Raw genomic sequence first — 288358 nt, forward strand, 5'->3', positions numbered from 1 at the left:
GTGTGGGACACTTTATTATAGAACGTTACTTTGAGTATGAATAAGTTTTATAGAATTGTTAATTAAAAGCACTTAACTTTTTAAAAAATATTTGAAGTGCAAGGAAATGCTGCTGCAAGAGTGTTATCACCAGTACACTGGGCTTTCAACTCTGCATGGATTTTGGTGGACAACACTGATCCATGTGACACCCTGATCAAGTGCTGGTGTCTCCACAGTGGTTTACTGCTGTTGGAAAGAGAAACAGGGCGTCTTTAGTGTGATGGGTTTATAGTGTAATGTAATACAATACAGTATGTAATAGTGTAATGACTTAATTGAGTAGAAGGGATGCTACAGCATTGGTAAGTGTCAGCATTCTTGAGCACAACATGTTGCTCATCCACATGTGTGCAGGTGCAAGGAAGTAAGCATACTAATAGAGGATTTGCAAAGTGTGGTGTTGGCATTCCTGCATCTGCTGTGATAGGTTGAGAGGTGTGAACATGGTACAGGTTTGGCTGGCAAATCTGTGACCTATATGAGTTTCTGGACAACAGAGGTTGATATTTGACCGAAGGAGATGAAAGGAGTCCAACTGTTGAGCAAATGTGTTAACAGTAGGAATATAGGCTTATGTATGATTTTATATTGTGGATATATAATATCTCCAAGTATTATTTTTGGTATTAATTTTGGTGATGCAATGTTTTGTATATTTGTGACAAACAGTTATCAGCAAGAGTGAAAGGGAAGGCCTATAGGACGGTAGTTAGACCAGCTATGTTATATGGGTTGGAGATGGTGGCACTGACCAGAAAAACAGGAGACAGAGCTGGAGTTAAACATGCTAAGATTTGCATTCGGTGTGATGAGGATGGATAGGATTAGACATGAGTACATTAGAGGGTCAGATCAACTTGGACGGTTGGGAGACAAAGTCAGAGAGGCGAAGGTTGCATTGGTTTGGACATGTGCAGAGGAGAGATGCTGGGTATACTGGGAAAAAGATGTTAACAATAGAGCTGCCAGACAAGAGGAAAAGAGGAAGGCCTAAGAGAAGGTTTATGGATTAGGTGAGAGAGGACATGCAGGTGATGGGTGTAACAGAACAAGATACAGAGGACAGGAAGATATGGAACAAGATGATCCACTGTGGCGTCCACTAATGGGAGCAGCCAAGAGAAGAAGAAGAAGAATATTTTTGTATATGCACATTTTTCTTAACAGACATTTTTTGTGAAGTCATTTGTTGTACAAGTTCAACTTGATTGTATGCAATGTTATTTTCATCTATCCATTGTCCAACCCGCTATATCCTAACTAACATGGTCCCGGGGGTCTGCTGGAGACCAATCCCAGCCAACACAGGGCACAAGGCAGGAAACAAGCCCCAGGCAGGGCACCAGCCTACCGCAGGGCACACACACACACACACACACTAGGGACATTTTAGAATCGCCAATGCACCTAACCTGCATGTCTTTGGACTGTGGGAGGAAGCTGGAGCACCCGGAGGAAACCCACGCAGACACGGGGAGAACATGCAAACTCCACGCAGGGAGGACCCGAGAAGCGAACCCGGGTCTCCTAACTGTGAGGCAGCAGCGATACCACTGTGCCACAATGTTATTTTATTCAAATCAAATAAAATAATATAAATAAATAAATTTTGTTTACACTCTGTAATGGACTGGTGCCTTGTCCAGTGTTTGTTCCTACCTTACGCCCTATGATAGCTGGGATAGACGAACCCCATAACCATTATCTGGATAAGACAAGTTAGAAAATGACATTACCTTTTTTCCTTTGTAAATATTTTTACTTTACAGTGATCCCTCGCTATATCGCACTTCGCCTTTCGCGGCTTCACTCTATCGCGGATTTTATATGTAAGCATATTTAAATATATATCGCGGATTTTTTGCTGGTTCGCGGATTTCTGAGGACAATGGGTCTTTTAATTTCTGGTACATGCTTCCTCAGTTGGTTTGCCCAGTTGATTTCATACAAGGGACGCTATTGGCAGATGGCTGAGAAGCTACCCAACTTACTTTTCTCTGTCTCTCTTGCGCTGACTTTCTCTGATCCTGACGTAGGGGGTGTGAGCAGGGGGGCTGTTCGCACACCTAGACGATACGGATGCTCGTCTAAAAATGCTGAAAGATTATCTTCACATTGCGACCTTCTGTGTGCAGCTGCTTCGTGAAGCGACATGCTGCACGGTGCTTCACATACTTAAAAGCTCAAAGGGCACCTATTGATTTTTCACTGTTTTTTTCTCTCTCTCTCTCTCTCTCTCTCTCTTTATCTGCTCCTGACGGAGGGGGTGTGAGCTGCCGCCTTCAACAGCTTTGTGCCGCGGTGCTTCGCATACTTAAAAGCCAAACAGCCCTATTGATTTGTTTGCTTTCCTCTCTGTTTCTGACAGCCTGTGCTCCTGATGCGCACTCCTTTGAAGAGGAAGATATGTTTGCATTCTTTTAATTGTGAGACTGAACTGTCATCTCTGTCTTGTCATGGAGCACAGTTTAAACTTTTGAAAAAGAGACAAATGTTTGTTTGCAGTGTTTGAATAACGTTCCTGTCTCTCTACAACCTCCTGTGTTTCTGCGCAAATCTGTGACCCAAGCATGACAATATAAAAATAACCATATAAACATGGTTTCTACTTCGCAGATTTTCTTATTTCGCGGGTGGCTCTGGAACGCAACCCCCGCGATGGAGGAGGGATTACTGTATTTTTGTTTCAAGGATTTTCTTCCTAAACTGTTTGTTAATAGAGGAAGACTGTCTTTTTTGTGTGTCTTTTCATCATTGTTTAGTTTTTGGGAGTACACTGTAAAGGCTGTATATAATCAATATTTTTGTTTTGGTCTTATAGTGAGAAGTCAAGCAAAATGACACCTTTTATTGGTAAACTAAAAAGATTACAATATGCAAGCATTTGAGGCAACTCAGGCCCCTTCTTCAGGCAAAATGTAATACAGAAACTGGAATTCCCTGTGTTTATATACACACTAGGACAAATAACAACATTGGAAAACCTTTAAGTGAGACATCTTAAATGTAAAAAATTAAAAGACCTCTTCAGGTTAAGATTTCCTTATTATCATGACTTTCGGGATAAGATTTTCGTTTTTGCATTTTGTTTTAATTATTCTTGAATATCTATGCAGAAGAACTGTGTATTAAATCTTGCCTGACACTAAATTTTTTGGATTGCACTCTTGTAAATAAGTTACACCATTGTTTCTGTACTGTATTTCTTCTGTGTCTCAATCCTTTCTTCTGATCCAGTCCGGTCTCGAACTACAAAATGCCAAGAGTGTCCTTTGGTGCCCAGTTCCTCACTTTATGGGATATCACACTAGCACAATTAATTTAATAACTAATTAGTATTTAAACACGATTAATTAAAGATGTGCTAAAAGAGTTTACCATTAGAAAACTGCTTTCAGTATGACTTTGCAGTCATATGTCAAAAATAAATTATAAATCAAATATTTAAAGCAATAGTAGCCATTTGCAAAATTAGTAATTATTAATATTTGGCAATATATTGACCACACATAGAAGTGGGTAAAGATGTAGAGGAAAAATAAGAAGTATTTCAATTATCAATATTTTAAAATCAGTTTAATGGTATCTTGACTAAAAAAAAGTATCTGTTTCTAACAAAAACATTATTGTTGGCAAGTGATTTCTAACTTTCAAACGTTAGTGCATTGACATTTCTATTACTATATACTACTACAATGAGAATCCTCTAGGTCTGCTTTCATCACAGCAGTAAGTTAAAGTGATTGTCATAGTCTAAGACAATGTAGGGGAAATTGTGCTTGACACTGCCTATCTGTTTTACTAGTATATCCTGACATCATTTGTACCAACAGCACATTTAAATTAGAAAATTAGTTCTTATTTAATATTTAATTTTAAATGTTGTTCTCTGGGGCGGCACGGTGGCGCAGTGGGTAGCGCTGCTGCCTCGCAGTTGGGAGATCTGGGGACCTGGGTTCGATTCCCGGGTCCTCCCTGCGTGGAGTTTGCATGTTCTCCCCGTGTCTGCGTGGGTTTCCTCCGGGGGCTCCGGTTTCCTCCCACAATCCAAAGACATGCAGGTTAGGTGGATTGGCGGTTCTAAATTGGCCCTGGTGTGTGCTTGGTGTGTTTGTGTGTGTCCTGCGGTGGGTTGGCACCCTGCCCAGGATTGTTTCCTGCCTTGTGCCCTGTGTTGGCTGGGATTGGCTCCAGCAGACCCCCGTGACCCTGTGTTCGGATTCAGCGGGTTGGAAAACGGATGGATGGATGTTGTTCTCTGAAAACACATAAGACGTCTTAGTTCTTTAAACTAAATATTTACTTAAGCAAGAATACTTATTGACTTTTAATAGTTAACTATTTTGGGACCTTTGGATGAGATTTAATGGCAGAGGGGTGCTACTAGAATATACCATTTATCTGTATGCTGATTGGTGTAATTGAAATGCTACCTAGTAATTATATTTAAATGAACCTAACTGATAAAGAAAAGTGTTCTTCAGTTTGCCGTGTTGCATTGAACAAGAGCACATGGACCTCTACCAGTGGGTGTGAATAAAAGGACTTTCAGTTTGAAGTTCATTCATAACGATGGCTCAAGACTCCATTTTCAGGAAAAAAGAGGTGGCTGTGTAAAGGATGGCTGTAATGCAGGGGTCCCCAACTCCGGTCCTGGAGGGCCACCGTGGCTGCATGTTTTCATTCTAACCTTTTTCTCAATTAGTGACCTGTTTTTGCTGCTAATGTCTTTTGAATTAATTTTAATCAACTTGCTCTTGAAGACTCAGATCCTTAATTAGCAGCCAAACAATAATGAGATACAAAATGAGCCCAAACACGACCAGCAAACTGTGACCATCATACAATACCTGAAAATAAAGAAAGATGAAGGTCTAAGGAATGTTGATCTGATCAGGTGACCAAAACATTTTAACAGTGTGCTCTTAGAAAAGAGAAAACCAACAATTTCAGAAATGTCTGCTATTGCACAATGAGAGCATCCACAAGCCATGGAATTAAAGAACGGGTTTAATTAACAACAAGAATCATCGCCTAATTAAGCAACTGCTTGCAGTGAAATTAGTTGGAGTTTGAGGCCCTGACATAGCTGATCTTCTGTTGGCTCACTCACTTCTCATTTCATTTCTGTTTGGGTGCCATTTAAGGAAAGAAATGAAGCAATTCAGAGGAACAATGAAGAAATTCACGGAACAAATCTTAAAAAACAAGTCAATTAAAACGAAGGAAAAGGAATTAATGAGCAGCAAAAACTGGTCACCAAATAAGAAAAGAGTTAGAATGAAAACCTGCAGCCACTGCGGCCCTCCAGTATCAGGAGTGGAGACCCCTGCTGTATTGATACAGCATATTCACTTAAACATCATTTACAATATTGGAGGTGCCTTTTAAAACATTATTTTAAAAGTTAATGAAAAAATTACCTAGACTTTCAAAGAAGCATTTGATACAGTCCGTCACCAAAGATTAAATCTAAAACTGGAAGCTGTAGGCATCAGATGTAACCTACAAAATTGGATCTCTAGTTGGTTAACTGGCAGGAGTCGAAGTGTACAGATTAAAAGAGAATGTTCCACATGGACGGAGGTGCTCAGTGGAGTCCCTCGGGGGTCTTGCCATGGACCATTACTTGCTCCTGATTTGTGGTATTGACATTGATTCTGTTACAATAGTTAGTAAATTTGTGAAATTTGCAGATGACACTAAAATCGGAGGGATGGCAGACACTGTGTAGGCAGCAGCAAAAACAGTCAGAAAAACCTGGACATCCTTCAGAACTAGGTGAACACCTGGAAAATGGAGTTTAATGCAGAAAAGTACAAAGTGCTACACATGGGCAAAAGGAATGCTAATTATAAATACAAGATAGGAGACACTGTCATACAGGAAGCAACCTCTGAAAATGATTTAGGGGTATATGTTGACGCAAAATTTTCATTGCTTAAGCAAAACACAGAAGAAATTAATAAGGCAAATAAAATGTTAGGCTATATCATAACAACTATTGAATTTAAGTCAAGGGAAGTTAGGCTCAAACTATATCATGCACTAGTAAGACTGCATCTGGAGAATTTTGTGCAGTTCTGGTCACCAAGGTGCAAGAAAGACATAGCAGCACTTGAAGCTGTGCAGAGGAGAGCGACCAAGTGCATCTCAGGACTTAAGGACATGTCCTACTCTGACAGTCTCGGAGAATTAAAGCTGATTAGTCTGCAGCATGGGGACCTAATCCAGGTATTAAAAATCCTCAAAGGCATTGGTTATTGATCCAGCAACATTCTTTCAGCTTAAGGGTGAATCACATCAGTGGAAATTAAGGGAAAGTGCATTTAAGACTGAAGCCTGGAAGCACTTCATTATGCAGAGTTGTGGGACTCGAACAAACTAGATAGATAGATAGATAGATAGATAGATAGATAGATAGATAGATAGATAGATAGATAGATAGATAGATAGATAGATAGATACTTTATTAATCCCAATGGGAAATTCACATTCTTCAGCAGCAGCATACTGATACAATAAATAATATTAAATTAAAGAATGATAATAATACAGGTGAAAAAAACAGACAATAACTATGTATAATGTTAAATATTAACGTTTACCCCCCCTGGTGGAATTAAAGAGTCGCATAGTTTGGGGGAGGAACGATCTCCTCAATCTGTCTGTGGAGCAGGACAGTGACAACAGTCTGTCACTGAAGCTGCTCCTCTGTCTGGAGATGACATTATTTAGTGGATGCAGTGGATTCTCCATAATTGATAGGAGCCTGCTGAGCGCCCTTCGCTCTGCCACAGATGTTAAACTGTCCAGCTCCATGCCAACAATAGAGCCTGCCTTCCTCACCAGTTTGTCCAGGCGTGAGGCGTCTTTCCTCTTAATGCTGCCTCCCCAGCACACCACTGCATAGAAGAGGGCGCTCGCCACAACTGTTTGATAGAACATCTGCAGCATCTTATTGCAGATGTTGAAGGAAGCCAGCCTTCTAAGGAAGTATAACCGGCTTTGTCCTTTCTTGCACAGCGCATCAGTATTGGCAGTCCAGTCTAATTTATCATCCAGCTGCACTCCCAGATATTTATAGATTTATTTATATATTTATACCAAGACATGTAGTTCAAGCAGAAACCTTGACAGTCTTTACGAAAAATTTATATGAAACATCGAGACAGCTTAGATATTAGCTAAACAAACAGGCTTGATGGACTGAATGACCTCCTCTCGTTTGTCACATTTCTTATATTTTTACACTAGAACACCTCAGTTTATTCAGTTTTTATGGAAATGCATGTAGTTTAATGTCTTAATGTTTCACGAAATCAAGGCATAGAACAAATAAACAATGGCAATAAAAAAATAATTCAAGGAATATTTAAGTGTACAAAATTTTATGCAAATTTTTAATTAATCAAAGTAGCCACCTTTTGTTGATATAACAGCCAAACTATGGTAACCCTTTTGATTCAGAATGCCATTCACTCTGTGCAAGTCACCAACTCTGCCTCGGGCAACAGAACTCCAGACCATCACACTTCCTCCTCCACGATTGTCAGGAGGCATCACATACTGAAGAACCATCCTTTCACCAACTTGATGGCGTACAAACACCCTGCATGACGAACTGAAGAATTCAAATTTTGATTAATCTCTCCATAAGGTTTTTTTTTCAGTCTGCAGTAGTCCACAGCCAGTATTACAAGGCCCTATTTTATCCTTTAAGGAATGGGTTTCTTATTGCCACTTGCCCTTTCAAACCTGCAGCACAGCACAACCTCTTCACAGTAGAAACTGAGACTTGCTTTTTTCAACCATTGTTAAGCTGTCCTTCAAGCTGTTGTGTTGTGAGATGCCTATCAAGCAAGCTGGTGACCCTCAGAAACGTGTCTTCTGATTGGGTTGTGACGTTGAGTCTGTCAGATCTCCTCTTATCAGAGTTTCTTCCCATCATTAATTACCTTTGGATTGTGTAGGACAGCCATACACACTAGCATTTTGATTTATTTTTTGCGATTTCTCTAAATGAAAGCCTACACTTTTAAGGGTAATAATGCTCTGTCTCATTTCATTTGTTAATTGCCCTCTTTTTGCTATTATCACTGGACTTTACAACCTTATACAGTGTAATATTGTCCAAGTAGTACCTCAGAGGGTGTAGCAACACAGTCTGTTCCAACTTAAGACAGACAGAGGGTTTTTAAGTAATCAACAGATGATGGGACACCTGTGCAAATTGTTTACTTCAACTTGCAAAGCTTAATTTACTTTAATTGCTGCAGAACATTTGTAAGTTGTAACCTATTAGTTGTTCTCTGAAGAAGGCCCATTTGTAATATTCTGAAATTTCCTTTTTTCAGTTTTTGCTAACCTAAACTTTAAAAGTAAACCTCTGACAGTTCACTGCTTACCTTTTCACCCTTTTAGGTCATGCATTGAATTTCAACTGATTACATTTGAAGAAAAACTGAGGTGTTATAAAACTTTTGATCAGTAGTGTATGTTCTAGTGAACTATTAACAGCTTTAAATTACTCCGGATTTTTAATCAATTATTGTTAGAAAATGTACGTTTTATCTCTATGAATGTACCTACAAAATTATCACCTATCAATTACTCAGTGAATTGTAGGAGATTCATTGGTAAACTGTGAAATGTTTTCTTTTTAGAAGTACAAATTTAATTCAGAATGGGGAGGCTTGGAAAAATCTTTTATCAGAATAGAATATTTGATATTAACATTAGTGCCGTATTCAAGCTACTAATATTTTGTTAAAGTATTCTTTTAAAGTTTCACAAGTATAAAATACTTTGCTTTCTAATTTTGACAGCTTCTTGGCTGAAAAAGTAACAGGTGGTGTCCTTCCTGTGAAACAACATTCAGACACTTGTGGGGCACTTAGTCTGGTCCACTGAAATTAGGTTTAAAGCCAAAACAAGCCTGTGACTAGCTTACTGTGTGACTAACAGATTTGTGTACTTACAGTATGTAAAAACTGTTATTTTATGCTGCAAATTTAATGTGACATTAAATGGCTCCATGAAAACTGCCCTATAAATACAAACTGAATTGACTAAAAAGTGTGTGATAAAAAAATAATATTAGTTATTTTAATTTAATGATGCCTGTATGCTATAACAAGTGTATGCACATTGCATTTTCTGTGGTTGGAAAAGCAATTAAATATTGCTTCCAGAAATACATTTTTCTTCAGAATATTCCTTTTTTTACAACAGAGTATTATTTTGCATTTGTCGTCAAGTCAATTTGTTTGGTGGTTTGTTTTTTAGTTCAACATATAACAAAACATCCATCCATCCATCCATTTTCCAACCTGCTGAATCCGAACACAGGGTCACAGGGGTCTGCTGGAGCCAATCCCAACCAACACAGGGCACAAGGCAGGAACCAATCCCGGGCAGGGTGCCAGCCCACCGCAGGACACACACAAACACACCCACACACCAAGCACACACTAGGGCCAATTTAGAATCGCCAATCCACCTAACCTGCATGTCTTTGGACTGTGGGAGGAAACCCACGCAGACACGAGGAGAACATGCAAACTCCACGCAGGGAGGAACAAAACATTTTATTTTTATTTATTTTATTAAATCAGGATTGTAAATATAGTAGCTCCGAATGATCAAACATAAAGTGGCCTATAAATCAAAATATGAGAAGGAGGGAATGAACAAAGGGACAAAAGAATCCAGCAGTCAGACAACAAGCACACAATTCTTTTCTTTTGGGACTCACTTCACTGAAAATTCTTTTTATAAATAACTGAAGCTCTTAAACTAACTCTTCAGAGTAAACAATTGTCTTTTTGTTTTTCACACATATATATTATTATTCTCTATTTTAAGTTATGTTGGATGTGTGTCTTCCTTTTTAATTCTTATTAATAATGACAATAGTATATTATGCTATCCTAAGAATGACTCCTCGAGATTGAGACAGTTCAGAATAAAAACACCACAATGAGTCGAGTCACTAGTGGCAAGAGGGCCTTGAGATATCCCTGCTTTCCAGGTTTTCCTAGGTATCGTTTCCAGGATCAACAGCAACACCTTTAAAGTCTTGAGGCCACTAGGAAACAAGTGTCCTCAGCTCCATGATACTGTGGCATATCTGCTCCCTGTATACACCAACTTGGTCCCATCGATTTCCTGCTTGATCTTCGATTTCTCTTTTATTAGTGCTATTTTCTCCAAGTCTGCCAGTCTTTTTTACACTGTTGTACTCTAATAAACTACACATCTCTTTAGATCCACATTGACATGGAGATGTATCTCCAATTGCCAGTGTGGATTTTCTCTCTCTCTCTGTTGGGCTCCTTGTGAATGCTTTCCCATTTTTTCTGTCCCTCTGAGGGCAATAAATTCATAGAAATATGATATCTCCTTGTGCACCCTAACTACATACATGCTGCAAAGAGAAGCCAGCTAGTCCACCTTCCCTGTTCTCTCATCTAGGATATCTGTTCTACCATTTTGGGAAAAGGCAGAAGAAAACCTGACTACATCTAACAGAAGGAGAAGAGAGGGTAGTGATATGGAGACAGAAAAAGGGTGATAGATCAAATGACTGATCTATTCAAGATAGAAAAGACAGCCTTTTTAACTGGATCTGGAGATGGACAAGATGACAGTGTAGTCAAAAATATTAACAGAAGACTTTATCAGAGTCAAGAAATGCTATAAATAACTAAGCCCAATATGGAACTAAGCACAAAAGACAAAATCAAGGAGACACATTAGAATTACCACACTCTTAGATACCTTTACACTGTCATTACGATGACTTCACATGCTGTGACTTCTGGTTACATGGTAGCAAGAAGCATTGAAACATTACCAAACCCTTTCAAAAATTAAAACAAATGGTAGCTAAAATAATTTTAGATCTTGAAAAATGGAATAATGAATCTCCTGTACAATAATAAGCATTCTGTGAATGAAGCTCTTTTATAAAATGCGAAACAACACATACCCAAATTCAAGAACCAGTCCGCTCGAGTGCCCTGGAAGTTATTATTCAACCGCCTTTCACAGACAAGTCATTGTCTGTCGTTGATGCTCTGTGTGCTGTAGAATGCAAAGTTATAATACACCAGTGCTTAGTTACAGTATTTCTTGTGTAGTTATATTTTAACTTTATACAGTATAAAGTTCTAAGTATAATTTGACAAAAATGTCACAAAAATGCCAAGCAGTAAAAAGGGTAGAAACTGAAGAGAAGACATGTCAAGTGGCAGAATCATTGGAGTTTGCACCTATTCATGAAGAGAGACAGTGCAGAACTTGGAAGAGGGGCACGAATGGAAAGCAGTCACCTGCCAGCACTTCATTAAGGCTTCTCTGCTGTTAAAGTCTATCGATGTGGATATGTGGCCTCAGGCCACATGGCTTGGCATGTCTCACAGTTTTGAGAATAGTAAGCCATACTACGTGCGCTCCAGAACAGGCCATCCACCTGAAGCTAAGCATATTTGGGCCCAGCCAGTACTTGGAATGGAGACCATCTAGGAAAGGTTTGAGTTGCTGCTGGAAGAGGTGTTGGTGAGGCCAGCAGGGGGCATTTGCCCTGTGGTCTGAATGGGGATCCCAATGACCCAGTGCAGTGATGGGGGCACTGTGCTGTAAAAAACTTCGGAAGGACATAAAACCGAGGTCCTAACTCTGTTTGGTCAAGGAACATCCTTGAGCATCCTTTGTAAAGAGTAGGGTGTATTCTGATGTCCAGGCTAAATTGACCACCACTAGTCATTCTGGCCCCCCAATCATCACCTGTCTCTAATTGGCTCTCTGTCTGTCACCACTTTACCTCCTAACAACTAATGTGTGGTGAGTGTACTGATGCAATAATGGCTGCCGTAGAATCACTCAGGTGGATGCTGCACATTAGTGGTGCTTGAAGTGTCTCTTCACTAACTGAAGAACTTTGATTAGTGAAAAAATCACCATATAAATTTAAAGGATTTATTATTATTTTATTGTTAGGGCAGATGGTGTTGCCTTGAAGCTCAAATGTGTGAGAACCAGACTGAAATGTCTTAGGCAGTGAACAAGGAAGATGAGATGCATAGTATCGCACGGAAGGGGCTGTGGAAAATTGGGCCGCTTGTGGCCAAAAAAGAACATGGTATGCAGCAGGTGGCACGAATGTCACAACTCTTGCCCAAACCATCGCCCCCATCCCCTCGATCATTAGAATATCTATCCATATTCCTCCTATGTTAAATATACCTCCAATAATGAACTTTCTCATAACAAACTGACATCCTGGAATGTAGTTACATCATTAATTGATGAATTACTGTACTTCCAAACCCCTGCAGGGAAGAAAAAATATAAGTATGCAAATACAATCCAAAAAAAACCAAAAATGTTTGCAGAATCATAACAATTACCAAAGTCAAATACCCAAACTAAAATGAAGTTGAGCAAAAAGACCATCTAAATAGAACTGAAATCTAAATCAAATCTAGAACTACTGTAAATGAAGAATCTTGAATATCGGTAATAGTGTGCAGCCTTCTTAAGTACCGTAGCCACAATGATGTATATGCTACACATGACACTTTAGGTAATTTTTTTTGTTAACAAAAATGTGGCAGCAGCAATTGAAAAACACACAAACTGGCAATTCCTACAACTGGAAACAACAAATAAAAAAAGGAAGCGTGATAACATTACAAAAACAATGATAACAAATAATATTGTCAAAATGATTGCTCATAAAAATCAAGTGCAGGCTTGAACTCATGGTTAACATTTTAAAATCATGACAATACCAATACTTATGAATCAAGAAAACAAAATGTTTACATTTTATAAAGGCAAAAATCCTGGACCTTACTTATTCTGTTCTTAAGTTCAGAAAAATATATTTTTGTTCTCAGCAGGAACCAGTCTACAGTACATGTCTTTGCTGTAATATAACATCCATTTGTTTCCTAGTCAAATTATCTAGTTCAAGGTCACAGAGTGCCGGAGCCTGCACACATTTTCTGTGAAACTGGTCAGAGTACTGGGAGTAGTATTTAAAAATATACCTCCTTAGCTGGAGGGGTTTGGCTGCTCAACCTCTATATTTTTCATTTGCAGGTAGCACACATAGCTTAAGCAAGCATATGGCTACTGAGCAGGTGAGCTTTACATTCAAAAAACTTGCAATTCATTCGATGTTGTCTGTTTTAAAAAGAACTTATTTGAATGGTGATTAAATATGTATTGCAATGATGTACACTAGAAAGGACAGTAATATGCAATAATATGCATAGTGCAAAACCAATTAAGTGATTACACATCAATATTTCTTATGCTGAAAATATCAAATAGAGAATGTGGAATAAGTCATCACTTCTAAACTGGGTCTAATGTACAGAACTGTATTTCGGAATATTCATTCACCTTTTATATTAAGGGGATCTGCATAGGTTTGATAGTTTATGTAAGGTGATCTAATATTATCATTTAAGGCCAAACTTGTCAGCTTACAGCATCATCCTCTACTGGTTTTGTAACACTGAATGATGAGGTCCCCAGATACATATTTTCAAATAGAACACTATTCAAATGCAACAAGTATCTGTTAGAAACAATGTAATAAAAGATTGGTTATGAAGGATCATTTATTTTCATTAGACCTTTGGCTGTAGGTAATCCTAAGTTCCTAGAGACCATCAATCGATGAGTACCTAACCTGTTCAACTGAAAGGTCAGACTCTGATGAAAATGGTACAGACTCGATAACAGCTTTGATGCCCTAATTTCACTTTGTTACAAATGGCTTTTGTATAAACATTGTTACTATAGCTTTTATAACATTTTTCATTAGTTTTCAAGTTTTTCTTGAAGGTAATGCTGAGAACTATTTTGTTTCTTTACATCCCTCATCATTGAAAAAGTGTGTAAAAAAATGGAGGAACAGTTATTCTTTACATTTTAAAGAAATATCCATCATACCTATGAAGGTCAGGGTGGCGAATAGACAAGGTGGGAAATTAATTTTGGAGAATTTGTCAATGTTTGTCCAGATTAATAAAGAGACACATACTTTTGTTTGTCAGACTTAAAAAGTTTGTTATTTTTTCACTGATACATAGAAATATTAACTTTAACATTCAGCTTACAAAAGAAAGTTGAAAACCCATTTTATTTACAACTGTATCAAATATTTTAACAATAAAAACCCAACAACATTCACTACCTTAAAGTCGGTTTTGGATATCCTATACAAATAGTATTTACATACAAATTATGGTAGCCATATACATCACAGATGTATATTTACACTCTCACACAAAAGTTAAAACACAAAATGTCTGATTTTCCTGTCTTTAAGACAAATTTCACATATTGGGTCAATACGCCAAAGACGTTCAGTCCCAAAGGCAGAGGACAAAGATCTGATTTTTTTTTATTAATTTAAATTAATAAAACAAATGAAAAAATGCTGAATGGGTAACACTTTCTGACCATTGCATTTTTCGTTTACTGTAGAATCCAATATGTAGCAATCACTGTAAGGGCAATAAGAAGAGTGCCTTTCTCACAAAACATATCATTGTGCACAAGAAGCCGGCACATACAGTACTCCAGGGGGTCATCAGCGAATGTCATACACTTGGGAAGGAGGAGAGGCAACCTTGCTATTTTTTAGTGACTGAAGCCAGACCCTTGTTCATTTTTAGAAGTTCTGATGTAGGATCAGAAAACACAGGGAAGGAATTACGTGAATGTGAAGTTAGGCTCGTCAGCATTTGTGATCCTTTGCCAGTTTTTGGAAACTGGTAAGTTAAACTTAAATTGCATCCTGTTATGAAATTACATTATTTAATAAAGACAAATCTGCAACAACAAAGAAAAAAACATTTAAAAAGCAACCTAATGTCAAAGCCCAACTTCTATTTCAGTTCTGAGTTTGGTGCTCAGTTATTTTGATCCCTTAACCTGTTAATGCACACCATTTTACTGCCATTGTTGCTGAAGAGAAAGAGCCCATAATGGCAGTAAAAGTAACCCAAAGTATGCACCACAATACATACATAAATATTTTTTATAAATCTGGTATAGTTTATCATATGTAAATTAAAAAAGAAAACAGAGAAAAGCCCAAGAAAGCATTGATAGCAATATGATAAATATTGATATGTTAATTGATTGTGTTTGCTTTTAAAGGTATTCTGTAAATAAAGCATGAACATCTTCAACATAAATTACCTCAAACTCATTAAAAAAAGATCCTAAAATTGAAATGTGGGCAACATTATGGAAAAATGGTATATATATTTTTTCCTTTACAAAGCTTTGTCCTGAGCTCAGGAACATTTCATTAAGAAGCCAGCAAATCAATGCAGCAACTTTTTTTTTTTTTTTTTAAACTTTCACTAGTATCTAATTCACATTTTTACAATTACAGTAGCTGGTTACTTTGCGCTATCTAATAATAACATTCATATTCCTATAGAAAAATATGGTTTTAACACCATAGTATGTCTTAAAATGTGTACTACTAGAGAGAGTGTACTGTGGATGATTTATTTTTAAATAAGCAGCAATCCCAGTTTGGCAACTTATGAGAGGAAAAAAGACAATATACTGGTAATCACTGCACCAGCACATTTACAAATAGAAAAATAGTTTAGCCTGAGGCCTCTAAGTATCACAACATTACAGCATTAAACTTTTCACACAGTATTTTAGTTATAAGGTCTGTACTTTAACAGCAAGCGGAATCTTTGGTACCAAAATTAAGGGCACCTACTTGGAATTTAAAAACATCCTAACCTGCTTCTACAATATACATAACCTTTAGAGATCATTTTCTGATCCTTCATGTTTAGAGATTTTATTGCACCATGCCGTCACAGCTGATAACCCTTTAAACAGGTTTACGGATGTGCAAAGCTATGGCACATTAGTAATAATGAGGCAGGGCGGGCTGCATCACTTCTGCTACTGGCATGTGACAGCATTCTCAATGTCTTTAACCTCTCAGCCCTCACTAGTAGACATTTTAATGAAAAATATCATAATTTAAGAATAACTGGAAAGGGTAATAAAGTAAAACAATGTCTTTCCAACATAAAAAAAAACTGGCAGCAATTTAGAATATCTCATTTTTCTTTACAAATGCACCAATCAAGCAAAAGGCTTTCATTTTTTGTTTCAGCAACTCAATCGGAAGTGGCCTATTTTGTCTTGTTTTTATTTTCTAAAATGATCTGTCCACAAGTGCTCTTACAGAATATAAGAAAACAAAAAATTAACAGCATTTATGTCTTGTGTGTTGCTTGGTGATATTTTGGTACACATCTCTTACATTCAGTTTTCTTTTCATTTCTTTCAGCTGTCAGCATAGTCTCCATTGATCCCCCTTTTATGTTGTCAGTCCATCAATTAAGAACACTCTTCACTGTCAAATCCATGGCAAGTTAAGTGGTCCGCCACTGGGGCACAAGAGACTCCAAGCATAGCACTTTATGCCTCTAAACACTTAGAAGTTGTCAATTTCAAAGCACCTTTACTATGCAACATCTTTAATGTTTTAAATTCCAGCGGCATCCTATGGGGACTGGCATTGGAAAAATATCGATATTTAAGTTCATCATAATAGTGATATTTAACAGGCTTTCCAATGGAGTCCTTGGGGAATGGCCAAAACCCATAAAGGTGAATCTCATCACAGAAGCGGGTAGCCAAGGTGTACATTAGAAGTCCTGTGCTTGGGCGCTTGATGTTAATTTTATTGGTCAGCCAATATCTGGAGAAGAAAAAAAAGGGAGCATGAATTTTAATATCCTATAAATAGTATAATACAAAATAAAATTCTACAGCTGGTATGAAAAATATAAATGTCAAAAATGATTTTAGTTTAAAAAATAATAAAAAAAATGTTAAGATTACTGTTAAAATAATAATACAAATAATACATTTATATACACTGCCAGTTGTACCTATAAACACAAATTTGTATCAAAAACACTTGACTATAAAATGTGAAACTGATTTTATCTTAATTATGAATATTCATTAACAAAATCACTTTTCTATAAGAATGTGCTTCATGACTATGTTAAAGTTCTCTACATACCCAAGCCCACACTGGCTATGCTGCGGTCCTGGGTGCCTGATTAGATAGATTATTTTGTCTCTATTGATAATGTATGTCTTCTTTATAATACACACATATCACATGTATACACATGTATACAGCATAATGCAACTCAATAACACATAACATAAAAACATACAAAACTTAGTAAAATATGTCAAACTGGTTTCAGCATCAGTCAGAACTTTATTCTCAAGCATAAACTTAACAAACATATTTAGTCCAATATGGTCATAGAGTGTAGAGTTGATCCCAGCAGCATTAAGCACAGAGCAGGAACCAGCCCTGGATGGGGCACCAGTCCGTCACAGGCCACACTTATATATGCACCAACAATCAGTTACATCAGGTCAGTTTAGATAAACAATTCATGTGATGCAGAGCTTGGGAAGGTTAAACCTTACTTTCTATAGAAATACCCACAGAGGCATGGGGAGAAAGTCCAGAAACAAACAAACACACTAATCCAACCAACCACTGTATTTTTGCATCCACTTTTTCCTTTAAAAGGTTCTGGGTTGCCTAAGCCTATCCCTGTAGCATCAAACACAATGCAATACTAGATGCCACTCTACTGCAAGGCACATTCATTTACACTCGCACCCAATTTAGATTTGCCAGTTAATTAAACTGGCACATCTTTGAAATGTGGAAAGAAATCAGAGTATCGTAGGGGAAATGTGTAATTTCTGCCTACTGTGACCAGGCCAACATTCAAACTGAAGAACTTGGGGCCGTAACAAATCAACCCAAACCACTACACTGATGTTCTGCAGAACACACACCAATAATGGTAATAATTTATACGTATTCAACCAGAAAGGCATATGGAAATAATCACATACTCTAAACATTATACTAGCAAGGCTTTGATCATTTATTTTCCCATATATACTATATTTACTGATGGAGAAGTTTAGAGAAGGCCAGAAGGAGTTGCATTGCGTCTTTGCGGACCTGGAGAAAGCATATGACAGGGTGCCTCGAGAGGAGCTGTGGTATTGTAAGAGGAAATCGGGAGTGGCAGAGAAGTATGTAAAAGTTGTTCAGGATATGTACGAGGGAAATGTGACAGTGGTGAGGTCTGTGGTAGGAGTGACGGATGCATTCAAGTTGGAGGTGGGATTACATCAGGGATCGGCTCTGAGCCCTTTCTTATTTGCAATGGTGATGGACAGGTTGACAGATGAGATTAGACAGGAGTCCCCGTGGACTATGATGTTTGCTGATGACATTGTGATCTGTAGCGAAAGTAGAGAGCAGGTTGAGGAGACCCTGGAGAGGTGGAGATATGCTCTAGAGAGGAGAGGAATGAAGGTCAGTAGGAACAAGACAGAATACATGTGTGTAAATGAGAGGGAGGTCAGTGGAATGATGAGGATGCAGGGAGTAGAGTTGGCGAAGGTGGATGAGTTTAAATACTTGGGATCAACAGTACAGAATAATGGGGATTGTGGAAGAGAGGTGAAAAAGAGAGTGCAGTAGTGCTGGGCGGTATGACCAAAATTCTATATCATGGTATTTTTCAAAATTGTACCGGTTTCACGGTATTCAATGGTATTTTTTACCCATGCATGAGTTAACCACATTTTCCACCGCAATTACTGCAGTAGACTGGCTAAGAATAACCTATTCCACTGTCATGAGAACTGTACATTGTTGTGATGTGAGATTTTACATATAACTTGATGAATATTTTATATGTCTTTATTTGTAATTTACTGTTTAGCAATGTAATTTAGTGTTTACCCCCCCCCCCCCAGGAATGGGTGAATTTTACAACAGGATTTGGGGGATGTGTCTTAAACCAGTTTGCTGAGTGTTTCTTTGCTAAAGTCATTTCTACTCCCCCGCAAGTAGGCTAAGGTGTACTTTAACATATGGTTTGGGGGCAAGTGTTAAGATGTTCTATTCCCCCATTGGTCTGAGGTATGGCTGTTTGGAACTGGCTTGTTTCAGAGGCCTTTAAGTACCATGATGTCCTATTGGCTCTAGGGGTTGGACAGAACATCTATAAATGTATGTGTTTAACCTCACAATCTCTCTCTTACTAGTCAACATCTGAAAGAAGCATCTCTTGCTAACCTGTGATGATGAAGACAACACAATGAAGAGCACAGCTCAGCAGCCATATTGAACAGACATGTAGCAGAAAGCTGAGCACCAATGATGCCTTAACTAGAGATATTTAAGTAACTACAAGTATGTGTGCCGCCTGAACTACATATCACCATTTAATCAGGTTGTATGGTTGCCAATATTCAAATATACTTTGCATTTTGTTATTATTTATGAATATTATCAATAATACATTATTTTATGTTGTAATAAAAAAGGTTTTCTCTGTAACAGGAGAAGGGATGAAATAAAGGAGTAAGAGGGGGGGGGTTGGTCGCTTCAGTGCAAAACCAGCTACAAAGATTGGAATGTCTGGGATGATAGCGAAAGAATGTGCAAAAACTTGTTTCTCATAAAGAGTTTCAGAATGTTATGGGAATACAGTCAAGGCTATGTACTTGTTTTTCACTTCGAGGGGCTTCATTGCAAGCAACGCTTGTTATTGTGTGTCTTCTGATACTAGGCACCGTCTCAGTGAGGGCCAAGTAGAAGAAAAACAATACCGCGTCCCGTGGAAGGGTGTGTGCTGAAACTGATCACTTCTGTATACACTGCTTACACGTAAGCCGTTTTGGGCAAGGACACTCAATTAGTATATAAGGGAAGGTTCCGCCCTCAGTTTCTTCGGAAGCTCAACCGTGGGGAACGTGCACACCACCCGGTATTGGACCAGGCTCACGAGTTGATCCTCTGACGAGACTGACACGCGGGCTCCCTCAGTCTACTGGTCTAGGATGATGGCTCTGGGTCTTTTGATATTACTGTAAGTCAATAGTATAATTCATATATCTGTATTACTGTAAGTCAATAGTATAATTCATATATATATCTGTATTACTGTGAGTCAATAGTACAATTCCTATATCTGCATGTATATTGCTATTATATTGTATGTAACTGATATTATATCTGAACAAGTAAACACAATTGAAGTATTGGACCTTTCCTCTCTGATTCCTGCCTGCTTATTTTCTGTTAAAACCTTGAAACCATTTTCCCAAACTAAAACATATGTGTAACTTAACTTCTGCTTGCCTTTTTACTACATCTAATTGCCTGAGGTTATAGATATAGAAGGGAAGGTGGGGATAAGTTATATACAATAATACCTTATAAACAGTGGCAAGTCTGTGAGATTAGGCATTCTAAGGCTACATATTAATAATACAATAGGGGAAAGTACCTACCAAGACAAAACAACATTGTAGAAAAAATTTTTTAATATGCACACAAGTATTAATGCAGGTTTGCATGGCCCCATAAAGTGATAGTTTTCAAGGAGTGGGGCACTAATGAGGCACTAATGAAGAGAAGGAATCTTATTGCATGACAGTTGCTGTCAAAATATAGAACCTTTTCATTGAACAAATTTTGCAAACAACTTAAACTAAAATTCTGTCATCCAAAGAGGCATTTAGACTTAGTAAAATATCCAGAGGTGCTTGTCAAAAATTGTATTGCACTGAACACGTCTTAGAAAAGAAACAATTGGTAAATATTTTTTGTAAACCAACCACACTTTCTGTTAATGTTAACAATCTCTGTCCACTGACACATTAAAGTGACTTTTTAAACAACTTTACCATCATTAAACTGCGTAATATTTAAACTAGTAAATAATAACAATAAAATAAATAATAGTGCAACTTCCAGTAATAATACTATTACTTCAAAACTTCAAGCCCAGGTACATTACACTGTAGTCACCAAAATAAAAATAAAACAAGTGCAACTTGGTGATGACATCTTTACCAACTGAACCGTCATTAAGGCAAATTGCATTAATATGGACCTTGCTTCAAGCTAAGCTATATACATAAATAATAAAAGTGCAACTTGCATTTATAATGCTATTTGTGGTATGGTGGGTTCGCGGCTTCAAAAAAAAAAATTGTCCGTTTTTAAATCCAGTTTGCCATGTCCGTCTTCGTGGGCACGATTGCACGACCGCGGGGAGTTGATGAGGTGATTGGGGCAAGTCGTACCCGATCGTTCTCAATTGCTTCATCGGCTTACTGCGGCGTGTGAATAAGGCGCTGTGCCCACAGAGATGTATATTTAATGGCCGGCAGGATAGGGGGAAGGAAAAAAGAAAACACAAGGAGGTTAAAGAAGGGAAAAGGCTGTCATGGGAGACGATCCAGACACCAGGAAGGAGAAGGAGGCACGAGCTGGGGCTCGGTGAGGGAGTGCAGGCTTAGGCGATCTAGGGGCTGGTTCACCCCACTGACTAAGCGTGTAGAGTGGGGTGAGCGAAATGTAAGACCTCCCAATGGATTGGAGGAGCGACTGAGTGAGCATGAAGGAAGACGGGAAGTGTGGCGACCTCGGACGGTCTGGCTGTGCAGTGTGGCGACAGCAAAAAAAAGTTCTTCTGTGTCATCATGTTCAACTTTATCGTCTGCTACAGCTTCAGTTTCAGAACATTCTCTGTCCATTTTCACCGCTCAATACCTCCACTAACGCATGTACTCTGTTGTACGTGTATTTTGCGGAGCACCAGTGAAAAAGGTCCCCCCTTAAACAGTGTCCTGCTGCACCACATTCCGAATGTTGTTTAGGCTATTTAAACCAATGTTCTGGTATAAAAAAAATCCATATCATAACAAAAATAAAAAATGTTTTTTGTATGAACCGGTATACCGCCCAGCACTAGAGTGCAGGCAGGGTGGAATGAGTGGAGAAGAGTGTCAGGAGTAATTTGTGACAGACGGGTATCAGCAAGAGTGAAAGGGAAGGTCTACAGGACAGTAGTGGCGTGTTTTAACGGTGGCACTGACCAGAAAGCAGGACACAGAGCTGGAGGTAGCAGAGTTAAAGATGCTAAGATTTGCACTGGGTGTGACAAGGATGGACAGGATTAGAAATGAGTACATTAGAGGGTCAGCTCAAGTTGGACGAATGGGAGACAAAGTCAGAAAGGCGAGATTGCGTTGGTTTGGACATGTGCAGAGGAGAGATGCTGGGTATATTGGGAGAAGGATGATAAGGATAGAGCTGCCAGGGAAGAGGAAAAGAGGAAGGCCTAAGCGAAGGTTTATGGATGCGGCGAGAGAGGACATGCAGATGATGGGTGTAACAGAACAAGATGTAAAGGGCAGAAAGATATGAAAGAAGATGATCCGCTGTGGCAACCCCTAACGGGAGCAGCTGAAAGAAGAAGAAGAAGAAGATATACTATATTTACTGTATTTTGTGGCAAAAAGAAAAATATCAGGTTATCCACAATGAAATTTTTTTGAAATACATCCTGTGAAATACCCTCTTTACCTAACAAGCAATTCACATAAGGGCATTAGCAATATCAAGAGGAAATATACAAGAAGGTACTTGACATAATATCTTTTTGTACAATTCATTTATAAACATAATATTAATTTAGGTCAGGGGGCAAAATAATTCTGAGCTCCATGATGGATTCTATCTTATTGAATGCAGTAACGCTTACTTTGTGCTAACTACTTTTATTCAGAGGTTTCATCATTTCTGAAAGCTGTTATATTGGTAATAAAGCAATAACCCATTAGCCTAATGTGTCAATAACCTTTACATAATGATATTGAGCCAGGAAAGTCAATATTAACTTAATTACCTAATTATAATGCGCCCATGGAATGCTGAGCTGTGACTTTAATGTAATCTAATCAATCCGTAGAGAACAGAAGAACTAAAGACAGTCATTCTTGACTCTCAGTTGTTAAATAATGTTTAATTAATTTTACACTGATAGTAATTCTAAATTAAAATTATTGCTTAATATATTATAGTGACTAAGGCACTGGACTATAACCCATAAGAATGTAAGTTCCATCCTTACCAATGACTTGCTGTTATGTGTCCCTGAGCAAGTCACTTATCTTGACTGTGCTCCAACTGTGAAATATGTATTAGTAAGAAAAAAGTATAATAGCTCAGTACTTGAGAAGCAACTTGCATAGGGTCCATTGTGAACAGTGTTTCTGCAGCTAACCATGGCTATTAATGCATATAGCTAATAGCATAATACATTACTGTGTTTAAAACACTGACAATTAATCAGTAGTAACATGCTTACCATACTATTCTCTTTCTTTAGCAAGATGTAAGCTTCATATAGGGTTGTAAGAAAGTATAATTTTTTTAACAAATCTATTCAGAATTTATAAAATATTATATTCATCCTGATCCCATTTTATTCTGTATTAGAAACCTGGGGAGTTGGAGCCAATCCTGGCAGTACTGAATCCCAGTCCAACAAGAGGAATGCTTACTCACAAATAGACACTCACGCTATGTGCACATATTAGTGTTACGCGTTGCAAAACTGGAAATGCAGTTGGACAACAACAGAAACTGCACCCTCTTTTAGCTGTAAATAACACATACCACATTGAAATTGAATCTTCTGTCCAAAATTAGATTTTTATCCACTTTTTATGTTGTTTAGACTAAACTAAATGTTTGCAGGATTTTGTAAACACAATGCTGCTTGAACAACTAGTTGTTTTAGTAGATGTATACTTTGCTATTCAACAAAAAACTGAAAAGAGGTTAGAGATCTGACCAAAATGAATACGGAATATAGGAGGATTGCTGATGAATTTAATACTTTATAGCAGGCAAGAGGCTTTTATTTGTAAATTATTCAATATAGTCATTGCCAAGGGCTAGCAACTTGTTGAAGCTAGCACACTTGTAACAGCTGACAACACAGCATGCCTATTAGCAAACATTAGGCTAAAATTCCTACTTTAACTTGAAAGAAACAGGCCTAAGATATTACAATCCTATCAAATCACTATAGAAATGTTTAGTCTAGTATGCCATTTTGGTATTTAGTTTATGTCACTGTGGTTGTGTCCATATTGCTTTACCCTACAGTGTAGCGTTTTTCCTGTTAACATGTGAAAGTCCTGTCACCAATGACAACATACACATACAATTTAAAAAATGTTATTATTGTAAGCATGAAAGTGAAAACACCCTAAAACTGTTATCAGCACTTGAAACAGAAACTAAAATTGAAAACACAAATGAGAATTGTGTCCTACATTTAAAGATGAATTAGGTGTGATATGGAATAAATGTACATAGTGAAAGACTTTTACGTATAAGGCATTTAGATGACCTCCCAACCAACTTACTGGGTAACACTTGGGAGTGGGATTTTCGCTTGTGTTTCAATTTTTGATGTTTTTACTAATTGCAAATCTGTTGCATCTTTTACATTAGCCTATTCAAAACAAAATTCAAGAGTAGGGATTACCAAAAACTTTCAAGTTCTACATTTTCTGGTGATAGTTTGAAAAAATACAGCTATTGGCCAAAGGTTAACCTGTATTGGACTGGGAGTTTGTGTATTGTTACAGATTTAGAAATGCCAGTGCCAGAATTTGAAAATATTCCCCATCACATTATACATTATGTTAAGCACCACATTATTTCACAGGTACTCTCTATCTCCAATCACAACAGCTGCTTTTGGGTTTAAGTATGGACCGGATTTTACAGAATATAGACAACTTGAAAAAAGACATGCTGAGCACAAGTTCAGATTGGTACAGGGGTTGTTGATAAAAGGTTGAACCAAAAAACTAAAAACAAAGACAAGAGAATGAGCAGAACACTAAAAAATGAGTGAAGAGAGGAATAATCTGATCTTATTTTAAACAGTTACTTAAATAGCAAAATAGAGTAAGTTAACTGAACCAAAATGGATGTTTAGCTAGTACGATTTCCTGCAAACAAATCCTCCAGCATAGAACCTAGATAATGTAAGAAGTCTCAGCCAAGACTCATATTTCATGCAAGGACATAACACAAAATTCCACCTACTTCTACCCACAGATACCACACAGAGAAAACATTTAATTATTACATGATTTATCAGTCTTGTCCTGCAATTATATTTTCATGTGTTTTACTTTGTAACTGAAATTAAGACTAATATTCTGTCAAACAGAAATATTCAGCAACAAAAAAAAACTCTCAATCCTGGAGTCTATGCCAGCAGCTTTGGATGTGTGGTACGAGAGGCCTGTGGCTTGTCGGTATCTAAGTATATAAATAATTGATGTGCTCACGCTGGGTAGTGTAGCAGGTGCAGACGATCTACAAAAAAGACAGCTTGTCTCCGGGTTGGTGCAAGGTAGTCAGCCGACCATTTGTTGCCTTATCGGAATGTGCAGTCAGTCTGATTGTCTCATTATCAGCCTGAGGCGGCAATCAGGCGATTGCAACTGCAACCCTCCCCAGTGTATAAAAGGGGAGCACAAGACAGAAACATAGCATTGAGAAAAGAACGAGAAAGAAGACAGAACAGAAAGAAAGCCGCAAGAACATCATCGGGTGGAGTGACAGGATGAGCCAGCCAGCTGGTGTGGAATGGCAGTGCAGTAATTGGTCCCACGTAGAATCGAAGGATCAGCACTCTAGGAGCAGCTGCCCCACTGAATATTTGTAGAGGAGCAAGTGCAAGCATGGTGGAATCCTTCCCAGGGATCACAGGCACACCAACGGAGCGAGAAGGAAGATGGGAGAACAACCAATCCCGAGCAGTCTGGCCGATGCTGCTTGAGGCAGCCAAGACGGGGGTCAGGTTGGAAAGGATTGCAGTTTCTTGTGTATCTGCTGGCCGAGTGATGGGAGAGCTTGGAAGGCAAAGTAGAAGTTGCGTTGGCTCGTCAGATGGAAAAAGGACCCTATGACTGTGACGGTTTAATTCTTGTTTTACTCTGCATTTTAACTTCACAGACTTTCACTTTTTATTGGATTATGTATTTATTTATTGAATGTTTTGATGCTCTGCACTTTTGGACACTTTGTTCTTGACTGTTTTTAATAAAAGCACTTTTACATTTTTATGTACCTACCCCTTGCTCTGTGTGAGCGTTCTCATCCACTGGCTCATCCTCAGGTACATTAGGGGAGGCTCCTAGGATGTAAGCGGTAGTATGGAGCTGAGCCGCACCATCACAGGATGCAAGACAGAAAGCAGACATGAACCAGGTGCCCCAAAATCTCAGGGCTCACTCATGTACACTCACATTCACACTTATGCCAGGAACTATTTTAGAGTTGTCAATTAAGATAATATGCGTGTCTTTTTGAATATGGGAGGAAAGCCCAGAGTACTCAAAGCAAAATCCATGCAGATGTTAGTTTACATTTAGCAGCACGGAACTATGCAAGATCACTTGCATTTTTACTAGTACAAAATTAAACATATCCTCACCCTGACAAATCTAACAATCACACTAGCTTCATAAAACCAGGGTCATTACTTATGTGTTTTATTTACTGAGTAATACATAAACTGCAAAGACAAGCATGGTAAATGTAGTGAAATGAACCAGAAGATTAGATGCTTTTTATCTGTCTTTGTATTTAATAGCTAAAGGCTTTAAGCATTGTTATTAAACGTTTATTAACCAATGCATATCCAATGCATGAAAGAAAAAATAAAAGATTCAAAAGTGTTTTTAAATTATTTAGATGTGTTGGCCAATGTTTTTCATTCTCCACCAGTAATGTCAAGTCTCATGCTAACCTTAAATATCTGAATTTTTAGTTTTCTTTAGAGGCTGATGATTATTTTATGGTGGAATTAAAACACCTTAGAGGATGCCAATCACAAATATTAGATGTTTTGTGAATCACTGTAGAGATTAAATTAGTTTCTAATCTCACAACACATAGCATTATGGTGTTAACAAGACAAATCAATAAACTAATTACACTTTTAAATATTTTTTATTAAATCATATGATTTACATGAAAATTGGCATGAGTAGTGTATATGAAAATGAAACATAGGAATGTTTTAGTATTTTGGTAGGTATACTTTCTTGGCCTATTAAAATAAATGTAATTTTTATTTGTTATAAAATTATTCAGCTATGCAGATTGGATAAAATTTTTTACAAGATCTTTATAGATGTCTGCTCTTGAAATTTATAAGACAAAATCTGCTTAATTACAATGTGATTCTAAATTTATAAATTGCATTGTTTTAACATGCCTGCTCCTTTCTGAAAATTAAACCTTAATCAGCTAAATATGGTTTAGGTTTCTGCAATTTCAAGCATAACATACAAGTACATTTGAAAAATTACAGTTTGCATTATCTGCAAAAGTTTGTCCAAGTCTAAAACTCTGTGCAGGACCACCTGTAACGATTCATCTGATACAAGGTTGTAAGCTATTCCACCTTGTTTGCCACAACATTTTACAGTTAGGAAAAAGAGGATGTTTGTTACACTTGAGATTATTCTACACTGGTTCAAGTTTTAGCTCAGTGACATTAAAAAGTTTATAATTCTTGGCCACAGTAGACTTAGCATGGCACTAATTTCACAAGGAGATTGTCAAGGATCTATGTTTTACCCACTCCATTTTGTCCATGCACATGATTCCGTCTGAAAATATTGTCCATTCATATGGCCACCTTTTTTGTGTATGATTTTAATCTTTTGCATTTCACCGTTCATAGTAAATATTCCTGAAACCCAGACACAGGAGATACACAAACCAGTGTGTTCCTTTGTGCTGGTCCCAAGCCTGGATAAAAGGGGAGGGTTAGGTCAGGAAGGGCATCCGATGTAAAATTTTGCCAGATCAATATACAGACAACAATACAGATTTCCATACTGGATCCGTCGAGGCCCAGGTTAACAACAGCCTCCACCAGTACTGTTAGTAAACAGGGTGCTGGTGGAAATTGGGCTACTATTGGCCAAAGAAGGAGAAGAAGAGGGGGGAGACATGTCCGGAGGTAGGAGGAGGGGAGGAAGATAAAGAGAGTGGAACTGAGGGTAGGAACTTTGAATGTTGGCCGTATGACTGGTAAGGGGAGAGAGTTAGCTGATGTGTTGGAGAGAAGGAAGGTTGATATATTGTGCGTGCAAAAGACTAAATGGAAGGGGAGTAAGGCCAGGTGGATCATAGGTGGATTCAAAATGTTCTGTCATGGTGTGGATGGGAGCAGAAGTGGGGTAGGGTATATTCTGAAGGAACAGTATGTCAAGAGTGTTTTGGAGGTGAAAAGAGTGTCAGACAGAGTGATGATTATGAACCTAGAAATTGAAGGTGTGATTATGAATGTTGTTAGAGCATATGCCTTGCAAGTTGGGTGTGCGATGGATGAGAAAGAAGAAGTGGATGAAGTGATGGACAGTGTACCCATGGAACAGAAAGTGGTGATTGAAATGTATTTCAATGAACATGTTGGTGAAGCGAACAGAGGAGATGAGGAGGTGCTGAGGAGGTACGGCGTCAAGGAGAGGAATGAAGAAGTTCAGATGATAGTGGATTTTTCGAAAAGGATTGACATGGCTATGATGAATTTTATTTATTCTTACGTATTTTAAGAACAGAGAGGAACACAGGGTGACGTACAAGAGTGGAGGAAGATGCACAGAGGTAGATTATATCCTATGCAGGAGGGTCAATCTAAAGGAGATTGAAAACTGCAAAGTGGTGGCAGGTGAAAGTGTAGTTAGGTAGCACAGGATGGTGGTCTGTAGGATGATGTTGGAGAACAAGAAGAGAGGGGGAGTAAGGGCAGAGCCAAGGATGAAATGGTGGAAGTTGAAAAAGGAAGATTGCAAGATTGAATTCAGTTAGGAGGTAAGACAGGTACTGGGTGGCAATGAAGAGTTACCAGACAGCTGGGCAACTACAGCAGAAGTAGCAAGGGTGACAAGCAAGAAGGGTGCTTGGCGTGACATCTGGACAGAAGAAGGAGGAAAATGAAACCTGGTGGTGGAATGGGGAAGTACAGTAGAGTATACACAGTAAGAGGTTGGCGAAGAAGGAGTGGGATAGTCAGAGGGATGCAGAAAGTAGACAAGAGTACAAGGAGGTAAGGTGTAAGGTGAAGAGAAGAGGCTAAAGAAAAGGTGTATGATGAGTTGTATGAGAGGTTGGACACTAAGGAGGGAGAAAAGGACCTGTACCGATTGGCTAGACAGAGGGACCGAGCTAGGAAAGATGTGCTGATGGAAACATACTCACAAGCGAGGAGGGTGTGTTGAGCAGATGGAAAGAGTACTTTGAGAGGCTGGTGAATGAAAAGAATGAGAGAGTGAGAAGGTTAGATATTGTGGCGATAGTGAATCAGGAAGTGCAACATATTAGCAAGGAGGAGGTAAGGACAGCTATGAAGAGGAAGAAGACTGTTGGTCCAGATGACATACCTTTGGAAGCATAGAGGTGTTTAGGAGAGATGGCAGTGAAGTTTTTAACTAGATTGTTTAATGGAATCTTGAAAAGCGAGAAGACGCCTGAAGAGTGGAGAAGAAGTGTACTGGTACCGATTTTTAAGAATAAGGGGAGTGTACAGAGCTGTAGTAACTACAGGGGGGTAAAATTAATGAGCCACAGCTTGAAGTTTTGGAAAAAAGTAATGGAAGCTAGGTTAAGAAGGGAAGTGATGATTAGTGAGCAGCAGTATATCATGCCAGGAAAGAGCACCACAGATGCGATGATTGCTCTGAGGGTGTTGATGGAGAAGTACAGAGAAGGCCAGAAGTAATTGCATTGCATCTTTGTGGACCTGGAAAAAGAATATGACAAGGTGCCCCGAGAGGAGTTGTGGTATTGCATGAGGAAGTTGGGAGTGGCAGAAAAATATGTAAGAGTTGTACAGGATATGTGCAAGGGTAGTGTGACAGTGGTGAGGTCTGTGGTAGGAGTGACGAATGCATTCAATGTTGAGGTGTGATTACATCAGGGATTGTCTGTGGGCCCTTTCTTATTTGCAATGGTGATGGGCAGGTTGACAGACAAAATTAGACAGGAGTCCCCATTGAGTATGATGTTTGCTGATGTCATTGTGATCTGTAGTGAGAGTAGGGAGCGGGTTAAGGAGACCCTGGAGAGGTGGAGATATGGTCTAGAGAGGAGAGGAATGAAGGTCAGTAGGAACAAGACAGAATACATGTGTGTAAATGAGAGGGAAGTCAGTGGAATGGTGAGGATGCAAAGAGTAAAGCTGACAATGGTGGATGAGTTTAAATACTTGGGATCAACAGTACAGAGTAATGGAGATTGTACAAGAGAGGAGAAAAAGAGAGTGCAGGCAGGGTGAATGGATGGAGAAGAATGTCAGGAGTAATTTGCAACAGATGGGTATCAGCAAGAGTGAAAGGGAAGGTCTACAGGATGGTAGTGACACCAGCTATGATTCATGGGTTGAAGACGGTGGCACTGATCAAAAAAAAGGAGAAAGAGCTGGTGGTGACGGAGTTAAAGATGCTAAGATTTGCACTGGGTGTGATTAGGATGGATAGGATTATGAACAAGTACACTACAGGGTCAGCTCAGGTTAGACGATCTGGAGACAAAGTCAGAGAGGCAAAGATTGTGTTGGTTTGGACATGCGCAGAAGAGAGATCATGGGCATATTGGGAAAAGGATGCTAAAGATAGAGCAGCTAGGCAAGAGGAAAAGAGGAAGGCCTAAGAGAAGGTTTAATAATGTGGTGAGAGAGGACATGAAAGTGATGGGTGTGTAACATAGCAAGATGCAGAGGACAGGAAGATATAGAAAAATATGATCTGATGTGGCAACCCCTAACAGGAGCAACCAAAAGAAGAAGAAGAAGTAAATTCTCCTGAGATTCATTTTGGCTCCTAAGGGCACAAATCATACAGTACATTTAAAACTATTTTGATCGGAGTATTTTAAATTAGTCCTAATCCTGTCTTGAGTGTGTTAATGTTTCTGTTTCAGCAGCTATTACACACAATATATATATTTTCCATTATTCCCTCACAATTATCACAAAGATGGATTCTTTTCACATACATTTGTAAAATGTCAAATTTGTAAAAATTTTAAATTTAAAAATTTCCCAATGAAAAGCAAAAACGAATTTGCCGACTCTTACATGTTAAAACACAGAAATGTTCTGAGTGACTCCAACTAGGAATTCATTTACTGTTTCAATTTTACCTTGAGAGCGGTCGACTTAGACTCTTATATTATATTCTTCTCTTTTACTCATCTGACAGCTGCTCGGCTCCTCAGATGCCCAATGCAAATTATTCAGACACTGGGCAGAGCATGCATGCAAACTCCTGCTGCTTTAGGTAAGTTAACTAATAGAATACAAAAAAGTCACTTTTCTGGAAATTAATGGAAGGGGGAAGAAATTATGTAGCATAATTTATTGAACAATATTACCTGCAGATCATTATTGTAAAGAACCAAAATTATGCGCCGGCAGCTAAATGGAGTTTGAACTAATAAATTACATGGGAGAGGTGCAGCTGCCCTAACTGATATAAACCAAGGGCGAGTCTGGAAATGGACAGTGATGTTGGGAAATGGGAGGCTTCAGTGGCTTAAACCCCTGATCTCTGGTACCTAATCCCAATATACACGAACAATACTGGCAAGCCCCTGATCTTCTTGCTCATCATGCACTACTTGTATTTCTATTATACAATAAATCATTTCCTTTTCAAGTTCTTACTTATTTATATAATTTTAATGATTTACTGTGTTTAACTAATAATAATAGCTAGACAGGGAACTTATTTTAGTTCCTTTCCTCCTTTCATAGGGTAACATTGAAACTGATTTTATGCTAGTATTAGTCATCTTGAATAAATAGATATTTTACAATTGCTAATTATTAGATACTACTGTGTTGGGGATACTTTACAAAAATTTTATGTTTAATAAAAATGAACAATTAGTCACAGACCCTCCATCATTAACACACATCAAGAATGCCATTTTCATATCATTTGAACTACAGTCTGCTGCATATAAAGGCCATTGAGGCACTACAGGACTATGTGTGATATGTTTTTAACTTCATTGTAAAGTGCAGTTAAAAAGCACATATTTAATGAAGTCTTCTAGCACATGTAATTGCATTCTATTATTGATCTGACATTTCAATATGATTCATTGTTACAAAACTATTTCATAAACAAGAATGTAATAACTGAATCTTGCATGAAATATGTTGTAAATAAAAAATGTGGAATGCTCCATCTTTCATATTCATCGACTTATTTGCCAAATGTACCTGTGTGTTATACTGTATCTTGTGTACATTGTCTAACTTGTCTCAGACTATCATATGTAATTAACTATTGGTAGTCATCCCTTCAATTAGATATCTCAAGTTTGAATGATTCAGAACACTGAAAATCTTCTTATGAGGACTGATCCTTCCATCCATGCTTTATCAAAAGTACTGAATCTAGTTCAAAGATGCAGGGGTCATATCCTATTCCAGCACCCATATTGGGATAGGGGAATCAGTCCATTGCATAATTACAACAGAGCCAATTTAAGGTCATTGCATAACCTAATGTAGATATCTTTGGCAAGGCAAGTAAGACGGAGAGAATAGAGTACCTGGAGACACACACACACTTAAAAGCAACACAGAGTATACCTGTCAGGGCTTAAAAGGAAATAGTAAAATTTCTATTTTATTTATGTTTGTTTATCATTTTGTTGTGTGAAGTCAGACTCAGTGTTATCTGTGGCACATGTTTGTTTGCAACAATACTGTGTGTATCTAGGGATGTGTGCACTGTGTGCAATGTGGTGTAATGACATGGTGCTATATTTAAACACTGTGTTATACATTTACAGTTTGAATGACCCATCAGTAAAAAACACAAGAATTTTTTTTTCTGGTTTTAGGTCTTGTTTTTGACATTTTTGTCTTTTCAGAGAACAATCATTTTGCTTAGCTCTTTTGTATTGACTATAAATCTTTTCATTATCTGTGTACGATCCAAGCTGTTTCTGACTGCTCTCTTTATGCAATAAAACTTTGTTTTTGCCTCTCCTAAACCATTCTCTGTATTATGTCTTTCCTGCTGATGGAACAATTCAAATGGTCCTGACAATACCTGTGCCGAGATTCAAACCCAAGATTCTACAGGTCTGTGGCAGTAGTTCTAGCCATATTAGTGCTTTCTGCACACAGAAAGTTTAGTGGTTGGCAAAACTATAAGCCACTATAGCTGCAACAAAATTATATATATAATTGAAATCTATAAGACTTATCACTCTGCGCTGAATGTTTCCTGAAATTCAGACTGTGAAAACTGTATGGAGAAAGCTTATTTTTTCATTTAATTCATTTGTTAAAGCTTTTGTATTGCACACATTAAAGGTAGAGCTCACTGCCTACTTTTGTTGTTTTAGTGGTCCACATAAAATCAAACTGCACCATACACTATTTAAATATAGCTATCTTTTATATACTGTCTTGAGCACTGTATTATTATACAACCACCTTATTAGCCTTAATTATTTATTTAATTGTTGTTTATTATTAATACTACTAAACCTTGGTAAACAACTAATTTAAAAATAGGTGTGAATTAACCACAAAAAATGTAATTGTAAACATTACAATATAACGGAAATGGTTATGTGTCTAAGATAGTGACATTTTCTAGGGGTCCCCCTATTATCTCCAAAGTAGGATCCCACTGCTATATAAGATTTCTGTGGGAAACAATACATATCACCACTATCTGCCATGCTCCTTTGTCTAATATATGTTGAATACAGAATTCTTCAACTGTCTTACAAACTTTATCTTAAAATTCTCTGGCATCACCCAGACTATGTACAAAATGTCACTAAAACACAACAGGCAAAATAAAAAAATTATATTATGCAAGAAAATAATAATGATTACCAACATATATAAGAACCCCAGTATACAGCTGTGTCTTAATGATTAAGTTTGGTGGTTTGTCCATGCATCATGTACCAAAACTAGCACAAAACCTATCCATATCAGTTTACACTGTTTACCTGTAAATTAGTGCATGACTAAAATCTTCAGTAATACAGGATTTACAGTCATTGTGGAATTATTTTTCCATGTGGCCTTGCATTTCATAGAACACTGACTTCTTCCTGCCTTCTGCTTAATTTTACCAGTTAAGATGCCCTGTCAACCCAAGACTCTGTACTGTAGAAAGCTATTTTTTTAATTGAACGCATGGCTTATCTCTGTAATAATAATAATAATAATATGTACATAAAAAAATGTAACTTACTGTATAATGTCACATTTATGCTTTTATTATTTATGGATATTTCAATAAGACAACAGTATTATTTTATTGACCATATGCATTCATAAAAAGAAAATGACTATTATTACATATTTGTTAGAACTGAACTTTACAATGTAAAGCTGTTTGGCTTCTGCATTTTCTCGGGTCTATACTTTGCACTACATTTGCTTATTCATTTGTAAAATTAACTTTGCACTATATAATTATATATCAGGATTATGTTAGTGTTTTTCAAACTATAGACAGAGATCATTTTTGAGTGGAATGCATATTGTGCTTAATACTACAAGTGTTCTGAATGAAAATACAGCATATTAGCAGAAAATGGAAGGCATTTTAGTTTTCCACATTTTGTTTTCTTAATAAAGAAATTACCTCTTTAATAGCTACTTTGCACCCTAAGTGAGCCTCAAGATCATTATTTCATTTGCAGCTCGTTTTGTACTGAGGACACTGCTTCTTAGTAGTGTGCATGCTGATTGAGCACATTAATTGAAAAGGGCATCCATTCATTTTTATAATATAGTCTTCCCGGACAGTCACTTTGCAAGCCATGTTCTTTCTGCTAGGCCCCTTGAATTAACTCATACTTTATTTTTTTTAATGAGCTTTTTTCATGTTGCTTTGATTTTATGCCCTGATCAAGTAAATATGAAAAAAAGATTCTAATTAAAAATAAACTGATTAATGAATTTCTGCTTGCCAGGTCATTGTACAATATGCAGACCAACTACTTTAATCACGGAACACACATTTGATATATGAGATTTTTGATAAATTTGATTCATTCTCTTTTCTAATATATATTTGCCTAAATCCTTTTTTCAATTTTCACTCATTTTAATACAGGAAACATTCTTTTTAATAATTTTTGTAATTGACATTAAGAGAACCAAATTTAATTGTTCAATGTTGCAATCAACAAAATTATTCTCACATATATTTTATAGTGTTTTTAATTGCATTTTAATGCTTAATTCTCAGTGGCTAATTATAATTATCAGGTGTTTGTGCAAATTCAAATCTTTCATCTAGACGTGGAGCAAAATGTTTGTAATTTTATACAATTGAGGCATTATGGTATAAAATTACTGATAATAATGCGGAAATTTAAAGTGTATTGTACTCTCATGCTGATATTTTTGAGGTACTAATAATATTATTTAAAGTCTCAAACTTGTATTATTTAGCAGTTTTAATTAAAAGGATGTGTGGTCATAAGAAAGCTATTTTGTAAATGAAAACTTAATTAGAAATAAATTATAATTGTGTTAATCATAATTTATATTGAGTTTATGAAACAATATAATTAAGATCCTGCAATTTCTTTACTTTTTGCATTGTATGTTTAATTACTCTGCACCTGTTTTAATTGCGATTTTTATTCAAAAACACTTTCAAGTGTTTTCTAGGAGTAAGTACAATAGATAATTTAAACACTTTCTCATTAAGTAAATTGTCCTTTTTTAAATCCACTTTTTCAAGTAATTTAAAAATATACCTACAGCATTGGATGGAAGGGAGCAGAGCATATATACTTTTACAAAGGAAAATCCCAGAATGAAATTAAGCCTGAGACCAAGAAAAGACAGCAGCAACTCTAACACTACTGTGCCCCCACACCACTCTCAATCCTTTAGTGCATATTTATGATCAGAATACACTTTCACTGGATTATATTTACTTTAAACATGTATAGCACATCATAACAAAGTTAGCCAAAAGATTATTAGTAGAGATGACTGGACCCTGAAGAGGTAATTTTGCCATGAGTTTATCAAAATCACAGAAACTTTGCTGAACTCTGCGAAATGCATTAGTGTCAATAGGGAAGGAGAACGGAACTAGTTTTGAGTAGATTATAATGAGGCAATGGTCTTTAAATAATCATGAGGGCTATGGAATGGTCTGACAACTATGCTGGACAAATTATTGTGGCCAAAAACTGTAATCTGTGCTGTGAAGCCGAAATGCTAACCCCTGTGCCTCAGTGCCACAATAACAAAAGACACAGATGGAACAAATATCACCAACAAAATACAACAAATGGCCACAAAATTAAATATGTATAAATAAACACAGATCATTGTGCTCACAGAGTTCCAGTCTTGGGGCACACATGGTGGCATGGGACTGGCTCATTTAAGTGTTTTAAGTAACAACTCCAGGCACAGCTGGAATGTCGTTTGTTTCCCATGTATCTGTGGACAGGCTGACTCCAGCATTTTTGCTGCCCTCTCTATATGGCTGCCACTACCCCTTTTGCTTTGAGTGGAATCTTCACCGCCAGACCTGTAAATATTGTAGAAACCAGGAGACATGAGAAGATTACCAGGAACGGGTAGAGTGAAATATGGAGGTTTTGGATACAAAACAATGAATTTACAATTTAAGAATGTCGAGGGGGACATTTGATTTCTTGTAGCTATATTTGTTAACAGGTCTGTCTCATAAGAATATGCTCTTGAGAGGTGCCATTTCAGAAAAAAAATGGAATTGGGCTGTATTTACAGGCTTTATTTGTTTACATGTTGAATTTAAAGGTTCTCTAAAAAAATAAAACCACAGAAGTATAAGCCCAAATTATTGATATTATATAATCAAATTACTATTAAATTTGTACAGCAGCTCTCTGTTTAAACCACCAAACTACCAGGGGCCTCATGTATAAACGGTGCGTACGCACAGAAATGTTGCGTACGAACCTTTCCACGCTCAAATCGCAATGTATAAAACCTAAACTTGGCGTAAAGCCACGCACATTTCCACGGTAACTCATTCCTTGGCGTACGCAATTTATCCGCCCGGTTTTGCAGACTGGCGGCACCCAGTGTCAAAGCAGTGCTACTGTTCCTGTGTGATCACCCTTTCATTCTTAAATCCACATTCCTGGCGCGGCTTTATAAATACACTGAAATTAACTGCATATTGTTTATTAGTGTAATGCATCTGATTGTAATTAACCTGTAGCAATATAATGGTCCAGGGAATAGCCATAGTATTCCAAATACCATAACTGCTTTAGCGTTGTAACTCTCACTGCATGTTCTTTCAGCTGATCCCGTTAAGGGTTGCCACAGCAGATCATCTTTTTCCACATTACTCTTACTGCACCACTCGGAGTATTTATATCACTGTATCTGAGTGGGAAATCACAGCAGCAGCTGATTGGAAAGAGAATTATCGGTACACAGCATGAAGCAGACACTGACTCAGCCACAGCAAACGCTTTAGTCCCTGTACGGACTTCGCGGTTTAGAAACAGTTTCATCCCAAGAACTCTAAAGGCACTAAATCAGTCCATCAAGTGCTCCTTGTAGAAATGTTTGGACTTATAAGTACAATTACCCCACTGTAAACTTGCACTACAGTTATAATATTGCACAACCTGCGCCACTTTATAAAGCGCGTATTTACATTCGATGACGGTATTCATTTCTAAGACGAAATGCAGCAAAACATGTTGATTATATTATACAGATAAAACTTTAACTTCATTTAAATAATCTGTATTGTTTATAATTAAACATGTGAGGACACGATGCCGCAGCGCTAGCTAGTTCAGTAATTGTTCCTGCCTTGCGCTGTATTCTTGCAGGTGCTGACGCGACACTGGAAAGATAGACGGATATAATAATTAAACACGTACTACTAAGATATTTCAATGTTCCTTAAAAGTTTTGAAGAATCGAAGTTCTAAGCTTACAGATGGCTTCACGTCTATTACATAGCTTATTGTGTGGCGATTGAGTTTTTGGAGAAAGAAAAGTAAGGACAGGAATTGGAGGTTAGTACGTTTGAAAGAGACAGTACTGCTGTGATAAATTATTTAATTGAAGGTTGCGCATGGCGCAGCAAGCCTCTTGCGTGAGATATGAACAAGCACTGCGCCACCGTGTTCCCATGTTTAATAACATGCTTTCATTCCTATCATCATGAAAAAGATATCACGTATACATCTCAGTATTTTAATTATTCAGAGAGCTGTAATATCACGAATGTAATGGATTATGTGTCCTGTCGGAGAAAGAGAAAGCCCGTTTAAAAAGCAGGTAGTGATTCATACACATAGAGCACATAGAAGATCAAATACAGAACAAAGCATTTAACATGCCACTTTAGTTACAATGGGATTTGAGAAACTAGTAAATTAAACGATTTTAAGATGAAGTTTATGATGTTCAACTTTAATGGCAAAATAAACTACGTGATTAAAGTGGAAATTTCGAGATTAAAGTTGACATTTCGTGCTTTTTTCCCCACTGTGTGCCTTTTTTTTGTCTGTACCCTAATAAGCTTTCATATGACACTCAGACGGTGGGCTACGACTCGCTTTTTCACACCAACTTTGATATGTGATTTCTTTTTTATTTCGGGCACTGTGCGACTTTGTGAAGTTGAGCCTTCGAGTTTCTCCGACACTCTGTCAGTCCATCAACTTCCTTTTGTTGATTATACCACTGTTTAAACCAACAAATAGTACGTTTTTCCTTTGCCTCCACTTGGTATTCGCTGAAATTCTTATATTTTCTCCTGTGCTTTTCCCATTGTCTTTTCACAGAAGGCTATTTATATTGATTTGCATATTCAAAGAGGCGTAATTCTGGGAGGAGTTGGGGCGGGACAGAAGGCGCGTGCACGTGCGTTTCTTTTCACGCAAATGAAGAAGAACGTGAAAGTATGCGTGCGCACAGATTCCTGCATCTGGATTTTTCTGTGCGTACGCATAATCCCGCTTTTGTGCTTACGCCATGTTATAGTGTGAGTTCTACGCACGGCGTTATACATGAGGTCCCTGGTCTTTTATGATGATAGTAACAATTTACTTAAAATCAATAGCTCCATAAACATATACATTTTATTGTGATTACTGATATAAATTGACAAGCTTAATATACTAAATTCAATGAAAATGAAGTATAAAGATAATTTTTAAACATTTACCCACGATTCCTATTTACTGCTTCCTCACTAACGTATGCAAATAATGCCACATAAGTATTCAATCCTTATACAATCTCTGAGAGTTCTTCTAGTGAGTGACAGACTATTGAAAACTTCTCCAGCAAGTAAATAGTCATAGATGGTGATGAACAACAGTAAATGATATTTGCCAAGTTTAACTGCATGTTTTAATGTAAGCCCATTTAGGAGATGATTATCAACAGCATAGGCAAAATATATAATTATGGTTTGAATTCAATCAGACTTAAGCAATGCATTCAAGACCCCCACAGGTTTCAAACAACACCCATAATAGTGGTGGCTTATGTACATCACAACATAAAACTAAGTAATCAGGTTAGCAGGAATAAGGCTGTTATATTATGTCTGAGTATTTGCAAGTTATCCTTGAGTCTGTATTGTTTAAAAACAATGTTGCCCCCCAAATTTTGCCACCTTATACAATGGTCTAATTTGCCTAAATGATAGTGTCAGCCCTATCTGTGCAGATGCTTTGCAATTTTTCTTCTATTAAATATGTTTTGGCAAATTTTGTCGACCAAAACTACTGATATGTGGCTAAACAATTAAGTTTTTCAAACACCTATATGAAGCCACCAAGAATGTCAGATGTGCTTATACTGAAGTGAGGAACTATGATATTGTGCCCTGCAAACTAGATGTAAAAGTTATTAAATAATTCGGCCAAACAACACTCTGATTCTATTTTCTCAAATGATGATCTTGTTAACATAAGAAATATATTATGCTTTATCTTAATTATTTTAGACTCCTCAGATGTGAGTGACCCCATATTTCATCCCATTCTAAATGTTTGAAATTAGGGCAACAAAAAATGTTGATTATGTATTTAATACTTGTAATCAACCACACATCAAAATACTTATTTAATAATGTGAGACAGAAAGCAGATTAGATGTGTTACACAGTATTATCCAGGTATTATTTCAAAACTTTGTGTTCAGACTAAATACAATTGGTGATCCCAATTCATCATGAGATTTGAACCCAGCAGTAGAGTTACTGGTGTTTCAAATGTTTAGAAGAATGCTGCTTTAAATATGTCAGAGAAAGGGTGCTAAATTGCATTTCAAAAACTTTATCTGAGCCAGATTCCTGGCCATCTCACTTAACTTTTTCTTTCATCAAGAAATATATATAGATACAGATATATTTTCTCCTGAGTTATTCATTACAAATTGGGTTCAGAAACATAATAAAATGATAGACCACACTGTGGTATTTTATGTCACTTGTTGCACTCTGAGCTGCCCTCCAGTACGGCATTGTGATGCCATATAGCCTATAATGTGAGGTGAACTATACTTGATTTTCCCTCCAATTTTCATGAAAATATTCACAGCAGTTTCTGCAGAACAAACATTCATATATAATAACAGGTGCTGGCTAGGCTTTATGTATATAGTTACAGTTACGTCCATAAATATTTGGACAGAGACAACTTTTTTCTAATTTTGGTTCTGTACATTACCACAATGAATTTTAAATGAAACAACTCAGATGCAGTTGAAGTGCAGACTTGCAGCTTTAATTCAGTGGGGTGAACAAAACGATTGCATAAAATGTGCAATCACCTCCTGTCCCGCGAAGCCCAGGCTGGCATGAAAATCATAGCAGTGTAAAAAAAAATATGCATCTTCATAAATTTGGAATCTTTATGTTTATTAAGAGTCATATTTCACTTAGCTTGCTGAGCATTGCTGGTCTAAAGAGGTGCCACGATGGCAACTCGTCTGTCCCAGCACATCATGGTAGATGTGGGTCATTCGAAGATGCCATCTTTTGAATTATATCCCTGGCACAAATAAGAGCAGGAGCCCTATCAATCCTATTCTCTGTGTTAGGAGGAAGGGGAACATCTTGTGGTTGCTGAGTGGCTGCCGCTGCCTGGTGATAAGGATCCATTTCTGCCAACACCACACTGCTGGTACCACTTGTCTTCAACCTTCTGAGATGCACAAAAGATATGCAAGAGAGAACTGGGCACAGATACCTTTATTCTGGTACTGGGAGAAACAATATTGGGGCTTTGTTCAGTATTGTAATGTGCCTTCAAACACACAGCTAACTGAGCAACATTTTAGTTGTCTGCCTTGCTCTAGCTCTGTTCTTCAGACTACTGTATATCCATTTTGCAATTGGTATAACTTTGTTGTTAGTTAACTGATTCTCATTGTTGCTTATCCAATTTAGTTACATCTTTGCTTAAATATTCAGACTATTTCTCTGTACTTAATGAAATTTGTTAATGCTGTGTATACAACACAGACTCTACTTGCCAAAAGATTATTTTCATAACTGTCCTATAATATACTTTCATGAACATGCCATTTATAAGATTGATATGTTTTTCAGATGTAACAAAAACTGTTCAAGCTCAGAACTTGTATATTTATCCATCCATCCATCCATTTTCCAACCCGCTGAATCCGAACACAGGGTCATGGAGGTCTGCTGGAGCCAATCCCAGCCAACACAGGGCACAAGGCAGGAACCAATCCCAGGCAGGGTGCCAACCCACCGCATACTTGTATATTTATGTATATCATAATACTTTTTGTTTATAGCTCTGTACTCTAATCACTATGCAATAATTTTCTCTACAATATCAACATTTCATATACTAACAAAAACTACTAGTCAATGCCAATATTAATGTGCATAAACAAACTGCTATGTGTTTTTGTTACATAATTAGTATGCGGTTCCTTGGTTTTATAATTTTGTGTAGCTTTAAACAATTCTCCTAATATAAATCTATGGACATGGGATTTATGAACTGCCATCATGTCCATATTTGGTTTCTGTACAGTGCCCAATACTGCCAATATAGGCTCCAGTCCACCATAGTCTTATACTTGAATTAAATATGCTTGAAAATGGATGAATTAATCAATGAATTCACAAAGGATAACATTCCCCATTTCCTTCACTTTTTAAGCTAACAGTTCAAAATAAATTCTGGAATGAATATTTTTTTAATATTTTAAATCCAGCTTAGCAAATGATAGTTTAACATAGTTCAACTTTTACTTGTTGGGTACTGCTTCAATTTAAAACTTTAAAATCTTGATTCCAAATTCCCAAATTGGCTATGAAAAGGACCACCACTGTTAAGTGCTAGCACCACAATCATTAATAAATTACATCAGGTGGTTAGTTTGTAAATAACTATGAAATTCACTCATTATGCCATGTAGCCAAATGTAAGACCACTCAGAGCAAACATATTTATTAACGTTACCATGCAAAAAATAGTTCGCCAGATGTTCTTTTGCCATGAATGCTAAATATTGTGGATACTCAGGTGACTTAGCCTTTGTAATCCAACTGTGCTACTCTAGTTAATTGGACCCCACGTGTATTGAGAAAAAATGTAATTAAAAATGTTAAACATCTGCACAAGTAAGAAAAAAAAGAAAATGTTATTTTAAAGATTGGCATGGTGAAGCTACCAGCAGTGGTTAAAATTAATGACGCACAACTTCAAGGACTTGGGTTCTAATTCTAGCCAGCAGAGGACAGGAAAAGATGGAAAAATATGATCCGCTGTGGCAACCCCTGATGGGTGCAGCCAAAAGAAAAAGAAGATTGACTATATGGAGTTTGCATGCCTTCCCATGTCTCAGTAGATTTTCTTCAGATACTCAAATGTCCACCTACTTCCTAAAAATGTTCCTGCTAGGTGAACTGCTAACTCTAAACTGGAATAGCTTGCATGAGTATACCCTATAGCAAGCTGACGTCCTGGAAGTGGTTACTGTATTATACTCAACAGTGTTGGCATAGGTTTAATTAAAAAAAAAAAAAACAAATGGTTAATTTAGTTTACATTAAGGATATTTTTTCAAAAAATATCATATGTTTAAATCATAACAAAATGTTAAAATTATGCTTTGACTTTAATAGGGTAAACAGAAAAAACAATTGTTTTAAGAGTCTAAGATGAAGGTCTTGCTCAGATAGCAGGAGGTACAATAATATTAGAAACTTCGATAGATGTAAACTTTACAAATAACTGGTAAAGAAATAAGAAAACTATTGTTAAAGCAGACATTCTGAATTTAGATTTATCCATGTATACATTTTGTTCACATTTATCTATTTCAGAGATCAGTAGTTTACAGCTATGTAGCTTAAATGTTCCTGTGTTAGAAACAATCATTATCCTACAGTATATCATCTGTAGCTAAAAATACTGGCCTACTAAATTTTGAAGGAGGGCAACTGCTATCTATGTCCTCAGAGCTGCTATATCTGAAAGATTAACTGACACTTGGAATACATGTAGACAACAGGGAATTATGCAATACAGCAGTAAAAACCCTACGTGTCCTTAATTTTGAAAATGAAGAGGAAATGTACAGGATTATACACATTAACATTAAGTATAGACCTCACCTGTGAATCACCGCTCTTCCCTAAAATAGTGGCAAAATGAACTCTTATTTAAGAGGCACTTTGCATTCAAAAGCTATAAAGCTTTAACAAATACAGAATCTAGCATGCAAACTCTTTTGTCTTCTGCATTTCCATCAATACCTGGTTAATGAGTATGTATCTTATAGTTAAATTGCAAAATACACCTAGGTCTATCACTGCATAAGTATTTTATACTCAGTTATATTCAGCAAAGATTTAAAAACAATAATATCAATGATATCTCACTTCTTTATTATGAAGGTGTGTTTAATTTTTAAATCTGATAGTGACACATGTCCAAGACATAATCTGGTTTTATATACACCAAGAATAAAACAAAACGAAATCAGGAAAAAGACTGAATGATTAAGCACTAATGCAAATGTGGTGCTTTCTTAAAAACTGAAGAATAATAACATTCGCTTTAATTTAACAAACTGTGCACTCAATAAATGAGGAGCATTTTGATATCATATTAATTATTTAGTTTTTTTCCCACATACAAAAAGATGCTGACATATGCCATATTTTCCACTTAATTAAAAAAAAACAAACTATATCAACCTAAAGTCAAGCAAGCTTTGATTGTAATTTATGACAAATGTTTCATTTTTCTGATGTATAGTCATAAAGAGGCTCAAAGGGATTTAAACTTTTAACACCCTGTTACTCACTCAATAATTCCCCTGTGTCTTATGCATGTATGCTCCATTTCTGTCAGTTAATATGATTTAGATTGGTCATTTAAGTTACCTTTAGTCTACTATATAGTATCATGTATTATAAACTTGCAAACTCAGTTTGGACGGTGGAGCTCAACCTTTACTTAAGTTCTTCAACAACAACACAGGGACACAAATATGAACTTGATAGGGGGAAATTTCACACAAATATTACATGTTCTTCTTCACACAGAGACCACACATGTGGAATAAGATAACAAATAGTGTGGTAGAAAGTAGTCATTAGAGGACCCTCAAACCTTGAATGGATATTATTTTGGAAACTTATGTTGAACTGATTGATCTGTTGTCATCAAAAAGTTTCTTATTTTTTCATGCTTATCTATTATTTCAGAATCCTCTTTTTTGTGATCATCTTCTAAGCTATGGTGGTTTTACAATTAATAAATATTTACATAGTATTACAAAAAATAAGGCTAAGTTCAAAGAATACAAAGGTAGCAGTTATACTACAAGCTTTTAGAAACAACTCGGGAGGGTGTCTACAGCTAGCAAGAACTTGGAATAATGGTTGTGGACAAATACCACTAATTATGTACAAAATTAAACAATAATGTAACATCCTAACATCTTCCCATAAACATGATTTTGTTAAATATGCTGCCTGTTCAAAAGTGGTTAGTGTTAAGGATGTGTTGGTGTCAGTCATTAATCTTTTACCACACTGAGGAATATGCATTTGTTACATTCCATTAATGTCAAGCATTATTTATGTTAAAACAATACTAATATAGAATAATAATAAAATAAAAACAGTAAAACAATTATAAAATGAAGTGCAATTCATAAGATATTTTCTATTTTTCATGCTGACCTATTACTTTCAGTTTCATTTTTCTATTGCTATTCACTTTTCTCCTTTGCTGGCCATTTAAAACTTTTTTTTTTTATAGACAAGTATGTGATCAGATGAAGCACACTGATGCCAAAATAACTGGGCATAAGTCAAACCATCTAAAGCTGAGGGATTCCTGCATCTATATATATAATTCTCTAAGCAGCCGCCAGAGCGGCACGACACCCATGAAAGCACGCAGGAAGGAGTCATATATAGATTCTCTAAGCCGCCGCCTGAGCGGGCAAGACACCTATGAAAGCACGCAGGAAGGAGCCACGCCCACCAACTCTAAGACCATTGGATACGATGAAAACTCGCACAGCCACGCCCACCAACTCGGACGCGAGTCAACCTCAGTGGAACCTTGGTTCACAAACAGGCAGCGCGAGAGAGAGAGCCGCGCACACACACAGGCAGCGCTAGAGAGAGACAGAGGCATACACAGGCAGCCCGAGAGAGAGAGCTGTGCACATACACAGGCAGCGCCACAGAGAGACAGACGCTCACACACAGGCAGCGTGAAAGAGAGAGCCGCGCAATCCTTTAAAACTGAGGTTAAAACACAATGAAGGAAGCAGTCTTTAAAAACCAATAAGCCCTGTGCCTCTTTTTCATTAGCTTCTCACCTGCTTCACCAATGCAGGCCCTGCAACAGTCGAGACGCTCTCTCAGCAGCTGACCTTCTCTGTGCCTGACTCCACTACTGTCAGTCGCCTGATTAAAAATGGCCTTTTGAAGGGGAGGTATGGACCCGCTATACCACAGGAACACATTGCCTTCAAGCCTGCTCTCGCTCACTGTAACGTACCGGCTTTCTCTCTCTCCTCACTCGCTTGCACACTGCACAGGGGAGACATGCCCGCAGCACGACTCCACCCGGAAACCATTTCAGCCACACTTCCACGCCCCTCGCTACGCTGTGAGTGCGATGGTTACTTATTTAAAAATGGCCTTTTGAAGGGGAGCTGTGGACCCGCTATACCACAGGATCACCTGTGACATTGCCTTCACATTGTTTTCCTTTTATTTATGATCCCGTCGAGCAGATCAGACACCCAGGCAAACAACACTGAATAATCAATAGCTACAACCATTTTGCCCGCCCCAACTCCTCACCTGAGTCGGTTTCGTCTGTGTTCAGCAGTGTTTCCCAAACTCGGTCCTGGTGAACCACTGTGGATGCAGGGTTTTGTTCCAACCGGATTCCTAATCATTAATGCCGGTGAAACTCATCAGGGATAAGTCGGTTTTTCAAATGCAGCCGTGTAGCAGATTAGTCTAGCAGGATGTAATAATCCGAGATTAATGCGCGCCGCCGCGCTGAGTGAAAAGCCAATGTATATTGAGTCTAGAAAACATGATCAGCAAATCTTTGATAGGCTGCAACAAAATGATGAAAGAACGGGCGCATTTTTTTCTCACAAGCTGGGTGGGTGGGTGTTAGTTAGTTAATTAGTTACTCGAAGGATTTCAAGATTTAATATGCACAAGCGGTAACACTGCAAAAGCAGCCCAAACCAGAAAAGACGGCTGGCAAAAAGTGGCCGACAAATTAAACGCATGTGCATTGTACTTACTGAAAGCAGCATTACGGATTTTGCAAATGTTCATTTTTTTCCCTCTGCTTAAAAAACATTTAATTAGCGGCGTATACTACGCCGCGGCTTGGTATGCAGTGTTTAAAACAGTTTGTTTGTCGCGGATAATTTGCCTTTTACTATTACACGAAGACAATTTCCTGTTAATACTTCGTTACATTGATATAGCGGTGTTCTCAGTATTCAAAGCGCTATCCACACAGGGAGGAACCGGGAAGCGAAACCACAGTCTTCCACAGTCTCCTTACTGCAAAGCAGCAGCACTACTACAGCGCCACAAGGCAGTTAAAGAATACACCGGGCTCGATTTTCTTATCACTTCTGTTTACAGCGATCGGATCGTAGCGTGCATTATTGCAATGTTACTTTTCTTGGTGGCTTATTACATTACGGATGTTTCACATGTTAATTTTTTTCCCTGTGCTTAAAAGACGTTAAAAAAGTGTTTCTCAACTGTGACTCCGGAACAACTCAGTACGCAAGCGTCAACAATGAAGACTCGCTATACCTTAACGAACAAGTGCTGAAACTTATCCCTACCGACGAAGTAACTTTCACCAGCATGGCCTCCATCATCACAGATGATCCCGCTTTCAGTCACGGACAATTGTATGTTGCTCTCTCCAGAGGTCCATCTTTTCATTCACTCACAGTGGTATCCACGAACCCACCCCATTTGGACAACTGTGTCGTTCAGGAAGTGTTCACCCATCAATACATAATTATGCGGCGTATGTAACGCCGTGGGTTGGCTAGTTTGAAATAAATGTCAAGTTTAAGCACTTTGATCTATTTCACTTTGTTGCAACACTATGACATTACTTACATTTCCATTATTCACCATTACATACAGAATGTTTTTTTCAGCACAAATATAAATATATTTTCTTATAGATATTAAAAGAAAGTTCATCAATCCATTTTCTGAACTCTCATTTTTTCTAAGGCTAATATCATGTGAAACTGAACGAATGTGTCACTAGTCAAAAAGTTCCTTGCCAGGCTCCAAACAATAGAATATTACCAGAATAAATGAAACAACTCTATAAAATATGTTTTACATGGTATACCTCGGGGGGTCTGGTGGAGCCAATCCCAGCCAACACAGGGCACAAGACAGGAACCAATCCCGGGCAGGGTGCCAACCCACCACAGGACACACACAAACACACCCACACACCAAGCACACACTAGGGCCAATTTAGAATCGCCAGTCCACCTAACCTGCATGTCTTTGGACTGTGGGAGGAAACCAGAGCGCCCGGAAGGAAACCCATGCAGACATGAGGAGAACATGCAAACTCCACGCAGGGAGGACCCGGGAAGCGAACCCAGGTCTCCTAACTGCGAGGCAGCAGCGCTACCACTGCGCCTTCGGATTCAGCGGGTTGGAAAATGGATGGATGGATGGATGGTATACCTCCAAATAGTTCATTTTTACAATCAGCAAAACCATATGTCAACACTGGGAAAACATGCTACACTTGTCACTTTGTAATATTTTTTTTTCTAATCATATTAGTGTAAATGTAGTGTCTCTTATGTGATACACTTTTCCTGCTTTTTTTACACAGGCCATATATTTACTTAATTACAACTTATATTTAAACACAGGCACTGCTGCCTCGCAGTTAGGAGACCCGGGTTCGCTTCCTGGGTCCTCCCTGCGTGGAGTTTGCATGTTCTCCCCGTGTCTGCGTGGGTTTCCTTGGGTACTCCAGTTTCTTCGCACAGTTTAAAGACATGAAGGTTAGGTGCACTGGTGATTTGAAATTGTCCCTAATGTGTGCTTGGTGTGTGTGTGTGCGCGCCCTGCCCAGGGTTTGTTTCCTGCCTTGTGCCCTGTGTTGGCTGGGATTGGTTCCAGCAGACCCCCGTGACGCTGTAATTAGGATACAGCAGGTTGGATAATGGATGGATGGATATTTAAACACTGAACAAAAAGCAAAATGTGGCTTAACCTGTTTCTTTTACTTAGCATATTACAGCTATGATTTTATTTTAGTTTTGTTTTATAATTATTTTTACCATTATTTTGGTGATTTCATTTTGTTGCCACTTTAGCACATTTTTTTTTAATGGGCACCATTATTTTGAATAATATGGGTGGTGTCTTTTACGTATATGGCTACTTTAATGACATCACGTTGCACATGTTGTTAAAGGTGATAGTGAGCATTAAAGAGTTAAACATTAAACTTTTTTGATGAAAAATAAAATAATTACTTAGTGAAAAAACTTTGTCTTTCAAAAAATCTGAATTCAGCAACCTACCTGAACGCTGACACATAATTCACTGACTTTTAGTTTTATTAATTTTGGGAGCATTTTACTTCCTTTTTATAATGTTTGAAAATCTCTGCCATTCAATTATTTATTCTGGTCCATCTGGATTTAAAGGAACGCCCTGATCCTGTCTAATAGATAGATAGATAGATAGATAGATAGATAGATAGATAGATAGATAGATAGATAGATACTTTATTAATCCCAAGGGGAAATTCACAAAGGTTACTTCTGTTCCTTCCACATCAGAAAAACATGCATTCTAGGTTACTTAGAATTTCAAACTTGACCTAGTCAGAGTGAAAGTGTGGGTGTGTAAGTCAGTTGGCCCTTTGATGAACCAGTGTTGCATCTACAGTTGATTCCTATTCTATCAAATCTTAGTGTCCTTGCCTATCTGAACCTTTTGTAAGATAACCAAAACAGCACCCAAATTTTCTTGACTATTTCATGCACAGCTATCAGGTTATCTGTGGGATTTCGTTGTGCCACTTGTAGAATCTACTTACAATGTATTATTAAAAATGGCAAAAGGTTTTAATCTTTGAACTTTTGAAAGTTTAAGCTATTTTAATAACTCCTTATTGTGATATTTTGTTGCTCTAATCAGTAAGTATTAAACAGCTATCCATCCATCCATCCATTTCCCAACCCGCTGAATCCGAACACAGGGTCACGGGGGTCTGCCGGAGCCAATCCCAGCCAACACAGGGCACAAGGTACGAAACAATCCCGGGCAGGGTGCCAACCCACCGCAGGACACACACAAACACACCCACACACCAAGCACACACTAGGGCCAATTTAGAATCGCCAATCCACCTAACCTGCATGTCTTTGGACTGTGCGAGGAAACCGGAGCGCCCGGAGGAAACCCACGCAGACACGGGGAGAACATGCAAACTCCACGCAGGGTGGACCCGGGAAGCGAACCCGGGTCTCCTAACTGCGAGGCAGCAGCGCTACCACTGCGCCACCGTGCCGCCCATTAAACAGCTATTAAAACTATTTTCTCAGGTTTCATTGTGAAAAGGGCATTCTTGAACTCAAAATGTTAATTTTCAAAAACTACTATCTAGCTACTAAACTCAAGTATAATTACTTTCTGGACATTTGTTGAGGAAAACAGAAACTTGTTGTTTCCTAAAGCTGTGCCCAAAAAAATCTAACAACTGAGACTCCAAATTACAACTAAGCATTTTCATTGAAATTGTTCAAAAATATATCAGAAAATATTACATATTTTGGGTGATACAGCGCCACAATTCTGGGTTCAGGCCTCAGTCTGATCACTGTTTGTGTGGACTTGAATATTATATGCTTGTGTGCGTGTGTGTGTGAGCGAACTGGCACCCTATGCAAATCCAGCTCCTGCCTTTCTTCTGATGCTGTGGGCATAGCCTCTTGTTCTATACTGAACTATGCAGTTTAACAAAAATGGATGAATTAATTATTATTCAGCATTAAAAAACAAAAAAACAGATTGAATTTGACCATAAATGAAACAGTCTATTAAACTTTAATTCAATGAATACTTCAAAAAATGAACTCCCAGCTAGTTGTCTTTGTCTTGTCAAGCATAACACAGAAAGTTAAAAGTGTAACTAGTGTCTTCCTTACATATATAATATTAATTCATACATTTCTTTAATCAATCATTCTTTGTTCTTTGCTGAAAAACATAAGTACATTCTTGCTCTACTCAATCCCTCCATTTTAAAACCAAGTGTAGGAATCCATGATTTGCAAGTTATCACATCATGCCACATTTTTTTGCATTCCTTTGGTTAATTATCATGCTGAAGTGAAGATATGCACTTTGATATTCAATGCCTAAGAATTAAAACTAAAGCTGCACAAATAATTTTTTTCCATACAAACAAGCAGACAGTGTCTAATCACTATAGGCAGGCAACAGAAATACTGGGCAACACTCCAGGGTTTTTCCAGATACACACAACTGTTTTTTTCAAAGAGTATGGGAAAGATTAATTTTTTTGTTCATAAGAATTACTTATGAACACTTTGAAATGACTTCAATTTTTGTCTGCATAAGAATAACCCTACATATGATATACAGTTCAACTAGCTATGTATGACACAAAGTTTTTGGGTTTTTCTCCTTATTTTTGACCTTCTAGACCCAAGACACCCACAACATTTTTGATAGAAAGTAAACCAATAGGTGTCTTCTGCAGAAATGATCAGGGCATGAAGTTGTGCATGCCACATAAACTGACGCCAGGGGTTCACACCATTATGGGATACAAAAAACTTGGAAAAAATGAGGATCGGTAATATAGGCATATGGGATTTAGTTTTATGTTGTTTCAAGGTTGCTGATCATGAATATTTTTGACATCTGATTCCTAACTAGTGGTACTAGCCCTGTGACAGCCACTCCCAGAAAATGACAACATTCAAACATAAGCATGTGAGGTACTATTTTAGACTATTTCAGTGATTACAAATATGATGTTAATTTTGATTTTTGGGACTTTGCTAGGGATTTTGCATTGGGATTAGTGTTGATTGGCTACATTTACCAAAGCATTTTTTGCACCGAATATTATGTTTTCAAAGGTGATGAATATTTTCCTGGAAATTCACCTTGGACTGGCCTAGGTGAACAAATTTTTCTCTGACATCACAGAGCTGTAGCAGCCATACACAGAGGCCTATTGTAAAACTGTTGCCATCATGACTCAATCACTATTCAAGCCAGATTCCACAATTGTTCACAAGTGGGCTGTGGTGGGTCGCCTTACAAATTAACAATGCTGTTTCCTAAAGAGCTCATTTCACAAAGTGAGACGCCTCCTCATGCTCTTCCAATCATTCTTATTTCACCAATGCTGAATCCCCACTGCTTCAACAATCACACTAGTTTCAACAAAGTGGCAGTTTGCATTAGCTGCTAGTGGGTTGTCAATGAATATAAAAAGACAAATATGGGACTGTAATGGTTGAGAAGCACAGCATTAGCTAACCAAACTGAGATTATTATAAGTACTGCCACCATATATATAACACTGATCCTTGTGTGCTGGTAGCACAACACTGCCTACACAATTAGCCATATGCCCAGCTACAATCTCAAAACAAGAGCTAATGAATCACTTATTCTCCCTTTTCTTGAGTCAGAATGAGACCCCACTAAATAATAATAATAATTTATTACTATTTACAAGGGGTTTCTTTCTTCATAATGGAAGAAAAAAGTGAGGGTCATCTGCACCAATACATGGGAAGGTACCCCCAGAACCATGATTTTAAACAATTGAACGAGCCAGTCCAACATTTCTGCTTAATGGCATGACCAACGTGTGCCCCACGATTGGGACTCTGTGAGCACAATAATCTAAATTTTAGTTACTTATTGCTCATTTGTGGCCGTTTGTTGTATTTTGTTTTTGGTATTTTTCCATCTGTATCTTTTGTTGTCTGAGGCACGGTAGTTAGATTACATTTTTGGGGAGAATAGTCAGTCCTGCATAGCTGGCAGGTGGTTCACTAACCCTTAGGAACACTTAAAAGATCATTTAACCATTATAATCCACTCAGAACTAGTTAAGTTCCTCTTTCCCTTTTGACTTTAATGCATTTGAGCAGTCCAGCGAAGTTCCCAAACACTTCTGTGATTTTGCCTAACTCAGGGTGAAGCAAACTCTGTGGGGTTTGCTTATCACTTAGGGATTTAGCTTTCTATGGACCTCTATCAGAGGGTGAAAAAAGACAAATTTCTATTACTATTGAAATACTTATTTTAACTTTTAAATTGAAGCACACATTTTACAATTTCAAATATTTTATGCAACTATTCTTGTTTATTATTGAAATACAATTTTTTGATTTCAAATCATACCAATAAGTAAATGCATACCTTTTTAAACGAGTTAACATTAATGTCTCCAATAGAGTAATTTGAATTATTTATATATACATAAGTTTAAAAATAGCACTCGGTACACATTGACATTTTGAAAGACATTTAAATGACTAATATCTTCAAATATAGTCAAATAACAAGTACATATTGGATTTTTAAAATATTTTTAAAATATTCCCATAATTAATAAAGGTATTCTAGCTTGTATAAAGACTTTATGATTTCATATTTTTCAAAAACAACAAGAAATTGGTTTATAAAAGTAATATTTTACATGAACAGTCATGCTGATCTTTATATTAAGGGTATAGAATATTAATTTAAATTACAAGAATCCAACAATACACACTTTAAAAAATTATACCTGTTTAGCTATGATATAATCCAAGGACACAATCTATCTTGCACAGCATTTCATGTGCCCAATAGAATAATTTCAAATTTAATTGTTAATGATGGTACTCTTAGACATTGACTATTATGGCTTTGAAAATGAGCTTAAAAAATATTTTATCTTCCTTTTATGAAGAAACCATGACTACAGAAATGAACATAAAGAACAATTAGAGGCAAAATAATAATCTTTAAAGAAAGAGAACCTGAATAAATCATTTCAAATAAAAGGATTTAATATATTAACATAACAAATAATTTTAAAATATTTCTAAATGCAGCTATCCCTAAGCCAGTATATTTTATGTTTAAGGAGCAGTGTTTTACTGCATTCCTAATAGCTAGGAACTGCCTTGATTTTTCTCTGGTATCTAATTGCACTCTTTCAGCAGATAAAACTAAGTACCCAAGCAATTCATATAGCAAACCAAAAGGCTTTTATAACATTATGTATAACTTAAAAACAATGAACAAAAACTGAAAAGATAAGGTCTGTGAATTATAACATACGCTACATAATATTCTTAGACCTTCCTGATCTAATTCATGGTTGAGTGATGCTCAACAATGTTCTAGAATAGCTGGGCACAAGGTTTGCAGGGTCTACTGTAAGGGATGAATTTGCACCCTGGTTCGAACTGCATCTAGCAGGTGACCAGGTAATTGTTAAAAGAAACCCAACTTTATTATCTGCTGAGTTTGTGCTTGAGTTTTCATTTTTTACCTTCTGAGTTTATGCTTAAAGGCTGAAGCTGTTATTTTATTATTCACTATGATAAATGAATTTTAGTAACTTAAAAGCAAAAACACATATAAAAAAAGCTGAAGGGAAGGTCATATGTAAGGCGTAATCATTTTTGTATTGTAACGCTTAGGCTAAGTTACCTGTCAATGTACCCAGCTGGATAATAAAAAAAAAATAAGAGGATTTTTTAACAGAACATGGGAACGGGAAATGGAGCAAAATCACAGTCGCATTTAAAAAGTCACATATTCCTTAAACTGACAGGACTATCAATCCACCTAGTGGACTAGGTTAATTGTGGTTATTTAAGGTATCAACGTTTGTCATGTCCTATTAGCAACTGGGTGTAACCAATCATGTTAAAAGTTTTCTGATTATGTAATGAATTCCTTGGAATTGTGATCTGAACAATGAATTGTATAAATATATGGCAGAAGACACTCTTTTCCTTTGTAACACTTGCTAATAAGATATGATTTGTTGTCTCTTGCAAGAGTTAGATAAAGAACAATGATTGATCATTTCTCCTGCATGTGTTTTATTGCCTAAACCAGGACATTCCAGTGGGAGATGCCTGTAAATTTTTTCCACACCACTTAATGCACACACCCACAATAGATCAAACTAGAAAAGATAATTAGCTTAACACTCACATCTTTAGGGATGTTTGAGGAAAACTGGGTTAGTACTGTAGATCCAGATTAATTGATTTAACACTAGAATTCCGGAAGCCTATGAAAAACTCGTAATCCCGGCCCACCTTAAATCTCTTCGCACCCCTCAATCAGTGTCTTTTGTTTTGTAAATGCATCGATCAGCATAAGTGGCAAGCAGCCTACTGTCCCATCCCCCTGCCTTGACAGAGCTCAGCTTGCAGGCAAAAAGTTCTCCCAGCTCAAGCCAAGGCTCCTTATCTGTGTGTGAGATCTGGAGTTGTATAGGATAAATAATACAGTATATTATTATTATTATCATAATTTGTGTAATTTTTGTTTCAGTTGATAGTGGGTACCCCCACAGAGATTGGCTCTCCAAAAAACACACCAAACCACAAACACCACAAAAGAGAAGTTACAATGAAAGAGATGTTACAATGAAACGACTCCTGCACAGTCAGTGAAAGAATTTGACCATTGTTTATTAAAAGGTTGATGGTGGTGTTTGGACTCTTGTGGCAGCACACTGCTGTATAGCCCCACATAGGCTTGCCACACTGGATAGCCTCTGTCACCTGAGACAGACCAAAAATTAGTGCACAGATGACCCTCATCTTGTAGAGCCATTTGTATAACATATACTCCTGAAAACAATCATGAGTGAATTGTGCTTAAAAGTGGGTGAAAATAATTAAATAGTCATGAAGATGCCACTTATAAGTGTGGTGATTTTGAACTATAAAGATCAGTGTTGCTCTTGTTAACCTAGTCTGATAGAGAGCAAGCTTCTGACTACAACTATCTGTCATAAAGTCCCTAGGAAGACCCCTATTAAACATTTAAATGTATCTTAATTGTGAGGAGAGCATTCTGCATGTGTTGAAAATAAATATAACATGTTGCAAGGGAAAATCCTTTCTGTAAATCAGATTATTAAAATCAGATTATATATTAGCATTTGAAGACATCAATGGACTAGTGGTAAAAGCGAACAGTACTTTGTTGAAAGTGCTGTGTGTGTTCTGTTGTTCACAGTTATGATGATAGTGGTGGAGTCAAAGAAAGGTTAGAAGAATTAACAGCTATGTTCATGAAAATAACAATTGCAAAAATGCATCTGAAGTAAATAGTCATCACACCCAATCAAAAGGAGGAGAAAGGAACTGCAGTTACAAGAGCTGATAATGAAGAGTCACAGGAGAGGACAATTTTGGTGCTCAAAATACCCAAATCAATAAATTTGCCTAACAACACTGACACTACTTCAGCAGTACCACAGACAAGGCTGCACAGCATCCACCGTCTGACTGTATGTCCAAACAAGCAGATAAAGTAAGTTAACATTACTGTCTAATTGGAAATTCAAACAAAATATAGCTATAGCATTTTAACACGTAGTATATATATAGACCACAATGCTTATCTAAACTCTGTTTGTTGTTGTTATGCCATATAGTGATGCAAAAGTCAAAATGACAGGACGGTATTATAGCAGACAGAAGCAAATCTTAAATGCATATAGCCAACTAACTGCACTAGTCTATATTTGTGTAGATATGTGTTTGTCTCTTCTGTCACTGCCCTCATTACAACATATACTGTAAATTAGTCATTGGGCTTCAGTTACCTTGTGCTACTAAGCTCCTGAATTGACAACAATTTTAGCTTTCTGTTTTCTCTCGGCATCCAGTCTTTCGTTCAGTTTCTTTTGCTCTCTCCTGTCTTTTCCTAGCTATTTAACATATTTGTCTAATATATGAGAATTTTTTTTGTTGAACACTATAACCCTTGCTGTTTAAGGTGCACTGTTTGGAGGAAATTGGGGGCAGGTTTTTTAGAAAGAAACCATGTGCATTTATCCTTTTAGAGAGTTGTCCCTAGATGTGTATTCTCGTTCAAGAATCATGTCTGACCCTGGGAAACTAGGATGATCTACACCTGTCCCTCAGGACATCAATGCAACGACAGTTCAAAGATGACTGGACATTGTTTTGTAGCATGTACAGTGTGATAGTAAATTAGGCAGCAGACAGAAAAAGGTTTGAGGATGAGCACCCCATATACAGTAGAACCTCTGGTCATGAACGTTTCCGAACACGTACAAATCGGGTTACGATGAAAATGTTTGCCAAAATTTTGCCTCTGTTCACAACCACACGCTTTGGTGGCAAACAAAAACACTGGTGGCCAGTTTCCCTACACGCGTTTGTACGCGCCAATGATTTCCCATTCTCCATTTCCCATTTTCTTTTGTTTGCGTATACAGGACCCAAGGAAAAGGAGTTACAATGTTAACCAAGCAGAGGCCTCAAGTGCTGGAAGAGGTGGAAAAACTGTTGCTAGTGTGGTTGAACGAGAAGCAACTTGCAGGGGATAGCGTAAGTGAGGCGATCATATGCGAGAAAGCCAGAAAGATTCATGGTGATTTGCTGAAAAAAAATCCTTCTTTGAGTGTCGAAGGTGAGGAATTTAAAGCCAGTAGAGGATGGTTTGAAAAGTTTTGCAAGAGAAGTGGCATTTAATTTTTTCCCCTGTGCTTAAAACTCATAAAAAAAGTGTTTACAGCAAGCTGTTTGTAAGGGTCTAGCGCAAATTCTTACAATGTTAGTTTTCTCTGTTGTTAAAGGTTTTATTCAATGTTTTTACATTTAGTTTACTATTACACTGTGCATTCTATAGTGTAATTAACTATTTTCGTGCTTAAAAAATATACATATTTACATACAGTTTGTACGTTCTGGAACGGATTAATTGTATTTACATACATCTTATGGGGAAATTACGTTCGGTCACGACCAAATCGGGTTGCATCCAGAGTTTTGGAATGAATTACGGTCGTGACCAGAGGTACCAATGTCCTGAAAAATTAGAAAAAGTAAAAGAAACACGGTTAACACAAACAGAGTTCACAACTGAAGTGACTAACAGGCTGTATACTGGTCTTAAATATGGTGGAAAAAAGGAAGAGGTGGAGTCATAGCAGCCGTATCAGGAACTGATGTGGTTGTAAGATGGATTCAGGGTATAAGTTCAATAAGAATGTTCTTAATTTCTTGCAATTCTGAGCATACAGCTTTTGTCAATCCATGCTGTGTCTGAAGTGCCTGGTCCATCAACAAACATCACAGGGGTCACTATGCATACACTGTTTTGCCTTTCAAGAGTAAACAAAATTTTAGTATGGAGGCCCAGGTTATTTATCTAGCATAAACTTCAACTGAATAATTACTGAATATTTAGCGGTACAAAGTTGGTTAGACGTTGTGAGACAACAATGTCCCTGTTTTAGTACTAGAACAAACTTCTTAAACAGACACATGAATTGTTTGCTCTTTTGCCCATGAAAAAGCAGGAAAAATCCTAAAAGGAAAAAAAGTGTAAAAAGTTTTACAGCTTTTCAAGAACAAGGAAGTCCTGAACAGATAGAAAGCAAAAAAATTCTACTACCAAAAGTGATGTTAGTAATGCAAACCATAATAACAGTTATATAGAGAGTGCAATTTTTCCTGACATTTTCTAGGTCTATATTACATATATATTAAATGAAAAATATGTATGGTCCTGACAAACCGTATGCATATCATAAACCTTTAAAGATATTAACATTAAAAATTAGATGTACAATCTTTGCTAACAAGTTCTTTATAAATGTCATGTAACAAAACAGATATTCATTTTTGTTTGTTTTATCCTGATAAGGAATCTGCACAAGGCCAATAACCAAGAGTGGAATTTTGAACCTAGGACTCAGGATCTGTGAGGCAGCAGCACTGAATACAGATACCTACATTAGTGAGAAATAGTCTGTAATATTCTCACATTATGAACATATAATAGAGTACATTTAGAAAAACTGAGCAAATATTGGCAACAAAGTGTTAAAATTATGTTCAAATGGATTGTTGCCTGGGGAAAGTTATTTTAGGATTTAGGGCCTGAGCATTCTATTATAACATATTTTGCAAGAGAGTACGAGAATGAGAATAAAGCCTTGAAGGAATAAAGAGGACACTCTGCATGGATGGACAAATGCAAGAATAACAGCTTCATCATTCTAGGTTAAGGAGTTTAATTACTGTGAAAGAATTTACTTTAAGAGGAAAAGACTCTTCAATTTCTCTGTTCTATTTGAGACTATATTCTAATCTGTAAAATAAAAACAGATTTTATTATTTCTATTTTTAAATCATTTTGGAGGATTTGCATGGTCAATATGTTTTATGACAAAACAATTCATATTGAACTCATTATCATTTACTTTATAATAATATTACAGCTATTCAAATATATCATCTAACCAGGAAAAAAGTTACAAGAAGTGATAATTAACATATTATATGCTATCAATGTGGAAATGTTTTTTAAAAAGAGGTTTGGGTCATGTTACTTTCTGTTGTCATAAACACTTAAAAAAATTAGAATGTTGGACATTTTTCAAAATGATGAACAATAAAAATACATAATGCTTTTGCATTGTGCTTTCATACAAAAACAACTGGCAAGTTACTAAAATCACTGGTTAAAGAAGTTTGGAAATTAGTGGATATTTTAGTGCATGTAGGTTAATCAAGTAGAATTCTGAAGTATTTATTATGTTCCAAAAAGCAGGTAATAAACACTAAAGCTGACAAAAATTGAATATTCACTATGAATTCAAGGGTGTCTTATATTTTACAAGCCTTCTGTAAAACAGTTTTGGTATGGGAATATGTCTGCTGAGGATAGGAGAGCAACTAAAGACTGTTAAAGGCACCAATTCTCAGATCACTAGTTACCACGTTCCTCCTTTATATTCACTCTACTTACGCAGGCTGAAATATAAAGCAATTATAATCTGTTTCATCTGATCACATATCTTAAAATAGTTTTTTATTGCTAAGCTTTTGACTCAAGAATCATCATCAGAGGAACATGATTAGACTTACAGGAATCCAAGGTAATTATATATATATATATATATATATATATATATATATATATATATATATATATATATATTCATGGTTTTCGTAGTCTGAATCACAATTAGGGCGAAACACGTGTCGCGTACTCTTTGCATTATTTGACAGTAAAACTTTGCAACATATATATATATATATATATATATATATATATATATATATATATATATATACATAATAAGAGGGGGAGGTTAAGTGGATGTGGGGAGGTGATGATATGGGGTTTGGAGGGTAATGATCAAAAAGTCTTATTTTACACATGTATGTGATCACAGGCAAAAAGAACTTTAGGAGTAAAGTGCTATTTTCAGTGTTTTAACACTGGATGGGAAAGAAATGCTACAGGAGAGTCTCTGGACAATCTTACTTAGAAAGATCAGATATAGGAAAAAGTGAACTCTCCCATATAGTCAAGTGGTATAAGAAGAAGAAGAAAGATAGATGGGTAGCTTGCATATGTTCCCCATAACTTATGGAAACAAGGGGAACAAAGCCAAAGCCCCACACTCTGTTAACCGGAGGTCACTGTTTATTTACAGTAAATGGCTAAAATGCTAGGTATTTGCTCCACTGTGATTATCAGAGCAAACAGGACACTTCTCATTAACAAGAAAGAAATTCAATAAGAAAAATATCCATTATGGCTGGGTTGAAAAATATCTATAATAGTTTTCACATGTTGTTACATACATAATAACTATGGTTTGGTAACATTCCAATTTTCTGTCATTTGTCTCATATTCAGATACTCACCCTCTCACAGCATGAATGAGTCTAAGTGATGGATATGCAGTTCGTACTTTTAATTTATTCTTCAGGATCAGCTCATTAACCCACTCTACATGCTTCTCTCCACCTTTTACCATGAAGGCAGGAATCCAGAGAACACTATCATTCAGCATTGCCAGCCTTTGAACAAATTTCTCTCGGTCAGTTTCATTTTGAAATCCTCCAAATGCTCGTTGTATAACAGAAGGGTTCATAGTGATGAAATCAGATCTGTTTCCTACATCTTCGGCAAACTCCACCACTGGTGCCAAATTACATCTGTTCAGAAAACAAAAAAATAAAGAATTAAATAATTTAAACTTATAAAATGCAGTTAAAACTTTTCAGAAGCAGTTCTTTCTTTTCATAAAGGAAAAAAAGGAAAAAGTTTAACACTTGGTCGCTGGGCAAATATTTTTTTCCTTATATGATTTTAGCTAATGGATGTACAATGTCAGTTATCTACTATCCTCTTTAATAAATTCCCTTTGTGAGTCCAGGTGTCAGTGTGGGTGTGTCTTCTGGTGAAGTGCGCATGCGCGGGGCACGGTGCGATGCGTGATATTACTGTCAGAGAAAGTTAGAGGCGTTTTACGGAAATACAAACCAGTATTACTGCAAGAGGAAATTAAAGGTACACAATACAGTGACGCATATTACAGCCACATACAAGCCAGTATTACTGTCAGAGGAGATTAAAGGCATATTACCAACGCGCACGCCTGTATTACCGCCAGAGAAAATTAAAGGTATAATACGGACGTACAAGCCAGCGGACGTACAAGACAGTATTACTGTCACAGAAAATTAAACACACACAATACACGGCGGCAGCCCACAAAGAACGGTCAGCTCAGCAAGTAAACATCAACAAAAGAAAGGCTGAAAGAAAGAAAAATACGACCAACAAAAAGAATGAGGTCAAAGTTCCTTGCCATTTAATATAGACCGTTCCTACTAATGTTTATTCACTACTGTTCTAGCGCCCGTTATTGTAACGGGCTAAATGACTAGTTAAGTATAAACAAGCTGAAGTAAACTCATTTTCCTTTTAAAAATACCATTACTTGTATTAAACTAGCAAATTAGCTAATTACAATATGGAAATTCATTGTAATTAATATTTAAATCACTAAGAAAAGTTTCTAAGGGGCATAATAAATAAATAATTAGGTTTCATGACAATCAAGGAAACAACTTTGAAAGAAAACAGTGCAAGTAATCTGTTCGGCAATTCTTTAAGCATGGAGTATTTACATTAGAAGGCAGACACCATCTAGCACATGCTTTTAATATATATTCAGTATATATATATATATATATATATATATATATATATATGCCCCTTGTCACACACATGCGACTAGGAGCGAGCTGAGTGGACCAAGTGGAGGTGATTACCCGCCAGGGGGTGGCAGGGTGTTCTAAACCTATTTCTGTGATCTCTGCAGACCAAATACGGGAAAACCTGCCTGATTTAACGTCACTTCCTGTTCTGGTGCCCAGCATGATGCCACTTCCTGTTCCGGTCAAATGACATCACTTCCGGTTTACAGCATATAAAACCTCCATCTTTCCAAACCAGCTCAGTTCGATCTGGGAACTCAACCAAAGAGCATCCTCTTGTTTTCTTTAAACCTTTTGCAGCCAGGGACAATATACACAGCTGCCCCAAACCTTTTCAGTGTGTTGAGACTCATTCTTTCACACCCTATAAAGGGCAACTTACACATATTTGTCTATTACGATTGCAATTTGATCTGTGTGCCTCCTACATGTGGCAGCAATAGTAATAAAGATCACCACTAATATGATAAAATCCCGAATACATGTATAATTTAGCAAAGGTTGATCAAAAATCACTTTTATAAATATTCAAATATTACACAAGAAAAATGTGAAACAGAGGCTAATATGTAAAACTGACAAGTGCAAAGTGATCAGATGATATGTATTAAAAGATTCTGCTTTAATAATAGCAAATTGCTTTTAATATATTCAATAATATGGCAGTATATATTCAAAAAATGTTTCTTCAGATACAAAATTAAAACTTGTATTATACTGTAATAAAACTATGTCCAATTTCATGAAGAGATACAAAAGATCGATGTAATTAAAACTGTATTCACTTCCATGGGTACAAATATTTCTTCCAAAAACATTTCTTATTATTAAATGTTCACGTTAAAGTTATTTTCCTGACTTTATGAACTTTAGTAAAATTAGACAGTGACAGCAGTCTGTCGCTGAAGCTGCTCCTCTGTCTGGAGATGAAACTGTTTAGTGGATGCAGTGGATTCTCCATAATTGACAGGAGCCTGCTGAGTGCCCGTTGCTACGCCACAGATGTCAAACTGTCCAGCTCCATGCCTACAATAGAGCCTGCTTTCCTCACCAGTTTGTCCAGGCGTGAGGCATCCTTCTTCTTAATGCTACCTCCCCAGCACACCACCGCGTAGAAGAGGGCGCTCGCCACAACCATCTGATAGAACATCTGCAGCATCTTATTGCAGATGTTGAAGGAAGCCAGTCTTCTAAGGAAGTATAGCCGGCTCTGTCCTCTCTTGCACAGAGAATCAGTATTGGCAGTCCAGTCCAATTTATCATCCAGCTGCACTCACAGGTATTTATAGGTCAGCACCCTCTGCACACAGTCACCTCTGACGATCACGGGGTCCAAGAGGGGCCTGGGCCTCCTAATATCCACCACCAGCTCCTTGGTTCTGCTGGTATTCAGGTGTAGGTGGTTTGAGTTGCACCATTTAACAAAGTCCTTGATGAGGTTCCTATACTCCTCCTCCTGCCCACTCCTGATGCAGCCCATGATAGCAGTGTCGTCAGCGAACTTTTGCACGTGGCAGGACTCTGAGTTGTATTGGAAGTCTGATGTATATAGGCTGAACAGGAACAGAGAAAGTACAGTCCCCTGCGGCGCTCCTGTGTTGCTGACCACAATGTCAGACCTGCAGTTCCCGAGACGCACATACTGAGGTCTGTTTGTAAGATAGTCCACGATCCATGCCACTAGGTATGAATCTACTCCCATCTCTGTCAGCTTGTTCCTAAGGAGCAGAGGTTGGATGGTGTTGAAGGCGCTAGAGAAGTCTAGAAACATAATTCTTACAGCACCACTGCCTCTGTCCAAGTGGGAGAGTGATCGGTGTAGAATATAGATGATGGCATCCTCCACTCCCACCTTCTCCTGGTTTGCGAACTGCAAAGGGTCGAGGGCGTGTTGGACCTGTGGCCTCAGGTGGTGAAGCAGCAGCCTCTCCATGGTCTTCATCACATGTGACGTCACAGCGACAGGCCGGAAGTCATTCAGCTCACTAGGACGTGATACCTTTGGGACTGGGGTGATGCAAGATGTTTTCCAAAGCCTCGGGACTCTCCCCTGTTCCAGGCTCAGGTTGAAGATGCGCTGTAGAGGACTCCCCAGCTCAGACCCACAGACCTACAGCAGTCGTGGCGATACTCCATCTGGACCCGCTGCTTTGCTGGCATGAAGTCTCCTCAGCTCTCTGCTCACCTGTGCTGCTGTAATTGTGGGTGGGGATGTCTCTCCTATGCTGGTATTAGCAGAAGGATGGGTGGAGGGTGCAGTACTCTGAGGTGACAGTGGATTAGGGTGGTCAAACCTGTTAAAGAAGTTGTTCATTTGGTTTGCTCTCTTCACGTCTCTCTCGATGGTGGTACCCCGCTTCGAGCTGCAGCCTGTGATGATCTTCATCCCATCCCACACTTCCTTCATGCTGTTATTCTGCAACTTCTGCTTCAGCTTTCTCCTGTACTGCTCCTTCGCTGTCCTGAGCTGGACTCTGAGTTCCATCTGCACACGCTTGAGCTCATGCTGATCACCGCCTTTAAAAGCCCTTTTCTTCTGGTTCAAAAGGCCCTTGATGTCACTTGTAATCCATGGCTTGTTGTTAGCATAGCAGCGTACTGTTCTTACTGGAACTACAATGTCCATACAGAAGTTGATGTAGTCAGTAGTGCAGTCAACAACCTCTTCAATGTTCTCACAATGTGATCCCTGCAGGATATCCCAGTCCGTAGTTCCAAAGCAGTCTCTCAGGGGCTGCTCTGCCTCAGGGAACCACTTCTTGAATAAGCGTGTGGTAGTAGGTAGCTCCCTCACTCTTGGTTTGTAGTGAGGCTGAAGCAGAACCAGGTTATGATCTGCTTTCCCAAGCGCAGGCAGTGGGGTGGCGCTGTATGCATCTTTAACGTTTGTATACCGTAAGTCAATAGTCCTATTTCCCCGGGTGTTACAGTCCACATACTGGGAGAAGGCAGATAATGTTTTGTCCAGCGTCACATGGTTAAAATTTCCAGCGATTAGCACAAGCGCCTCAGGGTGCTGCGTTTGTAACTTAGCAACAGCAGAATGGATGATGTCACTTGCTATCTCCACATCCGCCCGAGGAGGGATGTAAACAATAACATCGTGTCCAAACTCTCTGGGCAAGTAATAGAGATGCAAACTTACGGCCAACAGTTCAATGTCCCTGCAGCAAGTGGAGATCTTGACGTTTACATGTCCAGAGTTACACCACCTTGTGTTGACAGAGAGCTAGTCCTCCTCCTTTGTGCTTCCTGCAGGTACTTGCATCTCTGTTCGCTCTAACTGTGCTAAACCCGGGTAGCTAAACGTTAGCATCTGGGATGGTGGTAGTTAGCCACGTTTCACAAAAGCACAACAAACTGCATTCTCTGTAGGTTCTGACAATTTTCACCAGCGCAGCCAGTTCATCGATCTTATTTGATATTAACTTCACATTTCCCAGGATCACAGAAGGCACCGAAGGCTTAAAATGGCACTTTCTCGCAAGCCGTTTCATTTTTAGCTTAGTGCCGGCTCTGCTGCCACGATACCGCCTTCTTACCTCGTCAGGTAAATAGGGAACCACACCGATACTGGCATTTGTTCTCAGCGCTTGAAGTTGACTACTTGTATAGACGAGTCTCTGCGTGTAAAAATCCATATCCACGTTGTAAAAGTAAGAGTGTCCAGGGAACGAATCCACATAAAATAAAGTGATAGGAGTGATCAATAAAAAATAATAAAAAAAAAAAAAAGAGAAAAATAAAAGGTAGAAAAATAAAGTCGTACACGGAGCTGCTGAAAAGGCTGCCACTTTCGGTGGCGCCTGAGTCATCCAATCAATTATTAGGGATTAAGGGGAGATTTTCCTATTGCAATGACACTTCATGCTTAATGGCTTTGTTTTGCCATACAAATCAAAGACGCAAAGTAAAATATGTCTGCATGAAATATGCTAATTCATTCCCTCCTTTATTTTTTTTTAAGCCTTGCAACAGCTCTAACAATACTGAAGCCTATCTTGCATTAGACTGAAGCATAAAAATATACTTCAAAGAGTAAGACATGGTTTCCTTTTACTACCAGCCTTAAATAATGCTGATGAATTGTGTTGAAAATCAGTCTAGCATTTTATTCACCAAAAAGGTAAAACGGCAGTAATGGCATATTTTTTCTGGCTTCCAATCCATATACTGAATTCACTCCTTTTTATACTGGCTTAAGTCTGACCTGGTTTTCCAAAACCTGACTATGTTTATGAAATTTTCATAATTCAGTTATTTTATAATAAGCCTGACCCACACCTAGAGCAGCTTCATCTTTTTAAGGACTCAAGACTGCACCTGACAATGAAGGTCTCGGCATCTTAGGCTGCTGAGAAAAATACATATTCCTGATATTCCAGCAGTCACTTATTATTCAATGTAGGGTGTTGAAGTTCATTCACCACTCAATGCAACATACTTTTGATACCAACACAACAAATTTACTCTGTGGTAATTAAAACTCTCTGCAGCAGAATATTTCTTGATAATCCATTAGCAGGACAGTCAGTCTATTTGAGACTAGAAGTGGATTGATGATGGGCACAGATAATTTACACTTGTTAGAAAATACATAATAACCGGTGGTTCAACACATTTGTTTTTTTTTTTACATATTTTTCACTACTTGAGTCTAACACAATGACTAGAAATTTGGTATCCATATTACTAAACGAGAATGGTAAACCGGATGGATGCAGGGACATCCGGCCATGGGCCGTGGACGCAAAAGACGTACTGCGCAGGCGCCCCACAAATCCCCCCCCCCCTCCAAGCAACGGAAACCGGATGGAATGCAACGTAAAATAAGAAATGAGGCGCCGTCCATATTATCCATATTACTAAACGAGAATGGTAAACCGGATGGACGCAGGGACATCCGGCCATGGGCCGTGGACGCAAAAGACGTACTGCGCAGGCGCCCCACAAATTCCCCCCCCCCCCCAAGCAACGGAAACCGGATGGAATGCAACGTAAAATAAGAAATGAGGCGCCGCGCCCATAGCACACAGAAAAAAGGAGCACACACAAAAATGACGATTCAGACCCACGACACACAAACACCCCCTCCACTAACAGAAATAAAAACTCAGGCAACAAGCCCCTAGCACACAAAAAAAAAGAAGACGCGAGCGCCACACAAAGCCCATTGGACACGAAACGGGACAGACTACGGACATAACACACGAAACGTACACAAAAAGGAAGATTCAGACCCACGACCACACTAACATAAATAAGAAATGACACACAAAGCCCCATTTCTGAACGAACCATCCGTATTAAACATACGTCATCTCAACTCATCCACACTATGCAGCATAGGTGGATCTCATTACAATGAGGCACTATTAACCGTTCAACCGCAGAAAAGGCTCCATATTAACAGTGAGTGCGATCCTCCTTATTACATATCCACATTTCTAACGCTGAAGAACAAACAAGTCATGAATTCACGATCACTGGTACAAAATGATATGGCTCAGGTAACGGGACCAAACACACGAACCCGCATGAAAAAAAACAATACACGTCGGCGCCTACAACGCGCTTCTGAAACTTCGTAAGAAAAAATGTCTCGGCTCCAAATACGCAAAGCTCAACTAACACAGTTACAGAAACGAAACCAGATGGACAGACATAATCAACGTAGACGCATGCACCGCACGTCTCAAAGTGCTGCATCGAAACAGGCACAGGTTCAAAACGAAACACCTCCCGTCTCAGACATACAGAAACGGCAGCGAAGGGACAAAATAAATAAACGCAGACGTCTACAACGCGCATCTGAATTGTCGGTAAACAAGCAGACAAGGCTCCAAAAACAGAAAGCTCAACTGACCGACATACAAAAATGGGCAAGGCTCAATTCAAACACTGCACGCCGTAAACTACAACGGGCTTCTCACACAGCACAGGCAAATCGATTACAGCTCCAAAATAACACGTCCCAAATACTGGACATACAACGCCGCGCCTCTCAAACGGCACAAGCAAAAGATACACGTCACGGACATCAACGACAGACACCTGCTAAACGCTTGCGCCAGTTAGCTGACAACGCGTTCAATAATGAGTCCACTATTCAGGAAAATTCATTGGAATTAATGAATGTCATTTCCAATCATTGTCATTCACTTAACTTCCCTGAAGAAACAACTGGCAATACAAGTAATGAATTTACACGTTGTTGTCAAAAGGGTCAAATTAGACTGCCTCCTTTACATTCATATCCTGAATATCTACAGAAGCTTCTAACTAACGATGTACCTGAAAGTAAAAACTTTATGAACTGCATTAGATCCTACAAATCGCTGTCCACTATGAACATGAACAGTAGCTATACACGTGGCATCCGTCTTGCAAAACTGTTAATTATTGATGAATGTACAATTGCATCCAGTCACTTACTCAACACCATTGATAAACTTCTACAAACGTTGATGAATAATAATATTCCCTTTGGAGGAAAGGTACTTTTATTAGGAGGAGATTTTAGACAGTGCTTAGCTATTGTTCCACATGCCATGCGCTCACCTATTGTTCAATCCACCTTAAAATACGCAAACAATTGGCATCGCTTTCAAAAGATACAGTTAGTACTAAACATGCGATGTCCAGATCCAGATTATAACAATTGTTTATTACAACTGGGAGATGGTACACTCACCAATACAGATGGACTTCACCCAGATATTATTACAATTCCTCAAGCCTTTATCTGAGACGACTTAGTTACAGAGATATTTGGAACAGCAATCTCATTAGACCAAATACCCCTTTTAACACAACGCACTATATTATGTCCAAAAAATATTAATGTGGATCACATAAATAACCAAGTCATTACATTACTTCCTGAAGAGACACAACTCTTTCTAAACTCTGACAAAGTTGACTCTGATGACGACAATGACCATCTTCATTTCCCCTTAGAATATTTAAACACTATTTACCCACCATGAACAAGGTTGGCATCCACCTCTCTGAACCCGTTTTTGGACATGGGCAACTTTATGTGGCCTTCTCACAATTTCGACCTTCATCTGACGTTAAAGTTAAGGTTATAACTGCTCCATGCCAAGGAAAACTCATTCAAGGACAAGACACCATCTTTACTACTAATGTTGTATACAAAGAAATTTTCCAATATACCTTTACACTGTGCCACACACTTTATTGTTTGCTTCCTATATGCATCATCTACACCTTCACACTATGCTATATCTCATTCATACATCACGATCTTTGTCATTTCCCAACACCAGGGGTTGGCGAGCGAAGCGAGCAGGGGGCGGAGCCCCCTAGTTATATATAAAACATGAAAGGCTGGCAGAAGCTGGCATCACAGACATAAGACAGAAACAACAGCTGCCCAAAAATTCAAACACTTTGAGCACTTGATCTCAGCTTTATACTGTACTGTAATGTAAAAATGATAACAAAACATCCACTACTGTGCTGATCTATCAGTCTTATGACCATTCACACTGTCACTGCCAAAACAAAAACAAAACCTCAACTTGCTGAAGCTATTCATTCCTCAGAAGAGGATAATAACATTAGATTAAGAAGTGTGCATTCTATTCCTGTGCCTCTACAGTGTGTATCAGGGATCACAATTCAATGGTACAAAAAGGACATTATTCTTAAACAGGAGGATGTAGCCTTAACTTTGCCAAGCCTGTGGCATTCAGTCCTCCACATGATAATTCTTGGGCTTCAGTCAGTAAACGTTTTAAAAATGAATATTAGGCACACAATTCAACAATATAAGCCCAAAACAGGATTTCACCATTTGCCAGCCTACTACCGACCATAAAGGATATTTAGGAGAATCAGAATTTGAGAATGTTAACATTTCTAGATATTATAAAAGCTTTCTGAAATTACAGCTCTGTGGATTCTCTTGCCAAATTGCACCTTGGTTGCTAACAACAAACCTAAAAACAAATTATTGACATAGGTAGTTTCAATGAAAGATAACCTTATTAACAATGTTTAATCACTGCTGTGATCACTTTGTACTCATTTACACCATGCCTAGATGTTTTTTAATTTTCCATCCACATCTCAAAGATGTGTGTTAGTAAATATGTAAATCTGAATATGCCTTATAGAGTAATAGCAGGAGTGGTTCACTGCTAGTGCCCAGTAGCACTTGGACCAATGCCATTTCCAGCAACACCAAATTAGACTAAATGGGTGAAAAAATTTTCACCAAAATCATATAATGTGTTTGGATGCTGCTGTTAGATTTAGTTACTGTATTCACTTTGTTTTATAAGTTCTTTATTAATATAAGCTTACACTCTTTGAAAAATAATATTTTAAATTATTACTTGTAGTGTTCACATACATTCAAAATGCCATTTCTTGTCAGAATTATTCAGCTTTAGTTCCTTAATTACAGTATATGTAAGGTGTTTGACAATAAATTAACTGTTTAGGATTAGTTTGCCTTATCAGTATCAGTTTTATATTATGCCAACTTATAACTTCATGGAACTACCTAACTTTCAATTTTATTACTGGGCAGCAAATGTACAAGCTATAAAGACCTGTAAATTCACACAAATTGATGAATATACAGAAGCCTGGTGTGCAATAGAAATAAAATCTTGCTGTAATTATTTATATGCCCTGATTTGTGCCCCAGTAAATACAAATTATCGTCAATATACTCATACTCAATATACTCAATTTTCCATCAACCACTCTGAATATGGAACCAATGCGGGAAGCACTTTAAGACACTGCAGTGGGCTGGCGCCCTGCCCGGGAATTTGTTCCTGCCTTGCACCCTGTGTTGGCTGGGATTGGCTCCAGCAGACCCCGTGACCCTGTGTTAGGTTATAGCAGGTTGGATAATGACTGACTGACTTTAAGACAGAGAAGCTTTTATCTGTTGCACTTCTACATGATATCACCTTTTTCTGCCCTTTCAAATATACAAAGTATTTAATGTTTGGAAAATGTCCACAAAACACTTAGAGAATTGAATATAGATAATGCCGTTGCATCTTATGAACAATTAAGCTTCAATTTCAACTTCCTGTCAACACAATTTTTCCACTACTTTCAAATCAGAAGCTTTGCTAAAAGGAACCTGGCTAATTTCCTCCCCCTCCCACCTATTTCTGTTTCAGAAAAAATACTGATTAGTCTTGAAGACTCAGACAGCATCTTAACAATATACAGAAACATTTTAGAGTCCCTCCTTCCTTTCAAAGATCCCAATGTACAGAGGGGAGAAGATATTTTAACATCTGAAATAGTGCTGGGCGGAATACCGGTTCATACCGAAAACCGTTTTTTATTTTTTTTATGATATGGATTTTTCTTATACCGCAACACCGGTTTAAATTGCCTAAACAACGTTCGGAACGTGGCGCAGCGGGAAACTGTTCAAGTGGGGACCTTTTTCACTGCTACACCGCTAAACACAGATTTGTTGCACTAGGGCTCTTTTTCACTGCTACACCACCAAATAGTGGGCGGTAGCATAGGTATGCCGCGAGGTGAAAATGGACAGACAGACAAAAAAAGCAGTCACGTCTGTCGCCTGGAGATGCTTTAGTTTTAAAAGGTCAGATTTGTAAATACTGTTTCTATACTACTGGATAATACTGCAAGCCAAGTTGTACTTGTTTTATTTGTTTTCAATACAGTGTAATGTACCTGGGTACTGTGTAATAGTGTGACGACATTTTGACTTTATTCTCGACATTTCCACTTTAATCTTGACGCTTATGACGAGAATATATTCTTTTGAGTTTATTCTCGTAATTTGTCATTAAAGTAGAACATCGTAAACTAAACTTCATCATAAAATGAATATTTAATTTACTAGATTTTCTCAAACCCCGTCATAAGTTATATAGCACATTAAATGCTTTGTGTTAAGTGATGGATGGATGACATAATTAAACATGTATAACGAAGATATTTTTAAAGTTCTGAACACTCCGTGGGCTAAGTTTATAACTAGTTTTAATTTCACAAAGACGTTTATCGTGTGGTGATTGGTTATGTGGTGAAAGAAAAAGGAAGGATAGAAACTGGGGTTTTGGTAGCCTACGTCAGATAGAGACAGCATGCATGCAATAAAGATAGCCCGCTCAGAAGAACATGCATTGAATTCTGTGTTCGTGTCTCCGACCAGCAGATCACAAACCCAACATTTACACAATATTTAAGTTAAACCTGTGTGATAGCTATTCATACATCCAGTTTTTAGGAGCCTCATCACACCTGCCATAAAGTTCTCTACACTGAACATACACCTGGGGACCCCTTACTGCGAGGGAGCAGCACTACCGCCTCACTACCGTGCATGTGTAATACCTGCTTTAATGCATTTCATCATGAAAATGATATCAAGTATTTATCTTAGCACTCTAAATTTTCAGAATGCAGGAATATAATGAAGTGAATGGATTCTGTATGGTGATTGCTGTCTTCTCTTAGTGCGGAGGAAGTCAGTTTAAGAAGCATAGTGATTAACCACTGGGTCGGGGAACATAACACAAAGCATTTAATGTGCTACATTAATTTATGACGGGGTAAATTAAGTAATTGATTAAACATTGATTTTAGGAAGAAGTTTAGTTTACAACATTCTACTTTAATTATGAAGTAAACTATGAGAATAAAGTGGAAATGTCGACTTTAATCTCAACATAAACTGCGAGAATAAAGTGGAAATGTCGACTTTAATCTCAACATAAACGGCGAAAATAAAGTGGAAATGTTGACTTTGTTCTCGACATATAGTTTGTTTTTTTCTTCCCAGTATAGCTTAGCTTGAAGCAAGGTCCATATTAATGCAGTTTGCCTAAATGATGGTTCAGCTGGTAAAGATGTCATCACCAAGTTGCACTTGTTGTATTTTATTTTAATTTGGTGAATACTGTGTAATGCACCTGGGCTTGAAGACTTGAAGTAATAGTGCAACTATCAGTAATAATACTATTATTTATTTTATTGTTATTATTTATTAGTTTAAATATTACGCAGTTTAATGATGATAAAGTTGTTTAAAAAGTCACTTTAACGTGTCAGTGGACAGAGATTGTTAACATTAACAGAAAGTGTAGCTGGTTTTCAAAAAATATTTACTATTTATTCCTTTTCTAAGACATATTCGGTGCAATACAATTTTTGACAAGCACTTCTGGATATTTTACTAAGTCTAAATGCCTCTTTGTATGGTTGAAAATATGTTGTCAAAATTATAGTTTGTTTTTGCAAAATTTGTTCAATAAAAAGGTTCTATATTTTGACTGCATCTGTCATGCAATGTGATACCTTCTCCATTAGTGCCACCCCCTTGAAAACTATCACTTTATGGGGCAATGCAAAACTGTATTAATACTTGTGTGCACATTAAAATGTTTTTTTTTGTACAATGTACAATACTCTTGACAGTGGAATAGGTTATTCTTAGCCAGTAATTGCAATGGAAAATGTGGTTAACATCCACTCATGCATGAGGAAAAAAATACCGTCGAATACCGTGAAACTGGGATAATTTAGAAAAATACCGTGATATAGAATTTTGGTCATACCGCCCACCCCTAATCTGAAAGAATGTGGAAAGAAGCCATGAATACACTTTGAGTGTTGCAATCTAGCTCTAGCTTCACTTGTCCACATGTTTGGGGTATTCACCAAATTAATATCATTCTGGACAAAAATCTTTGAATGTCTATCAGACACCCTTGGTTTCACAATCACTCCTAACCCATTAGCAGCTGTGTTTAGTGAACTCCCAGATAGGCTTAAAGTGGAGAAGGACAAATTGATTGTAATTGACTTCACCACCTTACTACCACTCAGACTTATGTTGCTCAACTGGAAGTCAGTGAGTATCTATACTCTTTGAAATTGGAAAAATGAATTCTGACTCAGAGGATCTGTTCAAAACTTTTCTAAAATATGGCAAGATCTAAATAATAAAATTTTAAAATAACCATATATATCGGGGAAAAGGATATTCAACCTTCTTTGCTGTTTTTTTTTTTAAATGTGCTTGAGCAGGGGTGATGGACTGTGTTACTTTTTCTTGTTTGTGAAACATCAAATGACCATATGTTCCTATTTTTCTTATTAATCATCTATTTGTAAGAGTTAATAAACTTGTCAATAATGAAGTGGTTCCTTAAAACAAAGGCCCTAATAAACCATTACCTTATTTTAATGAGACCACAAGTGCTTCCAAATCCCAATGCCATAAATTACAACATAATGGCAAGTTCAATATCTTGGTTGTAGCATTAGAAGTTGTACAGAAATCTTTAAAGCGGCTAGCTTTGATTATTATAATTCTAATATCACTATAATAAGTAAAAAATCTTAACTTTTTATTCAGCAAAATAGCTAAATTGACAACAATGAGAGTTATGTATTAAATTCTCTTCTATATTAAATATGGCAGCTCTAATGATTTCTTGAGTCACCTATTAGATAACATTACAAACTAGGCAATCATTTCCAAGCCTGACATTAAAGAAACTTAAAAAATAACCTTGCAAAAATGTTTTACTTGTATTTTCATACTGAACACAAAATGTTAAGCACTTAATCTGTATATGTGATGCAGGAGTTGCTACAATGTACATAGTTGTATATCTATGTACTTCATTTAATACAATTGACATGTTGTTCACAGCAATTGCAAATATATGAAAATTATGTTTGGTTATGAGACACTGTTTTCAGATCACTTGTTTTCTGCTGTATATCAACAACAACAATCATAATTAATTTCTTGTATAGCCCAAAATCACACAAGGAATGCCTCAATGGGCTTTAACAGGCCATGTTTTTTTGACAGCCCCTCCACCCCAGCCTTGACCCCCTAAGAAGACAAAAAAAAATCTTTCATAAATAAACCTATGTAGGAAAAAAATAATGTAAGAAACATTGGGAAATGCAATTCAGACACAGACCACCTTCCATGTAGGTTGGGTGTGAAATTGGTGTCAAGAAATGAGGTAAATAAAATACACAAAACTGTAATCTTCTTCACAGAGCTAACATTGCCACCTCAGAAATACAATAGTAAAAAGTATAAGGCAAATTGAAAGGATATATTATATCACTCTCTAAATACAGAACTATAACATATGAGGATACAGATTTAATCAAATACATCAAAAACAAAGTAGAAAATAATTAACATAAATGAAAAACAATATCTGTCCATCAGTTAATCGCAGAACCACAATCAGATTGTAGAAAAGGAGTCAGACAAGCCAGACACAGTCAGTCCAGGGGACCAGGGCCAATTAACCACCTCCCCACTACTGGCCATTCTACAGCTAAGTCAATGCTGGGTTGGCCAATCTGATGAAAGCACCCTTCTACTCCATGATTCCAGTGTTCATTTCAAATCTCATAAGTAAATGTGCAAGGTTCTCAATGGTGGCACCCTTACTATTCATCTCTAATTAAATTTGAATAAGGAGGCACTGTAGCATAACAAGTAGCATTCCCGCTTCACACTGTTTAAACTCTGGTTCAATTCCTAGCTGGTGCAATCTGTGTGAAATATTCATGTTCTTCCTGTATTTACATTCTAACAGTGTAGTACATGCTATTATACAGTATGTTGATAAGCTAAATTGGCCTTAGGTGAGTAAAGGTGAGTTTGGTTATGTGCACAAACTGCGCTGAGTTGGTTCCAGCCTTGCACTTGTGTAGGGTATGACACAATCTGCTTTGCTATCCTGGGTAATGTAGGTTTAGAAAAATGAAAGGATGTAAAAATGTCCCTATTTTTTCTGTTTTTATTCTAATGTGGTCAGGATAACTTTTTAATTATTGTATTTACATAATCATTATTATTTCTGTCACATCATATTGTTTTGTTTATTTATTTTTCATGCGCGTTGCCATTTTGTGCATTGGATGTTCATTAACACCAAGATTTTGTGTTTTAGTTTTTCATAGGTTCTACCATTCTGAACATTTGGGTCAGTAGGATGCTTTTCATTCACATGCTGGGTGACACATTATGTCATGGCAGTCAAGTTAGAAAGGACAGTATGAAGTAAGTTCAAATTAAGCTGAACAATAAATTGATTATCTGCTACCGAAAAACTTTTAGTGAAAAAAGTGTTTGTACAATCTAGTTGCTAGGGTGTTGTACTGTATACAATCTAGTTAGAAATGTAGATAAAGTTTAGAAATTTATGATACTCAGTCAGACTTTAATTGTTCTAATCTTGGCTGAATCTGCTCTGTCTGTTGTAATGTCTCTTAAATATCTTCCAATCAAATTAATAAAAATAGTCTGTAAGGCTAGATTTACTGGCCAGAACAGTAAGAAGAACTGAAACAATTTCAAGAGTGAATATCATAGCATATAATTAAAAATGAAGTATCTGTACACAAATCAAATATTATGTCATGTTAAGCCTTGCTAATTTCAGAACAATAAGTGGAGGGTAAAGTAATGGTTAAGGGGTGTGATTGTCTATATAGTAACAGAGTGGTCATATGAAAAGGTACATAAGGCTATAATTCAAAGACTATTGAAGAAGCCAAAGAAACTACTTTCTATGAAAAAAAGAAACTTGAGTTTGCCTGCAAAAGATATTACTATCAATATTATCTGATTAAGTGCATACTTTCTATTATTGCTCAGAAACAAAACCATTCCTAGAAAACCTCCTCAACAGAATGTGGGTACATGGTTAGACCACTGATAATAATATTAATGATGATTATGACAGAGCCTAAAGATCTGATATATGTTTCATGTATTGGCCACAGCAATGATTTACACCATGTGTTTACCTGCTACTTGCATTTTTTCATTCAGTCAATATTAAAATAATTGCAAAAGAAACTTTAAAGAATATTAGTGTTTTTGATGGCTAACATTAATATTAGCCTATTTAAAATAACAGGCACAGTCAAACATTTGATCTGCAGCTGTAACCTAATGCACAACACCCACTATCTTTAAATGCAATGCCAGCCAAACCTTGCTTTCCTTACACCAATGCAACATAAGACAATGCACATAATGTAAGGGGACAGGTAATGCAGTCTGCTACATTTTGTCCTGTAAATGTTAAAGGCAGCAATTAGTATTATGCCCAAAGCACATGACTGGCATCTGGAAAGTATCAAGTCCCAAAAACCAAATCTACCCAAAAGTGTTCATCTATAGCCTGCAGGAATACACAACACTCCCTCTACATGACATGCCCATTACAAGTCTCGCGTTCTAGAACTTAGGAATAGTGTTGTATTCATCCATCCATCCATTTTCCAACCCGCTGAATCCGAATACAGGGTCACGGGGGTCTGCTGGAGCCAATCCCAGCCAACACAGGGCACAAGGCAGGAAACAATCCTGGGCAGGGTGCCAACCCACCGCAGGACACACACAAACACACCCACACACCAAGCACACACTAGGGCCAATTTAGAATCGCCAATCCACCTAACCTGCATGTCTTTGGAATGTGGGAGGAAACCGGAGCGCCCGGAGGAAACCCACGCAGACACGGGGAGAACATGCAAACTCCACGCAGGGAGGACCCGGGAATCGAACCCAGGTCCCCAGATCTCCCAACTGCGAGGCAGCAGCGCTACCCACTGCGCCACCGTGCAATTATTTTATTTCTGTTATAGTATATGTCTAGTGACATCAGTTTTACTACTGACACATTCTAGGTAAAGAATTTTTTTTTTGTTGGTAAATTATATGAAGAAGAAACTGTGTGTTTCATATCTGTTATTCAACAGATATAACTGTCCACAACTAAATGTAAAATTTTATATTAGAGCTTACTAGCCTACTCTTAAGGCTTAAATCTTCAATATGTTTTGAACGAATTCAGTTATATATTTTCTATATTCCCCTTGCTTCTGCACTGTTTTGGTCACTTATTATTCCAAGTGGTGTTGACATTATTGTGAGTAGTAATTAGATAATATGAGTTTTTGTTGGTTTTAAAAATAATAAGTGTGAATTTCCCCTTGGGATTAATAAAGTATCTATCTATCTATCTATCTATCTATCTATCTATCTATCTATCTATCTATCTATCTATCTATCTATCTATCTATCTATCTATCTATCTATCTATCTAATCTATTTAGTGTATTGCCTAATGAAAACCATTTGCTAAATTGGTAAATATAATAATTTCAGTCTTTGATAAATGTTTATAATATTTAAAAGATGGCTTTAATATTCTGTAAATCAGTGCAACAAATTATTTATTTTCTTATCTGAATACTGATCATTCATAGTACCATCAGAATGTCCATTATTTTACAAACATAAAGTTATGTTCAAAAGGATAAAAGTCAACTACAGGGCTTAACATAAAAGTTAAAACACATTGCTTTTTCTTTGACACCTCTCTCCTTTTTAACAGTAGATCTCTCATGGGTCTGTATATGCACCACCAGACAAGCATAGTCACCCACCTTGTAGTAAAATTCACACTTAAACTCTTGGCTAACACAAATGGCTCCAGGCTGAAGCAAAGACAGTACAGGAAAACACAGCTCAGCAATTTAAAAAAAAATTGGCTTTTAAGTTAAAGAGTTTACAATGATCTTTAAGCAATTAATTTCTTATTGAGTATCCATGTCTTTTTTTCTAGCTTATTCTGTGCTCCCAAATTAACCAGTGCACCTCAGCTATAACCTAAACCAAGCCATTTCTATACAAAATATAACACTTTAACATTATTTACCATAATATATTTCTTAGGATAACACGAATATTTAAATACAGGACTCCATGGGGGTCCTAGGTCCTAGGCTACCTAAAGTTTGTATGTTAGAGAACATACAAATAAAAATATACCAGACAATACATTTCAGCAGAATTTTAGTTACATTTCATTATTTAGCCTTTTCTGACACAATAAATGAATAGCATCAGTCTAGAAAACAGCCAGTAATCATCCATGCTACAGCCTTCATTCAATAGGTAAGCAGCAGTAGCAAACTTAGTAACTTAAGGGAGATTACGTAAAATATACTTAAATCGATAATAATGCAGTAACTTTGATCAGTTATACATATCAATTGCAATATGCACTACCATTACATGTGAATCACTTGACCCCTTTCATCCCACGCCAATGGTAATAACACTACATGAGTGGGTGTTAATGAAAGTGGGCATGCTGTGTAATCCTGTAGGCCACAGATTGACCCTTCCCTATCTACCATTTATGGTACACTTCTTGTGTTTTGCTTTAAAATTTTGCTTTGTATTGTTTGTTCACACAGCTTTTCAGCATGACACGACAATGACATGTTTTTCCTTTTTTTAAATAATTTTCTTTAAATAAAAACATTTTATATACAGTATATATATAACGTGAAGAAAATACTTAAAATCATTATAATGCAACATTTAGTGTTTTCCATTGTTTCAGTTTTTGAACTGTACAGATTCAGAATGTTTCAATTTGTAGAAAAGAGAGATGGACAGTGACAGTACATGTTTTGTACTCTACAAGCTAAAAGAAACATCTGTGAAAAACTATATATATAGGCTGATATTCTATTAATAACTCAATTAGATTAACTGCATATCTATTGCAATTTATTGTATTTCCTTTAAGCATATTAATATTTTTCTATAATGCAGTGATGACTCGGTGATTAATTTCTAATACAAGAGTTTTAATAATTGATTGCCTATGCATATTAAATTATTCCAGTTGCCTTAAGAAATTGCATATGCAAAAAATACAAAAAACTTGAATTGGGAGTTATTTTGCTTTTATTTAGCAAACAAATTTGCCAATGGGGTAAGCAAACTTCACTTGACAAGATTTCTTGAAGTAAGCTAAATAATCATAAATACTAGCCGACACCCACCGTAGCATACGGTGGTGTAAGAATAGGTACGGAAAACGGTGAGAAAGGAATTCAGAAATCAATGTGCATGTAGAATTTCCGGCCAAGTAGGATTACATGTGAAAGTGATAAATAAATCAGGCTTTCTGAATTTACATACTATGGCCATGGCATCCTGATAGTTTTGTTACATGTATCTTGGACTTCCTGGAAATGTGGATGTTAATATGATCATTTTGCCTACACGTATGTTGTTATTTTCAGCGTTTGCTTGCAGTGCGTCTGAAAGTCCTTTGTACTGTTGCACGCGCAGATCTTGTTGATGTAATCTGAGATAGTTGAGACGGGCGCCCTCTGTTTAAACATACGCATCTACGACGTACTGTTGGAATAGTTTGCAGCTGGAGTGGAAAATACTAAATGTATTCCTCATTGCTAATCTGTATGCGTAAAATTGCCATTGAGTAAGCCTTATTCGCTTGGCGGTTCTTTTATCGGGAACATATAAATCTTTGTGCCAGCCAATGTCTCCGTAAGGGAATAAAAGTGGGTAAACCATAGGAACGCAATTCATATTGAGCGTGGAAATCTGTTTACAGGAGTAGTCTATGGGATAGATGCGAATGTCCCTTTCGGAAGGCTGTTCACCATCTTCTCCGACAAAAATCACTGCAACATCGGTGTGACATGTCTGGGCATTGTATCGTCGTAAATCCTGCCTAGGGTTTTCCTTGAAAACCATTCGTACAGGTGCTGTTGGGTTGGATTGAGCAATTTCATGCATGTGTTTGTATGATTTAGCGAAGGGATTGATGGTTCTGAGCATGGAATCTAGCTGGAGAAGTAAATTTTCACTGCATACAGAGTTTGCTTTATTTTGTAAGCGTACTTCAGTAGCTTGCGCTGTGTCAAAAACATACAACTGTCCATATCATGGAGAGGTAGAAGTATTAGCGTATAGTGGAGAGATTTGGTGATAAATTTGCCCATGTATTTTAAAACAGTATGGTCCGTGGCCAGGAGGTTGAGTTATCTGTGCACCCATGGAAGCAAATGCTAGAGAAGAGTTGTATTCTCGAATGCGTTCACAATAATTTTTAGCTCTGATGTTTGCTGTGTAAGAAGCTGTTGTAAAGACACAGGTGGCTCCCACAAAGATGGTAAAGCTACTTTACCGTTGTGGCAGCACCTCGAGTACTTGTTGGATGTATTATGCTCAGCAGGCCGGTATAGTGCATGACATGGAAGAGGACGAATAGGAATCGAGAAATGCTGTGTCGGCTGCGTGTGGGCGGGACCGATTTTGAAGTGGAAGCAGGACGAACCAGAAGAGAAATATATATAAGAGATAATTTTTTTGATAACTCAATAATTCTTACAATAAGGAAAACAAGACTTAAGTAATGGCATGATACAAATACTTTTCTATTTTGCTTAGATTTCATTTTTGGCAGCGTAGTTTATTGAACAGTTTTGTGCAACAGAAACAACATTCAACAACCTATTGCCTAGTTTTATTGGTTACAGTACCATATAGGCTCATGCAGGCTATAATGTACAATTAAATAAACAACAACAACATACCATGTGTGCTTTGGGGGAATTGTGAGTGAGGTGTGAGTGACCGACTCTTTAAATAAACCAATGGATTTTGATGTGATGCCAGAATTAAAATGATTTCTGTTTGCTTAGATCTGGCGGCGGCCACGAGCCCCAACAGGGTTGAGCTTCCAAACTCCATTCCCATGGTCCCAATGCAATCCAGGGGGGCAAGAGGAACCGAATGGATCTGGATGTGCTCCAGGTGCACACTGATGAATTTCCTGCAGCACTTCCTGTTGTGGCAGAAGTGCTGCATGGGCACCCGGAAGCCTTCCAGAGGCATTCGGTTCCTCTTCCTGAAGCACTTCCTGGGGTGGAGGAAGTGCTGCAGTCCATGGCTGTATGTTTTCAAGTGTCACATTTGTTTGAGCTTGTACGTGTGCCTTTTAAGCAACAGTGCACACTTCATAAGCTAGGTAAAGATAATAGTAATAATATAAAGAATCCAATATATTACTAACATACAGGTAGTATACATTTCAGTATATTCTAATATATACTTATTTTTAATATGAATTCAAGCATTCTTTCTTGGCTAATTTGGCAGCCCTTAATAGTACTGTGACAATTAATAGAATTCCAGAACTACTTATACACCACATGAAATCAAAATATTCTCTAATGAGGTCCTGACAATATGTTAACAGCAACAAAGAAAAATAGAAAATTAGTTATTCCAAAAATTAAAAAGAAAACAAATCTGACTGCTGTCCAATGAAATTCTGATAATAACCAATAAAACAAAACAAAAATAAAATCATGAATATTATGTAGCACAAAAAAAAATTACTTTTACTTCTGTATTGTCAATCAGTTGTGCATTTTTTCTCCTAAAGAAAAAAAATTCTCACACAACAAATAATAAATATGAACAACTGTGTTTGAATATTCTTACACATACTTTAAAATTTTATGACACACACTAACAATAGGTGGACATGTTTTGGAATACATGTTCTCATTCATCATTACCATGTGGTGAAATAAACAGTGAAAATAAACCTGCAATTTGTGTTTTTGTGTTCTCTATTAAAACTGGCTTTTCAAAAAGGGTTCATCGATCATCAAATCAGACCCCATCTAAAACGACAGTTCAAAAATGCTACACTTAATTTTTTTTTTTTTTTTACATCTTCTTGCCTGCTCCAATCTCACATCACTTTATCAGACACTTCAAAGTTTGTTGCAAAAGCACAGTTACCAATTTCTTTTGCTACTTCAACGACGTTTAATTTAAGACCAGCTTCATATTTTCTTCTGATCAAATGCTCCATCGTAGATAAGGGATGCTCTTACGATAAAGGTGCATGAGGGTGTGAGATACAAAAAAGAAAAATCAGTGCAAACGTTGCTTCGGAATAGTTTGGGTGTTATTGCGTGGTCATGTAGGCACAATACATAGAAATAAAAAAGGTAGTGTGCTCCATGGTTACTCTCTCAGGTGGGCGTTAGCATATCATAATCTCTTGAACCAATAGCGTGAGTTTTCCGCATTTGACTTATACGACCGACATTATAAAATACCAGAAAATATATGGTAAAATCAAGTCCCGACTAATCCGCGGGAGAACTAATCTGCGAGTATATATGGTAATTAATTTAAGCTTTTAGAAAATGTGAAAGATGAATAAAAGCCATCAACTGAATAAGAATAAATGATTGTTTCAGCATGAGATGCAAGTGTGTATATATAAGTAATTTATATTGAAGAGAAAAACTCGAATAAGGTTTTAAAATTTCGTTCTGTCCATGTTGGGTCTTGACTTGGGTATTTTGATGCAGCATATTTCATTGCTTTCCTGTTTGTAATACACTGCAGTAGTTATTGCATTGGTCTGTTTTGTTTTGTGGACATAATGGATTTTTTTAAAAAGATGCATGTTGTAATCATATCCAGAACACCATAGTTGCTGTTCTGATAGAAGGAAAATCAATATCATTAGTGTTTTTCTTAACAAGTGTCATTAACATTTCTGGCATGCTGAAGCAGGACCAAGGAGGAACGATGTAATGCCACAATTATGTGTCTCAATAATCGAATGGCTCCTAAACATGGTGTATGGATGAATATCAACAGCCCTTACACACAACAAAGACTGATAGTGTGACAAGGGTGATATTATAGAGTCACAATAACTACAAACCCCTAACTCCTGAGAAAGAAACTATAGAGTCATTTCAGCTAAACATCACAAACTGAGAAACTTCTGTACAGTGTGTCAAATAAAAAAGCTCATGTTTCAAGGTTTATTGTGACTGCCAAATGCAACCCAGTTGGAAGGACACAATCTGTTTACCTTAAACGTGTCTTATTAGTATGACAGAAAAACCGATAATAGCATCAGTAATTGTTGGGTTTGCACAGACCTTTGAGATTTGCCAGCTGCTCACCACACACTCTAGAGCAGCTTCGTGCTGAGCAGAAAGCCAACACTGTGGCATAGCAGCAATTAATAATTAGCTGCATATGCATTTTAAGGGCAGATTTGGAAGTATGATTTCATTAGCAGTAGAGGCCATAGATGGAATTAAGCAGTAGCCAGAAACCAGATATTCAGTACTCCATACTCAAGCAGATGGTCTGCCAAAACAAGAAACATTGACCTGAGGCAATTTCAGAAAATTCCTTAATAACTTAAAAAAGACAGAGAGAAGAAAAAAAAACAAACATGCACAGAATTGGTCAACTTGGCACAATGATAATTCACTTTATTTTTGCATAAACTGGCATATTTTTATGATCATGTAACTACCTGATAATTAACACAACTCAGTAACTGGTGGACTGGCATGCAACCAGAAAGCACATGAAGAGGATTTTTGGCAGGTAGAAATATGTGAAGGTAAAGGTTAGGGGCACTAATTAGAGGCAATCCAAATTCAAAATAATACTAACATCCATCCATTCATTTTCTAACCTGTTTACTCAGCTCAGGACCATTGGTATCCAGTACTTGTCTTGGCAATACTGGTCTTAAGATTGGACCCAATTGACAATGGCACATACATTTCACAGAGCATGCTCATATGTGCATTTTATATCTGTTCACACTGGATCAATTTTGAGTTATTCATTAATATAGCCTGCATATCTGGAGTGTGGGAGGAAAACCAGAATACACAGAGGGCAATACACATAGGCACAGGAAGTATGTGAAAAAGTCCCACAGGCATTGTGACGCCCAGAATTCAAACCCAGGACTCTGAAGCTGCAACAACACTAACTTCCCAATCTCCCCAATACCCCATTATACTATTATATATATATATATATATATATATATATATATATATATATATATATATATATATATATATATATATATATACAGTATTTAGTAAAATCTGTAAATGTACAAAAGAAAAAATATTATTTATTGGAGTCAAAATCACAAAATTATATATGTAAAAGAAAAACGAATTATTATATAACGGAGTAAAAATCATTTACTCTCTTACCGATTGGAGTATTCCTGTTACATTGAAGTCCATATTTTAGTTTATAATTTAAAAACAGAATAAGAATCTGAAAATCTAACAACATCACATTAAAGTTTGGCAAATTCTGAAAAGAATGATACCAAACATATATATGCAGGTTTTAAAATAAGCCCGATTTAAAACATGACAAAAAACGTGACATATAAATGTCACATAAAATCACTGCACAAAATCGTTGCACTTTTAGGCTTAAGATTTTATATATAGAGAGAGTAGATAACATATATATGCATATAAACATATATTATACAGTATATACTGTATATATATATATATATATCTATATACACACACTATACTGTATATATATATATATATATATATATATATATATATATATATGTATAATTTTGCAAGTTTAAACTTCCTGCAGGAGAATTAGAAACCAAACATTTTATTTTTAAGCCATAAGTCACATACATGAAAAATCAATGTTATGAGAATCTGCATATTTTAACTTTGGGTGGGATGATTTCCATGTGATATTCTCCATTGATCATAGTAAGTATAATATCATATCCACCATAGATAGATACAATAAATTAATGAAAAAATTATACTGCTTCAATTTTTATTTTTTTAATATAAAAATACTGCAAATAAAACGTTTTAATCAAGAAATGAATTAAAGTGACACGTGTTCAAATTAAAACCTAGAAAGAAACTAGCAAAACATGTTAATTGTCTGAGTAAGGACAATGGTTCTAAATGCTTTCAACCCCTAATTTAAAAACAGACCTATAATCACACTGTATCAATGCCCAAAACTGGAAAGTCACTGAAGAACTGAAAAAGTAGTAATATCCATCTGATAAACTGACCTATAAAAAAAAAGATAAATAATTAACATTCTTCAGCCATGTGGTTTAACTTCCATATATAAAATCAACATCACTTTAAAGTAATGGTGTTGTGAGTAAAAAAAGAGTGTTTAATTAGTCATGGTTTTTATTGCTGTATTACATAAAACACTTGCCCTTACAGGCTCTTTAACTATGTGGTTTCCACAAACTGAATGAAATTAATTAACATTAATATAGATAGCCCTGATGTAGATGCTTTTCATTTATTTAAATGTTCAAAAATGTACTTCAAAGCAGTTTTCGCCATGATAGCAGCAATTATTTTGAAGAAAATCTTTAAAGCTAAAAATAATAAATTCCTATTCATTTAACAAATTCAGGATTCAAAAGGAATTTGTGACAGTAAAATGACTGAAGATTTTAAACGAACTATTATCCCAACCAGCCGAATTTCTTAAAATGTATGTATAAACATTTATAGATGAGAGAAACATCCAACTGACAATCTAGAAGATGTTATTGTGTTTTGACACAGATCACCCACCAGATGTTTTCATTTTTATTGTAAGCTTCATGTCATAATAATGATAATAAAAATAGCTTCTCTTATTTTGCTTTCGTAAAAAGTGAAGTTATTGAAAGCTGCTGTAAGGTAATTCAAATTTCCTCAAGATTTAGAAGAGCAATTGGTATACCAGAAGATAACCATGTTTGCAGAGATACAGGAATTACTAAACTACAGAACCAGGGCATCTTATTTTCATGTTCTAATTAAATGATTGTAATGAATATATGCCGATCACCATAGTTACTGATTAGCTAAAAACATCTATAGTAATCCCAAAAATTTCAAACTGAGCCAATTAGCCTCATTTGTGACAAATTCCAATACTGGTAAATAAGGTATAAAGTCTATCTGTCTTTAAGACTGTATCTTAAAATTTACTATTCACATACTTGTTGTGACTTTTGCAAATAAATTGTTGCTGATTTGAAAATGCTATTTAATGAGAGAAATAAGTAGGTACTTTTGCATCAAAAACTAATGCTCATTCATTTAAATTATCAGCTTTAGCTTAAAGAAAGAACTACAGATCTAAAGGTAACATTGTTGCTGACAAGTTCTAGAAACATAATTTTAACAGCCTGTCACAGGAAAATTGACAACTTTTGAAGTTACATCCCATAACAAAGGAAAAAAACAGATATTAGAAGGCCCCATCAAAAATGCAAAGAAAGTTGTCCATCAGTGAACTACTGTGTTATTTTCATTATAACAAAAAGGTGACCAGAATCACAAAACACTTCCAGAATCAAGGTCCTAAATCTTTAGCCAAAACAAAAAATATTCATCTAATGAATGATAATATTAAAAATGTTACCTTTGCTTTTTAAACAATAAATATGTTTATTATATTTTTTAAAATTATATAGTGGAAATGGAAAAGAAATTTGAATACACGAGGGCTATGAACTATGTTACTTAAGCATATCAGTAATTCTCAAAATCAGTCCTAGGGACACCATGTGACTGCAGGTTTTTGTTTCAACCAGGTTCACAATTAGTGAATAATTTTACCTCTCATCGAATTAACTGTTTTTTTTCTTTTCTCTTATTCTGCATTCAAAAAAGCACAGCAAAAGATTTTTTACATTTATAAGACATTTAGAAATATTTGTTTCTTTGCTTTAGCTTTAAATGCTTAACTCTCTTTTGTTGATTCCCTATTAATTTGCATTTTTTCTGTGTAATTTTCTCACTTAATTGTATCCTAATAATGACAATTCACAATGAGCAGAGCAGAGACCCAGGCGAACAAGACTGAATCCTCAAAGGCTGCAGCTACTTTAGCATCAGATCCATTAACACACTCAACATACTCATTAGTAGATAATCGACTAAACAATCAGAACACCTGGAAAAGCAGAATTAATATCATGATGACATTGAAAATCTTAAAAACCAATACCAAAAAAAACTAAATTATACTGATGTAATATGCATAAAAATATTTGGTACATTTACTGAATTTAGTTTGACCCCATGTGAAAAAGGAGCAGCCAGACTAATTTGGCAGAAGTTGCAGCTGTTTTTACAATAGGCTGCTTTATCAGAAGCATCAGTTTCTTTTGCAGAAGTTGTCTTATTAGCAACATTTGGCTTTCTAGTAAGAAGCCATGTGCTATGCTACCCAGCCTCTCACGCAAGGTTGTTCATCCTTTTAGCCACATGATTTACTGTTTAAATGTTTAAACAATATGTTTAAAATCAAAACATATAAACAGCTGTCAGCTATTATCACTTTGCTATTAATTGATAAGTTTGCAGGAAGTTATAAATTATATAATCTATGAAGACACATATAATATCCCTGCAATATGTTATGAATAATTATTCAACAAAGCTTCAATTACAAAGCAGATGTTTAAAAACAAAAATATGATTGAGACCTACATATACCATGTGATGGTAGTTGCACAGAAGTTCATTATAGTCTAATGCTGCTAGGTATTTGACTGTGCACATCGAACTCCTAAAACATTTGTATGGTTTTACTTTCCTGTTTTGTTTTTATTATAATTACTGTATTATTGTTTTACTTTTCCATTAAAGTTTCTGTTTTGTGGTTGTATTTTCTTTCTCATCTCAGGTTATTTTATGTAGTACTTTGCTCAGTTCAAGGTCATGGAGGTAACCGACTAATCTTGGAAGGCCAAAGCTCAGTTTCCCCAGCATTAATCTGCATTTTCTTCTTAGGAAATCCAAGGTGCTCCCAGGCCTACTACAATACACTATCTCTTAACCTTTTCCCTGGTCTTTCTTTGTGTTGTCTGCTAGAGGTACAAATTCTTACCTCACTCTCTCGAAAATAGAATAGCATTACCTCCTCTCTCCAGGACTCAAATTATAAACCTTGCTCATGCATAAAATCAGGTTCAAAATGTGTGTACACATCTTTCCATGTAAACATCGAGATTTATAAAAGAAAACTTGACGAATGAACGTGTATATATTTACAGCAATTCTGACCTATCTATGCACAACATTTTGGAGAAACTGGGAATGATAATAAATCAGAGCTAAGCTGTTGTTAGAACGTGCATTGACATAACAAGCACATTATACCTTAAAAGTGATTATTATGATTTTATTTTTTTAATTTTAATTTTATTTCTCTTCTAAGGGAGGTCCATTGCTGCATAATTGCATTGAAGAATGTTTTTGTTTTTTCCGCAGGTTATACAGACTACTTATTGTCATTTATCAGGGAACCGGCTGACAGGTCAGGAATATTTCATCCAAGCTTCAGGTCCATCATAACCTAGTGGCGAGGCACAGCATCCAGTATGCGCATGGTGTGGTTGTACATACATAGAACATAACATGTTTTTGACAACATAAAGAGGCAATTTGCACTCATTTACAGCACTCATACTGTAATAAGGGCATATGGTGAGAATGAAGTAGCTTTTTCAACCATAGACTGTTACACTTCATTAAGAAGCCAAGATGAAACTGACAAATGTCGTGGCTTGGGTCTACCTGTGATTCATTTATTTTGAGGCAAAGTACACAGCTTTGGCAGATATGGTGGTAATGAACATGGTGGCTGGCTTGTTAGTAAAATAACTGGATGAACCTTCCATTTATGTTGTGGCCTATACTATTCATTGTAACAGCAAACATATCATTACATGCGCCAGGTAATAGCGGCTACACACCCAGATGCTAGCACTTTACACATTTCCTTGACCCTAAAATGCAGAGGAAAGCCAATGCGATGCCATACATGAACATGCACGCTCAGTCAAGTACACCTAGTTGTAGCTTGCTGAGTGCAGTCAGATACTCTTAATAATAATTGAATGCAAGTGGCGGGGTCTTGATGCATCAGAATGATAACTGGAAAAGAATGTCACCCTTAATGAAGTAGGGAAATGCAGCCAAGCCAGCTAAATGTTGACTCACATGTATAATAATTTTTATCACCATGTTGCTGTTATGATGTGTGCTGATGTGACAAACATATTAAATCTCAAAAGTGATGAATATGATACAGTATACTGTATAGACTTAATACTAGTTCTCTTTTAAGAGGACCAATGTTGCATATTTGCACTGCAGAACTTTTTTATTTTTTCGTCAGTTTACATAGGGTACCTGTAGTCACTTCTAAGGAATAGAAATCAAAACGCAGTAAAAATACTGGCATGTTTTACTCCCAGCATACAAAAAGCTGTATATATCATGCCCTATAGCTCATTTATAGCCTAATGGTTTGATTCAGATGGTTTCTTTGGAAATGCTTGAAGACTACACAAATGGTCATATCCGAAGAAACAAGCTTTTAGGGACCAGTCGGGTTTTTTCTGTCTATGATAATGTCGGCTTAGTAGTCGGTTTAATCTTGGAAGTCTAAAATGGCACACATGAAGTTGTTCTGTCAAGCACTCCATGCTGCAGCTTGTGGACTGCAGCCAGATACTGTTGAATGCAGATGACACTGGCTGGATGTATCAGATGGAGGCTGCTCTACCAGCAAATGAAGGTCTGTCATTGCATACTGTACATATGATGTTCATTATCATAGTCCATTTATGGTTGTTTCAGGGTGGAGCCAGGTGAGGTTTGAGGAGTGTTCATGTATGCATATTTGCATAGAAATATGATTACATGAGCTTATAAAAATCTACTGTTTGGTTTGTTTTTTTGGTTTTTTTTTTACTGTATGCATTTTCCTATTTTTTGGTGTATGCATTTTTTTTCACGCTCAAATCTTAACAGTTTTATAAGTGAGATCCCAGGCCTTCAAAGGCTGTCAAGCTCTTATAACCCAGTAAATGTGACATGGTGATAGATTATAACATTTTTTTTACTTATGTAAAAATACAATGGTATAAAACTAGTGGAGGAAGTATTTACAGAGACATTATTCGGCAGATTTCATGCTGGTATTCAAGTGAAGTATTCTGTGGCCAATTTAAATTGTAAATTAACATTAAAACAGACCTCTGCTGGTCTTAGAATAATAAACAGAACCTGAAGAAAAGCACATGTTGAATGTAATTTTCTTAAACAGGGCTAAAGATAAGGAATGATAAAAGCAAAAAATAAATAGCGGCCAAGCAGAGCCTGCCTTGGGGGTTGAAGCGCGAAGCAAGCAGGGGGCAGAGCCCTCTAGTTTAACATAATATAATTAAGTCAATAATGACACCTGACTATCAGAAAATTCTTAACTCGTGAAGGTCAGTTACCTTAAAGAAACATTGTGTTAAAGTTCATTGTTTTTAATTGAAAAAAAATGCATTTTCCGCAATTTTACACCATTTAGCAATTAGCTAATAGGAAACAGTTGTGCACTTCTGAAACACTGAACAACTGTTATTACACTGACATGGCTATACCAAGTCTTATGATCTCAAAGCTATACATTCAGGTCATCAAACATGTCATAGTGTCAACTAATCAATACTGACCACTTAGTTACTCTCAAAATTCAAAGCAGCTAATTTTTTCCATTTAAGATATAATTCTTGAAGATTCTATTTACTGTTGCCATTTGGGAAACACAATTTTTTTCTCCACCTAGTAAGAATCATGGTGAGTTTTTTGTAAAGAAAGAACAGGATACAAAAACAGCTTCCCTATCTGACCACCACCACCAAGTGGACACAGTAAAGTAATTTCAAATACTCGTGATACTTTGAAAAAATGACGGCAATGATAGTATATTGAAAATCTGTACGATTTTTCACAATTACAATTCATTGTAATTTCTACTTGCTACTTAAAACAGGTGTAATCCTTTAACACATTTATTTCCTCTTAACACTTTTTTACTTCATTTATGTCTCTGAGTTGTAATGTTAAAAAACTCCAAATACAATATACTTTATTGATTTAATTGCAAGAAAACAAAAATAGCAAATCTCAGACAACTCCTCCATTATAGGCTACATTAATAATGGAGACAAGTCAGGGTACAGGAGGCTTGTTGAGGATTTCATAATATGGTGCAGGGAGGACCACTTGCTACTCAACATCAGCAAGACAAAAGAGATTGTGTTGGACTTCCAGCTCTCCAAAGAGCATCTAAGGCAAGTCACCAATCACTGGGAGCATAGGGAAAGTGTGTAGAGCTACTAGTACCACAGGGTCCACATAAACAACAAATTAGACTGGTCTGACAACACAGTGGTGTTGTACATGAAGGGCAGAGCAGAGTGTACTTCCTGAGGAGACTCAGGTATTTTGAAGTATGCAACAAGCTGCTGGAAATGTTCTACCAGTCCATAGTACCCAGTATATTGTTCTACGCTGTGGTCTCCTGGGGAAGAAACTTGAGTTCAAGACACACATAATGCCTGAACAAACTTATCAGGAAAGCTTGCTCCATCACAGGGATAACCCTCAAGACACTGGAAGTAGTTGTACAAATGGTGGAAAACTGGATGCCACTATTAAATGTACCCTCCATCCACTTGAAGAGGTGCTGTCTTTGTACACTTTTAGCCACAGGATCTTTCCACCATGATGTTCTAAGAAAGCCTCTGGGGATCATTTGTGCCGACTTCTAACAGACAATTCAGTGCTTCCTTCTGACATTCCAGACAAAATGGTTTAAATTCATTTTGCAAATTCTGCACAATATTTATTTATTTATTGACTGATTGTATAATTTGTCCTGTGAGTCTGTATCTTAGTTTTTTTATATTTCCGCTCCTGTATGCATCTAAATTTCCACTATATCTAATCTAATCTAATTTAATGTAAGTATTTGTGGTAACTCCTTTGAAAGGCAAACATTCAGAACTAATTCTTCTACAAATTATACCAGTCAGCACAGTTAAATGGTTAGGGATAACACAATACCAAAGGAACAGCTTCATGTAAATTTACAAATCCTATACATTATTTGTAAATTCACATGAATCTGTATGAGTAGACTATACAATTCCCGGGTTCTGGAAATCTAAACAAATTTTAAGCAAAAGAATACTATTGATTGTTTAGCTCTCAAAAGCATGAACTGAAGATGACTTAATATACTATAATGTATGATCTTTATCTAGTAATTTAATTTGAAGAACTTGATTTTCAGAGCTGCATGTATGTACAGTATAATAAAAACTCAACACATAATAATACATGATAACATTTATAAAGCTACTTAATCCACTCACACAAAGTGAAAAGCATACAAACGTATTACAACCAGAAACCCAGAACGCTTGTTCACTCCTCTCAGGACTACCTCGTTTGCAACTAGTGCAGAATGCAGCTGCTAGAATCCTAACTAGGAAAAGAAAATCCGAGCACATTTCTCCAGTTTTGATGTCACTACACTGGTTACCTGTGTCATTCAGATTGACTTTAAAATACTGCTTATGGCTTATAAAGCCTTAAATAATCTTGCTCCATCTTATATATCAGAATGTCTGACACCCTATATTCCAAATTGTAACCTTAGATCCTCAAATGAGTGTCTGCTTAGAATTCCAAGAGCAAAACTTCTGCGGTTATGCACCTAAAATCTGGAATAGCCTGCCAATAGGAATTCGCCAGGCTAATACAGTAGAGCACTTTAAAACACTGCTGAAAACACATTACTTTAACATGGCCTTCTGATAATTTCACTTTAATTTAATCCTGATACTCTGTATATTCAATTCATTATAATAACTATTCATGGTGGCTCTAAAATCCGTACTAACCCCTACTCTCTCTTCTGTTTCTTTTCCCAGTTTTTTGTGGTGGCAACCTGCGCCACCACCACCTATTCAAAGCATCATGATGTTCCTACATTGACGGATTAAAAGCCAGAAGTCTGCATGACCGTCATCATCAAGTCCTTCCAGTGGGAACCCTAAATACAAAGAGGACTGTTTCATTTATGTTAGGTAGAATGCCCAGAGGGGGCTGGGCGGTCTCATGGTCTGGAACCCCTATAGAGTTTATTTTTTTTCTCTCCAGCTGTCTGTAGTTTTTTTTAGTTTTTTCTGTCCCCCCTGGCCATCAGACCTTACTCTTCCTCTATGTTAATTAGTGTTGTCTTATTTTAATTCTTACTTTGTCTTTTATTTTTCTTTTCTTCATCATGTAAAGCACTTTGAGCTACATTATTTGTATGAAAATGTGCTATATAAATAAAGTTATTGTTGTTCAATATATTGTTGCAACAAAATGAATGTAGGCAAAATTTCTGAATTATAAATCATAATGTACAATTTGGATGATTCCATACTGCCTGGATCAGGGTGTTCCCAAACTACTAGATGTAGGTATTATAAAAATGATTTATATACAATATACAGCTGTATAAAATATACTGAGGTCATCATTGACATTTAACAAATAAAAACATTTCTCACTAACATGCTGGATTGTCAGGGATGCAATATTAATCAAAATCAGACTTATGGCTGTAAAAGGTACTCATGTCTGTAATAGAAAAAAAAATGTCATTTTTTTGTATTGTATAAACATATAAAGCTCAAAGGAGCAGATACCGGTCCTGATGATGGGTTAAGGACCTTCGACGACCCTTTCCAGCTCTCCTAGAGTAACTGCTTCTCTCCTGGATTCTCCTCCATGCCCCTGAGACTGTGCTGGGAGACACAGCAAACCTTCTGGCAATGGCACATATAGATGTGCCATCCTGGAGAAGTTGGACTACTTTTGCAACCTCTGTAAAGTCCCTCATTCTACCAGTAGTGACACTGACCATAGCCAAATGCAAAACTAGTGACAAATCAGTCAGAAAAGATGAGGAGGGAAAAATGTCAGTGGCCTCTACCTGTTAAACCATTCCTGTTTTGGGGATCATCTCATTGTTTCCCCCCTAGTTTACCTGTTGTTAATTTCATTAACAGCAAAGCAGCTGAAACTGATTAACAACCTCCTCTGGTACTTAACTGACCAGATCAATATCCCAGTAGTTGCATTGACTTGATGCTATACTCTGATTAAAAATGTTCCTTTAATTTTTTTTTTTATATTTCATTGTTTTCAAAGCTTTAGAAGACGAATATATAAGCATATAGAGACTTACTGATACCTACCTTATTACAAAATCATGGTTGTCAATTTCTCTTCCACATCCACTGCCAAGAAGAATTCCTGAGTTGCCAACTACAGCACAAGTTTTAAATCTCCTGTTTTTCATTGGTGATACTTCTGGCAGTAGGCTGTGCAAATTATGTGAAATGTTGAGTGTCCGACGTCTGTCTAGCACATAGTGGATGACATCTCCAGGCTTAAAGCTGCTTTTGACTACTGACACATCCTTTTCTGCATCTAGGAATCGAAGGATATCTTTCCTGTGATGAAAGAAAACAAATAATCTGGTTAAGAAACAGGGCTTCAGAATCACATAACAGAAAAGGTAACAAAACAAAGGAAATATTCTCTAAATTGTAAATGTTTTGTTTCTTTTCAGGTGAAGCATATGAAAAATATTTAAAGAAAAAAATAAATTCACTTTCAAATGCTGGATCAAAAAATTACTCAAAAAAACATATAACTTCTATATTTTCTTATGCTGGACGATTAAAAAAATGTACTGGAAAGCACCCAACAGGACTTCACAAAAACATCTCAAAAATGTTATAAATGGCAGTGCATTAAAAATAGGTAAACAACTGCTATTTTTCAGATCAGCTAAACAGGTCACCATTTTATCATTTTCAATGTTTTGTTTACTATGAAGTTACATATGCATTTGTTAGGAGAACAATTTTAAATAAAGAGCAATCCTGCTAACTTAGATTTAATGTTTTCTCCTGAAAACATGATTGTATGTTTTTTCAGTGTTTTTAAACTTATGAGAAAAAAATATTCTACACTTGTCTGCCCATAGTAACTAGCCTATACTGTGGGGCATTACTTAGTTGCTTGCAAAGTGAAGTAGGGATACTTTTGTACATAAATAGAAAGTAAAAGAAGAATGATACAGGTAATGCATATTTGATTTGACTGATTAACAGAAATTCCATTCAAATTTTTAGTCCCAACATAGTACAAAGAATACAGCATAGAAATATACAGCTATAAAAATAATAACTCAGTAGCTTAAAAATGTAAGATTCAGTAAAATAAACTTTTGTTGAAAACAATATATTGAACTGTTTGAATGTGCAGTACCTGCAGTTTAATATGTGATGATGTTTTCTAATTCTTTGAAAAACATTTAAGTTTACTGGCCAACAAATGTGAGAGAGGGTTTGTTTGCAGCTCTGGGCAATAAGTGATAGGGTTGATTCCTATCCAAAACTCATTGGTGCTATCTATGACTGGTGTCACAGAAGTCTGGGGTTATTACCCAGCCGGGATGCCTGGAAGGACCGGAAGGTGACATCTATGTCTTCCGGGTCATGAGGGGACAACTGCCCTGGGTTAAGAGAGGACCACGGGAAAGGAGCAAGAAAGTTCTAACCCATTGGGACCCATGGCCACTGCCAGGGGGCATCTTAAGCATTGTGGAACCCAGAAGACATTTACTTCTGCCACACCTGGAAAGATGGAGGAAGACCCTTCCAGGGATGCCCGGAGTGCTTCTGGTGCAAAGGGCAGCACTTCCGTCACACCAGGAAGTGCTGCCGGAAGAACGTCATTGGACACCTGGAGCACATCCAGGTGGGAATAAAAGGGGCCACTTTCCTACAATGTGGGAGCTAGAGTCAGGAGCGGGAGCAAGACGAAGCTCCCGGGAGGAGAGGAAAGGCGGCCATGGACTGTGATAGAAGCCATAATAGGGGTGATTTTGTGCTGGGAGCACTGTGTGCTGTGTGGGACTGTGTATTTGTGCATAATAAACATGTGCATTTTTAAAGATGTGGTTTCCGACTGGTGGTGTCCGAGCAACTCTCACACTGACTAAGTACAATCCTAAACGTGAATTAAGTGAGTTCAGTTGCCATCAATGCTTCTGTGTCTTTTTTGAAGAATCTATATAATAAAAGCCCAGCACGGCGTCCGGGTTCCTTTTGGCTGTATAGCCGCCCCCGTAGAAAAGTCCCAGTCCTTCCCCTCTCAGAATTCCTGCTTACCCCCCTCCGTTCTTTCCCCTTTGTGCACGTGAGTATTTCGAGCCCCGCGTCTGAGTCGGATGGTTCCCCTGCTCACCAATTCGTGTGTTTCAAGCCGCGATTTTCTATTTTCTGCCTTCCGGCCCACTATGCCTTTCCGTCTTCAGATACCCATGTGCACTTGTACGGAGGAGACCTTACAGAACAATGCCGAAACGAAAAGCAACTGAACCTGCTGCTGCGAGAGACGACACATTACAGCGTGATCACGAAGCAAAGAGGCAAAAGCGTGCCAGTCGCTCGCAAGAAACGGACACTCAGCATTCACACAGATTAGCTCAACGACGCGTCTCTTCCGCACAACGAAAGGCAACTGAAACCCCTATAGAGAGAAAAGACAGATTACGCCGTGATCGCGAAAGAAAGAGGAAAAAGCGTGCCAATGAAACACCCGACGACAGGTCCTTACGATTGCAAAACAACCGTAATAGACAAACCCCTACAGAGAGAGAGGACACATTACGCCGTGATCGTGAAAGAAAGAGGCAAACGCGTGCCAATGAGACACCCGACGAGAGGTCCTTACGATTGCAAAACAACCATAATAGACAAACTCCTACGGAGAGAGAGGACACATTATGCATGACCACTTACTTGAAGCAAACATAATCACTGGTAAACACTGTGGTCAACACATCTTCATCCCCAGGATAGGTCTCGATACTATGGATGACTCTGACCTGCCTTTTGACATGCACAGAAGGCAATTCCCAATCCGATTGGCATACGCTATTACAATAAATAAGGCACAGGGTCAAACACTAGATCTTGTAGGTATATTCCTACCGGAGTCTGTCTTCACACATGGCCAGCTCTATGTCGCCTTCTCCAGAGGAAAAGGTTTTCCAAAAGTGAAAGTCAAAATATTGCCTTGCAAAAGTCAAGGGAAATTACTACAAGATACTAATAAATACTTCACACAGAACGTTGTTTACCAAGAAATACTCTACTCTGTCCACTCGAATGCCACGGGATTGTGTGACTCCACAGACATTACTATGTGCAATGAAGGTGACGGACACGATGACACAGTGCTGCATTTCACTGACGAAGTTAATGAAGACCACTCAAATGACCTACATCTCTTTGCTCTTCAGAATGAAGTACCACTACATGCTCCCTCGACAAGCACAGGACTTCCTCAATGGTATGATCCTCTTCTTCCTTACAACCATTTACACAACGTATACGATTCTGATTAGTCTTCGTGAATCATGGGTTTTGTTTTGAAATTTTATTTCCCATGCAAAAATCAAATGCGGTGCGATGAAGGACCCAGTTCACGACTGGCAGCCGCGTTTAAACAGGGAGTCCTTCAACTGTGGTCATCCAACACGCAGCGTAGCGCGCGCCAAGTCGCTAGTTTTTCAAATAATAGCTGAAAGTTACCTTACTTTAAATTTTACTAACTTATGTCATATTTCCAGTTTATCTCTGTATTAAAGCCAATCATAATAGGTGAATGTTAAATTCACATAGATATTTGCTTGAGTAGAATAGAATGTTAGTTTTAAATAGCTGTATACCTAATTGAAGGTTTTGTTTTTTTACCCTATAAGCTAACATACTGGGACATTCCTAACAATTTCCTTAAATTCTGATGTAACCTTAAGAAAAATAGATCAGATTGTTTGCTTAAAGGTATACAGTTTTTTAACCGTATGTCATATTGGTCATAGTAATGCAACATAGTAAAGCAACATAAACAATAATAAAAACAGTAACTTAAAGAAATGGGATTAAGATTTAAGCCTGAAACTGAAACATTACAAGCAAAAAGTAATTTTTTTTGTGTATTAGTTTTTTTTTCAATTTAGGTGAACTGTCTTTGCTTTGAATTTCACTAAAACTTTTAAAACAAATACTTGTGCTGTGGAAGTTTTTCAGTGTGCACATTATACTCAACACAGACAGGTGTTATTCCAAATAACTGGAAACCAGGACTTGTCGCCCCTATCTGGAAAGAGAAGGGTGATTGCCTTAATGGCAGCAACTACAGGGGGATAACACTGCTCTTGGTGACAGGTTAAGGTCCTAGCTAGGGTCATCCTCAATAGGATCCGTGATCACTTGGTCACCTTCTACAGACCGGAGCAGTCTGCTTTTTCGTCTAAGAAGTCTACCATTGACCGCATCCTGGCACTGAGGGTTCTTATCTTATGACCTCTTGGGCATAGCCATCAGCAGTGTGTCTGTTGTTGTCGATTGCGTCGAGAGGTTTGCTTACCTCGGCAGCGACATTCATGTCTCTGGTGACTCTTCCTATGAAGTCAGTAGATGGACTGGGGGTCGTGAGATCGCTGAAAGGGGCGTGTGTCACTCATGACATCTTTGCAAAAGGATGAAGATCCAAGTCTTTAGAGTCTTGGTGCTTCTTGTTTTGCTATATGGTTGTGAGACATGGACACTATTCAATTACTTGAGACAAAGACTGGACTCTCTCAGTACTGTGTCTCTTCAGAGAATCACTGGGTGCTGCTGGTTTGACTTTGTGTTGAATGAGTGGTTGCTCACGGAGTCTTGAATGAGGCACATTACCTGCATTGTGAAGTAGCGTCAGATATGGAACTATGGTCATGTGGCGTGATTGCCCGAAATGTCTGTCTGGGAGGATTGCCAACCAGGATCCCACACCGTTTCGTTGTTTGCTGGGTACAGCAACACGCTGTACCAGTGCATGATCCGTAAACTTACCTGACCTGACCTTTATATATGTAAAGTTTCACATATATTTACAATAAAATGAACACTCTGCTTTTCTGTACAAATATGAATTTAGTGCACATTCATTTGTAGTGATTTAGCTAACTAACTTCAGGCAGCCTCTTGTTATCTGCTTAAAGTACTGTCATCTGCAAATTTGGCCATCTTGTTTTAACAACGGCTCCAATAAGAACATGTTATAGTAGTGTTACAGGTCTTTTGCTGAGACCACTCAGGCATCACTCTTTTTAGCAGGTAGGTCAAGGAATGTATTGAGTATTCTATAACTACAGTAGATGTCCTGGATTCAAAATTTGTTTTGTGTGACATTTTCAGAATTAAATCCACTAAAGAACTTTTTTTAGATTAAGGATGTGTTGAGCTATTAAGCCTTTAAACCTTATAAAAAGTGCATTCCTAAAACAAAGCCCTTGATGGAAATACTCTTTCTTTCATGTCTTGGGATAGTGCACACAAAAAAGTAGTTTAAAATTGTCTAAACGTTTCTTCTTTGTGGTATTATACACATAAAATATCCTCTGAAAAGTAGCTGGTGACTCTTTCATGTTATATGGTGCTGTATTCTGTAAAAACATCCACTCTTTGATGGTTTATGGCAGTGCACACAATAAAGTCTCCTTAAAAGAAGAGTATGGTAAACTGATGGCATGAAAGGCAGCAAATACAATTACCTGTGGATAGATAATATTCTCTCAGACAAAATACTACACAGTATAAAATATACACAATGTATAAACATATACACACACAAACACATATATATATAACAGTTTGAAGAGTTTGTTCTTTATATGCAGCAGCATTTACCAAAAGCAGGCACTTGGATGTGGCTTGGTGAGTTTTGAACATATGATTTTTACAGCAAAACTCATTAAAGATCTTTGACTTTTAAAGAAAATGGGCATTTTTATAAAAAATCATATTGCCCATTTCTTTAAAAAAAAAAGCTTTCCTGTGATCCACTTTAGGAACAACTGTTCTAGAACATACTGTATCATGGTTTCACAGTAGGTAATATTATTGTTGAATGTTTTCCTGGTTAGAGACCAAACTTCAGTTTCTTCTTTGCCAAAGAATATGTGACTATTTAGCCATTCTAGAATTTGGGCCATAAGTAACAATATTGTTTCAGCTGCAAGCTCAACCTTCTGGAAATAATATTATAGGTACAAACAGGAAATGAATGTAGTACATCGGTAAAACCTAATTAAGGAACACTTCTGCATTTTCTTAACCTGTCTGATTCAATGCCATGTCATTGAGGGTTGGTCCTATAATGGCAGTAAGTACCACAAGACAGAGCCCAAACTATCAGCACACTCACTGAAACAATTGACAAATTTGAAGCCACCAACACATAAAATATATATCTTTAAGATGTGGTAGACAATAATAGCACCTAACAGCTTTAAACAATACTGATAAACCAGTTTAAGCTTTTGTTGGAAGTGCACTGATATAACAGGTTTTAATCAGTTTCATTTATTATTTTTGTTGAGACAGATAGACATCCTTTATCATTCACAAGTTTAAATACATTTTGATTTTTTCCACAACATCAAATAGTCCAGAGCTCACATTGTTAGACAAACTATAAGATAAAATAAAATATAACAAATGTTAAAATGTATTAGTAGTTTAAAAGTGTATAAAAATACAAAAAAGTTAACACAATGCAAACATGCAGTGTATTATGGACAAAAATGTAAAAAATGGTATTTCTACGTTCTTACATCACATTAAATTGAGACGCAGAAAGGCAGTTCACAGTTAGATGAAAGCAAAATGTTACAGTTGTATACTGTTGTTGGGTATTAACTGTAGGACCTCTGAGGTGGTAAGCAGTGACATAAGCACAAAAAGGGTTATCTGTCAGACAGAAGTAGTGCTTGTATGAGAATCACACATACATCTATTCCTGTGAGCGGAAGTTCATGTCATTACTGCTCTAGTCGTTCATGTTGGTTAACAGACAGTAATAGGGATGAAAATCTGAAAGTTAACTTTGAAATGAATAGCCTAAAGTGTATAATCCAAAATAAAACTGGCAGTACAGTAAAATAGATTAACTTTAATGCTATAAAACAAATTTGTTGGAGTTACAACATATGTAGGTACACACAAATACGATGTTACAGAAGTAACAGAAACCTGGCTTGGAAATACCAAAGGTGATCTGAAAAGGGTATTTCAATATTATATTACTAAAAGAAAAAGACGTTAAGTGTATAAAAATATAACAAAAAAGAAATAAAAGTTCAATTCAGAATTTCCTAAAATGTTCATTTCTGAAGAAGTCAAAAAACTCCCAAGTAACTATTGGTCAATTAAAGAGGTCCTAAACATTTTAGAAATTAAAGAAACATAAATGCTACTCTAATTAGAAAATATAAAATCATAAAAACAGCTGTGATAACATAAATTCTAGAATACTTAAATCTTGTGAAATTATACTATTTTACACACACAAAAACACACATACATATAGAATATATACCAATTAGCCACAATATTAAAACTACCCGCCTAAAATTGTAATATTGACCCAAGGTTTCTGAGCATAACGTTGCCCAAAGCATCACACTGTCTCTACCAGCTTGCCTTTTTCCCATAGTTCATCCTGCTGATATCTCTTTCTGAAGTAAACGATGCTGTCCACATGGTACAAAAGAAAACATGATTTATCAGTCCAGACCACGTTGTTGCATTGCTCCACTGTGCAGTTCTAAAGTTCATATACCCATTGAAGGCGCTTTCAGCTCTGGACAGGGGTCAGCATGGGTGCTTTTTGCAGCCCTATACACAGCAAGTGGATGATGCACTGTGTGTTCTCATACCTTTCTTTCTTGGCCAGATCAGACCAGATGGGTTAGCCTTCACTCAACAAATGCATCAGAAAGCTTTGGGCGCCAATGTCCCTTTCACTGGTTGTCCTTCCTTGGTCCACTTTTGGTAGGTACTAACTGTTCATACCGGAAATACCCAACAAAACATGTCGTTTTGGAGATGCACTGACCCAGATGCCTAGCCATCACAGTTCGGCCCTTTTCAAAGTTAGTCAGATATTTACACTTGCCCATTTTCCTGCTTCTATCATGTCATCATTAAGAAATGACTGTTCACTTGCGACTAATATATTCCACCCCTTGACAGGGGCTATTGTAATGAGATAATCAATTTTATATACTGTATATGATTATATATGAATATCATACATATATACAGTATATATAATTATTACTGTACATTGGGGTAATAAAAATGTCCATGTAAGTACATATCAGTAAGTTTAACATGCATTATTGGTAAATTAGTGGAAGCTTTTATTAAAGAAAAGACTGAGCAACATTCAAGTGCAGGTGTATAACTGAACAATCTGCATGGTTTTAGACATTTGATCACATGGAACATCTGGTATCTTTTACCTTTATTTTCAAAAAACTTTTAATAAGGTACTACATAAAAAGCCAGTGATCTAATTAAAACTGTGAGTTTAAGGTATAGCGTGCAGATGTGTGTAAAGCTTGTCAAAACTCAAAAAGCGGATGTTTATGGTATAAGGAACTTTTAAGATGGTATTAACAGTGGTCTCCAAGGGGAATCAGTATCTGGGCTGCTTCTATTTTTCATTTATATAAACAATCTTAACTAAAATGTAGTAAGCTGGTTAACTTTGTAGATTAAGCTAAAATAGATAGCATGTGTAATATCCTAGAGTCAGAAGAATCATTTCTGATTAGCCTTGACCAGGCAGATTCGAGGCTGAAAAAATTTAATTTAAATAAATGGAAGGTGTTAAACTGAGGAGGTAAAAATAATAAACATAATTACACATTTGTGGGTCTGAAAGTTGAATGTGCACTTCATGGTAAGGACTTACAGGAGTCATAGAAGATCCCTCTCTGTCCACATTTAAACCGTGTACAGAACTGATTAGGAGGGCTAGCAGAATACTGAATTACATGGCGCACTGTGTTTAATAAAATCAAGGTAGGTTATCTTACTAGTGAAGCTACGTATGGAATACTGTGTGCAGTGTTTAGGGCCCATATTAAGGCAAAATTACTTATATTTTTTGTTTAGGCAAATGAAGGTTAAGAGGACACGTGATATATGAGTTCACAACTATGAAGAGAATCAGTTTGGTGGATGCCAGCTGTTACTTTACAATTAGTTCTTCAAATTGAGCACTGGGCACAGGTGAAAGCTGTTTAAAGGTAAATTTGATACAACCATTAGAAAAAGTTTTGTCACTCAGAAGACAAATGAGAGCACAATTAAGTTCTCCTTGTAATATACAACAGATGAAGTAATTTGACAGCAAACTTGTTCACTAAATAATCATCATTTTCCATTTTCCTGTATGAAACTCAAAGGGTAAATGGGAGTAGACTCCCAGTACCGGGAAATGAAGAGTAAACCTGGAAGTAGTACTGTTAAGAGAAGGTTTTACTGTTATGAACCTGAAGATGGTAAGTAATGTAAACAACAAGTAAATCAACAGGAAACTGTAGGCAGGTGAAAATGAACTTATGAGCATGATAAGGATCTGAGGGCATGAGCAGCCCTTACACTACTGCATTACTATTTACACATACTTAAAAGCTTGATCCGGCACGTATTGATTTTTAATTGTTTGTTTTTCTCTGTCTCTCTCTCTCACTCTCTCTGACATTCTGTGCTCCTGACGGAGGGGCTGTGAGCAGGGGGGGCTGTTCGCACCACTAGACGATATGGACGATCCTCTATAAAAATGCTGAAAGGCTACCTTTACATTGCTCCCTTCCTAGCAGCTGCGTTGTCCGGCGGTGCTTCGCATACTTAAAAGCCCAAACAGCCCTATTGATTTGTTTGCTTTTCTTTCTCTCTCTGACATTATCTGCTCCTGATGCGCACTCCTTTGAAGAGGAAGATATGTTTGCATTCTTTTAATTGTGAGACGGAACTATCATCTCTTTCTTGTCATGGAGCACAGTTTAAACTTTTGAAAAATAGACAAATGTTTGTTTGCAGTGTTTGAATAAAGTTCCTGTCTCTCTACAACCTCCTGTGTTTCTGTGCAAATCTGTGACCCAAGCATGACAATATAAAAATAACCATATAAACATATGATTTCTACTTCGCGGATTTTCACCTTTTGCGGGGGGGTCTGGAACGTAACCCCCGCGATAGAGGAGGGATTACTGTACATCAATGATGCTATACATAAGTGGCATTGGTCAAGTATTAATGTGCTAGACATAATGTACATCAAAGCTAGGGTGCATAACAAAAAAGACATATACACATTAAAACTTCAGGTCACAGTCACTAAAAGTGGTCAGCCACTAAACGTGCAAGTCAGATTATCTTTGAGAATTAAACTGTCAGACATGGGAAATGTGAGAGTCAAAGCAATGCAGTTATACCAATTGCTTTCATGGACGAATTGCGATTGGATAGGGATTGACCGGCTTTGTAGACAAAAAAGGATGTGGCAGCTGCTGGTTGGTTTTGCAACTGCACAAATAAGTAAGAACAAGAACAGGACAAAGCACAAAGTGGCTACCAATGAGTAAAGATCACTGTTGCAAAAATGGAACACCAGCTGAACAGAACTGGTCATCGGCCACTCATAACATGGACAGTTCCAGAATGACTTGCTGGGCATGTCAGAACAAAATGATTGATAAGGGTTAACAATAGTGTAAGTGAACTTTGGATTATTTTTTGCCAAACCTCTGATTCCTTGTAATGTTCAACCAAGCAAACATTTCTCATACCATGATCGCCAAGTATAATTTGATGGGAAGAAGGTACATTCTGTCATTCCCTCTCTTTATAACCATTGCAGTAACTATTTAGAACTAGAAATGTAAGTGTGTAAATAAACCCTGTCTACAATATTCCCTTGTCACAACCAGACATGAATGCTCCAAGAATAAGCACATTTGAAGTTTTTATATGCAGTATTTAACTGAGTTAGCAATTAAGGTACAGTAAGTGCCAAACTGCTGCCAAAATTTTACTTTTGATAGCCACAGGGCAAAAGAAAACATTCCAGTACTAATATCAAATAATTTAATAGGCTTACATAGGCTCAGATTGAATGGCAGGTTAAAAAGCATTTCTCAAAAAGATTAATATGTGAAAGTAACAAAAAATATATGATAAAACACACATAAATCCACTGTAGGATGACACGAAATGTGAGGCAAGAAATGCTGAACACATACCTAAAATAGAAACTTTTTTCCATGTTATACTAATAACGACAAAAAGTGTATAATGTGAGAAGACTTTAGTCCAAATATCAAATAAACACGTGTGCATTTATTCAAGAATGTAACCAAAGAAAAAAAATCATTCAGTTTACATGTTGCTGTCAATGAGTTAAAAACCCAAGCTCAAATATCAATCGACAGAAAATTGATATGTATGGATGGAGCAGAGGTAAGAACTGCTGCCTTATAACCAAAAGGTTCCGGGTTTGAGTCCAGACACGTTTTGAGCAGCGAGCTGCTATTTTTATTACTATAATAAAATAAAAACGTTCATTTGATTTGAGTCTCTAACACCCGGGTTTAAATTTTGGCTGCTTGGAAAAGTTAGCGCTTTTTTTTATTATTCAGTTTTATTCTGTCAGTGACATTCACGAGGTGCAACGAACTTGCCTCTCCCTCTCTGAGTTGATGGCATTTATCTCCACTCTTTTCACAAAAGCACTGATGACCACAGTGGCTGATGTGTTTGATGCCTGCTGAGAACTATTGGTTGTACAAAGATATGATGTCTTGTGACTGCTATCAGACTATCATGTGGCATTTGGACTTTGACAAAAAAGACACCTGTGCAGATCGTGTGAAAAGCGACAGATTTGCTGCAATTTCTGACATCTGGCAACATTTTGTTGAGAACTGTGTTTTAAGTTACATCCCAGGGCAAAGACTTTCCGATTCTGTGATCATAAAGCTTATGGAGCTATTTCTGGACAAAGCCAGAACCGTACTAACAGACAGCCTCTTCACAGTGCTTTTGCTAGCTAATAGACTGGTGCATTGCAACACAACTCTTCTTGGCATCATCAGTAAAATGGGACTTCCACCTGCTGCTAAAGTTATTTGTACGTGAGCAACTCTCCCCGCTAGTGTTTAGATCTGGCAGTGCCATACACTGTCAGCATGGCATGATTTAGAGATTTAGATCTCTAGGCTCAAGGCTGAAGGAAAAACATTTTTTGGCACCAGGTTCCTCATTCTCGTGGTACAGGAACTGAGAGGAAGATTCTGTTCCATATTTTTCTCAAGATGGTGAATTAGTATACTGCAACAATGTTCCTGGGCGGATGAAAATGTTCAATTTGGAGTACAATAGGAAGGAATAGAGGTTGTTCATTGACTCTTCAAAACGAAGCCTAAAGGCAGTGCTTCTTCACAATGGCAATAAGTTTGCCTCAATACCCATTGGCCATTCAGTACACTTGAAAGAGCAATACGAGAATTTGAGCTTGATTCTGTCAAAGTTGAAATACAAGGACCATGAGCTGGACTATATGCAGGGATTTAAAAGTCCTATCTATGCTTTTGGGACAGCAAGGAGGATACACCAAGTATCCCTGTTTCTTATGTGAATGGGACAGTCGATACAGAAGCTAACACTGGGCAAGAAGGGATTGGCCAAGGCAAGTGGCACTGGAAACCGGAAGCAAAAACATTGTGAGAGCACATCTTGTGGACCCAAAGAAAGTACTTCTGCCTCCACTCCACATCAAACTTGAGATCATGAAGCAGTCTATGAATGCTCTTTCAAGAGAAGTTGAGTGTTTCAAATACCTGGGAAACAAGTTCCCAGCATTGTCTGAGGCAAAATTGAAAGAGGGAGTATTAGTCGGTCCTGACATCGGCAAACTGATGAAAGATCCACAGTTTGAGACAAAAATGGATGTGAAGGAAAAAGCAGTTTGTGTTTCATTTAAGGAAGTGGTCACCAAATTTCTTGGTAACCATAAAGACCCAAACTTTAAGACTGTCGAAGAACTAAGAAGAACTGGGTTGTTCAATGAGCCTCAAGCTGCATTTCCTCCACTCTCACTTGGACTACTTCCCGGAGAACTTGGGTGCGCTGAGCGAAGAGCAAGGCAAGAGGTTCCATCAGGATAGCAAAGAAATGGAAAGGAGGTACCAGGGCGGTGGAACATTAGCATGATTGCTGACTATTGCTGAGGGATGCAGCGAGAAACCGTGGACAAAAAATATAAAAGGAGAAACCTCAAGAGAAGTTTTGAAGGATAGTGAAAACGCCATTAGAGTGCAGGTGTAGAAACCTATTTTTTAATACTGTTTTATTCTATTTTTCAGGTTTTTACTAATTCTATTTTGGATGTTTGTCTTCACAATAATTTACAACAGAGATTATTCATAATCATTTTGTGGGAAAACCTTATGTGATGGGAAAAAATAGATGTTATTTTTGAATTCAGTGCCCCAAAAACATAAGGAACAGTTGAAATATTGAAGACAATTTTCAAGTCACTGAATTTTGCAGGCCTGTGAATTATAACCACTTTACAATAGAGTACCATTTTAGAATTAAATGACATATTTTTCCTTAGCTTAAAAGTCATAAAGACTGAGTACAGAATAAAATCAAAAAGCTTGAAATGAATGCCAATGCAATAGTGGAAATTCTCTCCTATAGTCAATTCTCTGGGTTGCTCAGATAACATAATTCTGTGAAATTCATGTGAAAGCCAATCTAGTCATAACTTGTTCTAGAATTGTTACTTATGATATTCACTGTCTTTTCAGATTAATATTTTTGCCATTTTATTGCCCTTTTTAGTGCACAGGGGAGAAAGATTTTTGAACAGTATGACACTCTCCTCAGTGTTAATATAAAAACTGAGAAAGAGTAACACAGAGGCCATTTTAACAATTTCAGTAATCCAATAAATTTCATGTTACTGAACTATAAACGTTCAGATGATGATACAGCTGGATTACAGCCATTCTTTAAATATCATGCTTAGATGAACCAGCACATACTCATTTCTGACATACCCATCAAGAGACTTCATGAATGCAGAATCTTGGTGCAATTTTCAATGCATGTATTTTTTATAAGTTTAGAACATATAGATTAAATTAATTTCTCATGGTAACATGATTTGTTAGTGCTGACTTGAGCCTTGAAATGTAGACCAAACTTCTTGAAATTTGTCATTCGCAATTGAAAAATGATGACAGTCAGTTGAAATCTCACTATACTGTACAATATATATGTACATTTGTAATAATCAACAAAGTGCTTTTTCTCAGAAATCCATATTATGACAAGTAATACACAAACAACACATCCATGTGGAAAATTAATTATGCCATGTGCTCCAGTGAAATCTCTTATTGCCATGCTTTATTTTGTTAAAAGAATGATATAAAATTTATCATAAGGTATTTCCCATTGTTAAATATGTTGTTCTCCTGTTGAAAATGTTAGACTGGAAAAATATATTAAATGTCAATCAATCACAGTAGGGTTTTAAATTATGTAATTTTTGCATTCACTTTTAAATGATAAATACAAGCTTTAGAGTCTTTCTTTATTTAAATAAATATTTTGTGATGGTTAGTTTAAGGTCTGTTTAGAGCAGTTCATTAATTAAGCTAGACCATATCTTAAAATAAATATCATCTGTCTGTTAATGCTTGATGTGGACACACAAAGACAGATTTATATTGTCATCTGGGTAGACTATTGTTCAAAGAGTGACAAGCAGAGGTGAGGCCATTAAAGGCCAATGCTGTTCATTTACACTCTATTACCCTCTGAGCTTTGAGGTTGAGTAAAACAAATATGGATGTAAATTATCTGCTGTAATAGATACGATGGAGGTGACCGTTTATCTAGTCCGTAAACTTTTTTTCAGTTGCTTGGCAATTTAGTTACATTAAAAAATTAGTGTTCCAAATGTCCAATTTACAATACATGTACAGTATGACTGTGTTTAAAGAATCTGAACAAATAATTCTTAACATGGATGACTTTATATTTTGCCCTTCGCATCTTTGACCAAAGGGCAGTTGCAACAGATACAACATGATGTGATTTAATTTAAAACAATGAAGGAATTATATATTTTCCAGAAAGACCACTTTTTACATGCATAATTCAAACTATAATTTTACACACACACACACATATATATATATATATGTATGCATGTACGTCTGAGGATCATCCTGACTTATCTTGGGTAAGCAATCCCACCCTGAGATGAGAAGGTAGCAGTGTTGCCTTTATGTTCCCACCCATTGAGGGCCACTGACTCCACAACTACTTACTGCATATTCAAGATGCTCACAGAGGGTTGCATCTCATTCTGGACCATTGATAGACAGAGCTCTGATCAAGACATAATTGCAACAGCATTGCTTTACTTTGCTTTGTATGCATCATCATCATATATATATTGTCACACACGTGCACATGGGAGTCAGCAACAGGGTCTAGTTGTTGTTGAAGCACAGCGTAGGACTGATTATGTGCACTAATGCCTTCTCTCATTCCTTGCAGGGGCTCTTAAGAGTTTCACTTCCTGTTTTCAGCATAAAGACTGCCTTATGATGACGTCACTTCCCCCCTGATGACCCATCTCTTCCTCCTTCTTCACTATATAATCCCGATGATCCCCCTGGTCTGCACTCTGATATATGACTCGGTTCGAAGAGGTTACTCTCGTTCCTAATCACACATTTTGCCTTGCAGCTAAGACTAACAATATACGGAGTGGACCCTCCAAACCCTTTATCATGTTCCTTTTGTTTTCTTACAGCTGGCATAGTCACCAGGATCTTTTCTCGCCATGTCCGATGAGCAAGACCTGAATGCGGTTCTCACTAATATGGCAGCAGAAATGCAAAGGCTACAGCTTCGACTAGAATAGTCCGAGGCCCGTATAGAGGCTCGCCTTACTTTACGCTTGGAGCAAAGTAGGACACCCTCCCAGGTATTGGTCCCTCTTACAGACACTGACGATGTTAATGCATATTTTATTATCTTTGAGAGAATGGCGACCCAGTATAGATGGCCAAGAGAACAGTGGGGCGGCATACTAGGCCCTTTCCTCAAGGGCGAAGCTCAAAAGGCCAAACTTCCGCCAACTATGACCGTGTCAAGACGGAGATCCTACAACGTTTCGGCGTCACTGCAGATCAGCAGGCAAGATTGTGGCGCACTTGGCACTTCGACCCAGAGAAACCCACTAGAGCACAGGCGTTCGAGATGTGGGGCATCAGCGGCCACTGGCTTAAGCCCAAATTAAACGATGCACGGCAAATTGTCAATGGCCTAATTAAAGCACTGTCAAACTTCCTTGCCCAGCCGGTCTGCAGATTGCCGTATAAAAACATGGAGACGCTAATAGACCTCATAGAGTGGCATAGGGCAGCGTCCCAAACCGAGAGATCAGAGAGACCTCTACAGCAGAGCCGACAAGGAAAAGCGTCCTCTGGAGAAGCGAGCGGATGGCCCCGACAACCGGCAGAGGGAGAAAGAAGCTACGGTCCCCCGCTGTTTCAAGTGTGGGGAGCCAGGGCACACCATACCCAGCTGTCCGCTTCTGAGTGAGCCGATGGACTGCGACTGGACCTGAGCAGAAAGGTATGGTGCATTGATTAATCCCCTGTACCTAACACCCCTTTGAGTGGTAATAAAGTCACAGCATTAATGGACTCCGGGAGCAACATTTCTATTGTCACTCACCGGTTGGTTTTACCACAACAGTGGCTTGATAAAAAGACCAGCATAACCTGCATTCACGGAGACGTGCAAGTCTACAGCACAGCCGTGTGTATGGTCTCTCATAAAGGCCAAATGCAATCACTTACCATGGCTGTGCTACCCGAACCGCCTCATCCCGTGATCCTGGGCAGGGACTGGTCTGACAACAATCGCGGTAAACTAGAATCCACTCCTGTTGCAAAATTAGACCTCCTGATGAGCGGACAAAACCTGTCTGTTGCTGACTCCACGCCGTGTCCTTTCCCAGCATCTAGAAGTGATGCAACCGTGCAAACGGATGGATGTGATGACGCAATACAGCTGGCCTTGTCTGATGATGCGGTTAGAGAGTTGCGTCCAGATACCACACCCCTTGAGGTCATACAAGACCCGCTTTTGTCCTTGCAGGCACACTTTAAGCAAATGCCCAGTTCATTTAAACAGGAGCAGTGGAATGACGACTCCCTTAAAAATGCAAAAAATGCAGTTGTCTCTGTTAATGGCCAACGCACAACACTTCCCATGCCACAAGGTCCCCACTTTGTTATTCTTAACAATTTATTATATCGGGTGGCCAAACATGATGGTGAGGTAAGGTCGCAGCTGCTTGACCCACAAACCTTCTGGCGGCAGGATTGTGATATAGCACACGCCCACCTGGGAGCCGAAAAGACCCTGGAGCGCATCAAGCACAGCTTCTTTTGGCCTGGAATAAATGAGGAGGTCCGACGCTTATGTACCTCCTGCCCAGAGTGCCAACTGTGTCAGATTCCCAGAAGGGACCTTTTGAAAGGATTGGGATAGACATTGTGGGACCCCTTGAACCCTCCGCAAGAGGGCACAAATATATTCTGGTCCTCGAGGACTATGCCACCCGATTCCCAGAAGCTGTTCCCCTGAACTTAGCTAATTCAAATACCATCGCACGGGAATTAGTAGGGGTCTTTTCGCGTTTCTGCATTCCCAAGGAGATCCTTACGGATCAGAGGACGCCATTCACTTCGGAGACGTTCAAGGAGGTGGCCAAATTACTCAGAATAAAGCGTTTGAAGACCCTGGTATACCACCCACAGACTGACGTAGTGGTGGAGAGATTTAACCAAACTCTCAAACAAATGCTTTGTAAGGTGGTCAATGAGGATGGGAGAAACTGGGATCAGTTGCTTCCCCTCGTTTCATTTGCCTACCGGGAAGCCCCCCCAGGCTTCCACTGGGTTCTTCCCTTTTGAGTTATTATATGGGCGACAACCCTGGGGCATATTGGATATCCTAAAGGAAGGTTGGGAAGAGGAAGCCCTCCCATCCGTCAACATTCTTGAATACATCGCTCAATTACATGATAGATTGGACAAGATCAGGCCGATATTACAAGAACACATGCGTAAGGCTCAAGCAGCGCAGGCCCATTCTTATAACCAAGGCACGACTCTACGGGAGTTCCACCCAGGAGACTGTGTCTTGGTTCTCGTCCCCACCTCCCATTCCAAACTCCTCACGCATTGGCAAGGCCCTTTTGAAACCAAACAGCGGAAAGGACTTGTTGACTATCTGGTTAGCCAGCCTAACTGCCGCCTAAACGAGCGGGTATACCATGTTAACTTGCTGAAACCATGGCGAGAAAGGGAGCACCACCCACCTCTGCCCACCCGCAATCACTCTTTGCCCGCTTATTCACCCTTAACTTTGGATCAATCCTTTCATCAAGCCAACGATGGGAGTTGGAAAAGGTGATCCACTCGATCACGGAGCTGGTGAACGAGAACCCAGGGCGGACCTCGCTGATTAAACATGACATTGTCACTGAGCCAGTGGTTGACATCAGGGAGAGACCTTTTCCTGAGGCAAAACGGGCTGAGGTAGAGCTGGAAATCAGGTGCATGCTGGACCTCGGTATTATTGAGGAGATTCACAGCCCCTGGTCCAGCCCTATTGTCCTGGTCCCTACGCCCGATGGTAGTCTTAACCAGGTCTCTCAGTTTGATGCCTAATTGATGCCGCACGTAGATGATTTGTTCGAGCAGCTCGGTAAGGCACTATTTCTGACCACACTTGACATGACCAAAGGGTATTGGCAAATTCCTTTAACAGACACCACTAAACCAAAGACCGCTTTTAGCACCCCTAGCGGGTACTGGCAGTATAGGGCACCCGCAACCTTTCAACGTCTGGTGGACAGAGTGCTCCAGCCCCATAACTCCTATAGTGCTGCTTACTTAGATGATGTCATCATCTTTTCCAACACGTGGGAGGAACACCTGCTGCACGTCCAGGCGGTACTTCAGACACTAGATAGATAGATAGATAGATACTTTATTAATCCCAAGGGGAAATTCAAATAAATTCACTAGGCAGAGCCAGTCTCTGCATTAATCCAAAGAAATGTTTTTTTGGTTTAACGGAGGCCAAATATTTGGGCTACCTAGTAGGTCAGGGTACTGTCCGGCCACAGCACTCTAAAGTCAGTTCAATCCTAAACTGGCCCCGTCCGAAAGTCAAGAAACAAGTGCAAAACTTCTTAGGATTAGCGGGTTACTACCGCTGGTTTGTTCCCCGTTTCTCTGAGAGGGCAGCTCCTTTCACTGACTTAACAAAGAAGCGGGCCTCTAACACTGTGGTATGGTCTGAAAAAACAGAGGCTGCATTCCGTGACCTAAAGCAGGCCCTAACATCAGCACCGGTTCTGAGAACACCTGATTTCTCTTTACCATTTATTCTCCAGACAGATGCTTCGGCCACAGGACTGGGAGCTGTGTTGAGCCTGAGCATCAATGGCGCTGAACATCCAATAATGTTCCTGAGCCGGAAACTGCTGGATCGAGAGACCAGGTATGCGGCTGTTGAGAGGGAGGCTCTCTCGATTAAGTGGGCAGAAACCCAATTGACGTACTACCTCCTGGGATGTGAGTTTACTCTGGTCACGGACCACGCAGCCCTCCAATGGATGGCGTTGCATAAGGAGTCGAACCCCCGTGTCACAAGGTGGTTTTTGGACCTTCAACCGTACCGGTTTTCCATCATTTATCGGAGAGGCTCCCTCCAGGCGAATGCTGACACTCTCTCTCGGGTACACGACCTCGCGGCCTGGAACACTCGTCCTGGTGGGTCTGGGCTGAGGGGGGGGCCGTGTCACACACGTGCGCATGGGAGTCAGCAACAGGGTCTAGTTGTTGTTGAAGCACAGATTGGGACTGATGATGTGCACTAATGCCTTCTCTCATTCCTTGCAGGGGCTGTTAAGAGTTTCACTTTCTGTTTTCAGCATAAAGACTGCCCTACGATGACGTCACTTCCCCCCGATGACCCACCTCTTCCTCCCTCTTCACTATATAATCCCAATGATCCCCCTGGTCTGCAGTCTTATATATGACTCGGTTTGAAGAGGTTACTCTCGTTCCTAATCACATATTTTGCCTTGCAGCTAGACTAACAATATACGAGGTGGATCCCCAAACCCTTTATCTTGTTCCTTTTGTTTACTCACTATACACTGTATATATATATATATATATATATATATATATATATATATATATATACACATACACACACATACTGTATATATATATATATATATATATATATATATATATATATATATATATATATACATACATACACACATACTGTATATATATATATATATATATATATATATATTTGCAGTTGGAGATCCACGAAGGGAGAAAAAACGAATCACGTATCATAAAATAGTTTTATTCCTGAGCTTTCAACCCCTATCAGGGGTCTTCATCAGAGGATAATGCTTAGACTTACAAGAATCAAAGGCAATATATAGCAACACATTCAGTGGGGGGGGGGGGGGGGGGGGGGGATGGGGGGGTGGAGGTGACTAAGTCAGTATGATCAAGGGGGGGGGGGGGGGGTGGTTGTATAGTTTAATTATTGTGTACATGTCCTTCTTAAGTTGGCATATGCTGGATTTATGTCCAAGTGTCTGTTGATGGCGTTTTCATCTGATAGCCAAGACTCGGCCAACTCTCTGGCACTTTTTGTACTGGCCTTAAATTTTACTTCTACGTTGTCCCAGTTGATTGTGTGTCCTGTCGATTTAGTATGTGTATATATATATATATATATATATATATATATATATATATATATATATATATATATATATATATATATATATATATATATATATATATATATATATATATATATATATATGGTGGAACTGTTGAAAAGTATAACCTTAATGTCATAATTTCTTAAAATTGTTAAATATTTCAATATTGTTTTTGAATACATTGTTTTCCCTTGTTAGAAGCTGAAATAGCAGGCATAAGGCATTTGACCTTTGAAACGGCAGTTTATAACAGATAAAGAAACTGCATCTGGAACAGACAGTTGTATAAAGTTCACTGTTTTAGCAATTCTGCAGAATTTTTCAAATTAAGTCACATGCAATTGAAGTCTGATAGAAACTTGTCATGGTACAATATGTACTGGTGATTTTGTGGGCTACCTCATTGGTCAGAAAACCCTATAAAAACCCTAAAAATCCAGATATCCAGGCATACTTCAAGTTCTGTCCAGTGTCTAAATTATGCATGTACATCCTTATTTCACTGAGCTGAATCATTGAGCTGATTGGTATTTTATTTGACAATATCAAATATAGGAATATTAATTTATAGGCACAGACTCTAATACAGTAATAGGCATGAGACTACAGACACACCAAAGTCATTCCCTGTGATTCCTTATCCAATACACTTACTCAGATTGGTTTAGGGTGTTCCCCCTTTCATGATTTCTGCCTCAAAAAGTACTATGTATTTCAACACAGTACATAATACTTTATATGTGTTCCGGGGTATGTTATATATTTGCACCCCTTCATGTTCCTTTCTAATGGGTTATACTACAAAAAAAATTAAGTTATTAAAGTAACTTCTAATAATATCATACTCTTATCCTCCATTCCCCCATTCAGCCATTTACTCTATTTGCTTTGACCAATCCAGGTTTATCCAACATCAGCAGTTTTGCAAATGTAATATCATACTGTATGTGAAAGTTAAGGTCTTATTTATTAGCAGAAATAAGACAATTTGTGTAAAAGTTCACTTTTCATATTACAGACACTTTATTGCAGTGATCTGTCCAACATTTTACTTCTGGCAAGTGAGCCTCCAAAATGGTATTTAGATTGTTGGATGGTAGTTCTATTGATTATTTATTTATTATACAGGTGTCACAAATTTGCCATGGGTTATACTAAAATACCACATCCTTGCTATATCATAAATCAAACACAATATGCTGTACATAAAATCATTCATTCTAATGCTCTCCAAGTATTTTCAAATTGTATCACCATTACACTCAATTTGAACTGAGTGTAACCAAAACTAAAGTACAGGTACTATGTTATATTTTTATCACTTCAATTATCTCTAAACTAGCTTGTACTAGTGCATTAGAAACTGGACTGGCTGCTTTTGAATAATCACTTTCCCTTTTGCTTAAACCTCAGTCTGAAACTTTGTGATGCACATTTCAAAACATTTTTTTCAGTCTTTTCCTTTATTTGTATCCTCCAGGACCTGTTCACAATAAAGACTTAACACTGAGAGTTTTAAATAATGATCAGAATATTTCATTTTATTTCTTTTTATTTCCTGCTGTAGTACGACTATACACGAGTGTCTGTGGTTGGGACTGAGTTTTCTCATTGTAATATGTTGCACACTTTCTGCATTGATTACTAAATGACCTGGTTCTTTAAAGAAATGTTACGGAGAATGTAACTGGTATATTGAAGTTTAAAATTAATAAGGGTATGTTAAGCAATCTGGCATTCTACAATTATTTGTATATCTAATATATATGCTTTACCTTATGTCTATAAATCACAAGTCTGCAATGGGGCCGTTGGTTTCAGAATCCTGTCTAAAACCTGCCCACGAAAGTAGGAGGCTGTGTAACTTTGTATTTAGAAATAAACTACTCCTCCTCATTTCCCCAAGGAGCAAAATTTTCTAAGAAGCTGTCAGCGTCCAGGGATTGTTGTGGAAAGACTCACCCTGTTAATTACAAGGTGCATATTCCTAGGAGACAGAAGCTAATTCAGCAGTTGCCTTCAGTGTTGAAGACCCAGCTTTACAAGCTGTTTTCATAAGAGCAAATTTCCCTCCTACTGAGCCTATCATACTCTTTTGATTAGAACATAAAATGCATGGCAGGTAGCATGTGAACACTCAACTCCTGTCTTGTGACAGGAAAAAAGGGCACATTTGCCACTGTGACATTTAGTGTTGCATTATTCCAGGGTGTTAGCTAATACTAGCAATGCAAACCTCAGAGGGGAACTGGCTCATTTAGCAAAAAAAATTGCAATGCAAATAATCAATGAGTGAAGTACTTTTTTAGTAACGTAAGGTGATGTTGGAGGAGTCAAAGAGACAGCATCCAGACAATGACTAAGACTATGACTACGGTTATTACGTGATCCTGAATGACTCCTGCTTCTTTGTTTACATTAAATCAGCTTTTGAAATTTTATTGCCAGTTGCTACATGTACATCTCATTTCTTGTAGTATCTCTTGTTGGTGCTTAAAATGCAGAGATCAACAATGTTGAATCACTTAAAAAACATTAATAAGGAATGCACTTAAAGACTGAAAAATGGTTAACAGCAAAATCAGTAAAAGATCTACAAAAAGCATTTTCTTTATTTTAACTGACTCTGACTTAAAATATGAATGTAGTTTACATACATATACAGGATTAAAAAACTGTATAAAAATACAAGTTAGTGACTTGTGTTTAAATTATTGTAACAGGTTAGTTTCAGAGTTAACTGAAACATTGAATGGCACAGTGATATCATCACTGCTTACTGAAGATGAAAGTAGCTTCTTAGGCAACAGTAAAACATTATTTAGAGCTTTGCATCATTTTGCATTTTGAAATTATGAATTGTATTGTCTAAATTAGAGTTAAAATATTAACCTTGAATATTTGTACACACATATTGAGTTGGCTGTACCAATGTTTATTTGCTTCTTACTTACATTTTTAAATCTGTCAGTAGCCTAAAATTAATTACCACTACTGTTTAGAGGTAATACAGGTAAATAATTAATAATGGTACTCTCATCATTTCTTTAGGCTTGGGAATGACATTCTTTGTGGATATTCCAACATGCAGAACGTAGTTTAGATTGCTGGCATTAACACTAGAATCCCTAAAGCCTACGAAAAAAATCATAATGCCAGGCCACCTTAAATTCCTTTGCACCTCTTCATCATCGTCTTTGTTTTGAAAATGTGTCAATCAGTACAAGCACCAAGCAGCCTGCTATCCCATCCCACACCGACACAGCTTAAGTTGTCCCAGCTCAAGTCTGTTTATCTGGGTGTGAGGTGCCTTGAGTTGTATAGGGTAAATAATATGTCATTATTTGGAATACATGCATTTAATGTGTGTTCCGCGTCTACAACGATCTTGGTAAATGCTGGATGGGAGTAAATGCGAAGAATGCAAGAAATGTTGAACATATAACTAAAACATACAGTTTTACCATGTTATATTAATAATGATGTAAAGTGTATAATGTGTGATGACATTAGTCTAAATATCAAATAAACACTTTCACAAAAGGTATAACAAGTGCGCTTTTAATCAAGAATATAACCAAAGAAAAAGAAATCATTCAGTTTACATGTTACTGTCAATAAATAAAAACCCAAGCCCAAATATCAATCGATAAAGTTAACGAGTCTGCTTGGCTGGTGCAGAGGTAACAACTGCTTTCTCGTAATCAAGAGGCTGCAGGTTCGAGTCCGAGCGCTCTCTATTTTGTGTAGTGAACTGCTATAATTATTACTATAATATAATAAAAACATGCATTTGATTTGAGTCTGTAACACCCAGTGTAAATTTTGGCTACTTGTAAAAGCCTTTTTTTTTTTAAATACAGTTTTATTCTGCCAGTGATATTCATGTGGTACAACAAACTTGCCTCTCCCTCTCCGAGTTAATGGCATTTACCTCCATTCTTTTCACAAGAGCAGCAATGACCAGAGTTGGTGCTGTGGTTGATGTCTGCTGAGAACTACACTGTGTGTAAAGTTATTAGGCAAGTGATTTTTTTAATCATATTATCATTTTTATGCATATATTCCAACTCCAAGCTGTATTAACTTGAATGCTTATTGGATTTAACCATATCAGGTGATGTGTATTTGCGTAGTTAGGGAGGATGTGTCAACACTCTATATCAAGGTGTGCAGCTTGTTTTCCTCGGGCATAATGGACCAAAACGAGATTTAACTGTCTCTGAAAAGACAAAAAATTGTAAAGTCTTTCAGAGGGATATTGTGGCGTGGTCACAGAACCATCAAACGGTTTGTTACAAATAGTCAACAGAGTCACAAGAAACGTGTCAAGAAAAAAAGACGCAAATTAACTGCCAAAGATTTAAGAAGGATCAAACGTGAAGCTACCAGGAACCCATTCTTCTCCAGTGCTGTCATATTCCAGAACTGCAACTTAGAGTGCCCAGAAGTACAATGTGTTCCGTGCTCAGAGACATGGCCAAGGTAAGGAGGGCTGAAACCCGACCACCCCTGAACAAGACATAAGTTGAAATGTCAAGACTGGGCCATGAAATATCTGAAGACAGATTTTTCAAAGGTTTTAAGGATTGATGAGATGAGAGTGACTCTTGACAGATCAGATGGATGGGCTCGTGGCTGGTTCAGTAACAGGCACAGTGCTCCACTTCGACTCAGACGGCAGCAAGGTGGAGGTGAAGTACTGGTATGGGTATGGTATTATAAAAGATGAGCTATTTGGTCCTTTTTGGGTTGAAGATGGGCTCAAAATCAACACCCAAACCTACTGCCATTTTTTAGAAGACACTTTCTTCAAGCAGTGGTACAGGAAAAAGTCTGCATTTTTCAAGAATACCATGATTTTTATGCAGGACAATGCTCCATCACATGCATCGAAGTACTCCACTGCGTGGCTAGCCAGTAAAGCCTTAAAGTTCAAAGAATAATGACATGGCTCCCTTCTTCACTTGACCTAAACTCTATTGAGAACTTGTGGGCCCTTCTTAAATGGGAGATTTAAGGTGAAAGTAAAATAGTACACTTCTCTGAACAGTGTCTGGGAGACTGTGGTTGCTGCTGCATAAAAAGGTGATTAAGAAACTGACAGACTATTTGAATGGAAGGGTTATGGTTGTTATTGAAAAGAAGGGTCACTTTTTTCTTTTTTTTTTGGAAATGTCAGAAATGTTTCTTTGTAATTTTTGAGTTGCTTATTATTCTCACTTTAACAGATGAAAATAAACAATTGAGATGGGAAAATTTTGCACACTGATATTTCCCTGATAACTATGCACACATATGTCTTCCCCTGAGAATATTCACACTCACATTTCCTTTGTAAAACATTCAGGCTTCAGGTTTATTAACATTTTGCATTGACTGACAGCACTGTATTTGTTCCATATTAAAATTAATCCTCAGAAATACAACTTGCCTAATAATTGTGCACACAGTGTATTTGTTATGCGGGTAATCAAAGATACGATGTCCTGTGATCGCTATCAGACTATTGTGTGGCATTTGCGCTTTGACAACAAAGACACCTGTGCAGAACGTGTGAAAAACAACAGATTTGCTGTGATCTCAGACATCTGGTAACATTTTGTTGAGAACTGTGTTTTGAGTTATAACCCAGGGCAACATATTACTGTTGATGAGCAACTGTTTCCAACCAAAGTCTGTTGTCCTTTTTTGCAATACATCTCAAACAAGCCTGACAAATTTGGCATAAAGTTTTGGATTGCCGCAGATTTGGAGAGAAAGTACATGTGTAATGTCACTCCTTATTTAGAAAAAGATCCCAGTTGTCCCACAGGAGAAAGACTGTGGTCATAAAGCTTATGGAGCCAATTCTGGACAAAGGCAGAACAGTAACAACAGACAGCCTTTTCAGATCGCTTTTGCTGGCTAATAGACTGCTGCACCGCAAAATACAACTCTGCTTGGCACCATACTGTAAATAAAATGGGATGGAAACTTCCACCTGCAACTAAAGTCATTTTAGTACGTAAACAATTCTCCATGCTAGTGTTTAGATTTGGAAGTGCCATGCTGATAGTGTAAAGAAAGAAGAAGCCCATCTGCATTCTCAGTACCATGCACCATACTGCGGAGTGTGGGCAAGATCGAAAAAAAAAAACATGTTCAAATGGCACATCGTTTTCAAATAATGATGTTTTCATGCATGGATATGTGTGTGCATGTGCGAGAGAGGCAGAAACAGATTTGATCTCATTCAAGTGGTTATTGGAATATAAAATAAACACTTCCGCAAAGGTATAAAGAAACAAATGTGCTTTATTCAAGAATAAATCTGAATAACAAAAAATCCAAGTGACAAGATTCGAGTAACAAGATACAAAGAAGACAAGATTCACCAGAGTGTGTGTCTCTACTTATATCCCTTCAGCGATATCTTTTTACAGGTAGCAAAACTTTCCACTGGGTGTTACAGACTAAAATCAGATGTATGTTTTATTATATTACTAGCAAAATACCCGCGCTTCGCAGCGGAGAAGTAGTGTGTTAAAGAGGTTATGTAAACATATATATACATATATACATATACACATATCTACATATACATATATATACATATCTACATATATATATATATATATACATATACACATCCACATATACTGTATATACATATATATATACACATATCAACATATAAATACACATACATATACACACATACATACACACACACATATACATATATACATATACACATACATACATACACATACATATATATATATATACACACGTACGTACAGTACATACATACATACACACATATATATATATATATATATACACATACAGACACATATATATACATATACATATTTACATATATATATATATGTATATATATATATATATGTAGATATCTACATATATATATACATATACAGTAATCCCTCCTCCGTCGCGGGGGTTGCGTTCCAGAGCCACCCGCGAAATAAGAAAATCCGCGAAGTAGAAACCATATGTTTATATGGTTATTTTTATATATTTTAAGCCCTTATAAACTCTCCCACACTATTATAAACATTTCACGCACGGTTATACAGCATAAATCCTTTGTATTCTCTTAGATATTAGGTAAGATTCGTTGAAATTATGTATGTAAACACAGTTTGTACTGTGTTACATACAGTAAAACCTAAATATTATTTTAAAGATATCGAGCGTCTCCAATATCACATACGTTACAGCCATTACAACAGACAGGCCACCAGCAATAAATACGTACAATGCAAGAAAAATTGTATACAGTAAAATGTGTGGACAGCGACACTAAACTATGTACATGTAATAAGTACTGTACGTAAATAATTAATTATGGTTACTCACCAACAATGACACGACGACTTGTCCGATAACGATGAGTTTAATTTTACTGCACAACAAAGGATAGCGTTACAGCTCTTCTAAAGGAGCCTCTTCAGGCGACTTTTTAGCACTGCCGTTGTTCTTCTTCCAGCACTCTTCAATCCAAATCCCTAAAGCAGATTCCACCCAGACTGCTGCCTTATCACGTCCACTTGCAACTCGTTTTGCGCCCTGATTAAAGGACACTGCGGCCGTAGATCTTATATGCTTTTCCTCCTTTTTAAATAAAAAGAATCGTGGACTCATTGATGCTGTAATTGTGTCCTTCAGCGGTGTAGCTGTTTCCTTCCTTCAACATATCCAAAACTTTTACCTTTTCTGCAATCCTGAAGCATTAGCAGTAACGTGCATTAATGCTGAATGAATGAGATGAGCCAATCAGCAGCACACAGGAACTTAACTGCGTGCTCTGAATGGGTAGCTTCTCAGCCATCCGCCAATAGCGTCCCTTGTTTGAATTCAAAAGGGCAAATCAACTGAGGAAGCACACGTACTGTAGACCGCAGACATCCGCGAAGCAGTGAAAAATCCGCGATATATATTCACATATGCTTACATTTAAAATCCGCGATGGAGTGAAGCCACGAAAGACGAAGCGCGATATAGCGAGGGATCACTGTATATACATATCTACATATATATATATATATATATATATATATATATATATATATATATATATATATGGTTGAAATAGTTTACTGTCAAATAAATGCAAAGAGTACGCGACACGTGTTTCGCCCTCATTCTGGGCTCATCAGGCGTACACACTCCACTGCACTCCCTCTCGGGAATCGAACCTCGGACGTCAGCGCCAGAGGCGATGCCCCTAACGTTGTGCCACGGCGTGTGGTTCGTTTATTTGACAGCATGTAGATCGGGGTAATTACATTCACGGCATTCGTAGTCTGTGTCACAATCTGATTGTATGGGTGGTTACCTACCAGGTAACGCTTGTGGTTGGCCAGCAATCTGCTAATATCCGCCACGGTGCCCTCAGTTTGTGAGGAGCAGATCATAGAATGGTTGAAATAGTTTACTGTCAAATAAATGCAAAGAGTACGCGACACGTGTTTCGCCCTCATTCTGGGCTCATCAGGCGTACACACTCCACTGCACTCCCTCTCGGGAATCGAACCTCGGACGTCAGCGCCAGAGGCGATGCCCCTAACGTTGCGCCACGGCGTGTGGTTCGTTTATTTGACAGCATGTAGATCGGGGTAATTACATTCATGGCATTCGTAGTCTGTGTCACAATCTGATTGTATGGGTGGTTACCTACCAGGTAATATATATATATATAGACATACATATATACATACATACATTCACATATATATATACATATCTACATATATATATTATATATATATATATATATATATATATATATATATATATATAGGCAAATCCCCTCGCTTCGCAGCGGTGAAGTACTGCTTTTAAATTTTTATTAAGAAGAAAAGAAAACCTTTTTAAATTGTGGGAAAATATACCAATAACAATTTGTTAAGGATCTGTTTTTTTGTGAAGCTGCCTTTACACAGCCTCTCCGCTGTTTTATAAACGAACGCCATATAAGGCCGTCCTTTCTCCTTGCTTAGCGGTTCTGTATTGTTTTATTGTTCGTTTATTACGATTGTTATAGTTATTGTGTAGCTATTTGAGACTCACTTTTCTGTTCAGGTACCCATTTCCTTTGTGTAATCCGCGGATTCTCCACTTTTTTTTGTTTATTAAGATTATAGTTATTTATTGATTCCCTTCTTTAGCTGACTGCCTGCTCATATAAGGCGCTCTGCTGTTTTTTTGTGAAGCAGCCTTTACACAGCTTCTCCGCTGTTTTATAAACGAACGCCATATAAGGTCATCCTTTTTCCTTGCTTCGCCAAGGAAGCAGCCTTTTTATTTAATCCACGGGTTCTCCGCTGTTTTATTGTTCGTTTATTACGATTGTTATAGTTCTCTTTGTATACCACGTTGTCAATTCAGCACTCCGGTTGTAATATGACCAAGCCGTGCAATCTTACTGTTGAGAATGCAACGTATAGTTGTACAGGAGAAAAGCAATCTTGCCTCAAATCAATGGCAACCTTTTGTAGGTCTATGAACTTAATTTAAACTTTAGGTTTACAAGGTGCTTTGTTTCCGAAGTACCTGCACTCATGAAAATGTCTGTATGCGTCAGTCCTTCATATTCTTTTCCTACATTATCAATTGTGTAATGTGTTTTTTGAACAGGTTTGATTCATCGAAGTGATCACTCGTGCTGCGTTCAGTCAGTTCACGTGAGCCGCTCTCATGTGATGTTGCGATGTCCACGGCTTTATTTAATGTTAGCTAAGACCCGGCACTTAAAAGTTTCTCGCTACAGCAATTTTAACTCCGTTACAAAGTCATCCAAAGTCTCGTTTATACCTCGTGTCTTCTCATTAAACTTGTATGTCGCAAATATGGTATTGCAAACGGCAGCGGGAGCGTTTCTATAAACTTAATTTAAACTTACGGTTTACACCGTGCTTTGTTTCCGCAGTAGCTGCACTTATGAATATGCTTGTATGTGTCACTCGCTCGCTTCTTATTGTTTCGCTGCCTTCTCAATTGTGTAATGAATGTTTTCTTCAGCGCTCTTTGGGGCTCTTCCTTGTTTTCTACGTACTACGTTCACAGTCAGTTCACGTGATTACGTTGGAGGCGTAATGACGCGATACGCAACTCCGCCTCCCATGGCCATCGAGCTGCAGTCTATTACAGTATATGGACAAAAAAGAGGTTCCAGTTATGACCATTACGCATAGAATTTCGAAATGAAACCTGCCTAACTTTTGTAAGTAAGATGTAAGGAATGAGCCTGCCAAATTTCAGCCTTCCACCTACACGGGAAGTTGGAGAATTAGTGATGAGTGAGTCAGTCAGTCAGTCAGTGAGTGAGTGAGTCAGTGAGGGCTTTGCCTTTTATTAGTATAGATATAAGATAGTATTATAATAATAATAGAATCTCACTATTCAAAACGAGGAACACCCAGATTCAAACCCGCAACCTTTTGGTTATTAGGCAGCATTTTTTATCTCTGCACCATCCAAAAAGACATGTAAATTTTCTGTTGATTGACATTTGAGCTTCTGTTTATATCTCATTGACAGCAACATGTAAATTGAATGATTTGTTTTTCTTTTGTTATATCTTCAATAAAAGTGCACGTTTATTTGATATTTGGAGTAAAGTCTTCACACATTATACACTTCACGTCATTATTACTATAACATGGAAAACGTTTCTTTTTTATTTATGTATTCAACGTTTCTTGCCTTGGATTTCCTTTCATTCAACATTTACCCAGATTGTTGTACACACGGACTACTCATGAAATGCATCTATTCCAAATAACGATATATTATTTACCCTATACAACTCAAGGCACCTCACACCCAGATAAAGAGACTTGAGCTGGTATAACTTCAGCTGCGTTGATGGGGTATTGAATAACAGGCTGCATGCTACTTGTGCTGATTGACACATTTGCAAAACAAAGACACTGATGAAGAGGTGCAAAGGAATTTAAGATGACTCGCCATTACGACTTCTTTCATAGGCTTCAGGGATTCTAGTGTTTTTCTTAATTACCACTAAGGGAACATACAGATAATTAATAGCTTTTAGCCCTTTATTTGCTGGTTATTAATAGAAATGGGGGTAAGATATGAATATGACTTTGTGCTGTTGAAAATACAATAAAAATGGCAGCCTAGATTTATTATATTTTAAAAAAAATCAATCTACATGTGCTCTACATGGAAAAAGTCAGATGCACATCTGAAGTCATATTTACAATTCATCAAATTGTACAGCATGACCAAGAATCTCAAACAGAAAACCAGTCTACCATTCTTCAGAATAATACAAACACACCTACACCAACTTCCATGGTGTGTACTCCTATGGTCAATTTGGGTTGTGGGCAGAAACCCAGTGCTTCCAGAGAGAAACCCACACAGATATTGGAAGAAAACACAAACTATGCAATATGGCAACAGATCCAGGTTATTTACTCAGGAATGCAGATTTGTAAGGGGGCAGCTACACTATCTAAGCACTGCACAACTTTAATAAGAGGAGTGTAAAAAACATTCTACAGAAGCAACAGGCATAAAGAAACATGTTATCAAGCAAATCTGAGCCCCAGGGTATGCTAAGGCATAATCCATGGTAGTAACAGAGAGATTCTAGTTGGGCTAAATCAGAGTCCTTCAGGCTTTCAGACTTTTAATTCATGGTATATAGTGATCTCTAGCAAAATGAATTTCAATCAAGATAAGCAAGTACAAACATAATAAATTTTAAATTGCAGTAGGCAGAGGTATAACTCAGACAAAACAAGAGCTCTATGAAAGTTTAATCCATGGTGCATACAGGAACACAATGACAATAATGAAAACAATGATAATAATGATGAGTATTACTGTATCTTAGCAGTATGTTACAATCCAGTGCTGTAAGATGTACTGTATCTGTTTTATAGAAATTTGTTAAAAAACAGTAATTATGGAAGCTTATATACTAAAGTTATATAAGATATGAGAAGCTATACTGTTACCCACATGACTTTTTTATGCTTGTAAGCCAATAAATGTGTTACATTTTTTATGTAAGTTGTCTGCATTTTACTTTATTTATTAATGAATATCCTAACTTCAGACACTATATAACAAGATAGATACAAGGTGAAAATGTAATTCAAGTATGGATGCAATCCAGGTACAAAACATAGAAGGCCACTGTGCCAAGAAGAAATTGAACTGTCAAAGCCATGTACATAATGTGTATTGAAATGTATGTACATGGCTATGACTCATATCTGAAACAGAACAAATGAGATTTTTGATTCATCTGAACTAGCAAATGCCTACATTTCCTTTAGACAATATAATACAAACATACTGTACTTAATTGACTGGTGACATGTAAACAAATGTAACCAAAACAAATTCAAGTGATCCAAATTTAAATGCTTACATTTACAAACTGACTATAAAAAGTTATAACTGCTAAAATTTTAAATTTTGCCCTCTCCGCCCCTTCCCCAAACCCACAAAAAGGAAGTAACAGTCTTCCGCTTGCCTGTTTTGTTAGCTCTTATTGCACTGCAAAGCAAATTGGAGAAAGACTGACATAAAACCACACACATTGAGCAAACAGTAAGCACACAAACATTGCAACAGACACATATTTAAGCTGGATGATCTTCAGCTGGAAATTCCCTTAGTTTTTCACAAATTATTTATAAAACAAAAAAGAAAAAAAGTACTGTTTGAACAATAGAATGCAATAGATGTCAAAAAATGCATTTCTTTCAGACATGACAATGAAGTACTTTCCTTCATAACAGGCAGGCAGTGTGAAGTAGTGGTTAAGCCTTTGGACTTCAGGCCCTCATGTGGTTCAATTCCTGCTACTGACTCTATGTAGTCATATGCAAATCATGTTCTCCAATTGTAAAAAGAAGTGTAACCAATTGTATCTCAAATGGTGCAAGTTGCCTTGTAAAAAGATGGTAGTCAAATAAGAGTAATAATAACCAAGATACTGTATCAACAAAAAAAAAATGAAAACAAAATATTTTCTCATACTGTCCTCTTGCATAGCTATAAAGCACCAACTCAGCTGTTTACTGTTTAGAATGGGACTCAATAAGTTATGATAGCTGTATAATAAACTAATCCTTTCACTAAAACTAATACTGCACCACAATATAGATATTTACCCAATTAAAGGATTACATATTTTACAGGGTGAAGGCCAGGTTAGGACATATCTCATGCTTGCTTTTTCCAGATAGAAACTGAACTGTTTATCAACTAAACTGTAGTATTGAAATAAAAATTAAACTGAGTCAGCCTAAAAAATAAATGTTATTTTGAACATCCATTCATCCATCCATGATCTTAACCATGTTAAATCAATGCAAAATTTATGCAGCAATGCAGCAACATTGGATGTTAAGGCAGAAACAACACTGGATTGAGTAAAACAATTTCTGAAAATGTAGTCTACTCATCCTTCTTCTATACCCACTTCACATTAGTCAGGCTTATCTGAAGCCAGATCCTAGACTGATGCAAACAGGACAAAACCAAAAACTATCCCTGGGTGATCCATCATATGAAATACTCAAGTACACTTAGGCACACCTTTTAGGAGCTGATATTCAGTCTCACACAGTGTCTCACAATGTTTAAGTGTGTGGAAAAGTAGGGAGGATATATATTGATTCATGACATGGTACCTTTTGGTGAGTTCATAGGCTCTTCCCTTGCTCACATGGGTATACGAAGGAAACGCTGCAGATTAGACTGGTACCATTTAATTACTGAAGTGTGGGTGTAAATGTGTATGTGTACATTTTATAATGGAATTGTACTCCACATTATAATTAGAGGGCACTTTTTCATTATATTCTTGCTATTTGCAAGCAGCTGCCAGCTGGAATAACAGAGGTGGGTAGTAACGAGTTACATTTACTCCATTACATTTACTTGAGTAACTTTTTTAAAAAATTGTACTTCTAAGAGTAGTTTTATTGCACCATACTTTTTACTTTTACTTGAGTACATTTGTGAAGCAGAAACGCTACTCTTACTCCGCTATATTGGGCAACACTCAAATTGTTACTTTTTTTCCATTAGATAAGCTATATTTTTGCCAGAGAGAAGCCGCCAGTGGATGTACTGCATAACTGTTTCACCAATGAGACATAGCAATAATAATCACAAGACTCTGTTTCACCAATCAGACGTAGCAACAATAATCACAAGAATCCATTTCACCAATCAGACGTAGCAACAATAATCACTTGGCTCCATTTCACTAATCAGACATAACCATGCTGTCACATTACCACACACAAACTGTGGGGCATAGCGGCACAAACTCCTCACAGATAGCGGACAGGGAAAGAAAGAATACAAGTGGAACCTCGGTTTGCGAGCATAGTTCGTTTCGGAAACGTGCTCACAATCCAAAGCACTCATATATCAAAGCGAATTTCCTCATAAGAAATAATGGAAACTTAGATGATTCATTCCACAACCCAAAACTATTCATATAAAAATGATTAATACAAAATCTAAAGTAAAAATACATAAAACAAATTAACCTGCACTTTACCTTTGAAAAGAATCATGGCTGGTGTGAGTGAGTTTCTAAACTCTTGTGGGATTTCACCCAACGGGACGACACGCGGAAGAGTGTCCTGAATCAACCGCAGGCACACAGCGGTGTAGCAGTTTGCCGTAAAAGCGAATCTGAAAAGATCGCGGTCATGCTATAAGCACCTGCCGTTGATGGTTGATACAAGGAACAAGGAACATTATAAATGCACAGGGCACAGTATTACTTGGCCACTAATCTGGGCATGACCCTGCCTGACTGATGTATCTGTTTATAAGAGAGTGACAGATCCCGCTACAATAAATAACCGCACTTTTCCTGTTTCAAGCTGAATAAAGATGGTGTCGCTAAAGTATTGAGACTCAGCTTCATGTTTTGGGGTGCAAGACGGGGACTCACACGTCATAGCACACACACACACACGTGGTCACAATGCTGTAGTAAACAGTATACGCTCATACGGATGTTGACTATATGAGTGAGGCACACCGACTGACGATTGCCCACAATCCCGCAGTGAGAGAGAAAAGAACCATCAGCTCAGTTGTGATCACGTGACACTCGGCTGACAAAGCGTATATGGATGACTTGTATTGCAAGACCTCGCTCATTTATCAAGTCAAAATTTATTAAAAATTTTAGCTCGTCTTGCAAAACACTCGCAAACCAAGTTACTCGCAATCCAAGGTTCCACTGTACATGAAAAATGAGAGCCAACACCTGCTGAAGCTTAACCATCACTTTACTGAGTGAAGAACAAAAACATGCACAGACACAGACAGTCAAGGTAAAGTGAGACTTCTTGTACTTGCACAAGCTGCCTTGTTCTAATGTTATTTTCTATCAGCTGTGCTATTTGGAGGGCAAGTGAATATGCAGTATTATACTGTCAGTTTACAGTATATCTTGTCACTGTAAGTAGTTTGCAATGTGTGTGGTGTTAAAAATGGTCAAATTTAAGCCAAGTGTAAGGAGTTTGGATGTAGTGGTTGCCTTCTCTAGCACTTCTGAGACATATTCTATAGTTAGATGGATTCTCCATTTTAGCTTGGATTTTCTATCCTTGGAAACTAACACAAGTATATGATATGACTGGTTTGTTTATATAACTGTTAATATAACTGTTATCTTTATAACCATTTAGTATTTTGTCAGATCATTCATTGTTAAGTACATCTGCTTTCTTTATTAAATATGACTACAGTACAGTATTTGGACTTAGATATATTTTTTTTAAAATTGTGGTTATTCTAATCATTTCAAAGCAAAAATGGCCATGAACTTGCAGCACCTATTTATCTTAACTTTCAACACAGCTGTAATGACACAGTGTGGAATTTTGTGTTATTTGTGCATCTTTATTTTGTAAAGATGTTATTTATTTTTACTCATTTTTTATTTTATTATTTGGAAATAGCAGAATTTGCACATTATTTTATATTTTTGTCTGTCTTATTACATTTCTAAAAAATAAATCATTTATTATGATCAAACAGTTACTCAGTACTTCAGTGGTCTTTTCACCAAATACTTTTTTACTCTTACTTCAGAAATTTTTTGGATGACTACTTTTTACTTCTACTTGAGTAATATTATTTTGAAGTAATGCTACTCTTACTTGATTACAATTTTTGGCTACTCTGCACACCTCTGTGGAATAAGCACATTCAGAAACATGGATGGATAGAGATAGACCTGAATTCTATCCCATAGGCAGCAGATGCTAGGACTGGACTGTGCACCAGACCATCCCAGGGCACATTTAGGTACATTCACACATTCACTAACAATGGACCTATTCACACTCACCAAACAAGCTAACTTGCACAATGTAAATATAAAAAAGACATGTGAGATGTATATTCTAAAAACTGTTTTATAAATAGTGACAACAAGGGGGCACCATTGAGCCCCAAACTCAAGAGACAGCAATACCACATACGTATTTACAATAACATAAAAGATATTCATTCTTACAAAGCACCTCTTCACAATCCTCTCCAGCTATCAGCCACAATAACAAGACAAATTAAACAATCCTTCCTCCTTTTCTACCTCCATTGAGTGTTGCCTGATGCCTTCAGACTCTGACTCTCCGATGTGAGGCACCGGAGTCCTTCTAAGTTGGACCCGGGAATGCTTCTGGTGTCACACCAAGTCTTCGAGGAAGCACTATCAGGCCATAAAAAAAGTAGGGAGTCCATTCCTCAACACTGCCCTTTATCGATACCCAGGCATCCTGACAGGGCTGCACTACCAAATTTCAAATCCCAAGCACCCCTGTGGGTGTCCCAACTGGATTACCATACAAGGACCACTGCCACATAGCGTATGGGAGAAGGAACCAATCTCGATCCTCTGCTTTTATAAGCCCGTCCATTAAACCATACCAGCCAGGTGCAAATTTATTTTCTCGCCCAGCCAGCCAATTTGCTTACGTCATTGCATTGGCCTCCCAGCCAGGTAATAAATCATCCTACGACCTGGCCAGCTTGCCCGTTCTCCTTCTACAATATAAATACAGTATATAATAATCAATATTCTAGTTCCAAATATGAAATGAAAAAACAAATCTACCAGATTAACCAGAGATTTTCTGTACTTCACTTTAATTTAATTTATACACACAGTACTTCTACTTACTAAACTCTGCACAATACTCTTATTACAAATACAGTAACTTCAAATTACATAAATTAATATTCTCAAACACAATAAATTCATTTTTTATGGTGGAAGGGTGCATAATTCAGAAACAAACACTAGAAGGGAATACCGATCCACTACAGGAACCTTTCAAATGTACATACCCACTTTGAGTCAAATTACAATTTCAAGTTATTCTAACATAAGTTACTTTATGATATAAGAGATAAAAAACAGACAACCCAAAATGCTAGATTGATAAGGCAGCAGTGTAAACCACTGTGCCACCTGAATCTTACAATTCGAATATAACAAAACCATAAATGTCATGCCATTGACAAAATTAGAATGTAATATGCACACAGACACACAAATATATTCACATATATGTACACGTGTGTCTCAACCTGTTGGCAGGAGTCAAAACATTGTATGTTGCAAAGAAAACAAAGAAAAAATAAAGATTTAAAAAATATTGCATTATGAGCTCTGTGCAGATATTACACATTACTTGTAGGCACTGACTATAGATATTAAGTATAAAATAGAAGGAATTAAAAAAGAAAACTTGCAGGAAAATATTTAATAGTTGGCAAAATTCACTATTTTTTTCAATCCTTAAAAGAAGCAAGGTAGGAGGTCATAAAGGAAAGCCGCACACTGCTTCATTTGAGCCAGAGAGCAGGCTGCTTTCTGAACAAAAAGGAAAGCAATTACTTTGAATTACCTTGACTGATTTAACACATGATGTTGTGTCCAGTACATTAGGGTGTTTTCTCAATTGAATTCCAGTGTTTATTAACCACTTACAAGAAAAACAGGCTGGTATGGACTATTTGTATTTCTGGTACAAAATTGTTTCCTTGTAATTTTATGAAACGTGACCGTAAAAAGGCTGACCATGTACACAACAAAGTTATTAGCTTTCCACTTCTGTGAATTAATTTGGCAGCATCTAAGAATGACTGTCATGTACTTTTCTTTTCAATACAAAAGACCAAAGTATCCATTTAACAGCCACAGAACCTTAAAGAATATATCACTGCTTATGATATAATAACTATAGAACACAGTAAAAAAAAAAAAAAAACAGTGCCATGATGGCACAGTGATTTTTGTTCCAAAGACTCTGGTACAATTCCCTGACGAGTTACTGTCTGTGTGAAGTTTGTCCGTTCTCTCCAGGTGTGTCTGAGTTTGGGTACTCTGGTCCCATTTTACAACCTAAAACATTCATTTTAGTTTAACTATTATCTAAAAAATGGCTAAATGCAAGCGAGTATGAATGTTTATATGAGCAGGTACTTTGACAGTCTGACTTTCAAGGGTTACTTCCTTTTGAATGATGCTGACAAAACTCTGCAGTGGGAAAAATGGCTTCTGAAAATGTATGAATGGATAGGATTTTCAAATATTGTGGAAGTGGATTATCTTGAGAATTTTAATGTTGAGATCAATGAAGCTTGACAAAAGAAATCAAAAATGCAAAGAGTTCTGAAGATGGGGCATCATGAATCTGTTTGCATATAATTGAGAAAATTTCTCTCATCACACAGATTTGTAAGGTGCAACTGACAGACATGTAACCTAATGTTCATTTGCAAACCATTATAGTTATGCACAGTGAGCATTAGTCTTAAATCTTTAATCAAAACACAGTAGCTAATTTTTTGGAAGGTTGTGTGGTCTACTGACCCTGAGATAAAATTAGGTATAAAAGAAAAGCACCACCTTGGTTCATTTACCACTTATGACTAACAAAGGACTTGATCTGGCATCTACACTCCTTTTTCCTTATCATTCTTGCATGTACATGGCTCCTCATTTGTATGACTTTGGACAATATCACAAAAACATCCACTTTATGAACTCTTGGTCTATTTAGAGTTTCAGGCAACAGCATCCAAAAAACAAGAAATGAACATGGATAGAATGCCAGTTGAACACAAGTCACACTCACATACAAACTATACAGTATGTACACATTACATATGTTTATATGTCAAAAATGTAGATGTGGAAGAGATCTTTTAACAAAATTCCCATGTTAACAGTATTTCTTACACAAAACAAAAATTACAGAATTCTTTAAATGGTTATTTTCCACTTAGTTCTTAAAAGCAGCCATTTTACTCAGAAAAGAAAGTAAAATGTGAAATTACCTGCCTTTCCCATGTTTTAAGATTTCTTTGTAAAGATATGAACTAAGTACCCAGACCTACAGCTGGATGTTGGGGGGAGTGTTAAACTTTCAAAGGCATTAGCACATGTAGTGTAATAGATATTTTGGGTGAGTATATTACTTTAAAAAAACATCAACTATTAGAAGCTAAGTGTCTTCCTTTAATAAATATCTTGTGATATTATAAAAGGAAGTACTTTCTCAATCCTTCTAGCTAGAACTTTGGAGAGTATCTTAACATCCTTATTCAGATGTCCTTATTTTTCTTTGGAAAGATGGTAACTAATTCTTGGAAAAAGGTTTGAGGTAGTGTTTTGTTGTCTCTAGCTTCTATAAACATTGCTAATAACAGTAGAGCTAACTTATTTGAAAATTTGTTATAAAATTCCACTGGGTAGTCATTACAGCATGCTGCTTTACCACTTTGGAGTGAGTTTATAGATTCCAGTAATTCTGAGAGTGATAGAGGTTTTTACAATTCCTCTGTACTAAGAGTATCTAGCTGTGGTATTTGTAATGCAATAAAAACTCATTATTTTGCACAATTGGTTTATATTTTTATGGTCAATGATTTTATCTCCATCGGTGATGGCAATTTCTGTTATTGCATTGCGAACTTCCTGCTTGTGGATTTGTTGAGCTAAGATCTTATTGGAATTATCTCTGTGTTCATAGTAATGATGTTGCGATTCAAAGATTAGCTGTTCCGTTCCTTTAGTTGTCAAGAGGTTAAACTCTAATTGCAAAACTTGTCTTCCCTATAAGGTGCCTCATTTGGAGACTCAGTGTATTCTTGATGTATTCTGGTAATTTTGCTGATTAACTCCGACGCTGTCTTTGTTTTCAATTTATTTTTGTGGGAAAGAAATTAAATAATCATTAAATAAACGTCATTGTTGTCATCGTGTACATACCTCCTCGGGCGGACGTGGAGATAGCGAGTGACATCATCCATTCTGCTGTTGCTAAGTTACAAACGCAGCACCCCGAGGCACTTGTGCTAATCGCTGGAGACTTTAACCATGTGACGCTGGACAAAACATTACCTGCATTCTCCCAGTATGTGGACTGCAACACCCGGGGAAATAAGACTATTGATTTACTGTATGCAAACGTTAAAGACGCATACAGTGCCACCCCGCTGCCTGCGCTTGGGAAAGGAGATCATAACCTGGTTCTGCTTCAGCCTCACTACAAACCAAAAGTGAGAGTCCTACCTGTAACCAAACAATCATTCAGGAAGTGGACCCCGGAGGCTGAGAATACTCTGAGACAATGTTTTGGAACTACAGACTGGGATATCCTGCAGGGATCACATAGTGAGAACATTGAGGAGGTTGTTGACTGCACTACTGACTACATCAACTTCTGTATGGACACTTTAGTTCCAGTAAGAACAGTACGCTGCTATGCTAACAACAAGCCATGGATTACAAGTGACATCAAGGGCCTTTTGAACCAGAAGAAAAGGGCCTTTAAAGACGGTGATCAGCATGAGCTCAAGCGCGTGCAGAAGGAACTCCGAGTCCAGCTCAGGGCGGCGAAGGAGCAGTACAGGAGAAAGCTGGAGCAGAAGTTGCAGAACAACAGCATGAAGGAAGTGTGGGATGGGATGAAGATCATCACTGGCTGCAGCTCGAAGCAGGGTGCCACCATCGAGAGAGACGTGAAGAGAGCAAACGAAATGAACATCTTCTTTAACAGGTTTGACCACCCTAACCCACTCTCACCTCGGATTACTGCACTCTCTACACATCCTTCTGCTGATACCAACATAGGAGAGACATCCCCACCCACAATTACAGCAGCGCAAGTGAGCAGAGAGCTGAGGAAACTTCGTGCCAGCAAAGCAGCAGGTCCAGATGGAGTATCGCCACGACTGCTGAAGGTCTGTGCATCAGAGCTGGGGGGTCCTCTACAGCGCATCTTCAACCTGAGCCTGGAACAGGGGAAAGTCCCGAGGCTTTGGAAAACATCTTGCATCACCCCAGTCCCAAAGGTATCACATCCTGGTGAGCTGAATGACTTCCGGCCTGTCGCTCTAACATCACATGTGATGAAGACCATGGAGCGGCTGCTGCTTCACCACCTGAGGCCACAGGTCCAACACGCCCTCGACCCTCTGCAGTTCGCATACCAGGAGAAGGTGGGAGCGGAAGATGCCATCATCTATATGCTACATCGATCCCTCTCCCACTTGGACAGAGGCAGTGGTGCTGTAAGAATTATGTTTCTAGACTTCTCTAGCGCCTTCAACACCATCCAACCTCTGCTCCTTAGGGACAAGCTGACAGAGATGGGAGTAGAGTCATACCTGGTGGCATGGATCGTGGACTATCTTACAAACAGACCTCAGTATGTGCGTCTCGGGAATTGCAGATCTGACATTGTGGTCAGCAACACAGGAGCGCCGCAGGGGACTGTACTTTCTCCGGTCCTATTCAGCCTATATACATCGGACTTCCAATATAACTCAGAGTCCTGCCACGTGCAAAAGTTTGCTGACGACACTGCTATCGTGGGCTGCATCAAGAGTGGGCAGGAGGAGGAGTATAGAAACCTCATCAAAGACTTTGTTAAATGGTGCGACTTAAACCACCTACAACTGAACACCAGCAAAACCAAGGAACTGGTGGTGGATTTTAGGAGACCCAGGCCCCTCATGGACCCCGTGATCATCAGAGGTGACTGTGTGCAGAGGGTGCAGACCTATAAATACCTAGGAGTGCAGCTGGACGATAAATTAGACTGGACTGCCAATACTGATTCTCTGTGCAAGAAAGGACAGAGCCGCCTGTACTTCCTTAGAAGACTGGCATCCTTCAACATCTGCAGTAAGATGCTGCAGATGTTCTATCAGATGGTTGTGGTGAGTGCCCTCTTCTACGCAGTGGTGTGCTGGGGAGGCAGCATTAAGAAGAAGGATGCCTCACGCCTGGACAAACTGGTGAGGAAGGCAGGCTCTATTGTTGGCATAGAGCTGGACGGTCTGACATCCGTAGCAGAGCAACGGGCACTCAGCAGGCTCCTATCAATTATGGAGAATCCACTACATCCATTAAACAGTGTCATCTCCAGACAGAGGAGCAGTTTCAGTGACAGACTGCTGTCACTGTCCTGCTCCACTGACAGACTGAGAAGATCATTCCTCCCCCAAACTATGCAACTCTTCAATTCCACCAGAGGGGGTAAACGTTGAACATTATTCAAGTTATTGTCTGTTTTTTTTATCTGCATTTTTTATTACTCTTTAATTTAATATTTTTGCTGCTGGAATATGTGAATTTCCCCCTGGGATTAATAAAGTATCTATCTATCTATCTATCTATCTATCTATCTATCTATCTATCTATCTAATCGGTCCTCTTAAAAAAAGTCTTCAGAGTTTCCCAAAATATTCCTGCAGAGATCTCTGAGGATGCATTTGTCTCTAAAAAATAATCAATTTCTTAAGACACCAGCTATGAAATGAGTGTGTAGGGCATAGTGATTTAAGCTCCATGATCAGAGGGGTATGATCAGAGATAGCAATAGCATTGTACCTGCAAGATTTGATAGTGGGCAATAAATTATTATCTATAAAGAAATAATCAATTCTTGAGTAACTATAATGCACTGATGAGAAGATGGAATATGTTCTTGAGTTTGGATTTTAAAATCCCCATGGGTCTAATAAGTATTATCAGTATTAGATGTTATTGCCAATGTAGTTGAATGCCTATCCAGGTCTGGATTTAAAACACAATTGAAAACTCCAGGCATTATAATATTATGAGTGTTTGTATTAGGAATAGATGCAAATACATTTTGAATGAAATCTCTATCATCAACATAAGCTTCATAGATATTTATCATAATTATTTTAGATTTAAAGAAATTACACATCACCATGACATACCACCCTTTAGAATCAAACATACAGTATCTGATACTACAAATGACACTGTGTTATGCATTAAGATTCCCACACCTCTATTTTTCTTTCTTTTTCAGAGTGAAAGATTTGGCTAATCCAATCTCTTTGCAACCAAAACTGATCCTTACTTATTCAATGAGTGACCTGTAAAATGCTATCTTGGCATTTAGGTATTTTAGGTGAGAAAATACTTTTTGTCATTAGATAATGATTCAGACCTTTGACATTCCAGTTCATAAATACAACATAATGTGTTTGTGGTTAGTAAGTTAGTTGTATGCCTTGGGATGTTTTTGGTTACAAAAAGTGTGCCACTTATCAAGACCAGTGGTTTTCAATCTCTTCTGGTTTTAGTTGAACTGCTAGCCTAATGAAGTAATCTGCTATTACCCAGTTTCTATGTTTTGGAGTCAATATAAAAATTACAAATCTAAGTTTGGTAAATTTTTATTAAAATGTACTATGCAGTTATATGGGAAATGTGTTTTTTTAATATCTTCATTGTTCTTTTTCAGGTTTCTGTTTATTTAATCCATTATTTACTAATTAGTGGGTCTGATGCTAAAGTAGTTGCAGCTTTTCATCATTCAATGCTGTTTTCCCAGGTGTTTGCTCTATATCTTTTTAATAGTCATTATTAGGATACATTGAAAGAAGCAAACTACGTATACAGAACAAGGACAAAATAATAGCAAAAAAATGACAAACTTGCATAGGATTAGGCAGACTGGCAGTAAGCGTTGAATAACATTAGGGTGGGAATGACTCTGTGGGTGTTTTAAATGATAAACTGGGAAGCAAGACTTCAGAAAAAGGCACTATATAACGGATAGATAGATAGATAGATAGATAGATAGATAGATAGATAGATAGATAGATAGATAGATAGATAGATAGATAGATAGATAGATAGATAGATAGATAGATAGATAGGAAAGGCATTATATAATAGATAAGTGCTGCTTCAGTTTGTCTCCCTAAAAACTGTACCCCCACCCAAATTTTTTTCACCAGCCACCACTGTTTATGATAATACAGTCCAAATACAATAAACCTAGGGTATGATGTTAAACCAAAATATAAATATATTTAATAGAATACATTTCAGTATAATAACTAGAAAAAAATGAAAAAGTGACAAATGTTGCATTACAGATAGACCAAGTTGCCAGCAGAATCTTCTTTGCATTACCAGGACACAATATGACTTATGTTCATATTTTGGATGATGTCGGGATCAGTCTTTTTAGCTGTTTTTCTGCTTCTTCAGGAGAATTAAAGATGTAGAACTGGCCATCAGAAAACACTTTCCATTTGGCTGGAACAAGAGGCTATATCTGATTTGAGCTTTGCATAAGCACTGTTTAATGCTGTGGAATGCAGCTTGTTAGGCAGCTGTTGAAGGTGAAAAATCTGGAAGAATACGAATGCGGTTCTTTTCAAATATCTCTTTCTGTCTAAGAATCAACATCAAGTTTTCTTTAACACGTAGTTTGTCAAATCGGACAATCAGACCTTCTCGGTTTTGAGGCATTCAAGTTACATATATGATAAGCTGCTGAGAACTCAGTGTCGTATTTAACGTCCTCACCTATTATTTTAGAAAATAATTCAGCTATGAATTTCACTGGGTTTGGACTTTCACGGTTTTCTGGGAAACCTTCGATTCTGATGTTGCTCCTTTTATATCTACCTTCAAACACAGCTAATTTATCACCAAGCACTTTGCATTTGAATTCTACAGCAGTTGTGAGTGGTGGATGTCAAGTTTTCAGCTTCTTCAATGTAAGTTCTAAATGTTTGCTTAACTTCTAGGTGACCACAGAGTACTCTTATTTTATTCTCAATTTTGCTCAAATTTTCCTCAATTTTTTCATCAGTTCTTGTTATATTTTTTTCAAGGCTTACATCAAATTTATTGCTTAAATGTACCTACTGATCTTTTATATCCTGATCCAGCTTGTCTATTCTGCTGTCCATTCTAATGTCAGTTCTGTCTATTCTCTTCTGTATATTTATATATCCTATTTTACATCATTTATGTTTTCTGTGTGTGTGGATAGCTTCTTTCCATCGTCTCCTTGCTCCAAAAGTGGAGTTACCTATCCTGTTGGAGTTGATTCTGTTGACTCACAGGGAGTGTTCATCATAATTGACAGTGGGGATAAAGAGGCTGTACAATATGAGATAGACGAGCTCAACAAATTCTCATTGCCCACCTCACCTGCAGTTTGCAACGTCTCAGACATCCAAATCTCACAACAGACAAGACACATTCGAAAATAATTTTGGCCCAGAGAATACAGATTCAGGAAACGGTGCAGGCAGAGTAAGTGGCAATCAAGATGTGTAATTAACCTAGCCATTTATTTAAAGGAACCCATAAAATCTGAATTAGACTAAAGACTCCCTGTGATCAAAAAGAAATATCCAGGTTCTCAAGGAATTAAAAAGTAAAATTTCTTAGCATTTGTAACACCCATTACTAGCTGTACTATCTTTTTTTTTAAGCTGACTGTGAACTTTATCACCTTTTGTAAGCAGGTAAAAATCTCATTAATGTATGTGAAAAACATATTTCTAGCTGTGTATATTTTAATTGTAAAATCACACAGACACTTTCCTGCACCTGAGATGATACATGCCATCTATGTGGCCAGAGTTAGACACTGGAGAGTACAAATAATTTTATCATGTTAATAAATACAACTCTATGTATTCTGTTATGGTCATGACTGACAGCATGCATGCATTTCATTTTTTATGTATTTGCAAAAAACACTCAGTATGTGTTTCTTGCTATATGGATGCAGTGTTCCAGTGGAAAATGTGTTGTAACAATCATTCAAATTGTAAAAAAAAATCCTGAACATTAGGCAAAAAATACTGGAATTTTTTTGCCTATTGTTGTACAATGGGAGAGTAGTATAGTACTTATATGACACAGTAACTCAAACCTGGGTTCAGTCCCAACCCAGTCATACTCAATGCACTTGTGAAATATCTCTAAGCATCCCAGTTTCATCCTACACTCCATAGATGTAAATGAAGATTAAATCATCCTGGAATTAGTGATCATAGGTGGGTTATTGTTATGTGATAGATAAGCATTATATTCCTGTTTATTTCTTCTGCTTTGTGAAAACAGGTTGAGTTCACTTTTGACTCAATGATTCAAAACGCATGTTCAGAGAATGGCTGGACAGTTATACATATTTTGCTTAGATTTGATTTCTAATGTCTATTATAAATGCACACAGGTAGTCTGGTTCTATGAGGTATTTGTTGCTTTCATGTTTATGCACACCAAGTGCTTGCTATTAAAGAACAAAGTATGAAAATGAAGAGGCAGGAGCAGTGATATATTTAGTGCTGGAATATTTAGTGCTCTATCTAATCTACAACTCAGAACTGTCTCAGGTTTACGTGACGAAAACCTGAAATTGGGAAACAGCTCAAACTCCAAGATCTCAGATTTTTTAATTATTTAAAAGGCATGGATGTCTTTTTCTATATATAAGGTACATATTAATCATTTTAATATATTCAATGTTTATACACTGTGAAAGAAGACTGTTAAATAATTAAATACATTGTAACAGGTTACAGTAAACTATTTTGATATTAGAAGATTTTAAGAATTTACTATTAGCAATTAATTCATAATGAAATGGCTTATCACCCACATACAGTATTTGTCAGTTTTACATTCTTCTATGGGGCAGTACGGTGGCGCAGTGGGCATCGCTGCTGCCTCGCAGTTAGCAGACCCGGGTTTACTTCCCAGGTCCATCCTGCGTGGAGTTTGCATGTTCTCCCCATCTCTGCATGGGTTTCCTCCGGGTACTCCGGTTTCCTCCCACAGTCCAAAGACATGCAGGTTAGGTGCATTGGCGATCCTAAATTGTCCCTAGTGTGCTTGGTGTGTGGATGTGTGTGTGCGCGCCCTGCGGTGGGCTGGCGCCCTGCCCAGGGTTTGTTTCCTGCCTTGCGCCCTGTGTTGGCTGGGATTGGCTCCAGCAGACCCCCGTGACTCTGTAGTTAGGATATAGCGGGTTGGATAATGGATGGATGGATGGACATTCTTCTATGACAATTCCTCAGTGATGAAAATTTTTAAATAATTGCTATTTGATTCTAGAAAAAAAATACTGATTTTTACTTGCTATTACAATGCATTAAATAAAATACTTCAATAAGTACGGTGTTTTATTTTGAATATCATGTTTCATAATACTCAATATTTTACCTGTATAAAGCGTTTTATTACACAAAGTGAATACTAAAAAACTTACATCACATAACATTCTCATACTAAATTTAGTTAAGAATCAAATGGGCAAAAGCCTTTCATTGAAGCACTGAGCATAAGGCAAGAACCACACATATACAGTATAATCTGACAATCACACTTAAATGTGTACATTTTAGAATATTCAAAATTATATTTTGCACTCAAAGTCTACCTGCAAAACACCAATGATTGTTTCCAATCTGTAGTTTTTGAAACTCAAAAATGAAACAAACAGCTGTACAAATTCTGAATGGCTATATTGGCTTTGGCAGGTTCACACCAAATGTTTTCAGACCAATACTTTTTTTTTTATAAAAAATCTTACCTGTATCCCTTTTAATAATTTTACAATGTATTTTATTAAAAAATCATGAAACTTAAAGTTCAGCGTAATTAATAGCAAGAATGATTTTACCTTAAATTAGAAAAAATGTCTCAAAGCCATAAATTATCCCTCAAGATAATCAATCCATGTATTTTCTTAAAGCTTTAAATAGTAAAAACTATCCAACTTAACATAAACATGTTTTCTAACTTTCATAGTGCCAGACTTTCAAGACAGATTAGCCAGAGGGATACAGATGTTTGACTTAAAATTCTATTTATAAATATAACACCTTTAGAATGTGTGTGTTGCCTACTGGCAGGCTCAAATTATCTCACTCTAAGATAAAATTTTGCAATGTCTCCTCTGAACAGACAAGAACACACTTGTATCTCATGAATACATTAAAATATGCATGTATGAACTGAATGTATGTGTTTTTTTCTCTTACATCCCAGTATTTTAAATTACTGGACACTGATTCTGTCAACAGTTTCTAACTAAAAGGGAAAAGTGGATCTGGAATATACTTTCTATTTATCATATTAAATGGGTTACCACAGAAAATGTTCTTTAATAGTTCTTTGAGTATAATACTAGTGATTAAGTCAGCATTTGTTGAATTAGTGTGTTTTAGTGGTTCACTACACCTCAGGGAGAAATTAAATCTAGTATAATCCCATCTATTTTCTAGAAATTAAAGAAGACTAACCAAAAATAAATAATTGACAAATGGAACCAATAGAGTACAGCTGTAAGAAGTGTGATATAAACTGAAAGGTCCAGTTCTAGATAAGACACATGTGGTGCATCAGACACTCAGTTTTATTGTTGATCTTACAGTTGTTGACAGTAGTCCTTAGACTAATCTTTATACCTGTTCTGAGCTTAAAGATGAGGAAGTGTACAGAACCCTAGTCAAAAAAACTCTGTATATCACTGAGTTATTTCTTTAAGGAAAGATCTGTTTGGAAACATAATTATTTTGGGACCATCATTAATTTATAGAGACTGCTACCAGGATGTAAAATACAATAATACTGCATCTATATAAAGAAGTTTAAATTTATGACAGTGGCTGCAACTAAAAATAAAATAAATGGCATACAGTATTCTGGAAGTGCTTTGTGTTAAAAACACGGGTAATTCACCATCAGAAAGGCAAGGGTGTGGTCTTTTCTTGTGTTGCCTGAACAGCCTTTCTGTTGAACTGTTACACAAAAGAAAAATAACTGAAGTTCATATTTTAAACATAAAACCTGAAACATGAAAATTATACTTCTGTTATTTCTACAATAGGGCTCAGTCTCCAAATATTCAAACTTACTTATAAAAAAAATTACATTGTGATGAAATGCCTTGAATATGCTGACTCCATGAATTAGGCCAGAAAAGTGTTACAATGGTATATCTAATTAAAAAAAATTGATGTATGAACATTTTAAAATATTATGTGTTTATGGTATATGCAGGTCTAGCTACACAGATATTAGCTCTTATTTGTAACACATAATCAGTTGCCTTTTTTCAAAAAAAATGCAAGAATACCATTCTGTGCACTTCAGCCTTTTTCCTGGCCTGCAAAGCACTGTGAAATGTTCATAATTATTTGATGTCACAACATTAGTCTTGTGCTAGGATATATGACTTGAGGGTATGGGTTTCACAAGGCAGCCATCTACCACTGAACCATAGCCAAACCTGATCTCACAAGTTAGCATTTTCTATTTAAAAAGGCAAACACATAGGAAATCCTGTTTAGAATTCTCTCTCTCTCTCTCCATCCATCCATTTTCCAACCCGCTGAATCCGAACACAGGGTCACGGGGGTCTGCTGGAGACAATCCCAGCCAACACAGGGCACAAGGCAGGAACCAATCCCGTGCAGGGTGCCAACCCACCGCTTTTGTTTACAGCTGTTCCTCTATCAGTCTGCTGATATTGATAAGGAGTTCGGAACAGGCTCTGTACTGTTATTTCCCTCAGCTGTACCAAAACCCTTGGATAAGTATCCATCCTGAATTAACAGTAAAGCTTACAGTGTGGGTTGGCTCCTTATCTTGGGTTCAGAACTTGGCTCCCCACTACTGTTGTTTTTTGAGCCTGAAATTTACGTACTCTATGAGAAGAGCTGTACTTCTATATGTTTCCTAAACTTGTGTAGCCAGACACTAGCTGTTCTGAATTTTCTAGAAGTCTATGCAGTGCATTAATTAATGTTTCCTAGTTTTCTAATGGATTTATTTATATTATTTTCCATTTATTCTGATCAAAAACTGGATTTTTTTTTTAAATTATGCTTTTCAAATCCCACAATTAATAAAAAAACCTTAACATAAGTATATTTTTTGAATAAGAGTGAAAAAACACAAGTAGCAAACTGAAATTTATTTTAATCAATATTCTGATTAATAAATGTAAAAATACACACTGACTGCTAATTTTAATATACAAAACATATGTACATTTTAATAAAAACAGAATTTCAAATTCTTAATTTACTAAAGCTCAATTATAATTGATGTCACAAGTTTTTCAAACTTGGTTAACAGTTCTGTTGTAAAATGTTGGTATCCTCTTGGCTATGGGAAGTATTTTAATTTGCTCAGGCTACTCCCATTATTAATAACACTAACCACAGTTAATATTTAAAATACAGAGATTTCATTACTTTTTAAAACCTTTTTGGAAGCTCTTGAAGGAAGACAATTTCAGAAAATGACCAATTAATTAACCTCTCCAAGCCATTTTTTTCACCTTTTTCTTTTCTACTCTTGTATTACTTTAAGTTAAGGCTCTGAATAACATGAACACAAAATGATGGATTTTGGGACATGAATTTGAAAGGTGCAAGTAAAAATGTGTTTGAAGCTCAAACCACAAAATAGTGAAGAACAACCGGAACAGGTCCCAAACAAGTTTAAGAGCATAGTAGAATCAAAAAATGATTACAGATAAATATAAAGTCAAACAACTGAGCAAAAATGTGAAAAAAACAAAAAACCAAAGGAGCTGAGATTCACTTCAGCAAGAAATTCAGTGAATGAAATATGAACTAGATTATTTATTCATAAATATTGGATGCATGACAGCTACTCTGCACAGCAGGAAGATAGCTGGAGAAGTGCCTGAAGGAGAAAGGAGGCACAGTCTAGTGAAATGAAGACATGGGTGAGCCAGCATCACAGAATAATGATCAAGTAGACATGAGACGGGCTCATTGCAGATCCAATGACAGAAAATTACCAACTGCTTACTCTGATTAATCTTTTCTTAAATTTTCATTTTGGCAGGAAGAGCTTCGGCACAAGACTTATACACTGCTTTTACATGATAAAACATTTTTATTTGATGAAAGCCACAAAGACTTAAAATATACTTTCCAAAAAAATGGATATTGCAATATTATACATTTCTGAAAACACTATTACATATGTTTCATTATATTACATATCTGCATAAATTTTAAAAGAATGGGATTACAGTTAAAAATATAAAGAGTGCAATGGTCAAATGTGAAAATTCTTTGTAGTCAGTCATAGAAACAACAATCATTGATATGTGTCCTTCAATTTTATTTAGCATAGCACATAATACAATAAAGTTCATGAAGCATTCATCATGCAGTAAAGTTTTTTTTTTTTTTATAACAGATACTGACCTCAACACTGCTTCTCCTTACTTAACCATAAAGGAATCTTTTGCTACTGTCTTTAAGCTGTCTCTTTTCTCTTGTTGTCTTTGCTTTAGATATGATTCACTGCACATATATACTCTAGTGCAGCCCACAGGATTTTTGTGTTATTTACAAAGGAAAACTGTATTAGACTCATGAATGACCACAAGAAAGTTCTCTACTCTTGAATACGCTTTTAGGGATGTTTTTTCAAATATTTTTCAAACATGTTGCCATAGTTGGTATAAGCTAAATCACTGTTACTGTTACCTTAGCTGCAAATGAAATTATGAATATAGGATTTTACAGAATATATTCCTAAAGCATCTGCCAAATAAAAACTAAACAAAAATGACATTAATAAAGAGGGAGAAGGATAACATTTTTCCATGCAAAACTGAGACCGCTTACAGTCCATCAATTTGTAAACTATTACTAAATGAGAGTAGATCTGTTGCAACACTGATGATGCTAGTTCATTTCAGGGCACACTCAGGCACACACCTATGCATTCAATAAGGTTAAATTTTGTGTCACCAATCAACATGCAGGGCTTTGGGAGCTGGAAGGAATATTCAAATAACACATATATTGTACAATAACTGAGCCTGGTTTTGAATGCACATTCCTTGATCTTTGAGGCAGAAGAACTAACCAGTGAACCACATTCCTCTCAAAGACTTTTTAGACATGGAGAATTAATCTAAATAGGATCCAAAGGAGATAAATCAACTTTGCTGCTGAATGTACCTAGATTCTGTGATTCTTGTGTAGTTGTTAATTGCCGGATGATATCTTTTTCCTAATCTCTAATGCAGATTTAACAAGTTCAGGGTCACCACATCTTTTAATATTATGTAAAATAATACATTCTTACATTGAAAATATATTTTAATACAACAAAAGAAATTAATTTGGTTTAGAAAATGCATGCTTTCACAAACTTTCAAATCCCTGATATTTTTCAGCCCCAGAAATATGTTACATAAAATAGTCCCCTGCCCCAAGACAGATTTAAGGCCTATAATTCCAAAAATGAGTCTTACTTTGACCTCCAGGATTCAAGTATTCTAGGATTTTATATGTAGTCAGTAGCAAGTAAATGAGAATTTAATGAGAGTGTTGCATTTAATTATTAATTGTCTTATTAACTGTGTGAAGAAAGTGTTCTGTACAAGGATAGTTAGATATTTTCAAATTCATATCATACAATCAGAGTCTCATGTTGGTCCTTTCAGTCTAGGAATAAGCCATTACTTTTTATTAGTTTGACTGCCTTTTCATCTTAGTGTTTTTTTTTCATTGTACCAAATAAATAGCCAGTAAACTTTCCCAGTCACTGTGTGATGACAGCAGATCTTTCTAATACTGGGATGTCATTGTGGAGTCGGTGAGCTCATGAATGAGAAGACCATGCCAAACAGATCATGCATTATTTCCACAAATATGAAACACCATGTTATATGCAGACAGGAGTGCATCTTGGAGATTGCAGATGAGAGCAGTGTATTTGTCAAGAAAGGAGAGTGAGGTATGTACTGTACTATTTGAAGAAAAACAGGCTAGTTTGGCAACCAATATGGTTTATTAGCTATGCAGTACTACCATAAACAGTGGCTCTTATAATATCCCAAAAGGAGCAACTCATAATATTGTAGCTTTCATAGATTTATCCATAAAGGTACTCATAATAAGGCTTTATCATGAGTGTGGTAAGAGTTACTCCACCACATTACAAACAAGAAATTCATTTACAGTTGTGTTGTTGGGTTAGGGAAAGGAGACCTAGCAGAACAGTAATTAATACCAAATGGAAAAGGATAGCATTTCCAAAAGATGATGTTGCGTTACAGGCAAAGTATTTGAATTCTGCCAAATGTTAAACTCTGGCCCAATAACTAGTAAAGAATGTAGAATAAAATCTTTAAAAAAGTATGTAAAGTAAGACACCACAACCCACTGCAGTCCCCAGATGCACTCTCTGCCTTTTGAGGTGGTCAGGTGGCACTTGTGGCCCTCCAACCTCTGCTGGCTTGCCTGATTGTCTCTCATCTGGGGAACATGGCCTTCATCCATCATATTGGACGAGGGGGCTTGCCCTCCTTGCAGCCCAGTTGGCACTGCAACAGAAAGAGTACAAACAAACAAAATACTGTCAATTTAAATAAATGCAAAGGTCAGCCTCCCAGCAACCTTTGTATGAGTGCTTCTTTGTATGCATATGGAAATTCAAACATACATTTTAAGTCACATATTTCTCCTAATCTTGATGTTTACTAAATAAAGGCTTTGGTTATACCTTATCACAACTAGAATATTGTGAAAGAAAATGTATGTACAGGAAACATGCAGTAAATTGTTGATACTATCTAAAACAGAAAAAAATGGGAAAAAGTTAACTGAATAGTCAAGTGCAACTTTAAATTAGTTGAAGAAGCATTGTTTACTTGGTGACCAACCCACAGGTCAATGTTAGTGTAAAAATGGTTAGAAATCACACTCAAGAAAATAAAAACAATAGTTGTTGATCTAGGAAAACAAACATGGATTTATGCATCACATACATTACACATTCTGAATGTTTTCAGTTGACTACTTCATCCTGTGAGTACCAATATTTTAACATATACATCAAGGGTGCAGGAATGATTTCAGAAAATTAAGCTAACTGCTAAGCCTTTAAAAACACATTATATTGCATAATATTCATTACATGAATATATATTTGATGATTATGATGATTAAAAATGTCCTAGTCTTTTTACAGCTCCACATGAAATCGTAAAAAAGAATTAAACAGGACTTTTTTGTTACCACTTTAGAAATTATACTTAATGTAAACTAAATTTTGACCTGAGGAGTGATGCCAGCTTTTGCACCTTGGCATCGTAACAAAATAATAGAAAAAACAAATTCAAATAATCTGGATTGAAATCACTGTAGAGTCTTGGTGAGATGCCTCATGAAGCACTGAGGGTTCCTGACCCACCAACCCTACTACTATTGCTTGATGTACAAACCTTTCCCTACTACACAACCACAGGCTGCGCTGTTACCTCTTGTACTCGCATATTTTATAAATAAAATGTGTATTAATTGAAACAGTATGTGCAAAACATATACTAAATAGCATTTATCCACAATTTAGTCTAAGGGTTTTAAATATACTTTATAGAATCACAGGTGTGAACTAGTTTTTGTTTGTGCCCATTCATCAAGCAAGTTCAAAAAGCTTTCTTTGTGAACTTGTAGTGTATGAAAATACTGCATTTGTTAACCTAATGAAATACATCATTCTTAACATTTACTTTATTTTTTTTAACTGTAAATACCATTTCACACATCGCAAGTTCTGAGCCCCTGGAAGACAATGGAATGAGCAAGGGATAAATGTTTTGAAACATTCAATGTGTTGCAACCTGCCAGTTACACAGAAGGTCTGTGTGAGAGCACCACATACTGTATTTTGCAAGCATCTAACTCCATACGACCCTTGCAGGGAATCAGCATGCCTGGTCCATATTCAAAATGCCTGTTTTTTTGTTTTTTTTTTAAGACACAGAGCTTACTTTTAAATAAAGGCAGCATGAAGCAATTTCAGTCACATGTTCATGTAGTAAGACTATGAACTTTTGCAAAATGCTGGTATAGTGCCATTTTAAAAACTTGATAGTTTTGGTACTTTCTAGTATCGGTACACTGCAAAACACTAATGTAAACTTCAAAGAAGAAGCACGTACAACTAAATCTTAGTAAGAATTAATTTTTAGAAGTGATTCCTCTCTAATATGCAGAACATCTATATATATAAAAATGGAATGGGTGGGTCGTCGGGTGGGCCTTTTTTTCATTCCGTCGTTTTTTCGACGTTTTGAAAATGTAGAATGATTATTTGATTTTTTTGTTTTTATTTGATCGTGTCTATGTAGCCGCCGTCGTAATAAAGTATCGCTAAAATCGTCATTTATCGTAATTTATTTTTGACGTATAACGTCGCCGTCGTCGTGGTCAGTGATACCAGTGCAAAAAATCTGCTTACGGTTGAAAGACACGCCCTACTCACTGGACAGTTAAAAACACCAATCAAACTAACGATGACATCAAGTATTACCCAATCAAAAGTAGGAAAGGAGGCATCTTCATAAAATGCGTGTGGGATGATTTGCATGAGACGCTGCTTTAAAAAAAAAAATGATAAAAAAAATACGGGATAAATCCCGTCCAGTATTGATTCAAAACGGGACGCGCAATTTCATTCTCAAACGCGGCACGATTCCGTATTTTAAAGGACGGGTGGCAACCCTACAGTGCCAGGTAACCACCCATACAATCACATTGTGATTCAGACTAGGAATGCAATGAATGTAATTACCCCGATCTACATACAAGGCGAAAGTCTTGCAACATTCAAAGATGATGGTTTGGGATAAGTACACCATACAACATAAAAGAGCTTATGAAGCCTTGAACCGAAAAAAGCAACATCTCAGAGATCGTAAAAAAAAAAATAGGAGCTAATGTCGTTTTACTCGCTGTAGATTTTACTCAAACATTACCAGTTATTTCACGAGGGAGACCAGCACATCAACTCAACGCGTGTTTAAAATCCATGCTTCTCCCACGCTCGGTTATATGTCGCGTGTTCTCGAGTAGGTGCACCAAAAAATGTATACATTTAAGCATGTAATGGGCAAACAAAAAAATGAGGTATACCCAAAGGCACAGCAGTAGTACTTAATGTAACTTTACTTCTTAAATGTTAATGTTTTACTGTTTAATAATTTATACGCTTCTTATATGTTGTTCAAATTCTTTTATCAAAATACCACTGACAGCGCAATGCAAGATAACATCGAGTGAATACACCATACACATCCGCCCACGGCTGCCCTGCTGTGCGCAGATAGGACTTGATTGTACAATAAAATAAAATAAAGATAAAAACACTAAAACAATCATCACCCATAAAGCGGATAGTAGACGTGACGTACTATATGTGTACCACATTTCAACTGTATAGGTGCAACGGTTTGCGAGCTACAGGTCATTTAAAATCCTGGACAGACACACAAATTGCCACGGTAGCAAATTACAGAAGAAGATTTTACTGTTTAATAATTTACGAGCTGTATATACCCGGCGTTGCCCGGGGCAGAAGTAACCTAATCGGTCAAACACTTACATATATACCAAAGTAAACCTAATCGGTCAAACAGTTACATATATAAAAAAACCGAACCTAATCGGACAAACAGCTTCATATATACAGAAGCGAACCTAATCGGACAAACAGCTAATCTATATACATAAGCAAACCTAATTGGTCAAACAGTTACATAAATACAAAAGCAAACCTAATTGATCAAACAGCTTCATATATACAGAAGCGAACCTAATTGGTCAAACAGTTATCCATGTGCAGAATGATTTTACAAACATTATGCGTGTTAACAATCATGAAAAACAAAAGATTGAGGAACTGTTCTTCTATATGTGATGAAGCCACTAATAAGACAGATTTTTTTCAGGACCCAGCTGTTTCATAACTAAACTACTGCCACCCCAAAGTAATGCCTAATAGTGGTTTTTGGGGTAGCTGTGGAATAAAAAGGGTGTTTTTTAGTCAGTAAGAATCTGACACTACCCTTCAGTACGGCCTGAAGGGTGCCTATGTAAGGTTTTACATCCTTCCCGTATGGAAAAAAAAACATACTAAACTTTTTTTTCATCATTACAGATAATCTCAGTCAAATGGAAGTACGCATTCTCAATTTATTTTTATGTAATTTTTACTTTTTCACAAAGCCATCCCATTCCAATTTGTATGAATAAACTTTTGCTACAGAGTTAGCAAAAGTTTATTCATGCACATATTTTAATACGGATAATCTATCTCTAATCAAGGTTCTCATTTTCATTCTAATTTAAAATAATAATAGATACTCATTTTTTTCTTCTGTTTTAGAAAAACCAATCTATGCCACCTACGTCTTCGTCAAGTCAGCTTCATCCAGCTTCATCACATATAGAAGAAGAGTTCCTCAATCTTTTCTTTTTAATGATTGTTAACACGCATAATCTTTGTAAAATCATTCTGCACATGCATAACTGTTTGACCAATTAGGTTCGCTTCTGTATATATGAAGCTGTTTCATCGATTAGGTTTGCTTTTGTATTTATGTAACTGTTTGACCAATTAGGTTTGCTTATGTATATAGATTAGCTGTTTGTCCGATTAGGTTCGCTTCTGTATATATGAAGCTGTTTATCCGATTAGGTTCGCTTTTTTTATATATGTAACTGTTTGACCGATTAGGTTTACTTTGGTATATATGTAAGTGTTTGACCGATTAGGTTACTTCTGCCCCGGGCAACGGCGGGTATATACAGCTCGTTTAATATATTTTTTGATCAGATTTAGTTATGAGTTTTATGAATTTTATAATTTACATTAATTTGGATACAGATAATACCTAACGAAATTATAGCAAATAATTATGAAGACGTATTAATAGAAAATAACATTTATACCTTGATCAGAGTTACATGTTTAAATACTGAAACAAAGATTTATAATAGAACACATGAGTGTAATAAATTAAATAGATTTCGGGATGTTTCATATTGCAACTTAATGGTCTTTGAGTAAAATTATAGCACTTTTGTATTTTAACCTGTGATGTTGCAGGCACTACCTACTAAAATATATTGACACTGTATGCTACTAAGCAGAATGTGTAGTCATGTTTTGATTTCTCCACTTTTCTAACCATTCACCTTTGTGTTACTGGATTCAAAGGGTATTGTATCCTGAAATTTCTACTGTCCTGATAATTTCTATAGTTGTTGAGCAAAATGACACCTTTTATTGGCTAATTAAAAAGATTACAATATGCAAGCTTTCGAGGCAACTCAGGCCCCTTCTTCAGGCAAGATGTAATACATTAATATCTGAATATCTATTGCACCATCCAAAAATCACAGTTTATAGGAGCTTCTTCAGATATGGTTTCCTTAACCTTCGATAGCTGTCCAGTTTGTTTTAATTAGATCAACTTCCTTTATTAATTGATCGCCTTCAACCCCCACACTGAACTTTACTATTGAAATTGAGATGCAACATTTGTGTTATAATGAAGGCACTCTTAATTGGGTCTAGGTTACAAATAATTCAAATTCCCAATTAAACATAGCCACAATTTAGAGGTTTTAAGGAATGATGTACATTGTTTAGGTAATACAAAATAATAAAAGTAATAATAAGTTATTTTGTATTTTAGTCACTCCAAGCAGTTTTATCATGACACTGAATAATTATGCTATGGCCCATCCTTTTCATGTAATGACTTTAACCCAGTATACTGCAGCTTGATTATACTGTCCATACAATGGACAGCCAGGTACCAGTTTTTCAAATTAGGGGACATGTCAGGTGGTCCTTCTTTTGTAATATAGGAATAGCTAGCACCTTTTGAGTTCTTAAGTCTCTAGCATGCTACAGGTTTTTCTGCTGTAATGGTACATTGTAAATGTCACTTCTGAATCACCATTTTTGATAGAGCCTTTGGCTTTGTAGGTGCTCTATCTCCTTACAATGACATGCTAAGTTGCTCCATCACTAATATGGGGGATCTTTCTCTTACTTTTGTGGAAGTGTTTTCAGGACTTTTCTCTGCCCACTTCTACCTCCTTAATGCCATTGATTTCTTGAGCTGATTAAAACTCAAAACTTTGCTTAAATGGTTATGCTCAAGTTTTGTCAGCCTCCATCTGCCCCTTTCATCAATGGTCTGTCTCCAATGACACAATTGCTGCTAGCTGGATTCTTTTTACTCAGTGCATAATTTATAATATATCCATGACACTTTTATGTGTAAAAATACCAGAAGGGTTGCTGTTTCTAGTCCATTCATGCTGGTGCATCTGGCACCTACTACCATGCAGCATTCCAAGCTGCTTAAGTCTTTAGTCTTAGTCTTTCTTCCTCTGTACTGCAGTAAAACATGTTTTTTGGCACCTTCTTAGCTGCTTTAAATAGTATCTTCTGCACATATGAAACTTTCATTGATACAATGAAATGATACACATTTAAATATGAAGGTCATCTTGATCCTTGCTACCCTGCCCTGGATAAGTGGGTAAATTGGTCAGCTATAGCTAATGAAATGGTTGGTCAGTGTACATTACTATTGATATTTAGATATAAATTGTACCTATTATCTGGCCAGTAAAATCACATTTAATCCAGTGCAGTGGAATAAACCAACTATGTGAAGTATGTTTTGTACTTAGAGATACAAAACTTCATCTAAACTATCTTATAAATATCCTTAAAAGTCTATGTGAAGACATTAAAACTCAGACTCTCTCACCTCTTGCACAACACTTTGATGTCTGCAATAAGGTGAGAAGTAGTTAAATTCTCAAAAAGCTTATTCGACAATGTCCTGCATCAGTTCACACCAAGAGCTGCTTGACACTTCCACTTTTATCAAATGTCACTTCTATTATTCAAATGTATTGTTACTTTTACTATACTTCTAAAAAAATGCATAATTTAATTATTTTCTTAGTGTATCATTATACTAGGACATTAGATTTAAATAAGAAAATGAAAGTGCACTGTATTGCTTTCCCTGTTAAAAATGTATTCTGTTTTGCACATTGAAGTCTTCCTTAGACAGATTTAACTTATGCTTTTTGTATGAAAAATATTGTGCAATGGCTCCTGAAAAAAATGTAACATTCATTTCCCAAAATTATTACAAAATTCTTCTTCATCATTATTTCGACATTTACATGTTTCTCTAAAAACTAGACTTGCCTTTACCATTTTGTTTTTTTTCATTTCCTTTATCCGTATAAGGACAAATTGACATGAAAATGGACAAACATGTTAAATTAAGATCTTTAAAGCACTAGTATTACTACTGACAATCAAAACATGTAGTTTTTCATGCTGTAAGATATCCTCTATCAAAAGCACAATCACAGTTACTTAAATACAAACCAGTTGGAACAATACCATGAATCATGATATATTATTGCTTAAAAAGTAGTACATGTGGTTAATGTAGCAAATCAAAATTTATAATGTAAACCAAGATGTTTAAAGTGAATGAATTACCTTACTTATTCTTATCTGCACTGTTAAGCAAAAATAAAATTACATGTTCACTAATTTAAATTTGATATTTTGAATTAATTATTTAATTGATATCAAATCTGGAGAGGTTACACATGTAATAAAGAGTACTAAATGGCAGAGGGCAGCAGTACTTGAAATTTGTGATGGTATGTACTTAAGTGCTTAATTATATTTAAAAAAAAACCACTCTCATTACAGATACATTCAACTCTGGTTCCCTAGACAACTCTGCTAAGTGGTGTATGGATTGGAGTAACAATCTATGAGTTTTCTTTTCTACAATCATAAAATTAATCATTTAATGTATTCATCTATCCATTTTCTACACTCATGTCTCTCTTTCATCACATGCTTTTCAGTATAAAATTTTATTTTCTATCACAAACCACAGACATGCTTTGTCTTTAACTAGCAGATGACTCTATATGTTCAGCAATGTCACCTGTGATAGACTGGCAACCAATCCACAGCTCATTTATGTCTTAGGCATACTGCTACTAGGATAGCCTTCAGCTCCCCACTACCCTAAACTGTAAAGTGGTTGATATAATTGCTGTATGGATGTGTGCAACAGTGCAGAGTAAAGGGATATACCACAAATAATTATAATTGACTCTTCTGATTGATCTAGTAACCTAATAAAATAAAGAGAGAAAAAAAAAATAAGAGTCTAAATCAAAGCCAAAAAAATAATCAAGCAATACATACAACAAAAATGCTTATATGTATATTTTTCAATGAGTCAATAATTTTACAGCTACACATAGAACATAATTTAATGATTGCTTTAACCTTGTAAGGCAATATATTTTAGCTTATTCTCAGGTTTTGCCTTGTTTGTAACACTAATTCACTATAATGTAAATTTCATTAATAAATAAAAATATAATAGAATGATTTTGAGAACTAAGACACTGCTTGTTGCAGTGCAATTATAACAGCAAGTGCACTCACTGCAGTGTGATTTAAAAAACAACTTACCTTGCATTTGAGGAAAAATAAAAGTATACAGCCATTCTACACATGAGAAATTTGAAGCTAGTGACCTGCACTAAAGCGATTTGTTTTTTGTGTCAATGGTACTAGTGCTAAAATAACTCAGAGTTTGTTTTCTAACATGACTTATTTTTCTATGCTTGAAACAAGTGTTGAAATGAAAAGAAAAAGAAGAATATCAGATGAAGGCAAGCAACAAAAGGTCAAGGCTGTTTTGACATGCAAAACAAAGTAATAAAATTATGTTTGTTCAAGCTAACATTTGATTTTCTTCAGTTAATGGCATACTGGAAAAAAGAACAAATGCCAATTTACCAAATTTATATATGTTAAAATGTAAAAGATACAACTGCACCTTAGTACTGCATTTTTGAATCCATTTACAGTATGTAAAACATAATTTGTTATGTAACAGAGCTCATAGTCTCCCACAAGTACCAGGACACAGTAATGCTTATCATAAGAATGGATTCACAAAATTAATATTTTTGCACTTTTGTTAGTAACACAGTATACAACATATCTGACATATATTCAACAGTTACGTTCACATACTGCATTCATTATGGCAGGGGATTTAAAAATCTAGTAAAGAATACTGTGGTTTTATGGATAACTTCCACAGTTAAACAGTACTAAGTGGCATGAAGTCAGAAGCAAATTACTTGCCAAAGTATTTTCACCCACAATTTGTTCATTATTTGAAATATGCCATATCCATATTTAAACTGAACTTCTACTCAAAGCTTAAAATTTAGAGTGAATAATACTAATATCAATAAAATAAAATTAACATCAACAAAAAGATATCATAAACTAAAAAATGGATTACGTTATTACAGATTATTTGGTCATGGCAAAATTAAATTCACATGTAAACAAAATTGCCTAGTAACACAAGTTAAGTGAATTATGTCTGTGTGCACTAACAACATTTTATATAAGTGCAAAATAAATAAGGCTTCTAAATCTTGCAATTATTTTCAGTCAACCAGAACGACCAAGACATTTTGAAAATATCTCTGCAGAAATATAACTTAAAATCACAGACGATGAGATAAACAGAAAAAGTTTAAGTCACTGAGTGCACTTTAAAATATGCACAATACAGTACAAACAAAATCCTTTCTAAATCACACTTTGACTGTGTGGCAATAAACCAATCCACACAGAATCTGAAGCAAGGCATCCAAGGTATATGTCAAAATAAATATTTGGAAAAGGATCTTTTGGAAAAAAGAAAAAGTAAAATTGTCAAAATCCAAAATGCTACATTTTGGGGAAACTAAATCTACATTATGTCCATTGTGAAACAAAGCGGTAACAGCAACAAGTTAATGATGTATTTAATGTTTTAATAGCGAGGGTAACTTTTTTTAATTAAAACCTTTTGATTTCTTTGTCTACAAGTAGCTTTTCATTCAGTACATTCCATTACAATACAATTTCAAGAATACCAAATTATAACCAAAGCAGAAAGCTATGAATGATGCAGGAACTAACTAACCTTTAGTCAAAACAAAGAAAATATTTTTGCAAATATGTCAGCTAACTAATTCAAGCATGTTGTGACTGCACCCCCATCCATTCTCAAACTCAAGTTCTGTACTATGGGGCAAAGGAAGGTAAACACCAGCATCAGGCACAAAGTCAAAACAAACTTTAAATGGATGACAGTTGGTCACTGGTGTGGTGAGTGGCTGGGGGTGGTACAGCCAGTACGCCCAGGGGGACCGGAGGAGGGCCTACGCCTCCTCCAGACTACGAGGGGGCAACTGCCCTGGTGGCTTTGGGGACCATGGGAACTGAGCTTGGAAGCTCAACCCTGTAGGGGCCCGTGGTCACTGCCAGGGGGCACCCCAATGCCTGGAGAGCCCTGGTCCTCAGCACTTCCGCCACACCCGGAAGTGCTGGGGGGAAGACAACCAGGGACACCTGGAGTGCTTCCGGGTGTGCAGCGGATACTTCTGCCACACTGGGGAGTGCCGGTGGAAGATTATCGGGAGGCACCTGGAGCACATCCGAGTGATTATAAAAGGGGCTGCCTCCCTCTGTTCAGTGGCTGGAGTTGGGAGAGGAGAAGGACAGAGCTCAGGAGGAGAGGAAAAAAGGCAGCCTGAAGAGAAAGGCATTGAGTGAGAAGCCGGACTTTTGGGGGAAGTTGTCTGGGGTTGTGTGCTGCACCGTGTAAATAGTTATGTATAATAAACGTGTGTTGGGTGAAACATTGCTGTCCACCTATCTGTGTCCGGGCCAGCTTCCACACTGGTCATATTTGTGCCAGGAGCTAATCTGAAGTCAGTGATAAACCCTAATCTGAATGTCTTTCAGATGTCATAAGAAATTACACTAACCAAATAAAGCCCAGACCAACTAGAACGTGTACAGTCCACAAAGTAATCAAATTGACTCCAAGTCCTAGTAGTATGAGGCAGCAATGCTAACAACTTCATCATAGGGCATCTCTAAATGTACCATTCCCCATTATTTTATAAAATTATTAGTGGAATCTCAATTGCATTTGCCGAATATCCCAAGATAATTTTCATAAAACTCTTATCAGTAATCACTATAAAAAAGTAAAAAAAAAATCAACAACTCAGAATTTCAAGTATCTAAACACTGAATCAGCATTATCCATGTGCTGGAAAAAAAAAAAAAAAAAAAGAGGAACCAGATGGCTTGCATTGCATTGCAACAGAGTGTTTATAAAACCAGAATGGTTTACGTACGTTGGCTGTGCAGTTCAAGTTTAAATGATTAATTTTCAAAAATGCAATCTTTTATAAAGGGATATTTGCATTCATATGCATTCTGTATTTGCAGCTGTCACTGAATCAGATAATTTAAAAGTTCCAACTATAAAGCTAAAGTGGAATAAACCATTACCAAATTAATATTTTATGAAAAACATATTTGTTTACAAAAGATTAAAGAAATGATAATTATTGTTGATAAAGGAATGTTAAAATCATTAACGCTAATTAATAACAAATGTCATGTTTAGTGTGCTAATGGTTAATCTCTTAGGAAAATCAACAAACATGCTAAATAACTAGACAGATAACCATCACGTTGCTATAGGATAATGATATGTATAATTTTCATTTTTATTAACTTAGTGTTTACTGATTCTGAAGTGTGCAGTTGCTTTTTTAGTATATAAATGTTTTTGGTCAGTGTTTTTTATAGGTAACAATTATAAATATGTAATATATATTGTTTGCATTGTGTTGTGATATTCTTCAACTGAACTCAGCCACATTCCACTGTATTAACTGAATGAAAGAACGGTAATACAAAATTTTTTACATCTATATCATTTCATTTAAAGACCTTTTGGACAGCTTGTACTGAAACTCCAATGTTTTCATTTATTACTGTGTAATAATGTATGAAAGAAATGTATCAGCTTCCACACCCTCTTAGCTGCAAACATATAAAAACACTATGTAAATTGTTGTACTTGATTATACCTTCAACATAGTTCACCATGTTCAGTTAATTAAGGACACTGATAATAACCTGCCAGATACCAAAACATTTCTTATTTTTTTCTCTCATAGTGAATTTTATTTTTTTCAGATTTTTAAGTAAAATAGAACATCATTTTCTCATTACATTATCGTAGGTGAGTTAAGATTCTTGTAGCGGAGCAAGATAAAATGTGTTAGCATTATAGTAAGAGGTACCACAACAAATTGTTTATTAAGCAGTAATGTCCCATTAGATATTGTTCCAAACAGCGCTGTAAGTGGGTTAGGGATTACTGTGATCCCAAGACTGTCTGATATAGAGGACATTACTAAAACAGGCCACCTAGCGAAACAGGTACTTGAAGGCATCTCTTACAAGTAGTTTCTTGACTTTATTATAATTTGCAAAGTCTGAGTCAAAACAAATGTGTATGATATATGATTTTAAGTTGAGTGAGATTGAATCTGATGTAGACATAGGAAGGGTGTACTTTATCTAGTGCTGACTCCCATGAATTACCCAGAAATCTAATTGAAAGGTTCTATTCCCAACACTATCTTATATTGTCTAGAGATGTGTTATTTTGAAATACTAACATAATTCAAAAGTACTACCTATATCTTTGTTTCAACTATAATTTCTATAATAAATAATAACAGAGGATAGGTAATTTTCATATAATAATAATAATAATTCTTCACACTGATATAACACTTCTCAAAGCACTCCCCACGCAGGGAGGACCTGGGAAGCGAACCCACAATTTTCATAAGTCCCTAACCTGTACGTATTAAAAAAAATGCTTTGATTAACTGGCAATAAAGCATTCTCTTATGACATACCATATTTATGGAATATCTTTCCTGCATGAGTCTCTAGGCTATTTTGTTTAGTCAAGTCTATAGTTACATATTCAAATTCCTCCACATTTTCTTTCAAAATGTTCCTATTGCATATATGTTTTAATTTGTGTGAAACAATACAGACAATTTTAATTTAACTTTTAAAACTTTGTTCAGTTTAGTATCTGGTGCTGGCCCAAGGGTTTTTGGTTTATTTTTAGTATAGTGTAAAGAAATTTTCTTTGCCCCCAATATCTTAGACCTTATATTAGTGGTTAATACTCAGTAATTTGCAAAAGCTGTTTTGTGATAATATTAATTATAAAACAAGTTATATACAAAAATTTGATTGATTGATTGACATTTACATGAGGGGCAGACTGCTCATATAGAAATCTATGCAAGTTCAATTACTGTGGATATATTATGCATCTATCTAACTTAGGGCTGCATTCAATACATGATTTTCCTGCACAAGGAAAATTAGCTGTTATTTTGACATTAACACTTGTGTGTGTATGTGTGAGTGTGCGAGTAGATCAAAGGATCTCAGTAAAATACATGATGTTTTGATACTATAACAAGAAAGAGTAAGGAAAGTACAAGGTTGTTAAAGCTTTTTTAACTTGTCATACATTTTATATTTTTACTTATACATTCGGGTTAGGTTAATTAGTGATCCTAAATTGGCCCTAGGGTTTGTTCCTGCCTTGTACCTTATGCTAGATGGGTTATGGTCCAGCAGACCCCCACAACCCTAATCTGGACAAAGCAGGTTTTAAAATGATTGACTAACTTGTTTTCTGGAAAACAAACAAAAAACCTTTATTTTGTGTGTACCCTTTCTATAATGAACACAACTGAAGCTATTTTAAAAGTACAGTGTTATAGTAAAATTGTTTGAATTAATTTCTTCTTGTCTTACTATTTGAACAAAGGCAGGTTGAGGATTATTCTCAATATCGCACTACGAGATGGGTACAAATTTAAATGGTACATTGTGGTTTAAAGTCCAGTGCTGACAGACAACACTACATGCCTATTTTAAGAAAGTCAGTAAAACATTAAATTTGAAAATATTTGCATAGCCTCTGCTATGGCTTTCAAACATTTATAAACAACAAATTTTCTTCCAAATTTTAAAGAAAGCAGAAAAAGCACAAGCAGTTAGTCATCTCAAAATTATTTCCATAAGCTAGCATTGTACCATTTACCACATGCCATCTTTTCTGCTATTGAGTAAAATACACATGCAGGTTCCAGCTATTTGCTCCAACTACATTAAAAAGCTGTGCTTTCCTCCCACTTCTCAAGAAGAGAAATTTAAAGAGGTTATTTCCAAGTAATTTTTAATGTGGCAAATGTTATTGTAAATGTTCAAATAAATTTAAAATCTCAGTGCCAAACCAATGGATTGTTTATATTGATACAATATTTTGGATTGATTCTAAATGCAGACTGATAGAATAACTTATTCACACATATACTATCTTCATCAGTCATTTTTCACAGTAGTCATATGGCCCGATTTTGACTTGGAATTTGGAATCAAGCTTTGATCTGCTTTTTTATCTACTATGTTTGACCAAGTAGTAAAGCAGCATTTTACCCCACCTTAAATACAATGTTACACGGCCTATACCTCTTTCCTAGTTGCCATTTTTTTTCAAAATATTTTTAGTTATCTTTCTTGCAGCAAACCACACACCTGTTTATGGCTGGTAAGCAGGCTGCAAATCTCTGCCAGGATTTTAACTGCTGTAACATACTGTGCAGTACCATAATAGGTAAACGACTGCTTCATTAGTAAAACTACCTAGCAGGAAATTTAACTGAGTCAAAGTGGTCTGAACTGATAAACAAACAAAAAACACAAACAAGTATTACCTTTGCTGGATTAACATAAATAACTATGATTAAGTAGCATTATAGTCTTTTGGCTTCCTGCCCATGCCCAAGCCTGCATATTTAATGGGATTTTAAATAAAGTAATATAGTATTTCATGCCTGAATTCCACAGATATGCATATTTTTGAAATGAGCTGTATTGATGTTTAAACATGACTTCCATGTTTACATTTTGAGTATTGCCTCGAACAATTATTCTGCTATTAAGCAAACGTTTTCTTTACTATAACAGCACCACATGCAATTTTCCATAAAAAAGATGGAGACAATTGAACAGAAGTCAACAATAAATTAATGCTCACATACTGCTTTGTTAGTCTACATAGAAAAAATGTAGAAGAAAGAAACTTCTACAAATTTAAAATAATTATTTCAGCCACTCTACCCACAATTCCTCTATACTATTTTTCTCACTAACTACTATGTTCCTTTAGAGTGAATTTATATAAATGTATTTTTTAAGTTTGTTTATTGCAGACCCAGGCCTTTTATTTATGGATGTATGAGGTGTTTACTTTTATGCTAAAACCAGGAAGTTTGCTTAGTGTTTTCACATTAGATTCCCCTCTTGTGGCTGATTGTATATCACTCAAATAAATGATTTAAGTATGATGCATTCTGCACCTGCATACTGAATATAATGGGGAGGTCTATGGAGATAATGACTTTGTGCAACTGTCACTTTAATAAAGTGAATTTTAAACGGTACAGTGCTGAGTTACAAACAAATCAGGATTTAGAATGTGGGCATTAAAGTCTGAACGTACTCTAAAAAATTCCTTTATTGAACATTTCAGGAAAATTTTTATTTTACAGAAAATAGTTTCAAGCATATTCAAGCATATTAATAAAATGACTATGACTCAATATTTTTGTCATGACAAAACACAAATAATTTAAACTAAAGTGGTCCACAGTTGTGTTTGTATTTGACCTTATGCTTAAACACCCTACAATTTTTGATGATACAGTACTTCATATAGTTAGAAAAGACATAAAATGGTAAGAAAACCCACCATTAATTTATGATTAACCCTTTTGTAGAAATGTGCTCAATTTGCTGAGGGATTGCTAAATCTCACCCCCTCCTCCCAAGAGCTGTACTCCCAAAGACAACACAGAAAGGATGCTTACTTAGGATGCTAGGACAAATACAAGTCGGGGCTCCTATCACTCCAGCACACCACCACTGTTGGTTGAACTTCTTACATGTGACTGAGCTTACTATGCAGCCAAGAGTGCTGACAACTATATTCAGTGACGTGTACACAAAAACACAAAGTGATTGAAAATGGTGATAAAGTCTGTAGTGTGCAATACTATTCCTCATTGTTTGTAATGGCTTCTGCATATTCATCCACATCAAAACTAGTTTGCATCAGTTTAAAATAAAAAAGATGAACATTTCTAGATGAAAATTACTTGAAATTCACTTGAAATGGAAAAAGTTGGGCTTGAATGTATTTTTCAATGTCTACAGACAACAATCAAAGACCACTGTAAGCTGAGAGCTTCCTGTAACACAATATCCAGTACCTGCTTGAAAACTGTAGATGATGTTAACAAGTTAAACAGATAGAAAATTATTTGTTCCCAAGGGGAAATATGGCTTTTTACAGAACCTCTTTAAATATGGAACTTCTGTAAAAAGGATGCTGCTAGCAAGACACAAGTTGTTAACAATGTATAAAAATTTAATTAACAAAAGTAATTTCTAGCAGGTAAGCTCTGACACAGTAGAATTTAAATTTGAAAGCAGTAAACGAAGAAGACACACAAAAATGTAGGTAGATTTTCGCAAGAAAGATGAAATTTATCAGACAAAGTAGTCAATGCATTTGGTTTCAAAATTTTGGGCAATATGTATGTGCCAGAATCAGGAAAATAATTTTAAAATGAAGGTGGTTGTAAAGCTTCTCAGGTAGTCATAAAAAAATTTGACTATATATTAGGATAGAATTGTACACTATTTATAGAAACTCCATATTTTTCTGATAAACATACAAATTACTAAATTAAGGGAACACCTATGTAAACTGTTTTAAAATAGTGCTGGGTTTCAAGATTCACTCATACCTTCAGAGTAAACCAAAATATGAAGCACCACAGCTGACATAATGTTTTTATGATCTACTAAGATAAAATTAAATCAAATTACTAGAGCTAAACTTGAAGAAAACCTGAAAATATAAATTTTTTATGTTATGATAACTTTTAGTTAACAAAAGCATACTAAGAAAACTAGGATAATGTACATTAGGCAACATAAATTAGTTTTTACTGTCCATAGGCAGTAAAGTAATAAATGAAACATCAGCTCTTCCCATAATGTTTGCGAATGTATTAACTTTTCTAAGGAAAACACATGTGCCGGGTAACAAGTACACAGCCAATGCCTTTCAAAATACACTAACTTCCTGGCAGAGACCAATAAGGCAACGTGTTTCAAAAGACACTGAAGAAGTTGATGAAAAAAACTTGCCATTCGACAATACAGTAAGTTTATTTTTTTCACTTTAAGCACATGACTGGGATTTTGCAAAAAACTAACTGTCTGGCAATGAACATAACAGTAAAATATCTTTAAAAGCACTATGCTGAAGCCAATTCTTTTACCTACAGTAGTGTTGAGAATCAGAAATTGAACTTACCTCTAAAGACTATAAGCCGCGAATTTAAAAAGTATACTATATATTATGGAACAAACATTTTATTTATCCAACAACAGGGATTCAACTTATCTCCTTATTTTCTGTAACATTCTGTCCCACTGAAGCAGTAGCAGTACCTCAAGTTCTTCCAAGACTTAGATTATTGATGTTTTTACTCTGTCATGTAGATTGTGTCTCACAACTCTAATGACAAACCTTTTTAGACACTTGTATACACAGTCTTTTTCTTTTAGTCACCATACAGCGCTTATGACTTATTGATGAAAATGGAGATAAAGGTTGACTGGTAAGCTGAGTCATCAGTAGGGGGCATCATGAAGCCTCAAACCCCTGGCACAACCAGACCAACACGTCCTGGGTTTAAATAAAGTGTTTATTTAAGAAAGTATCTTAAAACAGCTTTTTACTCAAACTCTGCACAATACATCTCTTTACTTGTTCTCTTTTCTTTCTTCCTCCATACCTCCCCAGATGACTGTGACCCTACTCCATTCCCAATTCTGACTCCCCAAGTGAGGTAAGGTGGCTTTTTCATGCTGGACCTGTGAGCACTTCCAGTGCCACAACATCGGACCCAGAAAGCATCTCCAAATTACGCTGAACCTCCATGAAGCAGTAGAGTAAGGTATGATAGGTGGCAGTGCAGCTCTCTCAGCACCCAGGGACCCCAATAGGGCTGCCATTCTCAACTACAAGTTGCATGCAACAATTGGGTATTCAAACTGAGCCCATGCCAGAGAAGCACTGCCACCTATCATACCAGGGTATAAACTATCCTTGGCAGGCAACTTTCCCCAGTCCATCCATTATTTTTTTAAATATAAAGCATAGTTCTAAAGACTTAAAAATGCAAAGTCAAAAATTACAGTGGCTTGAGCAATATTATTACATGTCAAATACATGTTGAAAAGAAATAAACATATTGACTGCAGGACGTCTCCAACACCTTGTCATGAACTACCTTGAAGTATTCCAACAGAGCAATAAAGTACAGTAAATATGTTCAGAGACATACTAACAGGGTAATTCTAGATAAGCTGCTTGCCAGTTTTGGTTCAATCAATCCATCAAAGTTTTTTTTTCCCATAGCATTCACGGATCACACCATCATAATGAACTTTACAGAGCAAACAGCTGCAGAATGTAATGAAAAAATACGTAAGATCATTCAGTACAACAAAAAGAATCTACAGTATGAAGATGAACTGATAAATATATATTGAGTATGATATGAAAACACACGATTTAACAGCAGATAAACAATATTCAAAAATGAATATAGTTATGGGAATAACTAATTAAAACCTCAAACATAAAATTTGAATTTTTAATCAGGATTTGAAGGTGATATCTTGTGGAATTTCAGATACAAATCTTAAGAAAACGTCAAGAGTAGGAGCTACAAAGCTAACTAAATATTGGCCAAGGTAAGTACAGTGAGTCCATGAGAAGGGTAGTCTAAGATGATCTCAATTGGCATGTTGATGTGAGGCAAGCAACCATAAGACATAATCAAGCTTGCCTAAATTAACAGCTCCCTAAATCAGTAAGTCCAAGTTATACACAGACTCTAACAGGAGTTAGAGTTTTACAGTTTTACCAGTCAACACAAGTAACAATAAACAAATAATGAAAATAATAAGACTTACATAATAAGCAAGTAAATGGTTTAATTCATTATTCTTCATAATGGAAATACAAAATACACAGAAATTTGCAGACAAAATAGAATTTTTTTACGTAATTCTCAAACTCTGTGAAATCAACTGAGTGTAAGAAGCCATGCAGGCACTTTCAATAATCTTTACATTAAGAAATGAATGCTAATAAATAGGTGTTATATTGTTTACAAAAATTAATAACTTCAAAATGAACTCACTTTACCCATTTTCCTCTGGTAAGTAATGAAAAAAGCTATAATTTCTTTTGTAATACAGAGCACAATTGCAGATCTATAACAAATCTAAATTCTATGGATACAACAAAAATTCTTAGTAATTCTAAGTAATTAATGAATCAACTTCTTCTGCTCACTTCCTCTGTCAATATAACTATCTTCTAATGGTATAAATGATCTCTTTTCTCAAACAATGAAACCACTTTATGTATGTCAACAGGATCGATGATACAAGGTATGGGTTATATGTATGGATTTAACATAGATTTTCTGTGTCACATATTTAATTTTATTTAATTTTTTTTTTTTTATTCTGCAGCCTCTTATGTCACAGCCCCACCCCCCAACTCATTTCTTAAGTGTAACGAAAATGCCTTTTAAACCTTTTGTTTCTAAGAATAATGCAGTTTGTCTTTTCCATAATGAAGCCCCCTCAATTAAAAATGTTAACACTTTTCTCTTTCTCTCTATCAATCACTCCAGTGCTCTTTTCTAAATCATGAAGCACTCAGCATGTAAACATAACCTTCATAAATTATAAAGCACATGGTTATGGAGAATGCAGGTCCAGTTTTATGCCTTTTTTGTCTCTTACAGCACAACATAGAGTAACACTACAAAAATGCATCTATTACTCATTAATGTTTATGTAACAAGACCTTTACAAAGGTTTCTTTTCATCTTCATAACACTTTTAGAACATAAGTAAATAGGCTATTCATCTTTGTTCAGTGTGGCATAATGACATGATGGTAAAATTGCTTGTTACTATGAATGATTCAAATAAATATATAATATCAAGAGAAATGAATCACAGTTAAGCCAAGTTGGACCACTTCAAAGTGAAGTTTTCTTAGTAGGTCAAATTGCAGAGATGAATAAACACTTTATTGATGCTTCATAGGGGCAGCACAGTGATTCAGTGGTAACACTACTGCCTCACAGTAAGAGTTCGCATCCTGAGTCCTTCCTCTGTGGAGTCTGCACGTTCTCTTCGTTTCTGCGTGGGTTCCCTCTGGGTGCTCTGGTTTCTTCCCACAGTCCAAGACATGCAATTTGGGTGGATTGACGATAATAAATTGGCCCTAGTGTGTTTGTGTGTGTGTTCGCACTGTGGTAGACTAGCACCCTGTCCAGGATTTGTTCCTGCCTTGCATCCTAATCTAGTTGAGATAGGCTTCAACAAGCACAACCCTGTTTAGGACAAAGCAGTTTAGAAAATGACTGACTGACTGACTGATGCTTTGTTAAGTGTTATGGAGACCAAAAGAAGTGTATGTTAACATCTTTATACATAATAGTAAATGAGTAACAAATGTATTTTTGCCGTACCAGAACATTACATATAAATAAAAATTATAAATATATGCTTAGCATTTAAAGATAATGCAAAAAAACAAAAAAGTCAGATTTTACAGAAATAAAGACCATATAACTTTGGTGAGCTGGTCAGCTGTTTATCAACACAGACCTAAAAGTGTAAATGGTTACCTCAGTAGAACAAATTGTACAAGAATATTATTGCTCAAACTTAATAGGCTTCCCTCATTTTACAATCCTGATAACTCTGCAAAGATTCATTCAGACCATGTGATTCATTTTTGAGTTATCATGTAAACATATTCCCGGCATGACACAAATACTCACAAACACATACAGACATGACACTGAATGGGGTCAGATTATGTTCAGGGATGCTAAGAAATTTGAATCCAATGAAAACTCAATTTTAATTTTTTCCTATATATATGCTTTTTGCTGTATATAAATGTATGAAATATATCTTTTCTTCTTGTTTCATTTGCTCCCGTTAGGGGTCGTCACAGCAGGTCATCTTTTTCCATATCTTTCTGTCCTCTGTATCTTGTTCTGTTTCACCCACCACCTGCATGCCTTCTCTCACCACATCCATAAACCTCCTTTTAAGCCTTCCTCTTTTCCTATTACCTGGCAGCTCCACCCTTAGCATTCTTTTCCCAATATATCGAGCATCTCTTCTCTGAACATGTTCAAACCAACACAGTCTTACCTCTCTAACTTTGCCTCCAAACTGTCCAACCTGAGCCAACCCTCTAATGTACTAATTTCTAATCCTGTCCATCCTTGTCACACCCAATGCAAATCTTAACGTCTTTAACTCTTCCACCTCCAGCTTTGTCTCCTGTGTTTTGGTCAGTGCCACTGTCTCCAACCCATATAACATAGCTGGTCTCATTAGTGTCCTATAGACCTTCTCTTTCACTCTTGCTGATACCTGTCTATTACATACCACCCCTGACACTCTTCTCCACCCACTCCACCCTGCCTGCACTCTCTTTTTCACCTCTCTTCCACATTTCCTGTTACTCTGTACTGTCCCAGGTATTTAAACTCATCCACCTTTTCCAACTCTACTCCCTGCATCCTCTCCATTCCACTGACTTCCCTTCTCATTTACACACATGTATTCTGTCTTGTTCCTACTGACCTTCATTCCTCTCCTCTCTACAGAATATCTCCACCTAAGGGTCTCCTCAACCTGCTCCTTATTCTCTCTACAGATCACAATAAACATAATATATATGTATATAACATATTCCTATTGATTTTAATTGCAAAACAATTTTACCTATCCATCCATTTTGAATAACTGCATTATCCTAGTCTTAGTGGCGCATTAGTACTGAACAATGGATAAAAGACAAAACATAGATGCTAAATCTGTAATGACCGAAAATGATCCAATCACAAGACACAAATACATCTTCAGCACATTACACTCATTAAGCACAGGCTAGTTCTGTAAAGCAACCAGCCTATCAACCTGTTTTGCATGGTACACGTGTCAACACTTATACTGCATGTCTACTTAAACACAGTCCATACTCAAATATGTGTACTGTAATTACAACTTTGAAATTCTAACACTCCCCACAATTGCAATGTGTCACTCATTATCACTCATAAATTCAAAGAATAGTTATTTACAGTTAAACTGTCAGCCAAATTAGCAGGAAAAACAAATTTTTAAATAAGTATCTTTATATTTACATAGCATATTAGATGTTTAAATTTCTTTAATTTTTATATATATATATATATATATATATATATATATATATATATATATATTATATATAAATATATATATACTATTACCGACTGTTTATGTCTTTTGTGACATTCTAAAATGCTACTATTGAAATGTCTCAAATTAGCTATTGTTGTAAGACAATTAAAACAAAAAATTAAAGTCTTACCTAATATTTAATACTAAAGATGAGTTGATCTTCCAGCCTTCCACTGAATGTTGTGGAAAAACCTGTCTTCCATTGACTTTATCAGAATTATTTACCATTAGTCTGGTCGGACAAAGCTCGCCATCCCTGAAATTTCATATAAAATTGAATTAATTTAAAGATAATGCAGTACGTTTAGAAACCAGTGGTATTTTCCACAACTCTTCAGTGCAGAATGTGCATGATATCACTTAAAATACTACAATTACATTCTGGTAATATCACTTGTTCCCTAGCTTCAGAAACTGGAAGTATTATTCATATAGAAGTTAATTCTTTCATGTCCACTGCAATATAAATGTGAAACACATGAAGCACTGATGTCCGATTCTGCACTTCTTAACACTTTCAGACACAATCAACATTACTTTAACACCCCCCTCATGCATTGAACAGTGCAGTCCACCTAATTTCGCATGCTTCATTTGCACTATATTTTTCTACTGTTGATTCTTTCAGGGCGGCACGGTGGCGCAGTGGGTAGCGCTGCTGCCTCGCAGTTGGGAGATCTGGGGACCTGGGTTCGATTCCCGGGTCCTCCCTGCGTGGAGTTTGCATGTTCTCCCCGTGTCTGCGTGGGTTTCCTCCGGGCACTCCGGTTTCCTCCCATATTCCAAAGACATGCAGGTTAAGTGGATTGGCGATTCTAAATTGGCCTTGGTTTGTGTGTGTCCTGCGGTGGGTTGGCACCCTGCCCGGGATTGGTCCCTGCCTTGTGCCCTGTGTTGGCTGGGATTGGCTCCAGCAGACCCCCGTGACCCTGTGTTCGGATTCAGCGGGTTGGAAAATGGATGGATGGATGATTCTTTCATCTGAGGCTTTTTTAAAGAACTACTTCTGCTTGTTTTGATGCTAGCATGAGTAATTACAGCCAATGCATACACTTCAACCATTAGCATTACTTAACCCTGTCAGTGATAGCTTGTTCTGCTCAGTAAATATAAGAATTGCATTCAGACATAAATGCTGCATGTCTACATTCACCTAATTTTTAGAAACAATACAAGAAGACTTTTACTATATTAATAATTTTAATACACAACGATTTTACATATAGATAACCTGCTCCCAAAAAATACACATTTTTAAAGAATACACACACATTTACTTTTATTAATTTTTTACTTAAAATTTTTTGTATAAAAGTCTACCTCCATGGGTTTACCTGTTTAAGTGAACCAGATTAAAATGTACACAATTGTTTATTTTGTATGTCTTTCTGATCACTACGTGCTAGAGAGTCATTTAAAGAATCAATTTAAGAAAAAACATCTTTTCCTGAGAAGCTGCAGACTGCACGCCAGATAAACACAAATAAAAGACATTATGAGATTTATCAAAAACAATTTTCAAATGTGGGTAATGTCTAAATGTAATGGCCAACCCTTAACATGTGGTCTACCCTTCACACGCTAAACTCCTTGTACTTAAAAAAAAATACTGTACATAATTTTCAGGTGACAAAATTTTGTTGTTGAGTTTAGGCAGTTAAACAAGTGATCACTTATTTTTACTTTTTTTGGTTGATATTCAAATTACAACATCTGGTTTCATAAATTACACCATTAATTATAGGTTAAACTAAAAAGTAAACGATTTGTTAATTTGATTCTGTTCTGTGCTATGTTATTACAGGTAATATGCAAATCACTAAAAACAACTGATAAGAAATAACTTCTGCAATACTAATTTATAACAAAAACACAACTACCTCACTTTTGCTTCCTAATGAAAGCTCTTAATTTCCATTTTAATGTAAATAGCAACATTTTCAGAATAGTAATCACAAAATTATTTGATAGGATTGCCAACTAGTGTTTACTACTAGATCACTATTTTTTGAAAAAAAAAAATATTATGAGAATAATAGAAGAGTGAGAAAAAAATTATTCAACTGTCCTTGCAAAATGAAAAACATAAAGTTCTAAGTGTATCAGATACACTGTGAAAATAAATAACATTAACTCATATGTATTAGGTCAATTTCTCACGAAAAGCAATCCTTGTCTGGAGCTCCTACTCACAAATTCACAATTTGACTCTGCCATTTTGCATCTAACCAGTCCATTTTATTAGTGATAAGCAGGCGGTATGTAATGAGTCATGACAGGAAGTGTTTATTTCCGAAACTGTTGCACATCTTTGAGACACAATGGCTACTACTTTGGGCAGTAAAGCTCAAAGTTACCACTTCTGTTTGCAACATCAATTTAAACTGTGTGTATTCCAACCACTTCTTCTTCTTCTTTCGGCTGCTCCCATTAGAGGTTGCCACAGCAGATCATCTTCTTCCATATCTTTCTGTCCTCTGCATCTTGTTCTGTTACACCCATCACCTGCATGTCCTCTCTCACCACATACATAAACCTTCTCTTAGGCCTTCCTCTTTTCCTCTTCCCTGGCAGCTCTATCCTTAGGATCCTTCTCCCAATATACTCAGCATCTTTCCTCTGCACATGTCCAAACCAGCACAATCTCACCTCTCTGACTTTGTCTCCCAACCGTCCAACTTGACCTGAGCCTCTAATGTACTCATTTCTAATCCTATCCTTCCTCATCACACCGAGTGCAAATCTTTGTATAAACATGAAAACTACTTTACTATACACCTGCAATCTGTAAGCCACTACAGATGATAGAATCTACTACATTAATAAAGTTCAATGTAATGAAAGCACCATCAAGGTTATAATACCCAATTAGCAGATTTTGTATATGGTATTTATAAAATATTTTTGCTTTGTTTTTCCTCATTAATAAGTAATGATACAGTGAATTATTTCATTCTAGACAAAAAGCCCGTTTCGACAACGTAAGATGAAATGGGCACGAGTTTGTGTCAGCAGTGTATGAAGAACAAATGATAAGTAAGAAATAAATAAGAAAGTGATGTAAGTAATGATAATTAACTAAGAGGTTTGGGATATGTATGACTTTATCACGGCAAAAAATACTGTACACTTAAAAAATACATGCTATCTATGACAACGTTTTTTGTTTGTATACTGGAAGCCTGTCAGTATGCAACTAATGTTGCAAAATCTCTCTGTATACTACATTTTTTGTTTGGTAGTAATTTCCCTTGATGTGGCCCATCTTTAACTTGCACCTTCACATCAGTCGCCCTTCTGACTCTTGAAAAAGCCACATACAATTGACCATAACTGAAAACGGGTTCGGCAAGGAATATTCCTACCATGTCAAATGTTTGTCCTTGTGACTTGTTTATAGTCATGGTGAATGCTAGTTTGACAGGGAATTGTCGTCTTCGCAAGACAAAAGGGAGATCCACATTTGAAGGTGCCAAGTCAATTCTCGGTATGAAAACAATGTATCCTTTGGCAGATCCAGTTAAAGCCACGTTTCTCCATGTAATAATTTCAAGACTCCGATATAGGTGTATTGAATAAATGTGTAATTGAATCAGAATGCGTAATTAGGCCTCGAGCTGTAGTCGAAATCGCCTTTCAGGCCTCTAGAGCTTTAATCGAAGTCGCCTTTCTCTTTGAATTTTTGTGGCTATTGGCACGAAGTTGCGAGAATAAGCAGTGTTGAAAGGGCGAGGATGCAAGGGGCATTAAAATCACTCCAGATTGTGTGGTGAACATTCAGTGCTTGGTGTGAATAGGCCAGCAGCATTTTATTTTACTCAGATCTCAGCGGCAGCACACTACAATGCGTACCGCGCCACCTGTGGAGATTTGTATGCGGCTTAGAATGTGTACCTCGCTTCGCACACATCAACATCTGCGGACGACAGTAGTGTAATGATCGTGATAGCTGTGGAGTCATTCCTGTCACTGAAAGTACTTAATAATAATATGTTCTTACGTATTATTTTGAGTGTGAGGGTTGGCTGTGATCGGGGCTAATATCCTACGCCTGGGCGAAAGGATTTGGGATTTCAGAATAATAATCCTAATGATCGTGATGGCTGTGGAGTCATTCCTGCCACTGAAAGTACTTAATAATAATATGTTCTTACATATTATTTTGAGTGTGAGGGTTGGCTGTGATCGGGGCTAATATCCTACGCCTGGGCGGAAGGATTTGGGATTTCAGAATAATAATCCCGAAATGCGTAGGCTAAATCCGCTGCCTACCGCAATGTTGGGGTTGGATTCCGGTCTCGTAAGGTTTTTCGGGCAGCTGCCGCAGAAGGCGATTGCGCATTCGGCTTCAGACGGACGTGAGTGAGTGAGTGAGGAGGCAGGCGAATTATGTATAAGATGTATCCATTTCTCTTTACATATTCAAAACTTGGGCAGCATGATGTTGCAGTGGTCACTGTCTAGGTGATGTTTGCACCATTTTCCTGTATTTCTATGGATTTTTCATAAGAGCCCCTTATTTCACCTACTTCCTAAAACATGTACTTTGGGTTAACTGGCAACTCTAACTCTCTTGGCACCCATGGAGTAAGTGTTGGTCTTTGTGCAAGTATGCTTTGCAATGGAATGGTACCCTATCCTTAGCTAAACTAATATGTATGCCAGCGCCAGCATTTCCAAAATACACCTTGCTCCTTTAATGCCCCTAGCATTAAATGTTCCAGTGAATTTAACTAATGAACAATGTTAACTTATGTTAAGAATGAACAGGAAAATAAAAACAACAAGTCTATGTTATATAATACATGAGATAAGTCATACCTAATAGATAAATTGATTTTACCATAACTTGATTACAAATAATAATAATCAAGTCACATGAAAAATAGTATTAATATATGTGAAACAAGAAAAACATGCTAAGAAACACAGTAGACATGATCCATTAAAAGCGATGTTCTTGGCAACATCAGCTGGTGGTTATTATTAAAACAAGGGCGGGCTTTTATTGACCCTGTCTGTGCCAGTATTCTGTTTTCCAATATACAAATGTGGCACAACAATCAATCAATTACCTGAGTTTTTATTGAAAAATGCCTAGTTTTTACATTAAAATTATTCTGAATATTTGTGGTGCGCATATTATACTTCATATCCTATCTAATAATGAACACCCTTAAAACTCTAGTATACAATCACAAATGACATCAGTCAGTTAAAAAAATTCCAATAACCTTTAAGTGTTTTTGCACATGCTCAATAGAAGCAGCACATGTTCATTAGGAACTTCCCATTTTTGTACCCATTTTAAAGGATTGTAAAGAACTATCACCTATTCCAGCAGCATCAAGGCAAGGCTCTACTGCTGAGCATGCACACACATGCACCAAAATCACTGACGCGTATAGTTTATTAGGAATGGCTTTAGGATGTGGGATTGAACCAGAGTAACACAGAGAATGGCCATACAGACATAGGGGGAGGGCCCTCAAATTATATTGAAGGAACACTAAATACTGAATTCACTATACCAACTAATGTGGAGGCTACAATAATAAACAATGGAATGACACAAATTAAAACAGCAGCATTGGTCAGGATTAAACTAGCACATAAATGTCAAACACAACACATAATTTTAAAAATGTTGCATAAACCCTGGACTACAAGCTCACGTATTCACCACACCAAATATTTTTCACCTGTTGAGTCAAATCACATGGCTTAGAGGTCACAGTTTACCATTTGAATCCTGAAAAATTATTTCTGACAATTATAATTGTAATACTCTTTTCTACGACCACCTCTTGTCTGATAACAATTTGTTCCCTGAAGTCTTTTTCAATTTGTGTTCCTATGTTTATTTTTAGTTTGCCCAAGTGTAAAATACATGCTTTAATTTGTCAAGAAGGAGTAGTAAACACTTCTTTAAAAATTCTTCTACAGTCTGGACTTAGCCCAAGAATATCTTTTTTTTCCTGTCCACATTAGAAATGACATAACCAAAGACTGGAGGAATAACACCTTACAGTATTTGAAATGTTAAATGTTAAAAATCACTTATCTACTTATCAATTCAAGACTTTTTGTGACATCAATAGTCCCACAAAATACTTGAATGACATTTCAGTATACTTCTTTAACTGGAAATATGACAGCACTGAGTCATCTTAAGTAATTCACAATGTGTGAACTAAAAGCTAAAAAAGTTACTGAAAACTGATAACAGGCATATACAGATAAGGGTTATATATTTCTGCCAGCAAAGGTACATTTACTTTAGAAATTGCTTTCAACTGTTAAAATCTGAATGTAAAGCCTATTTCTAGAAATGTTTAAATACTACTGCCAAACAGCCAATTTGTATAATAATCATATTACTTGATGTGGGTGGCACACTACTTAATGCTGCTGCTTATAATGTTCAGGAAACTATGTGAGATTTTTAGTTTACTTTCTGTGTGTTTGAACTTTGCATGTTATCCCCTTGTCTGTGTGAATATCCTTTATGAACTGTAGTTTCCTGCTACATCTCTAACTAACACGTTAGCTTTTAACATAGTACAAATAAGTGTGTTTGTGTGTATGACAGTCAGTTTGATGGGGTGGTATCCCATTTGGGGGAGATTTGCAGATGAATTTGCACTTAATGATACTAGAACTGTGTTAGGGCTTGTCATGGCACTGCACAGGACTAATTGGGTTAAGAAAACACATGGCTCAACTACATATAGTTATCTGTTGTTTCAAATCTCCCATATATTACATTTTTAAGATTACCACATACAAAAATTATGAAAGGTATTCATATTAAGTTTATTAGCAGTTGTAAACTACAGTAGTCTAACAACATGGGTGTGTGCATATGTTCTGTGCTGAACTGCCATTTAATACAGTCCTGTTTTTCATCTTGCAGAAAAATTAAGATGGGATAGTTCTAGGTCTCTGAAACCCTGTACTAAAAAAGTCATGTTCAATAAATGGAAGGATATAAAGGATATAAAGTTTATCCGGAAATGACAGTGAAAATTGTACATTCATGATATTCAATCTAGTTTTTATGTTTAACAAATAAATTATAATTTCGCAAAATTAATTGCTGCATGAACCTAGACAAAGAACTCTAAAAACAGACATTGATTATCACAAGCAAGTTAAGAATTTCACTGTTCTCTATACATGTGACAATACTGACAATATAAACCTATAAAACAGAAAAAAACTTAAAATTTTTATCAGTAATATGTTAAGGATTATAATTTAAAACATCTCACTCAAAATAAAGAAATGCATGCTTTAAAGAATGACAAAGCTATAAAGGGTTTGCTAAATAAAATTTTATGTATGATAGCTTGAGAGAGGATTCTCTTCCATCACTCATACAAATGTACTTGACTGTTTAAATTTCATTGCGCTTCAGCAACCACCTTTTTATAAATCCCAGAAGTCCTTCATAAATGTTTCCTGCGATGCTATGCAGGATTCCACCTGCCATCTGAGCAAATGAAATCAGCTTCTGGTGACAATGAACAGTGCACCAGTGAATATTTTTTTTGTGTGTTCACACATGATGCAGGCAATTATTTACTTGACATCAGACAGAAATTGTGTTTTTGTTCAGTGACTGTTCCTCCTCCTTGAAGGAGGAGGTAAGGTTTTGTGTTCTGCAATATACTGACTGATATTTTTCTTAAAACCACTCACAGCAAAGTGAAAGTGTATTTTTTCATTTCTTCTGTTTTATTTATATAGTGTTTTTAAGGTTAACTGTTGGGACGTTCCCTCTTCTATTTTCTGGTACCCTCTCTGTTGAGCCTCTTTGTAGTGGAGACATATATTGTAAATGATAAACATAAAATATTTATAAAATGTAACCTATGACGCTAAACAGTCTGATTTCTTGAATAAGCTCATATAAGTCAGCTAAAAAACTATTATTGTATTAGTTAAAAAAATGAGTGCAGTCAAAAGAAAATGAATGCACTCATTACTTAGCCCATAAGTACAAGTAATGAAGAATGGTATAATACATATTATCACTCATATACACTGTTAGACTTCCAGGGTATAATTTGTGACTAAATAAAATGGTCATCATCATATCTTATCATGTCACTGCCATATCCAGGTAAGAGCGGCGTCATTAGCATCCTTAAGATCTTCATCAGTACATGTAGGGCCTTGGGAACATTCCTGGAGAATGTGGTCCATTGTTTGGGTGGGCTCACCACAGGGACATTCAGCACTTGTTGTGAGGCCCCAATCTAAATAGGTTGTCCCTTGTTTTGCACACCTTTGACCTAGCTTGGTCAGTCTACTGCACTCATCCAGGTGTGGTAAAAGGATAAATAAAATGATAAATAGTCAATAAACAATTCAGTAGCTTTGAACAGAAATGAAAAATTAAAAATGATTGTAACAAATGGATAAATGTTGTATTGCTGAATGGAATTGTCAGACATTAATGAATAAAAGTTTTGTAAGTATTAGTACTACTTCATGACTCATCAGCTGCACTTTTTATTTACGGAGAAAGCAGCAGGCTTAATCCTTGTTTATATAATGATCCAGTTCATAGCAATACATCTTCACAGACATGTGATTGCAAAAAACTAAACAATACAAAAAATGTGAACAACAAAAAAATAAAATAAAGTAGGATTACATGTACAAAACATTTAAAAGGCATGTCTCAGAAAGAATGTTACACATTAAAATGTTGGAACTGACTGTTTTACCAGTCCAGCTGCTCCACTTATTGACAAAGTAGACTGCTGATTTTTTTTTACATTTTTTTTATATTTATACTGTTAAGTGTTCGATTGTGATCTAGTAAGAGGTATAGTATTACTTTTTTAGTCAGTTTACTCAAATAATGTGTAAATGTAACCTTTTTTTTGCTGATAAGGTTTTTTTCTGTATAGTATGACAAAAAGCTATATGGAAAAGTACTATTTTTTCATCATATCTTTATTTATTGGTGGAGATTGAATAGTTTTATTTTTTAAAACCTTAAGGGGATTCATCAGTGTACTATGTACAGTTTCCATCATGGATCTCATTAAGATACCTTATCAGCCATGTTTTTCAGACTCTTTTGCATTGTATCTATGAGACATATAGCATGTCAGGTTTTGAACGGTTACTTTCCATCATTCCAGGAAATAAAGCATAATGTCAAACTGCACAGTCTGTTTAAATGGAGGTATACAATACTTATGAATGATCTTCACTGAGCCAAAGAATAAATGTGACTCACTTTTTTCACACCATTAAAGCTGAGAGATGCGATCAGAATCTATACCTTCAAAATCAGGCATACAGCATTATGTTGGACTGCTGAATTAGATTCTGTATTCAGACTTAATGTAGAGCAACCAACCAGCAATGAATCTTCTCTCAACCTTCAACAGAAGGTTTTATGACTAACGACACACTTACAGCTGTATCCGCTTTCCCCAGATCATCAACTTAATGACAAATCATACATCAATATTTTGTTCTGCTATTCCAATGACCATAAATATGCTACATTAGAGCATACCTCATTATATCTTTAGTGTCTAATGTGGAGACCAATCAAACCCTTTCCAGCATTTAACTAAAGTTGCATATAATATTGCAATAATGCTGCACTGATGCTATGCATGCACAAAACAGATTGCTTGACTGTTTAATATGATTAAGTGACTTTCACACGGACAGGAAATAAGCCACAATGTCCACTACAATCCCAAACAGAAACTGTGAAGCTTCTTTTCATCTCTTATGTAAATGTGCTTTACTGGCTATATTTCTCTCAGCAACTTTTAAACACTGAACATTTATTAAATCAAAATTGCTGCTACATCACCTGACCTACTTGTAACACTAATATTTTACCTTGTTTATTGCTTTTTTGTGCTTTAGAGGAAATTTATGCCACAATTTGTTAAGCATGTAAGTCATTCTCATGCTACTGTCAACTTAAAAGGTTAGACAGAATATTATCTAAATATTTGCCTGAAAATTACCTATGTTACTTCTTACATTTATGTCTCCCTGCATGTATAAATAGAGTCTATTTTCTACAGAGGCTTTCCCATACATGCTGAAGGAGGGAAACATAGCAGTATATTATCTAGCAGTATAATCATGCAATTGGGAAGAGTTCTCTACTCTAGTTAGCTACCCTACGGAGCAACACTCGGCAGGATAAAATTAACTAAGAAATAGGATATCTGTGGAGTGCCAGTACATTTGGATTATCAAAACGCTGCACACCGCTTAGCGTTAACAAATAAAATGACGTTTCTGTGTAAGATGATTGTAAAATTTTCACTCTATAGGATCAACCCATTTGGATGTGCTCCGACAAGACAGGTATTGTTTTTAGTTATTTTAAATCTACCTATCATAAAGTTATTTAATTATTGCTTATTTTAAAGAAAGTTTTGTTTTTATGTTCTAAATTAGGACAACAGTTGTTTTGTGGAATGTATTATTGTGATTTTTAAAAATGTACACTTTTACCCTTATAAATGAAATTCAGTAAGTCTTTTATCTATACTTGTAGTTTAACTGAGAATTGTTCCCAGCACTCTGCGCCTGCAATTACAAAAAAAGTTGCATTATTATTTTTACAGTATTATGAAAAAATTGCAATTAACCTTGACAAAATCTCAATAAAAAGTTAAACGTGAATAAAAGGCCAGTAACCCCTTTAAAACACTTCAATTATATTCCTATGTGCAACTTTCAGCTAAGCAAAAATTAAGATAAAGCCAGCACATTAACAAATAATATACTGTAACCCTACCCATCCATCTGCTTTGTCCAGTACAGTGTCAATAGGAACCAAACTATATTCCCGTGGCATCATACAAAAGGCAGATTTCAATACCAATCTATGGCAAGGAACACTTAGCATACAAGTAGTGTTCACATACTTGTTCACACTGAGTCAGTTTAAAATTGCCAATCAACCTAATATATATGTCAGTGGGATTTGGGAGGAAAACAAAGAATCTACAGAAAAACCACTGGACTATGAGGAGAATTTGTAAATTACCTAAAGAAAGTAACCTAGCCAGAAATCAAACACTTGTACTTGCAGCTGTGAGGCAGAAATGCCAACCAGTGTGCCACTCTTCTCATTCTCGTCTATACAGTGTGTTCATATTAATAAAAAAACTAGATTCTGTTTCTGTCAGTAGTTGTTGTAGCACTACTAAATTGCTACATAATATAGAGCTCATCATTTGTTCATCTTATGCTCCACTGGTTTTTGAATACCCAGGTCAACCTTCACACTGAAGTGTAGTTACTAAAATTAGGTGTCCCACTGATTTTTAATATTATGTTGCTAAATAACAGAACTAATTCAGATTCCATGTCACTACATGCCTTCTGCAGTGAGACTATCGATAGATATCCCACTATACTCAGAAATGTGTAGTTTGAACAAAGTAATATAGTGTAGTTGTTATCCAACTAACTCTAATACCATTCATCAAATACCATACATGCATACATGATAGGATGAGAAATATGATGGAAGTGATTAAAGCTGAAAAGCTCAAAAATATGAAAAGTAAAGAAATGCAAGAGGAAATGTAAGCTAGTGTCAAGCTTGCCTACGCTTCAGAAGCAGGGGCAAGGCAACATCATCAAGCAACAGACTTTGAAATTCCCCAGTATGACGCAAAAAAAAAAAAAAAATAACAGAAATCTCATATACCTAACTCAAAGGCAATGGAAGGACCAATCAGTAGTCTTTCAGTGCTAGAAGAAGGTAGTTTCTATGTTCTTGTTTTTAGATTTGCAGAGGTAGTTTGATAGGGTCACTCTTCTATTCAAAGGCTAGCTACAGTGGTTACCAAAAATATTATGGCATTGCAGCCTTATTTCTCTAAATAGAGAAACTGCACTATCTGCAAGAATCAGTGATGGTTTAAACTTCAGTAAAGAGTACACAGTATGCATCACAGTATTATGATGGTATCAGTTACTTTTTCCAAGTTCTCAACTTTTATGCATGCATTTGCAGTGCTAATACAGAAAGCATGATATTTGATACATAAAGACATAAGAAGATGCTTCTTTAATACAAAATCTCCAGGAGCACAACAAGTGACAAAATTAAAGTCAGCCAGGCATGACTGGTCATGGAAGCAGAATGTTTGTGCCTTTATTGACAAAAGGCATTTTAGTATTTCAATAGTTCAAGCAGTACTTTGTAAGGAACTGAGAGTGTCATGGACCACAACCTTGAGTGGAAAGACCTATGTCATCTAGGCTTTGACAGGGGACAATGTAAACACTAGAATCCAGTAACCTTTGTAGCTAACAGATATCATAGACAAATGTCTTTGACCTAGTTTTTCTTTCAAAGCAACAGTTCACTCTCCAGTAATTCTGCTTCTAAGATGGGAGTATGACAGTCCTGTATATATACTGGTAACAGTGCAAACCAACATGGACAAAAAATTGTGATCCTAGCAGCATGCACTAAGTGACCTGAGCCTCTACTCTAATAACAGTTTCTGACAAAATGGCATACTGAATGACAAAAAGGAAAGCACCTTGCTCCTTGTGCTAAGCTATCTGTGATCCAAGACTACCAGAAAAAGGGGCAGAAAGCTACAGACAATGTAAAATGAATCAGCCTGTGATGTTCTGATAGTTCCTAGAAGTGATAATGGAGTGGTTTTCATACAATTCTGCACAAAGAAGTTCTATAAACCAATATCAGGAAATCAAACAATTGCCAATGAGGTGTGATGAAAAGAAACCAGACTTCTATTATCATAGCAAATGGCCCATCCCACTCTTGAACTTTATCAGGATGCAGAATATGTGTAAAGTAACACATTCTAAGAGAAATGCCGACATCTCTAAAACATGAAATAATGTGTTTTGTTCTATCCAGCATAATTTGTTTTTGTTTGGAAAAACATTGTGGTGTATATTTCTTATTTACTAGTGACCTGCCAACTGTGGTGAAGAAAGCCTAATATACAGTAGTCAGCTAAAGTTGTGTGATATAGTTGATTAAGACTTTATGTTCAATTCTGAATGCTCCAGAAATCAGACATGGCCTCCTTTACCATGGGCTGAAAGCACTTTTCATTGGTAGCAGTGGCAGTTCATTGTGATCTATAAGCTCTATGCTGATAGGCTGCTCTACATGGCTGGTGTGGCACTTAAAGGCATCAAAAACCCTGCACAGACGTTTCAGGCAAATCCATACCTGTACACCTGTGGTGTGTGTGGGCGGCAGGTAAAGGTCTACAGCAGGCATGTCAAACTCACTACCATTGGTGGGCCGCTTCGACTGCCATACGTGCGTCAGCGGGCCGTACTGTAATAAATACTATTATACTATTATACAAAGTTACTGTAGCTTTCTTTCCAATACTGAAAACTTTAAAATATGTAACACTTAAAGTTTAAAGTTTAAAGAAAAGCAATTTATCTCCATGAAGTCTCCATACAACAGTGTAGAATTAGAGTCTTAACCTCTTAGCTAGGTCCTTATTATATTACTAGGCTCACCCTCCTTTTAAGGCGACCGACTTTTATCCTCAATTTGTGTGTGCTCCATGTGTACATCAGGCACGTAAGTGTAGGGAATGAGAACATCAAAGTGCCCATTCATAACATCTCCCGAAAACCTACGTTTTTTTATCCCCTCGAATGCCTGTCCAAACTTGGAGTGTAGGACTCCATAATAATATACTTGAAACTCATAGGGGAACAACTCTTCTGCTGCCATTAGCTCAGAAATGGTACCATAAGTTTGAGACTTTGATATTTCAGTGAGATACTGAAGCTCATTTGTATAAGATATTCCTGACGGCATCATTGTAAATGGCTGAAACCTTGACCAATTACTTAAAACATGTCATACAATGTCAGCCCGAATCTGTACCGCTAAAGACGGAGTTTCATGCACTAAATAAGCTATAGATGAGAATAAGCAAGCACCATTTCCCCTGATATTTACTACGCGGTGAGGCATTTGTACTCCATCAACATTAATTATTTCCAAAGACATAATTTTGTCTATTTTTCCAGCGCATTGCGCACAAAAGCAAGGGAACGATGGGATCACCAGAACTCTGCTCACATCGCGTCGCTTCATACCGCAAGCCGCAAGTAGTAAGTCTGTGATAAGCGGAATACCACTACGCTTAGCACTCACGGGACGGAAGGACAATCCCGACCGCTTTTATATAGTGTCTTGATTGATATTCATTATATTATATTCATTGCTTATATAGGAGCCTTACAGTGTGAGATTTATTTCTTTTGTCCCGACACTTGGCATCTCTTGTTAGTAACCAGTTTGTCAATATCAGGCTTGAAATCTTGTGCAGCTGCAACTTTTATGAGGGATGAAAAGTGCTCGACGGTAAGTCTTGAGCGATGTCGGGTTTTGGTAGCTTTCATTAACAAAAACAATTGCTCACAAAGGTAAGTGCTTCCGAAAATAGACAGTACTCTAAATGCCAACTTACGGATCTGCACATATGAGGGTGGCAGATAAGCATACAAGCCTGGCACACCAACTTTGTTGTATTTTGCCTTCAGAATAGAATCTGACTGCACTTCAATCAATTCCATTTGGATATTCTCAGGCGCATTCTCAACGTTGTAAGAGAACAATGCAATGCCCTATTTGTGTGAACTGAAATCACGAAAATGCTCACTGAATTCATTGCTCAGTAATTCAAGTTGGAAAACAAATCCTCCAAAAATCAAATTTTTCTTTACTAAGTTTACTTCAAAGTTTATATTGTAAAATAAGCCGATATGCAAAAAGCCACCTGACCTACAATAATTTTACAAACTCAAAATCACAAAAATGTTAATAAACAACTCACCAACTTCTCGCGTCCACTTCAGATCTTCAGCTGTAGTCTGCACTAACTGTTCGTTACAATACTAGCAAATTACATGAAACTAGAGCAAAAAAACGTGAAAATATGCGGGCTATTACTACTCGTGATGGTCAGTTCTGCCCAGTGGCCAGTCTCAGCAACCCAGCCAGTAGTGTAGCCTTAGCAGGGGCGGCTCTAGGCTCGTGGCGGCCCTGGGCAGAGAAAGAATCAGTGGCCCCTTCGCCTGGCAATGTCAATACGGTATCTTATGCACGGCGGATGGCCACATCCGTTGCGGACACTGCATAGCCGCCTCGTGCTCATGACACGCTTCTATATACTCGTGTCCGTAACTTGAAAACCAAGTGGCGACCCATGATATTCTCATTACGGCAAAACATTATAATACTACATATAGCTTACTGCTCCGACTCTAGCGACCTTTGTAAATACAGCGTACTAATTAACAAGAAACAGAATGTTTTTCGGCCACATTGCCGTCAGCTGTGTCGTTATTTTCACTTTCTGTTTTATATTCAATATATATTGGCGTGGCGGCCCCTGAGATTTGGCGGCACTGTGCAGGTGCACAGTTTGCACATGCCTAAGGCCACCCCTGCTGCAGCCTAGCAATACAGGTGTGACGCTGCAGCTCATTAACTTGTCAAGGCTCATGGCTATACCAGCATCTGACGTTTCCGGTACCGTAATGCCATGGGAAAACGCGCTTTTGTCAGAAGGCAGAAGTAAGAAAAGTCAATAAGTAGCACCGAAGATGCAGAATACTATCGTTTGTGATTGAATCAATCATTTTTTAAAAGTTCAGTGCTAACTAGGATCTGTCATGCGGGCCTCACAGATTTCTGTTGCGGGTCGCATGCGGCCCGGGGGCCGCGTGTTTGACATACCTGGTCTACAGGACTAATCACAAACTGCAGGTGGGACGTTCATTAGCTATGTTTGTTGTGGCAAATGTAAAGGAGTGTTTTCCATTGGTGTTATTAAGCTCTTAAAAATAATGGTTCTTTAATGGCTATTTATGGTTCTTTACTTGGTTGTGTGGTTTCTCACAGAACTATTACTTGACAAAGCAGCATTTCATTCTGGGAAGGATTCTTTGCATATAAAGTTGGTTCTTTGTGCTTCAAAAAACTTCCTAATATGTAGAAACATACTGAAATGTTTAATGTATGGTATGGTATTTATTCATGGTTATTTACTGTGTGGAGTCTGTTATGGATCTAAATAAATAAATGTTCTTTATGAAACCTTCATATGGTTGAGTCTTTTGGGTATCAAAAATATTTCCCTTATGGCATCATTCTGAACAACCACTCTGGCATCTTTATTTTTAAGATTGTATAATAGGTCACAGACTAAAAATAACCTAAACTTCAGTGTATAAAAGTAAACATGATTAGTGTTTTATTTAACCTGACACAATAATAGCTAGACTTTAATGGAATGTTATAACCAGAACTTTACCTACATGCTTAATATCTGAATATAAAAGTGTAAAATCCAAAACCTTGTTAACTTAAAATACACAACTAAAATTTACCATTTTTGAAACTTTCAAAATGCACAAGGTGAAACTTTTTTTCTTATTTTGAGAAGACTCTGACATCTTTCCTGTTTTGATAAGCAGTCAACCCACAGATCACATCTCTGAGAAAGCGGAAACCGCAGGTTATCGAAAAAAAAAAAAAGAATTCTGAGCCTTTTGGCATTATGACCAGAGAGCTCCCCCAGCCGTGTGAACAGGTACAGTAGGGTTGTCCATGATACCGTACAAGTCTATACTTGCACGAATATACTTCAAATGATCAACTTACTGTTTGCTCCTTATTCCACAATCCTGTTTAGTTTATATATTTATAAACACACATATATCTTCATAGACGCAGACATGCATGCGCACAAAATAAACGTGTAATATACAATTTTAACACCGACATCAAAGACACGACACGGCTGACAGTTTTCGTCCGCTTTCGCTATTGTTTACTATTACCTGACAATTAAAATACGTCTCGTAGTCGACGCTCCTTGTCCTTTCTTTTGCAAAGACAAATGTATTCTTGGAGAATAAAGTATTGTTTTAATCAGCCTTTTATTATACAGGTAGTGATAATCAAGGCGCAGCAAAAGCCCGAAGGGATTTTCCTTGAACAACAAGGAGAGTCGTGATGTGATGAAGCCGCCCATCTACGTCGATGACATAATTACCCTCACATGAACTTTGACGGACCAAATAAATAAATGACCTATAGTTCTACAATGGGATGCTTGACCGACGATGTCCCCCGTTCTGTCGGCTTTTGTCTTTCCTCACAGAACTCGACGGCGTACGAGTGACTTTACAGGCTATCACACGCGGTCTACCTGCAGTCTTTCACTGGGCGAATCGTCTGTGTGTTTTTTTTTTTTTGTTCTGTTTTACTGGCCTTTAATTTTTCTTCCCAAATTAAACTGAAAGATCTGACATGAAATATGACGTGCAAGCAGTAATTAAAATGTATTTCAGAAAGAAAAACATTCATACACCAACAAACGTCTTAAGAAAACTAGCAAAATTTCTCAACGTGAATTCTTGGCAGAATACTATGGATGCGCCTTAGGAGTATTAGGAGTATCAATTAAATTGCGTCCCCCGCGTCTCGCAGTGAAGCCGGCAGCCCACCAGCTGCAACCACGCGTTTAAAAAGAGAATCGCATATGCCAGACCTTAAATAGATTCACTTGTCAAGCTAGTAACAGCACAAATCACAGTGATATATTTACAGAAATACTTCAATAATAAACATACAATACATTCATAGATTTTACAAACTTGGTTCAAGTGTATATACAGATAAAAATCCCATGACTGTTTGCCTAAGCAGTAAATATACACACAATTATACATATGTTATACATACACATATATTTTTACAGGTTCGTTACACCAATGTTTGTCAATATGTGAGGTTAAGTTATATGTATAGTTAGAAACTTGTAAAACCGGCTGAAATTAAGCACACGCTAATCTTTCAACCCATCAGAGATATAAGTAACAAGCTAACTATTGTATGTGATGCGCATCTTATTCCTGACAATAAAAACCTAAACTATCTGGCGTAGACAACTGTGGTCGGGCTATAACAAGGAACAAAGACTGTAGGGTTCTTGTTGTTTAATAAATGTGTTTTATATACACAGCATATACAATAATATTACCAAAAAACCCAGCAAATTAAATGTACAACGACTCATTCAATCTCCGGTAAATCTAACTCAGTGTCTTCGTGAAATGTAGCGTTAAGTAGTAATATTCAAATAAATTTAAATAACTGCCTACAGATGCCGTTTTGTCTTTGGGTTTGCCTTATACGTTAGCCAGATAATTCTCTTTTAAAACTCAATAAAACTCCAGTCGAACCAAAAAGAACAATAAATGGATTTTACTAAATGTCCATTTCCATTGTTTCGTTTATATTCCCACTGAGACAGAAAGAAATTTTGCATTACCCAGTGAGTTGCGCTTCCTGGTGCTGCTCACTTCTTGCTATTTCTTTTGTCTTATAGAAAATCAGAAGGATGCTTATCGTGCAGATAGTCCATTTCCGTGCAGAACGCATTTCTCGAGCAGTATTCGTTGAGACCTGCTCAATTGTTTCCCTGTATTTTCAAGTCGAAATAATTAGCTGTATTCCTCCCTCCGTTTATTGCATTGAGACCTCGCTGTTGCACACATAACCCAGTCACCCGGCACACTCACTTTAGCCCTAAACAGCAAGCCAGCTACTTGATTGAAACTGACATCCGCCAACCAAAAGCCGCTTGCGTTGGTTGCATGCAAATTAATGTATTATAGGGCCAATAAGAGGGGGCGGAGGCGTGCCCAAGCTTTGAAGTTTTGTCAGCGCTCGCTCGTGTGAGACTACCCGCTCTTGTAAAGAGCACATCTGCTGGTGGGGGAGATGAGTCGAAGCTAGTTGTCGAATTTTGGAGACCACGATATCGAAGTAATTTAGGGAATTTATAGAATATTCGTATAGAAGAGATAAGGAACAAGGAAAATAACCAAGAATGTTAACAAATAATACTTTGTAATTACTTTAGTGCAGCATTAAAACGCATAGCGTGACCGTATGCAAAGACATGAGGTGTTTTTTCCGTTGTCACTTCTTTTGAGAACCGCAGATTTGACCCCGTCAGTCAGTAATTGAAGTGTTTAGAAATGTATAACAGGGGACTTTAGGAAAAGGTCAGACAGCTTTTCATGTCCACAATATATATATATATATATATATATATATATATATATATATATATAGATAGATATAGATATCTGCGGTGGGTTGGCACCCTGCCCAGGATTGGTTCCCTGCCTTGTGCCCTGTGTTGGCTGGGATTGGCTCCAGCAGACCCCCGTGACCCTGTGTTCGGATTCAGCGGGTTGGAAAATGGATGGATGGATGGATAGATATAGATATATCTTGTATATATACTCTTTGTTCGAAAAGTGTCTATTAAATTTTTCCATAGTTAAACAATGCCACATTAATATGTGTGTTAGTTGATTAGTAAATAATAGTCCTCAGAAATATATTACTATATAAACGTTGCAGGCTTCAGTTTGGTGATAGCTTAACAAAAATTTCATCACAAGTTATATACCGTATATAGCATCAGACATTCCTTATATTCCAGGAAAATTGTTAATGCCTATTTCATGTGTGCAACATGTTCCATATCACATTTTCAACAAACTTTCAGACTAGTTGGTCCTTCAGATTTATTTTTTTTTCCTTAAAGACTATGGATTCCAAGGGTTTATTTTCAATGTATTGTGATGTTTACTTGACTATATGTTTTGTACCTTTTCACTTTCCTTAATATATACATATGTTAAAATTATTGTATGTTATTTATATTTAAAAAGTTTTTAAGAGCATAAAAAGTAATTAGATATGTGTAATGTATATTTTTATGTACATACAGTGCAGTATTGCGTAGTACTTTTGTTTTCAGCATGTACAGTATGTTGAAATGTGTTTTAAGTACGCTATTTGTAAGTGAGCATGGTAATCTGAGTTTGTATAGTGGTGCTACACTATATTGCATAAAATACATTCATTTGGAATTCTGTAAACAGAGAATATGTGTTCACTGTTTCTAGTATACAAATAGAGATAAACCAAGGGCAGAATGGTTTGCATTGTAGTTAGCACTGCAGCCTCACTATTTCAGAGTCCTGTGCCTTAATTACAAACCTAGTTATTTTGTCTGGGTGGAATTTATATGCTGTTTCTCAATATTTGTGTGGCTTTAATCTAGGCACACCAGTTTTCATGTCAAGTTAGTCTTGTGTGAGTGTGTGCAAGAGTGGGCCCTGCGATGGACTGGTACTAGTTTCAGAATTGTTTCCTGTCTGGGATAGGTTCCAGTTTCTCCATAAGATTTAATTGGATTGAGCAGGTGTAAGATTATTATGCATAATAAACAGATGTATTATTATTATTATTATTATTATAAATAAAGCCAAAAAACACATATTAGAATAATAATATTAAAAAGGTTCTAATGGGATTTTCAGGTAATGCTAGAATTATTCAGCTAAAATCACAATTACAAGACACCAGTTTAAATAAAAATGCAATAGACAATAAGAATACAAACCACAAATAATCAAATTTTCAGTGACCAATACATATTAGACATGCCTGAAATTCAAACAACATAAAGAAATTATAAAAATAATGTAGCAATCATAAAAGTAACAGAAATGTTTAGAAAAGTTATAAAGCAATGATTTTAGTAGCCTAGTTTCTGGATAATAAGTTCCTTGGCAAACAGTAGCTGGTGCACACATAAAAAAGTTTGACTGTACTCTTCAGACCTGTCTGTGAGGATACTACTGCTGCTGAAGCACTACAGTTATGAGTTAATGAGGTTTTTGTGAAAAGGCTGATTGGAAGCACGATAGATCTTAGAAGAGTTAAGAGTTATAGAAAGCTGATTTCAAACATGTTAACATTACTCTCAAATCTTCCTGTTTGAAAAAAAAACCTAAAGGAGTATGAGCAAAACAATTTCTTTACAATCTTTTAAGCATAAAAGTAAAAAAGTTGGCAGCAATCTCCAATGGCAAATAACTAATGGAGAACCTGCTTAAAAACATAACATTGAAGGCAAATTAAGACCAAGTATTTACTGGGGAAACACACATTGCTGTCTTTGGACTTTATATTTACACATACATATATATATCTTGTCACATCTGGGCTACTGAGTTGCACAAAAGATGTGCAGGAAAGGTCTGAGAAAATAGATTTTTTTTTTTATTTTGGCACTTGGAGGAGCAGTGCTTAAGCTTTATTCAACACTTGATCCTTTATTCAAACACCCAGCAAAGCAGACGTCTCCCCGGATGTCTCCAATATTCAAGCTCCATTTCTTGAGTTTAAAAGAACCCATAGGGGTCTTCTTAAAGAGGATTCAGCTGTACAGAAAGAGGCATAGCAAGGGGCAGGGACAGGGTTAGGTGCAGTCTGCATAGGATAGAGAAAAAACAGAACAACAGGTGAGTCAATAAAACTTATAAAGCATCAATAAAGTGGTTATTCATCTATGGAATGTGACCTACTAAAATAATTTCATTTTGTAATGATCATCTGCAGGTTAAGTGAAAAATATTTCGCTTGATATTGCATACTGCATTATAAAACTGGTGAATCCTTCATATTAACAAGTAATGTTTCCAGCATGGGAGATAAATAACGTACCTACGTTTTATAAGCATAATGAAGACCAAAAGAAGCCTTTGTTAATGTCTTGTAACATAAGAGTAAATCAGTAATAGATACTTTTTTGCAGTACCTAAAGTATAGATATACTAGCAAATCGTGCTTGCAAAAATTTCACAAGAATAAAAACGTTAATGAAATGATGATTAGAGAGAGAAGAACATCACACATTACAGTAAGAAAGAAGATTATTTTAATAAGTAGTGACTTGTGTGAGGACTCAATATTAGAATAATCACATGATTAGTATGGGATGTTATTATAGTCACTTACAACAGCATGAATATTTACAATCAAAGTGTAACATGAACAGGTTAACAGAACATATTGGATAAGAAGGGAAATGCAGGGCACATGTGAGTCAATATATGTGAAGTGTGGCTGTCAGGTAATGTATTATACCAACATCTATAGTAAGTGTTGGAAAACGCAATTTGTTGCATATACGTTATTGTAAGCGAAAATATTCCTCTGTGTGTAACCCGTAAGTACCTGTACGTTTAACCTGGGTTTCGATATAACTCCAGAAAATGTAGTGTACAACTTACCAAGGGTAAAACAGGGCATGGCAAATAAATTCTGACGTTATTAAACGTTTGGCGTTGTGACTTGGTGATAGTCATACATTATGCTAAACGATCAGGGAATTGCCTGCGCCATAATATAAAGGGAATATCTTGTTTTGAGTTGTCAGTGTTATGGAATCCCTATAGTTTTTCCGTCGTAATGTTTCTTGTCTTGCAGTTTGCCACTGCTCTTCAGAAAGGTTGTGTGTGTAATTGGTTTTTCATTCACTGTCTCGGTACAAGACTTGCTACCGCTGATCTTCAGATAATGTCACTCTGTGGTTTGTCATATGTTGTCTTTGTTGTTCTAAGGCATTTTGCCTGTGTTGGTTGGTCTGGGGTAATGTAGATATTTCTGTTTTTGTGCGTTGGTGTGAGTATGTAGGCCTGCAAGACCATTTCTGTTGGTCGCTGCTGGGCTGTATCTGCCTTTTCATTTTATCGGGATGCTTACCTTGAAGTGAAGGAAAGAAGAGGTGTAAAATGGTAGTGTCATAATTCAGTTTCAGTCAGTAACAAAGTATGTGCCGAGTAAACAGTCAAATACCACAGTCGATAATTGGTCACATTGAAGGACTACAGACTTGAAGATAAGACCAAAACTCTGCCAGGAACATGGATTCCTCCCTATTGTTGTGGAGGGATATAGTAGTTGTGGCAACCGTTGTTTATATCGAGCATTGGTGGACACAAGCAAAATAATAAAAGGATTTTTTTATAATTTTTAGATTTTAGAATGCATTTTTGTCTGTGCCTTTAAAACTGTCACATGCAGGACAATATCACAATAATTAGGGGACCAATTGAATGTAATACTGGGGAAGGATTTAGGTGTAGCACCACAGCTCACTTCTTTGTATAATTTTTTTCTATAGTCACAAAGGCAACAACTTGGACAAACTGTTATAAACCTGTGTCTTACTCAAGTTGTAGTCGAACCAGGGATAAAAGAAAAATGCTCAAGCTAGGAGTCATTGAGGTGAGTATGAGTCAATGATCTAGTCACTTTTAGTCCTCATTCCCACTCCCTGTGATTCTTGAAATTTCTGTAATGAATTCAGGAAGTTTCAACCAAGTTTCTTGGTTCGAATTTTGTTCTAGGTTAGATCAGTTTTTTGAGAGGCTTGGGCAAGCTTGTCTTCTAACCACCGTTGACATAATGAAAGTGTCAAAATTTGTTTAACTGAAACTGCAAAATGGAAAATTTTGTTTAGTGTACCAAAAACAGATTGGCAATACTACATCTTCCCTCTCTGGCTACAAAAGGCCCCAGGGACATTATATTATATGGACACACTTTTAGTTGTGCTCTTGTCCATACAGCATTCAGCAAACTATTCTCACTGCATTTATTAATAGGCCAACTGCATCCTATTATAACATCATAGTGAAGTCTCCACAGGACCACTACTGTTCCTTCCCACATCAAACCCAGGAAGATAATTGTACAGGAGCCAGTTGGGTAACATACCATGAACACAGGTAAGCAAAATCTGTTTATCTGAGTACTCTGCAGGCTGAATAACACAGGTGGTAATGATTGTAACATTACTGCCTGAATTTGCTAAGGTGATTCAGTGACCATTAATTACCACAGATTCAGAAAAAGGACAAGAAAAATATTCTTAGTGTATTGAAACAGTACAGTTTTCTGTAAACCTAGGCACATTTCATAGGCTTGTCCAGTCATGCTCATGTCCTTGTATGTCACATTAGTAGCACTATGTCTGAGGTAGTTAAATTTCATTCTCCTGCCAGAAGATTTTAGTGTCCCATTGCAGCAACTCTTTTCATTAGGGTTTTGTTGAGTGTGGTTTCTTTCCTTCTTCTGGTTTATACTGTTATATTCAGGCAGGGTTCATCCCCTGGCTAAGGTTCAAATCCTTGTTTTATGTCCTTTTTATTAATTTCTGAGTCATTTATTTACTGTATGTTAATTTTACTTTAGATAGTTATTTGGTTTATTCCTGATGCATGTGTTATGTTCCTTGTGTTTTTCGTGGTTGGTTCCCCAAGAGGCAGAGCCACTTGCCCATCACCACAAGTAATTGCTCTCAGCTTTTATGGGGTTAACCCACAGTTTCTGGAGATTAATTTCAAATGACCTTGGGAGTTCTTGAGTGTTTATTGTGATTCTTTCTGTGCTTTGTGATTTGTTGATTTGTTTTTTTTTTTTTACCTTTTCCTTCTGTTCTTGACCACTCTTTAGATTTTGTATAGGGACTTTCCTTGTTGCACTCAATGATATCAATGAGCTCTTCTATATTCTGCCACTGCTGTGGAAGTGCCATTGCATCAGTGTGTATATGTATATATATATCCATCCATTCATTATCCAACTATAAATGTATGTATATATATATATATATATATATATATATATTGTGGAGGTTGGCCCGGACACAGACAGGCAGACACATTCTTGTCACCCAACCCACGTTTATTTTCCATTATGTACAGTGCTCACAAACCCCACAGTCCCCAAAGTCCTAGCCACACAACACAATGCCTTTCCCTTCAGGCCGCCTCCTTGTCCTCCTCCGACGTCGTCCTACTTCCACCCGACTCTTGTCTCTGTCTGAAGGGAGGTGGCCCCTTTTATACGCACCCGGATGTTCTCCAGGTGCTCCCCGGCAATCTTCCACCGGCACTCCCCAGTGTGGCGAAAGTGCCGGCTGCACACCCCGGAAGCGCTCTGGGTGTCCCCTCTTTTCTTCCCCCCAACACTTCCGGGTGTGGTGGAAGTGCTGGGGTCCAGGGTCCCCAAGGCATTGGGGCACCCCCTGGCTGAGACCACGGGCCCCTACAGGGTAGAGCTTCCAAGCTCTGTACCCGTGGCCCCCAAAGCAACCAGGGCGGTCGCCGCCTTGTGGTCTGGAGGAGGCACAAGCCCTCCTCCGGTCCTCCTGGGTGTCCCAGCTGGGTACCACCCCCATCCGGGCACCACAGTGCCCCACCGCCAGTGAAGACACGTCGGTCTGAGTGACACATCCCGTGAGGGCGGCTCAACCCCGAAGTGGGTCCTACTACTTGTCCAGGGTCCAATCCGGCACCCTGGAACTCGCTTCTTCGGCACCCCCTCCGAGGTCTTCGCACCCCTTTGTTCTGCGTCGCTTGCGCCTTCGTAGCATCCGCCGGTTGTGGGGCTGCCCCATCGCCAGCGAAGAGTCCTCCAGTGAAGTGGCCCGTCCCGGAAGGGTAGGTCCCCAATGAAGCAGGTCCTACTGCGTGTCTGGGGCCCGGTCCAGCAACCAAAACAGAAAGAAGGGAAGAAGCTCTGCCTGGATGCCACCACCTGGCATCCCTCTGTGCCACGCACAGGCAGCGCTCTCCCCTCCTACTGGCACCCCGCAACTTGCCTGTTCGGTACCCCCTTCACGGATTCCATGCCCATTTAATAATAATAATAATAATACATTTTATTTATATAGCGCCTTTCCCATGCTCAAGGCACTTACAGAATATAATAAAGAACGGCAGTGTATACAGTATATAGCATTGTACAAACCAGATAAATAAATAAAGAAGATTAAGACAGTGAATTCTGAAAAAAAAACAGACAACATAATTGATGGTCTAGCACACACACACAGGTTACATTAGCATCTTGACAGAGAAGTAAACAGAGAGAAGGGTAAATAAGTCAAGTAGAGCTAAAAGCCTTCCTGAACAGATGAGTTTTGAGTTGTTTTTTTAAAACAATTCATGGAGTCAGCTGAACTGATTCATTTCGGTAGGTCATTCCAGAGTCTGGGTGCTATACAGCTGAAGGCCCTGTCACCCATGGAGTGTAGATTAGTGTGGGGTACAACAAGATTGCCAGAATCAGAGGACCTTAGTGGGCGGGCAGGCACATAGCGATGGAGTAGGTCACTGATGTAGTTTGGCGCGAGGTTATTTAAGGCTTTGTAGGTTATTAGTAGGATTTTATATTTTATTCTGTAAGACACAGGGAGCCAGTGAAGACGGAGCAGGATGGGTGTGATGTGCTCGCTGCTGCTGGTTCGAGTAAGGACTCTTGCAGCTGAGTTTTGAATAAGCTGGAGCTGTGATATAAGATTAGAAGGGGCACCTGCCAGTAGGGAATTACAATAATCGATGCGGGATGTGATAAAAGCATGAACAAGTTTCTCAGCATTAGAGAAGGAGAGGAGCAGGCAAACACGGGATATGTTACGGAGGTGAAAGTAAGAAAGTTTCTTAATGTGATTTATGTGGGCGGAATAAGAGAGGGAGGAATCAAAAATGACACCAAGATTTTTTACAGTAGAGGCAGGTCTGATGAGATCACTGCCAAGATAGACTGGGAAGGAGCTCATTTTATTAAGTTGCATTTTAGTCCCAATTTGCAGGAGTTCAGTTTTATTGCAATTTAATTTTAAAGAGTTCTGCTCCATCCAGGTTTTAATTTCACTAAGGCAGGTTGTGAGCTGAGAAAGCTCTGATGAAGTTCCACTTTTAACATTGAAGTAGAGTTGAGTATCATCTGCATAAAAATGATAACCCAGTCCATAGCTACATATAATAGGCTAAGGGGAAGCATGTAAATACAGAAAAGCAGAGGACCGAGCACAGAGCCTTGAGGGACTCCTTGTGTGACTGGCGCAAAAAACTCTTGCCTAACAAACTCTTGCCTATCAGTCAGATAGGACTTGAACCACTGGAGGGCAGTGCCAGAGATACCCAGCATGTTCTCCATTCTGGACAGTAGGATGTCATGTCTGACAGTGTCAAATGCTGCACTGAGGTCTAACAGAATTAATATGCTGGTTTGTCCAGAGTCTGCTGCCATAAGCAAATCATTGGTTACCCGTAGCAGAGCCGCGCCCTGAAACCAGACTGAACGGGTTCCATCAAATTATTAGAGGTTAGGTAATTGGTGAGTTGGGAAGCTACAACACGCTCAAGAACTTTTGACAGGAAAGGTAAGTGGGAAATAGGCTGGAACTTGTTAAGACTGTCAGCATCAAGACCAGACTTTTTTAACATTGGGGTTACAGAAGCAATTTTAAAAGTGAGCGGCACAGAGCCAGTGTCAAGGGATGAGTTTATTATTGTTGTAACAGTTGGGATTATGGCATGAAGGCAGGATTTAAGTAGTGTGGTGGGATGGAGTCCAGTTCACAAGTAGTCGGCCTCATCTTACAAAGCAGGTTATTAAGAAATGCAGATGTGACTGGTGAGAACTTAGAGAAGGAGCTGGATGGAGTGGGAAAACAGGGAGAGATATAAACAGATGATGTATATATGTTAGTTGAATTATTTAGATCTTTAATTTTGTTACGGAAAAAGTGGAGGAATTCCTCACAGACTTCAGTAGAAGAGGTAGTTGGGCCAGATGCGGGTTCGAGTAGTTTATTAACTACAGAGAACAAAACCCTTGGGTTATCATGGCCACTTTCTATTATTCTGCCATAATGGGTGTTCTTGGCAGAAGTTAGTGCTTCTCTGTAAGCTCTTTGGTGGTCAGAGAAAGCCTGGATGTGCACGGTGAGGCCAGTCTTACGTAACATTCTCTCAAGGCATCGGCCAGCTGCTTTCATAGATCGGAATTCTGAATTATACCAAGGAGCTGAACGTTTAAAGGAAACCTCCTTATGTTGTAAAGGAGCTGTTTTATCTAATGCTGAATGAAGGGCTGAGTTATAGTGGTCAACAAGACTATCTAGTGTTGATGGAATAGGTGAAGACAGTAAAAGATCAGAAATGGATCCAGAAAGGATAGAGGGACAGATATTTTTAAGGGTTCTGTAAGAAATTTGTCGTTTACAGGTAAGAGGAGGGAAAGGCAGTGAAACAGTGAAAAATACTGCTTTATGGTCAGAGAGTCCCAAATCAGTGCTGTAAATGTTGGCAACAGATAGTCCAGAAGTGCAGATCAGATCCAATATATGACCGCCAGATTGGGTTGGAAAATCAACATGTTGTGTCAAGTCAAAATAAGGATAGGAAAGTAAGGATAGGATAGGAATTCATTTCTCAGTTTAGATGTGGGGGTGTCAATATGGATGTTGAAATCACCAAGAAGGATAATTCTCTGAGAGTAAGAGCTTAGGTGGGTCAAAAGTTCAATCAGATCGGATAAGAAGGATGCATTGATCGAAACCGACGGGTCCGCTCACACTGTCGTCTCCTCCACTGGCTTTGGGGCTTCCCTCTGCCTCCGCAGAGGACGGCCATTCTCCGGACGTGTGCACCCAGCAGCATGCCCCTTCCTATCGGAGGAACCGGCATTCTCCCCTCGATTCCTCCTGTCACTCTTGGATACCCTGACGGTCTGGGTCTGTGCATGGGAAACGCACAGATCCAACCCCATCTGCGTCCATGCAGAACGACGGGAGATTGCCGCGGGCTTGGGGCGTTGGGCGCTAGGACCCAGGGCACTCATCAGCCCGCGTCCTGCCAGCCCTCTAGATCTTTCTCCACTCACCTCACGCACAGCACTCACCGCCGTGTCCACTGTCAGAGACCCACCTACTCAGTTCCATTCACGAACATCCCGGGCCCCTTCGGTGGGATCTCCCGTATGCTGTACGGGGTCGGCTCTACTCACCGTCCCCGCCGTGCCTCTCTGGCCGAAGAATCCAGTGTCGCGCCATTCTGTCCACTCTTGCAGCAGCTTTAGTGACGCGACCGCCTTCCACTCCAGCTTCAGGACATCTGCATGGAGGGCACGCAGCACCTGTGGAAACGGCGCTACGGACTGAAGCGACTGCTCCAGCTCACGCAGCACCACTGACAAGCACAGAAAGTCAGTCGCCGATTGACTCACCTGGCTGTCAGTCACATTCACCGACTGCTTCCTGTGGGGCTTCTCCTCCGGCTCAATCGGGTCTCTCCCTGGCCCGAGACGGACATTCCTTGGTCCCACCTCTATACAGTCATTGGCGGGCACACAAGACACACCGTCCACTCCCGTGCCTGTCACGGGGAGGGACTTCCAGTCCACGGCCATTTTGGCTCTTCTCCTCCTGATGCGGTGACGAGCCGGCCCTCTGCGTTGCAGCGTCTCCCTCTCTGCGTCTCAGCCTCTGCTGCTGCTGCCGCTTCCAGAAAGCCCCGCAGAGCAGCGCAAGTCAGCCACCGACGCAGACCTGGATAGCCCCTGCCTGCAACACACAAAACAAGTGCAGCCCCACAGGGCTGGCTGCCGCTGAGCAGGGAACTAACCTGTCGGGTCCTGTGTGTCCGAAGCAGCTGCCTCGGCATGGCCTCCTTCGACATCGCGCCGTCCCGGGCGCCTTCAGCGGCAGTACAGTCCCTGGAGCCCGCTGCACTCAGGTAAGGCCCGTCGATCTTCCGCCGCACCAGGAGAGAACCTTGCGACCGCGGCCCGTTAGCGGTCTGTGGGGTGAGTCTCTCTCATGGAGGGGTTGCAGGCACGCCGCTACCACGGCACGTATATGGGCGCACCTGCTGCGCCGGGCCATTCACAAAATTATTTGTTTCAGGGATTCCCTGCCTTGAAACAGGTGGATCGTCCCATCTGGGATGCTATTGTGTGGAGGTTGGCCCGGACACAGACAGGCAGACACATTCATGTCACCCAACCCACGTTTATTTTCCATTATGTACAGTGCTCACAAACCCCACAGTCCCCAAAGTCCTGGCCACACAACACAATGCCTTTCTCTTGAGGCCACCTCCTTGTCCTCCTTCGATGTCATCCTACTTCCACCCGACTCTTGTCTCTGTCTGAAGGGAGGCGGCCCCTTTTATATGCACCCAGATGTGCTCCAGGTGCTCCCCGACAATCTTCTCTCCCCAGTGTGGCGGAAGTGCCGGCTGCGCACCCTGGAAGCACTCCGGGTGTCCCCTCTTTTCTTCCCCCCAGCACTTCTGGGTGTGGCAGAAGCGCTGGGATCCAGGGTCCCCAAGGCATTGGGGCGCCCCCTGGCGGTGACCACGGGCCCCTACAGGGTAGAGCTTCCAAGCTCTGTACCCGTGGCCCCCAAAGCAACCAGGGCGGTTGCCCCCTCGTGGTCTGGAGGAGGCACAAGCCCTCCTCCACTCCTCCTGGGCATCCCAGCTGGGTACCACCCCCATCTGGGCACCACAACATATATATACAGTATATTTGTAGTTGGAGATCCACAAAGGAAGAGAATGAATCACGTATCATAAAGTAGTTTTTATTCCTGAGCTTTCAGCTCCTGCCAGGAGCCATCTTCAGAGGATAATGATTAGACATACAAGAATCAAAGGCAATATATAGCATAATAAGGCGGTTAGGTGAGTGTGTGTATGGGGGGGGGGGGGGGGTAATGAGGAGGGGTCAGGAGGGTGTTGGTGGTAAAGTTTTATTTATTATGAGGATGTTCTTCTTCTTCAGTTTGCATATGCTGGGTTCTTGTCCAAATGTCTGTTAATGGCATTTTCGTTTGACAGCTAAGATTCAGCCAGCTCTCTGGCACTTTTAGTACTGGCCTTAAATCTTACTTGTACATTGTTCCAGTTAAATGTATGTCTGGTTGAATTTGTGTGCATATAAATCAGTGATCTTGGCTATCAAATGAAAACGGCATTAACAGACATTTGGACATGAACCCAGCATATGCAAACTTAAGAGGAAGAAGATCCTCGTAATAAATAAAACTTTATGACCAACACCATCCTAACCCCACCTCAATAACCCCCCACACACACACTCACCTAACCGCCTTATTTTGCTATATATTGCCTTTGATTTTTGTATGTCTAATCATTATCCTCTGATGACGGCTACTGGAAGGAACTGAAAGCTCAGGAATAAAAACTGCTTTATGATACATGATTCATTCTCTCCCTTTGTATCCTTATATTTTATCTTTATATTTTCTCCCTTTGTATCCCTTTGTATTATATCTCCAACTGCAAATATGCAAACCGTATCACAGACTTTCGCTTCCACAGTATATACAGTGCATCCGGAAAGTATTCACAGCGCATCACTTTTTCCACATTTTGTTATGTTACAGCCTTATTCCAAAATGGATTAAATTCATTTTTTTCCTCAGGATTCTACACACAACACCCCATAATGACAATGTGAAAAAAGTTTACTTAAGGTTTTTCGGAATTTATTAAAAATAAAAAAACTGAGAAATCACATGTACATAAGTATTCACAGCCTTTGCTCTATACTTTGTTGATGCACCTTTGGCAGCAATTACAACCTCAAGTCTTTTTGAATATGATGCCACAATCTTGGCACACCAATCCTTGGCCAGTTTCGCCCATTCCTCTTTGCAGCACCTCTCAAGCTCCATCATGTTGGATGGGAAGCGTCTGTGCACAGCCATTTTAAGATCTCTCCAGAGATGTTCAATCGGATTCAAGTCTGGGCTCTGGCTGGACCACTCAAGGACATTCACAGAGTTGTCCTGAAGCCACTCCTTTGATATCTTGGCTGGGTGGTTAGGGTCGCTGTCCTGCTGAAAGATGAACCGTCACCCCAGTCTGAGGTCAAGAGCGCTCTGGAGCAGGTTTTCATCCAGGATGTCTCTGTACATTGCTGAAGTCATCTTTCCCTTTATCCTGACTAGTCTCCCAGTCCCTGCCGCTGCTTCCACCACCATGCTTCACTGTAGGGATGGTATTGGCCTGGTGATGAGCGGTGCCTGGTTTCCTCCAAACGTGACGCCTGGCATTATCAGACCAGAGAATTTTCTTTCTCATGGTCTGAGAGTCCTTCAGGTGCCTTTTGGCAAACTCCAGGCAGGCTGCCATGTGCCTTTTACTAAGGAGTGGCTTCCGTCTGGCCACTCTACCATACAGGCGTGATTGGTGGATTGCTGCAGAGATGGTTGCCCTTTTGGAATTTTCTCCTCTCTCCACAGAGGACCTCTGGAGCTCTGACAGAGTGACCATTGGGTTCTTGGTCACCTCCCTGACTAAGGCCCTTCTCCCCCGATCGCTTAGTTTAGATGGCCGGCCAGCTCTAGGAAGAGTCCTGGTGGTTTCGAACTTCTTCCACTTACCGATGATGGAGGCCACTGTGCTCATTGGGACCTTCAAAGCAGCAGAAAATTTTCTGTAGCCTTCCCCAGATTTGTGCCTCGAGACAATCCTGTCTCGGAGGTCTACAGACAATTCCTTTGACTTCATGCTTGGTTTGTGCTCTGACATGAACTGTCAACTGTGGGACCTTATATAGACAGGTGTGTGCCTTTCCAAATCATGTCCAATCAACTGAATTTACCACAGGTGGACTCCAATTAAGCTGCAGAAACATCTCAAGGATGATCAGGGGAAACAGGATGCACCTGAGCTCAATCTTGAGCTTCATGGCAAAGGCTGTGAATACTTATGTACATGTGCTTTCTCAATTTTTTTATTTTTAATACATATGCAAATATCTCAAGTAAACTTTTTTCACGTTGTCATTATGGGGTGTTGTGTGTAGAATTCTGAGGAAAAAAATGAATTTAATCCATTTTGGAATAAGGCTGTAACATAACAAAATGTGGAAAAAGTGATGCGCTGTGAATACTTTCTGGATGCACTGTATATATACAGTATATATATATATATATATATATATATATATATATATATATATATATATATATATTTACAGTATATACATAGCTAAGGAAGGTATGGACGGATGTGTATTCCAGGAGGCTGTTATAGCAAGAGCACAGAGGGAGACTGCCTTTTGGACCATGTGTTTCCTTAATATAGTGGGTGGCTGCATCCCTAGTATGGCTCATTTTTGGACACCCAGAGAGCTGTAAAGGATTTGCATTTGTGGTGGGCAGCTCTTTTGGAGTACTTCGATACCGCTAGAGGGAGCTGCTGGGGACACGTTCCACAGTCAAGGGAAAATTCCACTTGATCCAGAAGTGCTGTCTGGTTACAGTGCTGATGTGCCAGAAGTACTCCATCATCCTGGTTAAAAAAGAATGCTTTTCCTTCCCATGGTAAGTCAGAGTTGGGAGTGGTGATGTGCAGAAAAATGTAAAGGAAAAGAAATAAATTATGTTAATGAAAACAACTGTTAAAGGTATTTGTTAAAATAAATATATTTATTTGCATCTGCAATTGTGTTGGTCTCGTTTGTGACGTGTGAGTCCCTGTCTTGCACCCCAAAACACGAGGCTGAGTCTCAGTACTTTAGCAAAACCAGCTTTATTCAGCTTGAAACAGGAACAGCATGGTTATTTATTGTGGCGTGGCCTACCACTCTCTTATACACAGACACAGCAAACAGGCAGGGTCGTGGCCAAACAATACTGTTCCCTGCATTTATAATATTCTTTGCATCATCCATCAATGACAGGCGCTTATTGCGCAACCGCAGTCAGCTCAGATTTGCTTTCGCTACGAGCCACTGCAACACTGGGAGCCTGTGGTTGCCCTGGCAATGGAGAAGCTGTGTTCCACAGGCACGGCGATCATGCTTCGGGATGCTCTTTGGCATCTTGTCTCGTTGAGGGGAGTCCCAAAACAGTTTAGAAACCTTACATCTCCCCCCTCAGCTTTGCCCACACTGGTGTGACCTGAGTGCAACTGTGCAATGGGTGACACCTCAGCACCACACTGGAACTGTGTGAGGTTTTTTACAGTGGCTGGAGTGCCAATCCTGCCACTAACTCCCAAGTATTCCCCGCAATTTGGAGGACCTGCTTGCAGGGATGGATGCAGATTAAGGTCATACCCAGAACAAAGCAATTGCAGGTAAAGGGGCTTGTAAAAATCATCCACGGGACTCCTTGAATACAGATATCTAGTGGCAGTATAAACTGGCAAAGTAATCTTTTTGCTAAAATAAATTTTTTAAATTTCTTTTTTCTATTTCAATACTCAAACATATATTACATGTATTGATTTGTATTTTGTTCCAGTTTAGTGTTGTTAAATCAACATATAAAAAATTTTTCATCTAATTTTCTGGATTGTATTTTCTGAAGTAAAAGTCTTAGGTGTTTGACAATCAGTCTTGTATTGGGAAGGAGTCTGAGGCAAACATAATTCTTATATTACTGGATAATGCAATCAGCATGTCATCACAAGAGACCTTGTTATAAACAAAAGACCCCCTCAATAAAAAACAAACATAATTGTATTAAAGGTAGGCATAGTACAGAGCAAAGAGGTACCCATCAATTAGGCCAATGTTCCATTTCATTAAAGATTTTGTGTTTTGTTATTGCTTTTACCTATAAAGTTTTTATTGTAAATTATTGCACAAATGTACTAATGTTGTGTTGTGCCCTTCTTTACACTTTATGGTATGTTTTTAAATATTAAAAATAAATAACATAGAAGATCTTGCTGAACCATTATCAAAAATGTGCTACTTCTTTTCAAGACTAGTCTTTTCTCAAAAATTGAAATGTTTCTTTTGAGACTTATTATAGGCTGGTGAAAAATGAAGTGACAAAAAGATAATATAAGATATTTAACAATCTGTCTAAAGAACAATGACAGGAACTGAGAGAAGTAAGGAGTGGCCAAACTGTTATTGTTATAGCTAGAAGAAAAAAAAAAACTGGGCTATTATTTTGGCAAATGTTTGAAGACTGGGATTTGTAAATGTTGCTGATGTGTTTTACAAAGGAACACACTTTTATTTGAAACTTTAGATCTATTACACTGTTAAAATCATACTCATTTAAGATGACAGCTACTTTTATTGAGATTTTCCTGGAGTCTCATATGAGTTCCCTTCCATCATTTTTGGTGATACTGAACATAAAATAGCTTAACTGTTCTCAGAGGAATATTAAAGAAATTGTTTATCTATCCAACAACTTTACCAGATAAGTTTAACAATAAGACGTCCACCTCACAAGTGTTATTGTTCAGGTTTCACTGCTGCATTCAGCGATGTCCCTTATTAGATAAGAGCCATTCATTATAATGGGTAAAGAAAGTCACAATGCTTTTTAAAAAATAATGCTTTTCATTGTATGATATTCTGAAAAAAAAAATCATTTTTATTTATAAGTTTATAGAGGCACTAGCTATGCTACCCATCTATGACGGGTTGAAGTTCAAGTAATCTACATAGACCTAAGCGTAAATGTTTGTAATGCACTGTGCAATGCATATGTCTCTCTTGTGTCCCACTTGTTATGGGATGCTTGAAAACAGTATTAATAATGTGTGATGCACCACTTTTGGAATAACAGAAGCATATCAACTGGATGGAAGCACAGAGAAACAGACATGTTTCCTTTTATTAGGATGGATTATTGTCACAGGTGCAAAGTACAGGGATATTTTTACTTGCTACACAAATTATCCTACATAGATTTGAGATCCATGCAGTATAAAATAAAAGAGTTATGTATTTTGATATATTCTTGTTTGTCTTGATGCTGGAAGGAGGTTGGGTATACAAGTATGAATTTGGCAGTACTCTGTACACGTGATTGTACTACTACTAGTACTGCTTCTACTTGTGTATGTTTGGTAAATTCAACATTCATGTTTTTTCATTCATTCATATATTCATTCTACCAAATCATAAAAATATTTCTACAGTACATAGATTATCAGTTATTAAGGAGGAAGATCAAACCTTTTTTGAATCAATTAGTGGAATGGTTCTAAGGCAGACATCCCAGATCTTTCTTGAACTTGTGCAGCAAAAATACTGTAACCTTAAATAACAACACAAAGCATTTGATAATTTGCCAAATTAGAGGTTACTCTGCTACATACTAAAACATGCACAATACAAGATGACATTAATTTCAACAAGAATAAACAAAATATAAATCTAGTACTGACCAAATTTAAAAAAAGACAACGGAAACTCAAGAAACCCAGGAAACAAGCAGGTTAGTGGATGTAATGATAGTACACCACTATAACTACATGCAGTCTACATCAATGACAAACTAGACAGGTCTAGTAACACAGAAGAACTGTACAGTATGAAAAAAATCAGATCGGATTCTTTTTTCTTAGGAGATTACATTCCTTTAATGTGGGTAGTGAAATCCTTTACGTGTTCTATAACTCTTTGATAGCTAGTGCAGTTTTCTATGCTGTAGTGTAAGATCACTTTAATGGAGGCGCACCGCATCAACAAGCTGAATGAGAAGGTACACTCAGATATGGGGTGGACTCTCGAACCTCTAAAGGTAGTGGTAGAACACAGAGTAAAGACAAAACTGATGGTGATATTGAGCAGTGCTGCATATCATTTCTCTGACACGTTAACACTGAGTACCTTCAAGTCAAGTTGGGGAGCATGTATTGGTACAGTGCATTGCCGCACCCATTACACAACGAAACAACTCGGGATCCCGGTTTGCAACCCCCCAGGCAGACACGGGTCCAGTCCCACCCTCCGGAAATGACCCTCTATCTGCCGCAGCCAGGTGTTACGTGAGCGACCCCTTGGTCTGATTCAGCCACTTGGGTCCCCAACAATGAGGATCTTACAAGCCGGATCACCCTCGGGGGAAACGCGCCACATTGCCATAGTGCCGTAAATGACGCTCCCTCACAATGCAGATAATGTGCCTTATTCGGTACTCCATGAGCAACAGCTCATTCAACACAAAGTCAAACCAACGGTACCCAAGGATTTTCCGGAGAGACACAGTACCAGTCTTCGTCTCAGGTCACTGGATAGCGTCCATGTCTCGCAACCATATAGCAAGACAGGAAGCACCAGGACTCTAAAGACTTGGACCTTCGTCCTTTTGCATAGATATCGGGAACGCCACACACCCCTTTCCAAAGACCTCATGACCCCCCATGCTCTCCCAATCCGTCTACTAACTTCATAGGAAGAGTCACCAGAGACATGAATGTCACTGACAAGGTAAGTAAACCTCTCAACAAGGTCAACACTCCCTCCACAAACAGACACACTGCTGATGGCTGTTCCCAAAAGGACATTAAAGGCCTGGATCTTGGTTTTTATCCAGCACTCGCAAGCCCAGACACTCAGACTCCTTGCTCTGTCTCTCGAGTGCCTCGATCAAAGCCTTCATTGACTCTGCAAAGATCACAGCATCGTCAGCAAAGTCAAGATCTGTGAACCTTTCTTCACCAACAGATGCTCCACAGCCGCTGGACCCCACGACCTTGCCCAACACCCAGTCCATACAAGCAGTGAACAGAGTAGGAGCAAGAACACACCCCTGGCGAACCCCAGAATCAACTGGGAAAAACGGAGAGGTCCTGCCTCCACTCTGCACAGCACTCACAGTACCAGTGTACAGGCCAGCCATGATATCCAGCAACCTCGAGGGGATACTGCAAATCCTCAGGATGTCCCACAGGGCAGAGTCGAACACTATGCGAAAATCGACAAAGGCTCCAAAGAAACTCTGCCGATATTCACATTTGCGCTACATGAGAACCCTCAGTGCCAGGATGCGGTCGATGGTAGACTTCTTAGGCGTAAAATCAGACTGTTCCGGTCGCTGGTAGATGAGCAAGTGATCACCTAGTAAGGACCTTACCCGGCACCGAGAGGAGTGTTATCCCCCTGTAGTTGCTGCAATCCAAGCGATCACCATTCCCTTTCCAGACAGGGATGACAAGTCCCATTTTCTAGACAGTTGGGATGATGGCAGTCTCCCAAATGGAAACAAAGATTGCTTGCAATGCCAGGAGGACAGCCCTTACCACCAGCCTGGAGAAGTTCACCCTGGATACCACAGATCCCTGCAGGCTCCCCCCCAAGCTGGTTCACCACCTGTGCAATCTCAGTGAGATTGGGTGGTTCACAGCTAATTGGAGGATCTGCCTCAAGAACCGTGGACCCAGAGATATCCAACGTCCTAGCCGGAGGATCAGCTTTGAACAACTGCTCAAAGTAGCCAGCCCAGCGGGTCACAACTGCAGTGTCATCCGTAAGGACCGTACCATCAGCTGCCCTGACTGCAACTCTCCAAGGAACAGATTCAGTTGTGCGTAATGCTTCGATTCCTCCGTAAGCAGGACATGGGTCGCTAGACCACAGATGGTGTGTCACTTGCTCACAGATTCCTCTAACAAACGCCTCTTTATCTGCCCTCAGAGTATTCGCAGCTGTCCTTCTCGGTTCGCGGTACAGACCAGAGTTGCCATTGAGTCGTGCGCTGCGATTCCTCTCAATGATATCCAGAGTGCCCTGCAAAATGAAACACCTCCTTCTGGGAACACCGGTAACACCAACACAATTCTCAGCAACCTTCAGGGTCTTGTCACGGAAGGTCTCCCACATCACATTAGGATTGGCAGTCATACCCAAATCTGAAAGTTCCTCACACAAACTGCGTGCAGACTCATTAGAAACAGCCTGGTCTTGGAGTCTGGCCAAGTCCAGGCTCATTTTCCTAGTAGGTGGTAACCTACTGGACCTAATCTGAATCCTCAGAGTAGCAACAAGAAGTCACAAACTGGGCACTTCTGTAGACCCTGCAGTTTTGCAAGAGCCTCCAGCGTCTGCCCACAAGGATGTGATTGATCTCCTTCACTGCACCACCAATATTGGAGTACCAAGTCCAACAATGCGGTTCAGGGCGCTGGAACCAGGATCCAGTGATTCGTAGCCCCTGACCTTTTGCAAAGTCAAGGAACATGGAGCCACTTTCATTACGGTCACCAGACCCATGGGGACTGAGACAATCCTCATAGCCAGCCCTGTCAGTGCCAGTGGCTGCATTGAAGTCACCCATGACCAGAGGAGTGTCACCTCGTGGGCACCCATCAACCACCGAGCGAAGCTGCGAATAAAATGTCTCCCTCGCCGAGACATCACTCACCGCGGTCGGAGCATACACTGAGACAACAGACAAGGCACCCAGAGAGTGCCGTAATCCAAGTCTCATAATATGCTCGTTGAAAGAAGTGACATTGGACACCATCGGAAGAAGCCAATCCGCTACAGCAACAGCTACTCCCCAAGTATGACAGCCATCAGACCGACCAGACCAATAAAAGGTGTATTACACCTACAGAGATCTGGCCAGTCCCCGGTCTGCGCACCTCAGAGAGTGCTGCCACTGAAATGCGGAGTTTACACAGCTCCTCCGACAGCAGAGGAAGATGATCATCTTGCCGGAGAGACAAGACGTTCCATGCGCCCACCCATATGGGCCATCTCAAATTGGGACCCAAGTGCTGCCGTGCAGTAGACGACACCTTAGTACCACACCAGTTCCGATCCCCAACAGACCTGACCCTATTGGCTGTCCAACGGTTTCGACTGTTCTGGGGATGGGGCTCCTGAGGGCTTTCCCCCATCCCCTTCATGATGCAAGCAGCCTTCCTGTAGGTGACTGCAACAGAGCTACTCCCACGAAGAGCAAAATGGAGTTCTTTCTGTAGTCTCAGAGCTTTGTGAAGTTTTTTTTTACGGTGGCTGGATTGCCAATCCTGTCACCAACCCCCATGATTTCCCTGCAAGTTGGAGGACCGCTTGCAGGGCCAGATGCAGTTTAACGTCATACCTTCAGCCAACAAATTATTAAACAGAAGTGTCTCAAGAAACGCTACTGTGATTCCTTCATATCTTCAACAGTATGTCTTATTTAACCGTACTGTGACTGTTTTCTTATCTTTAACCAAGTCAAAGGTTTACCTCATTTTTGTAATTCTTTGGTGGTGGTTGTTGTTTGTTATAATGCTTCTTAAGCTTCTGTAAAAAGACAAATTTCCCCTGTGGGACAAATCTATCTATCTATCTATCTATCTATCTATCTATCTATCTATCTATCTATCTATCTATCTATCTATCTATCTATCTATCTATCTATCTATCTATCTATCTACAGTATATTATTGCAGATTTGATAAAATATTGCAATATCATATATGCTTGTATAAATTTATTTATTGGCACATGAAATATATGCTAATTATTTAAATGCTTTAAAATGCTCACTTGTGAATTGTCGGAAACACAGTAGTGTAGTGGTTATGGCAGCTATCTCCCAGTTCCAGGGGACTAGAATTGAATACTGGCTTGTGAATACCTGTGTTCAGTTTGCTAAATCCATTTTTTTCCTCACATGTTGTAAGATAATACAAGTTAACTTAATTAGAGAATGGTGCAAGTCAGTTTTGCTCTGTGATGAAGTGGTGCCCCTGCTTGCTCCTGAGTTGGTTTCTGCTTTGCACTTAATACTATTTGGGGAGGCTAGCCTTCCACACAAACAAAAAATTTGATTAACCAGGTTTATGTTTTGGATGAACAAAAAGATTAGTACATTTAAGTAGTATACTGCTACAGTAAGACTCATATAAAAACATCTAACTGGAAAATGTTTTGATAATGTTTAAATAAATAATTGTTCCAGTAACAATGGTAAGACTTAAGGTAATTTTATTTTTGCGATTTCCTTAGAAATTCACTTTTCTTTTTTACATTTTATCAAATCTATAGCAGGTCCCATTTATCAACTCTCATCACTCCCATCTTACCCATATCAACTTATTTTTCCAGTCAATGATTTCTAATTATTTTGCCTGATCCTTAAATCTAATTCATGCACTTCTCTGCTTGACTCCCACCCTACTTCTTAAGTCAAATCATCTTTATTATTCCTTTTTCTTCAATTAAATGGTATTATTAACTCTTCTCTCTCCTCTGGTGTAACCCCCAATTGCCTTAAAATTGTGACCCTACTATGAAAAATCCTGATAGTAATCTGAATGATTTCAGCAGCTACTTTAAAAAGTTTACGCCATGTTGCTTCCCATCTTGGTGACCATTTTAACTGTAAGAAATATTTTGAACTGTTTCAATCTGCCTTTTATTCTGAATATAGCACTGAAACAGTTTTCCTGAGAATCACAAATAATCTGCTTCATGATGTTTGTTCAGAGCCACTAAACATTTTTACTTTTCCTGATCTTAGTTCAGCATTTGACACCATATCTTACACACTACTATTAGATCTTTTCTCATCTTTAGGTCTTACTGGTATTGCTTATTCATGACATCAGAAATGTTTGACTAATACACTCAGATTTATTCTCTGCTCCATTCTGCACTTCACTTATTCATGCACTTGTCATTTCAAGGTTAGACTATTTTTATGGTCTTCTGTCTCACATCTGTGCTAAATTGATCCAGGACTGTGCTGCATTTTACCAAGTAATGCAAAAGGTTCATGATCCCGTCACCTATGTCCAATAAAGTCTTCATTGATTATAAGATTCTCATGCTCACCTACAAAGCATGTCATGATCTGGCCCCTTAAAAGGTTTCCTTTGTCAGAGATCAGTTTATTGCTCCCAATATTTACTCACTAGATTCCATCAGTCTCTTTAAAAAACATCATTACACTCAGTTCTTCAAACTTGCCTTCTCCCTGGCATAGATTCTCTTTTAACATGCTCAAATCGTATTTCCTGTTATTTGTCCTATTTGCATTTTATTATTTTTAGACATGGTTCTTGTCTAATGAATGAGGGGAAGAGCGGGTCTTCAATTCAAAAACACAATCTGGTTTGAGCACATTTCCTGTTCATGCACTGTTATGATTTTCTGTAAGTATTTATTTACTGTACATATTTTGGCAAATAACACATGTGTTTTGCACATTACGAACATTCATTGTGAATGAATTGACCTAAAATTATGAAACATAAGTAAAATAAGTTTTTTCATTTACATTTTTGCTAGGTTTGCTGTTTTCTAACATTGGTCTCCATAGTTTCCCATTGCATCTCCATTCTCCAGACATCAGCCATCACTACAAACCACATGGGGTAAGTAACATCTAAAAAATATATATTTTTTTTAAGTTGTGGTTCATCTGGTGCACACCAAGACAGGACTAATAACATGCTTGCTTTATGGTATTAGTGATGCTGTTTGATGTGTAAGTAAAGATTGTAGTCCAGGAGAGTTTTTAGTAGAAGGCATAGCCAAAACATGTGGCAGAGAGAAGAAGGTGCTTGAAGACTGCTCTAATAAATAGTGTCTACTCCAGGGTACATTTTTGACAGTCTAAGTCATGACAAATATATGTGATGAACAATTTTAAGTTGAATCTGCCTACATCACACAAATTAAAGAAAGAATGCATTCTGTCAAGCACTGACTTCCATTCTCTGTCAGTGAATCTACTTGTTAGGTCTTGCTCCCGGCATTTTTCTGATTATCAATGTGTCAGTGTAGAAGTACTGCTAAAGACTTGAGATACTTTAATGGAATTAGTAGTAAACAACAGAACTTTCATATTTGATAAAATTAGGAAGCAGAGAAAAGCTATTTGTTCAAGAGTGTCTAATATATAATGTAAAAGGTGGTATGGTAATAAAATATATATTTTTTACAACATTGCTTGTTTGATGCAAACTTGTTATCAATATATATGGTAAGTTACTAAAGGTTTCAATGCAATGCACTGTCCAAATATTAAATATAATATGTCCCAAGTTGGGGGGAGATAGTGCAATTAGTTTGTAAAAATGATAAGAATTCTTCAGTGTACAGGTGTGTTGCCTCCACAGATACCACGTTCATAGTGAGAGTCAGAGCATCAGAAATAGGAAATAATACAGAATCTTCTCTCTACAGGTACCCATGAAGTTGTTAGTTCTGCTTTGTCTGACTCCATCTAATATCTCGGAGTATGGATGTTAGATAACATGCAATAAAACTGAAAGTCAAGTAAAGTCATTTATGCCTGTGCTTTTGGTAACTGAAGAATTTTTTATTTCATTTTTTTCAAATTTTCTATTCCATATAAACAAAGTAATAACTGTTTTCAGTATTTCAAAACAAAGATGTCTTTATATAAATAGAAATATACTGAAAAGGGTATACAGTAGAAATTAAGAAGAAATATTCATTGAACCTATTGCTGCTACGATGGGCCCTGACAGCCTGCAATCAGTTACACTGACAGGGTTCAGAAAATGAATGAAGAGATGTATTATTAATGATTTCTTCATTAACAAAAATGACCTTTGACTAATAATAGCATACTTTCACATTTTCACAGAAAAAAAACTAAATTTCCTGTAAGAGTTATGAATAAATAATGAGATAAACTTCAAAATTGAATGCATTAGGTAATAGTTTGATATTCAATTGGTGATATAGCAGTAGGAACCATTCATGTTACTACAAATGGATCATGAAGTGGCTTACAGTAATGGAAAAGTAACTAAAATGATTTAGCAATTATGAATGAATTAATTAATTGATAATTCATGCAGAATGGTATTGTGCTGTATCTAACAGAATTAGTTAGCCATATGCAAAAGCAATGATTTAAAGCTGTCAGGCCATAGGCAAAGCACTTTACATTACAAAACTGAAAAATGTCAGATCATACTACCTAAAGATACCAACCTATTTAAAATTTTTGGTAAAGTAAAACCTTTGGAAGAGGTAGAGTCTTTTATTATAAATTTTTCCAAGTCTGAAATGATCTACCTGCCATTACATCTAATCATCCCCACCACATGTAAGGGCCATGAGTATTTCATACAAATCTCTCAAACATGATTGCAAGCAAGCATTACTAAAGTATGGAAAACTTGTAAATTGACAAGATAGATTTTTTTGTTCTGAAATACATTCTGGTTGTATATTTTTCCCTAATCTGAAGAAAGCCAAAGACAACCCACAAATAAAGTATGTGAGATTTCTATTTAATGTTTAGCTAAAGACAAAAAGAAAAATAAGAGATTGGCGACAGTATCATTTAGCAGAGAATCCCTCCACAAGTAAGGGAGTTATGATAAACTCAAAAAGTGACACCGGACTTACTGAGGCACAGTGTGGGATTAGTGTGCTTTAAAATAAGAATGCATAGTGAGGCTGCGTTCTAAAAAAAAAGTGAAGAAGTTGTATGTATTCACCTGTTGTGTGTGCCCAATAAAAGCAGTTAACCATGATGTTTCACTTCTGGCATAGGTTGAAGAATGAACCATTGTGTACATATCTGGTGTAATGTTTTGGACATTGTTTCAAGCTAATGACTGCTGAAGAATGGAACCATTTGTTTGTCTTCCAATAGGATCTGACCATGATTTTTCAGACTCCAGTCTAGAAGAGGAGAATTATGACCATTTGTTATGAAGGAAATATAAGGCATTATCCATGGTGGTACAGAATATGGAATGAGGGAAAGATGAGACGTTTTGTATGTCCCCAGTGAAAGGCAGTAGCCAGGATGTTTGAGAATTCTGAAACAGCACAGGATGAAGAGTTTTATATGTATCCACTGAAGTCTAGTGACCCTGGTGTTGCCAAACCTGGCTAAAGAGACTATCTGTGTTTGCTAGGTGATAGCTACAGGCTTGACAGTCGAAAAAAACAGAGTGAAGAAGTAATCTGTGGGTGTCACAGCTCCAGTAGAGTAAATTGAAATCCTGGCTCTGTTTGATCTTCCTGTCTGAAAGGCTAATTTCTCTGGGTACAGTAATCATGTCTCATAGGAACTCTGAATTAACTTAATGTAAGTATGTGTGTGTCTGAGTTCGAAATATAAGGGCTATAGCTACCCAGGTCCTTAAAACAAGAATTCAGTAGATAGACAATTGAAAGTGAAGCTTTGTTTGCGAACTATGTTATAAATACTAATACTAGTAATAAATCCATCCATCCATTTTCCAACCCGCTGAATCCAAACACAGGGTCACGGGGGTCTGCTGGAGCCAATCTCAGCCAACACAGGGCACAAGGCAGGAACAAACCCCGGGCAGGGCACCAGCCCACCGCAGGGAAGACACACACACACACCAGGGACAATTTAGAATCGCCAATCCACCTAACCTGCATGTCTTTGGACTGTGGGAGGAAACCGGAGCACCCAGAGGAAACCCACGCAGACACAGGGAGAACATGCAATTACTATGATATTTTTTTTAAACACATAAAGGATGAAAGTAGACATTTTAACATTATTTGTGTACATTTAATTTGGAATTTTAAAGTAATAAAAAAGGTTAAAGAGTTTGCCAAATGGGATATACAAACAATAATGAACATTAAACATAACATTTCAGCAGTCACTGTTTGTTGTTCAATCAAGTACTTGGAATAAATTACCCCATTATAAGTCATAGTGCCATTATAAGTCATAGTGCAGTAAAAAAAAATGACATGAAATGCACATGTAGGAAAAGAGCATCCTGGCTGACCTCACAAAGACAACAAAGGTTGAGGCAGCTCCATTATATGTAAATCCCAGACTATGTCCGGACTGTGAGGTAAGAGAGGAGATTGTTATAGAAAGAATGTCCTCCACTTATCCTGTTTATAAATTCAGGAAATTAGTCATATTTTGAGCTCCTGCAGCTACAAAACTGTAAGTGTTAATTTGTTTGGTCCCTAATTTGCGACCTGTTTGGTCCCAAAATACAGAACAGTCTTAGCTGCATCCTTGAAATAACTATAATTTGCTGTACTGTATAAAACTACAAGATGAAGCATCGCTAGAGCAATAAGCACATTCTAGTTGCAGTATTTTTATTGTGAATGCAGAATGTAGTATCTTAAAACATATGTCTGGCTAAGATAGTTGGATGAGAAGAACACTAAGATGTAGTGTCAGTTCAAAGGAACATAAACTTTACTAACAGATCATAAATTCATTGTAGCTTCTTTATAGCAACTAGGTAAACTGACAAAAAATCTCATTGAATTAGTTCTTTAATAATTTCTCTTTATTTTGTTCAACAATGAGCCTGTCCACAGTTTATGGGGAGCCCAATAAGATATTTTGGATTTGGATTTAACTGATCTTTACAAAAATTAAGACAATTCATATTAAGGTATATTTGCTTAAAATTTTAAAAAGTTGTGATAGCTGATATAAATGAGATATTGCAGGGCCATTATTTTCTCTCCGATCCCAAGTAAAACTTCAGCCCTCAATCAATCAGTCCTCATGTGCCTCTGCTTTCTTGGGGAAAAATGCATAAATATTTTCTTTTTATTTTGACTTATTTCATATGGAACATTTTCTTCTTGGGAAAACCAAATGTTTTAATCAGTGATTTTTTTTGTTCACATTGCTGCAATGTTACATTGCCAACAGAAGTAAACCTTTTAAGCTGTAGAGTTATTTTTTTATCTAATTTGTAATATTATGCTGTTTCCCACAGGACAAATAAAGTGCTATCTATCTGTCTATCTCAGTGGCTTTAAATAAGTCATGAACATTGTCAAGCTATGCCATAAAAAGACATTCATGAGGTGTGAACAAAACATTTTAATTTAAGGAATGCAGAGTGCACATGAATTTTTAAGATAAGGCCCTTTGATCTCTGTGTAATCATTTGAAAATGTTTCAGGGTTTCTGCCACTTTTGAAATTTATGTGGAAATCTTCTATTGTCAACTTATTAATTTATGCTTTTAACTTTATGACAAGACAGTAGGAATATCATCAGCTCTACCTTTGAGATTCATTTTCATTTTGAAGGTTTGAAATAAAATCACAGCATGATGTAAGGAGCGTAAGGTATATAAGATGTATTTTGTATTTTTAAAATCATTATTGTTTAACAGAGCATTATCATGGTGGAGAAACCACCCTGCATTTCTGAACTACTAACAATGGCTTCTACTACCTTTTACCAATGAACAAATCACAATATTACAATATTCAGAATGGACAAGGACATGACTGTCCAATGGAGATGAAAGTTTACATTCACATTTGACCAAGGTTTATGCTGTAAAGATTCTCCTGGACTGAATATGGAACGGGGTGGAGGAATTTACAACTTTTTTGAGTGGCAGAGTAATGGATACTCATTTTTGATGGTTTATAAATTATTCAAATATGCGCAACTTGCATGTTTTTTAATATCAACAGATTATCTATTATGATGCTAGAATTGACACAACTATATCTTTAGCACATTTTAATATTGCTCACACACCCCAAGAGTGCTGTAGACAACTAGTTACACACAACAAAATTTCAATGACAGCAAACAAAAGGAAAAGGACTCAAACCATTAAAGACAAACTCTAACCTTTCTTGGACTGCATGCTTGCTATTGCGTGGCTTGACTTACAGTAGGTGTGAGCTTCGTATTCACAGGGCATCCGATTGGTCAGATCTTGTGTAAGAATTGAGGTGACTGGTGATTAAGCACGGCATGCAAATTTAAACCTAGCAATGTGCCCTGTGTGCACAAACATCTACAGTTTAATGTTGGCATAAGTTATTCAAATGAGAAATTAGTCATGTTTAAAATATGGGACAAATAAATATTTTTGAAAAATAAGTAAGGACATCTACACCGAGGTGGATACACAAGACAAATATATCTATTCCTTTACAGGAGAGTTTTACTGGGAAGGTAACTATGTCTGGCAGCTTTTTTACCAATCATACACTATATATGTCCGTTGTGATCACCGTTATTGAGCAAAACTCAAATATTGCCTGTGAGGCAAAAATAAGTAAATAGAAAAATCTATTCCTTTACACAAGAGTTTTACTTGGTTTGTAAGTACATCTTGTATCTCTATAGTCTTACATACTACATAGTAGCTTACTGCTTCTTGCTGTGTGTTATTCATGTTGCACCTTGCCTTAACATATGTTTTCATGTAGTTCGAGCTCTGCATGCGCAAATTCATTACACATGCACTGAAGTGAATGTCAGAGTGAAAACATTAATTTGCATTGTCAATTAGGCTGCTACCAGCAATGAACACAACTCACAAATCAGTTATTAGTCAGTAGTAATCACACCACAACAGTTACAGTTATTCCAAAATAACATCCCCAGTGCAGGAGAATACTGGTCCCTGTTTTCTGCCCTTAGCAATTCTTTGGAATTCAATGCATCCGCAATATGACTCCAGAATCAGCATACTTTATACTTTTGGGGCATGACTAGTGAGAAAATAAGAGACATCTTGATACCCTGCCAGTATTGTCTTAGTTTTTTGTTGGGGTAGAGTGGGTCACTAATGGGATAAGGTGGAGTGCTAACATCAAATAAATATTTATGCATTAAACACCTCTTATGTATATAAATAACAAACATGTATCTTTATAATAGACATTTTAATGTCAGCCTTTCATAAGCATGATTTAAACAAGTGTTTATTAACTCATTTATCAAAAGAACTATGGAGAATTTCATAAGAAACTGCTGTAGGAAAAAAACAACTTAGACTAATTTATTACTTCAAAGACATGAAAATACTGCAATTAAAAATGTATACAAGTATTGTATTTTGTGATAAAATATCTTTAAAAAAGATCAAAAACATTAATGTTTTTAGGCCTATTTAATTATTCATATAGAAATGACAGCACACTAACATTTTTTCATGCAGGCTATTAGAGTTTTGGCTGCCCCCTGCTGGATGTTTATTTTAATGAGCTATTAATAAAATAACCAAAAATGAATATCGCTGTACTAGAATAAATCTAGCCTGGAGGTAAGGTTGCCAAATTAAATTTTGTGCTAGTTAACATCAACAAAAGCATAGCTGCTTGCTTAATGAAAACCAATATGCAATGCATGTTTTTTTCAATTCTTATGATTTTGAAACTGTCTTCTATAAAACAACCCAATCACTCCTGTTTATTATTGTCACTTTTGCCATTAAGTACTGATGAGCATCTTTAATCCCACAAAATAGTTACTTGGGTAAATACAAAATCTTCTGTCAAAAAATGACATTAAAACAGCTTAGTCTTTTCTCAGTTTGAAATAAAAACAAAAAAATAAAAATGTTCATTGTTTATGAAGAATGTCCCCAACCACAAGTTCCCTTTAGTAATGAAGAAGTAAAACAGTTTTGATTATAGCTTCGGGCAGAATACCAAAAGTTAGACTACTACAAAAGTACTTCTTGGAGTATAAGTGATAATGATATCCTGATATGCATCATATTTAATTGTCAGAACCACACTAATGTAATAAATTTTATTCTAAAGAAATATGATGTTATAATAAGAGAACTTCAGATGATGCACATACAATTACGTGGAAAACTAACTTATCAGAGATGTCAGATTATCTATTGTACTATAAAGCATGTCCCAAAAATGTTTACACACTAGAAAATATAATTAATTGTTTACTTTTTTAACTTCAATACATTACTGTACATTAGGTATTTTATTTGTAAAACATTGAAAGGATGCATACAATTTAAGAACACAGCAAGTTTTAACATGCTTTTTTTTTTTTTTTACAAGTTTTATATACTCGTATTTCAGTTCAGTTCAAATAGTTGTTTTAGTTTAACTGTGCATGATTAATTGAAAAATGTAGTACCAGAGGTGTGACAAGACTTCCAAAAGATGGGAGAAATATAGCAGTATTTTCATGTAAGAAAAAAGCAGGTTTGTGTTAATACAGAATTAGACTGCACCAAATTATTATTCTCATTTTTAACCACCAAATATATCCATTAATTTTTTTGCACTACAAGGTCATGGAAAGGGAAAGCCTATTCTGGCACCATTTTGTATAGGTTAGGAGCAAACCCTGGATGAGATGACACCCTATCTCTAAGAACAATCATACAAGCACCCAGTTATATTCTAATTTTCAGTTTCATTTTTGGATTTGAAAACTTACTGAAGTAACCACAGAAAATCCTTGAAAATTCAAATTTGATTTGACTGTCACGTGCATACATTACAATTTGGTTCTTACACCTCAGAGAAGTAACATTAGTATACTACAAACAAGAGAATAGGAATATAAACACCAAAAGAAATTTATAAGAAACATACAACAGGCAAACTCATTCAGTTATCAGTAGAAGCATTTGTTACTTAGCCTTGTGACCTGACGATACAAACTGTCTCTGATACTGGTGTTAGGGGTACTAATAACCCTGTACCATCTGTCAATAAAGAGAAGGGAGAAAAGAGACTCTACAGGATGCCTGGGGTGTTTAATAGAATTGTTTTCTTTTCTAGGTATTTTCAATGTATTCTATTTGCACTGGACAGAAAGAAGCTGTGTTTCAATAATATTCTGAGTTGACTACACTACCCTCTGTTGTATAATGTGGTCCTGTTTTCAACAGGTGCCATACCAGGATATAATGCAGCCAGTTAGGACGGACTCAGCTGTGCATGTACAGATCTTGGTGAGCAGAGATGGCGACAACCAGCCTTTATCAGATATCTGGCAAACCTTCTGAATAATGCCCAAAAGGTGTTATACCCAATTCAGATCATCATTGATGGTGACTACAAGAAGTGTAAACTATTTTACCCTCTCTACGGAATTCGTGCTGATGTAGATAGAACTATAATCTCCCTTCTACCTCCACAACTTATTACCACCTCTTGATTTTGCCGACATTAAATTAAGAAAGACATTGTTGTTGATAAGGTCATGAAAGTGTACATGATTACTGTAGGTACTGAAAAAACAAGAGATGATAAACGATAGCCAACACATGGTCTAGGATAGCTGTGGTCAAAACTGTAAGATAAAACTAAACCAGGGAACCACGGAACAGAGTTGAAGTCTGAACAAAGTCAAAACCAAAATGAATAATCCTAACAGTAGAGCCTACTTGAAAATAAGCTAATATTAAGAAAATTTTTAAAAAGAGTTTTATACCCCCCAAGGGATAACGCATAGCGCAATCTCCATTGTATTGACAGTCGAGATAACATGACCTTCAAAATAACAGTGTGTTAAAAAGAAAACTAAGATAGTTACAAGATTACATTTCATAGCCTTAATTCCAAACACTGAATAATCCCTTGAATTTTAATCCTCACAAGTAAAAGCATCAAAATATACAAAACCTATGTATGTAAATATTTTACTTTTATTATACTACAGTCGTCCTTGCACCACTAGATAAGAAGGCCAGTCTCATATCATCATTGTTGGTGACTATGCCAATGATTGTGGTGTCATCCTAAAATGTACTGAGGTTGTTGTAGCTATGCCTAGCCACACCGTCATAGTTGAGAACACAGGACAGCTCTGGGCTCAACATACTTCCCTGGAAAATGGACTGTATGCATTGAGGATTGGTGTATAAGAAGTGATGCTGCCAGTCTGCAGTAGCTGCTGAGATCAGCACTAAGACACAAGTGCAGGACCTTTGTGATCAGACTTTATGAAATAACTGTTAAATGCTGAGCTATAGCCTATAAACAATACCCTGACATGACAGTTTTAATTACACAGTTGTACCAGAATAATATGAAGTGCAACGTAATTAATTAGTTTTACAAAACAGAAATTTCAGCCTCAAGATGATAACCGATGACAAATGGATCTAAACTAAAACTGGACTCAAAAAATGGAAACAAATTGAGGACCACAGTGTTATTTTTGAAAAAAAAAAAACTAACAAAAGATTACATTTCAAAATACGAAATTGTACTTGTTCCAAATATCTCAAAGAGATGAAAAGGTTTTAAGAGTAAGAACCAAGAGAGAAGTCATATTCAGAGTTAACACCAAGATTATTAACTAGAAACGGAGCCTATCTTTCGTTAAACTGCAAACGTTAACAAAAAAATCAAAGTCTTGATGTCAGAAGATGTACTGTTAAACCAGAAACACACATCAAAGATTTGTTTGTCAAAATACACACTTCAATACTTATCTTGGATGATATGGAAGTTATTGTGCTGTTCTTCATACAGCTGCACCAATGACATCACGCACTGCATACCTCTGTGAAATCCTGATAAAAGTCACCATGGTGACAACCTATGCGAGTGTCACAAAATAGCAGATCACACAATAAAACAAATGCCAGAAATTAATTCCCTGGGTGTAAAAAAAAACAAAACAAAAAAAAAATGATGTACACTTTGTTACAAACACATTAGACAAGCACATACAAATTAAAGAAAAACACCAATCATAACAAAACTAAAAAATAATAATCAAAGAAAGACAAATTTATAAAAGAAAAGAGCAATGGAAAAGAAAAATTCAAAACAAAGACAAGTCCAAAATGCTAAACAATAAATTGAAAACCAGGATACAAGAACAAAATCAAAAACCACAGGACCATAATTAAGTGGTCAAGAACACCAACAAACATACACTAAGAGGATCCACAAAAAGCAGCCCAAAAACACTGTTAGAAGCTAACTAATGCCATACGAAGAAACTATGGAAGCACCTTAAAAGGGACCAAACCAAAATCACAAATAAAAAACAGAAAGGGCACATTAAAAGGAGAAAATACAAAATAGAAAAAGACAGAAACATAACACATAGTCTGACACAGAACAGAAACCAAATCTAGGCAGTTTAAATATTTCTAATATAAATATTCTGGGGTGGCACGGTGGCGCAGTGGAATCGCTGCTGCCTTGCAGTTAGGAGACCCAGGTTCGCTTCCCGGGTCCTCCCTGCGTGGAGTTTGCATGTTCTCCCCATGTCTGCGTGGGTTTCCTCCGGGTGCTCCAGGTTTCCTCCTACAGTCCAAAGACATGCTGGTTAGGTGGATTGGCGATTCTAAATTGTCCCTAGTGTGTGCTTGGTGTGTGGGTGTGTTTGTGTGTGTCCTGCGATGGGTTGGCACCCTGTCTAGGATTAGTTCCTGCCTTGTGCCCTGTGTTGGCTGGGATTGGCTCCAGCAGACCCCCGTGACCCTGTGTTCGGATTCAGCGGGTTGGAAAATGGATGGATGGATAAATATTCTGGCCAGTTCTGGAGCAGAAGTGAGTTTCTTCACTAGCATAATATACACCTCCTTAGAGAATCAACTATTAGGGATGTGGTAAAACCCTGAAACCTTGCAAATCTGTAATAAAGTCCATACTCAAATGGAGAAGTCCGGTAAGCAATTAAGAGATTTTGCCCAGTTACATTTGACACAAACCAGGACATTCTGTTTTATATTCTAGTGAACAGTTGGTCACCAAAAATGCCTTAAAATAAACTCTTTCGTTTTGGGTTCATCCAGGATTATTGCTGCTAGACTTATTTCTGAAGGGTTATGGGACTGGTTCATTTTCTGATTCAAAAATTTTTAATTATATCTTTAAACATCTACAAAATTAAACCGGTTAAAGAACAAATGCACTTTGCATTCGTCAAATATGTTCTTCTGGGCGGTAAAAATAAAAAAGCGTGCCACTGTACCCCCCAGCTGTTGCTTTCACTCGTTCAAAGCCAATTTAACTGCTGAATGTTCAAGAGTTTCTATATCATAATTTTATGTGCACCAATAAGTGTAAAGTAATTTGCCAGTTTTAGGGAAATTTTGGGAAAGAAGTGCAGAAGTTCAAACTGAAGCTGTAGTGAAAAAGAAAGATTATGCAACACTGAGCAAAAATAAAAAGTAGAGTATTAAAGACTTCTTAAGCATCCCGTGTCCAAAAACGTTTTGTATGTGTTTTTGGTAAATCAAGTGTGAAATTGTTGTGAAAAACAGGTGTGAATTTTTTAATATCTCATCAACTATCATTTGTAAAACCAATAAAGTGTTGCATTCACATCACAAAAAATAGTATTTGTTCAATCTTATATTGTTTGATCTTTAGCAGTATCCATTAAGAACCAATGATTAGATATGTGATTACCAAAAATAATACAAAAGATATAGCAGATGAAACGCAGGCTTCTCTATTATTGCAAATACTCTCTTAAATTTGTTAAATTGTCTCAGACATAAGTAATGTGTGCTGCCTCTTCTGGAGAGGATTGTTAAGACAAACTCCAAAATGGACATGAGGCATATCACAGAAAATATCATTCACAAGATACTGAAAAAGAAGTGGGGCCAAAGCGTAAGGCATTACTAAGTACTCATAATACCCCAGGCAGCATTAAATGCTGTTTTTAATACATAACATTGGACTGGACACATTCCCATTTATGTTAGCAGATCAGTTTAAATATCTAGGGGTAAATATTGCAAGTAAATATAAAGTTGTTTTTCAACATATTTTGTAGTGTGCAAGAAAAAAATTTAAAAAGACGTGACTAGATGGTCTACTCTCCACCTTACATTAGCAGGGGGAATCAGCATTGATAAGATGACCATCCTTCCCAAACTGCTCTTCCTTTCAAAGCATCCTCATATACGTTAACAAATCATTTTTTTAAGAAATTAGACTCGATCATAACTTCATTTATTTGGAATTTGAAAACATCCATGCATCCAAAGGGAGACTATACAACCACCTAAAGCAGAAAGGGGCATGGCATTACCCAAGTTTCAATTTTATTACTGTGCAGCAAATATACAAGCTATAAAGACATAGACACCAGCACAAATTGATGAATATCCACAAATAGAAATAAAATCTCGCAGTACTTCTTTATATTCCCTGCTCAATTAATATTATATTCCCAGTTAATACAAACTACCGTCATTACACTAAAAAATCCAGTTACCCTTCATTCTCTCAGAATATTGAACAAATGTAAAACAGAAAAGCTTTTATCTGTTGCACTTCTACATAACAACCACAGTTTTCCACCCTCTCAAACATATGCACTATACATTGTCTGGGATTAAAACACTGGGAGACTTGTACATAGATAATGTCTTTGCATCCTATGAACAATTATACTTCAAACGCCACTTCTCATCAATGCAATTCCTCCACTACTTTCAAGCTAGAAACTTTGCTAAACAGAACCTACCCAATTTTCCTCACCTTCCACCTTGTTCTATTCCAGAATTATTGATCAGTTTTGAAGACTCAGATAGCATCACTATAATTTATAAAAATATTTTAAAGTCTCTTCCTTTCAAAGATCCCAGAGTACATTGGGGAAAGGATCTGTCACTCAGTATTTCATTAAAGGAGTGGAAGGCAGCCATGCACAGAATACACTTAAGCTCTATATGTGCAAAGCATTCAGTCATTCAACTTAAAATCTTTTACCAAGCGCATTTATCTCATTTAAAATTGTCCAAAGTGTTTCCAGGGCAAGATTCAACCTGAGAACATTGCAATCGAGCTCCAGCTTCACTGAGCCACATGTTCTGGGCATGCAGCAAATTAACAACGTTTTGGACAAAAATCTTTGCATGCCTGTCAGACAGCCTCAGTGTCACAATCACTCTGAACCCATTAACAGCTGTGTTTGGTGTACTCCCAGACAGCCTTAAAGTGAAGAAAGACAAACAAACTGTAATTGCCTTTTCTACACTAGTAGCATGTAGACTTATCTTGCTCAACTGGAAGAATCCCACCCCACCACTCTTAAGTCAGTGGATAACCGATGTTCTGTACTAGTTGAAATGGGAAAAAATCAAATTCTCACTTGGAGGATCTGTTCAAAACTTTTTTTAAATATGGCAGGATCTAATCAATAACATTTTAGAATAGGGTACCATTTCAGGGAAAAGGATACCCTTTATTTCTTGCTCCTTTTATAGAGTAGGTTCAGTTGCTGGCTCTTGTATGCTTGAATTTTGCTTTGATTTGTTAAATTTGACTTGACTATATAGAATGTTATATGTTTCTAATTAAAATCAATAAAAAATATTTTTAAAAATGCTGTTACCTTAACATCTTTTCTAATTCTAATGAGATTGTAAGAGCTCCATGAATATAATTTTATGAAAATGTTCACACTATTGATGTGGTTTTAAGGGAATATATTTTGAGGAAGGGTATTGTTATTTTAAGGTCATTTTATTTAACTCCCTGTAATCTCTACATCCAGGACATTTACTGTATTCCCTCAAAAATATAAAAATGGTTCCAAATGGACTATTGGATGGTCTGATAATGCTATTTTCAGCTCATTGCTGTCACGTGTACAGACCACAAAATATGTATGTGTGTTATACTTTAGTGTTGTAAATTGTGTTCTGAGATTTTCTTGGTAAAAAGTCAGAAGTGCTGAGGTAAGGATGTTAACCCATTAGCTATAATCTCTTTGATAAAGGTCTCCATACCTTTGCTCTTGAGACGTATAATATCTACAACCTTCCTTTCTATAATGGATCCCTAGAAAGAGATGAACTGTGCGATCATAATCACAGCATTGAGGTAACTCTATTTCACTTACTGAAAATGTATATGAATTTAATCAGTGTACTGGTAGAGCAGAGAAATAACAGATATTAAGACAAGTTTGTAGTCTAAGAATTTTAGTTACATATGTTTTGTAACTCTCTTTTTCTTCAGAATTTGAATTCTGATGTTTTTCAGTTTACATTTTGGAGTTTTTTTCTTGCATTTATTTTCCCTAAAATATTTTGGAAATCAATATTTTAAGGTATTTCTGACAACTGAAGTACTTCTTAGGATTATCCTCAATGCAACTCCAAGGTGAGTTTTAAAAGGTGCCCCATGTCAAATATTCCTTAAGCTTAGAGTAGAATAGTAAGATGCAGAAAGTGTTTACTGGCAGGTAAACCAATGAAGCCAGAGAAAGTTGATAATAGATAAAGAAATGAGCATTGTTAACCTCTTTATATTGGGCAATGGGCCATTATATTTAATAGTTTTGGGCTCTCCTTTTTAGTCCTTATGTGTTTTATGAATAAAACAATCATTATTAATATAAATTTAGATTTTGTGCTAGGGATTATGATGTCACAAAGAGCTATGACATACAATACTTATGTATCAATTCTTACCATTCTTATCATGACAGAATTTTCTCAGAGATCTGACCTTGTTGGTACTTCTTACTGTCATCTTTCTCTACTTTATGCAAAGCTTTTCCCTTTGATTCAATGTTTTTTTTCTTTCTCCTTCTAGGACCATATGTTGAGGCAGAGGGTTATGTAATTAAATTCTTTTATCCAGGGCCAGAAATTCAAAAACTTGCTTCTTATAGAAGAGTTAAACACTGCTATTAGCTGGTCACTTTTTCATGGTACAGGAAACTTTGAACTTATCTTAAGTCAGAGATACTGATGTCGTTATAGTATACAGTATTTACAAGACTTTTTAAACATACGTTAAGGAAATTAGATTTTATTAATGAGGTTTTTATTTGTGGCTAGGAAGTTGTACTGGTTATAAAAAATTATCTAAGCCCCTTGATTCTGTCATGTTTTATTATGTAAAAGTAAGGAACTCTAAATTATTTACTTTGGATCTGTTGACAGTGATCGGCATAAAAAAATACATTCATTAAGAATTAATTATTTAGTAGGAAGATACACACAGACTTTAAAAGGATCTCATTCATCTTGAGAAAATATTTGTTATATTTTAAATGACTATGGTCCAGCTCACAACATTACAATAGACGGAATAAATAGCTGTGGCTGCAGGTTTTCATTCTAACCCTTTTCTTAATTAGTGACCTGTTTTTTCTGCTAATTAACTCCTTTTCTTATCATTTTAATTGACTTGTTTTTTTATGATTTGTTTCCCTGAATTTCTTCATTGTTCCTTTAAATTGCTTCATTTCTTTCCTTAAATGGCACCCAAACAGAAATGAAACATGAAGTGAGTGAGGCAACAGTGAGACCAACTAAGTCAGTGCCTCAAATTCCAACCAATTTCACTCCAATCATTTGCTTAATTAGGCACCAATTCTTCTTGTAAATTAAACCTTTTCTTTAATTCCATGGCTTGTTGCTGCTCTCATTGTGCAATGACATACATTTCTAAAATTATTGAAATGTATTTTCTAAGAGCACTGTTAAAATGTTTTGGGGACCTGAGCAGATCAGTATTCCTGAGACTTTCATCTTTCTTTATTTTCATATATTGTGTGATGGACACTGTTTGCTGGTCATGTTTTTGTTCATTTTATATCTCATTATTATTTGACTACTAATTAAGGAAAAATAAGCAATTGAGTGGTCTGAGTCTTCAGGAACAAGTCAAATAAAATTCATTCAAGAGAAGTTAATTAACAGCAAAAACAGGTCACTAATTAAGAAAAGGGTTAGAATGAAAACCTGCGGCCCACCAGGGCCGGAGTTTGAGACCACTGTCCTATAGTATGTCTTTGCCTACCTGGCGCTTCCTGGCTCGATCATATTTGACTGAGCAACCACAGTGAAACTGACCAATCAGACCAAAGTCAAACTGACCAATCAGATTGTTCCAAGGGACTGGACATACTGTACCAAACATGCCATTACCGTTTTATTATAAAGATAGATTTATAGACTATTCAATATGTATTTGCACAAGTAGTAATTAAGGCTTGCATTCTGCAAGCTATTTCAATTTTCTTGAGGAATGGATAACACTGTTACCATGATAGTATATGGAAGAACAGAGAAACTCATACAATGTAATTGATGTACTCATGAACTGGAATGTTAATTTTAAACTTCCAGATAAATAATTACATAGGTAAAAGTTAAATATATGAAATAATAAAGAATAAGGCAGAATAAACAAAGACAACAGTGGTATACATTCTTAGGAGACATTGGTCAAGTAATCAGTTTAAGAGAATGACTACAGAAGACAATAAAGGACAAATGCAAAGGAAATCAAAAGATTGTATTATGCTTCCTGGCAAAAAATATTAGAAAAGTAGACTTCATACGCAGGAAACGTATAGAAGTAAAGACTGAATGATGTGAATCTCTTACATTTTTTAGAACAATGTGAGGCAATATTTTTTATGATAAGGTATATACATTTACAGTAAAAAAAATATATTAATTTTGATTTTTGATAACATGTTGTATTTACAGCAATTATTCTTCTGCATAATGTTTTTATGTGTAAATAAGATCAAGACAAAAAGAATACAGGTGAAACTGAACCATGATGCCACTGACTTGTAGTCAGATATACTGCCATCTACATTATTCTGCAATTGCCCTGGAATAGTATTAAGATTGCCCTTTCCACAACATCACTGTAATTTTTAATGATGTTTTTCAAGATTTTTTATAGGCCCTCAGGGGTATGAGATTTATCCATTATTTAGGTTGTCTGTTAATAACCTTCTTATCATGCAATCCCTAATAAGAATGGCTTTTCTAGTTACATTCCCTTAAAACGTCTTTACATACTGTATATATCAGATAACAATATTATATTATAGTCTAGGACAGTGGTTCTCAATCGTGTTGGCCTTAACAAAGTTTTTTTCTATTTTCATTCAGTGATTAAACTTTACTAGCAGTAATTTTACTGAAAACTAGACAACATTTTTCAATGAATGGCACCATTCATATTCAACATTTAAATAAAGTGTACATAACTGATGAAAATATGCAAGGTATCCATCCAAAAATACCTGGATTCTCAGGTGTTTAATACTTGATTAAATTTAGTGCTCATTTGTCTTTTTATTCTGTAACCTGGGCTTGTCATATTTTCACACTTTTGTTGAAATTGGGTGAGTGAAGAGAGTGCAAAGGGGAGTCTGTTTTTCATCTGGCTTTGTCCTCTCAAGTCAAAGATTTACTGTTACCTTCTCCATTGAAAGGCACTTTTGTGTATTTACAGTACTCTGGAATCTTTTAAAAGCCCAAGTCACATTTTGGTTGTGGGCTAGTATTGAGTGGGCCCTTTGAGTTCGAGGCCAGGCTTCCGGGGGTGAGGTCTATTTAGGGGTCAGACGTAGTGAAGTCTGCGTCTGGCTGGTAGTTATTGGAGGCCTGCCTATTCAGTGTTTTTACCATTTTATGCTACTTCATCATAACACATTCTGCAATCAGTGCTTACATTGTCAGCCAACATAACCTCTGTGTACTTTTGTTTTTAATAAAGAAATACTGTATAATTATTTATAGTTTCATAATTATCATCCAAAGTATGAAAGGCACAAACACTTTTTCTAGTACCAAATCCATGTTTATGTGGACTTCAGATGTGATTTCTCCTGTTGCTCAGGTTTCTTTCCACGCACCAAACATATTCATGTTAAGTTAATTGACAGTTGTGAAATAGCCTTTGATACAAGGATGTGAATATGTGTGGTTGTTCCCAAGAGGCTGGTATCCCAATAAAAAATGTTTCTGCCTTGTATCTAATGCTGCTAGCAAAAGTTAGTATGTGTGAGGATTAATGATTTTACATGCTTTTGTTATATAGAAATCTAATTTGTGTGGTCTGGCTAAGTATGTGCCAGTTTAGAAAAAAATATTTATTATTGATGATTCCTTCTGTGAATAATAAACATCTGTATAAATATTACAAATACTGTATCTCTATTTACAGTTTCTTACCTGGAGATAGTAGATGTATTAACTTTTCATTTGCACTTGTAAGTAACTCTCAAAAGCATATACTTTGATGATTCTTTATGATCCCATGGGGATTATAAATCAGAAAATTCAAAAGTATGTTCAAGCATGCTCGCCAACAAACGTGACAGTGAACCCTACAGAAACCTCTTATCTAAAATGTTTGCAGAGCCCAGGCACTGTTCTGCTTTACATAAGTCAGAACTATTTTAAGTCAGGTGTGATGCTAGGAATTATCAATAGGCACAAAGTGCTAGACTATTAACTACGTTCTATTTGATGTTTAAAATGTTCAAGTCATCTCATCAAAAATTTCTTTAGATTTTTTTCATACAATTGCTTATATAGTCAAAAACAGATAATTAAGCCTCAGATTAGACATTCATCTCTTGTACAGTACTTTACTATGAAGGAAATGTTTTTCTCAATAGGCGAAGTATTAAAACTGCCTTTATTAAAGTAGAGCAGCAGCAAAAAGGAATATGAATAGGCTAGGCTATTTCATACCTGAACATGATAGATAAGGAGAGGAAGAATGTAGGAAAGGACAAAATAAATGCAAAAATACATGGATAAAAAACATGAATGGATGCATAGAAGGAAGCAGGAGACAATCTAATTTAAAATTTCAGGGAAGGAAATATGGAAAAAAGGAACAAAAGGAAAGTCAAAATGCCGTTAAGTACAGTACTTTTGATCATTATTATTATTTAATGTATTCTGTAATAACTTGGCTTTATATGATTGTATTTTGAATTTGATATTTTAGTCATTTTTAAGTTTTAATGTTTAGGTTTTTAGCATAATAAGCCTGCTTCTGGAATTAGGGGTGAGGCTCCCATTACTGATAGCAGGTTTCTGTGGAGTTTTGATACCAACTTCAGGAGGCCAAGCCTTAATCTGAGATCTGAGAGCTAGCAGAATCATAGCAAAGAATGTTTAATTTGTGAGAAAATTAATCTTAATAATACCTTATCTTCTAGCAATAATGAGATAGTCACTCTATGATATTTATAAGATTCAAAAAAGAGTAGTAAACTATTATTACTAAACAAAATTAGCCTATGAGAAATAAGAAGTACTTCAAAGAATCACGATTATTATCTTGCATATGGGTATAAAAATCTGACAGGTTATGATCCTTATTAAACGTTGAGATTACTGTCACAGCTCAAGATACTGTGATTCTACCTGGTAAAGGTCTATCTTTATTACATAGTTAAAGTCCACAGCTATTATACAATTATTTGGAATTAATTCAAGAGCCTTTGTCATGAATTCTTTATTTATATACCAGATGGCAATGATAATCAACTAGAGACAGGTTAGATTTGTACAGATTGCCACCACTATCACTGGCTGTGAATGGAATTGCTTTATGAAATAAAATTTCCTCTCCTTTAAATATCTTACAGTAGTTGGAGTGAAAAATGTGACCAATTCAATCTGTCTTCATTTGAGATGATCTGAACTATTTAAATGGATCACCCATAAGAAAACTATCTCTACCTCCAGAGTGAAAGGTGCAAAAGCAGTTCATGATTGAGACCCTTGAGCTTCCAGTTAACAACCTTTGTGGAATGATCCAAATGAACCTTCTTTTGCATTTTATGAGTTATTATTTACAGCTAACATATAAAGCTAACATTCCTTTAAAGTATATGTTTATCCACCATAACATGATTATCCTTTCTGGGCATTGCTACAAATTAAGCAGCCAATAAATACTCAGAGCAACAAAGTGAACACAAAATGCGAGAAATATATATGTAATCTTCTCTCCTAATACCCATCTTATACCTTCTTTTTAAAAAGTGGAAAAAATCCCAATCCTATTCTATCTAAAATTACGAAATAAATCTAATTTTTCTTACAAAGAACTGCCTAAAGCTTGGCAAGAATTTATAAACTACTGTTGACGTTAAGGGCGGCATGGTGGCGCTGCTGCCTCGCAATAAGGAGACCTGGGTTCGCTTCCCGGGTCCTCCCTGCATGGAGTTTGCATGTTCTCCCCATGTCTGTGTGGGTTTCTTCCCACAGTCCAAAGACATGCAGGTTAGGTGCATTGGCGATCTTAAATTGTCCCTGGTGTGTGTGTGTGCCCTGCGGTGAGCTGGTGCCCTCCTCGGGGTTTGTTCCTACCTTGCACCCTGTGCTGGCTGGGATTGGCTCCAGCAGACCCCCATGACCCTGTGTTAGGATATAGCGGGTTGGAAAATGACTGACTGACTGACTGTTGACCTTAATTATGCATGCTGGGCATCAGGTAACTCACACCCTAATTCAGTTAACTCTACAAGGGGAGACCCAAAAATTTATGGAATTGTTTTTAAAAAATTATGCAACTTACAGAATTCCAACACAATAGCAAATTGTCTTCCCTTCAGTCCCATTTTTGATTTTAGGAACAAACAAATGTCACAGGGCAAGATATAGTGAATATGGGAGGTGTGAATCAAAATCACATTTTTTGACCAGAAACACTTTTTGATAATAACATGTAATCCGATGCGCTGTCATGGTGCAACGGTGTCTGAAGGTACACTGTCATGGTGCAAAATGCTCTGCATCAGCAGTTCAGTGTAATGTTGCTGACTAACAGTCTGTTTATAGGAAGCAAACTCTTTATTAACAAGTCTGTCAATGTCGAAAAAGTGATCATCGTTGACTGAATGTTCAATATGACCTGACAAGCTATTTTCGGTTGTACTCGTAGAAAAAAAAATCACCAAATTCATGCACATGATTGTAGAATAAATGTCAGAAATACACATCTCAAACAACTCAGCACATTGCCACACAGTGGATGGATTAACAATGCTGGAAGTAGTTCATACCTAGCGTCATAGTTGATAACTACACCCTACTCCCATGATATTGACAGATTCCTGGAACTTTAGAGCTTCCCTCATACTTTAGTATTCTTGCATAATGTTATAGTTTTCTAGAAAGTTTGGGGATGATCTGAAGAAGAATTTGTATTTGATATGACATAAAATAACACTTATTGCATGATTAGTTGTTCTCTACCACACCTATTTTAATGTATTCTTATAAAACCAGTTAAAGGGGAGATAAGGGGAAAATGTTGCTATGAGGAAGTGATTAAAAGTAAATGGTGTATAGCTACACAGGTGTGATGCTATAAAGGTCAGCCCTTGCACTTCCTAGTTATCTGACATTGTGGATAAACATCTTATTAGTGAGTTTCTTGATTATTTTATCTTTTTAGTTTAATGGATTCTGGGCTTTGAATCATTGACTGTGATGGTGGTTTTGTATTGGGTTTTCACAAAAAACAGGCTAGACTTGCAGTTTTAACTCTGCATATTTATTTTTGACAACACCTTTTCTTCTGTTCTTTTCAAAATATACCTACGCCTTCGTCATTGTGGCAGTACAATTTTTAATAAATAACGATAATAATAGAAACAATAAAATCCCAGCAGGAAATGAAGAAGGGAAAAAAGAACCTACTAGTTTCTATTTTCCTTTGGTTACTGCACTATGGTGCAGACAAATGGGTGGAAAACAATGAAGATCTGATATTGAGAATACTATTGCAGATGATACATTCATTATTAGATCTCATTCTAAAGTCAGCAGAAAAAAAAATTGATTCAGATGACATTGACTGATTGAAATTCCTACAACAAAAAAGAGAAGGATATATACAAGACATCCACTAATCAAAGCATTTCCTTATAATTATTTTAAAAATCTGATATGGCTAGCATATGACATTCTCTATATTTACAACATGAGTACAATATACTTGTTTGAACTTATCAAAATTTATGTAGATGCAATACCATTATTGTATCAGAAAATTTTGCACTTTAAAAGCTCAAAGCTTGATGTCTGGAATGAAAAAGGTCGTTCTGTCAAAGTTCTAAAGGTGAAAGCCAAATTTTGTGAATTTCTGAGGAGCAGTCTGCCTGTTGGTGGCATTGGCCTTGAGAATTTTGAACTTTTAAAGCTCTCAAAAAACTGTAGGTTGTCCAGAGTCTTTCTATTTATTAATGAGTTACAGTACCAACAAAACATTTACTACAGCTATTCGTCTTTCCAAAAAATGCTCAAGGCCAGTTCTATACTAAGCTAGGTGAAATGGCAGAAAATCTAGTATCCATTGAAGCATTACAGAGGGACTTGTAGAGTATACGTGCTTGGACAGATTTGTGGCAGATAAAATTTCATGTAAGTAAATGTGAAGTATACGTAGGAAGTAATGTTAGATTTGACAATGGAACATTGTAAAGTATAAAAATGAGAGGGAGGTCTGAAAATTGAAAGTACTCCTTATGAGAAGGATTTAGGAATTGTAGTGAACTTGACAATACCAGCTGTCAGATGGTGTTTAGAAGCCATTAAAAAGGCTAACAGAATGTTAGGTTATATAGCATGATGTGTAGAGTACACGTCCAAGGAGGTTATGCTCAACCTTTATAATGCACTGGTGAGGCCTCATCTAGAGTACTGTGTACAGTTTTTTGTCTCCAGGCTAGAAAAAGGAAATAACAGCACTAGCAAAAGTCCAGAGAAGAGCAGCTAGGCAAATTCCAGGGCTACAGAGGATGAATTATGAGGAAAGATTAGACACAGTCCAAAGACATGCAGGTTAGGTGGATTGGTGATTCTAAATTGGCCCTAGTGTGTACTTGGTGTGTGGGTGTGTTTGTGTGTGTCCTGTGGTGGGTTGGCACCCTGCCCAGGATTGGTTCCCTGCCTTGTGCCCTGTGTTGGCTGGGATTGGCTCCAGCAGACCCCCGTGACCCTGTGTTCGGATTCAGCGGGTTGGAAAATGGATGGATGGATTAGACATAATTAATTTTTTTTAATTATGAAGGGGATCAATACATTGTATTGAGACTGTTACTTTAAAATGTGTTCATCAAGAACATGAGGACACATTTGGAAACTTGTTAAGGGTACATTCCGCACAAACATTAGGAAGGTTTTCTTTACACAGAGAACCATAGACACTTGGAAAAACTTACCAAGTAGTGTGGTAAACAGTAAGAATTTAGGGACTTTCAAAACTCGACTTGATGATATTTTGGAAGAATTAAGTGGATAGAATTGGCGAGATTTGTTGGTCTGAATGGCCTGTTCTCATCTAGATTGTTCTAATGTTCTAGTTATATTCAAATATGTTTTTTTGTTGGAAACAGTACTTCTTCCATATGTGAAATATAAAGAATGTAGATAAACTATATCAAAATATGTATCAGCTCTTGTAGAGTATGTTAAAATAACTAGTTCTCATAGTCACTACTCTCCAAAAAGTGCAAAGAGTACAGGATAGTCGTCACCTTAGGAAACAGACCAGCATAACAGAAACAACAGAACTGCTGCTTGTTGTGAGATGGGCAACTGAACACGAACAAGACAACATCATGTTTTGAGCCAGCCTCTTGACAGGATAAGCAGCTTCCACCTAGTATCAGGATAGCAGCAGGATTAAAAAATAAAATATATAACACAAAAAGGCTAACATTTGCTCCAGATCAATACTTAAATGTTTTCTTTTACTTTTTCTTTTTTCCTTCTTCTTCTGCCTTCACTAATGAAACAATAAAGATGTGTTTGTCAACAGGTATTATCATAATGGGGATTGTGATGTTACATTAGCACAAAATTGACGTTCATGGTAATGTTCATTCCAGAATGTCAATGCCAAAACATAAGTAAAAAAACAAAAGAAAACAAAGAAACTGCCAAAATACTTCAAATAATAAAAATGTAATAAATAGTGAATTCAGAATCTTCAAAAATATTAACATTCATATGCAAAAAGATCCCATTACCACCAGCCTTGGAGAAATACTCAACAGCATTCTGACCTTTGAAGTTCTTATCTTGGTTAACATTTCTCTTTTATTTGCAAAACAATATCAAAGATCATACCCCTCCCCCTCAAAAAAGGAAATACTCGGTCATGAATGAATGGTTTCTTGGTTGAATTAGTGGGTTTTTTTTCAATACAATTTCTGCCAAAGCTATTAATAAATTACACCAGGTTCAAAAGGTTGTTGCCAGAGTCTTAACCTGGAGCATATACAATGAGTGTATAAAATCCCAGCTGTTTCAGCTCCATTTACTTCCTGTCCCATAGGACATCTTCTTCTAAGCTGTGCTACTGACATATAAAAGTGAACTTTCCACAACCCATCAGGCACATCAGGTTGCATGGCATCAGCCTGCTGGACAGTAAAGGTCTTCTGATGCCAGCTCTCTCACATTCTTACTATTCCAAAGCCGTACTATACACCTATATTTCTATACTATACTATGTTATACTATACTATACTATTATATGTGTGGAAGCTCTCCTTCCATTTTGTGACTACAATTCTCAAACACCATCTTCTATATCTTTTTAGTTTTCACGACTAAACACACATCTTTGTTCTTTTCCATTTTAGACTTGATACACCAAGGCTTATTTTGTAACAGATTTATACCTTTATACTGAACATATTAATGCATACCGATACTACTCGACTATCAGCTTTTACTTTGAATACAGGTAAATTTCACTCTTGGAGACGGTGTTTTTTCACTTTGATTTGTTGTTTTTTTCATTTTTTACGTTGCTGCTTTTAATTGTATTCTTGTGTGCTTTGCAAAGTGCCTTTTGATTTGGTATTTATAAAATGCAGTAACTATACAGAATGATTCAAAAGGATTCTGTGATGGAGCACTCAGTCCCTAAACTTAAATGTAAAAGCTGTAAATGCTAGAAAATATGCTGGTGTATTATCACATGTTAATGTAACCATGTATTATTTTTATTATTATCATTTTGTAAAATAATATACTCTTTTTAAACATTTTCAGTTGTTGATCATGTTTTTCACCCGGTGCCAACATTGTGTGGGTAATGTTAGAGTGTCACAGTGAATTTTGCATTTGCTTTACATGTTTTCAGAAGAACTTTTCAGAAGAAATTTGATGAGACATAATGGGAACTGGTCATACTCACTTTTCATAGTACCACTCAGAAACCTTTACTTGTTAAAAAGATCAGTTCGATTAATAAACCCACCTCTAGACTCCCTTTTGCAGCTTTAACAAATTGTTCTAAATGTGAAAGTGTTTGTAAATTCAGATACACTATAAATGTGTATTTTCAAATTATGGCCAGAAAAATTGGCTTATAAATTTTACAGTATTAACTCATGAATCTTATATTTTTGTTGAACTGTTGTCACTGGTTACCCCAGTTAAAATGCATGACAGATATCCAAAGGAGGCGTTTGTGGGCCACGGAATTGAAAAAAAGTATTAGGCTAATAAAATACGTGGCTACGTATTAACATACTTGGAAAAAGATGCTGGCAGAATTTCTGCATCATATTTTTTAATATTTTGAAAAAGGATGGCTTCCATTCAATGTACATAGGTAATGATGGAGGATTTTCTGATATTAACTTTGAAGAAGGTTCCTATATTGATTATTCTTACCTTTTATTTTCTTTATCATGGAATTGTCTTCTTTGAATCCCTACTTTCAAAGGGTAAATCAAGTAATAAACAGAATAATACTATTTACTGGTTAGATGAGGATTATTAAAAAGGAACACATAGGTGACACACTGTCATATAAGTTAGTGTCAGAGATCAGAGTTTAAATCATAGCCCTATCAAAATCTATGTGGAGTTATCATATTCTCTCTGACTGGAAAAATTATATTTCCAGGTATTCGGGTACACTTGCATATCCCTCAAACACAAGAGTTGTTTGTCAGGACACTTCAGATGGCCCTGTATGTGAATATAAGGATGACTGTGTCTTATGAGGCCATAATGCAACAATTAATGGACAGATACTCCTTGGCTCCAATTATTTTAAACAGTTTTGAACTCTTTGTTTTTATGCAAATCTGTGTCTTTACGTGTAATTATATACTTCAATTTGTAAAGTTAGCGTTTGTATCTTCTTTCATGTAGACATGTTGGAGCGTCACCTTCCAGACTCGTCAGAGGTGAACAATACCACTCCAGGACACCAGGGGGCATGCTCACTTACTCTTCTGTCCCTTTTTATTTTCACATCTCCGAGAAGACCCCACTGAGGGCAACTGACTCCACCCATTCCAGTCCATGAGCTGTAAAAGTAGTGCACCCCCAAAAGGAGGCATCTCATTTAGGAAATGAGCAATGATCCTGATGGAGCTCTGCAGTGTTATCACTCTCTAGAGCCTTCTAACTGCAACCAATGGCTGATCATAACTTACTTTTTATTTATTTATGTGCCATTGTGCACCTGTTATTTTGATTCTATTTATTATTTCAAGTAAATGGGGAGAACAGGCTGGTACCCCAGCATTTAATTTGGACTGTTGCTTTTATCATTGTTGGTGGCACTACCTGTGAACATGTCTCAGCACTCTGCCAGCTGGCACCCCAGCATTTCATTTGGACTGTTGCCTTTTATCACAATTAATTATACTACCTGTGCGTTTGTCCCAGCACTCTACACCTGCATCAAGTGAGAGCGCTATACCAAAATAAACTGAATCGAATTGAATTATGATGCACTGGCATCCCGACCTGGGCTCTTTCCTGCTTTCCATTCAATACTTCCACAAGGGATGCTGGCTCCCCATCACTCTTTATTAAACTAGGTGAATGCAATAAATTGTTGAATGAATGTATAATTATTACACAAACATAAGGGAAATATTAAAAACAATAAAAATAAAATCTACAGTGACTTGTTTCCTAGCCTTCTTCTGAACAGTGTACAGTCTTACAAGCTGAATTTCCTTTGAATTCTTGGCATAGAATCAAATCTCTTTTACAGCTCTTTAATACTATGATAGAGCTTTCGTGTTTTGTTAGCTGGTAAGAGGGATTAACCTTTATTCTTTGTTTACAAGCTGAAAAGTCTATTGAAGTTAAAATCAGATTTCTCACAGCACTCCTGATGTCACAGGCAGACCCTGAAGAAAGTGGTCATAACACAAAGAGGCAGCAGTGGCATATCCATTCTATAGATAAGCAAAGATTGGAGCTTATTTCACACTTCTTTATTGAATTTGCAAAAGAAATACCTGCAGATTTCAAATACTGACCAGACACAGCTATACCACTATTGCCTCTAAATAGCAACACCTATAACCAGAAATAAAATGTCCTAGATATGTAAATGACTAGATTTCCAAGGATTGACCTAGATAATTTATTTTAGGGTAATTGCTTAGTCCCTTATTTTAGAAGAATATGGGCTTACATGTGTAATAAATGTGGGTTTATGTTTATACAAGGTAATTTTCCAGCAGCTCTTTCATTTATTTCATTTTCCATGATTGACTTATTCTTTTATGCCCAAGATCTCTGTCTTATTTTTTATAGGTCATCGTACTTCATTGTAGTGCGTGGCGTCTTTAATGTAGGAAACAGCAGTACACTTATATAGATTCCTCTCCATCTTGAGTTCAGCAGGGAATTTGCCACATTCGAATGCAAAGATGCAGTAACTCAGCAGAGCAAAATGGGTATCAAAATTAAAGATTTTCACCATCATGAGCAGTTATTTCATCTGAGCTGCTTTATTTGCTTTGCCATTTAACTGGTCATGCTAAGAGCAAAAAATAGTATTGCAATATGTGGAACACTTCAAACTCTGAATTTCTTACAGTTATAAATTGAGCTATGGTTACTAATGACAAGTTTTGAAATGTCATATCTAGCAAAGATATATTTAAAGTCTCTTATCATAAAGCAGGCTGTAGTACTTGAAAGTAATGTCATGCCTGGATAATTGGAAAAAAGTCAAACACAAAGAGGCAATCTTTGCCATTTACATGAAAGACATCAGTATTAACTGTTCTTTGGTCAGCTATTACCGTTGGTCCTTGCTTACATCTTGCAATGTTTCCTATATGTTTCAAGTCTTCTAAACTATTGAATTAATATTATATTCTATTATTATGTACGAATATGATCTCTGCTCTTTCTTTTACATGATAAAATCCCAAGGTGCACCTTTTCATGTGAACAGTTATCGTGGATAGTTAAATGATAATATTTTCTGTCTGAGGTATAGAACAGTTAAAACAATACACTCTGACTTGATTTGATAATATTATAGATAAAACCCTCTGGTATGTCTGTGCTGAAAGTCTGTAATTACTGTATTCAACACTGCATGATTGGCTGCTTAATCTGCTATCTTATTTGACTCCATATTTCACTTCTGAAGTGATGCAGTAACAAAATTGTCATGAATCTCCACATCTTGCTGTGTGGAAGTGGCATTTAAAAAGTCTGAAAAGAATGGCATACAATGTTGTCCATATTTTGCATTGAAGTGAATTCACTTGTGTTATCTTTTTATCATTTTTCTCATGATCAAATTTGCATGATTGATTTCAAGTTGGATGAGGTTTAAGTTTGTAATTTGTATATTATCTATATACCGTGACAGTTATGAGGTGCTTGTAAGCAAACCTGGTAAGAGTGTAGTCCCATATAACAGGGGTTAATTAATGACAAGTTTTACACAGGAGGTTATTAATAAAATGGCAAAACAAAAGGAATGCCAAAGAAAGGATGTGCCCTTCAGGCCAAGAATCAACTGACACATGTAACTTTTCCTCTCACCTCCGACATTTCTCATCTCACTTGGTCATCCTTTATCTCCACCACACCAGGAAAACTGATGTCTCCAGCTTAGATTACTTGGAGGTTTAGCAAATATGTGTGTGTGTTTAGCGTGAACCGAAAAAAAAAGGATTTGGTATTTAGTGTGGTGTCAAAAAAAGATTTGGCAATTGATGGAGGACACTGCAATAGAGAACAAGTAAGAAATTGTATCGATGGTGTAACTTTCAAGTACACTCAGAGACTTAGTTAACATTTTTGAATTTACCAGACACTTCATCATCGAGTTTGTTAAAACAGTATTGTTCATTACATATTTTTGTAACAGTGAGCCGTATTTAAAAATAACAGTGATAATTCAATGGAATTACTTGCACTAGTAGCATTCATAAATTGTTCTTACTACCATTTCACAATATGTGGCTGAAATTGCTTTCATGGAGAGCAGATTCCATATAAAGTGATGAAAAAATCTATGTCCTATTGTTAATTGTTTGTTGTGGTGGTTCTCCGGCTAATTGTACATATGTCTCCGTACATATACACTAGATATACTGTAGATATATATATATAGATATAGATAGAACCTTATTTGTCCCCAGGGTAAAAACTGGCTTTTTAATGAAGCTCTTTAAATAAATAAATATGTAAATAAGTAAATAAATGAATAAATATAAACACATACTTTGGTCTGAACACACACCAGAATGACTATAAAGCAAGAAAATTCACAACAAAGTAAAATTCTAACTTAGCTGTCACAGTCCCAGTGAGGCATTATGCAGACGTACTGCTCTTGGTATAAAGGAACCCCAGAAGCATTTCTTGACACGCTTGTGCTAAATAATTTCATTAGCTAAAAATACTTAATGTGCCAGAGAGAGTATGTGCAGCATTGTTCATAATGGCACTCAGTTTTGTTTTATTTCTCTCCTTCACTACTACATCCAGAGGGTCCAGAATGCATCCTATATTTGAGCTTGCCCTTTAATTAATTCTGTGGGCTTCTCTTGAAGTAATAGTACCAGCCCAGTACACCAGAGTGTGGAAAATCACAATGGCCATCACACATTTAAGGAATGCAGTCTTCTAAGCACAAAGAGCCTGCTCTGCCCTTTCTTAAGCAGTTCCTTGGTTTTCTAAGACCAGTCCAACCTATCATTAATTTGAACCCCAAGTACTTGTAGGAGTGGTTCACCTCTACATATGACCGGACATAGAGGCTCTTTGGTGCAGTGAAAATCAATAACCATTTCTTTGTTTTTTTTTTTGATGTTAAGATGCACACAATTCTCTTTGCACCAAGGAAAAAATTCTTCGCCTAACTTGTATACTCTGTCTCATCTCCTTTATCAATACATCTCATAAGTGCAGAATCATCTGAGAATTTCTGCAAGTGACATGACCTGGTTTTATATTTATAGTCTGAGGTGCACAGAGTGAAGAGAAAAGGACACAGGACTGTTCATTGTGGTGCTCCAGTATTGCTCACATCCGTATCAGAAACACAGTCTTTGAGCCTCAAAAAATGTGGTCTGCGCAAGACATAGTCCAATATCCAGGACACCATAGACTCATCGGCATATCTCTGAGATTACCCCTTAACAGCAATGGCTGGATGGTACTGAAGGTGCTGGAGAAATCAAAAATCATAATCCTCACAGTGCTGCCAGCTTTTTCCAAGTGAGAATAAGCTTTGTGGAGCAGATAAATAATTTCATCCCCTATTCCAATCTTTGTCCATTATCCAAACTGCAGAGGGTCCAGATGGTCTACCACAAGAGGACTCATATAGCTCAGAACTAGTCTCTCAAAAATCTTTGTGATGTGAAATGTAAGTGCCACTAGTCTGTAGACATTAGGTGAAGAGGCACCTGCCTTCTTTGGAACAGGAACAATTCAGGATGTTTTCCACATCAGTGTCACTTTCTGATGCCGTAGGGACAGACTGAACAGATGACAGAGGACACCACAAAGTTGGTCAACACAGGCCTTAAGAACTTGAGGACTGACTCCATCATAGCCCCTCCACCCCCGCTGTTTCTGTGTGTAGCTTCCTCAGTTGTCTCCTTACTTAGTCTTCAGTTATGGTCAGTCCACACCAATGTTCAGAGGTGGATTTGTCCCTGACCATTCCAGTTGATATGGTGTGTGGAGGCTGGTCATTGAGAGAAGGTGGCAGTGAGAGGGAAAATCTATAAAAAATTGGTTCAGGGCATTAGCTTTGTCCACATTCCCTGAGTCCTTGTTTGCTTGAGTCCTATAATTATTCCCAATCCATTTCAGACATCCTTCATGTTTTTCTGAGTGAGCTTGTTTTCTATTTTAGCTTTGTAAGCTTCCATTCCTTCACTCAGCTTTTTCTTTAGCACATGCTGCATGTTCTACAGAGCTTCTTTGTGACTGGATTTATATGCTCTCTTTTTCGCATTCAGGAGTCCTTTACACTTCTTAGTAATCCGGAGCTTGTTGGAAAGCAACACAATGTTTTTGTGGGTACCACTTTATCGACATAGAAGTTAATATAGTCTGTGATCCAGTGACTGAGCCCCTCAATATTGTCCCCATGTGACAGATTGCATATCATTGTGGCACTTTGCCAATAAATTGCAGTGTCAGAGAAATATTGAACCATTATAATCTTTGAATAAGGCAGTCATGAGGTTGTTTTCAGTGTAACTGAAATACTGAGTAAATGTTTAGTTTCAGTACCATAAAGTGTCAATAAGCCATATTTCATACATTTCTTCATAAGTTAAGTTACTTTTATTTTTTACTTTTACAGACCTGTCGCTTCAGTTTCAAGAAGCTGGAGAAGTGAGCTGCTGTAGCTCAATCTCATGCAAAATGAAGCACATGTGCATAGATGACATGAGTATGAGATGGTATAGACGCAGAAGCTAGACTCTTAGCAAACAGTATATCAAGACTTCCCCAAGTATTTGTGCAGTAATAGATGGTACTAACCTTATAAGGTAATGAATAAATAAACTATCATTAATACATTATTGAATATCATTATTACCAGGCTCAATAAAAAGAGTAAGTACACATTTAATGGCATCCCCTTTCTTATATGGTAACACTCAGTCATTCAACACCATCAACAGTCTGACTTCATCCCCTGTCCCGTAGTGAGGTTTACTAGCTTCATCATACACGTCTACAGTTGTTTCACTATTTTGCCATTGGGGCAGCTGTTAAAAAAGTAAAATAAAAAATATACTGAAACTGTTGAACTAACCACTCTCAACGTAAAATTGACACAGCAAACTAATTCACATTTGAATTCATACAGATTGTTTGTCTGTTTTAATATTGATAAGTTTTGCCAATGCTTTTCAATAGAACATTCTGAAATTTGCACAAATGTGTGCAGGGAGTTTTATTCTAGATATCTCAGTGAAAACTGAACTGCCCTGACAAACTTCCATGAAGAGCAAATTTGCAGAATTTCAACAAAATCAGTGACTAGGGGCTGAATTGTTTCATGCAGACAGACAGACAGACAGGTAGACAGACATGGCTACCACAGTAGGTGCTCTTCACATGATATGCAAACAGACCTAAAAAGGAATACATGTGTTCAGATAGGAAACTAGGTGACTGGGAAAGCTTTTGACATTGAGGGATAAAAAATAAAGAAGAACAATGTTTTGTAAGTGTAGTGATCTCCTTATTATGAGTTATTTTACCTGAGGCTTACTGTCATTTGTTCATTTTATTCACTGTTTTGATTTGCACACAATTCCATCTTGAATTATTACTTGTTGTGTTCTGAGCATAGGTGTCACTATATTGTTTATAGTTGCCATAGCTGGTGCATGTACTTGACTGATGTCTTGTGATGTGTGATATTCCATTACCATGAACATAAAAACAACAGCTACTCACTCTTTATTTTAGTTTTTTTACCATTGGTCATGACTATAGTATTAGCAACTTGGATGTGTTTGTTTTTGCCTAAGTTTGGCTTTTGGTACAACAGGATTTCAATTTTGACACAAATTTTACATTTGGATTTGAAATGACAAAGTTGATTTTCATTATATTATTATTAGAATTTTTGTTTATACAATTTCATCTTAATTCCTGTCTCTTTACCGCAATCATTATTCTTAATAATGTCATTGGATATGATGATATATATATATTTATATATGACAGCCACAGTACACTGACTTTCCTCTCGGTAGATTCAATAACACTAAAAACCTTAGTAATACAGTAGTTCACTTTTTTTTTTTAAATAAAAACAAGAATTAAGATTCTGTAAGAGTCTATCTTATTTTGATCTTTGTGTTTGTTTTGCCCTTTTTGTTTTCTAGTGACTCAGTTTTGATTGCCCTCACAGGTTTGACCTATTGCTTTTCCCTAACCATGCAGAGTTAAAGGTATTAAGATTTGCAGTGGGTGTGATTAGGATGGATAGGATTAGAAACGGGTACATTAGAGGGTCAGCTCAAGTTGGACGGTTGGGAGACAAAGTCAGAGAGGCGAGATTGCGTTGGTATGGACATGTGCAGAGGAGAGATGCTGGGTATATTTGGAAAAGGATGTTAATGATAGAGCTGCCAGGGAAGAGGAAAAGAGGAAGGCCTAAGAGAAGGTTTATGGATGTGCTGAGAGAGGACATGCAGGTGGTGGGTGTAACAGAGCAAGATGCAGAGGACAGAAAGATATTGAACAAGATGATCAGCTGTGGCAACCCCTAACAGGAGCAGCTGAAAGAAGAAAAGAAGAAGAAGATCATCTCCTTGATTTCTTACACTCACAATAATCTTTGGCTGCACCATTGTGTCCTTAACTATGACATTTTTTCACTGTATTTTAGGTTACATTTTGGATCTTACATTGATATCTTGTTGTCTTTTGGTAATGGCCCCCTGCATGGTTAATAGCTACTGTTTTCTTTACACCTTACTCTTCCATTCCATATTTAAACTGTCCTTTTTAGGACAAACCATTTGTATCCCATTGGGAACAATAATGAACAAAAGAGCAAAAAGGAAATTCAGCATTTATTTGAGGAAAATGAGCAAAGATAACCTTTAAGGGATTGTTGAAAAAGAATAAGGAAACAAACATTTAATTAAAAGTTAAGTGTATGGGGCAAAAAGTACAAGTAAAATATATTGCTGCTAACAAGTGAGACTGAAGAGTGTGTAGCACACAGGTTCAAATATAGTACCTGTGAAAAGTATTCATTCCCTTAGAAGTTTTCACATTTTATTGTTACACAACATTAAATTACAGTGGATTTGTGACACTGATCAACAGAAAAAAAAACCTCTTTAATGTGTCTTGAATATGTTTAAGTGAAATTTAAGTGAAAGCAAATGTAGGCACTTTGTAAAGTGGCCTAAATTAATTTCAGATATAAAATACAAAATAATTATTCACCTAAGTTTTCACCCCACTCTAATGTGACATGCTTAAATCATCACTAGTGTAGCCAATTGGTTTTAGAAGTCCCATAATTAGTTCAATATAAATCAATTGTCTGTAGTCAATGGTATTCAATTGATTGTAGTACAAATGCCCCATATCAATAATATTGTATAATTATAAAATGTGAAACCTTCCTTCGGGATGAATACTTTTTATAGCCCCACTACATAGTTCATGGTTTGTTGAGCACTTAAGAAATACACAATGAGGGAAATCTAAGTTACTTATTATGGGAAATGAAACTGAGAAAAAGAGTGAGTGAGTGCTGTTTGGAGCTAGGGAGAAACATGTGGTTGAATTAGAATGGCAATCGTGTGACTTGTGTTTAAAAAATCTTTCTCTTTACATTGTCCCATGGCATCAATGCACCCAGGAAACCGACATACTCCACAACAGGCAACAGTAGAAGAAAATATACTTGATGCCAGTGAACTCTGACCTAGTGTTTTATTTAGAAATTGCAGAGGCTGAGATTCAGTGATGAGGATCAATAAATTTGTATTCAACAATGCACAAGATTGTCCGCATTTTGTGGACTTCGAGTTTTCCTAAAATTGGACCACCTACTGCTGGGAACAATAACCTAAATTGAACAGTAGGCTTAGTCTCCAGGTGGCTGAAAGAAATGCATAGCGTTTGTGAGGATGTATCTTGTTTGAATGACCTAGCAGGAGCTTTTGTCAACAAGTTACACTGAGCCTTGCTATGTATTGATGTGAAAGGAGAGCATTTTCCTAGATTGCTCTTAAGAAATTGACGTGGTTATTCTAAAAGTGCATGTAAAAAAAAAAAAATCACATTTTTCCCTGAAAACATCACTAACCATGTCTTCAGCCATTGGGTCTCAGCTACATCAGTAGATAAATATTAAATTTATTTAAACATTAAATCTAAAGTTAATTACAAATGAAGAACACATAGTGTTTTGTAGATGCCTTAATTATGAGATTTAATAGCATTCCTGTGTTCATAGGGTGAAAAAGGATTTGTGCTCGCAAGAAAAATAAAGAGACGGGTCTATTGAAGCGAGTTTTAAAATCATCCATTTTCTTTGTTTAGAGTAGGGATTTCATACTTTGAGGACTGCAGTGTTGCAGGATTAAGTTCCTGCCACCTTCTTGTGTCTCATTTGGTAGAATACGTTTACTAACAGCAAAAACTGGATTTAAATTAAGAAAATGGTGGCCATTGAGGAACTTAGTTTGAGACCTCTGAATTAGCTGGTCACGTGTTGGCTTGTCATTGTTTCTCTGCTGGGTATTAAGAAAAAAGAGAAACCACTGATGGATAAGTTCGGTATTTTGCAAGATGAAGTTATTTCATCACAAACATGGTATATATGCATTTACCATAAAATATTATGTTGAAAAGTTAAACACTTTCTATTAATTAAAAAAAAATATCTTGTCCACTGTGCTGCTTTATAATAGAGGGTTTGGGGCTTTGAAGAAAAGCTTAAAAACTTACCAAATACATCCATTTTTCAAGCCAAGACAACCGTCAAGTATTGATATGTATTTTCCATGTTTCTGTTGCATCTTTGTGACAGCAGAAGGGATCTGGAAATAATAATATTCCTGATACTATTTTTCTGCCGGTAAGGATGCATTTTTATTTGACTTGTGTGAGTTCTTACAGAAATATAGAAGGAAATATAACTAAAACCAACCACTCGACATGAACAGTTTACTGTGATTTGATCTTTCCAGAGGGGGTGAAGGGTTGTTACACAGGAAGACTAAGTGCTGAAGTATCGTGCACAACTGGCCTTCTTTTAAAATGACTGAATCTCATAATATTGGTGTTTTTTGTTCAATAATGATATGTATAAACTATTTTACAATGTGTATGTAATTGCAAGATGAAGATCAATCGATAACTGTTTTGCCGTGAAAAATGCTTTTCCTCCATGCCCTATAGCCTACAATGTAAAGTACCAGTACAGGTAAGATATTTTTATAAATTTATAGAAAGTGCATAACTTTAGAACACAATTTTGCGGAGCAAATACATACTGTATACACAATGTTTATGAAGAAATAACAGACTTAAAAATTTTAAAGAGCTAGTTGTTCAAAATTAATCTAAAACAAGAATGTTTCTTTAGTGGCAGTAATTGGTTAGTAATGATAGCTGTTCCTGGAACAAAAACCAGCAGCCATGGTGGCCTTCTAGGAACTCATACTCCTCTTTTGGAGCATTGCAGCTGCTTTAGTTCTGAAAGACAGGTTAAAACAAGAAAGTCTTATAAAACCCAAAAGCCTATTGAGGCCATGCCGAGTACTATAATCTTTCAAGCCTCTGAATGTCTTTGCATTTTATAAAATTTCAGAATTATAATATAATATTCTGAACATATCCTAAACTGTTTATTTCAAACTGTATCTGTATTACTCTGTTAATCCTGACAGTCTACATTTCAGTAGATATGTGTGCTTATGAAAGGTAACAGAATTAGCACTGCTGCGTCGCACCTCTGAGTCTTAATACTGGTCAGTGCACCATCAGTATGGAGACAGCATGCTTTCCCTGTATTGATTTTCTTTCTATGTTTTGTCCTTCCACATGCTAATGTCATGCACATTACTGTATATTACTTGATAACTCCAAATGAATTTTAATAAGCATGTCTGTGAGTGTGCCCTGTGATGACGGGCATATCATTCTTTCCATGCACCCAATGCAATGTCATCCATCCATCCATTATCCAACCCACTATATCCTACCTACAGGGTCACGGGGGTCTGCTGGAGCCAATCCCACACAACACAGGGTGTTAGGCAGGAAACAAACCCCAGGCAGGGTGCCAGCCTACCGCAGGGCGCACACACACATACACATCCACACACCAAGCACACACTAGCGACAATTTAGAATCGCCAATGCACCTAACCTGCATGTCTTTAGACTGTGGGAGGAAACCGGAGCACCCAGAGGAAACCCACGCAGACACGGGGAGAACATGCAAACTCCACGCAGGGAGGACTCAGGAAGCGAACCCGGGTCACCTAACTGCGAGGCAGCAATGCTACCCACTGCGCCACCGTGACTTTTTCTATATTCTAGTCTTTGGAGAAGAGGGCAGCAAATAATAAAAGAAATATAAATCAGACCCTGATTTTACAATTTTAAAAATATCCTAACTTGGATACTACTGGTAAAACAACACAATAATGGCAGGTAAGATATTTACAATATATTCCATTGTTATAAATAACTTCCATCCATCCATGTTCCAATCCGCTGAATCCGAACACAGGGTCACGGGGGTCTGCTGGAGCCAATCTCAGCCAACACAGGGCACAAGGCAGGAACCAATCTCGGGCAGGGTGCTAACCCACTGCAGGACACACACAAACACACCCACACACCAAGCACACACTAGGGCCAATTTAGAATCGCCAATCCACCTAACCTGCATGTCTTTGGACTGAGGGAGGAAACCCACGCAGACACGGGGAGAACATGCAAACTCCACGCAGGGAGGACCCGGGAAGCGAACCCTGGTCTCCTAACTGTGAGGCAGCAGGGCTACCACTGCACCACCATGCCGCCCTATAAATAACTTAATATGTTGATTTATTATTTTGCATGCAAGAAAATATTTATAATTTTTAATTATTTTAATCTTATAAAAATTGATTTCCTTTACCAGATTTAAAATTTCTTTAATTTTTTAGTATGTTTTATTGAATAAGGAAATGAAAACATTTATTCTTCAGATAGATTAAAACATATGCAAACCATTAAAATTCTCCAAAAAAGCCCAGCATTATTTTTTTATTGAGATTTTTATTTTAAAACACTCTTTTAGAAATACTTGTAACAGAAGACTTCTACTTAACTGGAGGAGGAAACACTCTTTTTTTAAATTAATTCTACTAAAAAAAATCTAATTTTTTTAAATCAGTTTATAACTCTGGAAGATGTTAAATGGAAGGGTTTTTGGTTTGGTGCATTCCAAAAGTATTCTTTAAGATCATGATTAGTTTCAGTTGAGAAATGAGTGGGTTGTGCATTTAACTTTAACTAAGTCATACATCTTTTGTGTTCCCTGATGAATGCCTATTCTTTTCACAGTTCCAGGATAAGGACAGAGATGGATCTTTTTTCGATTTATTCTTTTGTTTAAATTTCATATCTTCCCCTTGACTAGTTCTCGCCTCGCAATAGAGGATGTTCCAGTTCATTGGTTATGGGTTTCCTCATCTCTTCTTGCTTCCTTGTTCTTGTTTTTGCCTTTGTCCATCTCCATAGCATCAGGAAGCCATGCTGTACTTTTATCATTGAAATTTGCACCAGTATATGTTTCAAAATTTTTATTATGGTAAAAATAATAAGACTACATTTACAAAGCAAACTGCATGAAATGCAACATGCTTTCTGTGTAAAACAAATCAATCAAATTTTAATAAAACTCAGTTGTACAAAGTCAGGCAGATAAAATGCACTCCCTTTTTAACCATGAATGCATTATCAGGTTGCCTTTTTAATATTTTGTGAGATAACTATTTGCAGAGCCAATAAGTATTCCAAGATTTTTGTAAAAGAGGTTTGTAAATGCTATTTGGTGATTACTTCAGACAAAAAAACAAAAATATTAGTAACTTATTAATTGAAGATGGTTTATGTCGACATGCAACAACAGCATTACCATTATGAGCTGTATTATTTTACACACATGGCTCTATACATGGCTCTAATTAGCGCTTTGAGTAGTGAGAAAAGCTCTATATAAATGCAAAGAATTATTATTATTATTAGATAGCATCACTAAGTGGTCATTTATAATTTATGTGAATTGCCATTTTTATATTTTACACTACCTGTGTTACCTGTCTTTCCTAAGGCAATAGGCCTCAGTTAAATTACCATTGGTTAATCAGATGTATCAGAAATTTTTTTTTTTTGTTTGTTTGTTTAACCAGGACTAATGTTTTCACTTCACTGAAGCGCCTTACTCTTTTGAACAAGCTTCATACAGTATAAACAAGAGTAATATGTTTCTGCTGTATATTTTCGTAGAGACTTGTTTTTTGTTGATAGCCATTGCAAAACATTGTATTCTTTTGGGGAGGCATGGTGGCGCAGTGGTAGCGCTTCTGCTTCGCAGTAAGGAGCCCCAGGTTCGCTTCCTGGGTCCTCCCTGCGTGGAGTTTGCATGTTCTCCCTGTGTCTGCGTGGGCTTCATCCGGGTGCTCTGGTTTCCTCCCACAGTCCAAAGACATGCAGGTTAGGTGCATTGGCAATCCTAAATTGTCCCTAGTGTGTGCTTGGTGCGTGTGTCCTGTTGTGGGCTGGCGCCCTGCTTGGGATTTGTTCCTGCCTTGCGCCCTGTGTTGGCTGGGATGGGCTCCAGCAGACCCCCGTGACCCTGTGTTACAATATAGCGGGTTGGACGATGAATGACTGACTGACTGTATTCTTTTGAATTTAAACAGGAACAGTGGAACCTTGGTTCACGACCATAATTCGTTCCAAAACTTCTTGTCGTAAACTGATTTGGTCGTGAACCGAAGCAATTTCCCCCATAGGATTGTATGTAAATACTATTAATCCGTTCCAGACCATACAAACTGTATGTAAATATATATTTTTTTTAGGTTTTTAAGCACAAATATAGTTAATTAAACCATAGAATGCACAAAATAATAGTAAACTAAATGTAAAAACATTAACACTGAGAAAACCTTGAACAACAGAGAAAACTAACACTGCAATAGTTCGCGCTATAGCGCTACCAACTGCTGGCTAACAACACTTTGTTTTTTATGAGTTTTAAGCACAGGGAAAAAAATGAACATTTGAAAAAATCGGTAATTTAATAAACCACAAAGAAAAGTAACATTGCAACAATGCACACTACGAACCGATCGCTGTAAACAGAAGTCAAAACAAAATCAAGCCCAGTGCATTCTTTAACTGCCTTCCTACCTTATGCGTCCAGCTCTCTCTCTCGCGCTGCCTGTGTGTGTGCGTCTGTCGCTCTCTCGCGCTGCCTGTGTGTGTGTGTATGTGTGTGTGTGCGTGTGTGTGTGTGTGTCGCGCTCTCTCGCTCACTCTCTCTTGCTCGCTGCACAGGAAATGCACAGGGAGAGACTGAACATGTACAAACCGAAAGGGAAACTGGCTTGTTCGTATACCGAGTGTGTGGTCGTGAACCGAGGCAAAAGTTTGGCGAACTTTTTGGTCGTAAACCGATTTGTACGTGTACCGAGACGTTCGTGAACCGAGGTTCCACTGTACTTAGTTGGAATAATGGGAATTTTGGGTATAAACAGAATATCACCATGTAGCAAATCCTGTAAAAAATGGTAGCGTTAATCAGATTTGAATGTAACATTCTGTACTATTACAAAGTTTTGGAGGTGTTGTGTCTCAGGTAAGTAACTCGAAACAGGGTAGCACTCACACAATTAAAGGTAGTCTGAAGTCCAACTGACGCCTGCTTTATTTTAAACATGATCTTCAATATATATAAGAACAGTCTAATGCAAGAAAAGAACAGTTTGATGCAATCTAATTAACACCGGACAGATGTATTACAATTATATGGATATACTCCACACCAACGTCTGGAATACAACTGGAATGAACAACACTTTTATTGCCAAAAAAGCTATCTTTTAAAAAATGTAAATGAAGTCCTATCCAAATGCAGGATTTATATCAAATGCAAAAAAATCATAGTTTCCTGTAACTTTGCATACAGCATGATGAACATTTATATGGCACACGTAATGAACTGAGTGTTTTAAGCACTATACAGATAGCAACAGGTGAAATGAAATATCACAAACTATGTAAAATGTCCACTTTCTCTATTTTCTGGCGTTGGAAGACCCCTTTATTAAACTGTGCAGACATTTAAACTGACCAAGGTATGCCAGTACTCCTGGCTTAAAATTGACTGGTATGCCATTCTGGCAATTCCTTGCTTCTGCTTTGTGAACCGGACCATAGTGGCATATCGCGGTCTCACCCCCAAGGGGACACCTTAGTTCTCCACAATATTGAATGTATTTTACCATCAAACTGCAGTCCCCATCCCTCTGTTCTTGAAAGTTTATGTACCGTATAGAAGAGCACTCAAAAATCCAATCCAGCTTGAATTGTATGAATTTTACTGCATCATTTGGAGTAAGAAGAAGCCGACTGAATAGGGAGTACTGTGTGCACCCAAAGAAGCCACTTGCCATTTCACATCTCATTTTCCAGGCATCTCGCCACTCCATCTCTTTTTCCTGTGCAGTGTAGCTGCCCTTTCTTACTTACCACCAGCTGTATTTCTCTGTGTGATTACAGCCTCAGCATGTACAGTGGCACTGTTCTGCTTGTGGCATTCATTTGTATGAACTGCACAATCACAACTGAGGACAAAAAGGATGCACCATCTAAGAATGGCCCACTCATTTTACAGCTTTCTTACTGACAAACATAGAGAAATAAAAAAAAAACAAGGCACATCTAATATTTTCACCACAAGTTAGTGTACTGCTTAGTCAATGGGTGGGCCTCTCTGGCAGTGTCTTAAATTGGTTTGAATCCTAGCTGGCAGGTAAAAAATTCTTTGTTAGTTGTGGTAATTCTAGTTCTATGACACATGATATTCTATATGGTGTTCCACAACGCTCTATCCTGGATCCGCTGCTCTTTTCGATTTTCATGCTTCCGTTAGGTCAGATTATCTCGGGGCATAACGTGAGCTACCACAGCTATGCTGATGACACACAACTGTACTTATCAATAGCGCCTCACGACCCCGACTCTCTTGATTTACTGACACAATGTCTTACTTGTGTTTCTGAATGGATGAATAGTAATTTTCTCAAACTAAATAAAGAGAAAACAGAAATTTTAGTAATTGGCAATAATGGATATAATGAGGTTATTAGAAATAAACTTGATGCATTAGGATTAAAAGTCAAAATGGAGGTAAGGAATTTAGGGGTAACTATTGGCTTTGACCTGAATTTTAAATCACATATTAATCAGATTACTGGGACAGCATTTTTCCACTTAAGAAATATAGCAAAAGTTAGACCCCTTATAACACTGCAAGATGCTGAGAAATTAATCAACGCTCTTGTTTTCAGTCGACTAAATTACTGCAACGCTCTCCTCTCAGGACTACCCGAAAAAGACATAAATCAATTGCAACTAGTGCAGAATCCAGATGCTAGAATCTAAGCTAGGAAAAGAAAATCCGAGTACATCTCTTCAGTTTTGATGTCACTACATTGGTTACCCGTGTCATTTAGAATTGACTTTAAAATACTGCTTATGATTTACAAAGCCTTAAATAATCTCACTCCATTTTATATTTCGGAATGTCTTACACCTTATACTCCAAATCGTAACCTTAGATCTTCAAATGAGCGTCTGCTTAGAATTCCAAGAGCTAAACTTAAAAGAAGTGGTGAGGCGGCCTTCTCCTGTTATGCACCTAAAGTCTGGAATAGCCTGCCAATAGGAATTCACCAGGCTGATACGGTGGAGCACTTTAAAACACTGCTGAAAACTCATTACTTTAACATGGCTTTCTCATAGCTTCATCTTAGTTTAATCCTGTTGCTCTGTATATTCAATTAATTGTCATGATTATTCATGGTGGCTCCAAAATCCGTACTAACCCCTACTTTCTCTTCTGTTCTTTTTCCAGGTTTCTGGGGTGGTGACCTGCGCCACCACCACCTGATCAAAGCACTGTGATGGCCCTACATTGATAGATTAAAGGCCACAAGTCCACATGACCGTCAACATCAAGTTCTTCCATGAGAACCCTGAATACAATGAGGACTGATTGAGGTCATTTATGTTAGGTAGAATGCCTAGAGGGGGCTGGGCGGTCTCGTCGCCTGGAACCCCTGCAGATTTTTTTTTTCTCCAGCCATCTGGAGTTTTTTTTGTTTTTTCTGTCCTCCCTGGCCATCAGACCTTACTTTTTTCTATGTTAATTAGTGTTCCCTTATTCTAATTTTTATTTATTTTGTCTTTTTTCTCTTTCTTCATCATGTAAAGCACTTTGAGATGCATTATTTGTATGAAAATGTGCTACAGTATATAAATAAATGTTGTTGTTCGCTTTTGCTATGGAACCAGCCTTATCCTAGTATAACTCGGAAGGGGGGAGTCCACATCACAGCAGCTGTGAGGGTGTAAGTTTTCCCCGAATGTAATTACACAAAGGGTGGATTTGTACCAAAGGGTTTCCCCATGTATAAATGTCAGACTGCTCCTTCTGGAGCCCCACTTTTGCGAAAGCACAGACTGGCGAGCAACAGTGAAAATGTTACTCCCTGAATCAATTAGTGTGAAGACTTTATAGCCATTCCCCACCACCACACCTGTACATGGAGATGAAAGAGGGTTGACAACAGCACAATACCTTCCTTTCTGGGCCTAGCTATAGTCCATGGGCTTGTCCAACTGACAGCAGCTGGGTATGATGTGTCTGCACTTGAAGCAGAGGAGGTGAAGGGGAGACCTATACTTAGGCCAGCTGGCAGGCTTCGTGTCAACAACTAACAAAAATTTCATGTAGAAATATTCACTATACTTTTGAAAAGACTCCATAAACTTAACATTTTGCTTCCTATTATATTTTTTTTTTATTAAAAAGCTGCATTGCATAGAGAAGAACAGAATTTGTGGCATGGTTTGTTTAGATCCTTTGGGTGACTATACTCCCTGAGTGCCCTCTGGCACATGCATATCAAGTCATTCACGTCAACACCACTAATTTTGCCTACCTGTCTGGTAATTTGTTGGATCTTTTTTTTAAATTTTGATTTTTCAGGCCACTAACCCAGGCAATGGAGCAGAAAGTGATGACAGGCTGGTTGTGATGAAAAGACAGCATGAGCTCCCTGTCCACTTTAAATAGTGTAATCTTACAGAGGAGAAATATGCTCTAATTATATATGGAAAATATATAAAGAACAAAAGACACAAGTGTTAACAACGCTTTTTGCATAATTCGCCTTAATCCTACACTTTCTTACGCTTGTTTAATTTCCTTTATTGTACATATAGTTTGTGGATGCAGCTGACTCGAATTGTATGGATTTGGTTTAATTTTTACAGATTTTATAGACTCTACTTTGACTGGGAACAACTGAATCTGTGGATCACAAGACGAGACCTACGAACACTTCTTTGTACCTGACGATCTAGGACCTTGGGATGATCTGTCTCCTTGATTATATTTGCTATGCTGGTCTGCTCCCGATTCACTTTACTGTACTCTGAGACTAAGAACTGATCTGATGTTCATACTCACCTGGCTTGTGGCTCTGGGGTGATCATGTCTGTAATACCCAGAATTACTATTTATGGCTGTTTGTTGGAACCTCCAAATCCTGCTACCTCCTCCTGCTATGCTTTCTACTGCTTTGCTATCGCTGCTCATCTACGCTACTGCACCCGCTTGTCCTACCGGCTCCGCTGTGCTCTGCTGCTTCTCCACTGCTATCAGATAAGTATTGCTCAGTATCATGCTAAAATACTCTCATGACAAACTCCTTCATATAAAACAGTTTGTCCAGAGCAAGTGGTCTGACTAGAACATCCTAAAAGACACCAGTATTTTGCGGCGCCCGAAATATGTACATCGCAGGTCAGGTCGCCGCCACACTCGGGCTGTGAATGAAAAGAGCACTGGTGGCATTTGCTCAGGAATACGCCGTCCTACTCATGGCCCTGGAAATAGAAGTGTCAGTGTGCCAGATTTACATTATGTGAAAATAAACTCCGATCATGGCTCTGTGCAAAAAGAAGCCTCATTAACTAATATTGCATTGTTTAATTCGAAATCTCTTAATGGCAAAGCGTTGGTGCTGTCAGAATTCATCACTGACACCAAACTTGATATACTGTGTTTAACGAAGACCTGGCAAAAACCGAATGAATTTACATTTCTCACGGAGGCAACCTGGTTTCACTTTCCACACAGAGCCTCACAGCTCAAGACAAGGCGGTGGGCTTGCAGTAATTGTCAGTGTAGATTTAAACATCAAAGAATCCCAGTTGATTGTCCATTGTCTTTTGAGTGCCTGGCTCTTAAACTAATAACGGAATCAGGTCCCGTCTCACTCACTGTTCTTTATCGTCCTCCAAAATACAACGCATCCTTCTTATCTGATCTGACTGAACTTTTAACCCACTTAAACTCTTACTCCCAAAGAATTATACTTCTTGGTGATTTCAACATCCATATTGACATTACTACATCTAAACTGAGAAATGAATTCCTATCCTTACTAGACTGTTTTGACTTGACACAACATGTTGATTTTCCCACCCACTCTGGCGGTCATATATTGGATCTGATCTGCACTTCTGGGCACTCTGCTGCCAACATTTACAGCACTGATTTGGGACTCTCTGACCATAAATCAGTACTTTTCACTGTCTCATTATCTTTCCCTCATCTTACCTGTAAACAACAAATTTCTTACAGAAATCTTAAAAATATCTGTCCCTCTATCCTTTCTGGATCCATTTCTGATCTTTTACTGTCTTCACCTATTCCGTCAACACTAGATAGTCTTGTTGACCACTATAACTCAGCCCTTCATTCAGCATTAGATAAAACAGCTCCTTTAAAACATAAGGAGGTTTCCTTTAAGGGTCCAGCTCCTTGGTATAACTCAGAATTGTGATCTATGAAAGCAGCTGGCCGACACCTTGAGAGAATGTCACGTAAGACTGGCCTCACTGTCCACATCCAGGCTTTCTCTGACCACCAAAGAGCTTACAGAGAAGCACTAACTGCTGCCAAGAACACCCATTATGGCAGAATAATAGAAAGTGGCCACGATAACCCAAGGGTTTTGTTTTCTGTAGTTAATAAACTACTCGAACCCGCATCTGGCCCAACTACCTCTTCTACTGAAGTCTGTGAGAAATTCCTCCACTTTTTCCATAACAAAATTAAAGATCTAAATAATTCAACCAACATAAATCCATCATCTGTTTATATCTCTCCCTGTTTTCCCACTCCATCCAGCTCCTTCTCTAAGTTCTCACCAGTCACATCTGCATTTGTTAATAACCTGCTTTGTAAGATGAGGCCGACTACTTGTGTACTGGACCCCATCCCCAGCACACTACTTAAATCCTGCTTTCACGCCATAATCCTGACTGTTACAACAATAATAAACTCATCCCTTGATACTGGGTCTGTACTGCTCACTTTTAAAATCGCTTCTGTAACCCAGATGTTAAAAAAGTCTGGCCTTGATGCTGACAATCTTAACAATTTTTGGCCTATTTCCCACTTACCTTTTCTGTCAAAAGTTCTTGAGCATGTTGTAGCTTACCAATTCACCAATTACTTAACCTCTAATAATTTGATGGAACCCTTTCAGTCTGGTTTCAGGGTGCAGCACAACTGTGAAACTGCTCTGCTACGGGTAACCAATGATTTGCTTATGGCAGCAGACTCTGGACAAACCAGCATATTAATTCTGTTAGATCTCAGTGCAGCATTTGACACTGTCAGACATGACATTCTACTGTCCACAATGGAGAACATGCTGGGTATCTCTGGCACTGCCCTCCAGTGGTTCAAGTCCTATCTGACTGACGGGCAAGAGTTTGTTAGTCTTGGCAACAGCAAATCCAGCTCAGCGCCAGTCACACAAGGAGGAGTCCCTCAAGGCTCTGTCCTCGGCCCTCTTCTCTTCTGTATTTATATGCTTCCCCTTGGCCATATTATTCATTGCTTTGGACTGGGTTATCATTTTTATGCAGACAATATTCAACTGTGTTTCAATGTGAAAAGTGGAACTTCATCAGAGCTTTCTCAGCTCACAACCTGCCTCAGTGAAATTAATACCTGGATGGAGCAGAACTCTTTAAATTAAATTGCAACAAATCTCAACTCCTGCAAATTGGAACTAAAGTGCAACTTAATAAAATGAGCTCTTTCCCAGTCAATCTTGGCGGTGATCCTATCAGACCTGCCTCTACTGTAAAGAATCTTGGTGTCATTTTTGATTCCTCCCTTTCTTATTCCGCCCACATGATGGGATGAAGATCATCACTGGCTGCAGCTCGAAGTGGGGTACCACCATCGAGAGGGAAGTGAAGAGAGCAAACCAAATGAACAACTTCTTTAACAGGTTTGACCACCCTAACCCACTCTCACTCTCACCTCGGAGTACTGCACCCTCCACACATCCTTCTGCTGATACCAGCATAGGAGAGACATCCCCACCCATAATTACAACAGCGCACGTGAGCAGAGAGCTGAGGAGACTTCGTGCCAGCAAAGCAGCAGGTCCAGATTGGGGTATCGCCACAACTGCTGAAGGTCTGTGCATCGGAGCTGGGGGGTCCTCTACAGCACATCTTCAACCTGAGCCTGGAACAGGGGAGAGTCCCGAGGCTTTGGAAAACATCTTGCATTACCCCAGTCCCAAAGGTATCACGTCCTAGTGAGCTGAATGACTTTTGGCCTGTTGCTCTGACATCACATGTGATGAAGACCATGGAGAGGCTGCTGCTTCTCCACCTTAGGCCACAGGTTCAACACGCCCATGACCCTCTGCAGTTTGCATATCAAGAGAAGGTGGGAGCGAAGGATGCCATCATCTATATGCTACACCGATCCCTCTCCCACTTAGACAGAGGCAGTGGTGCTGTAAGAATTATGTTTCTAGACTTCTCTAGTGCCTTCAACACAATCTAACCCCTGCTCCTTAGGGACAAGCTGACAGAGATGGGAGTAGATTCATACCTGGTGGCATGGATCGTGGACTATCTTAAAGACAGACCTCAGTATGTGTGTCTTGGGAACTGCATGTCTGACATTGTGGTCAGCAACACAGGAGCGCCACAAGGGACTGTACTTTCTCCGGTCCTGTTCAGCCTATATACATTGGACTTCCAATACAACTCGGAGTCCTGCCATGTGCAAAAGTTCGCTGATGACACTGCTATCGTGGGCTGCATCAGGAATGGGCTGGAGGAGGAATATAGGGACCTAATCAATGACTTTGTTAAATGGTGCGACTCAAACCACCTACAACTGAACACCAGCAAAACCAAGGAGCTGTTGGTGGATTTTAGGAGGCCCAGACCCCTCATGGACCCCGTGATCATCAAAGGTGACTGTGTGCAGATGGTGCAGACCTATAAATATCTGGGAGTGCAGCTGGATAATAAATTAGACTGGACTGCCAATACTGATGCTCTGTGTAAGAAAGGACAGAGCCGACTATACTTCCTTAGAAGGCTGGTGTCCTTCAACATCTGCAATAAGATGCTGCAGATGTTCTATCGGACAGTTGTGGCGAGCGCCCTCTTCTACGCGGTGGTGTGCTGGGGAGGCAGCATTAAGAAGAAAGACGCCTCACGCCTGGACAAACTGATGAGGAAGGCAGGCTCTATTGTTGGCATGGAGCCTGACAGTTTAACATCTGTGGCAGAGCGATGGGCACTCAGCAGGCTCCTATCAATTATGGAGAATCCACTGCATCCACTAAACAGTGTCATCTCCAGACAGAAGAGCAGCTTCAGCGACAGACTGCTGTCACTGTCCTGCTCCACTGACAGATTGAGGAGATCGTTCCTCTCCCAAACTATGCGACTCTTCAGTTCCACCTGGGGGGGGTAAACGTTAACATTTAACATTATACAAAGTTATTTTCTGTTTTTCACCTGCATTATTATCAATCTTTAATTTAATATTATTTATTGTATCAGTATGCTGCTGCTAGATATGTGAATTTCCCATTGGGAACTAATAAAGTATCTATCTATCTATCTATCTATCTATCTATCTATCTATCTATCTATCTATCTATCTATCTATCTATCTATCTATCTATCTATCTATCTATCTATCTATCTATCTATATAAATCACATTAAGAAACTTTCTTACTTTCACCTCCGTAACATATCCCATGTTCGCTCCTTCCTCTCCTTTTCTAATGCTGAGAAACTTGTCCATGCTTTTATCACATCCCGCATCAATTATTGTAATTCTCTACTGGCAGGTGCCCCTTCTAATCTTATATCACAGCTCCAGCTTATTCAAAACTCAGCTGCAAGAGTCCTTACTCGAACCAGCAGCAGCAAGCACATCACACCCATCCTGCTCCGTCTTCACTGGCTTCCTGTGTCTTACAGAATAAAATATAAAATCCTACTAATAACCTACAAAGCCTTAAATAACCTCGCACCAAACTACATCAGTGACCTTCTCCATCACTATGTGCCTGTCCGCCCACTAAGGTCCTCTGATTATGGACATCTTGTTGTGCCTTGCACTAATCTACACTCCATGGGTGACAGGGCCTTCAGCTGTATAGCACCCAGACTCTGGAATGACCTACCGAAATTAATCAGGTCAGCTGACTCCATGAATTCTTTTAAAAAATAACTCAAACCTCATCTGTTCAGGAAGGCTATTAGCTCTACTTGACTTTATTACCCTTCTCTCAGTTTACCTCTATGTCAAGATGCTCATGTAACCTGTATGTGTGTGTGCTATACAATCAATTATGTTGTCCGTTAGGCTTTTTCTCTGAATTTACTGCCTTAATCTTCTTTATTTATTTATCTGGTTTGTACAATGCTATATACTGTATACCTGGCCATTCTTTCTTAAATTCTGTTGAAGTGCCTTGAGCATGGGAAAGGTGCTATATAAATAAAATGTATTGTTATTATTATTACCTGTTCCATCTGTTTACATCAAATAGCTACTCCAAAACAATTCTTATATAGGAGACACCCTAGACCTCAGCAAACAATTGGCAACGACCTGATCTCCCATTCTACCTGGTGCAGTCTTCCTTATCGCTGTCGTGTATCTGAAACCACAGCACGCATCTTCTCCAGATCAGGCATTAAAGTACTGCATAAACTGGGAAACACTCTGCGGACAGCTCATTTTAATGGCAAAAACAAGAAATCTGCTGCAGAGAAATGAAATGCGTATACAGTATATCATAGAGTGCACGCCCAGCTGTATACGTGGGACAAACATCTAAAACAGTCACAACATGTATACAAGAACATTGCAATGATGTCAGAAAGAAGGACCCATGGTCTCTGATATATATACATACCAATACCAACTGACATACGTTTAGCTGGGACAAGGTGCAAGTAAGATTCAGGGCAAATAAAATGCTAGAGAGCTGGCTGAATCGTGGCTATCAAATGTAAATGCCATTAACAGACATTTGTACATGAACCCAGCCTATGCAGGCTTAAAAAGAAGAACATCCATCCATCCATTTTCCAACCTGCTGAATCCGAACACAGGGGTCTGCTGGAGCCAATCCCAGCCAACACCGGGCACAAGGCAGGAACCAATCCCAGGCAGGGTGCCAACCCACCGCAGGACACACACAAACACACCCACACACCAAGTGTGTGAATCGCCAATCCACTTAACCTGCATGTCTTTGGACTATGGGAGGAAACCGGAGCACCAGAGGAAACCCATGCAGACACAGGGAGAACATGCAAACTCCACACAGGGAGGACCTGGGAAGCGAACCCTAACTGCGAGGCAACAGCACTACCACTGCGCCACCATGCCACCCAAGAAGAGCATCCAAATAATAAAAAAGACTTTAAGACCAATACCCTCCAAACCCCACCTTAATAATCCACCCCTCTTATGGCCACCTACCCCCTTTTCCTCATTTGCTATATACTGCCTTGGAATAATTTTCCTCTGATGATGACACCTAATAGGCGTTGAAAGCTCAGGAATAAAATACTATTTTAAGATACATGATTCATTTTGTCCTTTTGTAGATTTCTAGCTATAAATATTCAAACCATATCACACTCACTTCTCTACTGACATCACTTTTCCCCCTCCCCTCTGTCTCGGATTAGCACGAATATATCGCTCTTGCAAGCGAACTATGATTCTTAGTCCAATGAGAGAAGTCACAAAGTCAACTGGAATGTTCAAGCAAATTATAGAAAAAAACAGATATAAATCCGTTAAGTAGTTCTCTCATTTGCTGACTAAGTGGAGCTAAGATTACACCCCAAGGTAGACGTGTGAATGAGGAGGGCCCCGCCCCCTCCCCACAGCCCAATGAGTCTCTCTCGGATTCGCGCTAATAAATTGGCACCACAAGTGAACTATGATACTTAGCATAATGGGAAAGTCGCAAAATCAACGGAATGTTCAAGCAAATTACAGAAAAAAACCCGAACTACTAAGTAGTTCTTTTGTGAAAAGCGGACAGACATACAAACGGGTCTAAAAAACAATAAGAAATTTCGCGCTTGGACCACAAAATTTTTAAAACCATTTCTTAGCGAGCACCTATAGGTCAAGGGTAATCTACATTACAAATTTCAAGTCCCAAGTCCTCATGGTTCGGGAGATTTTGTGATAAGTGAGTCAGTGGTATTTGGCTTTTATATATATATATATATATATATATATCTATATATACATACACGAACAGATCAAAAACCAAAGTAAGGAAACTTTCAGAACAAGAAATACTTTGTTGCCCAGACAAATGTTCATACAACATCTTATTTAACGGAGTTCGTTTTAACAAAATGTAAATTTCAACATAATGAACATTTTTTTGACCAAAAATGGCTGCTGAAGATAATAATGCAATGTTAAAAATACTTAATGTTATGCCTATATTTTCATCGAGTCACAGGAACTCTGAAACAGGTAGTCTCTTTCTTGTTAAAGAAGAAGAAAGTGGCAGACTGTTGTGAAATTTCTGGTCTTGGGCAGTCTTGGCGAGACTCAGCAAGAGTGTAGGCGTGATATAATACAAGTATAACTGAATTCTGAGTCAGTGCTCCAACTGTTTGAATTTCATAGCACATCTCAAAGTTTACAATAAACAAAAAAAAGTGAGAAACAGTGTCATTTTATGCTGAAAAAAGTTACATCTAACAACTCATTTTCAAATAAAATATTTTTTGCAGGGCAGCACGGTGGCGCAGTGGGTAGCGCTGCTGCCTCGCAGTTGGGAGACCTGGGGACCTGGGTTCGCTTCCCGGGTCCTCCCTGCGTGGAGTTTGCATGTACTCCCCGTGTCTGCGTGGGTTTCCTCCGGGCGCTCCGGTTTCCTCCCACGGTCCAAAGACATGCAGGTTAGGTGGATTGGTGATTCTAAATTGGCCCTAGTGTGTGCTTGGTTTGTGTGTGTCCTGCGGTGGGTTGGCACCCTGCCCAGGATTGGTTCCTGCCTTGTGCCCTGTGTTGGCTGGGATTGGCTCCAGCAGACCCCCGTGACCCTGTGTTCGGATTCAGCGGGTTGGAAAATGGATGGATGGATGGATATTTTTTGCAGTTTAAGAAGCGCTGTTTTTTTAATACAGGTATTGTCAAGTTTGGTTCACAGCACTGCACAAGCGACAGAAAGGTGAGTCCAGGTTTCCAAGGAAAATGCAGGTACTTTATTTCTGTATAGAGAAGGCTGGTACAGTTTCAAGAATTCATTCAAAATAGGAGCTGTTACTGCAGTAATTAATCACAAGAGACAGGAACTGCGACACAGGGGCAGTTGTCCTGCTTTAGCTCCCAGCTTCAGATTAGTAGAACACTAGCAACTCGGAATTAATGTTGTGGCAATCCAGGAGAGTGCGAGGAAGAACAGGTCAAAGCCCAGTGTCAAATGTTCTAAACATCATGCAACAAGCATGTTACGTGGTAAGCCTGATCCTGCCCTTGGTTTACTGTTTATCGGACAAAGCAGAGCTTCCCCATATTCGTTTAAATAAAAATTTCATCATAACAAAATATTTTTATAGTCCCATGAATTTCGTTACAACAGGATTCTATCTGTATGTATGTGTGTATACATACATACATATATACTGTATATACTGTATATATATATATATATATATATATATATAATACACATACTGTACAGGGTTAGACAAAAGTAGGTTTACAGTTGTTGTTATGGAAAAAGACATGCAGATTATGACTGCTACAGTCAATCACACTTAAATAATAATCATAAGAAGAAGACAAATAAATAATACAATAATTAATTAATAAATAAATAATACAAGAATAAACTCTGTTTCACATACTCACATCTGTAAACCTACTTTTGCCCACTATATATATATCCATCCATCCATTTTCCAACCCGCTGAATCCGAACACAGGGTCACGGGGGTCTGCTGGAGCCAATCCCAGCCAACACAGGGCACAAGGCAGGAAACAATCCTGGGCAGGGTGCCAACCCACCGCAGGACACACACAAACACACCCACACACCAAGCACACACTAGGGCAAATTTAGAATCGCCAATCCACCTAACCTGCATGTTTTTGGACTGTGGGAGGAAACCGGAGCCCCCGGAGGAAACCCACGCAGACACGGGGAGAACATGCAAACTCCACGCAGGGAGGACCCGGGAATCGAACCCAGGTCCCCAGATCTCCCAACTGCGAGGCAGCAGCGCTACCCACTGCGCCACCGTGCCGCCCCACTATATATATATTTGTATTAATATTACAATTTAGATTACCAGTGAGAGATCCTAGATGTAATCATTCACTATTTCAGCTTCATATCTAAAAAATTAGGGGTGTACATCAAGAGTTCTGTCTCAGGTAGTCAAAAATATTCTTTCATTTTTTTTTTCACATTCAGAGAAAGATAGTTACTGAGGTACCAACTCACTAAATAGTCCCCTTGATGTAAGTAAAGGCTTGCATTTTATTACCACAGTGTCATCTGTATACTTTTCAGTTTCATATCACTGGTTTATAGTGTAAAAAATAAAGATGATAGGCAACAATCTTAAGGATTTCTTGTGCTTTATTGAATGTCTTTTGAAAAGGTATCCATGTATGATCTGAAGAAAATCCTGGATCCATATTGTAGATATAAATAAATATAAATTAGAATTTATATTTCTCAATTTATAAATGCATTTGTGAAACTGAATTGTATCAAACACTGGAGAAAGATCGTGAAATACTGTTCTAACATATCAATTAGGCTTACCAACAAAAGAGTGGGTATAATGTAAGACTAGCTAAAGTACCTGGCATTGCCCAAGTTAAGAAAGCCAATTATTTGTTTTTTAAATATTGACCTTTTTGTCATTACCAGATGAAATGCAAATGTCCTATCCATTATCAACATTATCTCACTAATAACTAAGAATTTCTTTGCTCTTATGAGTCAAGATTGTTGTTCTTATTGTGTGTGATTGAAGTCCATAATTATGATACCTCCTTGCTAGGATAGAATCATGAATGCTACTCTTTTGTATTTCCTGGTTTACTAAGATTTTATGAACAGATGCTTAACCCCACATTACTGAACTGGATGACTTGTTGATTAATTGAACATTGGTATGTAAACTAGACAAAACAACTGGTTCTTGTGTTGTTTCCTCTATTTAACACTTATTCATGATGAAACTGTTGAAAGTCCATCCACTCTCTATATTATGTTTGTTTCACTGTGATATATATGCAGAATTTCATGAACTTTCTAAGTATGGCTGGGAAGGAATACTGCTGTAGACAACCAAGAAATGTTGAGGTACCAGCCTGGTAACCCCTTTTAATAATAGAACCTGAAAATACAGCACTCAAAATGACTGAAAACAAAAAAAAACAAAACAAAACATAGCATACTGTTCTCTCTCTATGGAAGCAAGGAAGTACTAGGAGCTCTGCCCTTGTCGAGAGTCAGTCGAACATCTGACGCCACCTTTTGGGAACAGGCCAGCTTTATAGGGCTGTTACCAGAAGGGGTGGAGCCATCTCGGGGTGTCAAGGCAGGGTTAGACAGCCTCGTTGGACGTCCTTTCCTGGCTGTGGAGGAGGAAAGAGAAGACAATGTTGCCATTAGTGGCCTCTCTCGTCCCAGTGTTCGAATGCTAACCTCACCAGAGCCAGGAAGGTGGTCCCCAGACTTACTTGCATAACAATATGCACTCATCTGTTTTGGAGTAAGGGCGGCACGGTGGCGCAGTGGTAGCGCTGCTGCCTCGCAGTTAGGAGACCCGGGTTCGCTTCCCGGGTCCACCCTGCGTGGAGTTTGCATGTTCTCCCCGTGTCTGCGTGGGTTTCCTCCGGGCGCTCCGGTTTCCTCCCACAGTCCAAAGACATGCAGGTTAGGTGGATTGGTGATTCTAAATTGGCCCTAGTGTGTGCTTGGTGTGTGGGTGTGTTTGTGTGTGTCCTGCGGTGGGTTGGCACCCTGCCCGGGATTGGTTCCCTGCCCTGTGTTGGCTGGGATTGGCTCCAGCAGAACCCCGTGACCCTGTGTTCGGATTCAGCGGGTTGGAAAATGGATGGATGGATGGATGTTTTGGAGTAATGAATTTTTTTCTTTCTTATGTCATTATGACCCCACAATACAGTTCTTGAATATTTTAAATGAGATGAACAATAATGTTAATACAGCATTTCATGAAAGTAGATATAGCTGTTTCTAAGTGAAAAATGGGTTTTGTACTGGTTCCCAATCACACCACTAATCGTGGATTATAGCCTTTAGTCTAAATAGAGCTAAATCTAAACAATATGCCAAATTCATTACCATCAGCAGAAACATTTTGGTGTGATAATATGGTTTTGGTTTTGTACCCCCTCATTAAGTTCTATCAACAGTAATATGCATGCAAAATTTCATCAAGTACAACTCTGCTTTTTTGGTGCAGTGCATTTTGTGTTTGCATAACATGAAAATTGGTGAATATTTCAAATGGACTTATTCTGTCCCCTTTTCCTCCATCAAATGTTCAAAGACTTACACTGCTAAGGAAGCAAGGGCTATTGGAAGTTAATCATTCTGACTGCTTGACTTAAAAATATCAGGCAGTGGGGTAACGAATGAGTGTTTCCAAACATCAGGCACAACACCACAGCTTAGAAATCAGTTAAAGAGCAAATTAAAACCTGGAGTGAGCTGCTTGAAACCAGATTTCAGAAGGCATATCCTAATATGCCATCTGTTGGTTTTAACCTGGCACTGAGAATTCTTCACTTAAGCTATACTCATTTCCATCACTGGAACACTTCCAGCATTCTTCCAAAGCGCCTCTTCTACTTGTTCATTTTGGGTACTCAGATCACTGGATTCAGACTTTGAAAAAAATGACAAGTAGTTCACTAGACAAAGAAAACATAATTCATTCCTGTTGGAAAGCGTCAACCTTTTCTTAACACTAAGCCTTGGGATAGTTTTCAGATCTTCCCAGACCTGCTTTGAATTATTTTCAGTAAACCATCTCTTCATTTTTTTCTCCTTAGCCCATTTTCCTTTTTTTAAGACCTGTTTTACTTTCTTTGCAAATCTTGCTTTTCTTATACCTCATTTCTCTGAGACTATCATTCTACATATAGAAACCGCTTTGCAGTCTTTGCTCATCTATGACTTGTTATTTGCATATACTTCACTAATTGTAAATTACACCATGGTCACACATAAACTCAGAGCTACTCTGTGATGGGTTTTGTACAGGCCAGAGATGTTTTCAGTATGTTAAACCATCTAGTGTTAATTTTATTAATGATGATAACGAGGCAACACCAACACAAATTCCAGTTCAAGTCACCCATGAAAAGTTTGAGTAAGTAGGATGATTTTGTTTCCAGTTTTTGCATAGTTTAATAAACCGTTTTCACCTCAGATGCCATATTTATTACATAGTGGAATATAAACTACTATAACAAAGGATTTAGCATAATTTACCAGGCAGATAGTATAGACAAAGTATTCAGAGAGTAGATTCCCTTAGTATTAAATTGACAGAAAAGCATACTTTGCTCTCTGTTTGCTTAACGGCGGCTGAGTTCTTGTATGATACTCCTAGATAAATATCTGTGCAACTACGGGGGCATAAGGCAGGATCAAGCATGGGTAAAACACATGCCAAAAGAAATCTCTTAGTCCAAAAGTTCATTTTAAAAGATTTAGTGAAAATTCAAAGCAAATAATCCACACAAGAATAAAGAGAAAAATTTGTTACACATGTAGAATAAAAGGTAAAAAAATGAGAAAAAGTGTTTCTTCCATAAACTTATCCTTTCTTGTCAAACTTCAGTTGTTTCGATACTTAACATACGTTCTAACGTACGGCACTGCACGTTTAATAGAGCATGTTAACTTTCATACTATTGAGCACGTAAGGCATGGTTTAAAACCGTGTGCCCTCCAAGCCTTACACACAGCAAGGCAGGTCACTAACTGAGACTATTCTATAGTCAGAGGGGAAAGTAGTAGTTAGAATATACCAATTTAATTCAATTTGTGGGGGTTACAAGAACCTCCCATAGACTACTAATATTTAATATAGCTCAAATAACTAGCAAATGGCTCTTACAATTTGTGTTTTAAAGCTACATTTCAGTAAAACATATTAGACAGCATTCCCAATATTCACAGAAGTATTGCACAGATGCTTTCAGGTTATTCAGCTTACTCTGTAAGGACTGTGCATTGCTCGTAATAATCACTGGCATTATGGTTTCAAATGGCTCAGCTTTGGTCAAACTTGAAGTCCTAATCTCTTTCCTTAGGGCCTGCAATTCATTCAAGGTTGAAGCAGTTAAATGGATCTCAATCGTTCTTACAGTAATAGTAGCATTTCCTAGATAGGGATGAGCAAAACCGGCAACACACCTATTATTTAGGGCACGTATGTCGAGTAGGTTTTATAGGCAATAGTTGCAAATATTGTTTTTTAACATTTTATAAAAATATAAGATAACTGGTGATTAATGCTAAAAGGTAACAAATAAAAAAATGTAAATGTCTTAAAAAGCAGCAATAGAAGTAAAATGTCCCAGCTCTGTAATGAGTATAATAAAAAATGTAAAAAATATTTTACATTTGAAAGGAATTTACATAGTAATTCTTCCCATTGATCCATTTTTAAACCACTTATTTCAATACAGGTTTGGAATGGTGTGCAGTCACATCCAGGTCACAACTTCATGCCAGCTCCACATCAGTTTGTAGGACATACTTAGAATCCTCAGTCAGTCAAACTTGTATGTCCAGATGTGAAATTAAACTGGGGTAGATCAAAGAGGGCGTCGCCCATTCTGCTAGGTTTTCATGGCATACCAAACCTGTCAAGAAAGCAAATTTAACAGGGATGCAGGCATCCAACTGCACTTTCCACCACTTGCAGTCCAAAATAAGTGACTGAACTTCAGCTTGTACCAGGACCTGATAACAAATATGTAAACCAGAGTTGCACTGATATCTCTCCAGAGGACCCTCTGCAGACCTCTTGAACCAAAATGCATGAAATAGACTCAAACAAGGACAAAGACCAATAATTCAACAATTCAATTGAAGATGGACAGAATAACTCACCTATTAGAAGACACTGATTTTGTAACTGGAGGTGACTTTAATCCAATCATTGAAAGGTCAACCTTCCATTAAACCCACTTTAATCCAATCATTTTAAGGTTCAACCTTCTATTAGAACCACATGCATCCCATCTCTCAAAGGACGTAGAAGGAAGAAGCTCTCTCGGAATATTTGCTGGACACTCACTGAACTCCCTGGAGATTCTCTCCATGCACCTTCTCTGGAATTCTCTTAGGAAGGGGGAAATATGCAAAATGACCTTCTGAAAATTGCTCTCTGAAACCTAAAAGGTTATGAACTGATCTTCCTTGGAAAACTGAAGCCGACAAACTCTTCACTTTGTGAGCCTGAGACCAGTTTGTGACCAGCTTGCCAAGCTAAACAGTGAGCCAATCTGAAGGCTAAGAAGCAGCCATCACTTCAAGAAGGGAACTTCACTATTTAAACCTTTGTGCCAGAAAGAGTAATGCTTTTCCCTAAGCTGCAAATGGCACAGCAATGAGGAAGAATGCACTCACAACCCAGAGCAGCAACAAAGCAATAGATCCACACAATATTGGACAGCATCTCTGAAGACTTAGCATCGTAAAACTATTGATCTCTGCCAAGATAAACTAGAATTCTAAACAGCCAGCTTTCTATGTTATAGGTTTGTCTGTCTAGTTTGTCTGCATCCTGTCTTATATATCAAGATATATATATATATACAGCTATCATATTTATATAATCCTTGTGTTTATCAATAAATTTTACTGTTCTGTTTCTTAAAATGAGTTTGTTTCAGTTACCTTGATAAAAGTCTAACAGCCAGAGATGGCCACCTACAACAGAGAAAGGTAAGATAAATAAAGTATGACCCTTGCTGAATTATGTGATTGAGTACTGGTATTGCCAGAGGCAAAACTGAAAATTAATAAGCCAACTTAAAATTTCTTTTTCAAATCCTATACTGGTATACTAGAGAGAAAAGGAACATAAGGAGAACATGCACAATCCACAAAGACAGTGCCTCGGCTAAGGTTTAAAGCAAAGAGTTTTGAACTGTGATACTGCAGCCCCTACCACTATGCCACAATGCTCCTCAAATAAAGAAGTCTGAAGTCATTATATAGGTAAATACGAGATGATTCTTGCAAGTAGTAATTTCTGATTACAGCTTTACAATGAATTTTTTGAGCTGTGTTTCCCTGTTAGATATACATACATTAGGGTAGCTATATCCATGCAGCATGTGTGAACTTGTCTGACCAGAGAGTTAAATTTTGCAAGCCTTTCCCTGGCAGGCCTTCTCCCATTAGCAGACTGTGGCTTGAGGCCATTATCATATGCCAGCATGGCTTCACGCAGAGATTGTGAACAGAATAAAATTGTTGGTGAGCATTTGGCAGGCAGCATGGTGACAAAAGCTGTGTAAATTATGAACATACCGAGTAGAATAGTCTCAAAGGTCATGTTAGCCAAAGGAAAGAAAAACTAGGGAAATCATCATTGAATGTCAACGACATGAGAGAAAGGATATACAAAGGTTGTGATTGCAATGCAAAACTGAAAGGAAAACTTCAGATAAATTCAACTTTTAAAACTGTCAGAGCCAACCTTCACTATGCTGAATGCTGCTGCCAATTTATGACATTTTGTGTCTAAATCTAAAGAGTCTTAGATTTGTACTCTTTTCTTTTCTAATGGAGGCGTGCACTACAGTCAACAGAGCACAAAAAAAAATTTCCAGGTGCTTCCATTATTTTGTGAGCTACTTTTTTTGTTTTTGGAGCATGTGCAAAAGTAAATTCTTACATAAAGGAAGAATTAACCGAGCCATGAGCTGCATTCTCAGGGAGTTTCTGTTTTCAAAGGAAAATGTCAAATGCCACACTGACAGGAATGAGGGCAAAGCTACCCACTTTCTAGGAAATTAATATTATGAAGGGTGTCTGATGGAAAGTGAATCTGCCTATGAAGAAGTAACATCAAGTATGTGAAATTTCTTTGCTGAAAAAGGTTCTGAAAAGTTGTCCTCTTTTATCACGTCAATGCTCAACCATACAGAATGCACATGACAGTGGACACATTGCAAAAATGCAACTTTGAATTGTTGCTTTACCCTGCTTATTTGCCAGATTTGTTTCATTTTTACTTCTTTCTCTTTCCTGAAATGAGGCAACACCTGAGCGGTTGCCATTTTGACACAGATGGTGCTGCCATTGAAGAGGTGGTAAGTGTTGTGACTCACAAGATACTGTATTTTGTTTTATTCCCAGGGCATCTGAAGGTTGGAACACTGACAGGAGAATTGTGTTTACCTTCATTGAGACTACATTGAAAAATCATAAAATGGCAATGTGCTGCACCACTTCCTTCCGATGTAGGCTCAATTCCCATTAGACACTCCTTGTATAACCAGATATAATTGCAAAAAGAAGAGGCTGTCTCATTCAGTCCTGGAAGACTACAGTGACTGCAAATTATCATTACAGCCAACATGATAAGTAGCAGATGTGGTCTGTGATGGAACCCTTGGTTTCCTTCTACTCATTGTTTGCTTGCATTGTTGCTCCCATTAGGGGTTGCCACAGCAGATCATCTTTTTCCATATCTTTCTGTCCTCTGCATCTTGTTCTGTTACACCCATCACCTGCATGTCGTCTCTAATCACATCCATAAAACTCTTCTTAGGGCCTCCTCTTTTCCTCTTACCTGGCAGCTCTATCCTTAGCATCCTTCTCCCAATATACCCAGCATCTCTCCTCTGCACATGTCCAAACCAACGCAATCTCGATGACTTTGTCTCCCAACCATTGAACTTGAGCTGACCCTCTAATGTCCTCATTTCTAATCCTGTCTATCCTCGTTACACCCAATGCAAATCTTAGCATCTGTAACTCTGCTACCTCCAGCTCTGTCTCCTGCTTTCTGGTCAATGCCACCGTCTCCAACCCATATAACATAGCCAGCCTCACCACCGTCCTGTAGACCTTCCCTTTCACTCTTGTTGATACCCGTCACTCACAAATTACTCCTGACACTCTTCTCCACCCATTCCACCCTGCCTGAGCTCTCTTTTTCACCTCTCTTCCACAATCCCCATTACTCTGTACTGTTGATCCCAAGTATTTAAACTCATCCACCTTCGCCAACTCTACTTCTTACATCCTCATCATTCCACTGACCTCCCTCTCATTTACACACATGTATTCTGTCTTGTTCCTACTGACCTTCATTCCTCTCCTCTCTAGAACATATCTCCACCTCTCCAGGGTCTCCTCAGCCTGCTTCCTACTCTCGGTACAGATCACAATGTCATCAGCAAACATCATAGTTCACAGGGACTCCTGTCTAATCTTGTCTGTCAACCTGTCTATCACCATTGCAAATAAGAAAGGGCTCAGACCCGATCCCTGATGTAATCCCACCTCCACCTTGAATGCATCCGTCACTCCTACCGCAGACCTCACCACTGACACACTTCAATCGTACATTTCCTGTACAACTCTTACGTACTTCTCTGCCACTCCCAACTTCCTCATACAATACCACAACTCCTCTCAAGGCACCCTATCATATGCTTTCTCCAGGTCCACAAAGACGCAATGCAACTCCTTCTGGCCTTCGCTGTACTTCTCCATCAACATCCTCAGAGCAAACATTGCATCTGTGGTGCTCTTTCTTGGCCTGCATTTAAATTATCTGCCAGGGAAAATTTAATCCATCTCCAAAATATCTATACAGATTTGTTTTTATTCTAAGTTCACTGGGCTGAATTTACTCTGCCCCATTATGGCTAGATCACTTACTTGCTAAAGGCAGGTCACTTATGATAAGCAGAGAGTGGTATGATTGGCATGCAGTAATTAATTAATACTTTATCATTTACACTGAGGTCTGCTCATGCAATGTTTGCTTTGCAGGAACCTTTAAGAAATTAGTGCTGTGACTCAGACTAAACAGATTAAAAATGCAGCAGTGATCATACCGAAAGAAATCTTTGATAATAGACTAAAACTAATCTACTAGTACAATTAAGCAATAGGTTTATTTTCAATTTTAGCTGCTTATCAAGGGATAGGCTGACACAAAAGGTTGCGGGCACTGAACCCAAAATACCAGCCACTGTCATATTTCTTTTTCACAAAAGTGGGTTTTGAGTGAGAGATAGGTTATTAGCATTTCCTTTCATGTTAAACAGTAATACTCTATGTTTGTGTATATATACTAATACTGGGCTATTCAAAATGAAAGAGCAGATTTCAAAAATGTATTTCAAACAAACTGTATAAGACAGAAACACATTCTGCACATCATTGGATAGAGAAAAGTTCAAAGTTTAAAAGCCCGCCTAAAAGTACCAGTGAATGCCACCGAGCACTGTTTCTCGTTTATAGTAAAATGGTGACAACACCACAAGAGAAATCATTTTACATGCTGCAATTTGCGAAGTGTAAGTCCATTGTTCAAGTGCAACGTGAATTCCGCCAACGGTTCAACAAACAGCCTCCTCGCCATAAGCAAACTTATGAGTGGCATAAAAAATTCGTAGACAAAAGGTTGCATATGCAAACATAAAAGCACTGGTCGTCCACGAATGTCAGATGAAAATGTCGAGCGTATCTGAGGTGCGTTCGAACAGAGCCGTGAACGACACCATTCCAGGACGATGGATTGGAAGAGGAGAACAAAAAGATCTTGCTTATAATCTATGGCCTCCCAGGTCTCCAGACCTTACCCCTTGCAATTTTTATCTATGGGGGTACATTAAAGAAAGTGTTTGTTCCACCTATGCCCGATAATCTTCAAGATTTGCGACATCAAATTGACAAAGCTGTGAAGTCAGTAACTAGGGACTAGTTGACTCATGTGTTCCAAGAAATGGTCTACCGTTTTGATGTTTGTCGCGCTACACATGGTGTTTATGTTGAGTGCATGCAAACTCAAGGATCATAGGACCAAACTTTGAACTTTCCTCTATCCAGTGATGTGCGGAATATGTTTCTGTCTTACACAGTTTGCTTGAAATAAATTTTTGAAATCTGCTCTTTCATTTTGAACAGCCCAATATATATACTTGTGTATACAGGAAATATAGATTGTGTGTATAAATGCATGTGGGTAGAAAATACATTAATTGTCCTAAAAGGAGAAATTAAGACTTTACAGAAGTTCAAGAAAAATAGAAATATTGAAACAACCAAACCCCCAACCACAAACAAGAACTTCTGTCTTGGCTACTGATAAGAGATCTGTTCGCTGTCTAATAAGAGGCTGGTAAATAGGAGTATGATGGATCATGTTGTGGTCAGATCTGTCCATTTGTGTCGAAGGTTTACATGTAAAGCTATTTAATATTTCAATAAACAGATTCAGCTTTGTGTGCCCAAGAATGAAACTTGACACTTACTGATGGAAGTTTGACATTTTTCCTTCCAAACTCACCACATATTCAGAATAATTAATTATTAAAGTGTTTGTAAGAGTATTTTTTTCTGTAGGGTCTCACTTTGCATATGGGGCGATATAAGCATGAAGTAGAATGATGAAAGTTATCTCCGCAGTCCCCCTTTTTTCTTCTCCATCTGATCATAGCAAATGACATCTGTCAAGCATTAAAATAGCATCTGGAATTAGAAGTTTAAGCCAGTTCCCAGCAACACCTAAAATACCATAGTACCTGAATAAACCTTGATTTGCCATGAGACATTACAGTTCATCCATATAATTCATAAAGAAACTGAGCATTCCTCATTATATGGAGACAGGCCAGTTTTAAATCTTTCCAGTCTTACTTTTATGCTCACTCAGTCTCTTTATCCTTTCCATTTTTGGATGAGTTGCTCTTCTGATGATGTATAACATAGCACCGGTGCTAGCAATCACTGCGCTACCTGCTTACTAAGGGGAATATTTAATATACCTCATTTTATTTTCCTCAGAGTCCCTTACATTTTCAGGGGTTGCTGGCATAAGATACCCTGCAGATATTCTTCTTTCACCCTGTGACTTATCCAAAGTTTGCATCTTGTATAAAAGATAGTTGAAACAATTGGATACCTGAGTTTTTGGTGACAGCTTATCTATTTAAAACTCATTCATAAATTTCTAGTGACAAACCATATGCCAGATCATATATAAGCTTAACATAAATTAAATAAGATGTTTTAAAAAGCTTATTAACTAGTAACTACATGAAAAACACACAGAGCGTCTGTAAAATTCTGCCACCTGCATGGCACCTGGAAGCTAAATATGAAATATTCAATATATGTATATAGTGTCTATGTTAAAAAGTAATCTCAACATTAGCAGACTGCTTAAGGTGAAATAAATGATCAAAATCTTCATTTTTAGATGTTGGTGCAGTAGTTAATGCTCTGAATCACAGTCCAGAGTCCTAGGCTTTAATCCACATCCTTTTTGGAGTTTGCATGTTCTTCCTGTATATATGTGTCTGTGTGTGTGTGTGATGGTAATGGTGTTCTAAAGCATTTTGGTTATTATCTCAATATCAAAGAAAGGAGTGTTAGGTTGATTGGCACCTCTATCATAGTCCCATGTGAGTGTTGCTGTGTATGTGAGTGTATCTTGTGATGAGCTGGTACCAGATCAATGGGTGGCTTTGAACGTTTACCAAATACTGCTGAGTGGTCAAGCTCCCAGAAATGCTGAATTGGATTAGCAAGTTAGAGGAGGTATGAAAAGGTGGATCAATTTCTGGATGTTTATGAAAGTCAATTTTCACTACCAAAGACTGCAAATCTTTGGTTTCATAGAAACCAAAACAATATACTGTATTTTGCTCAAATGAAAATTCGGCTGCAAATGACTGCTTTAGATCCTTAACTGTTTATAACTGATTGTTGTCAGGATTTACATTATTTTTATTTTTACCTTGCATTTATTTGTCTATTCTTATTTTTGGTTTTGATTTTAATCTCCCTCAACATCGCTTTGTTGCCATGCACCACTAGTGAGCGTTAATATATCATGATGTTCATCTTTATAGGGCTGAGGCCCATGCACTTCATTGTCTAGCTGTGTTGTTCCAAACAAAATAAAAAAAACTATTTTATAGTATTGTTTTCTTGGCAATTTATTTTATTTTTTTTGTTTTGTTTTGTTCTTGACAAATGCTTAGTGCCAGTTTATGAGTCTGCTTGTGCCCTGGTAGGATGTTCTGATTTGGCACAAATTGTTATTTGTCCTGGTTATTCTCTTCCTCACCCCTTTTTTAATTATATTTGTCTCATTGATTTAAATTATTCTCTTGTTCAGTACTTCCATTGTTGAGTACAACTGTCATGTCATTTATTACGAAAACTAAAATTTACAAATCATTCAGAGGTTTCAAGTGAGCAGCATGAGAAGATAGGAATGGTGACACAAAACCCCTTGTCTTTTTTAACACCTTAGCAACTTTAACACAAATTCTGAATGTGTAAATTGTTTAACCTTTGCTTCAAAAGAATTAAATAATTGCAAATTAGTTTTTCTCAAACTCAGTACAACGAATAAATCTTATAAATTACAATTTGTTTAATGTCAATAGCCACTTTGTTCCCTGGCACTGCCTGTTTCTAAGTATAGGCTTGTTCTCTGACACTTGGCACTGATGACATCATCAGATTACATGATTTGCCATTGCCATTACACAAATGTTGTTTGTATTTATGGCAATCAAGTGTACAATTATTATCACTGGAAAAAAATATATTCATTTGACAGAAGATCTACATGGTCACAAAAGTCAGCAAACACTTGATTGTGCAATCTGCTGCACAATCACTACAGCTAGTCACAAAGTACTTTTGTATTCTTGCAAAGACCCTGATCCATTCGCCATTTGCAATTGTGGTTTCCCACTCTTTTTCAGAGATGTAGTTTTTCTTTATGGATTGAAATTCTTGTTTGCCCCTCACATAGAGTCTGCTTCTCCCATGATAAAATTATATTTATGTACTTATGTATTGTTTTCTGTTGACAAACCTAGGCTTTGCTTACTGATTAGTGATTATGATGCTGTCTCACATGTAGGCATTTAAACCCTGGCAAATGTTCTAACAAAGCATGATAAAAATACTCTTTCTTTGCCTAACTAGATTGTGGCAATTACAAATTTTACAAATATTTTAAGAGTATTTGGAAGAGTATTTCTTTCTTCTTTTTGCACTTGCCATAACCAGAATATAGCAATAACATGTAAATTGTACAAAATGTTTTAAGAGGAGATCATTTAGCAAAACAGGAGATGAAAATAAATTTGCAGTCTACATGGAATTCAGAGAAACAAAGCCACTGGAACCAACATTCATGAGGGGAAGACAAATCAAATTGCTATGACCTCGAAAATAAAGAGAGTGAGTGTCTAAAGACAGCTTGGAATAACAGACCTTGGGATGAAAATGCTAAAGGAACTTACCCAGCCATAATAGTCAAACAGGAGGGGCTCAGAAAAGTTAGGGAAATAAACAAGCATTGAAAAACTTGAACTCATACCAAAAATAAAAATCTAAAGTTCAAAGCAAAAGTAGTACTAACTTGTTTTTTTAATAAAAAAATCCAAAGCATGTACTTTGAGTACCAGGCATCTTTATGTTTTGGAAGTGGAGCATGATGGCATAACATGTCATATGACTTCTTCTTCAAGTGACTGGAAACAGGCATAGCGATGACTAACATTATGGACGCAGCCATGCAAGGAGAGAGACAAAATGGTAGCGATGATCAAAAAGCAAGGCCACATAATGATGGTGCCACTATTTTAACAACAAAAATAAACAACCACAAAAAAAAAAGGAAACAACTGTGCTAAACAAATGATGGAGCCCAAATAGGCAGGATTTGGCAAAAATATACAGCTCATGATGCAAAGTTTATCTGACCTAGTCAATGGGCTACCTATCCTTTCCCTGTGGATTCCAAAATGTCCTATTCTGTAGGTGGATGACTATGGGTTCCAGTTTTGCAGTTAGAAAATTGTAATTATTCTCTTCATTCTTTGAAAAAAGTATTTGTTTTAAGACTGTTATATTACATTATTATAGATTATTTTGTGATCTGAAACCAATTCTACCATTCATTATTGTTTTTTTTATGATAAATGCTGCCATTTTAATACACTCTTTTTATTTAAATCAGTGACCATTCTGTGGCAGTGCAAACTTGTTGCCATCATATAACACCAGGAAGTTGCACATCATGACCCATGAATTTAAGGCTGTGGCATTCTCCTCTTAGTCTCCCAAGATTTTGGATATTTCTAAAAAGATTCTTTGTAGTATTAGAGTTGGTTTACTTAAGAGATTTTTCATGGCTTAAAGATTATTTTGCATGTTTTCTTTGACTTTGGTTAAACTTGTGGTTAATTCTTTTAGTTCATTTTTACTTCCTGCCTTTTCTGATCCTTGCTTTGTCACAAGAATTTAGGGGTAATCATTGACTCTGACCTAAACTTTAAATTGTATATTAATCAGAATACAAGGACTGCATTTGTTCACTTAAGGAATATATCAAAAGTTACAAGAAGCAGAAAAAATTACTTCACACTTTTGTTTTTAGTCTACTGGATTACTGTAGTGCTCTCCTAACAGGACTACCTAAGAAAGACATCAATCGGTTTCAATTAGTGCAGAATGCAGCATCCAGTATCTTAACTAAGAAACGAAAATCTGAGCACATCTACCAGTTTTAGTGTCTGTACACTATTTACCCGTGTCATTTAGAAATTAATTTAAAATACTATTAATTGTTTATAAAGCCTTAAATAATCTGGCACCGCCCAGGAATGCCTGCCCTCTACACTCCAAGTCGTAATCTTAGATCTTCTAATGGAGGTCTGCTTATAATTCCAAAATTAAATTAAAAGAAGTGATGAGGGTGGACTTTTGCTGTTATGTACCTAAAATCTGGAATACTTTATCAAGATAAATTCACCAGGCTAATACTGTGGAACATTTAAAAAAAACTGCTAAAACCCCATTATTTTAAGTTGTTTTTTTCACTCCTACTCCTACTAGACTATATGGACATAGAATTATCATATTCTTCAGGAATCTGCACCACCACCACCTGATCAAAGCACTATGCAGACCCCTGTGATGATGAAAAGAAAGCAGGTGCCCCAGCTATCCACAAGACTGACTTCATCCGTATCCTTTCATATGAAGCCTGGGAACAAGGAATTAAGAACATTTATGTTAGGTAGAATGCCCATTGGGGGCTGGGTGGTCTTTTGGCCTAGGAACCTCATCAGCTTTTGTTTTTTTTTTCTCTTCTTTTAGAGACTTACATCATAAAACTGTATATAAGGATACTCCTCTCTTTTACTTGATATCTATCTGTTTTTAAGATCTTTTACATTCATTTGTTTTTTTCTTTGTTACTTATTCTTTAATATTATTGGCTAAGCTTATTTATTTCTCTTTTCTTGTAACTTTCTCATTGGCATCTTGTAAAACTCTTTGAGCTACATTGTTTGTATGACAATATGCTATATAAATAAAAGTTGTTGTTTTCTTTGCCCTTTTCCAGCAGTCAACTGCAGAGTAGTTATTAAAAAGACTTTTCAGTAAGGCATGAACAATTTTTCCCTTACGTTTCTATGTGACTTAGTATTAGGATTCCCTGCCAGTTGACTTATAAAGGGAAACTAAGACCATTCATTTTAAAAAGCAGAGCAATTCAATTTGATTTCATAAATACATTAAAAGATTAATATAAAAGACACTGAATAACAAAATTAAGCTTTTTTGTTACATGAATCAGTACAGCTGAATCTTGCAATAGTTTTTGTATTGAATTTCAATATCTAATCCAAACTTCTCTATCACAAACTGTTTTAATGTTATAATTTACAATCAACATATATTTACTCTGTATATACATGCGGGGAGTATTTTCCCCTAAAAGGTAGAAGTGCATAATTTTCTTCTGTACTTGGCCTCAAGAATAGTCCTACTAAGGATCTTGCAGTAGTCAGCAAGCATACTGGGACTCCACATGGTATCACTTTCCATTTCAGAATTTTCCATTTTAGAAATTTTAGAAAGACTTCTAGAGAAAATGTCCAGATGAGAATCCAAGAAATTATTGTATTAACATGTTCACACTTCACACAGATTACATGTTTTACATGTTTACACTTTTGACATCTAATCACCAACTGGCATGGAGCTGTGCTTTAGACAGAGAGCAGTCTTAACATGACTAAATGTGTTACAGTCTGCAAATTCTGGCACAACAGACTTATTTTATGTCCTTCTGAAAAGTTGTACAATGCTCACAAACAGCATTAAAACATTTTAAACTGAATTTAACTTTACAAAACTCATATATCCTAATAAGTAGTTACATATCAAATATTTAGGTAGTAATTGACTTACGACTATGTTTGGTTCCGATGGACCAGTCGCAAGTCAATCTGGATGTAAGATGGACCAGTATATGCATTCAAACCTGACCATATGTAGAGTACGGTATAATAAGTCCCTTAAGTCACATTGTTTGTGTTATATCCTTTTTTATCATCATTCTTAGCACATTGTGTAGATTTTCTGTCTTTGCTTTTGCAAATTATTTTTTTATTTCATTATTTTGTTTCCTTATTACTGTTGCTCACATTGGTGCCAAACCTTTAACAGCTTCACAAGTCCTTTCTTTGTCCATGTTATGTTACATCATCAGTGTGAGCCTCTCACAGTTTTAACTGTGTCAACTGTGAGAGGAGGAACTGTACCGGTAAAGTTTGAGCAAAAAAAGCAACTATTTTAACATTTTAGCCGCTTAATAATATAACATTAACAGATAAAACAGTTCAGTGTGGTTTCATTACCACTTTGTGGGGGTTCACACAAAGCAGCACATCGTGAATCAACACAGAAGCTTTGGAAGTTTACTGGATTCAAAGCCAAAGCGTAGTAGTAGAGCGCAATGCAATCGCATTCGCTTTCTTTCCTCCCTCATACTGCTTGATCACTTTCATTTTTGTGTCGAGATATATTGCCTTTTATCCTGTAATTGTAAGAAAAATCCTGTAATTATAAGTAAAATGCAGCTTAACGTAGTCGAAATTGATGCAGGTAATACATTTAGATATAGACAAATGAGTCTAGCTGGCATGGCGAAAAGTGTTGTTGCCCATGAGACACGGTAGCATTCATAATTTGAATGCTACAGCCAAAAAAAACAATTCAAAAACTGAAATCAGCATGAAAAGTACTTTTAAAACACACCTAAGTTGTTCTGTGACAAAATCTTTCTTGACCAGTGTAATATTTTTTATCGACATAAATGATGAGACATGAGTCAGAAGAAGCCAGTCTGTCTTAGCTTATTGGTTTTCTGAATTTTTCCAGAAAATCTGAGATTTATGTTTTTGGTTCCACAAAATTTTATCTGAAAGTGTTTAATCTTTTGAAACTTCTGTTTAACGTCACTGAAGGTTTTCTTGCTCTAATGCTCAGCTGTTTATGAGAAATCGATTAAATGTTATACAGTAATCCCTCTCTATATCACGCTTCGACTTTCGCGGCTTCACTCTATCGCGGATTTTATATGTAAGCATATTGAAATATATATCGCAGATTTTTTGCTGGTTCGCGGATTTCTGCGGACAATAGGTCTTTTAATTTCTGGTACATGCTTCCTCAGTTGGTTTGCCCAGTTGATTTCATACAAGGGACGCTATTGGCAGATGACTGAGAAGCTACCCAACCAGAGCGCGTATTACGTATTAAATAAAACTCCTCAAATATATTGTGAGCACGGGGGCTGTTCGCACCCCTAGAGGATACGGCCGCTCCTCAAAAAACGCTGAATGATTACCTTCACATTGCTCTCTTCTTTGCTGGGCTTACATGTGAATGCTTTGTCAAGCGATATGCTTCCTGCATACTTAAAAGATCAAACAGCACGTATTGATTTTTGATTGTTTGCTTTTCTCTCTCTCTCTCTCTTGCTCTGACATTCTCTGCTCCTGACGGAGGGGGTGTGATCAGGGGGGCTGTTCGCACCCGAGACGATATGGACGCTCGTCTAAAAATGCTGAAAGATTACCTTCAAATTGCTCCCTTTTGTGCAGCTGCTTTGTCAAGCGACATGCTTCCCGCACGGTGCTTCGCATACATAAAAGCTCAAACGGCACATTTTTCTCTGTCTCTCTCACTCTCTCTGACATTCTCTGCTCCTGACGGAGGGGGTGTGAGCAGAGGCCTAGAGGATACGGACGCTCCTCTAAAAAATGCTGAAAGACTACCTTCACATTGCTCCCTTCCTTAAAGCTGCTTTGTCCGGCGGTGCTTCGCATACTTAAAAGCCAAACAGCCCTATTGATTTTTGATTGTTTGCTTTTTTCTCTCTCTCTCTCTGACATTCTCTGCTCCTGACGCGCACTCCTTTGAAGAGGAAGATATGTTTGCATTCTTTTAATTGTGACACAGAACTGTCATCTCTGTCTTGTCATGGAGCACAGTTTAAACTTTTGAAAAAGAGACAAATGTTTGTTTGCAGTGTTTGAATAAAGTTCCTGTCTCTGTACAACCTCCTGTGTTTCTGTGCAAATCTGTGACCAAAGCATGACAATATAAAAATAACCATATAAATATATGGTTTCTACTTCGCGGATTTTCACCTTTCGCGCGGGGTTCTGGAACGCAACCCCCACGATCAAGGAGGGATTACTGTACTGCAATACAAGGCACTCTTTGCTTGCTATTTAGGCAATTTAAATTCAAAAGCTTTTTGAGCTAAATGGTTAAAGCTACATTTACACGGTTATTACTAAACTTATACGGTAATAGTTGAAAATAAGAAAGCAATACTTTGGGTTACTGTTTAGAGATCTTATTTATCTTGGCACAGATAAAGCAGTTTAATGAAACTAAGCCTACCAAGAAGGTGTTGCATTGTTTGACCTGTTTAATGCGAAGAACTGTACTTTTTTCCTTGTCTTTGAAATGCAATCTTTGTGCTATGAGCTCAAGAGTCCCCAAGTACATAAGTCCCAAAATCTTCCAAAAAATGATGATAGGGAAAACCATTAAACCCAGTTAGTAACAAGGGCAGACATAATCTTTATTAAAAAAAAAATACTCTTCACCAAGTGCAAGAAGCTTTGTGGAGTGCAAATAGCAAAAAGGAATTGTCTAAAAAGGCAAAGTCAATCCAAGATGAACAAATAATGGTCAAGAACAGAGCAAAAAATCCAATGAATTACAAAGCACAGATGCAAGTCCTTAGAAGTAAAAGAAGAGGCAGGTAGAGCAGGGTGGGTGACAAAAGTAACATCAGAGTTGGTGAGGTCATCAAAGGAGTTATGTAACAGCACCAAAATCTGGTTTTGAAGGTAGTTACCATCACAAGGTCCTTAAGCTATCTCACATGCGCATGTGCGTGACACCACATCATGCAAGTTCATTGGTCACATTCAAAACTATCTTCATACTTTTCGTTTTTCGATTGTGCCACATGTTTTTCCATGTATAGATGTCCATTTTCCAAGCTAACCTGGAGTTTGCATCACTATTATACAATGTGATTCAAACATTATGATGTTTTTCTTTACACAGAAAACCACAGACACCTGGAATAAGCTACAAAGTAGTATGGTAGGCAGTAGGACTTTAGGGACTTTCAAAACTAGAATTAAGTGGATAGGACTTGTGAGCTTTGCTGGTCTGAATGGCCTGCACTCATCTAGATTGTTGTAATGTACTTTGCAGGCTTACTGGATGTGCTGTGTCAAAGAATGCATTTCCATCTGAAAACACTAGTCATTCTTCAACAGTCACATGGGTTGCAGAACAGAGGCGATTGCAGAACCTATTGTACCTCTCCCAAAAGGTCCTTATGGCTTCTAGTTTCTAATGTTTCTGTTTATGTACTCTTGCCTCCCTTTTATAAAAATCACTAGCAGAAGTACCCAGCGTTGCCTAGGTAAATTTGCAGAATGGGCTAAGGAAAGAAAGCAAAGATTTAAATGTTTTTAAATGGTGACCCTGTTGTTATTGCTAACTGGGCCATCCATCATCCTAACCGCCCCTATATCAATGCGTCTGTCCTTGTGAGTCAAGAATTGCTCTTTGATATTCCTTTGTGCATTTCCAGTCTCTATTAAACCTTACCCAGCAACCCTCTGCAAAAGTACACAATACTTCTTTTTATATTAGAGCTTTTAAAAGCAGCAAGCAGTGTTGCCTGGGAAAGTAATGTTAATCATTCTAGCCCCCTAATCATCATTTGTCACTAACTGGCTATCTCTCTCACCACTTCACCACCTAATAGCTAACGTGTGGAGAGCATACTGGCACAAGAACAGCAGCCGTCCCATCATCTCGGTGGATGCTACACATTAGTGGTGGTTGAATTGAGTGCATTGAGTAGTGAGAAAAGCGCTATATGAATATAAAGAATTATTATTGTTAGCTCTGGTCATTTTGTCTGATAGTCCAGGTTCAATCTTTTTGGATGTTTCATTTGCTCTGAGTCAACAGGTGGCACTGGTGTGCAAACTATAGCACACAGAAAAAAAAATATTAAAAAAAAAATACTAGGACACCCAAGAGTCAAAATCTTGGATTCTAAAGTAGTCTATCTTGTCTGTGTGGCCCTAGAGAGCAATTATGCAGAATTTGGTTCTAATCGGTCAAAGGGTGTAGCATTGCAATACTTGCTCTGAGCCAGCAGTTGGCACTCTTGTGCAAACTGTACCACAAAGGGAAAATAAAAACACTGGGATCTCCAGGGTCAAAAGTTTGGATTCTAACATAGACTGTGTGGTCCTAGAGAGCAATTACGCAAAATTAGTTAGAGGGTATAGAATTGTATAGGGAACATACAGACAGACATTCTATTTTATATCTAGATATAAATGATAGGGCGGCACGGTGGCGCAGTGGGTAGCGCTGCTGCCTCGCAGTTGGGAGACCTGGGGACCCGGGTTCGCTTCCCGGGTCCTCCCTGCGTGGAGTTTGCATGTTCTCCCCGTGTCTGCGTGGGTTTCCTCCGGGCGCTCCGGTTTCCTCCCACAGTCCAAAGACATGCAGGTTAGGTGGATTGGCGATTCTAAATTGGCCCTAGTGTGTGCTTGGTGTGTGGGTGTGTTTGTGTGTGTCCTGTGGTGGGTTGGCACCCTGCCCAGGATTGGTTCCCTGCCTTGTGCCCTGTGTTGGCTGGGATTGGCTCCAGCAGACCCCCGTGACCCTGTGTTCGGATTCAGCGGGTTGGAAAATGGATGGATGGATGGATATAAATGATAGAGGTCATGATTTTTTGAGGCTGAGAATATTTGCTGTACTAGTGTCAGCATTCCAAAGGCTTTTATTTGCTCATAGAATTCCCAGCCTAATGTAGCCTTGCAATATTATCCATATTATTCCACTTTTCACCATACACTTGCCACCCTTCTAAGTCGGTAATCTCAAGAATCGTGTTTTCTACATAAGGTGAGATGTGCAGCCCAAAAACTGTTTGGCTGTTAACATTTTCTGTTTTTCCTTACATGTTATTTTTATCATGGCACCTATTTTGGGATTTTTTTTGTTCTATTTTTAGAATGTTGTTCATATTTTGTGTCACTTTGTTAGATTCCTGTTGATCTGTATGGCTGACTACACCATATCCTTTGTTGTCATTAGTACACATCCCATTGGTAGTGTATTTTCTTGTTACATTGTGCAACATCAGCTTGGTGCAGCTGTTTAAGATTACAATACCAGTCCTCTTTGTCCAGATTT

The 288358-nt window shown here is 37.4% G+C and overlaps 1 protein-coding gene across 1 annotated transcript; it reads right to left on the reverse strand.

Moving 5' to 3' along the window:
* Positions 1-14104: 14104 nt before the first annotated feature.
* On the reverse strand, positions 14105-189726 carry st8sia4 (ST8 alpha-N-acetyl-neuraminide alpha-2,8-sialyltransferase 4). Its single transcript, XM_028805290.2, has 5 exons — positions 189435-189726; positions 171191-171316; positions 94805-95062; positions 60603-60896; positions 14105-16813 (listed from the first exon to the last, which is right to left on the reverse strand). Exons 1-5 carry the CDS (start codon positions 189542-189544, stop codon positions 16531-16533), a joined length of 1071 nt encoding a protein of 356 aa, XP_028661123.1. The 5' UTR covers positions 189545-189726; the 3' UTR covers positions 14105-16530.
* Between the last annotated feature and the right edge of the window lie 98632 nt (positions 189727-288358).

The sequence above is a fragment of the Erpetoichthys calabaricus genome, chromosome 7 (assembly GCF_900747795.2).
Source record: "Erpetoichthys calabaricus chromosome 7, fErpCal1.3, whole genome shotgun sequence".
NCBI classification, from domain to species: domain Eukaryota; kingdom Metazoa; phylum Chordata; class Cladistia; order Polypteriformes; family Polypteridae; genus Erpetoichthys; species Erpetoichthys calabaricus.

Excerpts from the sequence above, each read along its gene's own strand:
- st8sia4 (XM_028805290.2), bottom strand. The coding sequence starts at position 189,544 with ATGCGTTCTGCACGGAAATGGACTATCTGCACGATAAGCATCCTTCTG. Across the intron at positions 95,063-171,190 it reads TCTTTAGTATTAAATATTAG|GAAAGATATCCTTCGATTCC; the intron begins GTAAGACTTTAA and ends CTTTCATCACAG. Across the intron at positions 60,897-94,804 it reads AACCATGATTTTGTAATAAG|ATGTAATTTGGCACCAGTGG; the intron begins GTAGGTATCAGT and ends TTTTCTGAACAG.